The 288,358-nt window shown below is 25.8% G+C and overlaps 2 protein-coding genes and 1 long non-coding RNA gene across 7 annotated transcripts in view; all 3 read right to left on the bottom strand.

The window, feature by feature from the left end:
- The window catches only part of LOC111676147 (octopamine receptor beta-3R), a 95,322-nt gene extending 60,182 nt beyond the window's left edge, over positions 1-35,140 (bottom strand). For 2 of the 3 annotated variants that reach the window (XM_046949980.1, XM_046949982.1), the window contains exons 1-2: positions 35,088-35,140; positions 2,122-2,150 (exon numbers count right to left, since the gene is read on the bottom strand). The gene's annotated coding sequence lies outside the window, so the exon portion shown is untranslated. The remainder of the gene's footprint in view (positions 1-2,121; positions 2,151-35,087) is intronic. The other variant, XM_046949981.1, reaches the window with a different exon arrangement.
- Positions 35,141-68,106: 32,966 nt separating this feature from the next.
- Positions 68,107-95,160, bottom strand: LOC111676146 (octopamine receptor beta-2R). Its single transcript, XM_023437042.2, has 6 exons — positions 94,132-95,160; positions 83,384-83,482; positions 74,460-74,558; positions 70,920-71,284; positions 69,493-69,670; positions 68,107-68,425 (listed from the first exon to the last, which is right to left on the bottom strand). The coding sequence occupies exons 1-6, from the start codon at positions 95,034-95,036 to the stop codon at positions 68,107-68,109; spliced, it is 1,965 nt and encodes a 654-aa protein (XP_023292810.2). The 5' UTR covers positions 95,037-95,160.
- Positions 95,161-95,261: 101 nt separating this feature from the next.
- Positions 95,262-196,090, bottom strand: LOC111676080. 3 transcript variants are annotated; one of them, XR_006940754.1, is made up of 6 exons: positions 195,618-196,090; positions 189,935-190,233; positions 159,437-159,459; positions 119,843-119,882; positions 97,024-98,218; positions 95,262-96,031 (listed from the first exon to the last, which is right to left on the bottom strand). It is a non-coding gene; the product is annotated as an uncharacterized LOC111676080 (long non-coding RNA). The 3 variants fall into 3 exon arrangements; XR_006940753.1 differs by having other exon boundaries at positions 96,966-98,218; positions 119,847-119,882; XR_006940752.1 differs by having other exon boundaries at positions 119,847-119,882; positions 195,618-196,089.
- Between the last annotated feature and the right edge of the window lie 92,268 nt (positions 196,091-288,358).

The raw sequence follows: 288,358 nt of genomic DNA, 5'->3' as shown, positions 1-288,358 counted from the left end.
AGACGAGTCAATAGTGTAAAGAACTCAACTGTCTATAGTCTACACAAAAAATAAATAATTCTTAACAATCGGATAATAAGCCCGAAAATATGCATGTTTGTTACAAATATAGCAAAAAGAAAAAATGTGAAATGATTTTATTATAAGAATTTAAAGGGTTAATACAAATACTCAAAAAAAAATTATCACACAAACTCTAAATTTTGTATATGCACAAGACAACCAAACAAGCAACTTACACCCACTTAAAAGAAAAAATCGAAATGTTTGTTGGCTGCCAAAAAAAACTAGAGCAAAAGTTTACACGAAAAAAACTCAACTGAAACGTGTATAAAAAGTGAAAGTCAAGAGAAAGTAGAGAAAAAAAGAAAACTGTGTTTTAGTAAACTCGTGCTCACGAACAAGTCATTGTCAATGGTTCTTATTCACAATTTTTTCTGATTTGTTTTTGGGTTTTCTCTGCTTATGTACCAGCAACGTTTCTTTCCTTTTCAAGTGTAACTTTTTTGTAACGATTTTTGTTAGAAATATTTTTTTTTCATTCTTTTGAAAGACTTTAATTTGTTATTTTTGTTATGTTGCTGTAAATAACTTTTAAAGAATGAATAAAATAGTAAAAGAATGAAAAACAAATTGAAGAAAAAAAAAAATAGTTGGGAAAACACGCAGTCAGGCAGCCAGTATTTTTTTTGTAAATGCAGAGCAAGCATGTGTTTGTTGTTAAAATTTAAAAATAAAATTGTTAAAAAAAATTAAACGAACACACACAAGTGCAGTTTTATTTCCGTTTGGGTTAGGGTAGTTGTATCTCGTGACTGCATATATGTATGTGTAAATTGAAAGCATGAAGAAAGGAATGACATAAGCTAAATTGTAATAGAGATATATTTTCTTTTTTTATTAATTATAATGTTGAATTATTTTTATTTATACTAAGAATTTGTTTTTAATTTTTATTTTCTGTAAACTTTTAGATTGAAATATAAAATTGGTGAAGTGAAATTTATTTCTGTGTTTTCTCTATTGAAATTTTTGTTAACAGATTTCAATGGAAAAGAAGATAGAAATTTCTGACTTAAATCAACATTTCATTTTTAAACTCATACCCTTGTTTAACCGCTCTCAATCCTTTTTAAATAAATGTATTTTATGTCATGTAGGTTTAACTATAAATGTGTGTATGTGTGTTCATTGTTTTCATGCATATACTAGGCATCTAGGATATTGGCATTATGCCAAATCTGAAAAATAGAAAATACAAGGAAAATTCTGAAATGAACTATATACTGATGTAGCATAATGCAGCTGGTTGTTAGGCAGCAAATATGTACGTATGGCAGACATACATACATACATATGTATGTATTTGTAAATTGAATTGAATAAAACTGACTAAAAATTTAAATCCTCATCTACGAAGCAAGGAAAATATCTGCTGTGGTAGTTGTTTGTGCATTGGTTAAGTTCTTGTTTCTTTATTTTATCAACAAATGTGACTCAAACCTCAATTATCAATTCCCTAGATTCATATATTTATAACCAAAGCAACACACCGCCCCTCTCTCCTTCTTAGCAATCAAAACAAAACATTATTTTTTGCTTTTTTTCTCTCGATGTTTTTGCTATTCACAATAGACAATGACAACTTGTAGACATGTTTTTTGTCTCCTACTTCTTTTAACAGCATTCTAGTATTTGAAACTTACTGTTCAATGCATTTCTAACGATTATACTTTTTTTATTTGTAAAATATGGAGAGAAGGGAAAACATATATGTGTGGGAGTGCAGGGACAAGAAAACAAGCCCCAAATGAAAATTGTTACAATAGCTGATTTGTGAGATTACGCAAAAGTGATTGAAAAATAATTGAAATACTAAAAAGAAAAAAATATATATATGTATGTTTAGTTGTAGAAACAAAAATAGAAGAAAATTTTCAAATTGAAATCCTTGAAAAGACAAATACCTATCCAAAATACAAGTTTATGCAGTATATCTGTTTGGTAGATAGATAGAGAAAACAAAAAAAATTAAACAAACAAAATAGAATATCTATTAATGCACAAAAACCAATTTATTCATTCAGCTTTAAAGATTTTATTTAAAAAAAATGAATTTACCTTTTGTTGGAATTAAATACATAATGCATCTGAAACAGAAAAGAGAAAGTTTGTAAAATTAAATTTTAATTGTAAGTATACAAAGCTTATAATATTTGTAATTGTTGGCAGAAAAATCTTAATTGGGAAGGAATCTAAGGCTACTATTTTAAGATTTTTTCAGAATATCTTGTGGGAATTGAACCCACGATCTTGTAACTGATAGTCTACAACACTACCAAGTAACCAAAAGTAACACTATGAGTTCGAAAATTGATCTCCTCATTTAAAATATACTCATAATTTTAATGATATAAAAAAATATAAAATATTCTATTTATAAACAAATTGCACACAAATTTCATAAAATATATTTTTTTAATATTCTATAGTTTAAATACAAGCTTTTGTTTTGTATTTAAGAAAACTTTAGCCACTAAATAACTTTATACCCTACAAAAGTGGTAAATAAATATTAACAAATACTCCCAGAAATGAAAAAAATGTATATGTAGAAATTAATATTTTAACCAGACAAATACCCATACATACACACACAATCAAAATTTCACGAATATTTTTGAAATAAAAAAAATTTACAAACATCAACCGTACAACATATAAACACTTGGGAGTAATAAGTGAAAACACTGATACATAAACACACTTATTCAAACAAGTATACACATAGAAAATGAAACCAAGCGGAAATAACACTTGGCCAAAAAAGCCAACAACAGGCAACGAAACCAACACCATTGTAAAAAAATCTACATAAAACTATAACAAACAATCTGCAAAAAATGGGCGTAAATTTAAACATGCCCCTTACTAACCGCCCATAAGCAAAAGCCCAACTGACCCAATACCAGCAAAAACTACAACCGAGTGGCTATTAAGTCTGGTAGCCTACTGTTGGTGGTCAGTGAGATACGTATGGATAAAAGTTATAACCAAACGATAAATTTCATACGATTCCGTTTTATTTGAGAGTGTCTGTGTAGGTTTATTTTTTTGTGCAGCAGCAAATCCTTTAAGGATTAAATTAATCAGGTTGCTGTTGAATATGGAATTTTGAAATGTATTTTATTTTACTGCTTCTACGGTATATCCCACAAGTATTATGAAGTGAAAGTGTGCAAGCATTTTTTTTAGCTTTATCTTTTGAACTAAAAAGAACAGACGTAAATCGAATATATTTAATCAAGAATATACACACTTTTACTATAAGCAATTATTAGAGTATATAACCACAAAACTTGTTAATCAATATTATTATTATTATTATATCTTCGATTTTTTTGTTAATGCTCATCAATGTAACTTAATGATGATAATAAGACTGTTGGTTCTTTTTATGTCCTAAGCCTTAGTTCCGTGTCCTTTTTTTGGTGTCGTCCTTGCTTTATAAACATGACATTGTGCTGTGAAAATAATAACTATGTTAACAAACCAATTTTAAAAACCACCCACAACAAAAGAAATTTTGTTTTCAATAGTTCTTTGAAAACATTGTCCTTAATGGGTCTTTGGTTGCTTTTGTAACCCATCAACCAGCGAACAGCAGTGGTAAAAATGTTAAAGGCGTTAGTAAATTGTATAGAATGAATGCGAATAATATAAGTACACAAACGTTAAATTGTAAATGAATGATTTGAACAGTTGATTGGATACCAAAATGATTGTGAATGTGAATTCATCGTGTAGGTTTTATGGAGTGAGTATGTTAAAGTACACATACCCATACATGTTATGGTTGCACTTAATTGTGAAAGTGGTGGTAGATATTGCTTACGTTAAAACGTTTAAATGTAGTTGTGACAATGAATTATTTTTGCTGTAGGTACACTGAAGTGCTTACAGGACAGCTTTTATCATCTCAATATTAACATTTTTACAATCAACTAACTTACTAATTTACTTACCAAATAACTTACTAACACTCCACAACTTACTAACTTACTAACTTACTAACTTACTAACTTACTAACTTACTAACTTACTAACTTACTAACTTACTAACTTACTATCTTACTAACTTACTAACTTACTAACTTACTAACTTACTAACTTACTAACTTACTAACTTACTAACTTACTAACTTACTAACTTACTAACTTACTAACTTACTAACTTACTAACTTACTAACTTACTAACTTACTAACTTACTAACTTACTAACTTACTAACTTATTAACTTACTTACTAATTTACATTTCGGTTAAAATGTTAACTCCCTCAATTTAAATTTTTACACTTAAAATTTGTGTACTAACAATTTTAAAATTAAATTTCAATATTTATTACAATTTTCTGTTTCTACTGTTCATGGGGTGCACACTCAAAGAATGACACACAAATACTCGAACTTATACAAGTATGCATACACTAGTGGCATTGTAAGAGTGTTGGTTTATTACCTTGAGCTTTTTTTTCAACAAAAAAAGCCTTGAGCCTGAAATATTGTTTTTAGCTTTTTGTGCTATTGTAATTGTTGTCTTTGGTTTTATGTCCTGTTGTTTTGTGTTCTCTCTGTTCAAAATTGTCGTACATGTAGTCAGTAGTCAGACTGTGTGTACCCAGTAAACACATGCACACACTTTCCAACATACTTATATACAAGTTGTAATGTTGGTTTATATTGTTTGTTTTTTGATTTTTATGTTTTTTTTACTTTTTTGTTTCTTGTCCATGTCCTTTGGTAGTTGTTGTTTTTTAAGTGTGACTTTGACAATGATATTGTTTATGATTCCATTACATGTATTTAACACACATATGTATATACAAATGTGTACAAAGTCAAACAAACATTTCAAACATGTATAAGTAAAAAAGGATTTTTAAGTAGTTTTTAAACTGAAAAAAATCTAGCAGCACGAGTAGTTTGTGTTTATCATGTTGATTTGCTTAAAAATTACTTGATGTTTTGTGTAGAATAGACACTTATTTTTTGCTTACTTGCCTTTTTTAGTATTAAACATTTACCGTAAATTTAAATTTAACATAGAATTTTTTAATTTACCTCCTGCTGGTCAGTCTTTTGTTAAATAATTCTTGTGGTTTCTGTGGTTAAAAAATTTAGTTTGTTGATTGAATATTGTTTTTTTTTTGGAAATTACTTAGTTTGTAATGTATGTATGTATTACTATTTTACTTTTGAAACGAAAATTAATATTGCATGAACAGAAAGTAACAGCTGGTCTTTTTTTGGACAATAAATTTAAGAACCACAAAATTTTGAAAAGCTATAGATAGCTATACTTATTCTAAATGTTAAGACTGATATTATTTTATATGCAAATAACATTTAATTAAAATTATGTGGTATTTTTTTTTTCATATAATTGTTTATTTTAAAGAAACTCATAATGCAATAGTTGAAAAATTGTTTTCCATTATTTTTTCATTAATTTGTTTACATAGTTAAGTTTGTTCTTTATTAAAGTCTAAGTATTAAAATTAAGTTTCGAAATCTTTAAAAATCCAACAAAGACATTTGAACAAGCTTTTATTCGATATGCTAATAATTACGCCTGATATTAATTATATGTATATGGTAACAAATAATTCTCTCGTTACCATTGAATTTGTTTATGTCATAACAACAACTAAATACTAACGCTATCACTAAGTCAATTTAATACTGTCACAAAATCTCTGAGTCTCCTTAACTAAACTATAGGTCAACATCAACAAAAATTATCAAAAAAGGTACATACATATGTTCATTCTGTTAAGATACTCATGATTGAAAGCCTAATAAAATGACCAAATTAGTTAAGTGCGTGTGTGAGTATAAAAATGTTGACGACAAAATGTGTGTTAAATGATGGCAACAACACCAATCTCCTTAATTTAAACATCATTTCAGAAAACATTTTCTTGTCCAAAAGGTAATTATTGTTGATGGTATTTGAGTATGGGTGGATTCTTTAGAAAAAAACAAATTTACGTAAAAATGTCATCAAACAAAATTCTTTCAAGTCTGTATTTTGTCTTTCGACATCTTCTTTATTATTACAGACACACACACTAACACGTACTACACAAACATGATTATTAATTCATTTAGTGTGAAGACTGGCTAGTAATGAGATGTTTGATGTTGTCAGTTAATTTTCTGGTTAGTCTTTTAACTGTTATACAAACCATATGGCTAATTATGTAGTCTGTCTGTATGTTGTTTGTTTTTTTTTCTTTAATATAATTCTGTCACTTTCAATTCATTTAGTTGAGAAAATAACAACATGAGTAATTTCTAACCAAATTTTACCATAACTTTTAGTTGAGCAAATTCAGTTGTTTGTGTGTGTTTGAAATTTTATTAAGCAGCTTAACAGTTTTAAAAATGATGTACATAGTTAGAAAACTGCTAATGAAATGTTTTATGGATGCGGTTGTTTTAAACAAAACAGAAGTTTTGTACAAAAAGTTGACTATGAATAGGTTTTGATTTATAAAAGTTTATAGAATTGTTGGTTAGTATATAAAATGTTAAATGGAATTGTTGTTTTTGAAATATTGTTAAATATTATTTTTAAAAATAATTAATAAATAATTTCTAGTTAGTAAATAGTTGCAATTGTTATATGTTGGTGGATTTTTTATCATTATTTAACACTTTTTTATAAAATTTAGATTATTATTTTATTGAGCTCCACATCATTGATACTTTATTTAAAACTGGTATCTAATCAATGATTTAAATTTATAAAAATACATAATTTTTAATTTAACATTATTCCTTTGAGTAGATATTGGCAAAAGTATTTTCTTTAACAATACCTTACTCTTTAACATTTATCAATTATGTGGAGAAATTCGTATGTGTTGTGAACAATTTTAGTTTTTATCATTTCAATTTCCTTTATTATTGCCATTAATACTCAAACTTGTTACATATTTTGTTTGATTACGCGTCTAAGCGTATACTTAATATTCAATTAAGTAACACATCACTCATACGTCACAATGTAATAACTTATGTTTATTTTTTGCATTTTTACAGATTCTCCGTTTTTTTGTGGCTAATGCTGCTGGTAGCTATTCCTTCATTCCTTACTCATTCTCCAAGGTAAATAAAATGTTTCTAACTCTCAATTCCCTTAATGGCTTAATAACAATAAATGCCATCATAATATGTATAAGTACATACATACAATATATATTCCTTTACTACGTTGTAGTACAAGTTTACCCTACTTACGTATAATAAATATTGTATGGTGTTCTAAGTATATAACTTTATTTTGCAGTTTTGTTGTTGTTGTTTTTTGCTACTGCCTGTTGATGAATGCTATTAAAATGTATTTTATTTATGTGGCAGCAACACATAATACCAAATTACGTTCAACTATAGTTTTAATTAGTGTCAATCAAAAATTATACCTACACCTACATCTAAAGTCATTCACAAAGTTTTACCTACACTATAGTAAAATTTATTTATACAAGGCACGGAAGAGAATTTTAATATTTTTATGATGGTGATGTAAAAAAATCAGTTATTAATTATGTATTAAGGTTATAATTGCAGGTGGGTAATTTGAAGGTTGAATTTCTAGAATTTATTAAAGATTTTAGGGCAACAAAATGAGAAGTGAAAAATTATAAATAAATGAATATATTTATGTATAAACTTTGAGCAATGCTTTCATGTCTGCAAATAAATAGGAAACTGTATATAATATAAAACATTTTTGATTTCAAGAAATTATTCCGTTTGTGATTTCTACAATATAATATTTCGAGCCCATAAAGTATATATATTCTGGATCCTTAGGTAGCGGATGTCTGTATGCACGTTTGTCTGTCTGTCTTTCTGTACATATGTGTGTTTGTGGAAATCTGTTGTTAGAAGTCGCCAGACATATGTGATAACTGAATCTTCAATAATTCTTTTAGACATGCTTTCAAGAAGATTGATACATAAAATCAGCAAAATCTGGCCATAAATGACGGATGTATGAGCAAAAATCCTAGACAAACTCTGCAAATTACATAAAAAAGAAATTGATAAATAATCAAAAACAAGACTGTGTATTGGAAAAGATGTATGTGTGGATGTATTTGGTTTCATTACGCTGTTTATTCTGTTTCGAATGTTTTGATTTCCCAGGTTTTAATAAATTTGTGTATTTCGTTTTTTTTACTGTACGCCACTATAGTGGGGAGGGTATTATGCGTTTGTGCTGATGTTTGTAACACCCAAAAATATTGGTCCTACAAACAAAAACCATTTAAAGTTTTTTATAAAATAAGTTTACAGAGCTTTTTTTCAAAAAGTCTTACTTACTTTTTTCATAAAATTTTTATTACTATACATAAATCGTTTATCAATAACTATAATTTAAACAGTTGTTTTTAATTCTGATGTTTTTTAAAGCTTTTATTTCCAGAAAGCTAAACCATGTAAATCATTTCCCTAAATCTTTAAAGCTTGTGGATTTTTGGTAACTGAAATACTGTCTGTCTGACTTATAAATGGAATCAATTAATCTCCCGCAACTTTTGAAATCGATTTATTAATTATATATAGTAAAAAAACAAACCCAGCTGTTATTGTTTATTTAAGCGAGCATCATAAATTCAATTAGTAATTGTAAAAAAAAATATTTTCAATGAGAATGAAAAATAAGCAGTAAGAATGCGATTAAATAATTATTAAATTAAAAAGAACACAGCGATTTTAACATGGAAATCATTTCATATTTAACAATAAACCTCTTATAAATTAAAACAGAATTTAAATTGAAAGCTGTCTACAGAATCATGTACGTTTAATGAACAAATTTTAAAAATAGTAAAAATAAAGTTGTATATATTTAATTGTCATTCAATTAAAACGAAATAACACAGTTAAACATTATACAAATTTTTCCATACTGACATAAATACATACATACAATTATGTATTATGAAACAGACAATAAAAAAACATGCTAAAGTTAGCAGGGGGACTCACCCTACGTAAACAATTAAAACTTGTTAAAAAATATTTGTTGTAAAATTTATTTGTAACATTTTTCTTTTCACAAGAATCATAAAAAAACAAACCATTTAAAGTTTTAAGAGATTTATATTTTTAACAGGGAATATCAACAATAACAAAAAAACATTATTTATCTCTGACTCGGAAACAAAAAGAATTTTCTGTTTTGTTCACAGGTGTTTAAATGTTGCAGATTTATTTATTTATTCCTTTTCTTTTTGGTTTATACATATTTTTATGTGTTAAACCTTACAGGTTTTTGTGGATTGGTCAAAAAATAACAAATTTATTAAAATTTAAAAATTGATATTGTTGTAACTGATTAGCTGATCCATGCAAGTTGTTGTGTGTGTTGTGTATAAAGATGAAATATTGCTAATTTAATACATACATATGTACCCAGCAATAACTTCCCAGCAAAATCTTTGTAATGACTTGCAATTTTAATCACTTACCTATTAACATACATTTTAATGACTACCACAAGTAACATTTTGTACCAAATAAATTTATTTTTATCAATTTCGATGCGGTAACTCCCAATGATCTTTATTAGTGTTTGTATATTGGTATGTATGTATTTATGCATGCATATCAAAACGATTGCGGTGTATTGAAAGTGGACAACAGTGTATTAATGCTTTCAAGTGTGTATGTGTGTTTTGTTTTTCATACGTTTCTTTTTTCATGAGAAATCCCTTGTCGTTGTCATACACACACATTTCAACAAGTGTTTAAATATATGTATGTGACAAATCGCATTTACTATAAGCCTTGGTAAAGCATACGTTGATATGTTTGTATTATGAATTGTAAAAAATCATCTTCAATAACAAAATTCATCAAAAAGTACAACTATTTATGAAACATAAATTTGCATGCAATTGATGTTGAAAAAAAAGTTGATTGTTGTTTAAAAAATGAAATTTTACAATAAATCCTGCAATGGTCCTTTGAATTGTTTTTTTTTATATCAGTATTTTATTAATTATGCTATTTTTACTAGTTACACAATTAAATTGTTAAATACAGTGTATTTTCATAATCTTTTGTCATAACAGCTGTATACAAATTCCATTGTTTTAAATAGAAATTTTTTAAATATTTTAATTTGTAAAAAAATGGTTAAAAACTAACGCAAACAACTGAACAGTTTCCGCTTGACATAATTTTTGTTTGGTAAATATTTTTGCTTTAATTGGATAGTTTTTCAAAGAATTTTTTTTAGCTTGCTCTATTTTTATTTATTTTTTCATTTTTTTATACCCTTCAACTTCGTGAGAAAGGTATATGCATGTAGGTACATACATTTTTCATTCCATTTGTGATCTCTAGATCTTTTTATATAGTTTAAGCCGAAATCAATTTTCTAAAGATCTTATATACATTCGAGCTCCAAATCATTAATGCTATTTAGATTAAATTAATTATATGGAGATAGAGTTTATATCATTAAAGTTACCAAATGTAGTCTAATTTTTGTTATATGTACATTTCAATATATTTCGGTTGTATTAAGTAACTTGAGCTAAATTTTATAACTGTTTAAACTGTATTCTAGCATGATAAATAGAATAATATAGTCTATTATTAATAACAAATATTTCTGAATAAATATAAGGGAACACTATTCATTAAGAACAAATCTTTTTCCTGGACGCTATCGTGTCAAAAACATTCAGACAGAATGTTTAAAAGTTTTAATATTTCGAAGAAAAAATTTTTTTGTAGAAATGCAACAATAGCAGATAGATTTTCAACTTTAACTAATACACATATTACATTCCATAGACCACAAACCACATACGAAATACAACTAAATAAGTGAACATATCCAACAACAACTAATTAAATAATTTTTACTTAGTCCTAGGATGCTCTTATCCTTTTATTCATCTACCCTAAAGTGATAAAAATGCTGTTCATAACCATGTTTTACAAAAAAAAAAAAAAAAAATGAAATGTAAAAAAAATACTTTTACATAGCTAAAAAAATTAACATTCACTTTTACAAAATATATTCATGAGTTTTATGTTTTAAGGCGAAATTGAAATTGTTTGTTATATTTTACTAAAAATTTTTTTTATTATTTTTATGTTAAATAATATGCGAAAAAATAAAACACTAAAATATCTCTTTTTAACCATAAAAATAAAAAAGGAATTACATTTAAACTGCTTAAAAAGTATTTATTGTTATTACTTTAAGTTTTTCCTGTTAAAATTTACGTTAGAAATACAAAAATAGCTAAAAATAAGCCTATTTTTAGCAAGATTATTACTAAAAGAAATTACTGTTAAAAAAAATATTTTTTGTACCTCTTAATCACAAGTAACTTTTATTTAAATCCTCTTTAATTTAAAAGAAAATTGTTTGTTCTTGTAAAGAAAAAGTTAGAAACGTCGACTAGGTATTATTACTTAACTATTAAAGTCAGATGTAGACTATGAGTGCTTTATATATTTAAATATATGTACATATACATATATTAGGGTAATAACTTTTAACAATTTTTAAAAAATTCAAATCGGCTCTATCTTAAAAAAGTACGTTGAAAAAGTATGTTACTTTTTCACGATTGTTAGCATAGTTTACGCGAAAAAGGCTTTAAAGTTTTCGATATTTACTCTAAACTAAAATAGAAAAATAAGGATAAATTCGCGACTTATCCCTCTCCAAAATGTAATTTAAACTATACACATTTTTTGTAAATTTCTTTCCGAAAAGTTTTAGAAAATTAATTTGCCGCTTGCTGTGCACCAAATCGAGACAATATCAAGCCGAGTCTTTTATATCCACCATTGTGATTTTAACTATACAGGCTATATTTTGTAAAATTTCAACCCTCTACTGAAATTAGATCCAAACACCCGGAGGCAGCTATGCTATACTTAATAAATATAAAATACCTAAGGCGCATTGATTGAAAATGTTTAAGAAATTACGTACGGGAGAATTCAGTTTTATAATATGATTCCCAATTAATAATAAGAACAATTGCTGCACAAAATCGTCCATTAAATGAAGTTTCAAACAAACCCTTTAGTGACCTAAATATGTGTCGCATACAGCATTTCTCTTTAAAACTCACCTCTTCAGAATTGGAGCTTACCTTATTGAAGTTAAAAACTCTTTTTTTTCTCCACTTGAAGAACCAGTAACATCATCCACATCATAGCATAAAGTACTTATACTAAAAGCAACTTAAGTACTGCACAGTTTGTTTTAGCTAACCTATTTCTTGAACAAAGAGTTGTTGCATAAAAAATTTTTTCCGTTTTCTACGTTATAAAATGGTAAAAGAAATTTTTATATTCATTTATTCTTATGTGCATTTAACAAGTATTTTCTGTGTTTAAACGATTTTGGACAATTTCATGAGCTTTGATGAGGGTTGATCTATCGACCGAAATCGAAAGTTGCTATGTGTACCATTTTTATTGAATTATGCTTAAAATTTCGTTATAACATTTTGATTAAATGGTTTATGTGGACATACTTACTTAATATTTTTCAGGCATGGTCTTTGTTTCCAGTAAAATATTTTAAATTTTATAATGAGTATTGTAGGTAATGTAGTTACTATATCGAAATAAGTACTTATTCATAAAAAAGTAACTAAAACTTTTTTAAATTATTACTTGTCTGCTTACCGGGTAGGTAAAGATTTTGCTGGCTAGTATCCATATTTTAGTGTATTACTCAATAAGGTGGTGTAGGGTATAAAGATTTTTCCAAATATTGACACTTTTCGCAAAAAACTTTTCGGAAATGGACCATTTAGGTTATCTTATTTTGTAGTCATTAAATTTAATTGAATCACTTGTATTCGGTATAGAAAGCCAGGCCAGATTTAAGATGCTAATAATTGACAAGATTCATTTGGTTCCAACAAATATAAAGCATTGATTCAGCAAGTTATAATTAGTTGGAAAATTATTTTTACTGTAAATCATTTGGTTATTTTTTTTACTTAATTTTGTGAAAACCGCATTTTCTTTTATACTATTTTCAAATAATTCATAAAATACTTTTAAAAGCAATAGAAATTTGCAATCTTTGATGGAGTTTGTCTCCTTCATCACTCTGTTGGGGACAAACAACTCGACCTTGTGAGAACTTGCCTCCCTGGTCTCTTCAGATCTCGGCTGGCCATTCTAACCTTAAAATTAACTTAATTATTCTTTAAATTCGTTTTTACCAAAATCTTTAAAATGTAAAATTTCATAAATTCCCTACTTTTCTAAGGAAAACAAAAATCATCAGCATAGTCGTTATGTCTATTGTTATAATTTCTCTTCCTTCCTATCACTCTCATTCTCACTGGCTCCCTATATATTTTTTTATCTTTATCATGTGGCAAATAATAATGTCCCTTTTGGCATTAAATTGTTTTTATAGCTTTTTAATTTATTTCAGCGTTCACATACACACTAATGAAATAATTTTTCCAAAAAATGCGTAGCAAAGTTAAAAGTATAATGACAACAATAACAAAAGTTAAAGAATTTGGGCCAGAACGACTAAAATCTGCTCTACATAAGCATTCTTGCCTTTATATACATACATATGTATATAAGATGATTTTTGACTCTCCTAAAAATATTCTAAAAACGTATAAGTTATTTTGCCAATAAAGCAAAAAGTAATATCACGATAAAATTTGTTTAGTTTAGGCCGGTTATTCTCAAAAGTGTAGGGCAAAAAATATATGCTAGAAATATTTTAAGCGTTAGCAGCATCTGTTGTGTTAAATTTATATTTCTCTTTTACTTTTTTATATTTTTTTTGGGAAAATGACCTACTAACATTAAAAAGGCGACATCAAGAAACGATTTTTATGATGGAGCAAAGAAAAAAAAAAAGCGACCAACATGACTATTATTAAATATTTTTTATTTAAAATAATTTTGATATAAAAATTAAACTTTGTAAAGTTTAAAGATATGAAGTTTATCAGCGACAAAATTAAATTGCCAAAGTTTAATTTTTATTTGTAATTTTTAAGAAAGTGAGATAAATAAAGAAAAATGTATTCTACAATTAGTTTCTATGAAAATTAAAAACTCAAAAGATAACATTAAAATATACTTAAGGAGTGAGATCGAAAAATTCTTAACATACATATATGTTTATAAAAAAGAAACCACTAAACTTACAGCTTTATTTTTTTTTTTATTTGATTCAAATTATTATTACAGTTTACAAAAAAAAATATTTTTATAGTTTTAATCACTAGTGATGAAATTTTGAACCCTTTTCGGAAACCCTTCCATTAACGTTTTTATAGTGCTTTCTGTCACTTTGCTCGAACATGTAGTCCATCTCCGTTTAAAATCTACCACACTTTTGGACACCTTTTTTGTACTCTTCAATTCTCTTTTAACAAGAGCCCAATATCTCTCCACTGGCCTTAGCTCCGGGCAGTTTGGAGGATTTGCCTCTCTTGGTACAAATACCACATTATTGTTCTTGTACCACTCAAGGGCTTGTTTACCATAGTGACAGGATGCCAAGTCAGGCCAAAAATAAGTGGACACATTATGAAGTCTTATGAATGGAAGCAGCCTTTTTTGTAAACATTCCTTGATGTAAATTTCGGTATTTATAGAGCCCGTTGTAACAAATGATTGGCTTCTTTTGCCGCAACTGCATATTGCTTGCCATACCAAGAACTTTCTGGGAAATTTTGTCTGCTTTTGGGTCCTCGAGCATCAGCAACATAAAACTTTTGACCTGGAAGTTGCGAAAAATCTGCCAGAACATACGTTTCGTCATCCATTATGCAGCAAGAATATTTTTTTATAAAACTTGACTTCAATTTCCGTGCTCTGTTTTTGGCCTCTAAATTTTTAGCAGCGTTCCTGTCAGGAACTTTTTGAGCCTTGTATGCTTTTAAACCTGCATTAGCTTTAACTTTTCGTACCAAATAGTCCGAGCACTGAGCTAACCGAGCTGCTTTCCTACCGGATGTGTTGGGAGCTCTTTTGAAAATGCGTTCTATTTTTTTGGCTTTAGAAACATCATGTGGACCATTCCTTCTAGCTGAACCAGGTTTTCTATCAACTGACAAGTTCTCCCGGTACTGTTTAATAACATAGTAAACAGTTTGACGGCAGACCTTTGTATGCTTGGCCAACTTTTTGTAAGAACAAGTTGGGTTTAGTTGAAAATATTTAATAATTTCAGTACGCACTTTTTTCTGGTCACTCATTTTAAGCAGATTAACAAAAAAATTAATATAATTGACATTACACATAATAACTGACATGTTTTTCGAAAGTAACTTGATCAAAAAAAAAAAAAAAAAATCAAATAATACTTTGGTTGAAAAATGTAATGAAAAACGTGTGTTAAGAATTTTTCGATCTCACTCCTTATTACAGAAAAGCCTTAAACATGTATTTGTTAAAGTAAGGATAGATTGGAATTATTGTCAATTAAAGCTATGAAAGCTAAATTTAATAATTTTAAATAATTTTGTTTCAAATACCATGAATTATTATTACTTAATTTGTTAAAAAAAAATATTTTGTTTGTTTTCTAATAATAAATACTTTTGCGTGTTTCTAATTAATTTTGTTTTTATATTTTTTTATATTGTATTAATTTAAGAAATAGTGTTCTATGTTACTAGAAATACACAGTAACAAAATATTTAAACATAACAAACATTTGAACATTCTTTCAAAAATCCTTATTACATAACTTTAGAAAGAATTATTATTAATGTTTAAACTAACCTAATTACTTGTAATTGATGTTTTACAAATTACAAAAGATATCAATAGAAGTTTTACTATACCTGATTGTAATTGAAGTTTTACAAAATTTTGAAATTTTAAAAAATTTTACTATACATCAGGAAGGAATTATAGAAAAAGTTTTATTTTGAAATTTCAACTACACATAGCACATAACTGCAGAATAGTCTTTATAATTCATATTAACGGATGATTGTAAAATGTTGGATGTCGGACACCCGACTTAGTCAATATTTCGGGATAAGATACCCCACAGTTGAGTGACTGAGGGACTAAGCGTTGGAAATGAGTTGGTATTAATTGTATATGATATGGGATGAATGTGGGGTACGGCGGGCCTCACCCTCCCGCCGTTTTTCTCTTATGAATGTGTCATATGAATGAGATGTGTGCTGGATTGAATGATAATGGATGAAAGGTATCATATACATTTGATACCATTCAATTTTCCTTCCTTGTTCAGATACGTTCAGAGTTTACTTTGTTCAAATCAGAATTACCACAGTATGTCCCTGTGAGTAAGAACAACGTCTACGGCTTATTGATAAATCGTATTTCGGTCTACCGGTGCTTTTGGCGAATCAACAGAGGCCATCCAATGGTCAAGAGATTAGATAGCTCGAGTACTACAGCAAAGTACTTGTGCATGGACCGGTCGGTACAAAAATAGCCACCTGCGTTCTTCATTGAAGAACAAAGGGGCGATGATAGACCGTTCTTAAGTCTACCTAGTGGATGAAAAAGACTACCGTGAGATAAGGCCGTCAAGGCAGGTGCTCAAGTTAAAACTCTTGACATTCCTGTCAGCCACTCCGTCGCTGGGAGATTCTTGTCGTGTACGTTGACGATTTTACTGAAAACGACGTCTAGAGATTGATCGCACTACCGTGTCCGTTGTTAGAATATGCAATCGTTCACCCAGGGTGAGTTATTATGATTCCTGCTGACCGGGCAAATTGGTCGCGAGTTGGGAACTGCTTCCTGCTAACAGCGTAGTTAGCTCTTCCGGTTTCAAGTGCGTACCTCCTGTATGAATGAAGACCAAAAATATCATATAGCCTCGTCGAGTCTGGTTTTTAATGTAATAGAGATATTAAGAGTCAAATTTAACTAAAAAAATTGTCCTAAGTATTATTATAAAAAATACAACCAGTTATTGAAAACTTTTTTTCGTGTTAATCTGTCAATGTCCATTCATCCATAAGCTATCACAGCAAATTATAATTCGCAAAATTAAAAAAAAAATCTATAAATTTAAGTTGAAATACCAACATAAATATTATTTTAAAAGTGTGCATATTAACAAAAATAAAGCAAGCTTAAATTTAGAAAAGTACATAGATAATTTAATGTCAAGGATGTTTTGCAGCCTAACATAACATAGCATTATTAAATATATATTACTTAGAAAATACCCTTTTTATGCCACCAATTTATGTCAAGGACGTTTTGTAGACCACTAAAAAACAGCACTTACCAATACCGTTACACTTTTTTCAGTCGAATGTTTAAATAGGAACCTTATAAATTATAAGCATTATTAATTACAAAAAATACACCTTTCCTAAGTATCCTTTTTTAGCAGTTTTAATTTTTGCAATTTTCAAAAGATTTCGTTAAGTGTAAAAATGTAATTACATTTCAAAATAATCACTTTAGACTTTATTGTTTTCTGTGTGTTATTTTTGGCCTTCACAATCAAAATGATGTTGTTTTTCTATTTCTATCGTCATATTTTCGTGGCTGTTGTTATTTAATACCATTTTATTTTTTTTTTTCATTCATAAAATAACTCGTTAAGATTTTAAAAATAAAATGAGAAAAATACTAAAAAATAGAACAGCTCATAGTATAATTAAACTTGGCATTTGACATTCCGTGTATAATAGTCATCATTATAGAAACGTTAGTTCTGCCCAAACAACTACTAGAGTCAATTTTTTGTTTAATAATTTCGTTAGAAAAATGTATGTATGGGAATGTGTAGTCCTTTTTTAATTTGTATTTTTTATTACATTATTGGTGAGAAAATGAAATAGACTGCTGATTTTATCATTATAAATGAATAGAGAATAAATAATTTTATAAATGTAGAATGATTGCATTTTTTATACTTTAAAGGAGATTTATCATGTTATTCATTAATCATTTATTTATAAATCATTTAAAAATCGTCATGTTAAAAAAAAAAAAAAAACGAACTCACTCTGTTATAAGGTAATCCATTCTATATCAGATGGGGTAGTCTATTATAGTACTACTACTCTATTCTACTTACATAATAAGTTCATTGTAGTCCAGTAGTTCACACTTCACTATTCTTTAATAGCTTAATCTTTTATACAATACTTCACTTGTATATTACAGTCCACTATTCTCTAGTCTCTAGTCGACAAGTGTACTTTTTCTAATGGTCACAAATATCATTCCCGATATTTGTTTAAATTTAAACATTTAAATTACATTAACAATAACAAAGAAAACGTATTGCGCCCTACTTAAAGGATAATTAAAAAGTATTCTTTTATAAAGGACTGAGTCCCACTGAATCCGAATTTGAAAAAAATAACGCACTATAGTGGTACGGTTTTTGTTCTTTGTGGTGATGATATCTCAAGGAAGAAAGAGGATGTTAAGCCTTTATTTTTAAGCCTAGTTGAAAAATAAAGTTGACGCTGTTATAGTGTCTCAAAAATGACAAAAAAAAAAAGAAAAAATGAAAAATTTCAGTCCATGATATCTCAAATCCCAGATCTGATTCTCAGATTCGGATTCAGAGCTGCTCAATCTTAGTCTTACTTAGTCTCAGGGTTTATCAACCTCATAATTATTCATTACTTAAAAATGTTTTTACTTTTCTTTCAAAGTTCTTGCTGACGCTGTTTTTGGGTTTATTCATTAAAACAATAATTATAATTGAAAGCGTTAAGACAATTGTTCTCTGTGTCATAATACCAGCTTCTTATTAACTTGAAAAATTCTAGCACTTTTGTACACTTTTTTCTTTACACTCACTCTCATGCATTTTCCAACAAACGATGTTAACCTGTTTTTTTCTCGGAAAAAGAAAGCTGAATAGGAAAACTTTAACTCATCATGTTATGGGTCAATTTCTTTTTAAGCCTGTTGTTTTTGTCTTTTCTAGGTTTAATGTTTTCTCGGTGAACATGAGTTAGTGGGTATATGATGGTGGGTTTCTGTGTATGTGTTACCTGACGACGATTCATGAAACACATAAAAATAATCCTTTTTAGCACTTTCGTGTTCTTGTTTGTTCTCATCTGAAGAATTTCCTTAAGAGCTTTTTTCCTACTTTGCTTTTTTTTTGGTTTTTCTTTTTGTTTGGTTTGGTTCCTAAAATGTTTTCATACTCCAAATTCTTCTTAAATACTTACACACATACATATATACCTACATATTTTTCAATATGTTTTTTCTTCTTGTTTTAAAAATACTTAATATTTTTTCTTGGAAAATATGATGGTAGTTTGTGTAAGTCTATAATATTTTAGTTGACGGGTATTTACATATATTTGGTTTTATGGTTGGTTGTAAATGTGAGTGAACTCCGGATCATAGTATCTGATCTGGATTGGACTATTAACTAAACTAAAGTTGAACTTCAGGTTTAGATTATAATATAGATTCTAGATAGATTCTAGTCTGAATTAAAGACTTAACGAAAGTTTGAACTATAGATCAGAATACAGAAATTTCTCGTAATTGTAATCGAAATTTTATTAATTACAATTACTTGCAATTACTTTTAATTTAAAAATTTCCAATTACAATTACTTTTATTTAAAATAATTGTAATTGCAATACCTAAATTACAAGCCACTGAGATTGATATATTTGATTATAATTTCAAGCAATTTTAATTACCAAAACTTCAATTACAAATAATTTTTATTGATTATTGCTAAATTACCCAATACAAGCACATAATTATAATTGACCATGTAATGAATTACATTACAGAACACAATATTTTAATTATTGATTAGAATATGATTTGAATATAGTCTTTAGTATACTCTATGATCCGGACAATAAAGATTAGTCTGCAACCTAGATTAAAGTGTGAAATTGACAGACTAAAGTTTGGTCTATAAAATATTTACAATTTGGACTAAACTATAGCCTGGGCTATAATCAGGCTACAATCTGGATTATATTAGAAACAATACTGACTACAGGCACACCTGTGCCTGTGCCTGTAGTTTGGTCTATCCTATAGACCATACTACAGTTTTGGAATACTGGACTGATCTATAAAATTTGGACTGAGCTTAGTTCATTCTGAAATTAAAATATTTACAATATTTTAAACTATAGTCTGCAATAATTATTACACTGTAATTAAGACTATTGACTAGATTATAGTCTTCAATATAGACTAGTATTTAATCTGGATCATAGGACTAAAGTCTGGACTATAAATTAGGCAGATTAATGTCTCTAAATACGAACGAATATTTCTTTCTCATTTTATATTAAAAGCAATAACAATTTTTCGAATTTATTTGTTGTTTTCAATATAAAACTAGAAAATACTTCTTCGTTCGCATTTAAAGGAACAAGCCCATGGTCTAGATTCTCGACGTTATTGAGAATTCAAAATTTTACTATATTTTAGACTAACGTTTCAACTATAGTCTGTACAATCTAATACAAAAAAATCCAAAAATCATACATTAAATCACAATCTTCATTGTGCATGTGTTCTGAAATCTAGATTATTAATGATAATTTTTTTTATGACCAAACATACATTAGAAGGGTAAAAAACATTTGCCATGACTGCTACTTTTGTTTTCTTTTCAAATCATATTCAGTCATGAATTTTTAGGGTGCGTTGTTCTCTTTTCTTTTCAAAGAAAAAGTTTTCAACAAAATTTCTTGTTAAATAATTTACTTTTAAAGGGGGTAAAATAAGAAGATTTTCATATTGTTTCGGTCGTAAATGAGAAAAAAGTTAAAAATGTGTGAAGAAAGTAATGGAAGCCTGTAATGAGCTTTGGGTTAAGTAGAAAAAAATAAATATAAGTAATTAAATTAATTTCATAATGTTTCCAATAGAACCGACATAAAACAGAAAGTTAAAGTAAAAATGTACTTAATGTTTTTTTTGTTCTAATTGTTGCCTATTTATAAAAGAAATAATTTTTTTAGAAAGGATCTCCACCAGGGATAATAGCAAAGTAATAATAAATCATTTTTTTACACAAAATAACAGGTAATTTGGTTATCGGAGGATCAACCGCCTTGGAACAAAATAAATAAAACAAAAGATAATTTTTGATAGAAAAAAATAAAAAAGTAATAGAAATATTGTAGCAAAAAAAAGTTTTTCAATTTTAAATAATAATAATTTTTTAAAAAATATTATTTAAATTTACTAAAACAGGCTGTTACTTTACACGTTAGCTATTTTATCTCTTAATTGCATGTTTCATGTTTCATGTTTTCTGTGGCTTTGTTTTTATTATCCAGTTATATGCACGTTGTTATCAAAGTCATTAGACAATGATTTATAAACATATTTAACAAATTGCATTATTACCAAAAATTACACTGAAAACAGCACTTATCTTGTCATAAATAAAATTGGAACAAAAAAAAATGTTTTAAAATAAAAAGTTTATTTCACTCGAATGGTATAAATAAAATCAAAATTTTTATGAACAAACGAAGAAAAAAAAACAAATATAAAACGAAAACATTTAAACACATGCTACCATCTGTTTGTCTCATAATTTAGTGCCAGAAAGAAATGCAAAGAAATAAAATAATTTTTTTACCATAATAACAAATGACAGTTTGAGACCTAAGTAGGGCTATAAAAACAACACAACAGTTATAATTGTAATATTTATGTTTGTATGTATGTCCCACCTTTTAGCACTTAAATGAAATACGGCCGTAAACAAACAATTTCATATAGAATTTTATGGTTAAATTGTTGAAAAATTTTTAACTGTTACAGTTTTACACTAAGTATTATGAAAATCGACAAATAGCAAATCGTAAGTAGCAAGGAAATTATTTGCTAATTCAATTATTATTCATTTTATGGATTGCAAAATTTAGTCAATAAAAATAACATATTCAAATTAATTTTTTTAATGAGAAAATTATTTACAAAATTTAGTACTAAAGAAAAAATATTAAAAAAAAACTTCTACAAATTTTTTATAAGGTTAGCTAATGTCTATTCATTGAATATCTAATGTTTATGAATATAAATCAAACTAAAAGTTTATTACTCGTGCTGTTGAGTTTATGGCATTGTCTTTAAATACTGCATATTTCATTTATCATCCTGACAACACTGCCACATAAAACTACTAAATTCTATTGTTTACTTTTATTTCTTCATTTTAGTATTGACTAGTCTCTTTTTTTATTTTTCCTCTATCATAAAATAAAAAAAATATATGTGGCAATTCATTAACAATAAATCAATTATACTAAATAATGATAATAAAATTTAACTCATTGTTATTGTTGTAGAAAAATTAAAAAACAAAAATATTTATTTATGCAAAAAGATAAAAAATTTTACAATATTGTGTACAAGGTTCAAGACATTTTGTAAAGAAACAAATATTTGATTAATTTTAACAAACATTAAAAGAAAAGTTTCTTTTGATAAAGTTTATTTTATTTAAATTAACGGATTGTTTGTGCAAATAGGACAAATGATGATGTAGCATTAAAATTTTTGGCATAATAATTATTAGAAATTAAATTATGTATTTGACTTTGAAAACAAATTGTTGTTTAATACTTTTACGATATGTATTTAAAGAAATGTGCTATGGGTCAATTGTTTGTTGATTGTTGATTTTTGAAATTATTATGAAACTTCCCAGCAAAAATTTCCGCTACAATTAATCCCTTAAAATGCTAAAATTTACCTACAACATAGCATTTTAAGTCATTATTGTTATTGGAGTCAAGTACTTACCAAAAATCATTCGTTTTAAATCACATGAAAGAACGTATACATCATCTATACCATCACAAGCAAGAGGACTATTGAATTAATGGATAAATAAATAACACGTTATTAGTAAGAACTTATTAGACTACTTCTACGTATTCCATACGATATGTCGTGGTCATTATATGATAACTTTTATTAAAAATGTTCTATAAAAAGAAATTTTAATTGAACATCTTGTAAAAAGGAAATTTTATTTAACATTTTTTTATGATATGCTTTGAAAAAGAAAATTTTCTTTAAAAATTTTTATAGAAAAGATACTTTTCAAAGAAACATTTTTGGAAATCTTTCTTTAAAAATAATTTTTATGGAATATTTTCATTAAAATTAAAATGTTTTGAAAATTTTCTTTAAGAATAAAATTTATGGAAAGTTTTATTAAAAAAGTTAGGAAAATTTGTTTTAAAAAAATGTTTCTTAAAAAATTCTTATAAAAATTTTTTTAAAATGCAAAATTTATTGGATATCATCTATATAAGATTTTATTGGAAATCGTGAATAAAAATAAAATTTTATTGAAGATAACAATAGGAATAAACTTTTCTGGCAATTTTTTTAAATAAAATTTTAAATTTTATAAAAATAAAAATTTTATTAATTTTTTTTTTTAATTTTATTGAAAATTTTCTATACAATGAAAATATTTCTTTTAATCGTTTAAAATTGTAATAAATAAATTAGAAATACATAAACTATTATTTTCATCCACCTCCAACAAATTGTTCACTTTGTAACCTAATGAATTGTATAATTAAATTATAAAGATGATAACAAATAATCACTTACCATCACTACTGATTGTTTTGAATAATTTAGTGAATTAATGACTGAATGAAGTAATTTAAACTAAACCACAACTTAATCGCATTTAAAATCAAGCACAAAATTAGTCGTCATTTATTCAAATATTCACAAGTGTAGTCGAAATAATCAACATTATTTATGATTTATTTAAAACACAAACGAATAGATTGATAATGATGGCCAAGCTATTATGACAATTTTCGCATAACGATGATGTTGATGATAATGATTAACTACATTGAACACTAAACTAAAGTTGATGCTAATGATTTTGTCTAGAATTTTTAGGGGTCAAACACCTAAAATACTTAAAGACCACCAAATTTTGTTTGAGGATATTTTAGAAAAAAGAACAAACATAGAAAAAAATTAATGTTTATATATATATTTTTTTTCCTTTTAACTTGCATTGTTTTGCGGAAAAAATAAGAATGAATTAAATAAAAATAAATTGACCATAATTGTTTTTTAACCATTAAAGCCATAATGCCAAGTCATCAATTTCCTTTGAAAGGAGGCTAGACATATTTTATTATAATTTTTGTTTCTTTTTTAACTTTTTCTTTTTGTACATATTTTTATTTTCCTAGAGCATTAACTAATACAAAATTCATTTTTGAGTTTTATTTGATTAATAGTAGAAAGTTATTTTTGGCATTTTGGATAACAGAAATATTTAACATTAATTTCAGAAATGTTACACAAAAAAACAATAAAGTTTTTCAAATATCTCTACAAATGGTTTTTAAAATTTTCCTTAATTTTCTTCATTGAAATTATTTAATTTAACGCATTTTTTTAACTTTAAAAACCGTAATTTACATTTTAATTAATATTAAAAATATTCAATATTGTCTCTTTTTATAAATTTAAAATTATACAACGAAATTTATAAAAAACAGACATTTTTATTTAAATTGTATTTGCATATATTTCGACTGTAATTGCTGATATCAATGAAAATAAATGTAAAGCTGATGTTTTTAGTTGTATTTTTGCTGGCACTAGTTTTAATTTTTAATTGATTGGTTACCACAAATCAATATATTATTTTTTTAATGATTTTTGAAGCAATTAAAATGTTTAATTAAATACACTACTATATTTGTTTTTTTTATTTATTTTTAATCAAGTGTGATAGATAAAACCATTACACATACTTAAAGCAAATAAAAAAATATGAAAAATTAAAAATATATAAAAGGATTAAAATGTTGATTATTATCTGTAAAGGTTAAAAATAAATAATTTGTTTAATTGTTTATAATTGAGACAAAAAAACTATAAAAAACTCACAGGAAATTAATTATTATTTCGATTCAATATTATTTAAATTGAAGTAAAAAAATAGAAAAGTTTGGAAAATTTTCGTTAGATAGTGTGTTTATAAATTGATTAATTAGTTGGTTAGTTCGTTAATTCGTTAGTTAGTTAGTTAGTTAGTTAGTTAGTTAGGTAGATAGATAGGTAGATAGATAGATAGATAGAAAGATAGATAGATAGATAGATAGATAGATAGATAGATAGATAGTTAATGCAAAAATCGAACTAATTTATGCTTTTTGATGAATGTACAACAAAAAATAATCAAATTGGATTTTTTATTACGGTTTAGATTTGTAATAAGTTTTTAATAAATTAATATACTAATACTTTGAGCGTATTTTATTCATTTTACTAAGTAAGCAAAACCTTTGTAATTATGAAGAGTGCAAAAAACCTTGCAAAACTTTTCACAACTTTGAGTATTCAAACATTTACAAAATTGACGAAATTTTCACTTTGTTGCACATGAAGCAAATAAATATATACAATATGAAAACTCTTTAATATTTCATTTAACCCCAAAAAAAAAACTTTTTTGTTACTCTTATTTTTCTTTTCAACAAATACATTCCTGCAGTTTTACCAGGTGTAAAAGTATCCATTTTAGATACGTTTGAGTAATTCCTCTGTATTCTAAGGAGTTACATATTTATATACTTATGCAAAAGTCACTCTCCATTCCTTGACAATCAGTTAATTTTTTATACCTAAATAATCTTAAAAGAGATCAAGTCCGAAAATTTTGTCTTATTATCAAGTTTGGAACAGTTATTCCTACCAGCAGGGATACGAAATAAGAAAATGTATTCAAAACTTTTATTTCCACTCAATAAAGCTAAAAACCAAATACATCCATTAAACATATTAAAGTATTTGTCTGCACTTTGTATGTGTTAGTAATTTATTTACTTACATCCTTATTATATCAAGTTAAGCTTATATGTGATTTGTGGTTAGAAATAAGAAAAATTTATGCAGAATTGTGGCAAAATTACAGACAAAGAAATAATAAAAATAAAATAATATTAGTATGGGAAATTTATATGTGTTATTGTCGAAAATAACATATAATTAAAATAATGTAATACGAGTATAAAAAAAAAACACGCATAGATCCTTTAATACTTATATCAGAGTCTACAACCCATGTCAGTATCATTTGTGAATATAACAATTTATACTTACTTACATTGAAACATGTAATTATTTGTAACTGATAACAAACTTTTAATTGTGATAATTTATGTATGTTTGTGGGTTTTTTTGTGTAGGTGTTATTGTTATTATATTAAATATATACATATGTATATGCATTAGGATGGCCCCAACATTTTAAGTAAAAGTCTTTAACATTATTTTCCAGACATCAATATTTGGTGAGCAGGATCTAAGGACCAGAAGGTACTTTTTCACATTTCAAACTAAGTAATTAACTAACTATTTAGCTAAGGCTTAAGTTTGCAGTAGAAATATTAGTAACATATTTTTTCTGTATGTAAACGGGGTTATCCTTATGTACCCACAAATCAGTGATCAGCTCCCTTGGTAATTAGAGTACCAGGATTTACAGCCATTTACAATATTAATAGCCAGAAAGAAAATTATTTTAATATAAGTAGAGTCAAGTTCATCATTTATTGGTTCAAGTATCCATGCCTGTTGATTTTTATTTTTAAAAGTAAAAAACAATTAGACAAAAAAGAATATCAATGAAATTTTAAAGTTGTTTTCAGTTTAAATTTTCTGAAAATATTTTGCCATGTGCACTCTTTATGAACTTCTCTCATATCTTATTTACTTAATTTCCAGTATTTGTTATAATTGTATATTTTTGTGAGCTTGTTAACATTTGAAACATTTTATCTTTTTACATAAACTTCAGTACACAATTTATTATTTGATTATTTTGCCATACATGCGGTTTAAATAAATCTAAATGGATTTAACTTTCTGTTTGTTATTTTAATTTATATCTGTGTATATTATCTTTCAGTAAGTTCGGTTCTTTTTTGCTGTTGTTTCCAATTTACTTAGAATTTATTAGAAATAAAGAGAATTTATTATTTCATTTATTTGTTGATTTAAATGAAAAGTTTGGCATACATTTTTTTGTAATTACCTAACAGAAATGTTGTTTATTGACTTGTGAAAGAGTTATTGCTAGAATGTATTTATTTTAAAAGCGCAATTAAATAATTAATCAAAATAATGAATAAAACACTTTGATTGAAAATCAATTAAGTCATTGTTGTTAAATAGACAAACGGATGGACGGATATTGTTGTAGAATCTAAAAAAAAAAAACGGAATGTTGTAGAGTATTATATGGTCGTACATGACTTGATTACTACTTTTCTGTCACATTTGTGAATTTTGTTCAATATTATTTCAAATTTCTATCAATTCTCATTTTTAATGAAAATTAAAAAATGTGGTTTCGGTTAGGTTTTTATATAACTTTGTAATATTCGTTATTAAATTTTACTAGGTTTATCATGCTGTTTTCCAAAAAAGTTTTTGTTCCCTCTCCTTGCAAAAAAAAAAATCCATAACATAATTGATTTATAACATCAATTTCATAGAATTTTCGTACACCACAATGTATGTGTATTTTTTTTGCCAAAATAAAATATCGATATTGGTTTTAAAATATATATTGAATGACTATTCAATAATTCAATGTTTATCATCTTTCACATACTCATACTCTTTCCAGCTCATAAATATACTTTAAAATACATAATAATTTTCTAAAGGGAATATAAGAAAATATTTACGTAAAATAAAGAAAATGTGACAATATATTTTCAAAACAACTATACTTGTATGCACACACATACATATGTATATATGTATTTATACAAAAGAAGGATGGCAATGACAGCCATAGTTTTTAGAGTAGATTGTGTGAAAATGTAATTGGTACTGCAGAGAAAGGAGGTTGTAAAATTGTAGTATTTTTGTTAGAAGATGTGTGAAAATACCTTTAGAGTTGAAACATGTATTTAACTACATGTTTGAAAATTTAAACAAATGACACAACTTAACCCAGCTTGTCTTACAACACACACCAAATTGTTAAACTTTCACTTTTCTCCTTTTCTCAACCTAATATTTCTTATTGTTTCCAACATTTCTACTTTCTTTCTTTTACTGTTGTTATGTTTTTCTAGCGGAAAGAAATAAAAACAATCATATAAATTCTAAAAGAAGTAGTAGAAAAGAGAAAACACCTAGTAAAAGGAAGTGCAACTACAATATCTTTGTGTAAAATATTTTGAATATTTTATTAAGGAAAAAATGGGAAAAGTGTCATTCAGCTAGTAGTGTAAGATGGCAAGAGGGTAGATAAGATGTTAAATAAAATATTACAAGATGATGTTGTGTTTCAAGTTTTTGACACGAAATATGTAGAAAAATGGTAGAAGACTCTTTTAAATGTGAAATAAGAAATATTTATATACATTTATGTATGTATGTAGTTAAAAAAAGTATTTTCGTAGTAAGATATTAAGATATTTTCGTTGTAGGTTACATTATTTTTAAGCAGTTATTGGGGAAGAATTAATAGGAAACGGTTATAAATAACATATCATGTACGTTTGGGTGTCTCGAGGAATAGTCTTTTTATACTGAACACGAGAAAAATAAAAAGATTTATATTTTTAAATAAAATATTCCTAAATATTTGTTTAAATCTTTCCTATATGTGTTTCCAATTTGTGGCTGACTTTTTCTATATTTTAACAAAATATTGTTCTACATCACAGGGATTCCTTGTATTTGGCGCATGTGCACCAGGGACAGTTCGGGGGTTTAATTTTTTCCTACGTGATATCGAAAAAAACTATTATCTCTTCTTGTTTACTATTTTTTACCTTCTATAACCAACTATTATATTTTTTAATCACAAAACGAAAAAAATTAGCACAAAAAATCATATGGCGAAATATTTTCACTGCTTTTTTAAAAATCAATTAATCATCACGCCTGCTTACCGTAATATGTTAAACAATCATTTCAAGCTTTCAGGGATGATTGATAATTTATTAGCGAAAACAAAATTTGATAACGTAATAAAATCAATTACCCGGTTTTCTAGTTATTCGGGTTTGTCAGATGCGCCCTTATGGCGAATGATCCCCCTTCTAAAATGTTTTGTTCTTATCTTTTGAACACACAACCATACATAAACGAATATAAACTTTGAAATTGTCTTTTTCTGGAATTTCCTCTACCTTCATAAGAATAACACACAATACTTAACAAAACAGTCTGTCAGTCTGACTCTGTGACTATTAAGTTTATTTTTATGTTCTTGTTTTTCTTATTTTGTTCGTTTTTTAATCAATTTTTTACAATCTGTCACTTGGGTGAGATTGTCATAAATATATGTATGTAGTAAACGTTTAAGTTTGGCTTCCGTTTACACTATACAACTCAAAATTAGAGGAATTTTATTTACACTTACATACATATGTAAATATGTATAGATAATCACACAAACATTAGGTTGGTTCCAGTTGTATTGATTAAAGTAGTTTTTGAAGTGTAGTGCACGGTTTTCAAATTATTCATTCATGGCGTTAGTTTTTGGTTAAACTTTTGTAAGTGAAGTTAAAAAATTATTTTCTAAAAGTTTTTTTTATTATTGCTGTGGCCTCCCTAATCTAGTATGTTTTTCTTTCCTTAGTGTCATAAAAAGCAAAAGCGATGTCAAAAATAAAAAAATCTTGATATCACTTCACTCATACTATTTAGCTGTTGATGTTGTTGTTATTATTGGCACTATATGTTATGTTGTTCTTTTTATATTATTAATCACATGTCCTTTATATATTTTCTTTTTCCTGTCTTGTTTTTATATCTGGTAACCGCCTCTAACCAGACGTAAAACTCTTAATATTATTAATTTGTTATATATGTACTTACTGGGCTAGGGGAAGTAAAAAATCTCGTAAAAATGTACGTTAACATATATACCACATATTAAAAAAAATAAAATTAAATGCTGTTAAATTATAGTTTTATAATTAACCATATTACTTTTTGGAAATTTAATTAGAGTTAATGAGATGTTTTACTAAGTACTTTTGATGAGTTGTATTCCAGTCAAAACTCGGTAATGGGTTGTAGATACATAACCATTTATTTTTCAATAACTACTACTTGCCGTTTACAATAATATAGTTAAGCAGTGGTTCAATGAGTAGAATATTTGACTAACAAACCGAGGTCTCGCTGACTTAACAACATTTTTGTAGCAAATTTGAAAGTACTTAATTAACTCCCTATTTGTAACAAGCGTGTAAGTACTTGCCTTCAATATCAACACCAAATTCACTACATATGAAGTCATTTTCAGGAAACAATTTTTATATTAAATTGTAGTACAATAGAATACAACTAATTTCACTTAAATAATATTAATATAAATTAATAAATTACACGCAATTATTAATCAATTCAAAAATAAAATTGGTTTAATTCAAAAAAATTTCAGTGCAAACAAGTTAGAAATTATAGTCGGGCGAAGCCGACCATATAATACCCAATACCTTTTACAAAAATAAAATGCGATTTAGTTGTCATAATGAAGCATTTAAGTTGAATTGTACCTTGCCTAATATATACATACTTAGCCGTTTATTGTTGAATAAAATTGTGGACATTTAAGATAAATTCTGATGGGGGCTTTTCATAGGTCATATGAGGACCTAGATTTTGGGAGGCTCATCAAGTCTAGAACTTGGTTTTTCAGATTTTTGTCGAGTATAAGTATATTAAACATAATTATGAAGTTAAAAGCCCTATTCGGCGGGTTCAGTTGTATGGGGCTAGGTGAAAAAATCGACCGAACGGGTACCACGTTCAGGGTACCATAAAAGATAATGATCAAAATTTATTGAATAATCTCCAAAATTTTGACCTTTAATTTGATTAAAAGGTTTACACGTCCTATTCGGGGTTTCAGTTGTTCAGTTGGGCTAAGTGAAATAATGGACTGATCAATAGGCTTCGTCCTTGGAACAATAAAAGATCATGTACCAAATTTCATTAAATTATCTTCAAAATTGCGTCCTGTAGTCTGATTACAAAATTTACATGGACGGACAGACGGACGTACATAGCTGAAAATGATTCTGAGCCAATTGGTATACTTAAAGATGGTTATAGGACCACTATTATTGTGCGTTACAAACATCAGCACAAAACCCAATATACCCTCCCCACCAAAGTGGTATAAAAAGGGCACCTTAAATTTTAAACAAAATTTGATTCTTTTCGCTTTTTCAGAAGTCAATCAACTTCACTTCTACAGAAGATAAACAAGTGTGACTTTTTTGGAAGTACTTCGTTGTATTTTTATATGATATGATATGATTTTTTCCACAAAATTTGCCGCCCAAAAAAAGTCATAACCCTAATGAACATATCAAATAACTAATAACCATACACTTTGTGTTATTGACAGGTTTGATTAGAAATCAACATATGTTAATATATTTTTTTATCATAAAAGTTTATTAACTCCCATAAAATCTGCTCCTTTTCTTTAAAAGTGTATAAGTAGGTACTGTTTAAATAATGTGAGCTAAAGCATATGTTTGAGATGTAAATTTAACATCGATGTAATAAAAAGATTTAATTTTTTTCTAATTTTTATATTAAGCTATTATTATTTGACATCTACACCCTAGTGCTGTATATACATATAATAAAAAATATATCCATGTATGCATATAACTGCTTAAAAAAGAAATGGTTTAATATTATATTTTTGATTTTTAATATAAATTTTAACTAAGCATTAACAGTCATGTAGAGTCGTAGATCAAAGAAACCGCCTCATTTGTTAAATTTATAGAGACAACTAACTGTATAGTGAATATAGTCGAATGAGATTTTAATGCAAAAGCATGTAATGCCTTAATGTATCATTAATTTTTAGTACGATGAACTGCAGGGTATATTAATTACTTTAGGTAGGTGTTACTGTTTTAAATTCCATAAGATTGTCAGTGTATTAATCTTAAAATATTGTACTGAAAACTCAAAAAAAAAATTAGTATATTTTAACTTTTACGAAACAGTTAAAAATATAACTAGAATTGGTAATTTCAATTTCTAAATTGTAACGTCTGTCATTTATAATAGAATTTTTTATTTGTACTTAGCAATGAATATTATAGCAAAATTATTGATTTTAGCATTACTAAGCATTTATTTCTTTGCTTTAAATGTCAAAAGTTAATATTTGTTATATTAAAAGTAACTTTTAACATTTGTTACTTTGCTCATTCTCCCATCAACATTTTACTTAATAGCATTCTAAGAAATCTTCTTAACTGGCTACTTTAAACAGATCGAAACCCACATTCTCTTATCACTCAATTATTCAATTACAGAATTGGTACTGTAGGGTGGAGTGGTCGATGTAAATATTGCTACTACTTAATCATATTTTTTTTTTAAGAATTATAAATAATTTTTAACGTAATACTTTTATAGATTATAAGTATTTCATATTTAAGGGGAATTATTAAATTTAACATTTTTAATTTCTTTGGTTCAACTTGTTAACGAGTGTTATTGTGTGTGTGTGAGCGTTAATACTAATACATATAGATTTGCATGGGCGAAAACTTTTTGCGAACTTAGTATATTTTTTGTTAAACTTATTTACTCATTATATTTCTTATTCTCTTTGTATTAGTAGTCATTCAGTTTTCTTATGAAGACAATTTATACTTTTTAGTTTATTGAATTTAAAAGTTATTATCATAAAGTTATTTATTTATGTTAAAAAATTTTAAGGATGAGACTTGAAAAAGTTTCTTAACGAATGTTTAATATATTTATTAATTATACCCTTCACCTTTTTAATAAGGGTTTCTAACAAATTTTTTTAATTTGTAAAATATAAGTAAGCTATGTCCATCGATCAGTTGAAATAAATTTTCTGAAAACTCACGGACATTTACGGGATTCAAGTTCCCATAAATAACTCATTTCTGAAAATTACTTAAATAGATGGAAATATTTTAAAAGCGTATGAGAACTTAAACCAAATGAAAGTCGAAATATGGAAATACTAAAATTTACTTACACAATCGCATTTCAAGTCGTTATTTAAACATAGTGAAGTCATTGAAGAGTAGTTACCACAATTGCTTACATGTAACTAGAAAAATCATTCAATGTAAATCGTAAGTCGTATACAGCTTTCGTATAATCACGCAGTAGCTGACTAATGAATTATAATGTATTTAAATATAACATTATTAATAAGTCGTTATTAAAGTACTTCTGTGTAATCAGAACGATATGTAGTAGTCATTGAAAATTTAATAGATAAGTAGCTACAATTGCAAGTCATTATCAAGTTTTTGCTGGGTAATCGGAATAATTGCAATTATAAAATTTTCAAACAAACATTTTTGGAAAAAATATATAAAAATGTTTAAGAAATATGGAATATTAAAAAATAATGCATAAAATACCAATGCACTAAAAAATCTCAAATTGATATGAATATGCCATGAAAATAAAATAAAGCAAAAATATGTACTAATTGATAACATATGCAAAATTATCGATTCCAGAATATGAATCCAAAGAAACCAAAATACATTTTGGTTTCCCTACTTTAAATGTTAAAAATAATTTCCAAGAAACAGTCTGTGTTAAAATCTTATAAATCCTAATGGAATATTGTATGTTCGTAGAAATACAAAAGTAAAGCGAAATAGTTCTGAGATAAAATTGTAAATAAATATTTTACTAGTTAAATAAATATAGTATTATTTATGTTACAAGTTGTCTATGTATTTCTATCTGACTCTATATTTATCTGTATGATTATATGTGTAGTTTTTATGTAATTGAGTAAGTAACTACATCTTTTATTGTTATTTATTTTGCGTATGTAGAATACATATACATATGTATATATTTTTTACGTATATACTCTACAAATTATATTAGGTTAGTTTAAATATGTTCAGATGTTCGGCGTACTTTGAAAAATTTGTTCTGGTTATATAAAACTATCTTATAAAATATTTCATTGCGATTACTGCATATGCAGTATATGTATGTATGAAAGTATTTAGTAGTTGACATCGAGGACCAATATTTTAATTTTAAACATTTAATTTCAATAGACAGACGGACAATTTCCAAAACTAGAATGCTTAAAATACGGATCATTTGAGGGTTAAATTTTCATAAAATCTGTTAAACAATTATTTGCACGTTTTGTATGCATGTATCTAGCTTATTAAATTGAAATCCTTTTAAATATTTCTAAGACTAACAATGACCATTCATAATTTCTTTACTTGTCTCCTTGTTGTCTAAACATTTACAAACTTAATTTAAATACAAAGTTTATGATAAATTTAGTTAAACTTTTGCTACAATCTCACTAATGAAACAAATAGAAAAATTAGTATATTGTTACAATTAAATGTAAATTTTATTATAAGAAAAGAAGTCTGTAAAAGTAAAGAAATAAAGTACAAGATTTCTATAACTAAACTTCTACATAAACTCTGATTAAACTCCAGACGTTTTCTTTTAAATGGAGATATTATTTTTTTATCTATATTCATATATGTATATGTGCATATTAATATACTATATGTGTTTATTAATATCTATGTAAACTATAAATATTTTGGTTTCTTATCAAGTTGTATTATATATGCATAAGCTTTTCAATATTTTAGGGAATCTTATAAAAATATATGACTTAATAGAAATGAAAGTAGTATAACGTTTTTCACATAATGTTGAACCCAAAATGTTAGTTTTTTGATGTTTCCGCCAAAAGATAAACTTTAGTTTATTGTAGGATTGTGATTTTTTACAAATAGCAAGAACTTTAAAACAGGATAGTATCTTCTGGTTCAGCTGAGCAAATTTTCGAAACTAAAAATTTTGAGAAGTGATATCTTACATTAAATTTTAATATTCGGGAGCATTAGCCAATTTTATTTTGGGGCCATCCTAAAGTACATATGTATTTTTAAAGGTAAAATAACAATTGGCATGTTGTGTAAAAATTTATATAGATTACTTACAATTTTTTCGTGTTATATTTTTCACTTATGGGATTTTTGTATTTGTTTAAAACCTGTAAAGAAAAGATAAAAATATAAATTTAGTTATTTTATAATTATTGTTTTTCAGAAGTTTTATGCGAAAATATGAATGAGAGCAGATATTCTCAAATTGTTTTAAAATATATATTTAATGATAAAAGATTATTTTAAGACAGAAACTAGAGAATATTTTAGCAATGGATAAAAACTAATTTGATATTATACTAAAATAATGGCACAAATACCCACATTTAAATATACCAATCAACATAGAAACATTATTAGAACATTTAAAACTGTTTAAGGCTTTTGTTCAAATGGGTCAATTCCAAACAGACTCTCCGAATATTGATCTTATAATTTAATTAATGTAATAAACTTGAACTTGAATAAAGTTTGAAAGATTTAAATAATTTATATAAAAGGAATATTAATATTATGTAATAAAGAAATATAATAAAGATTTCTCTGATGTTTATGGAATAAAAAAATGGGTTAAAAACTATCCTAGCAAATTATCATTTCTTGAACAACTCTGGAAAAATATGTAAGAATAGAAAGAAAATTTTATTTTTTTTAAACAAAAAAAGCTTTTAAAAGTTTGTTAAGATTTTAAACAATAAGATTTGTTTATGATATATGCATATTTTGTAAGGAATTTTAACAATTTTGAAAAAATTTTCTAAAAATATAATTTTTAGAAAATGATATAATTTTTTGAATATTTTTTCTTGTGCCCTAAGGTAAGCGTTTGATTCCCGACATTGCTTTGAATTTTATGTATATAAACATATCTTTCAAACTAACTATATAACTTGTTTTAGAACACACATTTTTTCAACAATTTCTAGAAAATATTTAAAATTTGTTAGAAAATTTTACGTTTTTATACAAAAAATCTAGAAAGTTATTTTAAAAAATCTTTTTTAATGGAAACATTTAGCCTTCTCAAAAAAACTATTTGCAAAGACTTAATTAAACTTTTACAAAAATAAGATTTATTTAAAAATCTGTTTTTAATTTACTTTCATATATAACACTGACTACAAAGAAACAATCAAAAATATCTACTTTCACAAAATATCTACTTTTAAAGTGAATGGCCTGCTCTAGTAGACAATGTTTAAAATAACAAATTACAAATTATATAGTTGTATTTATCACACTACGAAAACAAAATTTAAAACGATAAAGTTGTGCTTTTTACTTATTGTAAAAGAAAATATCTTACTTTTTACGTTTTTTTAAAGACACCATTTTATAGGGTCATGATTTATATTCTCAAATTACTTCCATTAATATTAATTTAATACTCATAATTTTGGAAATTTTTCATAATAGCAAAAAAAAATGAATTTCTAAAACAATTACTTTGGCAACTTAAAAGAACAGAAATTATGCCACTAAATTTCAATTCAAGAATTTCAAGAAAAAAAAAAAAAAAACAAAAATACAAAATTTAAATAATTTAAAAGGGCAGTAAATATAAAAAAACATCGTAAATACTGAAAAATAGCTTTTTCTAAGAATATACACTTCACACAAAAATTAAAAAAAAAGATAAAACAAGCGTTAAAGAAAAACTTCTAACCCAAACCACAACTAAAGAAAATCTATTTAAAAATAAATTGTGGTCAAAGTCTAGCAAAGTTGGATACTTTTTATAAGTATAAGTGTTGGAGTTTACACTAAAAAAATATATATTTATTTTTTTAAAGAAGACACATTTTTTGTTTGTTGTTTTAAGCAAGAATTCATTTAATGTCCATTTTTTATTTAAAGTTAATTTAAAATGTTTTTTTCTTTTTGAAATTTTTTCTCTAATTTAATTTTTTTAAATCAAAAGTTTTTTCATTTAATAAATTCTGGCTAAAAATTTATTTATTTACTTATTTTGTTATAACACATATACTCAGAAATGAAAATAATAAAAATCTAATTAAATTTATATGAAATGTTAAAAAACTGATTTCTTGAACAAGAAAAAAAAATAAATATTTTAGCATTTCTTATTTAGTATTTCTTATTATTATTCTTACATATTGCTAAACTTAAATTAATGTAGGCAAAGGGCCACGCTCACACTACATATATTAGTATTAGTTAGTTAGTTAGTTTGAAAGGAGGATGTACATATGTACATCAAATCCGAAGACATACACCTAGGTCTATTGGGCCTGTTGTGCGCTCCTTAACCAGTGCTTCAGGTGGGAATCGAACCCACCACCTCCGGCCTACCAGATAAGAACACTAACCACTAACTATTGCATTTCCTAAAAATGTACAACTTTGACATCTATATAAATATTTGGGTGCAAAATGAGCGGTTAAGGTACAGTGGACATGGCACTTTTTATAAAAGAAAAGTTTTAATTAAGAATATCTAAGAAAATCAGAATTAAAACAAATGTACAAAATATCGTATATCTGGGAAACTATAAGAGATAGAATCTTCTAATTTTGCATGAATATCCTTGACACCTATGGCGGCCAATACTTTTAATTTAGCACTTAATTACAAAAATTCGCATATCTGGGAAACTATTAGTAGTAAAATCATCAAATACTGAACTTCGAAGTTCGATAGCCCTAAACTAATCAAGAAATTATTTACCTTAAATCAATTCCAACATTACATTTACTCATTAAAATTGATTTTTGTAAATACACTGATTTTAACCGTTTGGCTAAATAGTATTTTAAACCATACATTTGTATGTATATTGCGGTAATGATTTTGGGTTTCAGGAAAAAGCGTTTCTAATAGAAAACAATAAAACAACAATATAAGCCAAAAGAATGCAAAACAAACTGGAATTAAAATACGAAATAAAAATAAACAAAAACAAAAAATATTTGCTTAAACGGAAATCAAACAAATGTACACACACACAGATTTCCAGTTAATCACCACAGCACACACACGCACACATTTTATACCGAAAACAAACAAATTCTCAACAACAATTAAAGTATTTCCTCTTTAACCTAAAGATTAATTTGTTTGACTGAGTGTGTCAGTTGTAAGTTGGAATGTGCGGCCTCTACTGCTATTCCTGCTAAACAACAATTAACATTTGTTTGGTTAAAGTTCAAGCAAAATAAAAATGTGTTTGATTGCTAAAGAAATTTATATTTTTCAACCTCATTTGTTTGGTGTTACGTGTTTGCTATTGTTTTTTTTTTTGTTTTATAAATTTTATTTTTACATTTATTTTTTTTGCAAGATTTGTTTAAATATTTACCCTTCTATAAGTTTAGAATATTTTAAATGGCTAACCTCTTTTAGGTTCATTATTAAATACAGCTTTTTGTATAATTTTTAATATTTAAGGATTATTTCGATGTCATGTGGTTAACTTATGTTGTGAAAAAATACATATTTTTTTTAAAATAATGAATAAAAATAAGGGAGTACATATAAGAATAACTTTAAGCAGGGTCGTTAGAGGTTAATCTCTTTAGAATATTTTATGAAGAAAACTTTTCTTAATAAAATACAGATTATGGTTGCATTATTAGCCACTATTATTTTGTTAAATTTTTATTTTTTAAAATGCATAATAATTAATAAACAGCTTTGTAGCTTTCAGAAAACTTTTAATGCAAAAAATACATTAAAATTGAAATTAAAAAAAATATAGAAAAACATTTTAAAATTAGAATACTTTATCGAAAATTTTTTATTTTTTTTTATTCATAAAATATTTTTTTTTAACATGCTCTATAGATTAACAAAAATATTTATGTAAAACTTTTTTATAAATAGAAAATTTATTAAAAATTGTAAAAAAAATTACAAAAGTTAATTAAAGTTTCAATACCAACTTTCAAGAAAGATGTTGTTTTTGTAATTCTGTTTGTAACACATCGAGATATTGGTGTAAGACCCAGAGAAGTATATTTATTATGTGACTTTATTAGATTTTAAGACAATCATGGTATATCCGTCCGTCTGTTGTAAATAGTATATAGTCAAAATGTACCGAGCTACATACAAATTGTTAATGCAGGTTGTTTGTTATTGAAGATGGGCAATATCGGTCTGTGATTTCACATAGCTCCCATATTAGGTCCTCTTCAGGAAAATACTATAATTCGGATAATTGGCTTTAAAACTCAGCTATCAAATTCGATAGAAACAAGATTTATTAAAACCTAAATGTTTCTGTAAAATTTTATGATGATCGGACGAATTGACCTTACCCCCATTTAAAACCAAATTCTACATAAACAGATTTCATGGGAATATATATAATAATATAGCTTACCCTTCATATAACGACTTTCTCGGAAAAGTATTTTAGCGCTCATAATTTGCTTCAAACTTGAAACAAAGTTCGATATGAATAAGTTTTTAGGAAAAAACATCTTACTACCAAATTTTATAAGGCTTGGTCTATAACTGATACTACCTTCATATAAAGGTCCCCTTCAGAAAATGACTATAACGCCAATGACGAAGTTTTATGGGAACTAAATTTTTATTTTTTTATAAATAGAAAACTGAATAATTTATCAACATATATGCATAAATCATTATTTTTTTGTAGTGAAAATTATTAATATCCGTATAGCCACCATACAAGTGGCTTCAGATAATTACTTCAATTACTTAATTACTGGCTTAAAAAAGCGATAAAATTCTATATAAGTGTTCCTTATCCCCGTATTAGGTCCTCTTCAGAAAATTACTTTAACGCTCGGTCGAATTAATGATCTTATTTGTTCGTCTTAAAATTTTCGAATCAATTAATACTTAATAAAGTAATTTCGGATACATTTTAAACATTAAGTTAAAAATGGCAACTCTCAAAATCACTATCATCTATTTCTAATAATTTTATAAATGTTGAGTACAAACAATGCGACATTGTTTAAATCTAAAAATAACGACATATATACCATAAAGAATCACACAAAAAATTGTGTTTGTGTTGCCCTTCTCAAAATATGAATACCTTGTTATGTTATATAATGTTTCCGAGAATATTTTGAGTTTTGAGTCATAACAAAAACTCCATTTTACTTTTCCTTCACACTGTGTCGGTCTAATATAAATTATTTTTTTTTCATATTTCTTGGTTATTGTGGCTGTTTGGCCTGTTTGTTCTATATTTTGTATTGTTTTATTCAGTTCTCTACTGTTTGGTTATTTTCAACTTTATTTTTGTTTTATATAAATGTATATAAATGACTATTGTATTGATAACTTTGTTACAAAGACCAAAACGACAGCCAGCCAGTCATTCATTTATTCTTTCTTTCATTTATTTTTGCTAAAAGGGGCTCAACAAATAGAAAAATGAGAAAAAAACAAGTTAGAGTTCTATGTTTGGCTATGCCGAATTTTCAATACCCTCCATCCTACCTTTAATTGGTTGTATAAATTTAAATTGATTTTAATTTACTCACAATTTAAGTAATACTTTAAAGTAACCCAGCAGAAACTAACTTTGAAAAACCGCAAAAACTTGCCACGCTTGCTTTCAAATAACTACATAAATAAGTACTTACAAATAATGAGTTAAAAATTGTGTAGTTTTCCTTACAAAAGAATGAGAGCAGATAATAATTATACTTTGATGAATATTTCCGAACATTACATACGGATTGACAAGCCCTCTATCACCACCGATGATGACGTAGGGTATAAAATGGAAACAATATTTAAGTTTAAGGAAAAAAGTATAAGTGTGTGTATGTGCTTAAGTAGGGTAAGTGACAAAAGTTTTTCATTCATACACAATATTATTATTGTTGTCGTTGTGTTGCTGCTTTCACTTTTCTGTTGTTCGTTTCGTTTCTAACAAACATTTAAAAAATTTTCTTTTATATACATATATATATTTTTTCCTTTTTTGTTGTTGGCTTTGTTTTAGTTTAATGCCAAAATTTGTTGGGTTCTTTTTGTTACTTACTCAAGCTGCTGCTGATTAGTATGAGGGTTAGAGAGAATAGAGCCAGAGGACAAATAAGTTAAGTTTTTAAAGAATGGGACAGGTTTTGGCTCGTTTGTTTCAACCATGATTTGTATAGTTTGCAACCATATAGTTTTCTTTGTTGTTGTTTTTTTCTTTCTTCTTTTTGTCCAAAATTAGTGATGTTTTACACTAGAGTTGTTGTTACTTACAGTATGTTTAAGTTTGTTTGGTTGTTTATTTTCCAGTGTGGTTTTTCTTTTATTGTTTTTTAGTTTTATTTTAAGCTCTATTGAACTTTGTTAACAGTAAAGTTTTTCTTTTCTTATATGTTTTTTTATGTCTTCATTTTGTTGTATTTATTGTTTGTAGTATTTATCGTTGTGTTTGTTTTATATTTCAAAAAAGTGTATATAAATTGTACACCACGGGCGTTTTGAGTGAGATTTCAATAACTTCGTTTGCTATTTAAACAAAATAATTTTAAATCAGAGAAAATAAATATTCTAAAGACTCCAAATATAATGCTTTCGAGAAGTTTGTTTTTGAAAACTAGCAAAATCGAGTTATATTTATATATTAGTAGGAAAATTATTGAGATCTGTCTGGAAATTATAAAGGCGTTATCTTGAAGATTTTAGTGACCATAGTCTGCAATATACAGTGAACAGATATACAGAGATAAATATAGTTTATAACGATTTTTATCCGCTGACTACAGTCTGCAGATTATAAATATTATATTTTAATAAATGACTATGTCATCTAAAGTTTGTGGTCTATAGCGACTAAAGTTAACTATAGTCTAAAGACTATGGCAACTATAGCCTGTGGACTTTAAGAACTATAGTTTGTAAATTATAACATCTACAGTTTCTAGCCTACTATAGTCTGTAGACTATAGCAACTATATTCTATACTCAATGTGCAAATATGTTATATAGACTATAGCGACTATAGTTTGTAGACTTTAACATTATTTTCTGTACAATTTAGAAATTTAACGGCTACGAACTGTATATTGTGACGGCTGCCATCTGCAGGTAACATTGACTTTAGTCAACTTAATAATTATATAGCAGATAATTTAACAGTTTTTGTGTGTACTAGCCTATTTTTATATTTCCAAAGTAGTTATTTTGCCTGATAGCCCTCCTTAACATTTCATTTCTGTGGTTTAAATGAAAATACGCTTTTTTTAATCCGACACAATTTTCCGTGGAGTTATTCATTTTGGGGTTTGAAAATGAAAAAAGCTAAAACTAACACATAACTGTTAGTAAATTTGTGTGTTTTATTTTAGAAGTTTTTGTTTTTCTCTCACTCGCTCTCTCAGTCACAAATCCATGAATATAATTTTGGCCGAAAAAGTTTGTGTATGTGTTAGTAAGCAAAATGTTTAAATGTTTGTTTGTATGTCTAGATGTATATGTTTTTAGTGTGGTATTATTGATTTTGGTACGCTGCCAAAAAAGTTTTCTTGCTTCTTTTTTATTTTATATACTACTACACATTTATTTTCAGTTCTCCATTTATTTTTATTTTTCATTCAAAAATTTGCTGGCAAAAAACCTTGAATGTCCTTTTATTTTCTCTCCGTTGCCATTATCGCTGGGATATTTAACGAATTTAACAGCCTTTTCATATTTTCTGTTTTCAATGGTCAAATAGTTAGTGTGTTAAGAGATTTTCGTTATTACTTCATTATTCGTGGGCAGCGCCGTACTAAAAAAAAACCGGCGAACTTAAAAGCAATTACTCAATTATTTCCTGTTTCATTTTCGCTTTTTAGGTCTTCATATTTTTGTTTTTAAAAACTTTAGTTATTATGGATAGATGTTATATGTTCTGATGGTTTATGCGACATTGTTGTTGTTGAAGTTTTTGTCGTTTATCAGGGTCTTAATTAAGTATTGTGCTGCGTTTATTTTTGGACTTCGTTTCTTATTTATTTTTATTAAATTTATTTGTCCGTATTAATAAAATTTTCCCATTTGGTTTTCTTTTTCTTGTCGGTTTTTAAAAATTGGATCCTTTTTTACATTTATTTTAAATTACATTTTGTCCTTAATAAGTCCACTTGAATGATATCTTATCACTTATTATTGTTGTCCTTACTTTTTTTGGTTTGTTTTAAATACAATTTGATAAGTCGCAAATGTATTTTATTAAAATTAATGTCACTTGTAGGACTTTACATGAGATAATTTAATGGTTGTGTAAATTTTAAAGCATTTTTATTATAACTCTTTAAGTTTCTTGTTGCATGTACATATTAATTACTTTATATACATTTATAAAACATTTTTTACAAAAGTACAATTTATAAAAATAATTGTAGAAGAATATATTTAAAAAAAAATTCTATAAATTTTGTTAAAATGTTGTTCTAAAGAGAAACTTATTAAGAAATTTTTATAAGTGAAAAATTGTATATATAAAGCTAAATAAATTTTTGAGAGAAAAATTATAACCAATTTTTTATAGAAATTTTTTAGAGAAATTATCAAAAGAACAAGAAAATCTGACTCTACTCTGACTCTTTTATCTAATGGATAAAATAAATTTTTAAAATTATTGAAATGTAATTCAAATGTTTTGTATGCAAATAAACATTATTTTCTAAATTTTTTATGAAATAAAACATTTTAATAAAAATCAGTGTGTAAGTTTTAGAACTGGTATTTTTTCATATAAACTCTAACCCTGTTTGTTCTAGTATCAGCTATTCTAGTATTAGTACTAGTAACATTGAGACAATTACTGCTCCATTTCCTGCAGGAAAGTGTTAAATTTTTTGTCCTGTTTATTTACTTTAATACATATTCAAACATTTATGTTTATATTAAGCTATTTATTTGCATGTATTAAACCTAACAAGTCGATTTGTTCCCTCTTAATAATGAAAATAAAAACACAAATAACTTATAAAAAACGACACCAAACTATTACCCCTTTTTATGAATCTAAATAAAGAATTTCAAACCAGTACATTTGAACACCCTATATTAAGAGGCTTGTAAAGTAGTTTTTTATATACAAATTTTTAGCATTTTTTATTCATAGAAATTATACGAAATATTTAACAAAAATGTTTTTTAACATTGAAATTTAAAAAAAAAAAATATATATATGTTTTTATTAGAACAACTTTTTTTATTGCAATTGAAGGGCATATAACATTCGTTTATGTTTAAAAATGTTAACCGATTTAAAACCAACTTATGATGGCCAGCAACAAGAACATCAATATAATTTTATGACTCTATTACATACGTTAAAGTTTTATTTTACTTTTTGTGGTTATTTTTTTATCAAGCATTTACAATATTTGTCCCTATTGACCACTTTTTTATGCCAGCTCGTTCAGTTGTTTGTTAGCTACAGTAATTTGAATGGTAGTTCAAACAATTTTGGTATTTTTTCTCCACCGGTTTTTGGCCATAAATAACGTGAGTCGATATTAAGCTGGTTATCCCCCATTTGTTTCAGTTGTTATGTCTATATATGAGTGTTTTGCGAAATTGGGATTTCATGTTTTTTATGCTTTATACATTTTTATTTTATATTTTATGCGTGTGTGTATCATATTGTTTTTTTTTTACTTTTTAATTTTGCTGATGTTGTTTTTATACATTTTTGTAGCCAATGGCTTGTTTATGTGTTTATTGTATTATATTGAGTTCTTCATCATTTTGTTATGATTTTTTCACATTTTTTTTGTTATAGTGTTTTCTCCGGCAGACATTTTGGCTAAAAACAAAATTTTATTTTGACAAAGTAACTGACTGACCTCCCCAAAACAACAAGTGTAAATACATTCATACATATATAACCGTATTTATCAATAACCTAAAATAACATACATACATACATACATACATACATACATACATACATACATGCATGTTTTGGTATGTTATTCTTTGTGTCTGTGTATTCTTTCCATTTACAGGCATCCCTTTTTTAATATTTAAGTATAACACACGAATTCTAACGCTGATTACAGTCACTTAAGTGAGTGTGTTTGTATTGTTATTCTTTCTTTTTTTTCGTCGGCATTTTGTTGCCCAAAAAGTTGTGTATTAAATATTTTATGGTGATTTATTTGTGTTACTTAATGGCTGTCTTAAAGTTTTTCATTCTAAAAATGACAAGGAAGAATAAAAAGTGGCTGTGAAAATAATCAATTTGATGAATCACCTTTTTTTTTGAAAGGGGAAGGGGACAGCAAATCAAAAAGTTCTTAATGTAGCTTTATAAGATTTTTCAATTTAACTTATTGTTATATGACATGTAAAGATGAATTTAACTGTTAACATGTAAAGTATCATGGGTTAATTTAAATTGTTATATGATTGTAAAGGTTGAAAAAAAGTCATTTTAGAAGAAAAAAAAATTTTTCATAGATAACATTATGGCCTTCGGAATGTTAGTGGTTAGTATTCTAGCCTGATATACCGAAATTGGCGGGTTCGATTTCCACTTGAGGCACTTGTTAAGAAGCAGTCTAGGTATATTTCTTCTGATTTGATCTATAAACATCCTCCTTTTAAACTAACTTGAGTAAACAACTGTAATTTTTTCTATAAGAAATTTTCAATAATTTTTTTAGCAAATTAAATTTTGTTTTTTCATTTGCTAACGACAATCTTTTTCACTTTATAAGATTCTTGAAAATGTTTTTTGTACGGAAATTTTTTTAATTTTTTGATAAGAAAAAAATTGATTTTTTTCTGGAAAGTTTTTGATGCGTTTTTCTTTTATGAATTTAGATTATTGGTAAAATTTCTTCTTGTTGCTGTAGAAAACTTAGAATTTTTAAATCAATTTTTTTAATAACTTTTTTATAGAAAAATTACATTATTTTAAAAAAATTTAAATTACCTTTTAGTATACTTGATATACATATTTAGGTAATTAATTCAAATTGCTCATACGCTGTAGGTATTAATATAAACAAATGTAAATAAAACTACTTTACGTAAGTTTGTAAAAGTATAATAAAAATATCTAATCAAATATTTATTTTTAATATTTTATATAAAGAAAAATATCTTTAAATTTAAACATCTTATTTTATAAAAAAAATGATTAATTACTTAATACTTTTTCTAAGACAATAAGTTTTTCTTATAATTCTTTGCCATCTTGAACTAATAATATTTTGCAAAATTTTACGCTTAGGAGATTTTCAATTAGCTATTATAACTTAAATTTATAACACACTCGTTCAACTTTTTGTCTACAACAAATATCTCGAGGGATTTTTAAAAGTTAGAATTCAAGGTCATTTGTTGTTAATGTCTGGTATAAAACCAAAAACAAAAAGTCCAAAAAATATAAAAATGTCACATCTTAAAATTTATTAGATTTTTTCCCTTAATACTATAAACCACAATTTAATTTGTATACAAAATTTAGAGAATGTTGTTTGTACGAATATTTTTTGCTGACTTGTCAAATCAAAACTGGGTGTAATTAAGTCACGATTATATAAATTAAAAACACACGCATATGTAGGCTCATTTTGATTTATATGAGCATATTTATACATAAGTGTGTGTAAATACATTAAAATTAAGGATACATATAAATATGACACGTACGATTTTAGATTTAAGAAGGGTTTTGGGAAATGTCATTAATATATTTTGTGACAAGTCAAATTCTTGAAAAAAATATAAAATGTCACTTATCGAAATTTCTTCAATATCAAAAATTTCACAAGCCCCGTGAACGTATTAAAAAATCATGAGAAATTTGCAACTGCATGTGACTATATAAAAAGTTAATTTCCTTTGGAAATAATTCTGACCTCTTTAGGAATTTTTGAAAATTTTATAAACAAAAAAGCTCTACCTTTTTTTCAGTAATCTGCATGCAAATTTATAGACACTCACGTGTCAACATTTTTATTATAAATTTAAATAATGTTTACTAAAATGCGGGACAGCTGATTGTGTCTATGTGCGTGTCTGTGTTAAATGCTTATGTTAATATTGGAAATTTGTTCTTTTTTGGTTGTTGTTAACGTTGCTATTTCGAGTTTTGTTATATTCTATGGATTTATTTATTATTTATTTATATGTTTACATAAAAAATTAGCTAAGGGTAAACCAAAGAAATACAAACGCACACGAATGTTTTTAAAACATTAGAAGACAAACACATACCCGCATTTACGCACACGCATAACACAATACCATCGTACAAAAACAAAAATTTCATTATGACAGTATAATTTTAGGCGTTTTTTTTGTCAGTTTTTCTTTTGTTTTTTATTTATCTAACGGTTTTTATTTGTAAATATGCATGCGTGTGTAAGTTTTTATGTGTTTGTTGAAAATATAATGTAATTTTGTTGTGTTTTTAGCTGCTTTTAAAATATTAAACATTTGATTGTGTTATTTTTTTGTGTGTCAGAATTTTTGCTTCCTTATGGTTAGTTTACATTAAGATTTTTTCCCTGTTTATTAACATTTCCCAGCATGATATGAAGTGCTTGCTGGGAAGATGCCGCTAGAGTAAAAACAAAAAATGTTGAAAATTTGCCGTTAATAGCAGGCCCTAGTTTATTTAAATTTTAAAAATGTCAACCATGACATTTGCTCTTTAGTGCTTTTGACAGAGTTCTCGTAAACACATAGCATTACTATGAAAATTATTACTATAAAAATAAAAAAACTGGATTTAATTTTTGTTTTGGTTTAGCTTATGTGTGCGTGTCTGGAAGAGAAATCGTTATTATAATCAACGATTTAAATGTTTTAAACATAATTTTGTTTAAGGTCTTCGTATACAAACATACATATTCATGTATATACCCATGTGCAAATTTTAGTCCATGTAAATTTAAAATTAAGACAATTGAAAAAAACATTACATTTTAAAATACAACTGCATAATTTGAATTCCATTTGGCTGAGCTTAAGTAATCCAAAACTGAAATAAAATTTAACTAAATGAAGTTAGTGTCGGTTTTTATGTTATTACTTTAATTAACAAACATTTATTGAACAATAAAAAATCTAATCATTTCTAGTTTAGTTCTAGTTCAGTTCTAGTTCTAGTTCTAGTTCAGTTCTAGTTCTAGTTCAGTTCTAGTTCAGTTCTAGTTCTAGTTCAGTTCTAGTTCAGTTCTAGTTCAGTTCTAGTTCAGTTCTAGTTCAGTTCTAGTTCAGTTCTAGTTCAGTTCTAGTTCAGTTCTAGTTCAGTTCTAGTTCAGTTCTAGTTCAGTTCTAGTTCAGTTCTACTTCTATTTATTTTAATCAAACGTATTTTATTCCATTGATTAGCGTTGTAACATCTTGAAAATAGTATTAATTTATTTTAGATAAATAATTGATTTATTTTAAATAATACAAAAGATTTAAGCCAAAGGTAATTTAAATTTAAGTTTAAGACTAAAATCTAAATTTTCAATACTTAAATGTTTTCATGTTTAAATAACAATCTAAACGTAACGTACAATATGTCACAAAACATTTTAAATTATAAAAATGTTTTGTCTATTTAGTAGAAAGGAAATAAGGATTAGTATCTTTTATAGTTATTTTTAAAGTAGATATTGATTAAAATTTATATGTTTTCTGGTGAAATGAGGCCTATTTTCATAAAATGGTTTGAAATTGAGTAAGTTAATTTACTAAGCAATAGTTTTCTCTATAAAAATTGAATTAAGGGATTATAAGGGTAAGGTTATTGTACAGTTTTATTTTAATTTCTAAGTGTAGCAAATTATATGTTTATGATATAGTTACTTGTACAAAGGTGTGTACATTTATTATATAAAATTTTTTTGTTTTTTGTAGCACCTGTTTATATACATGAAATTTTTCTAAATGCGGAAAATTTCCCGTTTAATACATTGGTTGGTACGTGTCGTTTATCTAAACTCCTAGTAGAAAATTCACCTTTTTATATACTAGTTTCTAGTTTCAAAATACACACTTGTCTTTAAATGTCCTTGTCTCCTTTCTGTGGCTGTGCTTTGGTTGTCATAAATATTTTTGAATTTTAATTCTATTCTCACTAATCTAATACCATCTTTATCTTTTGAAGTCAGACAATTTTTATGCGCATATTTCTTCCTATTTAGGATTTTATATTTATTTTTATATTATTTCGTTTACGTTACATTTTTGCTATGTAAATTAGAATTCTAATAGAACGGAAACATTTGGTTTTATGATACATCTTCATTATATTACGGATTTCCCATGAAATAAATAATAGACTTAAATTCGTGATATTATTTATTTTTTGTCTATATGTGTAATTTATTTATGTGTGTGTATTTTTATGGGTGTGTGTGATTGTGCTGTTTATGCTTGTTTAAATTTTTTATGGTTAAAGTTGTAATTTACTTTGTTATGAGTTTTTTTTTCTCATCATTTATTTTAACAAATCAATTTCAAAATCACATAAAAAATGAGAAATACTTGCGTAAACAAAAATATTTGTATTATTTACGTCAATTTGTCCTATTTTATATAAAAATTTAATGATTTAAAAGTTTCCAAGAATTTTAATATTGTTTCAAAAAGTGTAAATAAATCGAATGTGTTTTTAATTAACAGCAACAACATATCATTTTCTATCTACCGTTTTGTTAGTAATATTGATAACCTTTAAATTCTCCTTGCTCATAGATTTTCATTAAATTTACTTTACTACCTAGTTAAATGGACCGCATTAACTTCTGAACTTTTGCTCCTTTTTCTTTTCAATTGATTGATATGTTTTCAATTCCTTATTTATGCTTAAATGAAATATTTCTCCAGTCCAATTCGTAAGGTAATAAATATTAACAAATTCCCCAAGTGCTGTATAGCGTATGATTTATGTTGAATTTCAAAGTAAAAGAGAATAACACTCATACGCTCTTAGTATGTTTTTATTATGATTTATATTGTAGTATTTTTTGTTTATTAATGACACTTATTTATGTACGCTGATTGATCAAATCCTTTTCTACTTGCTTTTCAACCAACAGGAAATTGGTAGTAACGATATATTAAAATATAATATGAAAATATATTAACGGAATATGACAATTTGAAAATTTTGGATTTTAAATTTTTATTAGAATAAAATACACATTAAATAAAAGCATAACAACTACACCATTTCAAGTTTAAATTGAGAAAATCCAAACTCAAACACCAAAATGAATTTCAGAAATCCAATTTAATATTGAGAGATACCAAATTAAATTTCGGAATCAAAATTGATATGATAAAAAAAGAAAGAAAATTTGAATTTTCAACTTAATATTGAAAAAAACAATTGATATTGAGAAGTCGAAATTAATATTGAGATAATACGAATTGAAATTGACAAAATACAAAATGATATTAAGAAAACCTAATTTAATAATAAAAATAATATTTTATTTTAGTTTTCTCAATATTAATTTAAATTTCTGAACTTTTATTTGAATTTTCTAAATTTTAAATTGAAATTCTCAATATGAGTTTGTATTTTCTCAATAAAAATTTAAAATGGTGTAGTTCTAAAACGCATTATTTAGCTTGTATTGGTTCGTTCTACTTTGTAGTTAAATGATGAAATGATTTTGTTCATTGTGTATTTTCAAATCACAACAATATTCCGAGGAGCGTATTTCAAAAGTAGACACACCATCATTAGTTTTAAGGTTGTTGATTTACGATTTGAAGTGGTTCTTTTTGTACATATTATAGAACTAGTTTTTTTAAAGTTCTCCTGGTTTGTTTTTCACTTTTAAATATTTTTTCCTTTAAAGACAATTTTATTTAGACTTTTGATATACCATTTTGTATTAAAATTTCTATAAATGTTTTCTTTTTTGAAAAATTTTGGGCAAATATTATTATTTTTGTCTTTATAGAAAATATATGTTTTTGATAAAAACGCAAACAGGAAAAAAGTTTGAGTTTATGTACTCAATGCTAATCAAACTTCTTGTTGTCATTTCAAATTACAACGGAATTATACTTATAATACTTATTTCTTAATTTCCTCTTTCCCATTACACAAACTTTGACACAAAATACACAAAAATATCATAAACTCATAATTTACTTTTAATAAAATTATCAGAATCAAATTATGAATCCATATTCTAATAAATGGCAAAATGACATTGTCTGCTGTTATTGCCTTCGGCTTGTTGTTATTGACAATATTTTTATTTTAAATTGCAGTTACAGTTTGAAACCATTAATGTTAAGTTATTTCTGTCACATTTTCTCTAAATTATACACTAAAAATCTAATTTATTTATAAATTTACATATATTTTTGCTTGTTACTTACTTGTTTGTGATTGTTGTTTGTTTGTAGCTTCTTTTATTTTACTTTTTTTCCGCAATAACTTTTTATATAATATATGTGTTGTAGATTTTTTTGTAAACTCATCAAAAAATTGTTTTCTTTTATTTTTTATTACACGTTTTTTTTTGTTTTTTAAAATAACAAAGTTTCTTGTGAGGGTTGCAGGAGGTTAAAAAGGATATAAGTTTATTTTTGTTGTTGATGTTATTCGAAATTCTTTGAAAAAGGTAAGTGTGCGTGTTTGACACGTTTATATTTATTTTTATATACTGCTTTGGTAATTTTTTTCTTTTCGATTTACTTGTTTAATATAATTTTATTATTTACTTTGTAGTTTGTTTGGTTTTTTCTTATAATTTCTTTGTTTAATATTTATGTATATGTCAATTTCTTTTTTTTAATATATTGTTGTTGTTTCTGTTTTCTTTATATACTACTTTATAATTCTACTTTTTTGTATTGGAAAAAATCGAAAGCAATTAAATTTGTTATTAACACTGAACTTCACAATACAAATACAAAAAATCACAAACAGAGACACACGCAGATACACATATGTACATATAAATAACATACATACATACATATGTACATTTAAAAATATACATATGTATAGTGAATAGTCATATGTTAAGGAGTATGCATGTTTATAGAACACGAGTTTTCAACCCAAAGGAAATACAATAACCAACCAAACTACTAATATAGAGGCAAGCACAAGTTGATGGTAATGGCCGCAACAATTTTGTTGTTGTTTTTTTATTTTCAAAATCTACAATAATAATAGCAACTATATGCATATGACACACATTCATTCCATTCATTTGTATTTGAAACTCACACAGACGTTTAAAATTTCTCACTCTCTCATACTCATGCCTACTCACTTACACACTAACAAGGAACAATAACAACTAAAAATACTAGGAAACGGAAAGCATCAGGTTTGGTAAGGCATGTTTATAAAAAAGTACTTTTTTTTGGTAACCGGCAAAAAATATTTAAATTCTAGTGGCAGTATAAGTACAATTCCTAAGTATAAACTTCTTTTATTATCAAAATTTTAATTAGACAAGCACACCATGCTCATACAAATGAAGTATTAAAAGTCACAGAGACTCCTTAAAGAGAGTGCGGTCTAGCAAAAGTGGAAGTATTACCTAAAGTAAAAGTATTTGTTTAGCTGTTAGAGTAAAAATTCTTCAAATCGTTCGCGTAAAATTGGAATCGTATAGAAAAAATCTAAACCCTTTTGAGATAAATTGACTTGGAAGGGGCTGGCTAAAATCCCCGACTGATATTATTCACTTTCGATATGTATAATATTTCTGTAAAAGTTCAGAGCTTTTGTTCCTCATATGTGATCTCTATCGTATTTTCAACAGATATATGGGCGGAATTGTTTAAGAACAATTTAAAGGAATTTGTAATATTTTTAAAGAACAATTTTTTTTTTTTTAACAAAGCCAGCAAAGAATTACATTGAAAAGTAAGAATTTAAAATTATAAAGTGTATTTAAACTATAGTAATGATATTGTAAGCAAGCAAATATTACGCTAGAGAATTATTTAAGTAAGTGGCGATGTCCTAGAATAATTATTTAAAAAAAAACTTCAATAAAATAAACTTTATTTTAGAAACAAATAGGTATTAGAGTATGTTCTATAAATGTTCTTTTGGAATTAACTTAAATCAAAAATAAATTATCTAGTAAATACTTTTATTTTTAGCTAATATATTATTAAAATCACAATGCCAAAGTAAATACGAAAAAAAAACAACGAAAAAAAGTACTTATTTCTCTTTCCTTTAGTAAGATTTGTAATTTATATGCCTCAACCCTGGCAAGAGGTGGTTTTTTAAATAGTAGAAATTGTTATAGAAATGTGGCGTAAATGTATGCGTGAGTTCATGTGTGTCAATGTTTGTCAGCCTTAAATTGAAACACATTTTTTTCAAAAACTTTACTCAATATTGATTTCGGTGTTTATTTAATTTTAAACAAATATAAATATTAAATTTTAAAAATTTCATTACATTTTTTAATACTTTATTTTTATATAATATTTTATTAGCTTAAATTTTAAACACTTATTTTTTTGTAATTAATATATTATTTAAATTTATTATTTATAATTCTTTAACACTCTTAATATTAAAATTTTTTAAATTAATTACATAGTTTTTTTTGTTTATTATTCTTCTCAATAATTTTTGTTTGCATGATTTTGTATTTTTTGTTCACTATATTTATTTTCTTAAATATTGTTTTGCTTTTTAAAGTTTTTCCGTTTAGAGCTTATCGTTTTGCTTTTAGAAACAACCGTTTTCGCCGCTATCCTTTAAGTAACTGATTTGTATAAATTGTAGACGCCTTTAACTAACGCTAGTTTGCCTTATTGCTTGGTCTGCTCATCTTTCAGGTTTTAGCTTCTTTACAAGTTTTATTGAACTTTGTAAATTACATGGGTCGTTGAGAAGAATCTCTCTAAAGTGAGAGTAAATACAAGAAAGCGGTCTCTTGTTTTTATTTTTCTATGATTTCTATAAGGATTTTGTTGTTTATATAAAAAAATAATAAGGCGAATTTGTTGAAACAGGAGAGTAGGTAATACGCATGCGCTGTGGGCGACATTTGAATGTGTATTTGTTATATACCGTTACATTGTTGTTGAAACAGTGCTGTATATATGGATTTCCGTTATTTTTGATTGCAGAGCTGCATATTTAGGGTAGTAGATTTAAGGGATATTTTTTTGAAGAGTTATTTAAATTGGAAATATTTTCCGTTAATTTTAAATTGAAAAAGAAAAAGGATATCATTTTTAATAATAAGAATCTTCAAAATTATTGTTAATAGTTTAAATTTTTCATATTTGAAGAATTATTTTCATTTAATTTTAGCCATCAATTACAAATAATTTTGTTGCGATTATTTGAAATTAACGAATTTTTGTAATAAAGGACATTTTTATTTAACCGTTTACTAGGAAAATTCCTATATTTGAATACAAAATTTCCTTATAAAAATACACCTCTGTTAAATTAATACTTTTCATTTCTAATGAAAAAAATACTTGTATTATCTTTTTCATTGCCTGTCATGTAGAACGTTGTTGGAAAACATTTAGTAGTTGTTCAGTTAGTTAGTTAGTTAGTTAGTTAGTTAGTTAGTTAATTAGTTAGTAAGTTAGTTAGTTATTAGATAGTTAGTCAGTTAGTTAGTTACTTAGTTAGCTAGTTAGTCAGTTAGTTAGTTACTTAGTTAGCTAGTTAGTTAATTAGTTAGGTAGTTAGTTAGTTAGGTATTTAGTTAGTTAGTTAGTTAGTTAGTTAGTTAGTTAGTTAGTTAGTTAGTTAGTTAGCTAGTTAGTTAGTAACTTGTAGGTCTATTAATATGTGTATTACAAAATCCCTTTAGACGCATAATAAATCTAAATACTGCAAGGTTTACATCTAAGTATTATGGTATATCAAGGTGTAACTGCAACGTGTGGCATGATAGAAAATAAATGATAAACTCTCAAGCTTTCGTTGACATCGGCAACTTGACATTAAATATAAAAATAATATAAACACACTTTTTTGCACCCTCACGCACTTAAATACAAATATACTCACGCAATTTAATATAAACAATATTTAAGACAAGACAGGTCGATTCAGTTACTCAGACCGTCAGACAATCAGCCAGAAAACTTATAAATTATGGAGAAACACAAAAGAATGTGGCATTTTCTGTTCTTGTTGTTGTAAGTAAAATATGATTTAATATGTTGATGACAGGTGCTGTTTATGGCTGACAAGACTGACAAAGCATTTCGTCTTTCATTATGTTAAATGTGTGTATATATAGACATACATATATTCAATATATATTTATAATTAAAAAAATTCAGAACAGTAGAAAAACCAACAGACAGCAAGAAAAAGGAAAAAAATATGTTAAAATTTATAATTAGTAAAAACCTGCAAATTTAGATATGTGTGTGGGCAATTTCGTGTTAAGTTTACCTATTTAAGGAGAAGAGGGCAAAATGGAATGTTCTTTTGTTTTTATTTTAAATATTCCGTTCAAAACCGGGCACTAAAATCTTTATCTTTATATATCAAAGTTGTTTTTTTTTTTCTTAAATATTGAAACTATCAATAAAATGTCAAAATTGTCTTAATATTAAAGTTAATAAATTATTTCTTTAGCATTGATTTTCTAGAAATAAAAAAAAAACATTTTTATATATGTTTTTTTTTTACTTATGTAGAAACTTATTAAAGATATGACAAATTTCTCTCTTGATAATTGTGCTGTTGCAAATAATTTTTTCTTTCATTTAGTATATGGTTTTCCTTTTTGAAACAAGTTGAACAGGAAGTGGAAAGAGTTGTATGTATGCACGTTTGAGCATTCAAGGGAATAACAATTACAATTGTAAATATATATACATAGGCTTTTTTGTAGTTTTTAAGGATTTTCCATTTTTTACCACATCCTTTGGGGCTCTTAAGAAGGCATCACTCAATTATTTGATTTATTTATAAATTTTATGGTTTTTGTTTCCTTTTTAGTTGTTAGATTTTCAATTTATTATTTTTGTTTTATTTTCACTGGGGATTTTTTGTTGTTGTTTCCATTTTTTTTAACACATTTAATTGAAGGGTGAAAAGGTTATGGCATTTTTAAAATGATATAAAGGAAATTATTAAATTTTATGTGTGAAAGAAAGGAAATACGGAGATCGAAACATTTTAACTAATAGATTAGAGAGTATAACAATTGAGCAGCGGTAAATATGAATTTGAATATGATTTTGAAATTTTTTGAAAATTTTAAAAATCTAAAAATGTTCAAAATTGCCCTAATATTGTAATAAGACTTCAGTTTTATAAATCGATTATTTTTTTTTGTACCCTAGACCACTATAGTGTGGAAGGTTAATATGCATTTTGTAACGTTCTTAGTCATCTCAAGTATACCAATTAACTTAGAATCATTTTCCGTCCGTCTGGGTGCCCATTGAAAATTATTGAACAATACTATTATATCAATAGCTGAACATCCCGAATATAAATTTTGTGCTTAATATATCTCCACATACTTTGGCAACTTTATCGAACTTCGTAATGATCGGGACTCCTAAAATGATGATGATATAATAAAATTAAGTTTAAATAAACATTATGTAAACATAAATACATCCACCAAATTGTAATAAAATTGGCACGTTTGTGTTGTACCTACTCGCCACAGAGTTTCTAAGTTCGTCCATCTGTCTGTGTAGGTATGTGCGATTGATAATGGTAGCAATTTTCTAAATAAGTTGATCAAATTTGGTACATATGCGTAAGGATAATATCAAATAGGCTATATTTGACTCCATATCCATATATTTTACTCCATATCCATACACACCACTATATTAGGGAGGTTATTAAGTGTTTATGCTGACGTTTATAACACCAAAAAATATTCGTCCTACACCCACCATAAAGAATGTATACTAATCGGCTCAGTATCATTTTCTAAGTAGATTTAGCTAAGTCTGCAGGTACGCCAGTTCGTCTGTCTGTCCATGTAAAGCTTGTGTGCACGCTACAGTTCACAATTTTCATGATAATTTGATGAAATTTAGCACATACTTTTCTTTTGAACTTATTGAAAATTGTTAGCTGATTATAAAAATCGTAGTATATAAGTGGGATCTATAGTGGAATCTAGTTTCACATGCTTATCAACTTTTCCATGTATGAAAGCTTTTTTCAAAATTGTTACATGATGTAATAAAACTCATTTCATATTTTTTGGTTAATTTTAACAATTTTTCCTTTATTTATTTACTTTTTTTCAAATTTAATTATTTTTTGTATGTTTTTTTCTTTTTTTGTATTTTTTTTTGCTGTTTTTTTAGTTTTCATGTATTTAAGTATTACATTTAATAATAAATTATTATAATTATTGTAGTTTTTGTTCTCTTTTAATTTTGTATTTTTATAAATTACATATAGAGATTTTTTAAATTAAATTAGTTTTAGTCATTTTTTTTTGTTCATTATCATAAAAATATAATTTTGCTATCAAATATTTAAATATTTTGATTATATTAATTGTTATAATTAATTTAATTGTATTTTTTCTGTAGTTACAGTTATAGCTGTAACTTATTATGTTTTAGATTTTATATTTTAATGCAGTTTTTTTTACTTACACTAGCGAAGACGCAACAATATATATTTTTAATTATTTATTTTTTTGGTTTAAGTAGAATATTTCAATTTAAAAAATTACATTAAATAAAGACAAAACAAATAAATTATATTATTTACAGAGGTTTGTAGGGGAAAGTAAAAAATAACATAATTCTTTTTTAAGTTAATTTCCTTTATTTTTTTCTATTAACAACTTAATATCAAATTGTAACTTATTTATGTTTTTAACATTATTTTTAGCTAATTTATTTTCTATTACTAATGAACCGAGAAGACTAGCTTTTACAAATAGTTTACATAGTAATATTTTGTTATACAAAATATTTGAATTTGGCTTTACTTAGTATGTTTATATAAATATTTATATAAAAATGATAGTTTTTTCAAATAACTTAGAAAATTATATTAGACTTATTTAAATAAATTCTTGAAGAATTAATTTTTTATAGTTTAGTTTTTTTTGTCATTTATTTTAACTTAACTATAAAAAAGTTAATTATACAACTTAGTATAGCTAGTAGTTGCATTCTTTTTATTTGATTTTTTTTTAAATTTTTTATAAAAAGTTTTAGTTCAGAGTAGAAAAGTATTAGTTTTTTTATTTTTTTGGTTTGTTTAAGGAAGTTATTTTTTTAAGAGTTTACTTCTTTGATTTTTGTTTCGTAACTAATATATAAATATTTTTTATAATTTTCCTTTTGCCTTTGTCACATACACTTATAGCTTAATATAATTTTTACATTTTCACTAAGATTTTTATATACAAATCAATGATTAAAACAGAAGTCAAACGGAAGCTAATAATTTCGATCAATGTCTATCATAAATGTTTTTGTTGTCTTCACATTAGAGGTGAAAAGTGTTTGTTTAATAAGTTATTTTGCACTTTAGGCATAAACTTAATAGTGAGTTTATACCTACGTAGTTAAATAGAGTTTTTTTTTACTCTTACATTGTTAATAATATTTTTTTAGTTTTCAATAATCAGGTTTAAAATTTGATCCTTAATCCTTGTTTAAATGTTTTAAAATTAATTTCCTTCCAAAAAAGAGTTTTTTATTATAAAACCCGCCGTTACTTTGATTTGAAACGTTTAAATTGAATAAGGTCCCTATAAAAGGGATTCAGAAATCGATTATATTTTTTTTTATATATAATAAAGTACGTCAATACCAGTTCGATTATTTCTTTTCTGAAAAAGTAAACAAGTATTTTATTCTGATATTAGTATTAGGGACATTTAATGGGGTCTCGGGTGAAATAAGACTCGGTCAGCATCAAAGTGATATCTTAAGGCTTACAAAAAGTTTTTTCTTTAGACTTTGGAATAGATAGTATTAAAAAAATCTTGGCTCCAAGACAACTATTATTTTTTTAATAGTTTTTGTCCTTAGGGCAAAAAAGGCACATGTGCCAAATGTCATTAGGTTGTATTCAAAATTGCAGCCTGGACAAACAGAAGGATGGACGGACGGTGAATATTATAATCCATAAAGTTATTCTGAATCACTTCGTATACTTTAAGGTGGGAAGAGTCTAATGTGGTGTTATGTATTAAGGCGTTAAATCTAAATGTATTTTTAGGGAAGATTTTATATTATTTTTATGCTTTTCAAATAAAACGAAGGTTTTCCAAAAGAATAACAATTAATACCACTGCAAAAGTAGCACTAAGTGAATTTATTTACTTTCTGTGTAATTGATATTTAATGACTTCCGAAGAAGCTAAAATAATTAAATTTTTTAATGCTGAAACTATTTTTTGTTTTTAAATTTCATTTCCTAACAACTAAAAAAATAAACATAAAAATTAGTAGTGAGTTTGGAATCACATAAAAATAAACGCGTGTCATAAAATAAAGTAAATTCCTTTTCGCTTTTTTGGAAGTTCTTTTTTTGCTGGTTTAATATATTGAGGGAGGGTATAAGCATACGTATCTTAGTAGGGTGTACTATTTACAATTTTCCCATTTATTTTATTACAATCTCATGTAGTATTTACAAATTCTTAAATTTTTTGTTCAGAAGTTATTATATTGTGAGCTAAATCAAAAGATCTTTATGATTTTTTTTCTATATAACAAATTTTTGTATCACTTGAAAGGTCTTTGAAAGGCTTTCATATTATCCCATTTCATGTGATCATTGTCAATGATAAAACCTTAAAAAATCAAATTATAACCTTTGACCCAGCTCACTAAATATTGACATATGAGAAACGATGTCTTAGAATGATACACATTTATAACATTTGATTATTATTTATTTTACATCAAATTGTAAGTATTATTTATAAATTTTATAATTTCTACTTCCTTATAAGTATGAATTATAGTTATTTAATATTTTATTGCTTTAGCTTACACACATGCATTTTTCTCTCTCTTTAAATAAATGTGTTATGAGGTGTAAATGTGTTATTAGTGTATCCCACGTTGCTTGTGTGTCAATCGCAATTGCTGGAATCAAGTTGCTGACTTAATATTGCTGAGCTGAAGCCATGCTTTAAAAAGGCTGCACAGTCAACTTAATTCCAGGTACTGCAATGCACATTTTAATTTCTATAGCGTTTCTATTTATTTTCTTTTCGTATTTACAATTTTTTTTTATTTACAGTAATTTTTATAGTTCTTTATTGTTTATTTCAATTTTAATTGTGTCATTGTTCACTCATTAAGTCGTTGATTGCTGTTTATATATTTTTATGGTTTTAAGTATTTTTTTTGTTGATTTAATTTTTATTTAAAAAGTTTTTTGGGGGGTTTGTCATCACTTTTTTCTTAGTAGTTTGATTTTTGTTTTTGAGCTTACTAATTCTTTTTATTTTTTCTTTTTTTTTTTATTTAAATAATTTAACTGTTGTTAATTGTTTATACGTATATTGCTTAATATTTTTTATTTTTGTATTTATTAAATGTTTTTATAGTTTATTAATTTTGTTTAACGTTTTTTGGAAGATTATTTTTTGGTGAATTGTTATTAGTAAGATAATAATAATTGTTATTGAAATGTAGTGATATTAATTTTTGGTGAAAATTTACATAAAAGAATAAAATTAAAAAACATAAATGTTTTTCAATTAATAAAACTTTATGCTAAAATTTAAAACGACTAATTGTTTTAGTTTACGAATTTGCTACAAATTTTTAAAAATAGACTTTTTTCTTAACCATACATCTTGTATAGTAAAGTGTCCCGAAAAAACTCATCGATGCATGAACATGAGAAAAATAAACTCTTTTTTTGAACTAAGCTGTTTTTCATCAAAAAATATTTTATTTTAAACTAATTGAAAAATTAATTTTGCATGCCAAAAATACTAACAAGAGTTGTAATTATTTTTTTTTTTACAATAAACTCAAAATTCCGGTATTTTTCAGATCCATTATGAAAAGATTGCACAATTTTTTTTAAAACATGTTGTATTGAGTATAGATATTTGCCAATGGCAAAATAAATAACAGATACAAACTGTTGTCATTATTTACTAATTTAGTATTAAATAGCGAAAATATTAAATGAAATAGATACTTTAATTTTTGGTTCGTTCAAATTAATATCCATTGGGGAAATTTAATTACAAATGCCAGTTGAACGTCTCAGCCGCTTAAGACTTAATCTAGCCAATAGCTAGTTTAGTTTCAGTTTTCAATGCTAATTGTTAATTTCTAAAATTAATGATCCAACAAAAAGAGAAAAAAAAACGTTAGATACGAGCTGATGATATACAACTGAAACTATAAAATTAGTTGTCCTGTGTCCTTTTTAAAAGACTTCAAAGCTTTAAAAAGTAAATTAAAAAAATATTTTTAAATGCTTCTACAAATTTGATGTCAAGTTAACATACATTGGGAAATATTTCGTATTATTTTTTTTATACTTTTTAAAATTTTATCCTTTAAATCTATTAAGGTTTTCATTATATTATTCAAAAAACGTTTAAAAATGTACTTTTTAAAAATTTTAAGTCCTCTAAAAAGGACACACGATCACAAAATTAAAAACTAAAAACTATTTTTTTCCAATCAATTTTTTAATTTTGAGTGACGGACGGTGTTGCATAATGAACAATTATATGAAAAAAGAAAAGCTGCAGAAAATCTCTTTTGGTAAGTTTAGAAAACGGAAGTAAATTTTAAAATTGTCTTAAGGAGTGAGATCGAAAAATTCTTAACACACGTTTTTCATTACATTTTTCAACCAAAGTATTATTTGATTTTTTTTTGATCAAGTTACCTTTGAAAAACATGTCAGTTATTATGTGTAATGTCAATTATATTAATTTTTTTGTTAATCTGATTAAAATGAGTGACCAGAAAAAAGTGCGTACTGAAATTATTAAATATTTTCAACTAAACCCAACTTGGTCTTACAAAAAGTTGGCCAAGCATACAAAGGTCTGACGTCAAACTGTTTCCAATGTTATTAAACAGTACCGGGAGAACTTGTCAGTTGATAGAAAACCTGGTTCAGGTAGAAGGAATGGTCCACATGATGTTTCTAAAGCCAAAAAATAGAACGCATTTTCAAAAGAGCTCCCAACACATCCGGTAGGAAAGCAGCTCGGTTAGCTCAGTGCTCGGACTATTTGGTACGAAAAGTTAAAGCTAATGCAGGTTTAAAAACATACAAGGCTCAAAAAGTTCCTGACAGGAACGCTGCTAAAAATTTAGAGGCCAAAAACAGAGCACGGAAATTGAAGTCAAGTTTTATAAAAAAATATTCTTGCTGCATAATGGATGACGAAACGTATGTTCTGGCAGATTTTTTGCAACTTCCAGGTCAAAAGTTTTATGTTGCTGATGCTCGAGGGAATGTTGAAGAAAAGTTTAGGACCCAAAAGCAGACGAAATTTCCCAGAAAGTTCTTGGTATGGCAAGCAATATGCAGTTGCGGCAAAAGAAGCCAATCATTTGTTACAACGGGCTCTATAAATACCGAAATTTACATCAAGGAATGTTTACAAAAAAGGCTGCTTCCATTCATAAGACTTCATAATGTGTCCACTTATTTTTGGCCTGACTTGGCATCCTGTCACTATGGTAAACAAGCCCTTGAGTGGTACAAGAACAATAATGTGGTATTTGTACCAAGAGAGGCAAATCCTCCAAACTGCCCGGAGCTAAGGCCAGTGCAGAGATATTGGGCTCTTGTTAAAAGAGAATTGAAGAGTACAAAAAAGGTGTCCAAAAGTGTTGTAGATTTTAAACGTAAATGGACTACATGTTCGAGCAAAGTGACAGAAAGCTCTATAAAAACGTTAATGGAAGGGTTTCCGAAAAGGGTTCAAAATTTCATCACTAGTGATTAAAACTATAATAATATTTTTTTTTTTTTTGTAAATTGTAATAATAATTTGAACCAAATAAAAAAAAATAAAGCTGTAAGTTTAGTGGTTTCTTTTTTATAAACATATATGTATGTTAAGAATTTTTCGATCTCACTCCTTATTATTGAAACTTTTTTTTGAAATTTTCTCCAAAATTTATAGCTCTGGAATTTTAGGTAGTTTAAATTTGCACATATGTATCTCTTTAGCATATATAATAAGTTATTAAAAGTCACCCTAAATATCGTGAGCGCTAAGCAAAATATTGGGGATCAAAGGTCACAAAATATTTAAATGTTTTTATAACTTCTATAGAGAACTTATTTCTTTACATTTTAATTTAAAGCCCGTATTCAGAAAGAAGAATGTTAAACAATATTTAAAATTTTTTATGAAAAACATTTACAAAAACTGAGTAGTTTTCATTAATTTTTTTTTCATTTCTTCTTTCTGAGTTTGGGCATAAATCTCTTTATGTACATATGTTATTATACCTATACCTTGAAAACAACTAATGATAGGTAAAAGTGAAATTAAATTTCACAAACATACCGCCTTATGCAAAAATAATTATTAAAATAAAATGTTTGATACAATTTTAGTTTGGATCTAATATAAAAAATTAATGTAATTAAATGAGAAATTTAATTTATTATATTTTTTTGAGTTGTTCTTAATATTATAAAATAATAAAGTTGACTCGTATAAATTTAAATTAATGTTTGAATAAAAATTATTTTTTAGCTGTAAAATGGAAATAGTCCTCCCGTTTTCCAAAAATGTTTGTTTCTGAAATTTTCAATAATTCACTCATATTCAAAGAAATAAATAAAAAGTTTTAGAATTTTGTTATTATCAATAAACGCAAGTTATTATTTTAACAATATCTGTAATATTACTAGAAAACTATCAATAACAGTGGAAGTATTTAATAATTCATATTTATCTTTCAAATTTCAATGTTATTACTCAATAATATTTTCTATTAAATATTTTAAATATTTAAATAAATAATGTTTTTTTTCTGTCATATTATAAATATTTGTTTATAACTCTCTATTTTTTCACAATAAAAACAATAGAGAAAAATTATCAACTTTTTGTTGTTTTATATAAAATTCTATTGTTATTTTATTTAATAAATGTTAATATATTATTATTGTTATTTGGTTTTTATATATGTATATTTATTTTTTTTTTAATATTTTTGGTTTTATATAAATTATTATGTACTACTTTGTTCATGTTTATTTCTTTGTTGCTGCGTTTGAAATAAATATAAATAAGTCTTAATGTCAATGAGTAAATTATAGCAATTTTATTACTTTTTTATTTAATTTTAATTATGTGTTATTTTTTATTGGTTTTTAATTAAATATACATGTTTTTTTAGTAGTATTAGTAAATGGGTTTTAATGGCAATTTTATTTTTTTGTCAACATTTTTTAATATGTCTAATATATAATTAATATATTTTTAATTTTATTTATTGTTTGTCTAATATTTTTATTTTTAATATTGTTTTGTTATTATTTTGCCAATATTTTTTTGTTTTTTTTAATTACTTGGTATTGCTTGAGATTGTCGTTATTTTTTTTGTTTTTAAATTATTCTCTTTTTTGTAATTATTTACAAGGTTAAATTTATTAAAAGAATTTTTTATATATATTTTTATTTAAACTTAACAAATCTATAGTTATTTTTTCATATAATTTATTATACAATTGGCACGTTTATAAGAAGCATTTTTTTCTTTCTTTTAATTTTTGTCAAAAAATTAAAAAAAAACAACAACAAATTTTAAAATCCAGAGTAATTTTTTAAATTCAATAATATCAAAGAATCAAATTAAATTTAAAAAAAGTATTTGGAAAAATGTAGCAATAATAAAATCTGTTAGGAACCCTGAAAATTACTGCAAAACCATTTCAGATAGGCTAAAGTTGTCTAAGTAATAGTTTGTTCTAAAATATAGTATAAAATTTGTTATGTAGTTTAGTATACAGGCTTTAGTCTCGACAGTATTCTAATGTCTATAATCTTGACTATGGTCTTGCCTTTAGTCTTGACTATAGTCTTAACTATAGTTTTGCCTTAAGTCTTGATTATAGTCTTGCCTAAAGAATAATAGAATGGATTACACTGTAATCTTTAGTGTGAACTATAGTCCAGTCTTAGGTCTAGATTTCAGTCTAGACTATAGTCTTCTTTGGTATAAATTACATTATCGACTTTAAATTTTCCTTTTCCCCGTGGATCCGCGCTTGATATTATATACTTTAGGCTATATGTAGTCTAGTTTGTAGTCTTGACTGTTTCTAATCCATTTTCAATCTATTATGACAATAGCATTGTCCAGACTGATGTGATGTGTTTTCTAGTGTCGACGGTCAGAACTGTAGTCTAGACTAAAGTATACTTTATATTATCTACTTTATTCTGGTTAGGCTGGAATAAAATCTAGAAGCTAGAAAACCACAATAGTTTTCTATATATATCCTGGAGCAGTCGTAATGATTACTTAAAGCGATTAATAACTTTTCCAATAACAATTACTTGTAATGTCTAATTGAGCAATAACCAGTAACAAAATAAAGGCGGTCAGAACTAAGGTCTAGACTGAAGTGAAGTTTATATTTTTTACTTTATTCATGTTAGTCAGGAGTGAGTCCTAGGAGTTAGTAAAAACCACATTCGGATCTGTAGTCAATACCATAATTTTCTCTATATATCCTGAATCAGTTGTGGTTTGTAATGATTACATTAAGTGATTAATAACATTGTCAATTACAATTACTTGTAAAGTCTAATTAAGCAATAACCAATTTCAATTTAAGTGTTGGCAATTATAATTAATTGTAATTATAAATGAAATTTACAAATTAAAAATTGCCTGCAATGTACTATTGGTATTACTAATTACTATTGCACGAAATCGTACAGTTAAAAAATTGAAATTACAAGTAATTGTAATTACAAAGACAAGTAAGTGTAGTTGAAAAAATTATTTTATAAAAAATTTCAAAATAATTGCAACTTGATATTGCTTAATACAATTACAAGCTTCAATTCCAATAACTTCAATATAATTGTAATTAAAAATGTACTCATTAAACCCCAACACCCCCCCAAGCTGCACTTTAATCTGGAATACCATCTAGTCTAAAAGCAGAATTTTATGTTGACTTTATCTAACATTACTACAGAGAACACCAAATATTTTTTTAACATCCAGCAATTTAACTAAACATATTGATTAGTTTAAACATTGTTTTAAAATTGTATAAGCATTTTAAAGAAATTTCGTTTATTTAAAAAGAAATCACTTTTAGAAATCTGTTATAAAAAATAACTATAACTAAATTAGTACTAAATACTATATAGAAAATAATAACACTTTTAAATAAATAAATATCATTACTTTAAAGAAATATAAACAAATTTTTAAATTAAATCTCTTTTTCACTAAAAACTGAATCAATAAAGAAACTTAATGTTTGTCATTTTTTTGTTTCAATGTGTAAGTATTTTTTAAAGTAGAAAAATATATAATTTTTTATCAAATATTTACAATAAACTTAAAACTCTCTTTTTGATTTATTGCAATTATGTTTTACTCTAGCAAATTTGTGTATTATAAAATACAATTACTGAATATTAGATTTGCAAAAATCAATACAAAATAATATGATTAGATTTATTTTATTAAAAAAGTTAAAAGAAATAAAATTATCTAAAATTGAATACGAGAAATCTTCAATTTTAAACATTATTCTTAAGATGATGACTGTGGTTAATAAGGAACTAATCAAAAACAAAAATTTAATACATCATGAGATAAAATTGAATTTCACTAGCGTATAAAAAAACATTTTGAAAAAAGAAAAACATTTTAAAACGAAGACATTTTTTTAAGAAAAAAAAGACTTCTTTGCCAAAAATTTAAACATTTTTCAGAAGAAGAATGTTTTGTAAAAAATAAAAATATATTTGGAAATGAACTCAATTGTGAGTAACTAAAAACCAGTAATTTCCATCTTATTTTAATGTTCTGTACATTTTATTACTTTCTTTAGATAATTTTAAATATTTCAAATTTATCTAAAAACTACTAGAATATAACTTTGTCCATTAGGCTTATATCTGTTTTTGTCTGTTTTGATTTTGGAAAATGTAATATTTTTTAAAGCTTATTTAATAATATTTACAAAATGTATTTATTTATATTTCTTAGATTTTTTTGTTTATTTTTTTTTTTATAAAAATTTTTTGTTTAACGTTACAAGTATGGATTAGAAAAATAAATCAAAATAGAAAAAAACTACAACCACACAATTTTCACTATGATTTTGTCTGTTTATTTTACATGTTAATATTTTTGTTGTTGTTCTCATTTTGATTGTACAGTATGTGAAAGGGGGACGTGTATAGGGAGTGGGAGAGCCTTAGTTAATATTCCTTGTATGTGTATGAAGACTTTGTTTTGTTGTTGCTGCTGCTGTTGTTGTTGTTCTTTATTCATGTTGCTGTGATGTTTATTTTGTGATGTTGAGCTTAAGTTGAGTTGACTGGATAAATTTGTTCTTGTTTTTATTGCTGCTGCTATTGTTGTTGATAGGTTTTTGGAAAGTATTTTGTTTTCGGTTGTGTTGCTGTATAGGAATCCAAAAGAGTGAACATAATATGCTGGAATCCATTCTTGCTTACACACATAAATTCAAACAAACGTATGAGAAATTGTTTTATTTGCAGCAGTATTGTTGGCACATTAAACCATTGTATGTGCAAATGTAGGTGTCTTTTGTTGATGCTGTTGTTGTTGCTGTGCTACGGCAGTTGTATTGGTTTTATTGTTATTCTTATTCCATTTGTTGACATATGCCAACGGTATTTCAATTTGTATTTCCTGAATATTATCATCATTGTCCTCATCATCGTCATCTACAATACCGCCATTGCCACCAGTAGCTTTAGCTTTATTGCCACTATTTGTTTTGCTACCACAACTACTACCACCTCTTTTATCCAGCAACATTTTGTTTTCTTTATTCTTTAAACTCTCACTACGCCACGTCTCCAGTCGTATGGTATGCGAGGGTGTTGTTAACAATGTCATAGTTTGTGGTGAACCACTAGAGCAACCACTCGTTCCCAATAAATGTAAATTTTGCATTGATGCTGATGTGGGTGTGGGAGTAGGCGCTAACAGCGCCTCATCCCTACATTATAAACTTTCTACTAACTGACTAGTACGACGCTGTGGATGATTGGCATTGAGGTAACTTTCAGAGTAAACACTCTTCGCACGATTGTCGTAACGCAAACTACTGCGTCGGATGTCAATGTCCAGTGGCATATGACGATCTTTCCACCAGTTACAGAACAGACACTGGAGTGTGTTGCGGAAAGCTTCTCTAAAGTCACGATTGAAATAAGCGTATATAAGGGGATTTAGGGTGGAGTTAAAGTAACCAATCCAAAACAAGATGGCTACAACTATGTCGGGTACTGTACAGGCATCACATAATGTGGTTATAGTGTACCTGGAAACGAAAAAAAAGATTTATTATCAATTTCTGAGAACCTGTTGGGTGCTTCAAAATTTATTTAATATTAAAAAATAATATTGTACATTTTAGTAAATTTTTATTATTTTTTTAAATATCCTTTTTGATGTGCTTTAAATTATTCAGTTTTGTGGTTTAAACACAAGTACATTTCTCAGTCATAAAATTGAAGAGAAAATATTTTATTTGAGTTTATAAAAATTTTTGAGTACTGCTTTAAAACACATTTATTGTTATATTTTTAATTTTTAATTTAATTTTTAACTAAAACATGCCTTTATTTGTTTACGTTCATATGTTCATTTATGTGCAAAAAGACTAAAATTATAAAAGGATTTTAAATTTACTAAATAAATTATGTTAAAAAAATGGTAAAAAATTATGATGACAAAAAAATTGTGGTGGCGGCTATTAAAATTGTGAAAATATTTATAATAAAGGCGTAAATTCATTTTATTATAATTATGAGAAATGCAACTGTTTAGTATAGCGTATATACCATGTATGTGTCTAACGATTAATATTTATACACTATTGTAACTACAGCGTCATAATCTGTTGACTATGTAACGACTATTGCCTATGGGCTATAACACCCAGACTATATTCAGTTTTTGTACTAAAATGACTACGACCTGCTGATTTCAGCTACTATAGTTTGTAGACTGTTTCGATGAAGATAATGTGACCAACTATATTGGCTTCGAAATTATAAAATATACCGATCATTTAGAATCCATCTGCCTGACCGGCTGACTGATTTTACATGTAAACCTTGTGCGCAATTTTCAAGGTATTTTAATAAAATAATTTACCAAACGTGTTTAATCACAGAGACAAGAGAATTGTGAAAATCGGTCTATTATTTTACTTTGATCCCATACAACAAAAAGTTTCTTTATGGAAAATAAATATTTTTTAAAATATACTAATAGTGTAGGGTATCATATGGTCGGCCATGCTTTACTATATATACTTTTCTATTTGTTTTAATATTCAAAATAAATTATTATTTATATATTACTTTATTTTAAAATACTTACCACAAAAAGAATGGCAGCCAACAGAGTATGAATGTACCCATAATTATACCTAAAGTTCTTGCAGCCTTGTGTTCTCGTTTCATTTTAATTAAATGTTTATCTTTCGTTGGTGTATGATCCTGTTCCACCTCATGCAGAGTTAAAGTCTTTGAAGAACCAGAACCGCTTAAAGCTTCACCTAATTTATGATAATAGATAATTTTATAATATTATAAATAGTTGTAAAAAATTACAACAAATGTTTTAATATAAAACATTAATACTTAAATTTTTTATCAGCATTTTCATGTTAAAAACTCATTTATTTAGATAAATTTAAAACATATACGAAAACATTGTAATTTTAATATTAATGTGTGCGAAAATATGTGTTATGTGTTTACTTAATATTTATTCTGTTTAATAATATAATTAATATAACTCATACGCTAGCAGAACTTTTTTCATGTTTATTTAATAATAAAAAAACTTTTACCATTAATATTAGAATTTTTGTTGTAATGTATTATACACATTGTTGCATGTTTCTATTTCGAGTTGCAAAAAAAAAACAACTTCTGACTAGTTCTTTATTAACGTTTTATCTTCTAAGTTGCAGGTTGTATAAAAACATATGTTTGTATTTAATATTCAGTAACTGTTCCATTAACACTATTTTACACCTTATCTTAATGTCCATAAACATGCTAAGTACACCTGTAGGCTAACAAAACTCTATGTCTGTTCACACACATAAATTACCTTAACATGTACGGAATCCATAGACAAACACTAGTATATGAAACTTTCTTATATGTGTATGTTTTCCATAGTTGTTATCTGGTGTTTTAAAACCCGCATTGAAGAAACTATTTTAGGAAATAAGTTTGTAGTAAAAAATGGAAAAATAATATTCTATAGAAGCCTATTAGAATGGAGGCTATATTTATTTTGTATTACATTGCGTGAAATTGGTTTATTGGCGATGAATAACGTTTGATATGGCGAATAAATAATAAAAAGGATATTAATAAATAATTTATGTACATAAAGTTGTATAAAAGTCTGCAAATTATTTAGCTTGCTTGTAGTCTAATTTCTATTAAGACTAAATTCTGAAGACTTTTCTTAATTCTTATAGTTTAATTTTAAGCAGAATTCAAGTATATTAAAACATAATTTAGTAATTTTCCGATAATTTGTTTTCATTTCGTGCTTTTTGATGGAAATTAATTATTCCAGTCATTTGACTTTACACCTGCATACAATACAATAAAAACTGTGCCTTTCTGCAGTTAACACCTTAGGCCAACATTTTGTCTCTTGCATTCTATTTTCCACCTCAATTTTAATTACACATTGTCGCAGACAAAAACAAAAATCAAATGAAATTGTGTTGAAAAAGTAGAAGAAAAATTCATGAATTTTTCAATAGTTTTTCTACTTACTTCCGGTTCCGGCAACAGTTGAATGTCGATGCATTAACATTGCATTACCATGACGCATCATCATTTGTTTCTCCTGACGATTTGCCTCACGAAATATTGCCAAATAGGTGAAAATCATAATGGTACACGGTATCCAAAATGATATTGAACTAGAGATGACACAATACGGTTTATTTACAATGAACTCACAGCGGTCCGGATGTAATTTCACGAAATTCTTATGATCATCGGTGGTATACCAACCAATAAAGATGGGCAGGAAGGATAGTAGAGCTGGCGAAATCCATGTATTGAGTATCATAATGCCAACAACGCGTTTTGTCATGCTAATCGGATACTTTAACGGCTTAACGATGGCATAGTATCTGAAAGATGCAAATGAGAGACAGAGTGAAAAAAATTAAAAAAAACAAGAATTAAACTGGTGCGATATATGGAAAATGTAGTATGGAGAAGATTTAAGTTAAAAATTAAAAAAAAAATATTATTGCCACATTTATGCGCACACACATACATACATTGGTAAATGTAAATTTATAGCTGATTTTAGTATAGTGGCCGTTTTGTGCATGTAGGTCTGTTGACTTAAGATGGTTTTGTATATGCTACATACGTACATGTATATGTGTATGTATCCTCTTTTACCTTTTGATAAATTTACTTCTTATTTGGTAATATGATGGCCCATTTGTTGGTTGAATGCTGTGTAACCATTTTCATTTCATTGCTCTATTCAATTTTTTCCTTCCCTATAAACCGTGAAGTGATATTGTAGCTACCCTTGACGTTTTTATATTCTGTGTGTTTTGTATGCATGTTTGCGAGGATTTGTGCATGAGTGTTTGTTTGGGTTTTATGCATTTATGCAATGACGATGCTGATGATGATGACTGTTTGATTGTATAACAATGTCATGAAATGGTTTTTATGTGTTACATGTATTTTCCTGCACTATAGTTAAAAATATAATAAAATAAAAAATAAAGCGTAAAAAATTTGCTTGCATTGAATAATATTATTTATTTAGAAGTTAGAGAATAATAATATGCATTCACAAAAATTCAATAAAACACCATTTTTTAGTGGATACGTTAATAAAAATTTTGTTACAGCTATAACTATTAAATTTGGAATAAAGATCGTAGTCTTTTAAGTTAAGACCTTAGTCCAAAGAGATCACGGTACATCCACTACATCGTATACATTACGGTAATCCAAGGGTTATGGTCACAATCAATGGTGTCCAAATTTCAATTGTTCCAATATGTTTATCAATTAAAGTTTTACCTCTCTCACTATTGACATTTAAAAGCAATTTTCATTGTTGTAGTATAGTGTGTGCAGTAGTTTAGCATTTCTAAATATATATTTTTTTCTCTCATGGACTTGAGATTTTCTATTTTTTCTTTCATAATAAACATTCGCAACTCCAACTAGCTTCTTCGTATTAGAGTGCATAATAAATGAAAGATTTCTTGAACAAATATCAAACATTTTACCAGCCAAAGAGATTTTCCAAATTCTACGTTATGCATTTGATGTTTATAAAAGATGCAGACCGGTACGGAAATGCCAAAGAAACGTTGGAATAGGAAATGGAAAATAAAAGTAAATGCAATGTAAACTGTTAATGGCTGCCATTTAAAGAAGAAATGAACGAAAAATGAAATGTTTGCAATTTTCATTTTCATTCATACGAAATGAAAATTGAGAAAAAAAATGTATATAAAACAAGAAAGAATATGTTTTCAATGAGGTTAAGTGGTAACACTTAAAATAAATACAAACACTCAACTTCAAACACTTACATACATATGTGTATCTGTATATACGATGTTTGCTGTTATATATATAAATATTTTCTTAGGGGTTTATTAATTAAATTCAGTTGAATTAAAGAGTGATTGAGTGAAGTCATACGTTGCATAAAGAAAACATACGCTCATGTTTCCATCCTGTTGCAAACATATATGCTTATTTTTTTTGGTAGCACGTATATTTTATATTTAAAAACTATAGATTTAAGTTTAACTTTATTATTTTATATATTTTTGCTTTTAATCAACATAACATTAACTTTATGTTATTGAGGGAAATTGTGTTTTATTGGCAGTGATTGAGTTCTAGTTATTCTTTCAAATCTTGCCATAATTTTTATAATTTCTGACAAACATCTTTAACAGCAATAACTTTTCAAAATTCAACATATAAGGTCCCCTTCAGAAAACGACTTAAAAGCTTTTAACTGTCTTTTAATAGGATTATAGCGATGAAATTCGACATAAAAATGTTTTGTGTTAAGCAAAATTACTGGCTTAAAAATACGATTAGGAGAGTAAATCTTCTCTCCCAATTTTATGGAAAATGTATCGGCAACTTCCCATACCCCTCATAAAATGATTTCAGAGCTAAATAATAGAACAAAAATGCGAATACTGCGACAAAATTGACATAACGAAGTTTATATAAAACAAACACTATCTACTGTCTAATTGACCCTACGCCTCAGAGAATTACATAACGTTAAAGTACAGCATAGGTATTCATTTTGAATCATGAATAACTTTTATATGAAAAAAAAAAATTGTCTTAAAATTTTTATGAGGATCTATCTATACGTAATGCCACATATATAATGCGATCTAAAAAAGGCGTCTTCAAAAAATTTTACAGAAACATAATTTTTCATTCCAAATTTGGTAAGGATTGCCCCTTTATTTCAAATGAAAATTTCGCAAAAATAAAAAAAAATGTTCTCATTAAGCTAAATACTCTGACATGCAAACTGATTAGCTCATTTGTGGAGTTAATGCATATCAGATGAATTCGTATGAATTTTGATTTAACTTATTGTTTCAACTTTTCAATTTATGCACATTTACCATGCAATTTATTTTATGTTTTTTGTCTATTAAGTATCGTAGCATGCGTTTCCGAATAAAAGTTTATGATGTACGTAAGTAGATATTTGCGATGGAAAATATTAAAACAAATAATACAAACTTTTTTTTAACGTCATTTACTTTTTGGTTAGTAGTTTAAGTGAATACTTTTTATTTTTGGGGTGAATAATAACATGATATCCTTAAAAAGGGGCTTCCTCGGTACACTCTACATATTTTAGACCCTATAGTTCACAAAGTATACATATTTGTTTCTATTGTTTAAAGGAATGTAATCGGATTAAAGGGATTATAATTTTGCAACAATCGAGAACATTAATCCTCTCCCCTATTTAATAGACACGCATTGCAATCATTACTTACCACCCCTGCTATTAATTTACATTATTTCTATCACTCAGAATATATTCCCATAATATTTAAAAATTATTTTCAATTTTCTAGAACACTTTCAAGAGTGCTTGATTAAAATTTGAACAAATTTTGCAAATAAAATTGTGAAATTGAATGTACTATATGAGAATATTAAAATGTACATGTGTATATATGTAAATTGTTAAATGAAAATGTGTGCATTTATGCATACAGATATTCATTTATAAATCTATTTTCTATATTTTCATTTGATAATAATTACCTATCGACTGATATACAGCATAAATGCAATATACTCGCTGTTGAAAAGTAGACATCCAAACTATTCCACAAATCGCATAGGAATGGACTGAAAAGCCAACTGTAAAGAGAAAAAAATAGATATAAAATTTTATTATTTGTAAAAACTGCAAATATTTATCAATTTTCTAAATTGCACGATGTTGATGGTGAAAACTATATGTGAGGTTTTGTTTTTATTTGGTTATTATATTGAAGTTTGTGGCAATTAAATTTAAAAACGCACACCTAAACGTATGATGCATGAAAAAATTTTTGGTTTGTCATAAAATTTTTGCAAACATACATTTTTATGATGTCTTAGTACTACTGCAATATTTATAGGTTTTTTAATGCTTAAAAATGCTAATTTTTGTTTATTGATTTAAATTTAAAATAAAACTTTTACTTAAGGCAATATAATTTAAATTAAAAATATAACAGTTTTAAAATGTGTCCTTAAGTAAGAGATAAAATTTAGTTTGAATTTTTTCATTTCTTTAAAGTAAAATAAAGCATTTATTCCTTCTTTTATTTATGTTTATTAAGTAATTAATTATTTAATAAGATTTTAATTTTCTATTTAATAAATTCATATCTGAAACTTTTGTGATAAATTTTCATTAACATATTTATCATGAACTTATTAAACTTTGTTCTCTATGCCTTTGTTGTTATTTTTCTATTTAACATTAACAATTTTAAACTAAAATTTTTACTTTTTATATAAAATATACATATGTATAATAAGTTTTATCTGTATTTGCAAATTAATTTAATTAGTCCATTAATAATGTGCACTGAAAATATAAATATTTTTTTCTTTTTTTACAGGTAAGGCTTATTTTGAATAATACTGAAAACCTACTGTAAAATCCTAGTTAATATTGTGAAAATCATATAAAGGTATTAGTTTATTACATATTAATTAAATATATTCAAAAAATGAAATTTCTATTTACAAAATTAAAACCTGGAACAAAGTAATGTTCAACATACGTCAGCGTGAATTTTAAAATTAAATTACATTGAAAATGGATAGGGTATAGTATATAAAAACATAGTAACGCACTTAACAGCCTTAGTTCGGTTTTAGTTTTAATTTTCTTAATTTCCCACCAAATTTGAAAATTTTTATAAATGTCATTTCTTTTTTCAAAATTTAATTGAAAACATTTTTCTAAAATGATTGATATTTGAATAAAATATAACATTAACTTCGTATTTGGACAAATAAAAAAATAAATATGTAATATATTTTTAAATTTTGACAAGAAATTATATTTAAAGTTTTATTCAAAAATTTGTTTAAAACAATGTAAGTGTTATTTTAAGGGAAATTATCTGCTTTTTATAAAATATTAAATACTTTTTTTGAAAAAGTGCTATATAAGTTGATACAATTAATTGGCTTAATTTTTTCCCCTAAAATAAACAATATTTATTCTCTATGGACAACAATTGCACCTCACTTGTGAATTTTTCATTTGTTTGTTAGGCTTTTACTTACATTAAAAAATAAAACAAGTAGGAAAGTATAGTCGGGCATGGCCGACCATATAATATCCTACACCATGAAAAACTTTAAACTTTTATGTTGAATTTTACCTTAATTCCAAAGTATTTAAGCAATTTATTGATAAAAAACAAAATTTTCTAAATGAGGCTTTATATAGGACAAATATGGGCCGATCGTCGGTATATTTGGGAAAAGGATATATTTTTAAATAACAGTTAGTATTGTTGAGTTTCATTGCGATACAAATGGTTACAAGTCAATTTTAGACGTTTAAGACATTTTCTGAAGGTGGGTTTGGGTCAAATAAGGACCGATCATTACGAAAATCTGCAGTATCATTTATACTTATATAGAACTTATTTGTGCCAATTTTTAGAGAGATAATAGAATGTTTGACGTAATTATGGCATAAAAAGTCCAAATCGGGAGGTACGGTTGTATGGGGGCTAGGGGAAATAATGGAACGATTTCAACCAATAGGCTTCGTCCCTGTTCCAAAAAAACATGCTTGGTCCAAATTTCATCAAATTATGTTGAAAATTGCGGCCTGTACCTTGCGCACAAGATTTACATGGATAACCAGACAGCCGGACGGACATGTCTTAATCGACTCAAAAAATTATTCTAAATCGATCAGTATGTTGTATGTTACAAACATCAGTACAAACGTATAATACCCTTCCCACTATAGTGGTGTAGGGTATAAAAATATTTATTTTTGGAATGATACTCAGTTGTCTACCTGCGATTGAAAATCCTGACCTCATTTTTGAAAAGAGAAAATATTTAATTTTATTCGAAATGGGTCCTAAAATTTCCGTATTTTTGAGCAGATTACGGGAAAAAATGCTTAATTTTTTTTAAGAATATTTTTGGTCCACAATTTGATTTTTAGTGGGTTGGAGAGGAATATTATTTTGCTTTTTATCGAAATAGATGTCAAAATTGTTGTAATTTATAGCTCATACAGAAAAATACAATATATATTTTATATTGTACGAATGTTTTAGAATAAGAGCTAAAGGTTTTATTAAAAAAAGAATATTACAAAAGGAAAAACCCTTTGGAATTTATACTCTTCACTTTTTCCATGAATATGTTGTTTATTTTAATTTGTGCAACAAAAAACTTTTTTTAATTCCACAATAAAAAATTCCTGTAAAGTTTAAAACTTATTTTGTTGGTTTTTGTTTTGGTTTTAATTTTATGTATATAAAAAAGACCTAAACAATTGAGGGAAATATGATTTTGTTGTTCATTTTAACAAGCGATATAAGCAGAATAAAGGAATTTTGTTAATTGTAAAATGCATATTAGACTGGTAGCAAAAACCTTCAGGAAAAATGAAAACGAAATGAAATTAACGTTATATGAAGATGTTTTTTTTTTCATTTTACACAAAAATAATTGCATTTTTGTGAATTTTTTTGTACTATCCATAATTATAGATAATTTAAAATAAAGTTTGATTAATTTTTAACTTAATATTATGCTGAAGATTAGCTTCAAATACGTTTTTCCACTTAGAAGAAATTTTTAAAATTTTAAATATTTTAAATGTTTTTGTTTACATCTTACTATCCAGCAAAAACTAGGTGATGACGTTGAATTGTAATTACTTACCTAACAACATACTTTTCAATGAATTCTCTACAAATCGTCTAGATTACATAGAAGTAGTATAATGAAGCCTTACTAATAATGTATTATATAAATACTTTCTATTTCATTGCATATTTTTTATGCTATTTATAACGACTACTTTTTTCAAATTACTTGTAAGCGATTGTTGTAAGTACGTGCCTCAAATAACATCAAGGTAATAAATGTTTTTGTTGGATATGTATATTCTTTACAATACGAAATCTATTCTATGCAAACTTTGATTTTTGAAAATGTGAAATTCTGATTAGATATTTTCTTAAAATATTCATAAGATATGTTTTGCACTTTTTTTATAATTTAAACTTTTTTAAATTTCCACAAAATTGTGAATGTGGTTTTCATTTAAAGCTCATGTAACTATAGCAGTTTCAAATAAGTTCAAGAAGGATTCTAAATAAAGTTCGAAAATATTACTATTTTCTTAAGAAAAAAAAACTATATATTATTAATATTCATACAATCGTGTGAATTCTCTTTTTTGGTTTTCATTAATTTTAAACATATTTAAAATTAAGAAAAACTAAATCATATATTTTGGCAACCATCTACTGTAGTGCAATATTATGCCAAAAATACATATTCAGCTGTTAACCAAACTTGTTTATATAAAAAGGAGTGAAGGATTTTAACTAATTTATGTGCATGCAAAATTCATAAACATTTCTAAAGTATACAACAAGAAAAACAATAACAACGTTTAACATTTTTGCACTAGATGGTAAAAGAGAAAAACAAAAACAACAGAACTAAACTTTAAGTAGACCAACCGAGCGTGTTAAACTTTTACAACTTTCTGCCAGTATTTATAAGTTGCAAACAAGTTAACCTTAAACGTTCTTTACAATTTTTACTCGCACAAGTAGCAGTAGTTTTGCCGAAAAAATCTTAATAATTCTTATACTCGTATTAGCATTTTATAAAAATCAGACAACAACATACAACTTTCTTTAGGTAGTTTTACTATTTTTAACTTATATCAATTTAGTTTTAGCATTAGTTTAAAGTCTTATTTGTGTATACTTATTTAAATATAATTATTTATTTAGTTATAATTTAAAGTCATTTTGCTGCTATATTGTAAAAATAAAAACATTTTTTCTATCATAAAATGATATAAATCCAATTAGTTTTTAGTTCTTTTATAAACCTTGTCACTCTTTACACTTTGAAAATATTAAAAGCCTAATTTATTTTAATTTTTTTTCTGATTGAAGCTTTTTGTCGTTCTTCTTTAAGAAACGTTTTTAATGCACTTTTATTTAATTAATTTAAAAGCGTATTTCTCCTACCTCTACTTTGTAGTTTTTTTGCCATTAAGTTATATTTGTTAACAACTCAAAAGGAACTACAAAAAAAAAACATAGAAAAAATATGCCATGACCAAGATATTTTTTCAATGTGAATCTCATTTTTTTTGCAACTTTACACTTTTTTTACAAACAACACTTACTTTGTAAAGTTTTTTTTTTTTAAGTATACGAAAGGACATTTCTTTTTTTTTTGCACTCAACATATGCATATTTACACTGTAACTATACTTGACTGTTACTAACATCATCTCAACGCATCAACCACATCATTGCTATCATCATGATCATAATAATCCTCATCATTGCCAACAGCATCTTCTACATCATACTCAATAACAGTGAAAAGTATACTTTTTCTTTTGCAGAAACAAAGGGAATGAAATGGAAACTACAAAAGGACCTTTAAATGCAATTCCAAATAAGCACAAAACCAAAAAAAAAGTTTTTTTTTAGATGACGACTGCTTTTGTTTGATTGAGTGTTTTAGAATGTGCTTAAGACTGTAAATGATTATTGTTGCTTTAGTGTAGATGTTTTTTTTTTATTGTGTAGGAGGTTTGCTTTGTTTGTTTAAGTTTTTTAGTATTTCAGTTACTAGAACACTTTAAAAAATTTAGTTCAGTATAAGTAAGTATATGTATGTATATTATGGTAGACAAATTTTTTATTTGTCTTAATTATCTCGTTGTTTGAAACCTAAGTGTACAATTCTGATTAAATTTTCAATTGATTCAATTATTTTTTTAATTGATTGAACAAGTGTTTCTCGTCTTCTTTTCTATTTTAGCTTTTTTATTTAAAATTTTTTGCTTGGAATATTTATAATTCATAAATAGTCAATAAAATTTTAGGCATAAAATTTTCAAGTTTTTTTGACAATATATGAAACACTTTATATGTTCAATAGTGTCCGACCGAACGTTCGGGTACGGGTTCGGAGTTCGGTAAAAAGTGAGGCCAATGTTTGGTGTTCGGCGAAATTTTGACCGAACACCGTACGCCGAGCTTTTTATAAAAAGTCTATTTATCATATTTTACATCATCAAAATGTTTTAAAAACGCTAAAAAATTTTTTACAGAAGTTATCATATATCCTGGCTGTACAATAAATTTCCGATATACGCCTTTTTAACTGTTCGTTTTTTCGACTGGTTTGAAAAACTGTTAACCAGTGACTAAAAAGCTAAGAAAAGAGAAACATTTAATTTGAATTATCTAGTTTCGATTATAAATCTTTGATTTCATTTGTAACATCGTAATTTTCTAGATCCTTAATCTCAAACGATCTTGACATCACCCTGGATTATAATATGATCATGTACAACAATATTATGATAAATACAATATCATGATGCGTGCTCTTACAGAGAATTATATCATTTTCAATAAATCGTTTAAAAACCAAATAAAAGTATTAAGATTAGTTATTAGTTATTAGAAAATTATCACTCTGGAATTCGGAATGAGTTGATTGTGTCAATCACAGTTGCTAATAAAGGCCCTCTTCAAAAAATCTTCCGGATGTTCATATTTTGGTTTTAAATGTTATAAATGCGTTTTTCGTTGAAGAAAAAAGTTCGTGTTCACCGAACTTTGAAAACCGAACAAAGTTCGTGTCCGGCCGAACTTTCAAATTTATCGAAGTTCAGGATCGGTATTTTGTATATTATGACAATAAAGTGATAATTTTTGTAAATGCTAAACACATTGTAAAAGGTCGAGTATTCCTTTAACGTTGTATATAATCAAGTATAATCGAGTATTTTGATTGTTTCAATTACAATTATTGAACTTAATTGTTCTGCTTAATTCGTTATTTGGAAAAAATTTTTATTTTTTTTACAAATTTGGTAATTGATATCATCATGAGGAGGATATTACATTTTGTTCTCATAAATGGTGTAGAGTATTATATGGTCAGCCACGCTCGACTATAAATCCGATTTGCTTTACTCGCAGCGTGAGCGTAATAAATGTTATTGTCCTGCTATTAAAACAAATGTATGAATAAATTTCTTGTTTTCCTTTCTTGTGCCCTACATAACTATAGTGGGGTAGTATGGATTACTGTTAAGGTATGTAACGCACAGATATATTGGTTCAAGGAATCATTCATTAAATCAATAGAGATATGATAGTCTGTCCGTCCATGTAAGTTTGTAATCAAACTTATTTACAATAAAATTTGGCACATAGGTTCTCCTGTGAATCAAGGACGATTAGGTGAACCCCTATTTGGGATTTGTGGTAAAGACCAACACAAATATTACCTGGAGCTTACTTAATTCCCTTATAAAGACTAGTATTGTAACGAAATAGTAGAGTGTCATATAATTGGACATGGCCGAACACTTCATATTTGTTGTTTTTGTATTTCAGTAAAAAATATTGTGTAAAAAATTGCATTGTAACTAAGACATTGAGTGCAGTGTATGACAAAGAATTAATGGTTTACCTTGACAATACAGTGAGGTGCAAAATGGTGTTAGCATTTACTTGAATAGAAATTTTGTCACATAAAAAAGTCGTAAAAATTATATTATATACTATGTATGTATATTTTGTTAACATTTTAACACCTCGAAAGTTTTATTTAGCTATTTTTTTTGTTTGACTTATTTTACTATCATAAAAATCTGCATAAAAATAACTGTCAATAGTCCATGCATAGGAAATTTGTTTTCTACCATGGATGGATTTTATAGTTTGTAGGTACATAAATTCTATACAGTTGCTTGTGTTTCATGCATGATAGTACCGTAGGAAAAAATTTATGTACATTCATTCACTTATTTCGCAATTGTTTACGACTGCATTTTTTGTTGTATATACTTAAGTGTGTACATTAGGGTGGAATTAAACTATGTGTTTAAATTTTAATTTTTTTAGATTTTAAATGTTATTTGTATGAATATATTATTGTTTACGAAATATATGTATACATATATACATACCTACAACATATTTTCTCCAAAAGAAAACCTTTTCATACAAGTTTAAAATATACACTTACATAATTCACATGTCTACTACATGTATGTATTATTTAAGGAATGAATAAATTCATTCATATATTCGTTTGCAACATTTTTAACTTTTACAGTTTTGCTTATGTGTTTTTTCATTTTTTGATTAACAACATCATTCTTGTTTTTCTTTTCCTTTTACGTATTTGAAATTCTTAAACTTTTTTATATCCATAGTGTATGTTCTTACATATTTCTTTTTTGTTTAACTGTCAACATTTGAATCAGATTCTTAATCATTTTAATTTTCAGATTTTTGTCCAGCATGTCTGAATGTGCTAATAAAATGCAATGGAAATACACTTAGTATTCATAGCCAACCGGAACCGAGTGGAAATTTATTAAAACAATGAAATGCTTTACAAAAAAATTGTAAAAATTGTATTTTTATCATGTTCTTAAAATTCCAAAAACTATATTCCAGAAGTACTATTACTTTTGTATAAATGTTCTGATTTTTTCCCACAATTTTTATATTCCTTTGACACTTATGGTTTTACTGCTTAATTACTTTGAGTATTTTTAATTTATCTCTCTATGCTTAAATGAAAAATTATACAATGTAATGGTATTCCCAAATTAGTCATTATTATGTACAATTCACAACACTTCCATTTGTTGTTTTTATACCAAATACCAGTATAGAGAAAAAAAGTAGGTATTATGCTTTTTTGTGTTAGTAACATCTAATAATTTAGAACTCACACCCTTCTTAAAGTCATAATTACTATGGGAATCGATTAAGTCATATCTGCCTGTTCATGCATGTATCTATAAACCCTTTAAATGGACTCTTCCAAACCCGTTAATGGTATTAATACATTAATACAGATTTTGTAATAAACTTCAATAAAAAAAGTATATTTTTTATTTTATATTTTTACATTCATTTTGTCACATTTTTAATCAGGATCATTTTTCCACAAAATTTATACTTCCCAGCAATAACTTACATTGAAAAATTCACTTGCACAATAGAAGAGTTTCATTTTAAATTTAAGATATTTTGTCATTGCCAACAATTCTATAAAATTTTGTCAAAACGTAAAGGCTCGCCTGCTAATAAGCATTTGTTTTTGTGAAAGAAAGTAGTGTACGAGGATATACGCACTGCGTTTAAATATGTTATTATTTGTAAGTCATTACAAAATTTCTTATGAGTAATGCAAAAATTCGTTTGTGCAAAAAAATCTATATAATGTCTACATAAAATCATTAGTACATAGATATATGAACATATACACATATGTACTCACTTATACGACTAAATGTTTATATGGAATGTAAATATTTATGTGCAATTCTTAAATTATATAGACATATAATGTATGTATGTAAGTTTAATAGTGCATTATAATGTGTAGGTATGTATATTTACATTACTTACCGTCCTGTTACTTGTACACTAAAGTTAAATGTCATGGCCATTATGGCGACCATAATATCAGCCATGGCTAACGAGACTACAAAATAATTCGTTATGATTCTGTAAAGAGACAAAAAGATAGAAAAAATTCATTCAAAACTGAGAACAAGAGTTGGAAACAAAAAGGTTAAAAAATGTAAAGAATGGAGGACATATACTACTTTGTATATCTAACGTTTTATATACGTTTTAGTAAAAGGTTTTTATTAAATAGAATTTTTCTATTTTGTATTTTTCCTTTTGTGGGTCAAATGCCATTTCACATCAAATATTCATATAGTCATTTATGCTAGAAATGTGCTATTTGTTGTCATGAGTTCTAGTATGTATTATTATATATATTTTTTTTCATAAATATAGATAAAAGGCAAACGTTTAAGTTTACTTAATGACTATAAATTTTAACATAAATGCAAATTTATTGCTTTATTAATCCTTTGATGTTTATGATCAAAGGTATACTTTCATTTTTATTAAATTTATTAGAATAACTAAAGGGTCTTATATAAAATTTGTAATTGTAATTAGAAACTATATGGTATAAAATTTATAAGTTTTTGTTCAAATTTGTATTTATTTTATAAAATTTAAAAACATTTGGCAAGAATAATTCCATAAATAATACATTTTTGTAATCTTAAATTAATGTAAAATTAAAATTTATAAACTGAAATTTTATCAATAACTCTTTATAAAAAACGTTTTTATGAATTATATAGCTTACCCTTACTCATAAATTAACCATTTTTTTATAAATCGGAAGACATCGATTTCAAAAGTTGGTTCACTTAACGTGAAATGCCTCAAATATAAAATATATCGAAAATTTTTAATAATAAAAATTTTTACCAACAAAAAAATAAAAATAAAAATAAAAATATTGAAAGAAAACGTTTGGAATATATTCTTCTAGAAAAAATTATAAAATTTAATTTAATAATTTGTCACAGATTTTTTTAATGAAAAAGTATTGAAGTTTTTATACAATTTAATTACTATTAGATTTTCTATAAAAAATATTTTATACAATTTTCTGTAAAAATGCTAATAGAACATTTTCCAATAAAAAAAATATTCAAAAAATTCAAAAAATGTGAATAAAATTACAAGTTGTACATTTCATTGAGAGAATGATACAAATAATTTCAAATACTTCTACTAAATAATTATTTCTTTAAGTAAACAATTAATCATGATCATTAGAAATAAGTTTAATCTTGTTGGAAATAAAGAGAGAAAGAGAGCAATTTATGGTAGAAAAAATTATTTAAATACTTTTCATCATTCTGCTACAAATTATTTACTGACCGAAAGTTCTACTAAATTGCAATGGTTGATGATGGTGTGATTTAGATGTTATTTTCAACGGTATAATGAAATAGGAAAAAAAAGCTTTTTGCGAAAAAAGCACTTAAACTCAGAACAGCAACAGCCAAATGTCTATTGTTTGCAATGGTGTCGTTTAAAAGGAACACTTTTCATTTTTTATTTCTTTCATTTTTCTTATAATTTTCTCCTCCTCTATAAACAAGATAATGACAGATAATGTTTTTCACTATTGCCTTGAAAATCTTCAAATAAAAAGCATTTTTCTTTTGTTCTAGCAAAATAGTAAGTGTGGAAAATGTCTTATTTTCCACTGTTTTGTTAGTTGAACAACTAAAGTAACAATGGAAATCCTGTAATATTTAAACGTTTTTCATTTCTTTTTTCACACTACTTATTTTTTATTTATATTTCTTTGAGTAATTTTATTTCTTTTTCGGTTAATAAGCCCACTTACCAGGTAAAACATTTAAAAATGTTTTGATGTTTTAAAGTAACGAAGAAAAAATATTTTTATTACACCTTTAAAGTAAAAGAAGGATTTTCTTTATTTTATTTTTCAGCGTGTTTTTATCTGTTGTTGTTGGATTTTATGCTTAATAATTTATTTTAATGTTAGCAAACATGTTAAGCAACCATAATCAACATTAATTATCAAAGTTTGTTGCTGTATTGTTGCCATTTTATAAACAAATTTGTTGAAAGAGCCTTTCGAAAAACAGAAGCCCATAATTTCATTCAGATTTATTAACTGAAGTTTTATTGGCCGTAGTTGCGTATGCGTAATATTATAAATTTATAACTCATACAACTTTTGCAAACAATGTTATTATAAAAATGAACATTTATTGCAATATTTGTGTACTGCCTTTGTTAAAATATGCTTAAATATTTGCTAAATTGCTTTTTAAATGTTTCCCGTAGTATAGAGAAAAGTAATTTGTTAAAAATTCCTTTAAAAAAAGGACATAAAACAAAGTATATTTATGGGTTGTTGAAGCAGAAAATTTATTGTGGCCGATTTTATTGTCTTTGTTAAAGAATGCAACCTTCAGTAGGTGCTTGTTAAAGTACTCGTATAGGTTTATAGACAAAATTAGCAAAAATAAAATCAAAAATTATATTTTAGAAATTTAAAGTTTATTTTATTTCAATTTACTTATTTATTTAAATTTTCGCTAAGCTCCAACAAAATTTTGAGAACTCTAGCTGTTATATTATACCAATTATAATTTTAAGCGAACTATCCAGTTACTTTTACTTCCCTTTTTTTAAAAAAAATGTTCATATGACTGCCAAAATTGTTCGTGAAAAATTTTCATTCACTTGAAAGAAGAAATGTTAGTATATAGTTATTTTTGCCTATTTGATAGAAGTCAAACTATCAAAATCCTTGTGAAGCGATCACAATTAGCATAATAGAAGGAGAAGTGTAGGTCGAGACAAAGGAGGGGGTTTCCACCAAAATCCCCAAAAACACACCTGACTAATCTTTAATATCGGGGATAATACCGAGATTAGCATTCCCATTCTTTCCTAAGGCAGATTTCTCATCCATCAGTCGCAGAACCACAATAATTGATAAATGGCCATCAACTACTTGTAGCATTTGCTACATCTTGCTAGTGTTCCTTCAATCAAGGAGAACATTCCAATTACATCAATTCCATAGTTCTAAGCCATCAAATATGAACTACGTGAATCGTAAACGACGGGTTCTGTTTTCCAGACATTGGATAAACCAACATTTCTCTTCTCCCGATTTTACCTTAAAATAAATGTAGCTAAGTGGATCCCGAACAAACCTCAACGCGCTGACAAAGTCTTAAGGTCAACTGGATTTTCGTAGTACCAGATCTGGTTTTATCGTATGTAAAATCATACCAAGGAAAGACCTTGGAAATATTTGGTCTATTGAATGAGGTATTGGTAACAGATGAAGACTTCATAAGCCTGCTTATGGTATTTATATGAAACAGAGCCAGAACAACTGGTTACGTATGTTTGAGGCTGTGTATTGTTATTGCCAAAATCAGAAATAGAGTATTGTGCGTAAAAAATTAAAATTAAATTTAAATTAAAGAAATTATTTGTAAATTAAGCATGTAGAGCCTGGAGCAATAGGTATTTCTTTAGGATTTTCTGTGATATTTCATTTTAACGAAGAGTTTTTAATATAACTGTATTTATAGAAAAATTTTTTAAAGTTTTTTTGCTTTAAATTTGTTAAAAAATATAAAGAAAATTTTACAAAAAAAAAATTTAATTTATCTTTGTTAAATGTTGTTCTCATTGAAGAAACATTTATACAAAATGTTTATTTTATAGAAAACTTTTAATAGAATTTTAGTTTTATTGAAAATTATCGTGAAAAATTTATATTTTTAAAGTATACTAAATAAAATTTGTTTCTTAATATATATTTTTTTAAATTTTTGTTCATAGATCCTTTTCGATTTAATTTTTATTTTTATAAAATTGTTTCATAATTCATTTGTTTAGAAAACCAATCATCCCTTTAAGGTTATTTTTTTACTTAAATCCACTTTAAATTTTATATTTTATTTACAATCTACTTCTCTTGTTTCTTAATTTCCATTTTCTTTAATGTTCGAGAAATTATCTCTGAAAAAAGCTGCCTAATCCAATAAACATACAAATATAATCAACGCGTGTATAATAAAATATAAAAAAAACCACAACAGCAAAAAAAATGTTATATTTTTCCAAAATAAAATTATACAAAATAAAAGAAAAAAACCTTCAAAAGTTAGCAAGGTGTCATACTGTCTGTTGTTGATTCCATCTATTGAAATCCATAAAATGTTATTTTTTTTCTCCTTCATAATTTTATGGTATTTTCTTCAAACTTATCAGTCTGGTAAGAAAACAAGATGGTTCTTCTTATTCCTTTTTACTCTCTTTTCTTCTTACTTTATGTTTTTGTTGTGTTAAATGGTATTTAAGTGCAAATGTACCTTAAATGTTATCATCATTGTCGAAGCTCTAAATATTTTAAAAATTTATTCATTTTTGCCTTAAAGGAATTTAATAAAAAAAATATTTTTCTTTTTTTCCATATAGAGGTATTTTAGTATTTTGTTTTAACGTTTATGTGTTTATAAGGTTTTTCAATAATATTTTGTTTAAATATGTAAAAGTTGAAGAGGAAACATCAATATCAGATGTGAAAAACTGATAGAAGGTGTAATATATCGATTATAATTCATTTGCCTTTTTAATATGCACAAATATAAGCTTATGAAGGAAATTCATAGACAAAATTTTATTTTTTTAAATATATTCTTTGCTTATGAAGTGTTAAGTATAATTTGAAGTCTTAATTGTGATTAAAAATTTGTTTTAAATTTTGTTTTTGTTTTTAATAAAGAGTTTTTTATGGATTTAAAGTAAAATCAACCAATATTTTTTTACTTTGAATACAATAGGAAAATAGACTAGAAGATAATAATTAAAAATTGTATAGAATCTAAGTAGTTAAAAAGATTCCTTTATGTTAAGTTATGTTTTTAAAATGTTCTATAAACTACGTATTTTTAATTTAAAATACAAAAAAATTATACTGTCGAAATTTAATTAAAAGAAATAAACAAAAAGCAAATAACAATTCCTACAATTATGAGTCCCATTAGTCCCAACAAAAAACAATACAAAATTGATTAAACTTTTTTTGCTTCGGCTAAATAAAAAAACTTTCACTATGCAATTGTTAAAAAAGAGAAAATTTGAATAAATTTTCTATAATCTACTTTAATTAAATAGCAGAGAAAATTAAACCACTGAACTAAAAAACCCAAAAAAAAACTTTTTTGTATAAATTCACTTAACATTTCAGCGCTATCATACACACCTCTTGTTTAAAAAATTTTACGAAAACAGTTTAAAATGTTAATTTGTATGTACATACAAAATGTTATGAAAACTTTTTTCGTGTTAAAATTTCATTCATTTTTGTCACGCTGTTGTCCGTTAGAACTTTTTTACATAATTGTTGTAAATTGATGTACACGACGAATTTTACGTTGCTGATTTATTTTTTTAGTTTACTTTTATACAAACATGCAAAATCAGCCACAGTGGGATGAATTAACACAATATTTTACTTAAAATAATTGATAAGTTTTTTAACCTTCACCACTATAGTAGGAAAATTATAATATATTTGTGCTGAAGTCTCTAATTCATAGATGACTCTACATTTATCTTTTGGTGTATTAATTGGTTTTGATTTGAATTCAGAATCATAGAAGAAAAACCCATAGAAAATTCAATTATTTTGTCTCTTCTTCCTTAATTTTCTTATAAATCCTACACGACAATAAACGAAGTACTTCCAAATGAAAAACATTTAGCAGTTATAAAGTGTAAAGTGAATCTTTTTACCTTCTGTGGAAGAAATCTTAAATGACTTTCGAAATAGCAAAAAGTACTTAAATTTTTATGAATTAAAAAATTTATTTTTTTGATTTCTCTATTAAATGTATCTAATTATCATATTAATGTTAATAAATTCTATTTCATCTTCGCTTTTTTTTGCTGGTCTATCTTTAACATGGAATTTGTCAAAAATATCTTTTATATAAACTTAAATTTTCTTTTTAAAGAAAATGTTGAAGAAAATTTATAATTATTGGAAATTATCGATATCACATTTTATAGAGTATATTTTCATTCTTAGAAAATTTTATTGTAGAGAATTTTTATATTACATTCATTCTATAAAAAATTTCCAATCAATTTTATTTTTTTTTTGTATATCTTTTTCTTTATCTTTTTATACGTAGTAAATTTTTCATAAATTGTCTGTTTTTAGAAAATTTTCATTATATTTAGTGGATGGATTGGATAATAATTACACGTAATAAATATGAAAACGTTAATTGTTTTCAATAATATGTTATAGCGATTCAGAATAATAAAATTTAAAAAATCATTAAAATCTGGGTTAAGGTATTTTCAAATAAATTAAATACCAATTAGTAAATATTTTTAAGGATTATCAGCGCATTTTTAGAAAATACTCTAATAATTAAACAAATATTTTATTGCAATTTCTTTCCAAACTTAAAATTTTGCAAATAGAACTATATTAATATCTCAGTCGGTTTGGAAAATATAATCAGTTAAAATAGCTTTCTCGTATATTTTAATATCGAATATACAATACAGTATTTAATTTAATTTTAATTATATGTCATTATTATGCATGAATTCATAGTGAATGTGTCTAAATTGCTAAAAATTATGCTGTATATGTTAATTTATTTTTGAGGTTATGAAATCTGTATTTAGATCGTAAAATTGTATATCCTTAAAATATTTTAATGAGCACCGGATTTTGCATAATACAAAAAGAAACCATTTATTTGACACTAATATTTCCACAAATCATATGGCGCTGTAGTTGTCGGAAAACAATTTTTTTTAGATAAATGCTGCTAGAACCTCTTAAAAAGAATACTTTTTATTTTTCTTTCGCAATATCTATTCAATCCATCAATATAACTTAAAAATACAAAAAAAAAAAGAAAATTAAATTTTGGAAAAATTTAAAATTATTATAAAAAGTTTGAATTTACAAATTTTTTAATGCGCATTTGAGCCGAAAGTCAAATTACATCTGTATTCGTAAATAGCTTTGAATGTCAAATTAAAAAATGTCACCTATTCATCGCAAGTTTGTAAAGGTCCTATTCTGTCCTTAGATCTATGACATCAACAAGATATATCTTAAATTGCGTGAAATTTCTACACTTATTAAGTACCGTTTAAATTTCATTTGTTACATTTGTTTACAACCGTATATATTTCCAACTAAAAGTATTTATGAATTTATTACAAGGCTTTTTAAATGTTTAAAGTATTCTGACTCTTTTTTATAAAGGATGGCTCTATAAGTTATGTACTAAGAGTACAGTACAAGTATTTTTGGAATTTTTAAATGTTTTTAAAGTTGATTGATAATAAGATGCCAATGGTCTAAAACTATGGACATACATACATGTGTTTTGGTATATTATACCGAAATGTATCAAAATATTTACCTATTTTAAAAGATTAACGCAAATACGTGGCATTTTAATTCAGTTTCATCGATTCTTAAAAATACTTGATTTTGCTCATATACGTCATAATAGTAATTACGACGACCAATAACGGACATACAATTTTATTGCCAGAAAAGGATTAGGATTAATGATGAGCCGATTTACATAAAATTTTAAATAACACTTTTTTGATCCTTTTTGTGTCTAATTTCATTCAAAATTTTTTTTACAATATGTTAAATCAGGATTTGTTCTTAATTTCATTGCAACAGTGATACTTTAAGCCAGATATGAGATTTAAGGTTATTTTTTGAAAGGGACTAATTATGAACGTTTAAGTCCTGTTGTAATGTGTTGTTAAAAAGGGTTCCTTACCAATATATTAAATAGGGGGATTTATATTCTTATAAATCTAGCCAAGACTAGACTAATTTAACCAAATAACTTCCGTAAAACAAAACTATAATATATTTCCCATTTGTGAAGAGAATCCTTATTGTTTGTTGAAAATTTCAGTATTCTTGTTCCTACTGTGTGGCATATACAGACGTACAGACATCGTCTTATAATTTAATAATAACTCAGAATATGATTAAAATTTTTTGGGTCTAGGACCAATATTTTGATGTAATTTCTATAAATCATAATAATTTTTTTTAAAAAAAATTTTATTTTTTTTTACTAATTAAAAAGCTTCTGATAAAATATTTTCCCTCATTATCATTTATTATACATTGTTTGACGTACTATTTCTATAAAGACTAAATTTCTACTGTTCATAATTTTGTTGGTTTATTTGTATTACCTTAAACCATTAATGACAAACATTAAACGTATTTAATTTGTTTTTGTTTTTTTTTTCATTGTGCAAAAATTGTCTTTCCAAAAAAAAAAAAAAAGGACAACAAAAATTACACAATAAATTATGGTTCTTAATGAAAGTGGTTTTATACTTCCTATAAAAACATAAAATTTACCTCATGACACATGCATAAATTCATTTATTTTAAATGACTTTAACCTTGTCAATGGATGGCTACCGTTTGGAGGCGACAACTGGAAATTGCCTCAATAGAAATAAAGAAAATAAAAAAATAATAATAAAAACCGAAACAAATAATTGCCAAATTTGTATGCAAAAATAACAAAAAGTCTGGCAAAATTGTAGTTAATTATTTTTTGTTGTTTTTTATTTAATTTAAATTTTAAATGTAATCTTAAAAAACACATTTTTTTGCTATTCGTTATCATTATTTTTTATTTCTATTGCCCTTTCAGCATATTATTTTTTTATAATTTAATTACAATTTGTTTAGTTTAACTGTTTGTTGAACTGTTGTTGTATTTTTGCTGACATTCGTAATTATCATTTTAATTGTCATGTCAGTATTTATTTTTATACTTTTTGTTTTTGGCTTTTATTTGTCATTCATAATTTCAAATATTTTTTTAATTTATTATTTAAATGTATTTTTAATTGGACAATAATGAATGAGTTGGGTATTAAATATTAGATTAGTAATAATAAAAAATGCATACATATTCAATATATTAATTGTTTTTTTTTTTTTTTTGTAATTTTTGCTGTTGTCTCTGTCTGGTCATTTTGCCATTAAATTGCACGTTGCAGTAATAATTAATTATGAATTTAATATTTTTTTGAGGTGAGATAATTGAAGTAATATACATTGTTAGAATTTCAAATGAATGTTTTAGTTGTTGTAATAAAAAGAAAAATAATATATACATATAGACATTGTTTTGCAATTGAAATTATTTAAAAAATGTAAATTTTTTTGATTTGTTCATTTCTGGAACATGTCCTCTACCTCTTCGCATTGAAATTACAATTGGATATGTACTTTCAACAGTAATATTTAAGGAAACTTCATTATCAAATTTATAAAAAATATATTTTCTTTCTAAAATTTTTTGATAAATTTTATTTTAACAAATAATTTTCCATCATTTTTTTTTAGAAAAATTTCCATCAATTGTCTTTTTATATAAATTTTTTGATTCATTTTTTAAAGACAATTTTCGATACCATTTGTTTTTATTGGAAATTTTCGTTATCTTTTCTTTCTATAGAATATTTTCGATCAATTTCCTTTCAATATTTAATTTTCGACCAATTTCTTTTTATAGAAATTTCCGATAAATTTTCTTTTTATAAAAATTTCCGATAAATTTTCTTTTTGTAAAAATTTCCAATAAATTTTCTTTTTGTAAAAATTTCCGATAAATTTTCTTCTTGTAAAAATTTCCGATAAATTTTCTTTTTATAGAAAATTTCCGATAAATTCTATTTTTATAGGAAATTTTTGATTTGAATTTTTCCACCAAATATCTTTTTAAAAACATTTTGAATCATTTTTTATTTTTTAATAAAATTTTCAATAATTTTTTATTATAGAAAATTTCAGATTATTTTTATAGAAAATTTGTATAAATTTTCTTCTATAGAAAATTTTTAATCAATTTTTTATGGAAAATTTTCAATCAATTTTTTATGACAAATTTTCTTCAATTTTCAATAATTTTTTTTCAATAAATTTTCTTGAATAGAAAATTTTAAATAATTTTAATCAATTTTTTTTATTAAAAATTTTCATTCAATTTTTTTATGGAAAATTTTCAATCAATGTCTTTATAAAAAACTTTCAAAAAATTTTCTTGAATAGAAAATGTTTAATACATTTTTTCTTAATAAACAATTCGATCAAATTCTGTTAATAGAAACATTTTTGCATTATAGCAAATTTTCTGTTAACTAACTTTAGTATCAACATCAATATTTAGGAAGAAAAATGAGCGGACTAGCAATAGGGGGCGTGATTCCTCTCACATGAGTTTAAAAAAAGAAAAATATTGAAGATTGAATTTTAGACCTTTAACATTCATATGAATATTTATGAAAAAATGGTCGGAATTTTATAAGGGTACCTCTCATAAGAATTTAATATACAAATTTTAATATCTGAGACACCAAAATGTTGCACTAAATACTGATTAGATCTTAGAGTCTTAGTACCTCCCATATAAATTAAAAAATTCGTTTATCTGGGTAACTAATGGAGCTAGAATCTTAAAATTTTGTTCGAAAAATTTCAATATCGATTTGAACATTGAAATATAATACAAAAATTCGTATATCTAGGACACCGTTGGAACTAGAATCTTCAATCTTCTGACTTGACTTTTTTGGTTAAGTATTTTTTTGGGTTAAAATATTTAACTAGCATTTTAGTTCTTTTTCATTTACATACTTTTTCTACTTATAAGAAATTTATTTAAAATAAAAAATCAACTTACCTTAATTTTCTAACACGCATCACAGAAATAATAACAAGTAAATTTCCAAAAATGGCGGCAATTATTATAAATAACATGACAAAAGCTTTCAAAGCTAAAATAGCATCATCAAACCAATCACCATCGGAATCCGTGCCGCCGCCACCATCATCATCTAGTAATAGTGTTGTGTTAGCTGTTGAAGCTGCTGCAGCAGCGGAAGCTAAAGCAGATGTGGCAGTGGAAATGACTGAATTATGCAGTAAATGTGCTGTGGTTGCATTCGGTTCCATTTGGGCTAAAGTGCCATCCAACACCGCCATGGGATACTGTAGTGAACTATCGATCGATAATGACGGTGGTATGTGTGTAACGGCAGGTGATGACGATGATGCTGATGAGTATGATGATGCACCAGCAACTTCATATGAAGAGGAAGCTGTAGCGGTGGTAGCATTTGTCGTTTGCAATAGGGCTGCGGCAATGGCAGCTGTAAATGATGTAGTCGTTGTTGCAAATGTAGTTGTAATTAGTGGTCGTGGTTGTCTTTGTTGTTGTTTTTGTGGTGACGTTGGTGGTTGTTGTGTCGTTGTCTTTGTTGTTGCAACTGCAGTTGTTTGTGTTTCTGTTATAACGTATGGTCTTTGCCGCCTCGTTTTTCTTAAAACATTATTATGTTTTAATGACTTTTTTGCAATTGTTGAATTAGCATTTAAAGTTGTTGCTGTTGGATTTGCTGGTGTTGCTAGCTGTTCTTGTGGCGCTGGAACTGCATTTAGAATTGTTGTTGCTGCAGTACTGGCTGCTGCTGTTTCGTTTGTATCCTCTATTGTTGCTGCTGGTATTGCTGTTACATTTGTACGTGATGTTGTTAATTGGTTTGACGTTGTGTTAGTTGTTGGTTTTATTGTGGTTTTTGTAGACATTACAAATATATTTTTATTAAAAAAATGAATTTACTTTGTATGATACTTGATTTTTTACTTTTCTTTTTAAATAAATTTACTTTAAATCTTTTATTTCTCTCTCACTTAAGCAATTTTCTTAAGATTTTTATTTATTAATTGCCACATTTTTATTTAAATACATATTTAATTTTAAACTTTCACTTATTTTAAATTCACAACTCTGGATTTTCGTAATTTCTTTTCTTTTATCAATGGAAAACTTTTATTTTTAAATAATGAAAAATTTTACTTTTGAAAATAAATTTTCTAACGTATTTTTTATCACTTGTTCACATTCACAGTGGAAGCGCTCGCGCGTTGTTCTATTTTATGCCGTTCAAACGACTGAGGACTCAATTTCAAAATTTTTTTATTCGAAGTGTTGATTTTCCATAAAAAATAAAAACAAAATTTAACCAAAAGAAACAAATCACAAGATTTTTTATATTTTTCCTATTTTTTTTTTAGAAAATTTGTATGGACTCTTTTCTGACTTGTTGTCGCTCTTTTTATCTGTTAATAATTTTTATATTTATTTCTTTATATTTTTTCTACATAAAAACAATATTATTTCTTTTTTTTTGTATCTTATTTTTTATATTTTATTTAGCAAAACTTGTTGGAGAAATTTTTTCCTCATTTTTATGATGGTCGAGGTCGTGGTCATACACGACATCTCGTTTGTTTTGAGTGTGTTTAATCGAAAAACAACAAACCCACTAGTTTTTTGTCTGCTTCTAGATCTTCGCTCTTATTTTATTTTCTTTTTTTTTCAAAATAGTGTTAGTTTTATTTTTATTTTAAATATTTTATTTTCGTTTCACTTAAAAATTAATTTTAGTTCTTTTTCTTAGTAATTGCTGTTGTTGTGCTTGCTGCTGCTGTTGTTGTTGTTGTTGTTTATGATGATATTGTTGTTGCTTGTGATGTTTTTGTCGCTTATTTGTATATTCCGTTGACGTTGCCATTATTTTCTGAATAAAATAGACAAAATCGAAAAAAACAGAGATAAAATAAATGTGTTTGATTTCAGCACAATAAAACATTTTCATTCGATTGGTGGGGTTTTATTTTTGTGATATACAGGGTGTTATGAATAATATTCAAAATTAAAAATTTTAGAAAAAAATTTGTATATAAAAAAATCTACTTCTTCTGGAAAATTACTATTTAAAAGAGAATAGAATAGAAATTATATCGTTTTAGTTTAAAAGGTTCTAAAAAATATGAATTTTGAACCTCAATAAAATCTAAATCTCAACAAATTTTAGAAAACTTTTTCGAAATCGGAGAGGGTTATGTTCAAAATAATATTTGTTTGTTGGCAGTTTTTGTTTAATTTTGCTTAAATATTCGTTCTTTCGTAAAATTTGAAAAAGTCGGTTTAAATTTTAATTCATTTTTTACACGAAATTTTCGTAATTATTACTAAAAATTTTGTTTTTTTTTATTGTTTAAAAATCACTAATTTATGAAGCAAGAAAGAATCGTCTCTTTATTGTGCAACATTTTAAAAAAAAGTTTTCTTTTTTGTAGCAATTTTGCAAAAAAATATCTTTTTGGCGTATATTTATTTAGGAAATATAGATATTTTATAGAGCAAATTTTTCTAAGAAAAAATGCTTTTTTATGGAAAATATTTTTCTAGAAAACTTACTGTTTTATGGAACAAGTTTTTTTGGAAAAAAATTCTCTTTATAAGGAAATTTTTTATGAAAAAAATTCTTTAAATTTTGTATAGCTATTTTTTTATAAAAAAATATTTTTATGAATAATGTTAAAAATAATGTAAAACAGATATAGAAGCTCTATATCTGTTTTTAATAACACCCTGTATTCAAAACAAATTTCACTTTAAAATTTGATTTATTTGCAACAGATGCTGTGTTTTGTATGATTTTTTTCTACTTTTATTTAATTGTATTAAATTTATTTGCATTTTTTTTCTTTAGTTGTTGCTGTTTACTTGTCATTTGCTATTTCTTTGCAATTCTACAAGTGTCACTTGCACTTTAGAAAAAATAAATAAATAACAGGAGGTGTGCGTTGTAATTTTTATATTTATTTCGTCGGGTGTTTTGCTTTTAGCCGTGAGTGTTTGACGGAAGTAAGAGGAGGAAGAAATAATTATTAAGCACTTGAAAATTAGTTAAAAAGTTATTAAGAAAATAATTTTCAGAAAATAAATTTCAATAGTCTTTGTACTAGAAGCGTTAAAAAAAATGTTTTTATATATTTTCAGTTTATTGAGATTTTTATTTTTAGTTTAGTTCTGTGATTTATATCTTTAAATATTTGTTGGTTTCATTTTAGTGTTGTTTGGTTTCCATTTATTTCTGTGTTTTCTTTGTTTGACATTTTCACATAATTTGCTAATTAAAAATATATCTGTCACCATGGTGGTGGGGGAAGCAGTGTGTTTAAGATTTTTTTTATTATATACATATATATTTTTTTAACTTTTAAAATACTTTTTTCAAAAAGCATGAAATAAAGCATTTTTTGAGGTTTTTCGTTTGTTTCTGACACAGCTTTTAAGAGATTGTTGGCTCCTTTTCCATTTTGATGTCTTTGTGGGTTTTTCTTTTTTTTTATTAATATTATCACTTTACATAAATATGCGTGTGTGTATGTAAACAATTATTTTACATACAAACTTTTATTATTATTGTTACGGCATATTATTGTCAATAATGTTACTGTTTATATGTAGATGCTGTTGCTGCTCTGTTGTTGACGTTTGTTGCTGTTTGGCATTGAAGTGCGAGCATTATTCGCTATTTTCATCTTCATCATAATCGACAGTTTCGTTGTCAACAATCTTATTTTAAACATTATAATGATCCTCATCATTATGATTATCGCATGTTCAGCGTCATTATGATGTTCTTCATTTTTGAAATTATGATAAAGTTGGCTGGTTTCCAAGGTTGTTGTTTATACATTTTGTTTTTGCTTATTCTCTTCTTATCTTGTGGTCGATTTATTGTTTTTTTAACTCACAACTTGCGTTCATTTCATATATTCCTTTTTCTCTATATACCATAACATATTTTTACTCTTCAGTTTTTATTTTAATAAAATAAATACAATTTAATTCTGTATATATTTTTTTTGTTTTTGTTGTGGTTGATGACTTTTTAATATGTTCCCCGCATTATCTGTAAATGAAAATACAAAAAAAGAGAAATTAAAATTAAAAAATACATATATTTTAAGCAAACTTATTATTTTAAAAACAAATTAAAACGCCTTTTTAAAACGTACATATCTAACTTTGTTTTACATTATAAAATATATATATATTAGTTATAGAGTTTTAGATATTTATTTAAAAATTTTGTGAATATTTCAATATCGTTCGCTTTTATAATTAAGCCGAAATAATAAATTTATATTTAATATTTAATTTTTTTTTTCTCATACAAATTAATATGTTTTTGTTTGTTCTTTTATGATTATTATTCATCTAAAATTTTTTTAAACAAAAATCTAGTGTATCATTTTTGGAACGCGTGTTTTATTTAATTTGTGTTCTTTTGCGAACATTTTCTATATCAAATGAAATTAATTTTTTGATTTACTAGATGCTGTTTCTTGTTTTTATTTCTAAAAATATTATTAAAATGGCTCATAAATTTGTTTTTAGTTTCATTTTAGCAAATTTTTGCTTACCACAGTTATGGAATTTCAATATCAAAAGGGTTAAATTTAAATTGTTTTTGACATAGAAAAAGTGTTTTTTTAAGAATTTCTTTATAGCATCACATGTTTAAGAAATTCTATGGCATAGATATTTACTAAAGAAACTATTTCTGTTTTCATAAAAATAAAATTTAAAAAAAGGTTTATTCTTCAAGCACAAGTTTTTGTGTGTTACTAAATGTTGCTGCCTTTAGGGCAATCGACATTGTTGACAGGTTATAATTTTATAATTTACTGTGTAAAGTGTTTAGTCATAAGTTGTCATAATTTCAAGAATACCTACATATACTTAACATTTTGAATTTATTTTTAAAGCTAAAATTTATAATTAGCAACAAAGAGGAGGGTATATTAAAGTAGTTTAGAGGGAAGTATTAAAAAAAGGGTTAATGTGAAACTATTGGATATTCCCATAATGTTTAGATATTTGTTAAAATTTTTCGTGGTTAATTTGAAGATTTGAAGATGGCCGGACATGTGGATGTGTTTTTTTTAAATAATAAAGAATTTAATTTATTGTTTACCTTAATTCCGGAATATTTTTCCTTATTCTTGACCAAAAAAGTTTTTCATCAAGAAGACTCATAAGGATAGCCCTATTTGGGGGGTAAAGTTGTATGGAGGCTTACCGAAATAATGGACCGATTTCTACCATTTTCAACAGCGTTGGTCCTTGAGTCAAAAGAAGAGTACCTATCAAATTTCATCAAATTATTTTCCGACCATAGAGTGCGCACAAGCTTTACATGGACACATAGACGAGCAGAGACGAACATAGTTAAATCGATTCATAAAGTGATTGGTACACTTTAAGGTGGTGAAGTATCAATATTTTTGGAAGTTAAAAACATCTGCACAAACACATAATGCCCTTCTCACTATAGTGGTGTAGGGTATAAATATATACCTTTACCTTCAAGTGACACACATAGAGTTAATTTTGAAGTGGTGATAAATGTTATTAATTAAGAAGTATTTTGTTTTATTATTTCTGGACACTATAGTACTTCCGTAAAAATTTGAGGTTTATATATTTGCTCAGCTATACTAATTTAAGATTCCCATATGTCCCTATATTTTCATATGAATGTCAAAGTTGTCCAAAATACAAAATGTGAGAGACTAAAAATCAAGGATCCTTGGCCGCTATAAAAGATCGTTGTTACAAAATCATTATAATGCTCATTATAACATCTACGTAAGTAAGAATCGGCATTTAAAAAAAAAAAATTATAAAATTGTTTAATTTTTCTGACTTTGGCCACAATTCACAAAAATCCATTATTTAACATTCATCCTCTAATATATTGTACTGTTTTCTGTCTATTGTGTTTTTTATAGACAATTTTTTTTTTAACAAAATGGTGTTTGTAGATTTTAGTTCTGCTCAATATTAAAGAATAATTTATTATCATTTGGTTATATGTAGCATTTATTCGCACAGTATCATTGTATGTGTTTACAACACACATTTTTGAATTTTAACTCAAAAAGCGGAAAGCAACAAAGGCGTTGTATAATGAAATTGTAAACGCAAAATGTTTGCTGCTAAAAACAAAGACTGTCGTTTACTTTTAATTAAAATCTATTTAAAAATAAATGAAATGTTAAGTTTATATTGTCAATAAATAAATTTGCATACATTTTCGTCCTAATTGGGTACTTTATAATTTTGGTAAATACTTTCGAAATTACTTTTTTTTTTGGTGTTTTGCATTAAGCTTTAACACTGGGTTAAATATTTTATACGCTTGAATTTTTTGCTTTTTTATTCGTTGACCTTTTAATTATAGAATATTCATTCATGCCCCAAAAATAATCTTGTTGTCATATTTGTTGTTCTCATTAAATACTAAGGAACAAATTTAAATTTTACATATTATTAATTTTTCATTATTATTTTTAACATGAAAATGCGTGTATTTTCATTTATAATTTAATTTGTTTAAGTGACATTAACATTGGCCTACACCAATGTTAATGTTATGCATGGGGAAATCACACACAAAGTTTCCACCTTCAAATGTACATGCATACAAACATTAAACAAAAACAACATCCGCTCAAATACAATATAGACCAAAAAAAAAAAGAAAATTTTAAATATTCCCACCAATATCACACCTACACAATTGTGTACTGAGCACATGTACTTTTCATGACAAAATAACAAAAAACCCTCATAGAAAAAGCTACCTACACTCGCCAATGCAAAACTGCTCACTTAATTCTCAGAGAAAGTGTGTATGTATGAATATTTTTTGAATAAAAACGATATCATTAAATATGGAAAACATTAAAAATGCGATGCGTGTGTTAGTTAGTAAGTTGGTTAGTTAGTTAGTTAGTTAGCCAGTTAGTTAGTCAGTTAGTTAATCAGTTAGTTAGTTAATTAATTTTTTCATATTCTGCACCACCCTAATTTTCGGCTTTAGATTTTAAATTTTAGTTGTTGTTTAATTTTTCTCCCGAATACGCTACTTTATTCTCGTTGGTTGACCACAATTGTATGAATTTTTTCGAAAAATAAAATATTTTCAAAAGAAAATTCTGTTAGGAAATTTATGAATATTTAATTAACGAAAGTTAAAACCAAAAGTATAAAATTGCAGTTGCAAAATTCGCTGTGTGTAATAATGAACAGACGACCACATCTGTTCGGTATGTTGTAGCAAATGTCATGCTTGCTAATTGGTTTATGCAAATTTTTAATAAACAATTTTGTTAGAAATAAAGCTTACATGGTTAAAATGAGAACTGTAAAGAAAACAATTTTATTGAGTTGAGTTATGTATATCAAAGTAAATTAATTTTTCTAATTTACAAATCCATTTTTTATATTTTTAAATTAATTTATCACCTATTAGTGACATTAACATCTCTGTTGTACACTTCCACATTTGTTCTTGACCACTTAGTTAATGTTTTTTTATTTTCTTAATTTTTTATTTTTATTGTTGTATAAACATATTAAAAATTTTATAACTTATTTGTACGCCATATATTTGTGTCTGTTCATATTCAAGGATTTTAATTTTACTTTTTGCTGTTGTTGTTTATAATCTTGAAATGATTTTAAATGCTATTGTCAGTGTCGCAATTAGCAAACGCTTTTAAAATTCTACGTGTGTTTTTTCATCATTTATGATAAATAAAAGAAAATATTTATGAATAAACAATAAAATTTTTTTTTTATAATCTATTAATTGGGGTAAAGGAAAAAATTTAAGCTTTTATTTTATGTATTTCTATTATTAATATAACCAGTTTTGCCAATGTTGTATAATTAAAGAAATATATATATTTTTTGGGTCATTTGGAATCAGAAACATTACGCACCAAAACAAAATTAGTGGATCTAAACAAAGCCAAAGCAACTTAGTACTAAAAATGCATGATTCTTACTTTAGCGGTTTGGTCTTAGCGATGATGAATCAGTCATTATACAAATAATTGCAATTTGTTTTGTAATTGTGAGGAATACTTCCCTTATTAAAATTGTATTATTAAAACAAATCAACACAGGAATAAGGAATAATTGTAAATATGCAATACAAAACTGTTTGCAAATAGTGCGTGCACTTTTTTAACAACTGGAAAAAAATAATTCCGTGGTTTTTCTTATTTTTTAATGCTCTCTACAACTATGAAATGCCAATGCTCATATTCATATAAAACAGTTCAGTTCTAGTTCAGTTTTCACTTCTAGTTCAATTTACCCACTTCAGTTAGAAGTAGGAAAGGAATATAAATATTATTAAAACAATTTGGTATAAAAACATCTGTTCAAAAACATCTACAAACAATATTTAATTTAACATTTTAAATAAATTTTAAGTATAAATAAAATAATGTTAGCGAAGAATATAAAAATAAAAACAAGAAAATGAAAAACCACGCAAATTTAAACAAATCATCTAACAAAAAAACCCAAAAAAATAACAAATTTAAAAATGTCAAATACTTAAGAGCACGCGGTAAAACAAACTGACTAAATACAAAACAAATAAGAGTTCTATATTCGGCTGTGCAGAATCTTATATACCCTTCACCATGATGTGTTTAAAGCCTTTTGTACCTTTTGAAGAACGAAAAAGTACCAAAAAGTCCCCATCTATGGGTCCTCACTAAATCTTGGCCATACATACTTAATTACATGTTTCTAGGTTCAATATTGTAGAAATTGCAAAAAGTACCTTTTGAAAAACGAAAAAGTACCAAAAACTCCCCTTGTTTGGGTCCTCACTTAATCCGGGCCATGCATACTTAATTTCATGTTTCTAGGTTCAATATTATAGAAATTTCAAGAAATACCTTTTGAAGAACGAAAAAGTACCAGAAGGTCCCCTTTTATAGGTTCTCACTTAATCCAGGCTCTACATACTTAATTTCATATTTCTAGCCAATAACAAAACATTAGTGCTGCTCTCGCTCTGCTACTCTTGCTCTGCTGCTCTTGCTCTGCTTTGCTTTTATAAACAAATTACAATAACAATATTTACCGTATTGTTATGTATTTTGTTTTTGTTTTTTGCAGTTTCTGTCTGAGCATGAATAAAAAATCTAAATTTTATATGAAATTTTCAGAGGTTGTCTCGGTTTTTTGCTCATATCTCCGTTATTTATGGACCGATTTTGCTGATTTTAAATAGCGTTCTTGCCGGTCGTATGTCTGATAGAATTATGGAAGATTCGGATCTCGCAGATATCTGGGATCCTCTAAAAACTGATTTCAACATCTCCGCTACCTATAAGGATCCAGAATATATATACTTTATAGGGTCGGAAAATTATATTATAGAAATTACAAACGGAATGACAAACTTATATATACCCTTCTCACGAAGGTGAAGGGTATAAAAAATATGGAATAATGATTTAACAGCACAGCCACCCCAAAGCTAAAAAATCTAAAGGCGACACATACAAAACAAATGGATATATACTACATCTCCAAAATACACATTTTATTTAATTTATATGATTATTTCTATAAAAACACATAAAAACCAATAACAAAAGACAAATCATAGTCTATTGAAAAATTTTATAAAATATCCATTTCTTTTAAATTCTATTCTATTATTATGTATACCTAGTTAGGTGTGTATTATTGTACAGTTAAATTGGCCACCAGTTTATTGCTTCCTTTTTATGTTAAATTTTGAATCGTTATTACTATTGTGTTGGTTGCTAACATTGCTACTGCAGTTTGGGTTACTTTTTTAATTTAAATTTATTTGTATTCAATTGTATAAAATGGAAATTAAATAAATTGAGGTATAATTAGTGCTTAGTTTAGTGTAAATAGTTGATTATTTATTTTACCGCTAGGTTTGAAAACTTGAAAATAATGATAAAACCTTTATTAATTACATATGTAGGTATGTATGTATACGGTTTAAAAAAATTTTACTTTTCTGAAACTTTTGCTATGATGATTATCTTATTTTTTTGTTTTTTACTGACGAATTTATTTATGTAAAAAGCTTTAAAAATTTTGCCACAGTAAAGTACTATCTAAAAATAAAAAAAAAAATGAATTCTTTACAGTAAATGACGATCATAATTTAAGAATTTACTTTCACACAAATCTTAGAAAAAATTTAAATATGTATATATGTATTCCATTTTACTTTTCCGATACCATTCTGTCAATTACTAAAATTTTAATAACATTATTTGTTGCATTACAAAAGCAACAACCAAACAAATCCTTTAAATTTAAAATCTCAGTTAAATACCTACATGAAAATATAAAGAAACAAGTAGGAAAGTATAGTCAGGCATGGCCGACCATATAATACCCTACACCATGAGTATATTTTTAAAATTTTTACTTTTTATAAAATTTTTATTTTTTGTAAAGAACCTTTTATGTTGAATATTACCATAATTCCAAAATATTTAAGCCATTTATTGATAAAAAACCAAAATTTCTAAATAAGGCTCTATATAGGTCAAATATAGGCCGATCCTCGGTAAATTTGGGAAAAGGATATATTTCTAAATAACAATTAGTTTTGTTGAGTTTCGTTGCGATACAAATGGTTACAAGTCAATTTTAGACGTTTAAGTCATTTTTTGAAGGGGGGTTTGTATGGGGGCTAGGGTCAAATATAGGCCGATCCTTACGAAAATCTGCAGTATCATTTATACTTATATAAAACTTATTTGTGCCAATTTTTAAAGAGATAGCAGAATATTTGACGTAATTATGGCATAAAAAGTTCAAATCGGGAGGTACGGTTGTATGGGGGGTAGGTGAAATAATGAACCGATTTCAACCATTTTCAATAGGCTTCGTCCTTGTGCCAAAAAACATGCTTGGTCCAAATTTCATCAAATTATCTTGAAAATTGCGGCCTGTACCTTGCGCACAAGGTTTACATGGACAGCCAGCCAGCCAGCCGGACAGACGGACGGACGGACATGTCTTAATCGACTCAAAAAATGATTCTGAATCGATCGGTATACTTTAAGGTGGGTATTGGACCAATATTTTTGTATGTTACAAACATCAGCACAAACGTATAATCCCCACTATAGTGGTGTAGGGTATAAAAATATATTGTAAAAAATATTAAAAGCAAAATAAAATAATCATGATAATCCGTTTAAAATTCCCCAAACACCACAAATACCCCTATAATGCTGTGTTTTACAATACAACATTAATTCCGTTAAGAGTTGCAAAAATAATTGTATATGTCTATTCCCCAGCAGTTTAACATGGAATCAATGTGTCCCTTTAAAATATATTTTTTCGTTCTAGTTCAGTTTTAGTACAGTTCTTGTCGGGAAAAGCCTTTTAGTATTATAATGGAATTCCTTAGAAGTATTATTTCAGGACAGTCACGTTGAATTGCAAGGTTTGTATTTATAAGACCTTCGCTAAAACATACATATAAATTGTTTTGCTTTCTACAAAAAGGGGAAAATTGCTTTCCAAAGGTGTTAAAAAATGAAATTGTAAAAATTGAAAAAATAACAACAACAACGCAATAAATTTTATAAAGTCATTCATATGCTTCACAAGAACAAAATTTTAAATCAAATGGGAATGTCCAATATGACTGGACAAGAATTAAGTTTTTTTTTTCACAAAGTTAGCAGGTGTTTCGAAATGTTTTATTAGAGCGTGATTTTTTGACAAGCTGTTAATCTTTTTGTTTGCATTTGTTTTGAGAGGTCAACTGTAAATAAAAATTTTATTTTGAAAATTTTAGATGCTGAAATTATAGATTTTTCTTTAGTGTTAACAGCAATTGTTGAACTGTTTTGACAAAACATTGCAAATATTTGTAGACGATTAAAAAAAATATTTCTTGACCATAAAATTGGGAGAACATACAGTAAAATTGCGTATTAGTTTACGTTCACACATATAAAATATTTGAAAAAAGACGTGACTCCTAAAAAATTGATTTTGATTTCCTTTAAATATATATTTATTTGCACAAACATAATACATCTTTGACGATATCAGTTTCAAAGATCTATATTATTTGTTTCGACATTATTTTCAATTAAAAAAATCATGCAGAATAAAAAATTAATTTACAAAAATAGTGGTTACGTCTTTTTCGTCAAATATTTAATAGGTCTGAACGTACCTTAACCATATACATGTGTTACATAGTCTTTAAAAATCCTGACATTGGAGGCAACTCGTGCATTTTTTTAACCAGTTTTATAGTCTAGTTAGTAAAAATCAAATACAAGTAATACTTTTGCTTTATTTGCTGGTTTGCTAGTTCAGTTTTTTTATACAAAATCCTGTGAGTATTAGTGATTTGAAAATTATTGGTTATCAGTGTTTAGACATGCTTTACAGGCCAACAGTTAGAAAGCCATGATGGTTGTTGGTAAATATATTATGGATAATATGTATGTAAATATTTACAGTGAAGATTAATTAAGGTAGTCTATTAGTAATTATTATTTATTATTTTATTGAAAAACATATAGATATTTATGCTAGGAGATTTAATCTTCTATTCATGTTTTATTGCAGGTATTTTTAAAAGGAGGACAAAGAGTAGATTTTATAGCATTTTTTAGTGTTCTTAATTAAACTAGCAACTCTCTTAAGTATTAGCACAAACAATATAGAGTAGTTTATTCGATTGATTCGATTGCATGTTAAATACGGATCCGTTATAGGTTAACACAAGTAATATTTGGACTGAAGAATGTTAGCCTTGAGCAGACAGCTTCAGTAACCTAACATATTCCTTATTTCTTTTCCCACTGTAATGTTGGTAAAGAAAAAACATAAACATTATTTTTTTTAAGTAACATCGAACAACTCATGGGAGAATATAAAGTAAATACTTAGAAAAATATTATATTTACGGCAGATTAACTACATACATAGCTTTTTAAATATTTATGTATGTGTTAGAAAATATTTTGCTTGTGGGTTATACATTTGTTAATGTAATTGGCTATTGACAGAAAAAAATAAAGAAATACTTAGAATTAGCACTTTATCATAACATTTATGAAAGTCAGACAGATGTCTAAATACATATGAAACAGGAAACACAATATTTGGCATTTTTAAGTAAAGTAAAGGGAAAAAGGCATACATATGGTACGCTATGTATTTGGCTTTCATTTAATAAAATATTAACAATTTTATGTTTGACTTTTATGGTTAAATGGTTACTTTTTAAAAACACAAATTCGGTAAATTTTTTGTTTAAACTGTCTTTTTTAAAATTTCTCGTAGGAACACCTCTCAATCGATTCGGTAACATGTTGATATTTTTTTTATGGAATAAACATGCAAGATATTTTTTGAATATCGTGATTATCTTGGCCTCGGTATTAATAAAATCAATTATCTTAAAATTTTTTGAAAATGTGTCTCAAAACTTCATATTTTGGACTAATTACGGGATAAAAAATTTTAAATATTTGAATAGTATTTTACGTCTGTTGATGAGGCATATTATTAAAATTTTTTCGAAAAAGGTGACCAAATTGTCATAAATTTTAGTTTATAAAGAAAATTTTTAAAAGATAAATTTACGGACCAGAAATAAAATGTTTAATAAGATCAAAATTACAACATTTTTGTTACAATATTTTTAATAAATTTTTAGGGTATTTACACGGTGTGCTCAAGTCGTATTGTCATAAAATACTAAAGTTTTATGATAGTTTAAAATATTGTTGTTGTGCTTCAAAGAAAAAAAGTTTTAAAATAAAAACACCTTCTATGATATGTTTGTAGTTTTGTCATAACTAAACAGTGTAAATCAAAGTCGAAAGGTGGAATCTATTCATCGAGCCGGTGATAGTATTTAAAGCATATGTAATATTTACATTATAACTTCAAAATTAGTTCAATTTTATTAATATATTTATAAAAGTTATTAATTTTTATAAAATTAAATTAAAAATTAAAAGAAAAAAAATTTTGAGATATTTTTATGCAAAAAATTAATCCACGGGAAACTCTCCTAATGAAAAAAATTTTTGGCTTTTAAATAAAATCATAAATATAAATTTTAATGATTTTTCATAAATTTTATAGAAAATAAAAGTCTTTATACAAGATTGATGGTCAAATTCAACTGAATTAAAAAAATTATTTAAACCTTTTAACTTAAATAGATAGATAAACAATCTCTAATCGTTTACATTTCCCAAGTCTATCATTAACTTACGTTTTTGCTTTTTCCTTCATAGCAATTTTTTTCTAAAGTGAGAGATGGACAAATCGTTTAAATCTCTTTCTATTTCTATTAAGTCCATCGTCTGTTTCTTGTTCACAGTTTGTCAATTGTCAGTGTGTAATTTATTAACTTCTTAACAATATAAATAAACAAAGTCTGTCTAAAATATAATCCTAAATAAATATTATTCCAAAATATCTTACATGCAGTCAATCCAAAATATACACATACTTATTTTCACATACATACATATGTAAGACTTCAATCTAATATCAAATCAAAATCCCTTTTAAAACCCCAAAGAAAACATTTTGATTATTTTTTGCTTCTTATTTTGTGTTTTTCTTTTTTTGTTTAATTCATCACTGTATCAACATTTTTGGTCATCATTATCACTAAATACATCCATTAATCATTTGCAAATGTCAATAACAAGAACTTGTAGTTAAATATTTTTCGTACGCTTTGATTTTGCTGGTATTTCCTGTTATGAGATTAAAAAAGATTTTTCTTTTTTTCGACGTTCTTTTTTTTTAGATATAGTTGTATGTAGGTTAGAAGTTGAAGTTTATATTGATTAGTTAAGGGTGTAAAATAACTAGTTTGTAATATAATGGTTTAGAGTAATATATGGAATGTTTTAAACGAACCCTTTATAGCTGGATAGCATTTTATTAAAAAATTCCTTTAAAGAAAATTTAAACTGTTTTATTTTTTTAATATTCTAAACTGCTTTAAGAACTTAAATGTATATTTTAAATTTATAAATATAATTTTATATAAACTTCTTTAAATTATCTACGATTATATTTGTTCACAAAGAAAATCTTTCATTACAAACTATGTCTTCCCTTTATTAACATAGTACACTCTCAAGAATCTTCTACGCAATAGCCTAAGGAAACTGTCCTTTCCATTAGAATGACTTAATATATTAATTTTCTTGGTCATTTTGAAGACCAATTAGCTTTAACTCATTTTCATTATCATATTACGAGTGGAATAGTAGAACATTAATAACATTAATAATAACAAGCAACATCATAGTCATCGTCAGTTAAAGTAATAATAATAACAACAACAGCATTAGCAGTAGCTATAATAATCACTGAAAAGCACAGCTATAAACATCAATACCAAAGTTTAAGCATCATGTCTATTATAGCAATAGCTGCTGCTTGTTGTATTTAAGTAAAAAAGAAAAAGACTAGAAAATACAATAGAGACCTACAGAATAGTTTTTATAGTTTGAGTTTTTTTTTGTATAGTTGAAACATTTTTAGATCTCATGTTGTTGCTTGTATCTGTAGAAATAATAGCTGCTGCCACCGTTCTGCATCATTTATCATTTGATGAGCTTTGACAGCACAAAGAACATTATTCAAACATTATACAAATAAAATAGATTGCCTACTCATACTCGATACACATACAAAATTTTTGAAGACAATCCTTTATACTACTTGTACTATATATAGTCTATTAAGTACCCGACAGATCTGGGGTAGCCTTAAGGAATAAGTAATTTTACTAATTATATTAACATAGCATTTGCTACAGAATTATCTATGGTTTTAGTTATTCTAATGGTTCACACGATGAACTGCGCTAAACATTTTTACATACTGCGCATTGTTTCGGGGTGATGCCCTTGTATCTTTCCGTATAAGCTATTCTTGTTAAAATTGTATTCCATTTTTTTATGAAATATAAAAAAGTACAAATTACAAATAATAATCATACTAAACATCGATTCAACAACAGATTTTGAAAAAAAGTATTGAACATAAAAATCCATTAAATCCTTGCAGTACTGTTGGGTATTATTTATATTTGTTTGTGTGGCTGTGTGTTTGTCTATTTATTGCTTTTGTTCAAATTTCCCTGCAACAAAGTTTGCTTCATAAAATTAATTTAACATTTTAGCTTTTGAATTTTTAATGGCAAAATGCTTATTAAGCAAAAATATCATAGGATATTTTTATTCAGTTGTTGGTGCTTTAATTTTTTCATTTCGTTTTATGACTGTTTACAAATATTTATATGCGAGTTAAGTATATCGATGAAAGGAATAAGTACACATCGAGAAAGAAAACTTTAAATGAAAAATTTATATAATTATTTCTTATATTAAAGAATATTTTCGAAAAAATTTCTTTTTCGATAAATATTCTTTTTATAGAGAATTTTTAATAAACTTTTTTCTCTTTATAGAAAATTATTATTTTTCTCTTTATATAATTATTATTTTTTTATAGAAAATTTTCCATAAAATATACCCTTTTCAAAAAAGTTGTGATAAAATGTTCTCTTTAGATTTTCGAAAAAATAAAAATTTTGTAAAATTTCCGCTTTTTATTATACAGAAAATTTTAGTTTTTTAATATAAAATTTTCTACTAATAATAATTTTTATGGAAAATTCTGTAATATCTAATTTTTATCATAAACCTTAATTTTATAGAATTTTTTTTTAAATTTTATTTAAATAGAAAAATATTATTCCTTAAGTGTACTTAATTCTCTTCTGAATATTTATAATAAAAAGATTTCACTTAAACACTTCTATAATTAACGATTTCAACATTTCTTAGTACATATTGTTAAATGTACTTGTTACTGCATCAAATCAATATTTAATTTTGTATTTAGTTGGTAAAACTAATTTACTTAAGACTCTTTCAACAAAGAGACATTCAGAAAAAATTTAACAATAGAAATTCGTTGATGATTTTCATGATATTTTTTAAGAGCAGCCAATGTTTGGCTTGGTTTTAATATTGTCTATTTTCTGCCAAATGCTATGTCAGGGTCGCTATTTGTATATCTAACTGTTCTGTATTGTAACTTAATGCTAAAATACACATATTTATATGAATTTTATTTATTCATATACTCAGTGTCAGTAACAATAAAATAAAATTTGATGCTTGACATTCAAATACTTACATCCCCACATTAATTTCAAACTGTATCGAATCTAAGGTCTAAACAAATATTTCAATAATCGAAGCTGAGCGAAAAAAGAATGAAAATAAAATAAAATAAAAAACTGTAACGAACAATAACAGCATCAACAACAATAAAATCTAAATGTAGGTTGTGTCTGGTCATTTATTAAAATGATTCCCAATTCAGTCATTTCTAATTTATATTGTAAGCGTGATTTCGTTTTTATTTTTACTTTCTATTCTTTCCTGCAGTCAGCCTTCTTATTTACATTTTATTTTGTGTAATAAAAAAACAAGAACATAAAGTGAAAAAAAGGAAAAATAAACATTTCAATGAATTTTATTTTTTTCCATTATTGTTTGTCTGAAATAAGATTAAAGTTTTTATTGTACAAGACACTTAGGGCGTATGAGTATTATTTTCTTTATTATTTGAATTGAATATTTCTAATACGTAATGATGTCTGTCATTTGTTGAATAATGCTGAGTGCAGATATTAAAACTTATTTAAAATAATTTCGAAATTTTATTATTGTTATAATTGAGGGATTAAAAATTGAATAAATTTCCATAAATTTTAATTGTACTAAATAAATATTTAATTTTCTGTTTTAAGGCAATATTTTGAAAAAATTTTTGATTTGTTTGGAAAAACTCTTTCTTTAAATTTTATCTTTATAAAATATTTTCCTTTCATTTTTTAACATATTCTTTTTATGATAAATTTTACTCAAACACTTTATTGATAAACTTTCTTTTCCAAGACAATTTATATTTTTTTTGTAGAAAATGTTTGATTATTTTTATAGATAGTTTAGGTTAAGTTTTCTTTTGAGAAAAAAAAAATATTCCACACATCTCGTATAAAACTTGTTTTTATAAAATACACTTGAATTTTCATGCAAATAAATTTTCCTTTTAAAAATTGTTTTCTTTTTCAATTATCTGAAAAAGTTTAATTATTGTTAATTTTAAATAAAATTCTTCATTTGAACATTTCAAACAAACAGCCTCAATTGCTTCATCTTTTAACATACATTCAGTTTATTTCTAATGCATTTCTTATATTTTATATGAAAACTTCTTTAATATCTCTATGTAAGAATATAGATAGTGTTTTGCATCTTTGTTCAAGTTTTGTCTGACTTGCTGTGTTGTTTGAATTGTTACAAATTGTATCTGTCAGATATAGTAATTGGTATGTAAGTTTATATGAATTGGAAAATAAAAAATGTTTTTTCTGTTTTATTGTGAGCAAACATACATTTGTAGCTTTTGGCAAAATTTCATGCGTTAAGTGTTATAGCAACACCTGCACAAACATTTTCATGCTAACATATAAATATGTTGTATATTCACATGTAAAGTTGTTAAGTCGTTTCTATACAGTGACAGTACTAGTTGTAATTATCCTTAATTTTTTTATTTTTTCTATGCCCTAAACAATATGTCAACAAGTTCTAGTTAACAATTATAACAAATAAATTGTAATAGTAATTCTTTTCTAAAAATAACATTTAACGATATATAGGTCATCATCTTCTTTGGTACCTCCCTAACAATTACCTATGCATAAGAAATAAACTATCAGAAAATATACACAATACCTACAGACATTTATTCATTTGTAACTTGTTTGTGTGTCAAAGATATTCATTCGAAGAAAATAAAGTTTCAATTAAAAACAAAATACAAAATGCTGTCAATGACAGGCTGCAATCGTAACAAACATGCAACTTTATTGTTTTACATACTGCAAATACATGACACAAATACAAAACATTTTACAAGAAATACATAAATTTTAAAATCAGCAATACAATGATCAATTAAAAATCCCCATTGACTTTTCTGGCAAAATTAGTTAAATTTTCTATGTAAATGGTTTCATTTTGGTATTGATAGTATTCAATGTTATAGGATTTTTGATTAAAAGGAATTCAGAAAGGAGAGAAGAAAATAATTTTTTTGTAATAATGGCATCAGATGGTAGAATAAAATCATTTAAGCTACAATAGGATTTGTCGGTAATTTTTATATCACTTTCAAACTTAAATGTGTATATGAGGGTTATGACTTCTAAAATGCTTTAATTTTTATTTATTTTTATTGGAGTTTTTTTGAATACTTGTAGTAATTACTTTACAATAATTCATTGTATGTAAGGATTGTACATTGTACGTATTTTTGTCTCCATTGACAATTCTTAATAGATTATTTGTCTGAATTATACATTTATTTTTTCTCTATTGGCATTTCTTAATAGATTCTTTGTAATTTTTTTAATATTTCTGTATACATATAAAATATTCAAAAGTTTTTCTCTCTATATGGTATTTCCTATAAAAATTTGCCCTACAAAGTTCTCTTAAAAAATTTAATAAAATTTCTATTTTATAAAAAATTTTCAAAAAAAATTTCAACAAAAAATTTTATATAAAATATTATTTTTATAGAAAAAATTTAAATTTTTTTTTGTAGAAAATGTGTGAAAAAATGTTTATAGAAAATGATCGATAAAATTTATGGAACATTGTTAATGAAAATTTCATATTTACAAAAATTTTCAAGAAAAATGTTCCCTTTATAGACTTTTTTTTTAAACTTGTATCTATCGATAATCATTTGCCTTTATAGAAATTTTTCTAAAATATTTCCCTATCGGCATTGGTCAATACTTGCTCCTATCCCTTCTTTCAGAAAATGAACTTATCATTTATTACTGGTGTAGGGTATCATATGATCGGCCAAACTTAATTGTTCGACAAAATACTTTCTTTATGAAAAAATTTCAATAAAATTTTCTTTTAAGAGAATACTTTAATATTAATAAAATGTTTCCCATTTAAGAATATTTTCAAAAAACTTTTAATACAATTTTCACTTAATATAATAGTTTTACACAAATTTTATTTAATTATATTCATTATAGTAACTTTTCAGAAGATGTTTCTCTTTATAGAAGATGTTCAATGAAATATTCTTTGTATTAAATACTTTTTAAATATTTTATTATATTAGAATTTTTTTTAAGTAAAATTTTGGATTAACTAAAATACATAAATTTTTTTGAAATTTTTCTTACATAAAATTTTCAGAAATTTTTTTCTGATTTTTTTTTCCTGAAATCGGGAAAATTTCCCGAGATCCAGAAACAATTTTCCCTATACAAACAATGTTTCTTTTCTTTATAAACAAAAACAATAATTTACATAAAAAATCATAATAGGTTTACAAAAATCTATCAAATTAAGAATACTCATCCCTTTTTGCTATCATGCCTTTTATCGCATGGCCCAAAATTAAAGGGTATAAGTTAAAAATAAATAATAATACTATTAAAACTAAAGAAAAAACAAAAATAATAATGCTATTAAACAAGTTAATAGTGTGTACAATATTGAATTGATAAGCGATAATATAGATTTCTTTCGTTGTTTGTGCATAATAGATAGATTACATACATTTGATATATTAGTTATGGTATTTTTATTTTTTTTAAAGAATTAGAGCACAACAAAGAAACTATTCAAGTGTAAGAAGAGTAGACAAAATACATACAAACAAACATGTATAGACATGACAAGATAAAATAATAGAACAACAACGAACATTAGAATGAAAAAAGACAACACATAACACAATCAAACTAACAAAAATAGAAAAAAAATATCTTTCCTACATACATATGTATGTATCATGTATGTTTAGAAAAAAATATACATATGTATATATAGAGTGGGAGGCCAGAAAATTGCCACAATATTGATTAATTGCTTATAACTTGACAAAAAAAAACTATTAAAAGGATTTATGTATTTCATTGTAAAGAAATTAAAATTATCTTTGTAAATTTCTTTTCAGCGTGATTAAAAGATTTAAATTAAATGTAGTTTATTTTTAAAATATAAATGCAACATTTTACCTTTCTTTTTGACACAATATTTTCTTCCGGCTTTAAGTCATAAAACTATGTTAAAACATTTTTCCACAATTTTATATCTTTTGATGGGGTTTTTTCTCCTTATATTTAGTATAACTTTTGTTTGCAGCATTTCCTTTTTGTAACATTTAAAATAAAAATATTTCATACTTGACAACTTGTTCACATGTGTAAAAATTGTTGTTGTACTTTTAGTTACACCCTACCACCATACTGTAGCACATAAGGTAATATTAGTATATTCTGATGTTTGAAGTCAGAACCAGATCATACTTTCAAATGGATAACTCTATAGTAATTTTGTTTAAATAATTTTGAAACTCGTGGATGATTTAATGTCCCTCAAAACTGCACAAAATATATATATCTAGTCGAACTTGACCGACAATAGTTTTTTTTATTTTTCTTCCTGGCAAAAAAAATACAGAGAAATGAAAGGCTGAACAAAATAGTCAATTTAGAGGAAGAAAACTATGTACATATGTATGTATGTCGAAAAAGTAGTTTAAAGCTGACTTAAAAAAAAACAAAAAAACTTATACACACGAGTGAAATGTATTTGAAAAGCGCGTGCTTATGCACGTAACATACGAATGTGTAAACAACTGACAGATGCAAAATGCTTTAACAATTCTATGAGTTTTTAAATTGTTCTTTACTCATGCATATTTACAAAAAAAAAAAAAAAAAAAAAACAGAAAGAAAAAAGAAAGATCCTTGATAAATTCCTATTATGTGTGTTTTGTGCCTAGAAATATGATTTTCAAATAGCTGTCAGTTTATTTTTTTATTTTGAAAATTTGACAGATGAATTTTTAGGCTTAAGCTATTAGATTTTTTCTTTTTTTAAAATGACATTTAAAAAGTTTACGCAATGTTAAGCTTTTAATTTTTTTGGGTAAACATGTCATAATGACAGCTGTCAACATTCTGGAAATATTCAGTTTAATCAAGATTAAAGACTATTTTAATATTAAAGTATTGCATATTAGTTTTGTCCCAATATTTGGTTAGATTGATTAGCAAATATTGGGCCTATGTGAATTTGTATGTTCTTGGTCCAAAACAAGCGATTGTGTCAAATTTCTTTTAATAAATTATAAAATTAGTCGCTTAGCCTAAACAATAACGTGCTCAGCAATATTGACCCCAGGACAACAATGTTGAGAAATTGTATTTTAGAATGAACAAAACATTAATTTTCGGTTACAATAACAAAACCTAATAATCTCTATACAATTTAATTTACAGTGGGCTCAATTTACTTTACAGCGTCCCAAGGAACAGCCTTTTTGAAAATCTCATGTAGGAATACCGCTCATTCGATACGTATTAATGTACTGAACACAAGAAAAAATAAATAAATTATTGTTTGGCATTTTCTTCAGTTTTATAGAAGCGATTAAAATTTCTGACCTAAGTGTAATTTATGGAAAAATACTTACAACGTTTTAACATATAATTTCATATGCTTCTTATATTGCACTTAAATTTGGTTTACAAAACAGAAATTCTCTTTTCCCGCGATAAGCTCAAAGTTAGAGACTTTTTGAGACTTATTTCGGAAATATTGCAGACAATTTTTGGTTACATATTGTACAAATATCGAGATTTTCAACAGCTGAAAGGGAACTTACGCTCTTTTCAAAAAAAAAAAAAAAAATATATATATATATTTTTAAATTTTTCTCACATTTAGTACATAAATAAAAAAGTAATGTCCATGGGATACCACAAAATAATGCAAGACCATTCACACAATATTTGAAATGCAGTCATTGTAAAAAAAGGAACTAAATAAAAAACAAGAGGAATAATTACAAGAGTTTAGTTATCATTGACAGCTTTTTATTCTATTGTAATTGCAATTACTCATATTATCTAGTTCCTATTTCTTAATTTTCTTTTTCTCTAATAAGATGTAAGATGTATCTGTGTTGTTTACAGCAGTATCATTTCCTCTGAACAACTCTCGGTTGATAATTGATATTAAAGCGCATCAGTGCTAGTGAATGAGTATAAAAAACAAAGCATTATTAAGTAATTATTATTTAGTTGAGAAAAAAAGTAATATAATATTGTTTTATAACTGATGAAGAAGCTTTTGTGGTATTAATTTAGAAACTAACAACTGAGTTAAATATGTAATAAAACATTTTATATTCAATAAATATTGTTGATGCAATTTAAATAATAAAAAATTTTGTTGTAAAAAGAAATTATTTATTTTGATTTTGAATTTTTATGATGGATCCATAATTGTATTGGTTATATTTTGCCCACTTCTATAAATAAGATCATGTTGTTTTAGGACTTGATTCCTTCATACTATTAGAATGCTGCAAAATGCTAAAAGCTATTTAAGAGCGAAAAGATTTACTTTTATAAAAGTTTATTCCATCAGGATTCTATATTTATGACCAGACGAAAAAGTACGAGAAATTCTCATTTTATAAATTTTAATTTAATTGGTATACATCGTGTTAAATTTTGAGTTTTTATAGTTTTAATAGCAAAAACTAACATAAAATTCACTCATATAGTTTATCATTCCATCATGTGTCTGATTATATGGTTAAAAAAGTACCAAAAATCCTTTCCTTTTCATTCACTCACAAAGTAAAAATGTACCTTTTATAGATTGAAAAGCTATCAAAAATTTTCGCTATTATATATTCTTATGTAATCCGTTCTCTATAAATTAAATTTTATGTTTCAATATTCAATATTATAGAAATTTAAAATAATCACTTTTTGAAAAACGAAAAGTACCAAAAAGTCTCAAAAGTTTTAAGTAGATTTCGGATAAAGTGGGAAAATTAAAGCTTAATTAAGTATACAATATTTTTTCTGTGTTATTATACTTTAAAATAAGAAATTACAAAATAAGTTTAACAAATGCCATAATCTTAATTTGTATATTTTGCCCTTATCTGCCTGTGAAGTGGTCTTAAGTAGTTGAGCTTTTTTTTCAAAAATATTTTACTGCTAGAAGTGGAGCCAAATGGCAATAAACAGTAATTAAATGCCATTTTATTTTATTATTATTTGCATTTCGGTACATAAATAAAATACACATTCATACACTTACCTAAAAGATAACAAATGTGTTAGAAATGCGTGTATAATAGACCTGTCCAAGTATTTCTTTTTTTTTAGTTTGAACATATACAGGATTAAATCGGAACACAAAAAATGATAAAGAGAATCAAATTTCCATTGCATATAGTTATTGTTCTATTAGTTTTTCTTAGATTAAAAGTATTGTTTTTGTTTAAAATATTTCTACGAATTCGCTATATAACTGAGTAAAACTATAATTTTTAGAAAATTAAAGCAAATTTTACCTTTTTAAGAAAATTTAATTCTTTACGGGCAGGTCTACTGAACATACTATATATATTATTTATCTATGTCTGTAGCATAATGTAGATTATAGTCGTATATATATTATTATATTTATTATTATTCTACTCTCTTGTTATTTTTCGTTAGCAAATGAAATAATGTTATTTTTCTACGCAATATCACCCTGTTAATGAGTTATCGCTACATTTAATTTGGATTTCTTAACGTGTTCTGTGTTTTGTTTTTATTTATTTAAGGATTTCTTAAAATAACAAAAGCATAATAAGGCTTAAAAGGATTTCTGTCTAATGGGTTTGATAGTGAAAAGGGTACAAGGAGTTGACTTTTAATTAATGTCATACTCAAGACATAATAAAAAAAAAATAAATAAAATCTGCTGTTGTTTAAAATGAGAAAGGTGTTAGCATATAATTTTATTATTAAGATTTATTGGATATTCTTATGAATAAAAAATTAAATACCATAAAATTATTGTGGTTTTGCATAATTGATTAAATTGAGTTTTTAATATAGAGCTTAATGTCCAATTAATTGATTGATATACAATTATTATTGTATTAATTGCAATTTATCATAATTTCAATATGCGTTTAATAATTATTCGTTGAAAAATTTTTTTTAGGATGATACTTTATTCGTCAAATGTAGACATCTATAGATATACATATAAAGTTCAATCACTAAAAAAATTGTCAGTATCTTTAACATATACAACTTTTTGTAAATTATCAGCTCCATAAGAATATATTCCTACTGTTCAATTCTATAAATTTGAGATGTATTTGAGCACTTTCCAAATTTTCACAAGATTTACGTGGTTTCAATGCCAACTGTTTATGAAAACTATTCCCACATAATACCAATATTTCCCTATTTTAAACATCCAACAAACGCATAATACCCAGCCCACCATATAGTTATGTAGTGTACATCAAAACATAAATTTACTTAACTTATTTCTTCCCCCCAAAATTGTTTAAAACTTCAACAATTTTAATTGCAATAAGGTTAAACCACAGTAATTATCATTCCCACATATGTACATTACTTTTCACTATACAATCTTTGCAAATATAAAAACTTTTTCTACATAATTTTATTTAAACTAACTTAAATAGTTTTACTTACTTACATTTAATACCAAGCAAAAGCTGCCATTACCACAAGCCTGCAAAGAATTGTAAGAAGAAAAATTAATTATGAATTAAACATAAATAATATTTATATATTATCATTAAAGATTATAAAACTTAATAAAGAAAATTAAAATGAATTTTCATTATTTTTGCACACCACACTCCGTTTTCGACGAGCAAGGATCACAACCTTAAAGTATTTCATAACATTTGCTCTAGATTTTTCAACGTTTTCATTTAACATTCGTACACGTCTTTTAACAACAATTTACAAGAATTATTTATGTAAAGTTATGTATATATTAACGTTGCCATACATATGTGTGTATGTGTAAATGTTTGTAAAATATATGTATTTTCTTGGCAAAAAGTTTTATACAATAACAAAAAAACTGTTTAAGTAGAAAATAGTACATTCAGACATACATATGACTATCTGTAAGAAATATATACAATACACCAGACCTTAAAAATTATATTGCTTTGAGAAGTTTCTGATAAGTTGAGGAAAACCTTAAACGAAATATTATGATATTTGGAACACAATGGGCCTTTTCTGATTTTTTTTTTCAATTTTAATATAGCAATTTTAAGATTTTCAATTAGTTTCAATGCTTATTATATTCACAATGAAAAATAGTTCGTAATAATGAAGAAACAAATTAAACTTTTCTAACAAAATCTCCTTTTAAGTGCTGATCTAATATTATTACAATTATAAGGATGAATGTAATTGAATCAGCACACATTCTAGCACATACCAAAATAAGGAAATTCATTGTTTTTGTGTATATTAAAAAAAAAAATAAACCGAACAAATGTATGTTAATTTATATTCAGTTCTTGCTTTAACCCATGGTGAAACTAAAGCCTATTTAAATATTATATTAAAATAAAAAAAATAAATCATTTATACATGTACTTAGCACCGAGTTGCGGATAAAAAAAGGCTTTTGTGTTGTACGAATTCTTCAGAAATATTTTTTTGTTAATGTTGATTTTAATGATGTTTTTGTTTTGCATGCAACTTTTAACAATTTTACATATTTTTTTGCAATATTTTCAAAATTACAGCGGGTCTTGTGCAATTCAAAGATGATATCTTTGAATTGCCGAAAAACTTTACTAAATTATACGCGGGTAACCTTAATGTATGTTCAACATGAGGTAACTTTTAAAATGTTATTTAAAAAACCAAAATATTTTTTATTTACATTCTAATTGTCTAGATCTAATATTTGTCAAATTCACAATCGATGTAGTATCGTTGTAATATTATATGTCATAAAAAATTTTAAATCAATAATAAAACACATTACGATACAACCTTACAACACCGATTGTGAATTAGACAACTATAGTTTTGTGTTATCTGCTGGTTTTAAAAATTTTTGACAAGGAAATATATGAAATGCATATAATTTTTCTTCTGAAAATTTAGTTCTTTCTTAATACTTTAACTATTATATTGATGTAAATTTATCGTTAAAACTAACTAATTAATTTTGAAACTTCAGTAATTCACTGTACAAAATAATGTTTAAATTAAAAAATGCAATCATCAATGTAAAATGCGTAAAAAATAAGTTGCTTTTTTGTTGCATTTAAATTTCTTTAACAAGAGTTTTACTTCTTAAGAAAAATTGTTTTTTGTTTTATTTTTAATTGAAGCATAATAAGAAATTGTAGGATAGAACACAGTGCGAAAATTCAGTACTACTTTATATTTCTCACTATATTTTGACAACGAAAAAAAGTGGAGTATCCCCATGATATTTTATTGTAAACATCAAGTAAAAGTCTATATTATATTCAGTAGATTAATATATAGATCTGTCGTTCTATTATCTTTATAGACTGGTCGATTATGTAGACAAAAAATTAATCAATAAGATTCAGAATAGTCATAAATAAAACTGGTGGAAAATATAGTCTGGCATGATATAACACACAATAAATAAAATGCTCAAACATAATTTTACATAATACTTAATTTACTTATTTAATTATAATAAAATATATTTAAATATGTTTACTAATCTATTTTTTCTTCATTTCATTTCAGAAAATTTGGTAAGAAATTTTTTATTATATATTTTTATATTTATTTTTTTTTTAATTCTGTTCATAATTATCTAAACAAACAAGGGATTTTTAAAAAGAACATTTTACTTTTCCATCATTATCCTCTAGTACCTTAATGGTTTAAAAGAAACCCTCTTCAAAACAACCGACAACTGATAATCGAATGTAATCATAAATATTGCTTTATTAAGAATTTGTTTAAAATTTTAGCATATTTGCATATTTTTTTATTTTCATTGTAAGTTAAGATAGGAAATTTGCATTTATTGATTGGTTTTAGAGAAAAACAAAGTAGATACTTGTATTTTCAGGTCTATACACTTTTTCTGTTTAAAATTGTTAGTTAAAAAAAGAAGAAACATGTAATTTAGTAACATAAGAAGCTTAGTGTGTTAATTAAAATTCATTTGCCATGATATTTGCTTTTCAATGTCTATGCATGTATACTATTACTGTTTCTATGCCGGAAAATGTTATCGCAGTTAGACATACAGACACAACACCGCTACTTACAAAAGTGAATTGAGTAGAAAAATACATAATAACTGCAAACGATGAATATTTATTATTTTCTTAATGGTAATATGGATTATTACATTAAAAAAATTATTAATTTACAAACTGCGTTTTTAGACTAACCCCCATACTCATAAACAAATTTTTATTTTATAAACGATTAATAAATCAAATTTCGTATGGAAATTTTGTTTTATTAACCTTTTATAAAATAAAACGCTGTTTATCAATAAAGAGGTAAATGTGTACTTTATAGTCATATGAAAATTTTGCCATGTTCATTTTGATATTTTTATAAAAAATTTAAATTTTAAAAATTTAAAAGCATCAATTACACAAAAGCCACTTTTTGTACAATAAAATAATAAATGTTCTGAATATGGGAAAAATAAAAAGATCAAATTGAAAAGGTCCTCTATGTCCTACCAATGATAAAAATCTTGATTAAAATTGTTGTAGAGTATTTTTGGTATATTATAAAAAGTCGATTTTATTAGAGTACTACTGGCTATTTTGGTTATAACCCTAATGTACATATGTAGAATATGTGCTTGAAATTAATGAGATAACCACAAAAAATTACATTGTTCTATGTACGTATGAGTTATTTGCTAGTATTTTAAAATACTCATACGTCGTGGTGAATGTAGCAGCCAATGAAAACATCATTATACTCGAAGTGCTTTACGTGAAAACCTTACTTCACGGTAGGTTTCGTCAACCACAATGTGGGCAAAAGACTTTTTATATTACTAAGGAACCGGTTCCTATGGTACCAGATAAGTTTGATTCTCTAGTCAACACAGTTTAGTCCTTGTAGTTTAGAGGTATTGATAGCACCAATTCTTCCTCGGATTACAATAACACCAAGTTAAGTAAAGTTCACCAAGTTTAAAAGTTAGTAATAATCACAATCAATAGTATATTCTGAATATTTCCGCGTGTTTGCCTTTTTATGAGTAATTTGAAAGCTATTTTCTGAAGTTTTCAGATATTTTCATGATTTAAATTTTGAAAAATAATAAAAATTAATATTTTTGTTATTTGCAAAGCTTGTATTTACAAGTAACAATGTTTATGTTGTAAAAAATATATTTTCACTAGAAAAGGGATATCTGCTGCAAAATAAATAAAATCTTTTTAATAATAGTAACAGGGCCTATCAAATACGCGCTTGTTCATGAGTATACTCTCTTTATTAGTGCTGTAATAATAATTGAGTTCTGTAATAAAACGTCAAGTGTTTTGAGTTTAAAAGTTCGTTTTATGTGTAAAACTCTGTAACAAATATCTTGTGTTTGCTACTACTTCTTTGTTTTTTTCTCTCTTTTATTTTGACAGGTATCAAATTTCTCCCCAAAAAAACCAAATGAATAAAACTGTTACATGCAGTTTTATGATTTTAAAACTCTCATATACTTTTGACAAGATATCAAAAACTTTTATAGGCTAAAATCTTAAATTTCACATTTCTTTAACATAAACAAACTGAAGTTGAAACCTGAAATATGTATTAAATTGAAACAGCAATTTTATGAAAAAAAAAAACAAAAAATAAATACAATTTTATTGCTGCAAATAGTTAAATAAATTTTAGTACAAAATATCAAAGATGGTGTTTAGTGAGTGGCATGGGAAGTCATCAAATAAACTGTTTTTTTACCATAAAATCTTAACTGACAAAGAAAATAGACTTGAAGGCGTTGTTGAACCGAGAGATTTCCTGTTGCGTTAAGTTAAAATAATACTTTAGCTGAAATTGACATTTAGTTGTTGGCTTGATAGAGCTTGTGTAAGTTTTTTTTTTACTTGATCGCATATTTTCTTTATGACGGGTAATTTATTTAAAGACATCCTAGAAAATAAAAGAACGGAAATAGCTTGAAATAACTAGAAATGTCCTTAAAACATTTGAAATGTTAAATGTAAAAATAAAGTTAAATTTAAAGTAGTTGTTCTTTTTTTTTTAAAGGAGATATTAAAAGAATATATCTACTCAATAATACATACAATATAATATAATTTTAACGGAAATTATTTTGTATTAAGTATGTTTGTTTAGGGAAAATACTTAAATTATTTTTAGAGAAATATTGTTTACTGTTATTACTCAACAGTTCGTTTAACTCAAAAGGCATTTATCGTTAAAAAATTTTTTATTGGTTTTTTAACAATTGTTTAAAAAAATATTCCATAATAACCTGAAGTCGCCTAAGGTAGGGTAGTAAATTTTTTGTTCATGGTAATCTAGTTAAAATTCATCATTAATGCTTTATTAAGAAAAATATATATCGTATTAAATATGTAAGGAAGAGCAAATAACTTCCCAGAAAAATATTTTGAAATTTTTGTTATGCGTCTTTTATGTAATGCAACTGTTTCATACATTACTTGGTAATGAGTGGTCGTATTCAATAACATTAATTACTTTTATTGAAAATGATTTGTTATTAATTGTCTATGGCGTATGTACAATAAAGAATTACATAGTGGTTTTAACCCTAGTTTATATTAGAAGTTCATTAAAGAAATACTTATTGTTACATTAATATAAAAACATTCCAAATAGAATGAGAGACTAAGAACATAGAAAATAACTGCAAAGCTGGTTTTATATCCGTTAAAGTTGGTTTACAATATTTGTAACCATTTATTTTATGGTCATCGTCATACAAAAATATATAGATATTCCCCCAAAAAACCGCTACGTAATTTTTGCTCCCATATTACTTGCCTACTTACCCGGTAAGTAAATATTTTGCTGGGTTATTACAACTTTCAAAAATTTTTGTCTTATTTAGAACAAATACTTGAAATGTTATATTGCAACACAAAATAATAAAAAACAAGTCTGTGCTCTTAAACATTTTTATATATGTACATTATGGTTGCTCCAAAATGGAAGTTACTGATTTTTTTCCACCGAAAATAAAAATTTATTTCATTCTTAGTTAGCATTTCTAAAATTTTTTTCTGACGTAAAGATTTGGTCCAGTTTACCAACCATTAACGCCAGAACAAATATTTTGAAAAACGGCATCTTAAAATCAATTGAATTTTCATTTTAGTTAGGAATTTTAACCTCTTATTTTCCTCTAAACAAACTGTGCCACCTTAATGTACATGAATGTATGCATCACAATTTTGAAATAAATATCAAAAAGACAAATATGAACCAAATTTTTATATAAGTATTTGTACGTTTCTCTATATAAAGTAAAAGAACAAAAACATTTTATAAATTATTCTCAATATACATTTTATTTAAGAGGGTCTGTTCCAAAAAGAAGAGTGTATGTACTTATAAATTTAGTTCTTTGTGGAACAACCATTGACAATCTACTGCCACAATCTTCATACTTCAGCTATGGAAACATACTTAGTTTAATACACATCTAATGTTCTACATACTTCTACAAACAACATCTAATTCTTATGAGACAACAAAATGTCATTTCTTGTTATTACAGGATTAGTTGTTTATATTGTTGTTGTGTGTATGTTTATAGCTGTGTATGTTGCAACATTCACTTAAATTCTTTATATTTTACAAACAAGATATTGTATCTAGTGTTTCTTTCATCTTTGCCCTATTTAACACCCACAGCTCGCCTCAGTTGATAGCCTGCTTTACTAGTTTATACTGTTTGTGTGTGTGTGTGTCAGTTTTCTTTTATTTATCTCTAATGCTCTTTTTCTCATCACAATGACAATTATATGCGTTATTATGATGTAATTCTAATTGAATTTAGTTGTATTCTTAACTTGAGAATGTAATAAAGTTAAATGTAAGGGAAAAGAAAAAAATAATCAGATATACAAGTAAATATACAAAAAATATGTATAAAAACATGAAAACTTATACAAATACTTATTTAAGGACTGAGATCAATAAAAATTGCACAAACTGTTGTATAAAGTAGAATATTTCAAATTATTCTTTTTAACTGAAATATCTGCCGAAAAATTATTGCTATGGAAAAAAAATTATTTTACAAAACATTCATGTAGTCACTTATTTGAAGACACTTTAAAATGTTTTTGTTAAACTTTATGAGGATATATATACTATAGAAATTTAAGTCTGCATATCATTTCTTTTGAGGATCGTATAAACTCCCATATAAGTTCCCCTTCAATTAATTATTATAAAACTCATAACAGGTGAAATAATGAACAGATTTCAGCCAGATTTTCATTAAAGTATTTTAAAAATTGAGACCTGTAACGTGCGCACCAAGTTTATATTGACACACAGACGCACAATCGGTCTATAGTAGTGCAAGAAATAAAATTCCTTAATGTGTCTTGGAGGGTATTACGATATTTTTCTTATTTATGTCAAAACTTACTGGAGAAGTTAACTAAATTTTTTATGCCCCATAAGTACAAAAGTATTTGTCCACAAAATATATCTACATAATAGTGCGCACTAGATTACTTTAAGTACGACCAGTCCTCACAATTACATACATAGTTTACTATTGTTGCCTGTGAAAGCTTGTAAATAGTTGAAAAGGAAAAAAATGAAAAATAATATTCAATCGAAGGATATTGTTTTTTCAATTATACCTTGTTAAATATAACATATTATATAATAGCCCACTTAGTAACAAGTCCATTGATATTTAACCACAGGAGCAATTAGTGCTTAATGAGAATTCGCTTTTATTAAAAAAATGTATAATAAACAAGATGGGTAGAAAAAAATTTTGAAAACATACGAAATGGGAAGTTCTTCTTGTATATATATTTTTTTATTATTTTTTATTAAATATGAAGTTTATTGGATTTCATACAAAAAAGAAAGTATTTATACTTTAAACAAGATTTGTTGTATGGCAGATACATATTTATACTTCGACAGATTAAAAAGTTTGTTATTAAAATTTTCAACCATTTTTTTTAAGGAAAATCCAACCCTTATTTTAACAAAAATTTTATTCTCGAATTATCACTGACCTTTGCTTAAAATAGTTTGCCAAGAAAATTTTAGATTTATATCCAAATTAAAATATAATATATGAATATATATACTCAAATAATTCTATATACATGTTTGAGCATGTGTTGAAATAACTTTGACATTTAGAAAAAGAAACGAAATCCATTGCCCTTCAAAATAATGGGTTTCTATGCTATTCTTTGGTTGAATTTTAAATATAACACAGTAACATAACAGTGAAACTAAAACAATGTCCTTAAACAAGTCCAATCTCATGAGCAAAGAGAAAAATTATTTTATAAAATAAACATTTATTGTTAATAGACAAAGTTGTTGATTTAATGTTACTCGGAAATTTGGTGATCATCTTTTGATGAGTTTTCATAAATTATAAAACTTTTCTTTTTAATTTCTTTAAAGAGATTGAGGTTTTCTTATTTTCTTAAAATATTTAACTTTACGTTTAGTTTGCAAGAGAAGGAAAAAAATTTTGCGGTTTTAAACTTTTACAATATAATTTTATTTGTTTAATAACCATATTTTTCTTTATAAAAAAGTATAGTTTATTATAAAATTTAAAAATTGAAATTTTAGGAATTTAAACTGAATTTGAAAGTTAATTTAATGAAAACAAAATTCATATTTCAAAACACAATTTATTTTAGAGGTCACACAAAATTAACAACTCTCTAACCTACTAAACTTTTTATTAAATTTTCCTCCCTTTCAAAATGGCAAAAACTTTTTTCTGCATCTCCAGAAAAAGGAAAAAATACAAATATTTTTTTTATTTTTATTCTCCTAAATCATTGGGTCTCTAAGGTGTTTAGCAAAGCAGCTGCCACATACAACTACAGCCTCAAATAACAAAAGTTTAAGTGAAAATTGAGGCAATAACAGAAAAGAAAGACAACAAAAAGAATAAATGCCAACAATGAAAAAAATAGCAGCCAATATACTCGCATAAACAGCCACATAAGCTATTAATCATTGCAAGATTTTTTAAGGGTTCTTATCCATTTTTGGTACTTTTTTCAATATTTTGTCTGTGTACAAACCGAAAGTGATGAGGGTTTTTGAACACATAATGTTTACTTTGTTTATTTTTAAAAAGCACAATGGTTTTTTGCTGTAAAAGTTATTTCAGGTGAAATCTAAATTTTACTATTATATACTATTTTTCTGAGATTTTTATGTATAATATATGATTGACATATCAGTTTTTTTATTTTAAAATAGTTCGGATCATTCTGTTACCAATAACTTGTGTTTTTTTTAAGTTTGCTTTTTTCTTTATATATTTATGAAATTAAAATATTTTACAGCAAAATATAACTTTATTTATAATTTTTGTAATAGTTTTTTTTTTTTTTACTAAAAACATTGCAATTTTAAAAATTATAAATAATATCACATTTTTTATAAAATATCTCTTTTACTCTAAATGGATTAAATCGACAGATCAATTATTTTTTAAAAGTAAAAAAAAACACTTATTTTTCAATAGATAATAGTTTTTTAAGATATCTTTTTTTTAAATATGATCACATTTTTTTCTGAAAATGTCACTTCTTTAGAAAACGAACACAGTTTTTTAAGTTCACATATTTCTATATGATTGTTTCGTTTTATGATGATATTGAAATAATGGTCACAGACCCACGAAATACTATATTCTGGGTCCATATTAAATTCTAAGACTATCTAGCCATGTCCTTCCGGATGCCCGTCTGTCTGTTGAAATCACGGAGGAGCTAGACAGTTGAAATTTTGTATGAATATTTTCTACGTTTCATCTACGTTTCGGATAGCCTCAATACAATTGGACCTCCAAAAAAAGTTTCATGTGAGCCGAAACCTTTATATAACATTTTTTGAGGATCGGCCCATAAATGACACTATTCCACATATAAGTTCCCCTTCAGAAAATGACTTCAACACTCATTACTTTAAGTATAGCGATGAAATTTGGTATAAGTAAGTTTCTTACAAGCTTAAACCTCTTTACCATTTTTTCAGGATCAGACCTTAAATAACCCTACCACACATATAAGGTCCCCTTCTGAAAATGACTATAACGGTCATTACTGTCTTAAAAATATGAAGAAAGTAACTAAATTCGACACAAATATGTTTCATGCCAGTAAAAATTTAGAGAGGATCGGTCCATAGTTGACCCTGCCGCCCAAACAAGGTCCCATTCAGAAAATGGTTTAAACACTCATTACTGGCTTAAAAATACAAGTAAAGCGATGAAATGCGACTGGCGTAAGTTTCTCACGAGTCAAAACCTCTCTACCCTTTTTTTAGGATCGGGCCATAAATGACCCACCGTCTATACAAGGTCCCCATCAGAATGTACTTTAAAGCTTACTACTGGCTAAAAATACGAATATAGCAATAATATATGACACAAGTAAAATCCTTGCGAGCTAAAATCTTTCAATCGATGAAAATCGACATTGCAAAGCTTATAATTAGAAACATAATTCTTCATTCCGAATGAGGACTGATCTATAACTGACCCGAGCCCCTATTAAAGGTTCCCCTCGGGAAAGAAAGTTTCCTTTTTGCAAATACGAGTATAGCGATGGAATTTGCCATAAACAACTGCTTTATAAAACAAAATCTATGTACAAAATTCTATGAGTATCGACGCATATACCTATAACTTTGGACTCAGTCATGATTTTTACATAATTCTTTTACTGCTTGATATATAAACTTGTTGTTAAGCGAATAAAAAAAATTTCGAAAATCGGGAATATTTGGACCCGCTATTATCAAAAAACTAAAGTAAGGACGGTAAAAATTATAAAATTTTAATTTTCAAATGCGAATATCTCCTTAAGAGATAATAAGAGATAATTTACTGCTACGACAACATTTTTTATAGTGCTCGATGAGGAGATTCTATATACGCAATTTTTTTTTTAAATCAGAACTCAAATGAAGAAATAGGATCGTTTTAAAAATTTAACATAGCCGAGGTGTCCTAGTTTTAGGACCATCCGCCGGGCCTATAAGGTCCAAATTCAAAACATAAACTCGACAACACCTCCTCTTTGTGCATACTAAATTTCATTAAAATCGGATTAACCGTTTAGAAGTTACCGAATTATTTCCCTCTTTTTTTTCCTATACCACTGTGCGTGGGTGGGTATATGAGATTCGGCACTGCCGAATATAACATTCTGACTTGTTTGTTATAAAAATTTTAGTAAAACAAATATATATTTTTTTTTAAATATTTAAACAGAATTTCATGCCCATTGTGCATTTTTTGGTAGTAACCATCATTGTGCGCCTACTTCAAATTACAAAGTATAGGTAAATAACAATACAAATTTATATGTATTTCATGTTCGGAAAGGTTTTTATCAGTGTCCTTTTTTATCTCAACTACTTGTAGAAAACAATCAAAATTCCCAAATGCATTCAATATAATGGAGAAATGAAATGTCCCTGGTTGAAGTTATTGCAAAACAAATAAAAGAAAAGGTGTAAATTTATCAACAGTTGGTAATATTAAATAAATCTTATTTGGAATTTTATTCGAATCACGTTTTTGTATCTAAAAATTAAACTTCTTTACACTTATGTAATTTATTAAAAAAAAATATATTATAATATAAAGTATATTTTTTTACATTTTGCAACATCTAAATTTCGCTAAATCTATACTCAGTTAAGGAGAAATCTTTAATTATAGTAAAAAGTCTTCAGATAGAAAAAACTTAATTAAATATGATTCCACTTATTGGATGCAGTACATGAATCTTTCATCTGAAAACTTATTTCTTTTAAAGAAACGAAGTCAAAAACTTATTCAATCATTAATATTACCAATCTAACATTATTTCCAGAATAAAAAGAAAAACTTAAATGTTAAAAGTAAAACTAATATTCACTCCATAACTTCAGCATTTCACAACCAAATGTTGCTGTCTACATTTCTAATACAATTTTGGTCATAATGGTGTAAACAATAAAACTAATGAACTCTAACATTTTATACGTTTGCAACATAAACTTGGTAAAATAGTTAATATTTTATTACAACTTGTGTTGGTAACTGTGGCACTTTGTATTAAGTAATACTGTTCTTGCTACTGGTTTTCATTACATTACCAGTTGATGGTCTGTTTTTGTCGCTAATAATTTTGTTTCATTTATTTATTTTTTTTTTTTCATCTTTCTCAATTTATTTGATGTTGTAGTAGTAGAATGTTTAATGAAATCCAGTTGTAACGATGATTTTGACATCTACTCACATAAAATAAGATTTATATTTAATTTGATGAAGTCGTTTCAAAACTTATTTATTTTCAAAGTCAATGCATAATGTTAATAATGAATATAAATGAGTTTAGTAATTGTTTAAAATAAATAATTAATGTTTTCATTTAAATTGCACATTCTGTTGAGATTGACATAGATTTGTATAAGTTGTAAATATAGTAGAATAATCTAAAGAAAAAATTCTTCTTAAGTGATCATTTTTTACCCACTAAAATGGTGTTGGGTCTATTGAGTTTGTGTTGATGTTTGTAACATACAAAGTTTAATTTGATTCGATTTTTTATTGGCTCTTTTAGGTTTTATATTTAATTCCTTTAAGTGATTATTATTAATACTATGTACTTTAAAATACTTTCAAAAAATATGCCGAGTCTTATATACCCACCATCAAATCTCGTTTGACTCGAATGAAACTTACTTATGTCGAATTTCGTATTCGTATTTTTAGGCCAGTTATAAGCCTTAAAGTAATTTTCTGAAGGGAACCTTATATAGGAAGGTAGGGTCAATTATGAGTCAATACTCCTAAAATTTGGTAGACGGAATTCGTATTAAATTTATTTGTTTCGAATTTCATAGCTACACTCGTATTTTAAAGTTAGTAATGAGCGTTAAAGTCATTTTCTGAAGGGGACCTTATGATAATGTCCATTTTCAGTACCAAACATACCTTACATATAAGAAATATTTATGTGAAATTTCAACCCTCTAGCTCTTTCCATTCAGACTCTATCGTGCTTTCAACAGACAGACGGACAGACATGGCTAGATCGTCTTAGAATTTAATGAGGACCCGGAATATATATAATTTTGTAAGTCTATGGCCAATATTTCGATGTGTTACAAACGGAATGATAAAATCAATATACCCCCATCTTTTTTGGTATAAAAATTACGTAAATATAATTAATATTCATTACTAACAGAAAACTTTCAAAATTAATTAAATTAATTCACAAACTTTAAAATTAACTGAAATTGGAAAGTAATGAGTTAAAAATATGAAAAAGCTGATTTTCACTATATATTCCTTAGCAAGTACTTACCACGCTTGCTTACAAATCACTACTTGTATAAGTAAAACAAACGGAATTTAAACTTGGGCTTATTATTCGTAAGTATCTTTCTATGTGCATGAAAAACAGTTGCTAGCACTCAATTCCATAAAATGTGTACATAAAATTGTAAAACCAATATAAAGTACTTACTAATCTGATTAGTAGTCATTGTAAAGTATGTGGTTATATAAGTGCAAGTCATTACTGAGATTTTGCTGTGAATATTTATAAATAGTCACTTAAACTTAATTTCCACATAGCACGCAGTATTTTGTTAACTTTCATTGACTAACTGTTTATTTATATATATTTTTTTAATATTGTTAAATGTTTGTAAAAGTAAAAAACTACATCATTTAATTTAATTTACAACTCTGGCAATTTGCAACAAGTAAGATGTCAGATTTCTTTTTTTTCTCGCTGTATTTTACAATTTAATTTTTGTTGAAATTGTTTGAAAAGCTATCATCACGAGAAAGAGAGGTATATAGAGGAAAGGAGTGTATATTGCTAGCAGTAATAACATTTGAACTGATGAATGTTGACAACAAACTTAGAAAAAAAAACATAGAGTCGTCAACACAAATAACTATCAGCAAGTATCAAGCAGCATCATCATCACCGCCCTTTTCTTCTTCTACAGATATCGAATATTGACATTTAAAGGTCTTTGAAAGAGTGAAATAATATATATAAACATATATTTTAAATATTTAGTAAGTTTGATATTTCAATGGAGATTGACTTGTAATGAATTCTTATTAAGAATGCATTATTTTTAACTTCTGTCTATCATATTCATTATAGTTTTTTTTAATAAATACACACATTAGGGTGCACAAGTACTAACACTCTCACTTTAAATGAAGGTGTTGAGCAAGTTGTGCTTATAAGTAATTCAGACAGTATTTAGTTGCCATGGAAAATAAGTTGTTGAGAAAGTACAGGTCATTACCAGGTTTTAGTTGGGTATATACATATGTCCATAGGAAAGGAACCCTTCTAGTAAACCTGCATACTTACATGAATGTGTGTAAATATCAGCTTTTGTGTGTGAATTTAAGTGTGTTTTAAAATTGTTAGCGATAAGTGAATGACACTAAATCAAATACACGAGTAATTGCAAATTTAATAGTTGTCAACTTTTTTCTTTTATTTTTTTTCTATTCCCACTTTATATAGAAAATAAAAATAGTTAAACGTAGAAATACTAAACGACAAGTTTTAACAAACACACACATACACACAAATATATACACTCATTATTATATACATAAATAAAACTATAAATTTGTGTGTTTGTAAGTCAAATGTTGGTGTAGTAATGTATATAACATTTTGTAATTTTACTTACAATGTGATGTCATACAAAATACGATAAAGAAACAATTTATTCTATACTTTTGAATATGTATGCACAGTAGTAGAGTAGTTGTAGGGAACTAGCAAATATCAGATCATATCATTTGTATCATGCAAAAGAGGATACACTAGGATGTATACAAACATAGATATACACACATACATACATATGTATTATATTTTCATTTAACAGACACTTGTACTCCAATTTACTGCAACACTAACAACAATCGCATACACACACACATACATACATATTTAATGACATACATTATTTACAGCTGTTAAAGGCAAAAAGGGAGCAAAACGGAACAGCAACAACAGTACATCGCAAAAAAGGAAATAAAAATAAACCAAACAAAATAGTAACGTTTTGTTCCTCTCGTAAAAGAAAATCTAGTTCAAGTGTTTCATTTGTTATAGTTAAAGTAGACGTTCTCATTTATACGCTCTCATACACATCTTTATGTTGTTTAAATTGGTTAGCGCCGAAAATGAAATGACCTCTACTTACTAAAGTATTTATGTAAATGGCTTTGTTATAAAAAGAAGCTTATTATGAATAATTTTTCATGTTGTTTAAGGATATTTTTTCCTAGCTTTTATACAACATTAAAATATTACTGGAAGTGAAAAAAAATATAATTTTACAAGTAAGATTTAAATTTTAAAGTAATATAATTTATTTTTTTCTTAGTTTTATGTCCAATAAATTTAAATACCTAACAAATTTAACACTTAATTGAAGCGTAACAACAAAACCAAACCAAACTAGAATGCTTTAAGAGGTTAATGGAGTTGTTGCCAATGTTAGCAGTGTACATTTAGAAAAATGTAGCAAATTTATTCACAAATCTCTAGCTCAACGTTTATTGCACCCTAAATGCAATTTCAACACTACGAGTCTAATTTTTCTCGCCTTTCCTTCGCAGTTTTTTATGCTGCGTTCATTGTGAAACGATTTTATGTGTATGTCTTTCCTTAAAAGCAGAACTTTAAAGTAATGAATTGTTGGTAGCAACTTACTTTTGGCTCATCCATATCATAACCTAATAAGCTGTTAAGAGCTCATATATTTTAAACTTTTATACAAGTTTAAGTACAACATTTTTGCAGTTAATAATTTTTTTTAATTTTTCATTAATAATATATTTACTAAGCTTTTCTCCATAAAAATGTTTTGTGAAAAAGTTTTCTATCTTAGAAGCTTTAAAGAGGTCTATGCATTTTTTAAAAGAAGCCCTTTAATGTTTTTGTATTAAATTTAGCACTTCTATATCTAAATCCTTTAATTTAAAAATTTTAAAATTAAATTTTTTTCACCAAATCATAAAAAAATTAAACAATATGTTTTCTACAAAAATTTTAAAAAATCCACATGTTTTTTCATTAAAACTTCAATAGGTATTTTTCAAAAAGCTTTTTCTATAAAGCTTCAATAAAACATTTTCTAATTTAAAACGCATTAGTTCCAGAAAATGAATTCACCTTTTTTAACACAAACAGTATAGTCATTTTATTCCACTATGTGATTTTGTAAAACTGTAGGTTTTTGCATGAAGTATGAATATTTGTTCGCACATTGCAAGTTTAACTGTTTATTATGCGCTTAAGGTCGCTAACGACAAACAATTCATTTTGGTTTCATTTAACGCTTTTTCCCTTTAACTCCTTCTACTACCATTCTTAATCATACAATTGCAATTTAACACTATGAATGAATACAATACCTTTGTTACACTGCAGCACTTGCAACACGATTGGCATGATTAGTGTTAATTTAGTTTTAAATATTCTGCTCTGTTGTATGTTAAATTAACAAATAAATTTTTTACTGCTCAATTCTGAAGTATTTAAATGAAAATGTTCACACTAAGCATTTTAGCAAGTGATTAAAAATACTTGGCAGATCATCTAACAATTTGATTTTAAGTACATTTTTAGATTCACTTTTCAGTGCAATTTTTCTTTCTCACTTAAAACACTCACAACTAAATGGTTGAATTAAATGAAATAAATACTTGTAATAATATGGTATTTTATATTGAAAAAGGTCACTAAATTTATATATTATTTCCTACACTTTATGTGTTAATATGTGTGACTGTTTGTAAGTGTTAAATTGGAGTAGTATTGAAATCCTTTATCCTTTTTTTTCTATACTGCATTTGAAATTACATTTATTATAGTTGTTGTTGTTGTTGCTAGTATGGTTGCCTTTTTAAGGTTATGACCCTTGTTATTTTGTGGTAAAATTGGCTTTAACCGACTGCGTGTTAGTAAAAAATACTTCAATGATTTTTATTCATGGAAGCATTAAAATTTTATATGGGATGATGTATGTATTTTTTATTATTATTGTTAGTGTATTTGGTTGAATTTATTTTTATTATTTTAAAGATATTTAACAAATTTAATATAAAGTATTTTATTAAAATAATTTTTAAACAAAAATAAATTAAAAGAGCTTTTGTTTTTGAATTTTTAAAAACAATTACTTTTGTAATTTAATTAATTACTTTGCAGTTAATATTCGCAGTTTAATCAATTAATCTAAAAAGAGCTTAATAAAAAGAAATTCACTAAATTGTTTGCCAATAAGGAAAAGCCTGGTCTTTCAAAATTATGAACTTAAAATAAATACACATTTTAATTTAAACCACATTAAGCTGTAGGGTATTTGAAAAACTGGAGGTTAAACAAACAAATTTTTAAATATACAGTTAAACCAAAAAATAAAAATCTGCATTTTGTTGTTGCTACAAAATTGAATGAGTAGGTAATTTGCTAATTACATACAAACACACACACACATACATAAATGTGTTAAACAGCTTTTTTCAAAAGAAAAAATAAACATTATAAAAACCCTTGAAATATGAAGGGTATACAAGTTAAAGGGCTTTTGAAATATGTTGTTTATTTTTATTTTCTGTGAACAATAATCAAGGCTTTAATAAAGGACAATCATACTTTGACTAAAATTATACAGTTGAATGTTGAAACATTTTTGAAGGCCATCCATCCTACATTTATCCAAACAATAGAGACATTTAAAATATATTCAGGGAAATTTATAAAAAATTATTATATATTATTTTAACAAATAAGAGGCTAATCAAATGTTTTAATTGGCTATTCAAATGTTAAAAATGTTAAAATTTTGAAGTAGTTGATCGGCTGCAAATAGGTAGTGAGAAAAAAATGCATGCGAGCACATGTCCATTTAATGGCAAAAACGAGCTGATTAAAAGCGCTTATAGGACATGTCATACTGGATACATTACAAACTATACACAAAATATGAAAAATATGTCGGAAACTTTGAAAGACTGTTTACAGTGGAGTGTCATGTAGGTAGGAATCCATTGCTACATGGATAGCTCTAAATTGAGACACAAAGCGCACATGGGGTTCTATATCAAATACCCAATAGAAACATTCTACAACTTGCAACTCTAGTTTTTCAAAAAAAATGTGTAGATTGGAATAAATTTGGCGCCAATGGTCTTTACCCACAAATAAAAGGCAATTGGCGCGATATCAGATGATAGAGCTAAATATAAGAGCTGTAGGTTTCCATTATATTGATACCAGGCCACTGGGTAGTAGCTTATAAGGAAAAAGCGAATGTATTTTTTAAAGGAAAAGAGCTAGAGGTATTTAAGTGAAAGAACTCAGAACCATTCCACACAACGAATACAGTTTAAAATATACATGAGAGAATCCCAGAAGGCCTCTTGGAGTAATGCAAAGTGGATAGAACCACACAAATCCTTTCAAAATGAGTAAGTCTAAGGTTACCTATTCTGAGTGGAAATACATGATTTGGGGTAGAGCTATACTAAATTGGACTCACGGATTCAAAGCATATAGAGAGGACAGTGAAAGTCTGAAACACGTTTTTGCCAATGTCAAGCTTTCTTCCAAAATTAGGTACAAATATCTCGGGAATGATGTTATTACGGATATTTCATGCCTCACAAGAAACTGAATTCTAAACATAGGACAATGATACATTTTCCATAGAAAAGGCCGATATTGTATATTTCTTTATATTTGATATAGCATACATCCTCGTATCAACTAAACCAAACTTAGATTTAAGTTTCTGCCTATTCTGACAGAGCTGAAATCGACTTGCTTATTAAAAAGTGATTTTTTTTTGTCAAATTCTTTGTTTACTGCAAAAAACTCAACAGCACAACAAACAACATTAGTTATATAAATAACTATCATTTATTTTTTTTATATTCTGCTTAACAAATGCACTTTTGACTTTATTCAACTTTGCAACAAATTAAAGCTTGCTATAATCCAAGTTTATCCTGTCATGTTGTAAATAAATTTGCGTTTATCCAACCGCTAAAACAACAATTCAGTTTAATTTAAAGAAAAACGAATGTCAGCAAACAGTATAAAAAACAAAACTATAACAGATTCCAAAAGCCATATAAATCTTTGCAAAACTTACGGTTGGCCCAACAACGGTAAACAGAAACATGATAAGTACAGGACACTATAGAAGAAAAAGAATGTTGGGGGGAATGATGTTAAGAATAACAATGGTCACTTCAACAAACTTCTAAGGATAAACTTTCAAAGTATAGAAAAAAAATATATGAAAAAGTGTATGGAATATATAAATTTTACTTATAAAAAATTCTTGATGAATCATGGAAAAATTTAAACAAATTGGTTGGTATGCAGGTTTTTCTAGCAATTGCCCTTAAAAGAAAAAACTTTGTTAAGAAATTTATTTCGAAGTATTTGAAAACTATGACAGGCCAAAGGAATTTTTTGCCAAGGCAAAACTACAAAGCAGTATTGTTTGAGTCTCTGTAAAATTGACATACATATAAAAAGAAGACCTTTTTTACATACCACGTACCAATCAATGTCGATTTTTTCATGTTTTTTTGAGGTTAAATTGGAATTAAAAACAAGTTGTATTTTAGTTTTTTGTTTTTAATTTATGTACTACACAACAACAATCATAAGCATACTTTGTATCTCTATTTCTTTTCCTTTTGTTGTGTTTGTGTTAGTTTATTTTTACTTCATTTCCGGTTTATCGAACATTTGTATTCTTTTGGGGCAATATCCGTTTCAAAAATGTTTTTCCTTTAAAAAATATTTTTCGTTATTTTTTTTTTACACAATCTTTAATGCCGTTGTTCTTTTGTTTTTATGGTTTTAAGTTAAACATTCTAGTTCATATTACATTTGATTGGCTTTGATATGGCGGTGAACTTAAATTTAAAAAACAATAACAAACTTATTTTAAAAGGATACTATTTGTTTTATAAAGAATTTATATTTCTACTCTCTTATATATGTATGTATACGAATATATAGAAAATTTATTATAGTTGAATGTTTAGATGTTTTATTGTACATTTGTTTTGTCACTGGGCTTTATATTTTTTCAGTATTATTGTTGTTTTTATTTTTATTTATTAACATGTTCTAAATATGCCAAAAAGTAATGAATGGCCTTTGTTGTTTTAATTTATGAAAGAAAACAAAAACAAAAATAACATTATTCAAAGCAGACTTCTAAATATAAAAAGAACAAATATTTTTTTATTTTGTTTTAAAGGCATGAAATTTAACAGTTTAGAGTGTGTTTTTTACGGTTTGCAATTTTTAAGGTTTTAAGAAAAGATATATGTATATATTTTTTTTCATTATTATAAACTTTGGTAAATATTTTTTTATAGAGATTTTCTTAAGAAATGTTAAAAAAATTTACTGTTTATATGCAATAATTGAGACTTAGTTAAAAACTTGGTATGACTTACAATTGTAACTACTTATCTATTAACATATTTCTTAATGACTACTATTTATCGCCTTCATTACACAGAAAAGATCTAGTAAGGCCTTATTAATAATGTGTTTTATACATATTTGTAAAGATATAGGTTTTAAACTATTTTTATTAACTGATTTCCAAAATTACTATTCTCTTAGATACTTGCTTTCAATAACTTCGCCGTGTTAAAATCATAACTTAAAATGTTATTGTGTAAGTAAATTTCAACGCCTTGTTGTCATCATTTAGTTTAATTGAAAATATTCTATAAAATATTTTCCGAAAATTTTCGCAAATTTGTTTTTATAAAAAATTTTCACAATTTAATTTTTTATTGAAAATTTTCACAAATAATTTTTTTGTATTAATTTAATTCTTATAATTTTTATAATTTCCATAAATTTGTCTTTTAATTAAACTTGTGAAAACAGTTTGTTCTTTTTTGCAAAATGTTTTCATATTTTATTTTTAACAAACGTTTTACATAATTTTCAAAAAAATTTATATAAATAATCTTTTGTAGAAAATATTCACAAAATTTTCAAATTATTAAATTCTTTCAAAATTTTTTTTATAGCAAATTCTTTCAACTTTTAAACAAAATATTTTATAAAACATTCTTGTATAAAATATAGTTTTATAGTTTTAAAGCACATTTTTTTCAAACTTTTCTTTTATAGAACATTTTTACAATTCTTTGAATATGATTTTAAAAATTTTACTTTTATAAAACATTTTTTCACAAATTTATCTTAATTAAAACTTTTTCACAAATTTTTGTTTGATAAAGCCTGTATAAAAATTTTTAGTTTATAGAATATGCTTCAAAAATTAATCCTTTACAGAAAATTAAAAAACATTATTTTACCACATTCGCCTAAAAGTAGGGAATTAATTACAACTATCTTCTGAAAAATATGTGTTAAATAAAAAGAGAGTTTAGTTTTTGAGAAAAAAAAAACTCACTTTGAAAATACGTAAGTAAACTGCCTTCTTCTATTAGTTTTGAAAAAACAAAATTTGAAAAAAATATCAAAGCAACAAAAAGTAATTACTTACGTATTTAGTGATCTGTAAGTCATTAATACACTCCCTCTAAGGAAGTCTGGCAGTCATCAAAAAATAAGCTCAATAAGTACAAGTCATTACCATGTTTTGCTGGGTTGTATTCAATTCTTATAGGTATATATCGATTTTTTCAAATCTTCTTATAATGAGGAAATTTACAACACATGCTTTTCTTAATACTTTCATAAATATTATACATTAAATTAACTTTTGTTTTAAATAAAGAATTGTTTTTATTTTATACGAAGAACACATCATATATACGTATAAAATCTGTAGCATTGGCATTATTTAATGGGTTTTCAACCGTATGGGTTTTATAGCCATTTATTGTTCTTTAAGTGCAATAATGGGTCATTGAAATCATCATTGAATTCTTATGAATGAACGCACATAGTCATTCATACATACATACATACATACATACATACATACATACATACATACATACATACATACATACATACATACATACATACATACATACATAAATACACACATACATACATACATACATACATACATACATACATACATACATACATACATACATACATACATACATACATACACACATACATACATACATACATACATACATACATACATACATACATACATACATACATACATACATACATACATACATATGTGTAGCACATAGTGACACTGCCACAAGCAATAACATAATGATGATACCAACAATTAACAACATCATTATTGTGTTATGCTCTCTGTTTTTCTCTCCTCAGTTAACCCCTTATTTTTTGTAAAACAAGCATTTGGAAATTATTAATGTCATGAATTCAGTATATGTATGTATTAAATTTTATTAATGGGACATAAAAACTACCAACACGTTGTTAAAATCGAGTGTATATGTATTTACATATATGCAATCTATGTAGTAGATGTTTAGAATTAAAATTTATTCAGATATTAAAATGCTGATAAAGCAGTTGGTGTTATATTACATATTTCAGTGTTTTTAATTTTATAGCCTACTAACTGGCTTATGAACTATATTTGTATGTAGAATATATATAAAGTACTTTAGAAAAATTTTGCTAAAAATGCAAAATTGTTCTGAGAAAGATATACATAAATTGTATTTTTTACATGTATTAGGCTCTATAAATTTAATAAATTGCTGTTAAATTCTCGCAACTTACAACGCAACATGCTGAAAAATTATTTCATAATGTTAAGGTTTTTCATACATAAATCAAAACTAACACAATTATGTTGAAAATTATGTTCGAATGATTTATTAGAGGTATGACGACGAAATTTGTGTTAAAATTATGAACAAATTTATTTCAACAAATTAGGGACAAGTAAAGAGAATTATGAATTGACTTTTTTGACATAGAAGTAATTGGTGTGATTCTGTTTAAAAATTTTGTATGTTTTTAAAGATTTTAACGAATCTTATGGTAAAAAATCAATTCTATAAATCATTTATGTTGCTATTTAAAAAAAATTTAAAATCTCTTTTTTAAATTTAATTTGTTGTTAGTAAAAATTTAAAGAATTTATTTGAAAATTATTTAATAAATTCTTTTCACTCTTAGAAACCTCAATAAAATTTAAATTTTGTTATTCTAATCTTGCTCGCTTTCTGACAACCTTTAAGAACAACATCAACAAGTAAAATTTGCAAATTAACTTGTTGAAACATTTCTTTAATTTTACAAATTCAAAAATGTTTTATTCATCATTTATTCAGTTGTGTTAACAATTTCTTAGTATTGAATGCAGATACATAAATACATAATGAATATAATAGAATGGAAAATTAGAAAACTAAACTATGTACTTAGAGTATTTTAAAACAATTTACACAACAAGTAATTAATATGTATAAACATTTAGGAACAATAAATAATAAAAATAATTTTTTTGTTTAAAAGCAAAACATAAATAAAATCATTATGACGATACCTTTTCTATTAATATTAATTATGGTAGATTTGTTTCTTAATGTTAAGATTGTAAAATTTTCGTTATTAGATCTAACGTGGGATATGTAATAGCAAAATTTACAATTTGCACTGTTTTCCTTTTTAAAAACAAAAAAATGTTCACATAGTATGAAAAATTATTAGAAAATTTTAGTTTTATTTATACAATGTAAATTTCTATGTAATACATTCTTTTGTGTAAATAAAAACTTAAATATTTTTCTTTTCAAATAAATGACGTTTGCAGAAGCCGTTGCATTATGTCCAATAATTTTCTAAAAACTGACAGACAAGTAAAAATAAAATAGAATATGCCAAAAAATATTCGAATACACAAATGAAATATTTGTTTGGGTTCATAATTAAAAAAAACACTTTGAGAAATTGCTGACAAAATTTTTTGGTTTTTTGGAATGTAAAAAAATAAATTTTTCCTAAAAAAGTTAAATTTTCTTTTACAAAAGTGCGTATTTAAGTTTGTTTCTAATATATATTAAAAAGAAAAACTTTATAGCTTAATTTAGAACAAAATGTAAGTTTTTTTAAATTGTCTTCAGTTTCACTTTTAAAAAAATAATGAGAGTTATAATCAGTAAAGTTTTTCTAAACTTTTTACTTTTTACTTTTATCAAAGTTATTGATCATTCAAAGTTTTTTAATCTTAATACTAAAAAGTTTATCCAAGCTTTTTTACTAAAAAAGTTTATTTAAGCTTTTTTACTAAAAAAGTTTATTTAAGCTTTTTACTAAAGTCATTTTCTGTGGTTTTTACTAAAAAGTTATTATTTTTTTAAATGTTTTTTTTTTAATTTTTTCACAAAAAAGTTTCTCTAAGCTTCATAATAAATAATTATTTCTAAGTTTTTTTATACTAAAATGCTTTTTAAAGAGTTTAACTCAAAAAAGCTAATTTAAAAAATATCAAAGGTTTTTACTCTAATATTATTTTCAAATTTATTCCTAAAAAAAATACTAAGATTCTATCTGAAAGTTTTTAAAGCTTTTCAAGATATTACATTATTTTTCTAGGTTTTTTCAAAATTTTTTACTAAAAAAATAATTTAACATTTTATTATTTTCTGTGTTTACTAAAACGCTTTTTAAAGCTTTTTACTAAACAACATTTATTAAGCTTTTGTAAGCTTCTTATTTTTCTAAGTTTTCAGTAAAATGCTTTCCAAAGTTAAGGTTTTTGCTAAACAAATTGTCTAGTCTTTTTAATAATAAAAACTTTTTTTAGCTTTTTCACTAAAAAGCTTTTATAAGTTCTTAAATCAAAAAAGTTCTTTACACATCTGAAATATCGAGTGTATTAATATTTCTAAGTTTCCTCATAATTTTCTGAAAACTAATTATAAATTAAAATAAAAAATTTTTTTTCGAGTGTATTAATTTTTTTAAGTTTCCTCATAATTTTTCTGAAAACTATTTTTAAATTAAAATAAAAATTCAATACATTTTAATTGTATACATTTAAGAGGAACCAAAACGTAATTACAATTTTTCGGTAATTTTCTAATGTATTTTGTTTTTTTTTTTAGTTTTTTTCCTTAATTAATTTGCAATGCTTTTAAATTATTTATTATTTTTGTAATATTTATGTATGCATTCATTTTAAAATAAATAAATGTTTTTAACGCCAGACGATGAAATGCAATAATAAATTTAAAATATGAATGACATTTTCTCTTATTTACATGTGTTTAAAAAAAAAAAATTATTTATAATATTTTTTTATTTTTTTTTTTTTTTTGTTATTACACCAACTCTTATGACCGTTAATTGTTGCAGACATTGATTTACAATTTACATTAAAATAATGAGTTTTTTGCTTAATTTTATTTGGTTTCTTAACTATATTTAACATTTTGTGAAAACTATTCTTAGATTATAGTTTTGATTTCCATACAATACTTGTTTTACTTATATTAACTGTCATTTAGTGAGTTTGTTATTTTTTTTTTACTGTATAACTATTTTTTTTCTTCTAAACTTGCTCACTAGTACGAATACTGGCGATGAGTCTGCAGCAACTAAATCATAGACATAAACTATATTTTTTTTGCAAAAAAATATGTATGAGTATTTTTTTTTTATTTTCTAGTCGTATGGTTTTCATCATGCTTGTCTGTCAGACAGACACTCCGATAGACAACTTTTGTGGTTTGCTTAAATGTCAAGTGAAATTTTATACTTCCTTTTAGCTAAATTATATTTGTAGAAAAATATATCTATATATAAATGTGCATAAAAAATAAATGAATTTGTTTGAAGTCTAAATGACTGCACCGATTTTCATGAAATTTTTACAGTCTATAAGGTAATGTAGGTTACTTTTTATTTCGCAATTTTATTTACACATACAGAATAAGTATAACAAGTAGGCGTGGCTCCTCCCAAAGAAAAAAAAAACATTAAATAAATATATGTACAGTAGTTTTCCGATTTAACGAACCCATATGTTGTCAGGCCTGTTCGTAAAATTGAAAAGTTCGTTATATGCAGTACTAAGTAAAACGTGGGCTTTTGGTAGGAAAATAATTAAAAATAGGTACATACATAAAATATTTTTTTAATGTATTTTATAAAAATAAATTCTTTTTTTATAAAAATAGCACAAAACACAAAATTCTGAATCTTATATACCCACCTTAAAACCATATTTGTGTCGAATTTAATCGCTGTATTTTTAATTCTGTCATGAGCTTTAAAGTTATTTCTCTAAGTTCATCGCTATACTCGTATTTTTAAGCGAGTAATGAACGTTGAAGTAATTTTCTTAAGGGGGCCTGATATGGAGGGTAAGGTCAATTATGGACCGATTCCCATAAAATTTATTAGAGATATCGGTTAGTACTCGGCGTACTCGTATTGTTAAGCGAGTATTGAGCGTTAAAGTCATTATCTGAAGGACGGACGGACATAGCTACATCGAACTAAAATTTAATAAGAACCCAGAATGAGTTACAGTTTTGAAGAATTCGTTTATCTGGAAAACTATCAAAGATACAATCCTCAACTTTTTTATTAAAGAATTTTTAATTTATATTATTTTAAGAGAAGCGAAGCAGGCTGGGTTAGCTAATTTTTACAATTAAAAACGAAATTGTATTTAAATAAAATTGTAGTTATTGTTAGTTGAGGATTCAGTATTTTTTAACTCAAATGCAAAATAGTAATGAATTTAAGTAGAATATTTTCTTGTTTTAATATTGTTTAATTTAATTAAAAGATTTTCTACATAGACACGTTTAAAAAAATTCGATTTTTTTTCGTACGTTAACCGTCCATGAGATCTTATTGGGTTTTTATACACAATTAGTTTATGTAAGAGAAAATTTATGTTTAGTTCAAAATGCATCAGATCTTTTTGAATGTAAGTCAAAACAATTACATACACCGAATAAAATAAACCAACAGCCGGTAAAGGGTGAATTTTTCAGTAACGGGTTTTCACAAAATCCATAAAAATGTAGGAAACTATTTTTCCCTAAATTGATTGTTACTTTTCTTCATTTGAATAATTCAAAATATGATTTCATATATATTTTTATACCCTTTTCTACCTAATAATAGAGAAATCTTTAGAGTCCCTTACACTTTTGTCTAGACTTTCAATTAGTGTCACTTTTAGTTCATTATGTAATTTATCAAAAATATTAAGTTTTTTTAACACAACAAATTTTCAGTTTTTTTCCTCTTAATATTATATAGCTAAAAAACAAAATTAACTTTAATTTGGCACAATAACGTCGTCGTAATCATCTTAAACATCAACGAAAATAATAAAACCCTATGACAACTCTAACGATGACAACAAGCAATACATTATCATTTACTGTTCCCGGAATTTCAAACATCAACAAAAGTAAATAGGGATTCACAAATAAAAATATTGGAAAAATAGAAAAAAAAAACAAACTTTTTGAAAATCAACGCACGTTCATAACATTTAAATGGAAAATACAACTTTTAATATGTAAAAAGAAATATTAAAATGACACTCGAACTATTTGGAACACACAAGGGTGGGTGGGACTGAACAGCAGGCAGAAGAATGAAAAAGGTGTCAGTGATATTATCAACCAGTACTATTTTGTTGGTATAACATTTGTATACAAAGGAAAGAATAAAAAAACGAATTGAGAGCATGACACTGGCACTTTATTCGCTAATAGGGTGTTTAAGTGGGGGAGTAGTATCATCACTTAAAGTGGAATTAGTAAAAAGATTAGTATGATTATGTGGTATAGCAACATCATCTAAGTTGGTGTTGATGACGATGATGATGATGTTGTTATTAACGACGATGTTCTGGCTGATAATAATTGTTGTTTATGCTGGTTACGTTCCTACTGGCTGCTTTATATCATGTTGTGGTGTGGTAAGGGAAGCATTTATTGTGGCATGCGACATATTTATTAACAACAAATATTTAAATTATATTAAAAGAAAATTTTATCTACTACATGTTTATATGAATAACAAACATACAATAATAAATAGAACGAACAACAAAGAAATATTTTTTTGAATGAGATAAGTAAATAATTCAAATAAATCTATCAATTAAAATGTGTATTTTAATTTTATTTTCTAAAAAAACACTCTAAATATGAGTATAATACCAATATCTGAAGTATGATGAATATTATTGGGTAGGAAAAAATATAATATATATGTTTATAAACATTAACACATATGTGTTTGTTTGTTGGGCCGTTTGAAATCTATCGACCGCTAAATGGCTGGATCGATTTTTCTTCGTGTGTGTCAGGGAGGAACTAAGTAGCATTTCCCATCTCTAGACTCCTCAAATTTTATATGGACAACTATGAAATGTTTATGAACAAATGGGAATAAAACTATGCCGCCCATTTGTGGGCATGACACCTTCCATATAAAATGAATATGACACATTACACATAAAGAAAATTTTAAATTATATCTGAGAAAATTTAAATTTAGTACACAAAGGGGATATACTATCAATAGGGGAGTGTTGCCATGGGAAGCTATTAGAGCTATAAACATAAAACGTATATAGGAAAACTTTTAATATTACTTAAGAGAAGACTTAAGTAACTATAAGATAATCAAAATTTGTCACTGGTTACATGAAATTTTAATTTATTTATCACATGAAGTAAATAAATTCTAATTTATTGGTCATCATGCTGTATAAGTTCTTTCAAACGATTAGCATTGACTAATTTTGCTAATTACTTGTAAGCGATTGCGGTAGGTACATGTCTACAATGACCTTACCATACTTTTATAATGAAAATTATTTTTGTTGAATTCAGATTCGGTGTTGCTTGTATTATAAAATATCGTGTTTTATTTATTATTATTTTTTATGCTTGAAAAATTTGTATAGTATGAAACAATACTTCTATTGTGAATTAGATATTTTAAACATATACTTTTGTAATAAAAGTTTTTTCTGGTTACAAAAAGTAAATTTTAAACTTCTCAGCTCCACCCACAAATCCACCGAATTTAGTAATACCCATACCCAATTGTTCACAATGATTTATTTTACTTAACATATCAATTTAGAAAAAAAAAAATCCATTTGAAATGTCTATTATTTGTTTAAAAATACAGATGTACATATTTATAAACAAATACTATATATAAAAAGTGTGTATTAAATTAAAAAGAAAACTTTTTTTGAAAAAAAAAACTAAAAAAGATAAAATAAAACATTTTTATTATTGCTTGACTTAATTGAGCTTTTAATTAAAGCAATTTAACAAAATAAATCTCAGTTTTTCAATGGTTGTGTACATATGAATGAGAAGAAATAAATTACAAAATGATATGAAAAAAAAAATAAAAATTACAACCATAACAAAATAAAGTAATGTGAAAATTCAACAATATAATAACAATAAAATTTTGTTTTATACTTTTGTAAAAAAAATAGACAATTAATTTGAAAGATAAAAACAAACAATTTTTGACAAAAGTAGGAAATATAAAAATTATTCAAGTGTTATAAAAATATTATTTCATTAAGTTAGTATTTGTGTAAATAAAAATAGATTGTATTTAAAAAAGTCTTAATCAATTTGATTTCTTTAAGGCTGTACAGAAAAATATTAATTTCTACATTATGAAAAAATAATTAATAAAATCACGAACATTTTCCATATTCATGCAATTATTTTCTGAGAGCAATAAATCAATTGATGTTTTTTACAACAAACTACACAGGTGACAAACTGCATGCCTGCCACGAATACGTTATTACCAATTAATTTTCTCAGTTGTTGCTTCTGTGTTCTTCTCTCTCAAAAGACACATGCATAATGCAAACGTGCCTTAGATCGTCTAAATGCGATAACTGGGATTTCCTGCTTATTAATACAATTGATTTCAAAATTGGTGTCAGTCAGAATACTTAATGACAAAAAAGGGTGACATACTTATAAAGAATTTAAGTGACAGAAACAGAAAGATTTATGAAGTTTTAGTTGTAATTATAAAAATGGAAAAATAATTTTTACAATTAAACGCTTAATGAATTTTAAAAATAACTTTTATACTATAGTTTATAAGTAAAAAATAAAATTTGCATATAAATTACTAAGAATTTTGCATTAATATTTTAATTGGATTAATTAATAAAAAAAAGCGTTATCGTTTCATTCTCTGTATTTTGTTAATTATTATTTAAATATAAAATTTGCTATACATTTTTTAATTCTAATTTTCGATAACTTAAATGTAATATTTTTATTGAAAAAATCTTAAAAAAATATTTTATTAAAATTTCTATTCACTTTTGATTTTTGATCAACCTCTTTCTGTTAAAAAATCTGTAAAATTACATTTAAAGAAAATTGAATCAAAATCACTTTTTATAAAAAGAATACTTAGAATTATATAGACAATTATGTGTTAAACTATAGAAAATTCTTACTTTGTATATTATTTTCGACAAAATGTTCTCTTTTTAAAAAATTTCTCATAAAAATGTTACTTCGTAAAAAATTTTACCTAATTATCTTTTTATAAAAATATTTTCATAAATACTTTTTTAAAAATTCTGGATAAAAAAAATCGAAAAAATATTTCAGTAAAATTATAAAACTTAAATTTTTTAACAATAAAAAATAGCTATCTGATCTCCAATAGACAATTTATGCTAGGACCAATAGGTGAAAATTTTTACTAATTTGAATAAAACCCTGTATGACCAAATTATTGAACATTGACCCCCACTAAGTCTGACAACTATTGACCGATACAAATCAATAGTACAGTAGTTTTCCGATTTAACGAACCCATATATTGTCAGGCCTGTTCGTAAAATTGAAAAGTTCGTTATATGCAGTACTAAAAATAGGTACATAAAATATTTTTTAAATGTATTTTATAAAAATTAATTCTTTTTTTATAAAAATAGCACAAAACACAAAATTCCGAATTTTATATACCCACCTTCAAACGGTCATGAGCTTTAAAGTTATTTCTCGAAGTTCATCGCTATACTCGTATTTTTAAGCGAGTAATGGGGCCTGATATGGAGGGTTAGGTCAATTATGGACCGATTCCCATAAAATTTGTTAGAGATATCGGTTAGTACTCGGCGTACTCGTATTGTTAAGCGAGTATTGAGCGTTAAAGTCATTATCTGAAGGACGGATGGACATAGCTACATCGAACTAAAATTTAATAAGAACCCAGAATGTGTTACAGTTTTGGGTACAAAAGCACCGCTTGTTATTTTTGATAAATGTCATTTTATCTTCATTTAAATAATAATATTTTTATTAGTTCGTTAAACAGAGTATAAAAACAAGTTTTGTTCGTTATTTAAGATAGTCAATAGGTAAAATTAGCTTGTTCGTTAAATGCGATGTTCGTTGAATTGAATGGTCGTTAAATCGGAAAACTACTGTACTAACTGTGGTGCAAAAGTTTAATTTACTTAACCAAATATTTACCATGATAAACGATTTCCTATCGATCTTTTTTCTTCTAAAATTCGGTAAACTTCTTCCTCCAAATTCAGTCGACTTCGGTAAATTGACCAATAAACCCATAAAATATCTTTAAGACATGTATGTATTTATATTAGAGGTGTCCAAACAAAAATAATTTTCTGCTTAGATGATTCTCATTGTGTTCATTAGTGGTTAAAACTAACTGGTGTAAAATTTTCTGGGAAAAGGTATAAAATTGATGAAATAATAGGACATTGTTTTCTTTCTTCCAAAATGTTATCTTTAAAATTATATATTCTTTACATATCAAGATAATATTCTATTATTTACCCCTATTTTCACATTCCAATCAATTTCCGACACCGGTTCACCTTATCCGTTTGAACTAAAATTAAACTTAAACAAAAACGAAATTTTTTGAACACCTTTAATGTATGACCATCTTTTGAATACATGATATTCAAACTTTTTTTCAATAGGTTGTTTGTTTTTTTTAATTTTCCTTTATGTACTTAATTGAAACTTTTTGTTGCGACAATTCAGTTTTTTTCAATAAAACTGAATGATTTTTCTGAAAAGCGACTTCCGTTTAATTCTAACTGAATAAATGTTTATCTCTCCCTTTTACACCGCCACTATATACACCCACCAATAAAAGTAATTACTTTAAGTAATTTATTGACAAATACTTAAAATACAAACTCGATACATGTATGAATTACAATACATAATAAAACAATGATGATACATTTCTTTTCATTTCGTTACAGTTTTTTTGTCTCAAATTCTTTCCTGTTTTCATTTGAATAACTACCACCCAGTGTCAAAAATATAATACAAGAACATACGATTTCAAAATGTAAATCATCATTAATGGTATGGAAAATATGTTTCAATGTATATTTGTTAAAATAATCACCATTGTCTTCAGTCATTTCGATAGAAATTTATTGAAAAAAGCAGGAAGTTTTACTGAGATTTTGTATTTTTTAGTACCTTTTGTTTGGATTGTTGTTGCAAGTATATTATAATTTTTTTGTAGATTTTAATTTTTAAAATTGACTCATTAAAAATGTAAATTTCACAAATGTATATTAAAATTATTTACATTTAAATACAATTATTTCTACATTGTAAGCACACATTGCTTCATTCAATTTCGTTGTAACAATTGTCATTTTGTTATACAAGTATTTTTTCCAACAACATTTAATTTTTACAGAATAAAAAAATCATGTATTAAATTTTTTTGTTTTTTTTTTTTTCATTTCCTTCCGCTGTTATTTTCACGTTTGTTGCCATTTAACTGTATAATTGAATTCACTTTGTTCTTTTTTTCGCTTTATCTTCGTCTCATTTTTTTAAATGTAAATATGAATATGTAGGAAGTCTTTGGAAATGTCTCTTTAAATTTATTTTGTTTGGTTTGACTTGGGTTTTTTTCAAAGTGTCATTAAATGTTACTCCTACAGGGAAACGAATGCGGTATTTATGTCGTTAATCATGAGAGTTGCTTGGAATTTTCTTATTTTTTTTCTTATTGTAGGAGTGTTAAATTCACATTAAAAATTTTAGATTTATTTTTTATAATACCAGCATTTTTTGTGATTGTGCTTTTATAATTAAATAATACCAGATTTAGTGGATTTTGTTTATAATTGAATAGAAAGAAAAAGTTATTGACAATGTTACAAAAACTTTTTTTTCGAAACTGTCAATCATTTTGCTTCTTTTTACTTTAGGGATATAAAGAGCGTTTTTTTACAAATTTAAAGCGAATGCCAGTAGTTGATTGTGAAAAAGTTAAATAATTTTTGGAATAAAACAAAAATAATCCGTAATTTAAATGTTAAATTACTGTCAGTATCAACGAACGTAATGGACGTCTTTATGTCTCTGTGGGTAATTAATTTGGCATTGAAATGTTTACAAAAAAAAAAAAAAAATACTCAAATTTAACGTACTTTAGTACTAGTTGTTTGTAAACATTTTGATTATATTCTTTTTTTGTGTGTGCTGCTGTTTGAGATTTTGTAAATAAAATTTCTGTTTGAGTTTAAACGTTTTATGTTTTTGCTTAAAACTCTTAGAAATCATCAAAAGATTTTTGATTAAAAAGGAAATTAACACAAATAAAAGTGGTGAAATTAGCCAAAACAAATAAAAAAGAAAACAAAAACAACAGTATTTTGTATATAAGTATTATTCTATATTATTAATATTATTTATATTATACATATACATATATGTATATTATTATAACGGCCCTTATTAACCAAAAATTGAAAATCGGTTTTATTATGGATTCCAATATATTGCATAAAAACAAATGGACTCATCCGACCAAAATCTGCGATTTTAATGACAAAAACAAAAGGCCCCATCTACAAAAACATTTAATTTGTATATCCGCCTTAGTCAACTATCATATCAATTGATAGGTTCACTATTAAACAATACTAGTGTACATAAAAGGAGCTCCTGCTCTCTAATCAAAATTAAATTTAAAATTCAGATTATAAAAATATATGTGCATATGTAAAATGAGTACAGACAAAAATTTTAATATTTTTTTTAAATTATACGTAGCATCACTGGATTACTGTGTTGAATACTTTTTATGTTTTGTTTCTTGCTTTGTTTGTTTTTTTAGTTCAAGCATACGTACTTTTGACTTTTGCTTCTATGTGTTAGTTACAACTTTAAATGCTTATAGCTCCCAAGATTCTGAACCGATCTTATTAACATATATATTGTGCACAACTGCGAAGAATTGCCTTTCAAATTATATACATTTGGCTAAAATCGGATGTATACTGTAAGACTAAAAGGGGTCACAAAAAAAAGCTTTGCATATTAATTATATAGAGATAGAGATGTCATTTACTTCAAATAAATCGCGTTGATAGAAACAAAAGTTTCAATTTAAATATTTTTTTGCTTGTCCTGTAAATTTTAAAAAACGTTTGATAGGGCCGTTTGCCAATTATATAGATATTAATATTATTATATAGAATTACAGTTTCAATTTTACAAACATGATTTTCTTTTATAGAAAAGTATTTTTTAATTTCCTTTAGGAACTTTAAATTTGAGACGTCCACCAGCATTGATACAATATTCTTTTTTTTGCAAATGTATAATGCTTTTATTGCTTCCAAAGCATTAGCCACATCACTACTTCTGCATTAGTTTCTATACTTCTTAGATGATTTTTTGCTGGGTTACTTTGTACTTTAAAAACTGATATTAAATATCTAATATCTATTGCACCTAAGCAATCAATTTTGTAATTGCTCACATTGGGTTTAATTTAAAAAATATATATTGTTTGTTTGTTTATTTATTTGTAATATTACTAATGATTTAATACAAACGGAAACTATAATGAAAATAAACCTGATAATAACTATAAATTGTTTTCCATTTTATTTTAGAAATCAAAGGGTTATGCAGTTGAAATAATTTTTATGTTAATGGTTTTAAACAATCAATTAATAACAAGTAAAGTATTCTAAATAAATATAGTTCGAAATTTTGCTATAGTGGCGACACAAGGCATGTACATGAATCATAATTCTATATGTATTCTTGCTCTCTTATTCATAAACAAATTTTTATTTTATAAACGATTTATAAATCACATTTGATATGAAAATTTTGTTTTATAAACCTTTTATAAAATAAAATGTTGTTTATGAATAAGGGGGTGGTGTTTTCATACTCTATAACCTGAACAATTAAAAAAGAAATATCGTCACAGTCTTATATTTCTCTCTTATTAAAGATCTTTGAACGCACTAAAGTTTAAAATGTTTGGCCTTATCAGTTGAGACGTACTTGACTTAAATTAAAAATACCGACGTCATCTGTTTGGCAAACATCTAACTAACTAGCAAACATCTAATTAACTAGTACATTAATGTAATTATGAGCCCAAAACTACTATTCGATAGGGATCAATTTTAAGGATCTAAGGTGAAGTAATCAACCATAACTATTTAACTATTTTCAATAGTCTCTGGTACAAAAAAAGATCGTGTACAAAATTTCATTGATTAATCTTTGCAAATGCGAACTGTGCTTTGATTACAAGAATTACGTAGACTAACGGACATAAATAAATTTAATGGTTTTAAAAACATTCTGGTTTTAAAAAATATTCTGGCCACTAATGTGGTGTAGGGTATAAAAATGTGTGTACACCAAAATTTAACTCAAAAACTTCTTTATTTTGGCTTTTTTTCACATTTGTATAAATGTCTGCCATATATTTTCTTTCTTTCTTACAATTGCTATTTTCTGCCATTATTCAGCGTTAAATACCATTAATAATGACTCGTTTTATTTATGCCAAAAATACTAAATATGTTCTTTTCTATTTTTAAAGACATAAATTTATTCGTATATTTATACATGTATATTTTACTTAATTTTAGCACTAAATCTTCTTTTAATTTATCCCAACATCTAGCTCACTATTTTTTCTTTTCGTTTCTTTACACAGGTAAGTTTCGTTAAGCAGCGAACCAACTCACTGTTGAATGGAATACAAAATAAAATATATGTATATATATCTTAATTAAAGGTATAAGACATGAATGAAGGAATGAATGAATATCTTAACACCAATAAATGTGAATGAATGTATGAGTAAAGAAAGTTATATACATATGGATGTGAAAATCTTTAAGGATTGTATAGAAATTCTTTGTATATTTCATATTATTTATTCACACCGAAAAAATAGTTTTTGATTTATTTTTCAACAAAAACTCTTTTGTATATTAAAGACATCACTAATCATGCATTCACGTGTGTAATATTATGAAATGAAAAAGAAAATGTCTACAACAAGTACATTGTACAAGTAACTCAAAAGGTAGCTTTCCAACTATTCATGCATACTTATAGATATTCATACCTACATACACAACTCTCTAGAGTAACATCTGTTTTATGACTGTAAAATTGAAATTCTTATTCACACATTCATATTTAATCTAGTATTAAAATTCTTGAAGAAAATTTTCAGTAAATTAATTTAAATTGATTGAATTGCCAACACAGAATACTTGACATACCATGACCATTTAAAATTCTTCTTCTTTATTTCAACCTTTTGCTGTTATTGTCATTTTTGCAGTCATCACTTCGTTAAGGAAAAATATGTATTTAAAATTTGATTAATTTTATTTTGATGAAATAAACTATAATTAATCAAGATTCTCTTTTGTTTGTCTGTAGAAAAAAAGATATGATTCATTAACACTTGGAAATTTTTGAGGTTTTTACGATACAACAAAAATATTTATTAAAATTGAGAATTTTCAAAATAAATAATTATATTTTGATAAATGATCAATAAATGATAGATAATAAAAGAAATGTAGATTTGTTTTAAAAATTTTAATTATTTTTATGGGATTATTTTTGTAGATTGTAATGAGATTTCAAATTTTTATTCATATTTTTGAATACGTTTGCTTCACAACATCTTCCGAAAAACTATACACTTGTACCCAGCAAAAAATTTCGTTACCAGGTATGTGGTTAAAATGATAAAATTTAAAATTGCCATTGTATAAGCATTTTAAGTCATTATTTTAACATGCTGATGCTATTGAAGGCAATTAGTTCATTAGGCCAATGAAAGTTATGTGAAACAAATTATACAGCTTCTATTCTTCTTCACACAGCAGTAGAAAGTATTTATATAATTCATAACATATAAGACATTATTTAATTACTTATATGTAATCAGAGCGATATGGAGTAGTTAATAGGTAGGTGGTAACAATTCTCGGTCATTCCAAGTTTTTTTCTGGGTATGTTCTTTATAAAAGTTTTCATTGTCAAGTATACAATGATCATTATTTGTTTGATAATTTGTCTCTTGATTTTAATTTTTTTATTTTTTTTATTATAACAAAACATAAACTTAACAATAAAGCTATTTTTTTTTTGTTCGATATCTTGCAAAAACTAAATAAATATTAACAAATAAATTTAGCATAAAGATAAACAACGTGAGTGCGATTAATAAAATATATATTTATGTAATTATTTTTTATTGTTGACAACGTAAGTGTAATGTAAAACACTTTTAATTATTTGCTACTTATGCTTGCTGAGATATGTATGTATGCCATGATTGTTAATGTTGTCATGTGTTGATGTTTTATTTTTTATATTTAATTTATTTTTCTGTATTTTTATTATAATTTGCGCTTTTTATCTGTCTGCTACTGTTGGTTTGTGGTTTTGAAATTTGTCAGGAAAAAATGCAACCACAAATGGTGAAAAAATAATTTCAATGGTAAGGTATGTTGTAATTATTCCCTATTTGCTAATTTAATTTTGAAATAGTGATGTTGTACTGCTATAGTATGAATGAATAATTTGCTAAACTACTTCAGAAAAAAATTGCAGATTTTTTTTGTCTGAAAAACGTATGTCCCTTTTGATTTGGCATTGGATTTTTTTAAATAAAAAAATACTGTTTCTAAATTAGATTTTAGAATATTCTTAAAGTTAAAACAGAAATTAAAAATGTAAACAATTTTTTCTGCATTAATGACAAATATTAAAAAATTTCTTAAAAACACAGTAGTTTAAATATACATATGATTCAACTAAATTTAGCATCATCGTTGTATGTTGTAATATTTTATTATATATTTTTTCGAAATAGAGGAGTTATGTTATGTTGGTAAGGGATGTAACTACATCAAATCAAATAAAATACACCTTGGTCACTATCGGTTCTTTTGTGCGCTCCCTTTCATGGAAAATGTTTGTAGGTAAAAACAAACACCTTAAATATTATTCACTGAATATATTTCCAGTTTTCTTACCGGAATTCTTAATAATTTTCCAATCAGTGTTCGTGTGCTATGCTATATATTTCGATCTTTCGGTACTGAGTACACCCCAGTGGCGTAGTTTGACAAAGGCATTCTATCTAGAAACAGTGTTTCAACGTTTACGACATATTTTGTGTCTGGAATGCTATTGGAGACGTCCGATGATTGTCTGTAGTCGTCGATGAGTGTTCTATAACCGCTTTTGGCTCTAAGCTCCAACTAATATTATATATACAGATGTTTCAATGTGTGAAATATCTAGCACCGTTATCAAAACTTACGTACTCATGGCACCGACCAAGTAAGTCAACTACATTCCATAAAACTATAAAGGATTGTGCGTATACTTTAGACGCAACTGAAAAAATACGCATTAAGCATACGCGTAGATGACAGACCAAATTATTGATCAGAGCGTATGTGTAACATATTGAATTTCATAATTACGTATAGGTTCCGTGTTGCTTTGAGAAAAACTAACTGAAACTGTTAGTTCGGAATATGATGATGAATAGAGAAACATTTCAAATAAAAGTAAGCAGTATAGTATTTTTTAAAGTCACATTTTCACTAAAAAGCTACTTTTTTCACCGTTTTTTAATTAAACATTATCCACAAAAAATTTTTATTAAATTTTTTCTGAAAAGGAAAATTTTACTTAAAAGTACCTGCCCCCTTTTTCACAAACAAAATTATATAAACTGATAAAAAAAATAGTTTTTATTAAAAATTTGCATTTTCACTAAAAAGTTAACTTTTTTACTGAAAATAACTCACTAATATATAAGGTTATTTCTAATAGATTACTGTTTTATCGAAAGTAACTGTTTCACTAAAAAGGAAATTTTTCAATTAAAAGTGACTTTTTCACTAAAAAGTATTTTTCTTTCACTAAAAATAGACTTTTTTACAAATAAACTCCATAACAAATTTTTCTTCAAATGTAGCTCATTTTAAAATTTAACAACATTTTTAATTTCTTCTTCCACTTTATATTAAGTCATTTTTCTTTCAGTCATATTCATTCATACTTAAATATAACTGCTACAGTTGCATTTTTGCTACATTTCTTATTAATTAATTTTCATTGTTGTCTTCACATTATATTATAAATATTTTTTCTCTCTCTGCTGACTTTTTAAGTTCATTTTCATTCACTTAGTTCCGTCACTCGATTACTTTAAGTCTATGCTTGTTTAGAGTACAATTTCGTTCAATGTTGTTGCTATTGTTATATTAGTTGTAGATATATACACATGCTTTTATTCATATATTTGTAGTTTTTATTACAAAACAGGGTTAATGATGCAATGTGGAAAAATATGTTTTTTTTTACTATGAAAACCACAAACACTACTTGTGCATTGGCATATCAGTTTGGTGAGTATTTAATTTTATTGTTGTGACTTAAAACATTTAATGAGAATTGTTAAATAGAAATTACAAGTAAATATTAAGGAAAAGTTCTTTAATAACTTAATTACTTTTATAGTTCAATTAAATTAATGTAAAAAGAGTCTAGTTAAAGACGATTATTAAATAATATATATTTTTAAATCTATTACGTTTTTTTTTTTTTTTGACTCTTCTCAAAGTCTTATGAATAGTTGATATATTTGTAATTTTATTATTTATTATACTTACATATCTTGAATCTGGGATCAATTCTATAAAGAAAATAAAAAGGAATAAAATTATTATACAATTTGCAGCAACTCAAAAGTATTAATTAATAAATTAGATTCCTTAAGAATCCTTTATTCTATTTTATAAGCTAAATCTAATTATTTTTTTTTTAAATCCATAATTAGTTTTTTTTTAATTTAGCGATTAAACTGACACTTTTATTTACTGTTTGCAATAAACAACCAATAAAAGTAGTAAAATTTTTATATAGCAAATAGATAATCTATTCAAAAATCGCTTACAAGAATTTCTCCCCAGTGTCTGATGTATACACTCTTGGCCTATATACTTAGTTTTGTGTTTATTTGTTGACTAATATAAAAAGGTAATAAACTTATTAATAAACATTTATAGAGCACTTAAAAACCAGCATTTAATAAAAATTTTATTACACTTTTGGGGGTTTGAAAAAAAAACAGAAATGTAAACATGTGTACAAACACTCATTACCAGAGAAACCACAGAAATAAAATTTAAAACATGAGGCAATAGGAAAAAAATCATGTAAAATTAAAAATTTTACTGAATATAAAAATTCAAAATTAAAAATTTTGCAACTGTTTAAATACTATAAATTCACATACAATTACAAATAAATATTTTGGTTATATTCTTGTGTAGCAACTGTTTGTATTTCCATTAAAATGGAATGTTTTTAAATTTTAGTGGTTCAATTATTGACACACATTTAGTTTTAGAAAAACGAATGAATGTAAATTATTTAAATTAATTTTCATTCAAATTTCAAAATAATTTATTTCGTCTGCTTTTGATAATATGAAACCACAAAATTATTAAAATTGTGCTTCGTTATTTCACATAAACAAATGGCTGTTGTTGATGTTGCTGCTGTTGGTATTCATGTTGACGGGTTTCTTGCTTTTTGTTCTTAATTCTTTTGTTTTTGTTGTTTATTTGCCGACACTTGAGACACATTTTTCTACAAATTTGTTTAGCAATTAAATAAATTGTCTTTTAATAAATTCAAAGTGACAGACATAACTTGTTAGAAAAAATTGTTTGTATCGCAAAGTAGCTTCTATAAAGTTCTTAAAAAGATTTTTGACATCAATACTAGTCTTTCTAGCAAGATCTTTCTTAGAAACAAGTCTTTGTTTTAGTTTTAGTACAAAAACAGAAGCTTAAAAGAAAAATTATATTTTTTATTTATAATAATCTTTTCACAAGAAAGTCAAGCTTTTCCAAGAAGAAGTTTTTTAGATATAAAACCTTGCTTTTAACTTGAAACTAAACATTTCTAAACAACTTTTTGCTAAATAAAGTTAATTTCAAAAATCTTTCTAATTTTGTCCTTCACTTTTAACAGGAGACTTTGTCTATGTCTCATTTCTATGGCTTTGTTCATTCAACCTTTATAGTGTTATCATGAATCCAGCCATGTCTTTAAATGGTACCTTAAAATTGGTTTTCTTATTTCATTTTCGTCATTAAGTGTACTGGTTCGATTTAAGTATTAAAACTGTTATGGTTTCTTTACACTCGTTTATCATTCATGTCTGAATTGTGGATTATCAATGAATTTTATTCATTTGTTTATTATTTAAGCAGATAGATAGAGAAGATAGACAATAGTAGTTTTCTTAACCACAATATGATTGTATATTTGTTGTTCAAATTAAACTGGTGGTTTTTTCTAGCATTGAACAAAAAACTTATGAATATTATTACAATATAAATCTCAAACCATTTGTAATATTTTGAGCAATTATAGAGAAAATATGATTAAAAGTTGTTATGAAAATTGATTTAATTATGGTTTTAAGGATTTAATTGTATTTGTATTTGTTTGGTTAGTTGGTTGTTTGTTTGTAACTCATTTTAATTGAGGATTATGATTTTGTATATTAAGTCTACAGTCAGTTGCATGTTTAATTAAATATAAATTAAATTGTTGGTTTTTTCACTAATTTGGCTTTAAGTTTGATTTAAAACCTTGGTTATAAAATAATTTCGTGTGATTTGGAATACTGATTTTATGAAAAAGTTTATTTGGATATATGTATTTAAGAAGAAAAATTCTTAAGCATGCATACCTTGTTTCTCTTGTTAGATTTCTTCGCAATTTTGTTTCCTTAACATTATTTTCCTTTTAATTTTCTAAACATATGAAACATAATTTCTTTATTTCGCCTTGAAATAAGGCAATTTTTTCCAACTGATTTATGATCATTTTTCATTTGAAAATCTCATTGATGTATGCGTGATTTATGTTAATAAAAAGCAATCACCATATAGCCTTGATTTAATTATTTATTTTTGTTTATAGACTTTTGGCAAAATATAAAATAGATGATATTATACACGAATGTATAAATACTAGGGTTATTTATAAATATTTCTTTTACATAATATTCTTTATTTATATTTTTCAATAAAATTATTGGATATTTTTGAACCATCTTAATACACACCTTTTTATAATAAACATTTAAGTTGCCTGCCTGCTGTCATTACAAGTGACTAAATTCAATATTTATTAATAGACACAGAATGTCTTCACACGATATTTTTATTAGCATTTGTAATTAACAAAATTTCTTTATTTTGATTAATGACTTTATTTTCTACAATTTGTTGCATTTATTTACAGTATTTATTAAGATTTAAGCCATTTCCAGTTTTATTTTCTATATATTTGCAAAATATTTTTTTATAAATAGAAAAGAATATACATATATTTTTAACAATAGTATTATAAAGCTATGATTAAAGAAAATCCTTAAACCATGATTTTCATTGAAAAAAAATTACGTGCTTTAATATATAAAAGAAATTGAGTTCATTCACAAAAAAGATGAAAATCTTTACAGTTAGTATATTAAGGATAAATACTACAGTGGAGACTAAGTAAAAATAATTAGTGAAAATATTTGAAATGGAAGCACCAAACATATTAACAGAAACTCTGAAACTACATTCAAACTTTGTAACGTTTATTTTTTTCCACAGTGTAATGTTCTATAATTTATATTTTTTAGATTATTTATTATATATTTCGTATATATAAACACCTATACATGTATTTATTCATATGTAGATGGATATCCAGGAAAAGCATGCTAATAAACCTATTTTCATTACTTCTTCATTGGCATTTTAACTTCTTATTTTAAAAAGGTTGGCATTAAATAAAGCTAAAAAGAGTTAAAGAAGCTTACAAAGAAGTTGTTGAGTAAGTAAAGCACGGTTCTTAATTCTCAATCAAATCAAAAATATTTAATCAAAATGACAAAGCCGAAAATAAAGTATTCTATATACTTCTATATTTGAAGACAATTTCACGTTCGTTAAAAATATAAAGGATTTATTTTAATTTTTCTTTTGAAAAGTTAGTTCCAATTTGTTCAAGAAAGCCACACTCTACTGTTCAATTTTGTCACATAAAAGCATTAAATTTGTATGTGAGCGTTATTGTAATACTATAATGTTTGCATGTATGTATATAAAGACATGCGAGGGTCAAGTGAAAAGCTTTAAATCTTAAAAGAAACAAAATATTGTTTGAATACAAAAGTTTAATACTTTTTTGAAAAAATAAAAGAAATATAACTAAATAAAATTTTTAAAATAATACAAAAAAAAAATAAAACTTATCTCACCACCCTCTTTCGTTTTCCTTCTAGTTTATTTGCAGGCTCTTCAGCAATTTAGTTTAGTTTCAAATTTTAACAAATTGTCGTACATACAATTTATTTTACTGCTACCTTCACTGCTTTCCACTTCACCATCAATACCACCCCCAGCAACATCTATCTATTCATCATCATCATCAACATCATTTTAAGCGAATTTTATGCCAATTTATTTTCTATTCGCTGGCATGCTTCTCAATTTAAACATACATACAGATTACAAACAAACAAGTTTAATTTTTTTTTTTTTTGTATTTTTTATAAGAAAAAATATTTTCTTTAAACAATCTTTTGTGGAAGTTCAACTGCTCGTCTACAGCAAAACAAATTGTTCAAAGTAGAGCCGGGACTGAACAGAGCAAGTCATACGCGACCTTTTGATTATATTAAAAGCACATCATTTGATTGGAATTTGTGTGAATATTTTTTTTCGCGTATCTCTTTTTTTAGAATTCCTTTCACGCAAACGAAAATTTGATAATAGTCAGCGAATGTTAGCAAAAATGAAATGAAAATGCCACCATAGAATAAATGATTCGGGTTTGACGGTGGTTTTAAGATGTTTCTTCAAGTTAGATGTTGAAAAGAAAAATTGTACACAAAATAATTTAATCAGTTTTACTTGGTTGAAAATACAAATATCTTTAAAAGGTTAAATTCCCTAGATGCACTACACCATTTCCAATTGCATTTTAAACTTTCGAATTATATTTAAGAAATTTGCAACTATACTTCATAATTACTTCTTTGTATTTTTGAAATTTCCATTTGTTTTTCAGAAAATTTAAAATTCCTGGAGTACGATAAGGAAATTTCTATATCAAAAATGGTAATAGTGTAGTCAGTGGGAATTTTTTCAAATATGATGAAAGTGTTATTTCAGGAAGTTAAAAAGTTTATTTTTGGTTTGTATTAAATTAGAATTGAATTTAACTTAATACTTCTCAAGAAACACATAAATATGTTATATAAAAACTCTTTTAGCTTTTGTCAATTTTATCAAAAGATTTAATAGTAATGAAATATTTCAATGGAAGCGTTGTATTAAAAGTCCAAATTTTTAATTGTTCATAAAAATGGTTTTGATATTTCATATCCGCCTTACACATTATTTTTCACTATTTATCATTAATTTTACAAATTACTTTCTCTTACATGTGTTCACACTAATGTTTTGTAATTTTTTCTTTTATTTTTACAAATTGCCAATATATCTCGTGACACATAAAAATAGTTTCCGCTTATTTACAAAAAAAAAAAAACAAAATCATCAATTTAAAAAATAGAGAACAGTTTTCTAAAAATAAAAAATCGACAAATTAGACAAAATTACCGACAAAAGTAAAAAAGAAATCGTGCACATGACCATGAATGTGATAAATATGTATGTATGTACTAAGCACTGACAACTAAGTGCATGATTTTGAATATATATAAAACAGATAGTCCAGTCTATACTCAGGTCTATACTCTAGTCTATAGTGTAGTCTATATTCCAGTCTATAGTCTATAGTCTAGTCTATAGTCTAGTCTATAGTCTAGTCTATAGTCTAGTCTATAGTCTAGTCTATAGTCTAGTCTATAGTCTAGTCTATAGTCTAGTCTATAGTCTAGTCTATAGTCTAGTCTATAGTCTAGTCTATAGTCTAGTCTATAGTCTAGTCTATAGTCTAGTCTATAGTCTAGTCTATAGTCTAGTCTATAGTCTAGTCTATAGTCTAGTCTATAGTCTAGTCTATAGTCTAGACTATAGTCTAGTCTATAGTCTAGTCTATAGTCTAGTCTATAGTCTAGTCTATAGTCTAGTCTATAGTCTAGTCTATAGTCTAGTCTATAGTCTAGTCTATAGTCTATAGTCTAGTCTATAGTCTAGTCATAATAGTCTATAGTGTAATATATAGTCTAGAATAAAATGTAGTCTATAAAAATTAAATAAAACTAGTTTGGTTCTATATGATTATATTTAATCTATTGTTTATCGATGCTTTTCGGTTGCATTGTAATATGTGGTAGTTTTATATACCCATCATCAAAAAAGATAACGGGTATATTGATTTTGTCATTCCATAGACCCACATAGGTATATGGGTCCTATTTAAATTCTACGACGATCTAGCCATGTCCGTCCGTCTGTGTATTGAAAGCACGATAGAGTCCGAACAAGTGTTGAAATTTTTCACAATAAAACGATATTAATTGCGAATTGGACATTTATGTTTTTAAAAAAATTGGTACTTTTACAGCAAATATTAATAAAGTTTAGCAATTTATGGTTATTCTAAGTTAAAATTCATATTATTGTATTTTCATGGTTAAGGATTTTATTTTTAGAGATCATCCTATCGCACTATCTATAAACGAAAAATATCACTAATTACAATCAATCAATTTATTAAAACAATACACATGTTTTTATAGATTTTCTGTTTTTGCAAATATTTTTTATTTTTTTATATTTTTATGATATACATATTTCATTCACAAAGTAATTCTCTTCTCAAATGTATATAAACAAAAACTAATAAACTAATACGAACTAGCACTAGGCAGTAAAACAAAAAAGTAATTTAATTTATTTCTGTTGCTATTTTTATTACAGTTTTGTTGTTGCTAATACTATAATAATATACACAGACATCACGAGAAGTGTTTTGTTAAAACTAGAACAAAATGTTATAAAAACGTGATGGAATTTCATTTAAGCACAAAAAATTGTTCTCGACTTTTATTTTTATTTATTTAGTTTTTAATTATTTTTTTTTTTGTATGTAGTAATTTTTATATCATTTTATTTAAAGTACACTGAACATAAAAATGGTTTTATTTTACACCCACACCTTAAAGTATTTTCAATTCAATATGAATTATGTTAAAGACGAAAAGCGTATATAATTATTCTATTAGATATGTAGAAGAGACAAGTTTGAATTTAGGAAAAACGTGGAAACTATTTGAAAATGAAATTGTAATATTTTAGAATACATCTACATTGACATAACATATTAACATTTTTAAGGGACACATTACACATATATAATGCAAAATAATTATGTTAAAGACGAAAAGCGTATATAATTATTCTATTAGATATGTAGAAGAGACAAGTTTGAATTTAGGAAAAACGTGGAAACTATTTGGAAATGAAATTGTAGTATTTTAGAATACATCTACATTGACATAACATATTAACATTTTTAAGGGACACATTACACATATATAATACAAAATAATTTTTCATTAGATGTAGTAATCGGTATATGTTATGAATCTTTATTAAATTTATAAAGTTCCGTATCCTTATAAACAGAAAAACTGGAAGGAGTTTTAAAAAAGTTAAAAATTCGGAGAAAGTTTAAAAAATAATTTGATAAAAAATTTAATGGAATAAAATTATTATTCTCGAAGTAAAATAAGAAACTTCTATTAAGTTACAAACGTTTTAAGCAAACACATCTTGAAACTTGTGTTGTAGGGTATAAATAAAAAAAAACACAAATTTAATCGTTTCAAAGTTGCACGTTTGTTTTTAATTCAAGATTGTTACTATTATATTGTTTTACATATTTATTATTAAAAAAAATACAAACAACTAAGTTGTTTATTTTATTTTTAATTTGAAGAGAAAAAAAGAAAATAAAAAAGAGAGAATAAAATTAAATATACTCGTACTTTGTACTAAAGAATTTAATTAATTTTATAACAATTTACTTTTGTTTAAGTAGTTACCAGTCAGTTGACTGAGTGTTGGGTATTGTATGTTTGTATGTATTAAGTAAACGTAAGTAATTACCCTTTCAAATGAACTCTTGATAAAAGTTTATTCAACACTTAAACATATTTAATGAATAACAGTGAAATCATATTAAGATTTATAAATATTGTTAACATTTTATTAAAGCATCGAGCAGAAAATATTTTTAAAAGGGCCAAATATATGTTGGCCCTTTTAAAACCCACATATTTATTATGTCAAATTTTGACTTTAAAACCTTGACATCATCCTATTGTTGTTGTAGGGCATCATGTTTTTATAATTTTATGTTTTCTGTTGCTTTTTCGAAGAACATAAAAAGACGCCTACAGCCAGTTGCTTTGTTATTAAATGTATACATAGTTCATGCTCCTCGTATTGTTAATAAATAATAATTTTTTAACACTTTTGTCTTGTCATATTTCACATTTTATATCTTATGACTACTTAAAACACTCTCACAGATACTACTTATAGTCTCTCTTGTTTGTATGTGTATATAAGATATCAGAATTTTTATTTTTAAAGGCTTTTAAGGACATCCTGTACTCTCTGTGTGGCTTACATAACAGAAAATTTTGTTTTTGCAGAAAAAATACATACAATCACATATAGATTTTATGTAGTATGTGGGTTATTATAATATATTTGTGTGTATTCACACATTTGAATGCAGCTATACAGTTACCTATAAAATAGGAAACAATTCAGAAGTTTAAAAATATTTTTATAAATAAAAGAATATTACAGATGTTTAACTCTAATACTAAATTATTTTTATTTACTCATGAAATACTTAGCAATAACATGCAACTGTAACCACTTACCTATTAATATACTTTTCAATGACTACTACATATCGTTTTGATAACATATAAGTACATTAATAACGCCTTTTTTAATAATATTTCATACAAATACTCTCTTAATTCATTACTCCACTTCTGCGTGAAAATATTGAAACTGTTTACTTTTTCTCACACGATTTACATTGACTAATTTTTCTAATTACTTTTAAGTGGTTGTGGTATGCATTTGCTTCTAATGACATTACCATGTTAAAACAATAACTTAATATGTTATTGAACGTTTTTGTTGGGTTTGTATTGATATGAAATTTTAAATTTTATCGAAAAATAATTCTAGCCCATTTTGTTACTGAAAGAATTGATTAATTATCAACTAATTTCTAAGTAAAATTTACTTTAAAGTTTTCATGCATACGTATTAATACCACTTAGTTTAATAAAATATTTATATATCTCTAGCAAGCCTTGTTTTGCGCACCTTAACCAGTGCCTCAGATCGGAATCAATCCCACCATTTCCGGACTCCTAGATTAGAATACCAACCAAAAACCTACCGAAGGCCACACATTCAAGATTACTTTTTTTATTATTCTTTTGATAATTTAAATTATTTGTCCTATCTTTTTCATCCTTCACTGTTAACATGTTCTAATGACATTACCATGTTAAAACAATAACTTAATATGTTATTGAACGTTTTTGTTGGGTTTGTATTGATATGAAATTTTAAATTTTATCGAAAAATAATTCTAGCCCATTTTGTTACTGAAAGAATTAATTAATTATCAAGTAATTTCTAAGTAAAATTTACTTTAAAGTTTTCATGCATACTTATTAATACCACTTAGTTTAATAAAATATTTATATATCTCTAGCAAGCCTTGTTTTGCGCACCTTAACCAGTGCCTCAGATCGGAATCAATCCCACCATTTCCGGTCTACCAGATTAAAATACTAACCACAAACCTACCGAAGGCCACACTTAAGATTACTTTTATTATAATTCTTTTGATAATTTAAATTATTTGTCCTTTCTTTTTCATCCTTCACTGTTAACATGTTCTAATGACATTACCATGTTAAAACAATAACTTAATATGTTATTGAACGTTTTTGTTGGGTTTGTATTGATATGAAATTTTAAATTTTATCGAAAAATAATTCTAGCCCATTTTGTTACTGAAAGAATTAATTAATTATCAAGTAATTTCTAAGTAAAATTTACTTTAAAGTTTTCATGCATACTTATTAATACCACTTAGTTTAATAAAATATTTATATATCTCTAGCAAGCCTTGTTTTGCGCACCTTAACCAGTGCCTCAGATCGGAATCAATCCCACCATTTCCGGTCTACCAGATTAAAATACTAACCACAAACCTACCGAAGGCCACACTTAAGATTACTTTTATTATAATTCTTTTGATAATTTAAATTATTTGTCCTTTCTTTTTCATCCTTCACTGTTAATATGTCTTGTCATTTAAAATATTTTTATGTATGTACTATTTAACACACATACTCATACACATGTAAATATACATACATAAATATTATGGTTAGTAGTTCATCCATAACAAAAATAAAGAATATGGAAACATCTGTATTAAATTTGGTCTCTTTTTCATTATGATTCCGTTGGCCATTTTATGTGTAGACAGTATGTCATCAGTTGATGGTCATATGTTGGCCAATAAACCTATAGCGACACCAAAAGTTACGACTGCACATTTTCGTTTATTATATGGCAATGATACTCTGAAATATAACCAGATATCTTAACATACAGATATAATTTAATTTATTTGTTCTAAGTTAACATTTTTCAATATTTAACATGAAATGTTTATTGCAAAATTATTTGCTGGGTTGTGTGCAATAGTATCTCTGTATGATGTTTTATAAATTTAATGGAAAAAACTAGTAGTAAAATTATGGTTTTTAGTTTTAGTTTGTTAGTTCTCTTTTATGGTTAATAAGTTTTTCATGTACCTATATTTATAAGTATGTATCGTTTTAAAATTCTTTTGCTATATATTTAGTTTATTGGTCTAGAGTAATAATAGTATTTTATGCTTATAACCAACTTGTTGGTTAAAAACCAAATTTTATATATTTTTTATAACCACACTAATTTTTTAATTTAAACTTTATGTTTACATTAAAATGCTATTTAAGGACTAAGAGGGGTCAAAATTGAACAATAAAAAATATTTTAACTCAAAAAATAAAGTTATCGACAAAGCTGAAAATTTATTTCTAGCCTAGTAGATAATATTCTTGGTGCAAAATTCATCAAAATTTATTTTTTTGCGTAAGGTCACTTAATAAGAAAATTGTTAATATATGCTTTATTTATTTAAACAAAATATAGAATTCTCTTTAGGCATTTTATGAATTAAATATTTGAAATAATATTCATCGACACATTCGGTGCACCTGTCTTAATTTATTTTCTTTATTTTACATACATACATAATATGTAGGTATATTTTTAGTATTTTTAATATTATTTTGTATTTAATATACACAGGATATAACAATAATTGCAAAATGCAATTAACCACTTTAAATATGTATGTATATATGTTTGAATTTGTATATGTATCTCATATTACGCGATATATATCGTGTTCGTTTCAGAAAGCAATATGAATATTTGTTTCGTTGTATTTATTTATTTCTCTACTGAACACAAGCATATAAGAGGATGATGATAATGATCAAAAACAAAAGCAAATAGGGTATTTTTCTACTCTTTTCTATATGTTTGTATCAATAAATGTTAACAAAATATTAAATTATTTATAAATAAATGCTTGCAACAAAAATACATACAATAGCCAACCTGCTAACGAGTATATTGACTGATAGACATTTAAATGGACAGGCGAACGGATGAATGAGCGGTGGGACAGACATGTTCACAACCAAATAAAGTCCACAAAATGTACATGTTAAAGTAATTTAATAAATAAAACGGAAATAATGGCAATAAAAATCATTCAATGTTTGTTATTAAAATATTTTTGTGCAACAACAGTGAGCAGCAAAAGATATTTGTTAATATTAAGAAACTAGTAGAAATATATATATATATATTTTTTTAAAATATCCTTATAATGTTAATCATTAAGTTTTAATTATAAATTATTTTTGTTTCTTTTCCCTAAATATTTAGTTGTGCCTTTTTCTCCTGTACTGTAATTTTATATTTCTATGCAAATGATACTTTTCAAATAGGGCTTACACTATTAAAAGCAAATATTTAATAGTTTTAAATTAAATTTAATACTTGTTATATTATTATTGTTGTTGCTGCCTTTGGTATTTGGCATTCATGTTGGTAAATGCTATAATAAATTTAAATAGATTTTAAAATAATGAAAATTCCAATTTAATTAAACTTAAATACAAAAATCATATGCAACACATGTGCAGTTTGTACTGCGTGCATTAGATATAATCAGCTTAAGGAAAAAAAAGACTTTCTCGTTTTTCTATTTGTTTTAAATACATATTTAGAAATAAGTCGTCTTTATCTACGTAAAATTATTTTACATAAAAAAAAAAATATTTTTAGTTGATGTGATAGAATTTTGCTAATTAGAAAATGGATTAAATTTCTCAAAATTTCAAGATCTTAATATTTTGAATCCCTATTTATATTTTATTAAAACTTTACGAGGAACAAGCAGAACCAATATTATAAAAAAATTCTCCTTCTCAGAAAATTTTAATTGAATTAAATTTTTACAGAAAATTTTCATGAAATTTTATTTTTATAGATGATTTTCATTTTTTGTAGAATTTATTTTATTTTATAAAATTAAATAAATAACTTTTCTTTCAAAAATAATTTTCCTCTAATAGATAATAATTTTGAGAAATTTTTAATTTTATAGAAATTATTTTCATATAAAATTTTGATTAATTTTCTCTTCATAGAAAATTGTTCTTCCATAGAAAATTTTTAAAACAATTTTTATTTTATAGAGCTTTTAAAAACATTTTTCATTTTATAGAAAATTTTCAAAGATTTTCTTAAATTTTTTTCATAGTAAAAGCTAGGAATCTTTTCTTATTAAAGAAAATTCGTTATCTCTAATTTTTATTAAAATTTTCTATATATATAAGTTTAAATATGTATGTTTAAAAACTTTATAAAACAAAACTTAAATATTTAAAGGATCACCATTTTTAACCATTACCTTATGCATTCATGAATAAATCTAAAATAACTATAGAATATATATGTAAATATTTAAAAAAATTGGTTTTACTTTAGCTTTACATTTTAAGTAAAATTATAAAAAAGAAGGAAATAAAACAAATATGTAGTTAAAAAGACTATTGTAAACCTTACATTAAATAAAAAGTTTTTTAAATACTATTTAACTAAAATTTTCAATTTTACTAAGCTTAAAATAGCTTATGGTTTCATATATCAACTATATGTGGTCTTTTTAAATTTCAAACAAATTTTTGTTAATTCTTAATATAAAAACTTCAATGAATTTCCATGTAGGGTGATCAATTCAAACAGAGTAAAGAGTCAAAAATTAACAAGACTTAAAAAAAGTTTACTTTTTGTTTATGTACATATAAATTTATAAAATGTTGAAAGTAGAATATCTAAAGTGAAGCATAAAATCTAAAATATACGAAAAACTAAAGAAGAGTACAAATAATAAGAACAAAAAAAGTTTTCTTAAATCCAGATTAGCATAATCCGGAAGCAAGTTTTGAGTGTGTTTTTTAAGAAAACATGTATAGAAAATGTTCTTTTATTATAATGGATAGAAAGAAAAGGGCAGGTACTGACTGAAGAAAAACTACTTTTATTTTAAAATAAAATTTATTTTATAAATTAGTATATGGTTAAGCATCTACCAGATCTTGGTTACGCGCAGGAGTTTTGTATTACAATGATAAAAGCCCCAAAGATGAAGAACTAGAAATGTGTATTGTTTAGGAAATGATTTTGTTACTTTTAGAATAAGTCGTCACAGTCGTCGAAATATGCTACTTGGCGTTTTGAATTTCAAACATTATGAGTTTTAATCAATATAGTCTCTATTTTCACGTATGTGTTGATTTTTTTTATGTATATTTTTAGATATTGTATGAGATATGTATGAGTTAATCTATTGTGGCCTCCGGTAGGATAGTGGTTAGTGTTCTAGTCTGGTAGACCGGAGGTGGTGGGTTGGATTCCCACCTGGTTAAAGAGCGCACAATAGGCCCATCAGAGGCCTAGGTGTATTTCTTCGGATTTGATGTGTATATATCCTCCTTTCAAACTAACCAAATAACTAATATATTGTAACTTCATTTAGTATAAGTAAAAATGGGTGATGTTAAAAATAGTACAATATTTAACATCTTTGATCTCACCTCAAAAAATTGACATAAATAACATCAACTGTTTTATGATAAGGCAAATTAAAACAACATCCTCCTCACTTTTTTAACTCTGTTTTTGACATTTTGGGAATAGTGGATGTATCCGACTCTAGACTTATACTTGAAGTTATGGAAATGCATTCTGAAAAAAATAGCGCCATAAGACGGGAAAAATTATTTTTGCAAAAATGTTTGCACTAAATTTATATTATTGGATTTTAACAGCAAATAATTGGAATATAAATTCATAATTCAACGATATTAGGGAAAATTTTTTTCAACAAAACGTGTTTGATTTATCTTTCTTTAGCAAACTGAACCATCATTTCATAAAATAGCATACTCACATGATATGCTTATACATATATATTATAATAATTGAGAAAAATAAGAACAAAAACAAAAAAAGTGGCTGCCATTTTTCATTCCAACAATATAAATCACTTTAGCATCTGCCTCGACATTTACCCAACTAGCTGAGTGTGGAAGTACAGTTCAATTATAGTTCAAGTAGAGTTTATAATAGTCAGGGAAATGAAAAAAATATATATTGGATATAGAAAATGTAGAGATTTTTTCTTAAAACATAAAAACTAAAACCGTTACAAAATATAACACACATATTTCCACTTAATTTTCTAGTTTGCTTTTTTCCTTTTTTCTTTCTAATAACTGTAAGGCTTAAAGTAAGAATATCCCTATACATTGAAAGCACCTTTAATATGAAAAATATTATGTTTTCCATTCATGTTTTTCATTGCCTACAATGGAAACATGGTGCCTACTACTTGTGATATTGATTCTCTTTGTACTGTGAGTGTGATTAGAAAGTTGTTAGGCTAAAAAAAAGAAATAAAACAAGCTTTAGTGTTATATTCAGCTATGCCGAATATTATTTACTCACCATTAATGAATGTACCAGTTATGTCTGCTACAGTACTTTTTTTAATGAGTTTAAGGAATAGGTCAAAATATGACCCGATAATGCAAGGAACTACGAAAGTTTTCATTACCAAACAAAATTGTATTATATTTTTATGTTCTCTATCGATATTTCAACAGAAAATTAAAGGAATATGTAGAACATTTTAGAATCTAACAAGAACACATAATATATTATATGTATGTGTACTATAGTAGTTCTACTACCAATATTTCGATGTGTTACAAAAGCCATGATAAAATCGATATATTTCTATTTCCCTTGATGGTGGATATAAAAAGTGTTAGAATGCCTGGCAGCAGTTAAAACTTTTCTTAGCGTTTTTCTGCTTAAAGTTAAACAAGTTAAAGTTAATAAGACTTTTCAGTAGAGTGATGATTTGCTATAATATTTGTAATGGCTTTAACATGTTAACCATAAAAGTAAAAGCAAATATTATTTTTATTTGAAATATTTATAAATATTTTTATGTAAATTCTTGTACATATTTTTAATAATTTTCCCTGAGAGAGAAATTTGCGATTAAATGTCACAAAGATTTGTTACATTAAGAATATCAAGCTTATTATGAGACTTACATGTTCTAATGCTATTATATTTTAAGAGATATCCTATCTCTTAGTTGCAGTTTATTGAATATCATTAGTTACTTTTTAAGCTATTGTTCTTTATTTATAGAATACATTAATATTTTAAAATCCTTATAATTTTTACTCCGATGTCACACTTTTTTTAGATACTATCACACACTATGCCTTCAACTTGCTCTAACTAAGACCCCAAGGTTAATCCCTGATTTTATTCCGATTCTAATTTTTTTTTATTTATCAACAGACTAAAACTCCTAACATAAAGTGTTTTCTTTGTAGTCTTAAATATAATTGACCCCATTTAAAATTTTTTCAAAAAAATTTATAATTAAAAATATGCGGAAAATTTGAAAAATTAAATTTTGAGAATTCTTTTGTCAACACATTTTCACTATTTCACCGATTCCCAACATATTTCATATTAACAACATGTAGATATGAAATATGAAAGGTTCCCTCTAAAAAGTTACTTCAACATTTAGTAGTTTAAAATCAATCCATTAAACAACTTTAAATACTTGCTAAATATTAATCATCAAACAACCAATATCCTTAAAATTTTATTTAGAAATAAATTTATCTTACAAAATGTTTGCGATAACTGTGTGTATTTCCTGGCTTCATTAAAAACCATAAAACTAATTACATTACTTCATACAATTCAACATTTTTAACTGCGAGTATAAAGGTATGAGTATAACATTTTCACAGTTCTATATAATCTAGCATTTGTTAGGTTTTCCCCTTTATTTTATTTTTTCCGCAATTGTTCTTCCTGTTGTTGCCAGCTTTGTTTCAAGTCTTTTTATGCTTCTCTGAATACAATTTTCTAAGTACAAATGAAGACAAGCAGCCTTTTAATTAACTTTTATCATTCATTCAATCATTTGTTCATTCATTTATTATTTGCTCATTTTCACTCTTGAGTAAAGTGTGCGTGTGTTTCTGTATATTTATTTCTATATAACTGCCCTACAAGTTTTGGATATAGCTGCGTTCTATTCACAAAGTATTCCACTCTGATGTGACTTAATTAATATAACCATTATAACTATTAAAAAAATATAAAAGATGATAAAAAAAAAAATATAAAAGATGATATACAATTTTCTACAGTACTCCAACAATGTAATGAAGCTTTAAATATGTTTGCAAGACTTTTGTTTTTTGACAGTTTTATTAGTATAGGATTTATTATTAATAAAATTACTTTCTCCAACGAAATTTTCAAAAACTGCAAGGTTTCATCTAATTATTCTTTTACTCTATTTATTTTGATAAATTATCATAGATTTGAAATAATATCATTAAATAAAATTGTGAAGCTTAAAAAGCTGTTAAAATTTTTCTTAATTTTGAAAATAAAAAATTTCCAACAATATATTTTAATGATACATACTAATATATCCACAAGTATAACAATAATAAGAAGAAAATGTAAAATGTAACCAAAACGAGGATTTGTCTGTTTTAATACAAATTTATACTTAATAAGATACAAAAAAATAAAAAAGTTCCTTTTAAACTTTTTAGGTTGTAATTACATGGACATAAAAACAAATGTTCCTTTAAACAGACACAGTATCCTGCATTGAGTTTTGAGAAATATTATCAAATATTAGATTATTACATAGAGCTCATCATAGCACTGTATATGAAATATTATACAAAGATTTTTGTAAAAGCTAATTAAAACTTTTACAAACGGGAAATATTTTTCATTTCACTAAGATTTTCAGTGTTATATTTTTTTGTCTTTTTTCAGTTTTTCCAACTTTTGTAAAATTTGTAATTAATCCCAAGGGACACGTGATAATAATTATACATAAAAAAAGAAAATTGAAACGGAAATCCCTTAAACAAGTAAAACTTGTAGAGAGAAAAATTCGTTAAAGTTTATCCAGAAACTTAATAATGAATGGTTGGTAATGAAATGAGAAAAAATGTGGTCAATCAAAATTTATTCGTTTTTTAAATACAGGCAATATATGTTAACGAATAAAGAAATAATGTATAGAATATATAACCACCATTCAAAAAACAATTAAACTATTATAGATAGATAGATAGATAGATAGATAGATAGATAGATAGATAGATAGATAGATAGATAGATAGATAGATAGATAGATAGATAGATAGATAGATAGATAGATAGATAGGTTAAACAATTTCCCTGTTTACAATAATTTATATGTGATAGAGACATATGTATATATAAATGCACATATACTTACATACATACAATTTTATGGTAAAGAAAGAGTATATATGTTTTCGAGTTTGATTGCAATAATTTTTAAATAAAACACATAAAGATTTTAAAGTAAATATTTATATTTAATAGTTGATTTATAAAATAAGATAAAAATACAATATGCAAAACTGCAGAATATCAATAATAGGATAGTCTTTCAAAACATTTACTTTAACTAAAGATAATATTTTCAGTTTTTTTAAGTGATCCATTTTGGGATGCCCTCTTAAGGAAACTGTGCTGAAAGCAAATGCTAGTAGACTTAAACAAATGTGAATAAGAAAATATGCATGTGAACTAAGTATGCTTATTTATTTGTATATATGTTTATAAATACCTATATACATACATATATCGTCATATGAAATACAAAAAGCCCTAAGTTACATTTAACAAATTTTTCAGGAGAAGCAAAACACATTCTAAAATGATAAAAAAACCAGAAATGTTAAACATTTTCTCCAGTTAAGCTAACTTTTCATTAAGAACTTTATATTTGAAGAAAAAAATGCGGTTTTCCTTTTACTTATGTAGATATGAAACTTACGCCCTTGAGAATTAGCTTTTCTGAAAACCAAAACAGATTAACTTACGTTAACAAATAGTAAGGTTTAACATTTTAAACTAAATTCCAATCGGTTGGTCAAATAGGCCGAAACATGGAAGGCAAATGTTTTCGGCTTTTAGATTTTCGTAAAGATTTTCGAAAATAGGAATTCTTCTTTGAAAAAATTTTAAAGCTGTTAAAGTAATCTCTAAATCGCAAGGATTCGCTAAAAATATCATTGTTATTTTATTTAATGCTAACTTACAACATTTTACTATTTCGAAGTTAAAAATTCAAAAGAATTTTAAAACTGTTTTTGACTTTTTCGTAACTTAGGGCTTTTTGGATTTCATATGACGATATGTAAATTTTTCTTCCCAGAAAACTCAGTAAGCAGCATAATGTGTACATAGTATTTTATATAGAACGAATAGGATGTGTTTACATTTCGTTGTACCCATTATAAATAAGTATATATGTACATAAATATGTATGTACATATGTACATAATAGTAAGTAGTTAGAGTATATAGTACAATATAGTTGAAAACCTTTCAAATGTAACTTTCATTTAAATATTTGTATTTACCTTTACCATATAATTAGTTAATTATATTTATTTGAAGTGTAAACATTTACATACAATTTTAGTTGTAATGCTAGAGTATTAGTAAATGAGTTTTTCTTGCGCAACATTTTAAGGGAATAAATATAATTGAAAATAACTTTAAAGTTTTTTTTATTGAACTTTAATTAAAACTAAAAACAATAAGCTTTTAATTATATAAGCAAGTGTTTATGTTAAAGGCTTTTAAATTGTAGATAAAAAATAAATACATATATATTATAATCTTTTTTAATTGCATCAAATAATGTTTAGTTTAGAAATTATTAATATATGTCTATTTTAAAATTTTAAATAAAGTTATTTTTACAATCAATAACATTATAGTAAGGACAGCATTCGGCATTATCTGATTGTATATAGAAAAAATTACAATATTGCAATGTCAATTTAAAAACTTATTCGCACTATGTCATCTTTTGAATGATTAAAGAACATTGTTTAAATACAATTAATGTATAAGTAGGTCATCATATGACCAGTAGTATTTGACTAAGTTTTATAACTTATATAGATAATAAATATTTCCAGATTTTCCCCCAACCATATACATTAGGGTGCCCCGTGGACCACTTCTAAGGATGACTAATTTTAAAACGATGCGTTTTAATGTACTAAACACGAGAACATTAAAAAACCTTTTTTTTTAAAGATTCTCAGTTCCTTACCAGCGATTCAAAAAAATTTCTGCAATCTTTTCTAATTGGTTGTCAAAAATTCCGTAATTTTGAGGTTATTGCGGGAAAAATAATTAAAATTTTTGTTAGTGTATTTTTGGTTGCAAAGCGATTTTTATTGTTTTATAAATTTCAAAAAAATTGAAATGAACTAAACCAAATTTTTTCAATAATTTTCTGTATGAGCTAAAAATTCAACAATTTTGTCATTCATTTCGAAAAAAAAGCAGAAATAATATCTCTCACAATTACTTAAAAACAGATTGTGGACCAAAAATATTATACAAAAATAGTTTTTGCCGTAATCAGCTGAAAATTACGGAATTTTTAAGACTCATTTCGAAAAAATCAAAAATATTTTATTTTTAAAAAATTACAACGAGGTCAGGATTTTCAATCGCTGGTAGGGAACTGAAGATCATTCCAAAAATAATATTTTTTATATTTCTCGAGTTTAGTACGGATCGACTGAGTGATATTACTACATGAAATTCTTAAAAAGGCTATTACTCGAGACGCTCTAATATACATAAAACTCATTATCAGGGAAACTAAAATATGCGAACACATGTTAATATATATGGTTAATATATATTCATGGTCAAGACGTGCACGGTGGAAGTACCCAACACGCGTTGAAGCAGCAATGGTTACAATGCGTTGCCGCGTATAACCGGTATTGTGAAACATGTAAAGGTTGAACCTTTACATGTTTCAGAACAATTTAAAAAATTTTCCATTGATTTGTTAGCGTATATCTAATCCTATATTAGCAATTACAGCATATTTTTATATTATTTTATTTTTTCAAAAAACTTTTTAGGTTTTATGCATAATTTTCTTGTTTTCTCAATTTTTTTTCTAAAATCTTACATTTTAATCTTTCCAACTTACTTTTTTATCCTTTTTGAGCTTTGCAATTAAAAAGCATTGAATTTTTGTAGCAGTTTTCAATTTTTTATAGCATAATTTTGGTTTTTCTGCATATAAAGAATAACAAACAATTCAACTACTTAAATACAACCTTTTATATTAAATACTATTTCTGTTGAATTTAAAGCATTTGTAAGCTATTACAATATTTTGCAAATAAGTCAAAAAAAAAAAAAAAACGGTACACAATCGCCGACAGTTGACGACCGACAATCATTGTTATTATTATTATGATAGTTATAACAAAAAATATAATTATAATAGAGTACATAAATAAGTACAATTGTATAAATTTTTATCATTAAACGAAAAGTTTATTTAAATTACAATATACCATAACAACAAACCCAAAAGCAATAACAATAAAATAATAATACACATAGTTAGTTGTTGTAAAACAAATATATACGAAAATAGATAATTTTATGTACGCTTGGCTCTTAGGTTTAAACAAAAAATACTCTCCGACAGTCTGTCTATCAAATACTACACAATCCAACACTTGCACATGTTTCAATTAATATAAATTATCTATAAATTAAAAATACGTACACACACACACACTCAAAGTTACTTAAAATAATTCGCAATTATTATGCACTCAGTCATTCATTAAAAACAAATTGTATGATTTTTTAATCGCTTTTTATTATTGTTGCAATATATATGTGTTTGTTTTTTGTTGTCTTCATTGTTGTTTTTGTATATTAATTAAAATATATTAATATTTAATTATTTGCAAATTACTTTAAAATTAATAAATACACAATAACACTTTGAATAAAGCTTTGAAAATGCAGTTTGGAAAGGAATCTAATCTCTATACATACATATGTAAAAAAAGAACATATAGTCTGATTGGCCGACCATTGACTAGTATGTAAAAAATGTGAATTATTGCAAATAATTATTATTTACTGATTTAATTTCGAAATATTTAAACATGATTTTCCTAAAGAGGGGTTATACGGTGGCAAGAGTAAATATGAACCTAACCTTATAAATTTTGATACATTACACTTTTTTCGTAAATCCCTTTGAAGTCTATAGACTAAATAGTTGTACCAATTTTCTTGAAAATTTTAAAAACAATTTTCCTGATTGTCTGTTATATACATATGTATAATTCTAGTTAAACATTTTTTATCATTTTTGAATTGGAATATTTCTGATAGGGAGAGAATAAATGGAAACAATTTAATTATATCCTACACCACTATAGTGGGGAGGGTATTATACGTTTGTGCTGATGTTTGTAACATACAAAAATATTGGTCCAATACCCACCTTAAAGTATACCGATCGATTCAGAATCATTTTTTGAGTCGATTAAGACATGTCCGTCCGTCCGTCCGTCTGTCCGGCTGGCTGGTTGGCTGTCCATGTAAACCTTGTGCGCAAGGTACAGGCCGCAATTTTCAAGATAATTTGATGAAATTTGGACCAAGCATGTTTTTTGGCACAAGGATCCCTATTGAAAATGGTTGAAATCGGTCCATTATTTCACCTAGCCCCCATACAACCGTACCTCCCGATTTGAACTTTTTATGCTATAATTACGTCAAATATTCTGCTATCTCTCTAAAAATTGGCACAAATAAGTTTTATATAAGTATAAATGATACTGCAGATTTTCGTAAGGATCGGCCTATATTTGACCCTAGCCCCCATACAAACCCCCCTTCAAAAAATGACTTAAACGTCTAAAATTGACTTGTAACCATTTGTATCGCAATGAAACTCAACAAAACGAACTGTTATTTAGAAATATATCCTTTTCCCAAATTTACCGAGGATCGGCCCATATTTGACCTATATAAAGCCTCATTTAGAAATTTTAGTTTTTTATCAATAAATGGCTTAAATATTTTGGAATTATGGTAATATTCAACATAAAAGTTTCTTTACAAAAAATAGAAATTTTATAAAAGTAAAAATTGTAAAAATATACTCATGGTGTAGGGTATCATATGGTCGGCCATGCCCGACTATACTTTCCTACTTGTTTTGATTTGCATTTCAGTGCTTTATAGATAATTTACATTTTATGTCAATCGAATTAGTAACGACAGAAACATTTAATTATTTTATAAATCTGCCTGTGGAGTAATACCATATTAATTAAATTTTTATTTCATATATAGTAGGGAGGGTATTATGCGTTTGTGTTGATGTTTGTAATACCCAAAAATATTGCTCCTGCACTCACCTTAAAATATGCCAATCTGCTCAGAATCACTTTCTGAGTCGATTTAGCTATGTAAGTCTATCTGTGTGTGCATTTGATTAAATTTAGCACATACTCTTTTTTTGGTCCAAGGACGAATGCTATTGAAAATGTCTGAAATCGGTCCATTAATTCGCCTAGCCCCATACAACCGTACCCCCCATATTGGGACTTTGGACTCATAATTACGTTAAATGTTCTATTATGTCAGCAAAAATCGGCAAAACTTAGTGAAAATCAAAATTCACGTATAAACATTAATTATAAGGTTAAATTCTACATAAATAACTTTTATGTAGACGTAAATTTATCTACCAACATTTATAAGGGAATTTTCCTCTATTCCTCTATGAGTCCTCTTGTAGAAAAACTTTTTTTGTCAACATTAAGTAAAAATATTTTAACATATGCTTTATTTTTTATAAAATAATCCACAATTTTTAACATAGTGACAGGTGTAGGGTATCGCATAGCCGGCCATGCGATATTTTAACATATGCTTTATTTTTTATAAAATAATCCACAATTTTTAACATAGTGACAGGTGTAGGGTATCGCATAGCCGGCCATGCCCAACTGTACATTAATACTTGTTTTTTCAGCTTTTGTCATTTGGAGCAATCATGTCTTAGTCTTAAATAGCACACATCATCAACAGTATTATTTTCAATATAATCATAAGTCAGTGATGATGATATGTTCGTATTATCAAACAATTGAAACAAAAGCAAACATGCAACATTTTTACTGTTTAATTAAAAACAAAAACAACAATGCATTTGATAAGTTTTATTATTGTTTTAATTGTTAAGTTTGTTTTTGTTGTTCACATTTGGTTGAATTTACTATATTTAAAAGATAATTTTTGTTATCATGAGATCATACAAATGTTAAAGCTTTGGGCGTTAAGTTGATGCGCTGAATCTTGGCCTAAAGTTCAGCTTAAATAAAAATATTTAAAGCATTTATAAGTATAAATGTACATTCAGTCAACCACATCTCTATGAGCATTATTTAGCTACACCCGTCTAAAGTTTAATTTATATTGACATTATATTTGTTTTTTTTTTTCAAACATTTGTTTACAATAGTTGCTGGCATTTACTGCGTTTAAATGCTACTTGCTGAAATTATTTTGTTTTTGAATTGTGAATTTACTTTATTCTTATTTTACACGTTTTTTTATGGTTCATTGCAGTTAATATAATAAAGCTTTTATTTCTTGTTGAATTGTTTTTGTTTCTGTTTCTTTTGTATTTTATTTTTTATATACACAATTTTACCGTTAATAAATTTATTTTATTGATTTTCTGTAATTGCAACCATTTGCTTTGCCAGAGGCAGGGGCCGTTAAATTTTTTTATTTGATATTTTTTTTTGCGAATGATGATTATTGTTGCTTTTAGCACAAGTTTAAGTTCAAGTTTATATTGTTTGATTTTTTTATATTTGATTTGATTTATTTATTGCACACAAAGAACGAATAAACAAAATTTAATTATAATTTATGTTATAGCAATTTACTCATATGAAAAGTGTTATTAAATTGATTGATTTGCATTTGTTTATTTGTTTGTTTTAATAATGTATGCATGTATGTGTATGTTTGAGTTAAATGTCGTTAAATTTAAAACGACATAAAAATAAACATGTACATTAATTTAACATGTTTGCGTTTTGTTAATCACAGTGGGTATTTTTTCAAAGAGTGGTGGTTGTAGTTAGTATTTATTAAATCCATTTGTCAACTAGAAAGTTTTTAAAAAATTTCTAAATTCCATACAAATATGCAAAATTATACAGGTGGCACTTTTCATGCTGAATTTTCTGACATTTATTATTCATTAATTAACAGACATTCCAGCAAAAACTTACATAAAAAATGAATAGGTTAAAATTCTTATGTATATGAAGACTATGAAGACAAGTACTTACACGCTCACTTACAAGTGAGGAGTTGAGTAAGTTTTTTTTTTTTTTGAAAAATACCCTACTATGACACGTCTAAAATGAAACGAAGTACTTTCAAAAGAATAAAATTTAAATTTATCAAAACATCAAACGAAACACTTAGTGAGTTTTCTTATGCATTTGTGAAGTAGTGTTTATCGACTTCTAAAGAAGCGAACATAGTTTTGGGAATTTATGTGTTTAATTTCTTTATTTACGTTGATACTAGTTAAGTCAACTTCCAAAAAATGAACATAAAAGTTATTTGTTGAGAATGACTTCAGAAGTAGTAAATTAGGAATCAAATAAAAAGGATATTACTCTTATAACAAGCATATGTTAAAATCATTACTTTTTCAGCTCTTTCATAAAATAAATTCTACTTATTTTTCGTTTCATTCTTCCTTTACTGACTGCATCTCCAAATTGTTTGAAAAAAAAACACACTTCAATGCAGTACATTTTGCCATACGATGCATTAGTCCTTTTTCAACTCTTACGCTTATTAATTTTTTCAAAGAACTCATAAAACTTCTTTTTAAAAACTTAAACATTTATCAACATTTTCATACCCACAAAGTGATTATAAAGTCAAAGAAAAACTAAAGCATAAAACCGAATAATGAAAATATTTAATATTTGTTATATTTTTTGCTTAAAAAATTAATAATATTCTAGTTAAAAAGAGGCAACTACAAACTGATTTTTAATCTAGAATCTAAAGTATTCTTTTAAAGGATTTAGCAGTTTTAAGTTTATCCATCACATCAGTTGTTCGAAATATATTAAAAAAACACAGTTTTTATGCCTTAAATTCGGATGTTATAACGGCGTGACGAAACCTTTATTTATAAATTTTAAATCTTTAAGTCCGAAAATCCAACTTGACGAATTTACTTTTTCGATATATCTTAATATAGAGATAAAACGTAGCACTTCCAATATACATAATTTCATTTAACAACAAAGGACATTTATTGAATTAAAAAATGTTATTTAAGGGTCTATGTAAAAAATCAAAGTACTTGTTTTCTATTCTTTAATACTCTCATAATACATCCTACTTTAATACTTTCTAATAACTTCCAAAAGAAAAACTTTAAAAATCACTTCTTTAGAATGACTTCAGAACTCGTGAATTTGGATTTTTTTCATACTTTACTGGCATGTGTAGTTAAGCAATGCTTGCATAATACATTTTGGCTTTGAAACACAAAAGTTTAATATTTATTTTTGGTATTTGTTTAAAAGGAAGTACATACACATGGTTAAGAAATGAATACATGTACTCTTAAGATACTTATGTATAAAAGTACGTGTAATTTTATAAAAACCTAATGTTAAAAGGCAACAAAAAACGATTTTCATTGAAACAAACGATTTAAAAAAAAATTTTAATATAAAATGTAGGGTTCATTAGTATTAACAAGCACATTAGTTTGTATCTTAATTTTATTGTTTTCCCTTTGGTCTGATTCATGCTGGAAGTGCTATTTTTCCCTTTATATTTTCACCGACATTTTTTTTCTTAATTTCTTATTTGTATATTTAAGCCGCTTATTTTGCTGTTTATTTGTTACAACAAAATGTTGGTTATACAAGGATTTTGATTCCTTTTTTGTTTATTTTTTCTTTAGAAAAGAAGAAAAAGGCTTTAAAATATGTATATGTGTATGTATAGTGGTGGTAGTAGTAACAAATTGCGCTTTAAATGACTTCCGTTAATTTAGTTTTATTTTGTACATTCATTTGGAAGAAAAAGGTTTTCTGTCCAAAAAAACAAAAAGAAACCGCACTTAAGAAATCTCTGACCTTAAATTCAAGTAGTGAAAAATATTTACATAAATTCCTTTTGAACAGCGTGTATGTAACAGGGGTCGGTACATACATAATTTAAAAGTCGTTGGTTTTCAAGTATTGCTTTATAAAAAATATTTGTTTTAAATAAATGGCAAATACGTAAAAATTTTAAAGTACAAAAAAATTAAACATTTAAAACCAAGGAAATTTTCACTTTGAAAAATATTCGTTACATTGCATATAACATACCTCAAACGATCAGAACTTTATGAAGGGCTAAATTAAACCTTTTAAAAATACATTTTTAATATAGGATAAATTCCTTCCAAAATTATAATAAATTCAAACCACTGTGCGCGGTTTGTTATTTTGTGATTTGCCACTGATATCATAGTTAGCGAAATTTCAATTATATATTAATACAGATTTCACTCAGTATCGATCAGACCTCCCTTTTTCGCTGTTTTATCGCTTTTTTATACTCATATCAATTTATTTACGACATTTTATTTTGCCAGCTTTTTTTAATAAAACATTTTATTTTTATGATTTCGGCTTAGTATTTTCTACTAACTGTTGTTGATGTTGTTTTTATTCTTGTTGACAACACCACCAACGAATTTTTAAATCCCATTTACAATAAATCATAAAGAATCAAATTCAAACCAAAAAATATTTTCCCTTTTGTTTCCTTTACATCATCAGCAATAATGATAAAAAGGCAAGAAGAAAAAAATTAATTTACTATTGATTTTTCTTTACGTTTTGTTTTATTTATTTATTTTTTGTTTTTCACATAAACCACACAAATAGAAAAAAGAACAAGGAGGTGGAAGGACGAAATTGTAAAAAGTCATAAAACTCATAAATCTTTTTCAGTTCTTGTTTTAATTTTTTGTTGTTTCTGGTTGGCGTAGTCGCTGAAACGACAACTTGTGCATTTAATTTTAAGAAAATAATACAGAAATATAAAAAATAAGAAAAAAAACTAAGAAAGAGGGTATAGTCAGACATTTCTATCCATATGATACCCTGCATCATTATGACTATATTTTCAAAGTTATTTATTTTTATATTTAATACTTTTTGCACAGATTCTATTATATTTAATTTAATTATGAATTTTAAAGCTGTATTCAAGGGATTCGGTAGTATGATGGCTAGGTGACCGACTGAAATTCTCAACTCCTTTCGTTTTCATCCCTTACACTATAATAGTCTCGAATAAAGTTTACAACCGGTTCAAAATTATCTTATAAATCAATTTAATTTAATTTAATAATTTGCATTTTTTAAAAAAAATAATTGCACAGTTTCCCTTGATCCTATTTAACGATTAAAATAATCATGAATTTAAGTCCATAATTATGTTAAACGTTCTAATATCTCTACTAAAATTAGCAAAACCTTTTTCTATCAATATTATGTTCTTGAATATCATTATTATTTTCTAGAAAATAATTAAGTTCTAGAAAATCACTTTTTTGTCTACAAAATGTTAAAAGATTTTGAAAATAAGGTAGATATGTTGATGTATGCTATCACTTGTTTATCACTGCTTTAAACATTGCAACCGAGTCATATGTAGTAAATCAAGAGTGATATTGAAAAATTTATTAATTTATAGACTTAAAACTAAAATTTTAAGATATACAAATACAAAAATTATCTTAAGAAGAATAAAAAGTTTGTAGATTCAAAAGATGGATGCACCATACTCTATTAATTTTTTTAAATAAAATCTAAGTAGTTTAAATGCATTTACATAAGCCATTTTTAATATTTTATAATGAATGAAAACACATAACTATGTATTCTTCTTTACAGACGAAGAGTAGGGTATAAATTCATACGTACAGTAGAGTGTTCCTAGGAACAGAGTTTTTGAGGATTTGATATAGGCACAAGTCTCTAACAATTTGAAAAGGATTTTTAGTTGACTACCAGCAAGTTGTGAAAAAATATTTTCGAAATGGTTCCTGTAATGAACTCATTACAAAAAAAAAATAATCATATTTTTTTCAGCAACTTTTTTCCGTCATCTTTTTCGATAAAATTAGAGCAATATTTTTGTACAAACTGAACTGAGATCGGGAACAGAAGACGCAATGAAAAATATCTTTATTCATTTTTTATTGGATTAATCGATAGTAAGTAGGGAACTGAAGGCAGATTTAAACATTTTATGTTTTCTCACAATTACTTATAAGCTTCATTTGAGAGAAGTACCCACAAAATCTAACAAAGGGACACTCTAACGTACACACAAACTTATAACAAGAAATACAGCATCAAATACAAATACATATAAAAAGCCAAAGGATTCGGATTTTTATATTTATTGCTGATGTTGTTGTTATAATAACTGCTGTTGCTGGAAATGATTTTATGGGAAATTGAACTTTGATGAAACCACAAAAGAATTTTTATTGAATTCTAACACTCATTATACGAGTCTACTACGTTATAGAATTGTTTGAGATTATTTCAAATATTTTGCACTAACCCACTTACGAAACCATTCCTTCTTAACATCAAAAAAATATATATATTCAATATTAAACACAGATGTGCCAAGAAAATTAGTAAGAAGAGAAATAAAGTAAAAAAAACTCAAAAATCAATAATAAAAGGCATCTTTAAAATCAAAATTAAGTCTTGTCTGTATGTGGGACAGCATAACAAATTTACGCTTTATTAATTTTCATCTTATTACGTTTGCCGAGAAAAAAAAATGAATCTTAAATATAACTGCGTTTTAATGGTTTCTATTTAAGGACAGTAAAAATATACTTTTGCTGACTTTTGAGGGCTTAATTAGTGATTGTTGTTAATGGAGCAATTACGCGACTTGATTCATATTGTTTGAAAATACTGTTTTGATTTTAATGACAAAAAAAGTATGATTGCTATATTCGGTAGTGTAAAATTTTTTCTAAGTAATATCATTAGTTATTTATAATATTTCGTTAGTTTGGCCATGTCATCTTCCGCCTGTGTTAAATTTTTGAATAAAAAATGATTTTAAGACACATGTAAAATTTACCCAAAAACACATACATTGAAAAGTAAAGAGTTAAAATGCAAAAAAAAACTTCTTCATTAATATTTAAAGTCATTATCTTAACACATTGAAGACATTGGAGTACTTCAAGGCATGTATACAAATAAGGCGTTAAAGAAGTACTTACAGCAGTTTTCATAAACTGTTTTATTATACATACACACAGGAATGTCGAGAGTTTAACATGAGCACCTGCCTTGATGGCCTTATCCCACGGTGGTCTTTTTCAACCACTGGGTAGACTTGAGAACGGTCTACCATCGCCCCTTTGTTCTTCAATGAAGAACGCCGGTGGCAATTTTTGTACATTGGTTCTGACCGGTCCATGCACAAGTACTTTGCTGGAGTACTCGAGCTATATAATCTCTTGACATTGGATGGCCTCTGTTGATTCGGCAACAGTACCTAGAGACGTAACCGGTAGACCGAAGTACGATCATTAATAAGCCGTAGACTTGTTCCTACTCACACAAGGAAGGAAAATTCAATGGTATCAAATGTATATAATACCTTTCATCCATCATCATTCAACCCAGCACACATCTCTTTATACGACCATTCATAAGAGAAAAATATACGACACATTAATGAGGTAGACGGGTGGGCCCGAAATATTGACCATTATCATGCATCAGTCTTTTAACCGCCACTTACTCTCCCCGCTAATTTGGGTTTAAACCACAGCCACTACGTGGATCCCGAAAGAACCTCAACCAACTGACCAGCCAGGACATAGTCCTGCGGGCAACTGGCCACCCGTAGTACCAGATTATGCGGTGCTCTGGTCTGACCTCTGGCAATCTATGCAAGGACTAAGCCAAGCAGTAGACTGTAACCAATTATATTCCCCGGGATTGCAATAACACCAAGACGAAAGTCTCGCCAATGTAACATGCCGCCATGGGGAATACATACACACAATGGTTAAGGACACTACATGTACTATTCTCATGAATATTGTCTTAAAATTGACAATAAACCTACAACAATTTTTTATGGATACAGCCGTTTAACCTGCTCTTACTTTCAACACCTGTGTATGTAAAACACCCCATTGTACCTAAACTCTGCTCTAAAGGTCTTAATAAATGGTTTGAGGTTGTTGGCTTAAGAAATAATAAAAAAATAAAAAAAAATTATCGAAGACTTAATATCAAATTCCTAAAAATTTTAATCACTATAAAAGTAAAATTAATTTTAAAATAAAAAAATAACTTGACTTACCCCAGTATTTGTTTAAGTAGATGCTGTTATTCTAGGTGTTGTTATTGTTGTGCACAACAATGGTTGTGGGGTTTAAAAAAATGTTTTGTTTGTTTTAATTTCTTGTAGATGATGAAGTTGTTGTTAATGAATTCCTGTGGTTTCATTTGCAGCATTAGATTTCTTCCATTCAATATCATCTTTTCCTCCTTTCTTCCTTTTCTTGGGTTGAGGTGTTTTATTTTTTATTTTTTTTTGTGCTGACCATTGGAATATTTGAAAATTAAATTTCAAAAGAGTTTCAAAATCACACTCTAAATCTTTTGAAATGTTTATCAGCAACAACACAAACAGTAGACCAAATAAACAATTGCATTTGATTACAGCAGTAGCAAAAAAACCAAATTAAACCAACAATGAAAGAGCAGCAAACCCAGCATGAATAATTTGTTTTTATCAAAAATATTTACAATTTGTTTCTATTTTTTATTGTTTTATAATTTGTTTTATAATTTAACACCAAGATTAAAAGATTATTTTAAAGTTTAAAAAAAGTAATTATAAAAGTTCTTATTTTTTCATTTCCTTTATAATTTTACATTAAGAACAGAAAATTGTTTTTTAAGTAAAAAAAATTGTAAAATTTGTCTCTATTTTTCATTGTTTGAAAATTTAGTTTATAATTTCACTTCATGATTTTAACATTTAGATTGTATGTTTAGTTATACCACTAGTTTTTGTAAATTTTAGCCATTTTGTTGTAAAACCTATAATAATACTGCCCCTTAATTACATGAGTAAACAGTGCTTTTAACTCTTTCGCTAGTCAAGTAACTAGTCAGTAGACTTATAATTACTAGCTCCCACCAGCTCTATTGGACTATTACTCCTATTGTTATTCTAGCACTTATCTTTATTATTTTCTCATCTACCGGAAGATACTAGTTTGATTGTTGTTGTTGTTGTTTTTAAAACTTTTGATACTGTCCCCTGGTTGATTTTTGCAGCACTAGCAAAACCCAACAATGTATGACATCGAAAGAATAAACAAAACTTTTATTTTGTTTTTATTTTTCTCTTTTTTTCTCATCTATTTTCTTTTTATCTAAACAAAAACACTCCAGGGGCCAAATCTGTATAATGAAGTTTTTAACAAGTTTACCACCAACTCACAAAAGAATAAATTGCAAATATTTCTTGAACATACTTACACCAACTTAGAATACTCTCTTATTCTAACATACAGAAACTCTCAGATATTTATTTAAATTTTTGCAATATTGTTTGAAATTATTTGTAATAGATTTAAAGGAGTATTTTTTTCTTGGTGTCAAGCAATAAAATTGTTAGTTTATAGAAAATACACTATATAATAGCCTTAGTTTCTCAAAAAATACTTTAGAAAAAACAATGTTTTATTTTAATTTTCAATTAAAACTTTTTTAATAATTTCCCAAAACAAAGCCTTTGAGAAAAAAAAACTTTTTTAGCGCAATTTATTATTTTCCTTTAGCTTAATTTTACCTTCTATAAATTTTTCTGGTTTAAATAACAAAAATTGTCCTAATTTTTTTCTCTTAAAATAATGAAACGTAAATTTGTCAAAAAAATTGCCTGCTGGCTTTAAAAATTCTTTATTAAATTTTGTGTTTTCTTAATGGCATAAAACTTTTCTTATTTGTTTATTTTTGCTCTTTTTTACTAAACAATTTTTTTCTTCATAATTTATTTATTTAGTTTGGTCATAGAAAATTAAGACAAAAAAAAATATTTCAAATTGTCCATGTTTTTACGGCCGAACAATTTTTTGTTGTTATTTTTTATGGTTAAATGCCTCAATTTGCTGCATCAACATAATTCTGAATTCAGTAAACTAATTAAATTATTTTTAAAAATGTATTTTTTGGTTTTTAATTATAAACTGTTGTTGTTTGTTTTTTTTTTTTTTTTTTGTAATTTGCAAGCAAATAAATTTCAAATTTATGTACAATGACATAATTTTTAGAAATTGAATGAAAATTGGGTAAGTAAAAAATAAGTTATTTTTAGGTCGTGTTGTTAATAAAACTAGAAATAGCTGTATAGAATTCATCTATAGTGGGGAGGGTATGTACTGAGTTTGTTACATTTACCTTAGAGTATACCGATCGACTCAGATTTCTGAGTCGATTAAGATATGACCCTCCTTGTGCTCAAATTACAGGCCGGAATCTTCAAAATATTTTGATAAAATTGGACTAAACTTGATTTTGGGCACAGGGACAACTGAGATCACTGAGTTAATTAAAACATGTCCGTTCGTCTATTCGGCTAGCGTTTCAAGTAAACCTTGTGCCATAAATCATAACCTCGCGATTTGAGCATTTAATACCATAATTACTTTAAATATACCTATATCTGTCTTAACTTACACATTTCGGTATTTATATAGAATTTCATCGCTATACAAGTATTTTTAAAGCAATTTTTAATGTTCAAGAGATTTACTAAAGGAGGATATGGTAAAAAGTCTTCAGATCCTTGTGGCAGAGATTGTAAAGTTTTGTAGCCAGTTATAACGATAACTTTCTGAACTAGATTCATACTTATGAGTATTAGGCAGTATTCCCGAGATTACTTTCTAAACCAAAGAAACTACATCAACAAACTTTGGGCTCAGGAAATAAAAATTTTAGTATATTATTTGCGATTGTTGGCTGTTAAAAAAGTTGTGAAATAAAACATTTTCAGTTGCTATAATTAATTTTTATCAATAATTGCAAAATTTATGACTAATAGCAATTACGTATTAACTAACCTAAATAACAATGAGTTTTCTAAACAACGAAACAAAGTTGCGGTATTATATAAAATAATATAAGTAATATGAATAGAAATATAAATTTTACTAAATTATTAGGTTTCAATTGTGTTAAAAAAATATATTCTGGCATTCAAGAACGTTTCCTCATTTTTATGACTTTTCTAAAAGTGGTAGCTTAATTTTTGTCAATTTTTGATGGCAGTTTTCTTTCTATGTGATTCTTTAAGTCTAATTTAAATTTTAAATAAAAAAGTACTTTTTGCGCTTTTGTAAAAACTACAGATAATAAAATGATATTATAGAAATGTTCGGGAAATATCTAACAACAGTGTGAACTTAAAATGTATATTGAAAAAACATTAGGTTGTCATTACTAGGTCATTTTAAAATAATTATTTGTCAGTTTTTATTGTAAGATGTGCGAATTTTATGCATCTGACAATAGCACCATTATCAGATAAATAAAAAAAATTTTATGTTTTCTTACAATCGTCATATTTGTCAATTTAACTGTTGTTTAAATTTGTTAAGTGTGATCACATTGTAAAATCTGACAACATTAAGAGATCGGACAACAATCTATACATAGAGTACGTACTTACGTATAACTTATTTTAAAAAATTGCTACACTCCATCTTTGTAATTAACCCCCATGTTAAGAAAGGAATTTTTTATGGAAAATGTGCGTAATAAACCTAAAATAAGCTGTTAATATCTTTATTAATACGGTGGTAAGACTTTATTGAATATTTAAATTTATCAGTTGCTCAATTATTAAAATGTATTATAGAAGGAACATTTATCTTTATATGTGATATTAAACGAATTAAACTGTTTTTTATTCTCTTGAAAACTGCATTTCATTGAGATCAGACTTTTGGAATATAGGCTAACAATAATTTTTTACACAGCAGTAAATCAAATTTTAAATTTTTTATAGTTTTTGAAGTTTTTATCCGATTTCTATAAAATTAGAACAACATAAAGTTAAGTGCAAAAGCATTATTTTTGTATAACTTGTTGCCAAAGATTTGTGTCAAATTATTTCAAACCCTATCATATATAGTCATATATAGTTTATTTTAAACATTAAAAATTTTTTAAGAATTTAGTAAAAAATATATATTTACCCCCTTATTCATAAAGATATTATTCGCTTATTTTAGGTTTATTAAGCACATTTTCAATACAAAATTTCTACAATAAACCATTAAACCCAGAATAATTTGATTAACAAATTCCAGCAACGTTTGTCTAAAATAAAAATTTTAATAACTTATTTTTTTTATTCATAGAAACAACTACATTTATATCAAAATCAACACTGTGAAAATTTATGTATAAAATATTATTTTTTCCTGTTACAAAATAAAGCAGGAAATTTTTGGCTTTTAAATTAATGTTATTTGAGGTCACTCTAAATTGTAAATTAAAGCAATTATGATTCTTAATTAAAATAAATTAAAAAATATAAAATAAATTAAGTATTTGAAAAAAGTTCGTTTCTCTCAGTGTTTTCAAATTAAAAAAAAAAATATTTAGAAAATTTAATTTTCCCTAAACATTTTCTATTATAAACAATTGTATTTGCAAGAATATAATTTTATAAAAAATCTCTATTTTAAACTAAAGACAACAATAAGTAGTATTATCTACTACTTATTGATAACCTGCTGTTTTCTTTATTAATAATTCTCCTCTAATTTATTATTAAGTAATTCAAAATTTTACATACCAATTACAATTAATATACTTATTTATTTCATTGTTTACTAAACATTCTAAAGAAATCGCTATCTTTAACCACTGTGCTAAATTTGTCATCACTCTTATATTTTTTATGATTTTATTTTTATTGAAAAATTAGTTTGAACTTTATTGTTTAAGAGACTATTTCATTTTATTTATTTATTTATTTTTGTGTGTATTTGTTTAACTTTTTATTACTTTCGGTTGTTTATTTTTTATTTTAGTTTGTTTATTTCTTTTCTTTCTACACAATTTAGTTTTAATGAACTTTTTTTTTACAAATGTTTACAAAATAAAAACATTTTAACAAAAAAAAAAACACGCGTAATAATTGAAATATTTTAATATTCTCACGTCAAAGCTGTTTTGAAAAAAATATAATACAACAAAATGTAATAAAAATATTATTACACTTAATATTTTAAATAATTTGCAACAAAGATGTTAAGTTTATTTATTTTAATTCTATAAGTTTTGTTATAGTTTAGATACATTTTATAATTTTTTTTGTTATATTTTAAACAAAAAAAAAAAAAATACTTCACTATAAAAATTTCTAAATTCACACTTCAGTTAAAGTTTTTATTCTTTTCTATAAAACTAATCAATAAAGTCACTATTCCTCATTAAAATAACACGCGCTAGTGTAATTTCTCTTTTTAATTACTTTATAATTTGTTGTAGAATTAAAGACACTGATATAAATCATAGCCCTGGGCAACCACCAGTACTACCCACCATTATTTAATGAGTTTAAATAAATTGTTTAGCATAACTCAAGTCAACTTAACTGGCACACACCTGGCGTAGCTAACACAACACCTTCATTATCCTTTTGCTGCTTTGGTTGCCTTTTCGTAAGCTTTTGGTAATTTTATTTTAAACACTTGGTTGTTAAATATAGTAAGCAGGAATTTAAATCCTGCTCTGGCTTTTGCAATTAGCAGCTAAATAGCGGAAATTTAACACACTCACACCATAAACACCCGCGTGCTTTACAACGCACATACAACCGGTTATGCACGCATTTGCTTAGATTTATTTAAATATGTAAATAAATCGTTGAAATTTGCCAGAAATTCTTATTTTTTTCTCAAATAAATTATTTTAAAACTGTTGTAATGGTTAACAATTAACACTAACCCACTTACACAAAACACACTATGCAATAGACTCCAGCGCGTCTAGCACATATACGCACACACAACACGTCCAAACAACGCGTCCATACGTTTATTTAAGCAGGAAGGAAACGGAAGCATTTGAATACATGCGTATGTTTATGTTACAACTGAACAGGAAGTAGTTAAACGCAACTGTTGTTTGTTTTTAAAGCGATTTGCTCTTACTGTAAATTTAAAAAAAAACTTGTTTTAGGTTTAAAATTTCTTTATTTCAAAAATTATTTTTTATTTTCATATTTAAATTTTTAGATTTTATTGCATTTTAAATTTTCTTTTTTTTTTGCAAAATTTTAATTTTGTTGCATTTATATTGGTTAATTTTTTTATTATTTAGAATTTCTCTTTGTAAACACGTCCGCTGTATACTCATGAACGTGGCCGCACATCAGCCAGTTTACTAACGAATGATTTCCCTCTCGTTGGTTATGGTTCTATTAGGCGCTATATTCTATTCTGTTTTAAAAAATGTTTGACGTTAAAGCTCAACAACAACAGCACCAACAACAAATGTTGTACTACTGTTATTGTTACTCATCAATCTACTACATTGTCGTAGAGAGGAAGAGATGCCAGATGTTAATGGTATTTTTTGTGAGATTTTCATATTAAGGGTTGTTTTTTAGAATTTTCTTTTTCCGATTCAAAGGAGAGTACATTGGAATTTCCTAAATTTAAATCTAATACATTGACCTATACAACTGTTTAACAAGTGTCAAAGGGTGACAGCTGCGACCAGCCCTAGTGGGTTCTTTATTCAGCTTTACTCAGAAAATCAGTTAAACGTTAGTAGACAGCGTTAACGATTTGTTTTTAAAAATTATAAAATTCTTTTCAATTTTCAAAAGTCTGGAGATACATCTTAATATTATGGGCATATATTTTAACAGGAATCTGTCCATTATTATACTAAGTATAAACGCATATTCAAAATAATTTCCAGCGATGTCCATCCGTCTGTATGTTGAAAGCTCTTTAAGGCATAAAGATAAGGAGCTATGAAGAATGTAATAGAATGTTTGTTTATATTCAAAATGGGTCACATAGATTTAAGGTCCTTCGGATTTTAATAACCAAGTAAATGTTATAGTACTTCATCTATGGACTATTGTTCCCAAACATAGTTTTTAAATATATAAATCCGCTTAGCACCTCTTATTTATTAGCATTTTAATGCATTATTTTAACACGGTGATGACACTGGAGGTCAGTACATACCAAGCTCTCTTACAAATAACTACATACTTTCAAAAACGGTGTTGAAATGTTGATTTATTTTACGCACAAAAAAATAGTCAAAATAAAGTATAGAGTAGAGAAGAGTAGAGTAGACTATATGATAGTAACGCAGACGTTGTGTAGTAGTCATTGAAAAGAAAGTTATTGTGTATGTGTGTACATATGTACATATGGATGATAATATAAATAATTTGATATATTGGGCATTTTTTACTAAGATAATAGTAATTTACTTTACAGCAGCAATCTGGCCATACTCGCCCTCACCACTTGCATGTAGACGACGAACAAAACAAACGAACATCTTCATTTGTTCATTCAGTCAGTGTGTAATGTAAACTAAACCTTTTTTTGTGTTGTAGTGCACTTGGTGCCTTACATTTCATACACAGCAACAACAATAACAGAAAACCAACAACATCATTATTATCAATACCCAACTAATGACCACTGATATCAATGAGCAAAAATTCTACTTGATGCTGGGAGGGTGTTGTTTTACTCAGTTCAGTTCATATTAGAGTTCAAGTTTTAGGTACGACATGCGCAAAATTTATGCCAAACGGTTAACAGCAGAATGTAAATTAAAACCTTAAGAGAAACAGAAAAATAAAGTGAATATTTAAAAATTATAAATGTGATTACGAGTACTTAAAATAAATGAATATTAAAACTAAATAATTGTATGTAATGTAAATAAGAGAAATTCTATACAATTATATTTCTCTTAAGAAACTAAATTTCATCTCTATTAACTACTCATCAAGCTTTTTGCAAATATATTGTATGTTATTCTCATCTTATTTCTATTAAATGTATCACTGCTAACGCTGATTGAGTTTATTTGAGTTTATGCTCTTTTGTAGAGCGAAATAAGTGCGTTTTATTTCAAGGTCACTTCTTGACATACTTACACCCTCATCGTGTCGGTGTGAATGAATGGTAAGGAAAGCCAGCTGCTGGTAGCGGGTAAATACGAACCCAAATAAGTAATAATAATGCATGATGATATTTTTATGTAGGAGTTTTATAGTGTTAGGACATCAATTACATATAATGGTTGTTGATTTTTTCCACTAAAGACTCAAATGACAACATTCGAATTCAAGTACAAATAAATTACAAAAAATTATCATTATCAGTTGGGAGTTTATCAAGACATTTACAGGAGGTACCTTCGTTGTCATTTGAATGAACTTATGATTATTGAAGTTAAGTTAACTTTGAGTGATATCGTACTAACATATATGTGACGTTTTTTATAAACCCTTTCATTATTTCCTTTGTGAAACCAAAATTTATGTTATTATTCCAACAAAAACTCTGTAAAGGGTTGTACTTACATAACCACATACTTTTCACTGACTACTACTTAGAAGTATTCTAGTGATGACATTCTTTTAATCTGTTATATAAGTTCTTTATTTATTTAATTGCGTGTTAATAATATTTTTCGACAAAATTAAATACAAAATTAATTTTTTATGTAAATATCATTATTTGAGTTGCGATAAGATAGCTAAGCAGTAGTGAAGTGAGTAGAATATTTGACTGACAAACAAAAGTCTCTGGTTCATATTGTCGCTGGCTTTTTTATTATTAAAAACAAAATAATTTACTCAACAATTTTTGTATGCAAAATAGCAGTACTTCTTTAACTCCCTATTTGTAAGCGAGCATATAAGTACTTACCTACAATATCATTACCGTGTTAAAATAATGAGTTTAAAGGCTAATGAAGAAGTAATGAAAAATATTTAATTAGCATTTTAACTCATTACTTTTTAATGTAAGTTTTTCCTGGGATACCCTTAGCTATTTTGACAGAAGTAACTGCTAATTGTATAAATTAAGTTTTGCAACTATTAACAAAATGATAATATCAATTTTTACCGGAGATGTAAAAAAAAAATAATCAAAACTATTAATATCAATAAATTATTAATTCAATTATTGTAGAAATAAGTAAAGTATAATAAAATAGAAAGATAGACTGGAAATTTAAAAAAGTAAAATTTATATTAAACTATAATGTAACATTACCTTCTGATTGAGTTTTTCTTTAAGCAATATATATTTGTATATATGTATAATTATTTCATTTAATTGCTTCAACTAATAAAATCAAGTTTTACCCAGTAAAAACTTTCATTGCTACGTAGGGGGTTAAAATGCTAAAATTTACACGGTGATGTCATTGCACAAACGTTTACAAGTAATTAGAAAAAGTTGTCATTGTAAATCGCATGAAAAAACGTATACAGCTTCTATATATTTACTGGCAAGATGACTAATGAATTAGAAAGTATTTATATAACACATTATTAGTAAGACCTTATTAGATTACTTCTATGTAAACCAGGCGATATCTTGTAGTCATTGAAAGGTATTTTGTATGGTAAGTAATTATAATTGAAAGCTATTACCCAGTTTTTGCTGGGTAGTTATACAAAAAAATACAAAGCAAATTTTGTAAATTATTGTTAACGACAGCGGTTGTGGTTCCAATTGTAATCAAATTTTTACCTTTTATGCATATATGTAAGCGAATAAGTAAAGCATTTTTACTAAAGATACATGCCGAAGCTTAAACAAAATTACTTTAGTTGGGCTGAGTAAAAATGCTCTTGCATACACATATGTACAATGTATACTGTACATATCAATAAAGCGTACCTACTTTTCCATATCCTAAAATATACATATGTACAATAGGATGGTCCTGTGTCATCCCATCGAAACAGAAATTTTAGTTCATTTAACAAAATATATTTTTTTTCAAGAACTATTTGTAATTTTCAATAATGAACAATTTTAATAAATATTTGATATAAAGTTGAAATAATTAATTCATATGATACCAAAATTATTATTTCAGCCTTTGATCCTCCTCATCAAATAGAATAATATAGATTTTAATTTTCGACGGGAAGATTTGAAACTTATATTTTGAGGCCAACTTAACGTTCTTGTATGGTCTATAATAAATATGCAATAAAAGTATGTGCCTGTGGAATAGTAAGTGATTGTAAAATGTAAAAAATCATTGCATGTTACTGCATTAGACTTCCTCCCTTTAGTAAATTAAATATATACATAAGTTTTATTATTATTCGTTTTACTAAGATAAATAGACTTACTAAATAGCTTGCTAAAATTATTAGCATTGTGTACAATCAATTCTCAACTCAATTAACATGTAAGTTGACCTATTAGTTGCTGATCACCCATTTTTATGATCCATGTGGTAATTTAGTTCTTGTAACTAATGTAGTAATATTAATGTAATGACACACATATGTACATAAATACGTATTTAAGTTTAATGAGTATAGTATTCACATTAAGAGCATTTATTTTTTGATTTTAGAAGCAGAACTTCTATAAAAATTTCACTTACTAAAAAGTATATATATGTGGATTCTCTCATTCTTTCATTATGTTTTAAATTTTAACAAAATGGTACATTTTTTCGGACTTACTGATGACATTTTTGGGAGGAACCTACTAGTGTATAGGTAAGTATCTTTGTACTTACAGGCATTTCTTAATATGTAAGCTGGTTCATACCAATATATGTCATACTGTTTTTAATATTTTTTCCAGTATACAGTTGCTGCTTCCCAATATTGTTTTAGAGTGTGTTTATCTCAACATGCACATATTACTATGCGGTAGTCCTTAAAGTATGCATGCACATGTATATAATAGAAATGTACGGTTCTAATATCAGCAGCCACCAATAGCATCCATATACATACAATCATTCATATTCAGTTCTAAGTGCAGACTTCAAAGCGGTATTTTTTAATTTTTTTTTCGTATTTTCTATTTTCTATTGTAATAATAAAAAACATATACCCAGACATTACAAACAAGTCATGGCTAGGGTATGAAGTTTGTTACCGAACACATACTACATATGTATATTCAATGTGAAGATAACCAAGAACCTACCAAGTTGTCTTTGTTTACAAGGATGACATTGTATGAACTCAACTAAATAATAGACTCATGTAAACAATAATAATAATGTTAGAGAGTGATAGTTAGTATTTAACACAATTTTGTGAAGATGTTGGAATTTTGTGGTTTTATTGTAAAGTTTGTTTTTTTACATTACTTTTAATATATATCTACGATAAATCATGCAGTTTGCATATACCTATTTATTTTAAAATTTTATTACATGAGGTTATTATATACCACATATATAATAAATGAGTGTGTAGTACATATTTAGTCAGCAAACACTTTATAATTATTCAGTTTACAAGTTAATATAACATTACTTTAGGAAGTTTAACCTTTTTAATTAGTTTACTATAACAATGTTATTAGAAGAATGTACTTACCACGCTCGCATACAAATAATGACATAAATAAGTCATCACAAATAGATGATTAAGTAAGTCAACAAGGATACGGACTTGGTTCTCAACTTAGTTTTTCCGCTGCGTAGCCCACAAATATTATACCCTACAACACATTAGTGATTGGGTATAATAATATTGGTTTGTGCTGATGTTTGTAACATAGAAAAATATTCGTCCAATACCCACCTTAAAGTATACCAATCGGCTTAGAATCATTTTCTGAGTCGATTAAGCAATGTCCGTCCGTCCGTCCGTCTGGCCGGCTGGCTGGCTGACTGTCCATGTAAACCTTGTGCGCAAGGTACAGTCCGCAATTTTTGAAGCCTATTGAAAATGTTTAAAATCGGTCCATTATTTCGACTAGCCCCCATACAACCGTACCCCCCAAATAGGGCCTTTTGGCTTATAATTAATTTAAATGATCTATTATGTTAACAAAAGTCGACAAAACTTAGTTTTATAGAACTTTAAATGACACCACCGATTTTTGTAATGATCGGGCTACATTTGATCCTAAAGTCAAAATTCACTTACAAACACTATTAACACTTTTAAATTCTACATAAATATTATTGAAAAAGTCTTAACTCCATATTCTGCCCTACTCCCCTTTGAACCCTCTTGTAAAAAAATATTTTTTTGCCAAAATAAAAGTAAAAATACTCCGAAATAAAGTTAAAAAAACAAACCATATGCTCTATTTTTTTAAATAATCCCCATTTTTAACATACATACTGACAGGTGTAGGGTATTATATAGTCGGCTACGCCCGACTATACATTCATACTTGTATTCTGTATTTTGTTTGAGCATAAACTAGTTTGTATTAATTAACAAAAGCATAAAAAATAAAAATACTTACAAACATTTGTGCCCAGCACACACTTTCACTAATATGTAAAGTGTAAAAAGGTTAAAATTTACTCAAACTACTTAAAATGCTTAGTAATTATTTTAAAACAATTGATTTCATTGGAGGCAATTACTTGCGACAAGAATAATACTGAATAAAAATGTAATTATATAACACATTATTAGTAAGTCCATGTAAAACAACTTCTATTAGTCTGTAAAACAACTTCTATTAGTCACTGAAAATTTTAAGGTATACATATATTAATAATGTTGTTAAATTTAGGTAAGTAATTACAAAAGTTACAACATAGTTTTTGCTGAGTGTATATAAGTCATTACTAGAGTGTGTAAAAGTTATACAGATAGTATGAAGTAGTTCTTGAGTAAGTTCAAAATTTTACCAATTTTTCCGGGGTATGTATGTACTTATTTCAACTTATTAAATTTTCACTAAAAAATATAAATTTCAGTGAAAATCAAATTTGCACTTGAAAATCCAATGCAATAGAAAATCCAATTTTCATTAAAAAATCTATTTTTTTTTAAATAATAAATTACTTTAATCAAATTTACTTTAGAAAAAACTCATTAAAAAGTAAGTTTTTGTTAAAAAAATTTAATTTTTTTTAGAAATCAATCATATTTTTATTACACACCAAAAAAATATTACTTTTTTTGCACTCAAGATTATGCAATAATTATAAAAAAGTATAAAATTTAACTTTTTTCACTCAAGATCAGACAATAATTATTAGATTATGGTCTATACTATAGTTTAGGTTATAGTCTAAACTATAGTTTTTTATTATTTAATTAGATTATAATCTAAACTATAATTTGGAATATATTTGAACAATTTATCTATGTTTAACATACTCTCCAAACTAGTTTATTTTTACCAGTTATTTTCTTCTTAGCTTTTCTTCTTTTGTCTTTTATAGTTCCGTTAGTATCGAACTTCATCTAAATAATATTTATTTCTTGTGAAAACCCGCTTAAAATACACTTTTTTGATTTCATTTTCCAATTTAGTTGAATATATTTCCCCTTGATTGCAATCCATTTTCTATGCCTTTGTAGTCGTATGTTAGCTTGTTGGTATTTGTATAATATTATTAAAATGTTAGTGTTTTAATGTATTTACGTTTGACATTAAATTACACACATACATGTATACATATATGTATATGTATGCATGTACATATGAGGATTTATTTTTACGAGGGACGTTGCGAAGTTTCTGTTATATTTTATAAGAATAGGAAACTGGGATTTCTATGAAGGTCATCTGGTAAACCTGGTTATCTGGTAAAAATCTAATCTATGTTCGAAAATTTTTCAAAAATGCTAAAATCACTTTCCATTGATGACATTTTTTTCTACATAAACTGATAATCGATTTTATTTGACAATACAAATTGAGACCAATTAAAGTATGTTTGAATTTTGTTGCACCCTTGATAAGTTTGTATTATTCTTAAATGACCTATCGACAATATTGCATTGATGCACTTTATACATAAAAAACCTTAAGCATCTTAAGTTTTGCTAAAAGCTAAATTTAATTTGAAATAATTCTAACAAATATGTTATTGTTGTGTTGCTGTTATTAATACTGTTCTAATATTGCTACCACAAATGTTAATGCTAATATTGTTCTTTACAATATTCATACAATTTGAGAAAACATACAAGCAATTCTAAACCGAAAGCCGATCTATTATCAAATCTACAAAATCACTTTACAAATACAAACGCAAATTATTAGTTCTTGTTACTGGCAGAAACTGAACAGTCATATGTGCATTATCATGTATAGAGAAGTGTTACATTTAGGGAAAATAGTGTTCAAAAGGCACTTGTGCAACTGTTGCCTGTATTGTGTTTTTAAAGGAGGTATTACTGAAAGATTTTGAAAGTTACGTACTTGGGAATATTAGATGTCTTCTTAGGGAAGTTATTTCAAATCATATGAATATATGTATGTATGTACGTAGTTATAAACTGCTTACGGTAACTCTTGTTCTTAGCTGTCATTTCAAGTAAACTTGTAAAAAAAAACTTTAAGAAGTCTTTGTAATTTAAATTAAAAATTAAAGTAAATATTTTACTTTTATCAGTGAATAAAATAGATTATTTTGGGAATAACGATGGAATTCTACACACATAAGGCTTGTGTAAACCTAAAATGTATTTAACGCTCATTAAATATTTCTTTTATATTTAAGAAGATCGATGCATAATTGTCTCAACTTCCCATATAAGGTACCAGTTATGAAATAAATTTAACGCACATAACTGGATTCCAATAATAAAACATTCTCCCATTAAGTATAAAAGTCTTAATTATAACGTTTTCTCCATTTTATTCCCTTTTCATCTGTCACAATTTTTATTATATCTAAATTATAAAATTTTATTAAGCACAGAAAAAACAATGCTTACAAATTTGTATAACTTTTATTATTTTCTTTTTTCATTTCTTATTTTTCATTCATTTTATATTGAACAAATTGTCAGCTATTTATAATATTAAAGAATATAAAAATGGAAATTTGTTTAAATCAAAAAATCTTTGTGTTTGTTATACTTTCAAAAAGGTATACAAGGAGTATTAAATTGTAGGTGTAAAATTTTATGTTGACAATTTTTCTCAACAAAAAAAAAAAAAAATAATAATAATAATAAATAACTCAAGAAAAAAAGAGCAAGGAGAATAACTGTAAACAAATAAAAACAGACTTTTTCTCATCATCTCAATTTTGTAAGTTTTGTTTTTGCAAAAAATTTGTCAAATTTTTTTCATGTCCATATTATTGTTATTGTTTTGCAAACATAAGAATTTTGTTTATTTGAACGGCTAAGACATTTTTAAAGCGGAATATTTGAGCTAGGGTTAAATAAAAGCCTATTATTAAAAAAATCGGAGTTGAAATTTATGCTTACATTAATTTTTAGGGAGATAGTATAATATTTGAAGTACTTATAACACAAAAAGCGCATAGCGGGAGATCCGGATCCCTTAGTCATTTGTCCCTTAAGTTTCGTAATGTGTAAAAAACACGTTTGGTCCAAATGTTATCAACATCTCTTGAAAATTCCGGCGTACATAATGTGTACAAACATCAGCACAAACGCATAAAATACCCTCCCCACTTTAGTGCTGTAGGGTATAAAAATGTTAAAAGAACTTATCTTAAGACTGGTTACAACTCTTAGTGATGTGCCCATAGTCGCGCCAATACCTTTTCTTCTCAAAAACAAAATAAAAGTATTTTATGTCCCTGTTTTTCTTCCAGTTCTACAGAACCTAGAGTGAAGAGGAGAAGTTTTAAAATGGACTTAATTTGGACTTAAACATAATTGTATTGATATCATGAATTACGTACTGACTGATCTTTTTAGTCTTATATTGGTATAGTTATTCTAAGTATTACATTGAAAATTAATAATAAAGTATTTATCAATCTTAAGAAAATTGTTCGAATACCTAATGTAAGTCATTTCCTATATACATACATGTGTATATACTTTTTTTAAATATGCTTATTATGTATATAATAAAAGAAATTATTCATTTTCCTTTTTTAAATCATCAACTGCTTTTTTTTTGGACACTGATCTCTCGTGCTTTTTGACTCTTATTGATTGATTTTTGTATGTAATTTAGTTCTTCTTTAACATTCGCCTTGATCGGTTGGTTTGGTCGGTCGGTACGTCATTTTTTAATTGTGATAAAAGAAATTAAAAGTATTTTAGCAAAAAGTGTTTTATAATAATAAAAATATATGTAAATGAAATAAAATTAAAATATAATAATAGTTTATAATAGTTAATTTTTAATAATATAAATGTATATGAATGTAAATCGCTCTAAAATGTAATAAAATAATTAACTGTAAAATAAATTGCTTCAATTGAGTACATGAAAACAAATCATCAAATGAAAATGCGTAATAAAAGAAGTGTTTTTGTTGTTTTTCATTTTTAATTCTCTTCTATAAGAGTTTTGTTTAGTTACATATTAAGAGCAAGTGGTTTTAAAGTTTAATGAGATTTACATGAGTATGTAATGAAAGTGTTTGTTGTTGTTTAATTTTTTTTTCAAGCTCGAGTTTATTAAGAGTCAAAGTAATAATGATAAAGTTAATTAAGTTGTTCTTTCGGCTTTGTGTTTCGAATTCATTAGTGTGTAAGAAGTTTTGCAAATTTCCAAGTGTGTTAAAAGAAAAGTAGAAGCGAGTGAGTATACATAAAAACTTAAGTCCTTATTCGTAATAATTTTGTAGATATGTATATTATTTAAGTTTATTTATTAAAATTTTCAAAAAATGTGTTTATGTTTCTCACAAAGGAATGATATTTAAAGTTGATATCGTTTGAAATGTCTTTGAAAGGTGCTTTCAATATTGCATCAGCAATTTTCGTAATATATAGTTTAAAAATAATAAAAGTTTTTTAATTATTTAAAAAATTGTTTTCTTTGCAACAAATTTGAAAAAAAACTTTAAAACCTTAAATGGAGAACTTTTAATTCAATTGAAATCAGGTCGTACATTTTTAGAAATGGCGAATGAAATTGATCTTCATTTTTAGTGGGAACATCTCTTAATTACATTTTGGGCGACCTTAATTTACACAAGTTCATAACTGTATACCCAACAAAAACTTATATTAAAGGCTAGTTCTAATGAAGAACGCTTTATAACGCACATCAAATTCGCTTCGTGTCGCTTCGCAGTCGTGCTCACAACAACTGCTAGCTCACTTTAAAATTTGCAAAACTAAAAATATGTACATACTTACATATCGTCACCTAAAACGCAAAAGGCCTTATCTAACTTTTTTTAAATTTTACAGGAGAAGCAAGAAATTATATAAATAAAAAATTTGTTTTATCAACGCGATTTATTTGTAGTAAATAAACATATTGTATAATAGTGAAACCTATCAGTTGTTATGGCAGTTAACAATTACGTATATACGAATGGGTAAATTGGATTTTTTACTTTTAGTAATTAAATGTTTCTGTAGATAGGGCATTTTGTTTTTTGTCAGTAAATTATTGTCGGAGGAGACCAGTTTTTTTGTGCAGACATTTGTTTTGATATAATACATCAACAATAAAATTGATTTTGAATTTTTGGTTAGTTATGGCCGTTTGCGTTTCAGGTGACGATATTTATGTATCTAAAATTATTGTAGACGGTATGTAGTAGTAATTAAAAAGTAAATTATTGTGTAAGTACAAGTTATAATCAAGTTTTTGTTGGGTACATTTATATTTACATTTTATTTTTAGAAAAATTATTAAATTATACTTTGCATATTTTTTTTTAATATTTTTGCTAATGTATACACTTTTTTCTATTTTCAGCAATTTGGTGAGTCATTTTCTTTATTGCCTGCGATTAAGTTTAATACCTTTTTTCTGGCCTTTAAGATATTGTTGTTCATTTGTGCAAAATATTTCCGAAACTATTTTTTTTCTAATTTAAATTTTTTGCATGTCTTTAATGTCTCGTTATGTATGTAATCGATTTTTATCTAAATTTTTTTTCATATCTCTCCTCATTCATTTTTATTATTATACTTCTTATTTAAATTTGTCATTTAAGACAGATTATAATGCTGGGCAACATGTTTTGAATATTTAATTTTTTTTAACTTTCATACTTTGTTTATGAATATTTAGTACATGGAGGCAAGTTGTTATCTTAAAAACGTTATTATTATTTTTTGCTCCTTTTCTGTAGTTTTAGGAAACACATTTAGGAAACGTTTTATTATTTTTGTTATTTTTAATTTAAGCTTTAGGAGGAGGATTAAATTTGTTCATTTAGTTTTTACCTTTAAAACATCTTTTGTTTGGTAAAAACATATTATTTATAATGTATGGGGATAAAATTTTGGTCATGTAATTAAAAAACATGTCTAAAGAAAAAGTAACATTTTATACCAGTCAGTGGACCATTCTACGAGATGTCCATTACTCTTAGATTAGAAAAGGCCCGTTTTTTTTTTTTTGTTACTTTGATAACAACGTTTACATGGACACACGGACGGTCGGACGGACATAAATAGAGAAAGTGATTCTGACTCGATCGGTATACTTTAAGATGGGTATAGTACTAATATTTCAATGCGTTATAAACATCAGCACAAACGCATAATACCCTTCCCACTATAGTGGTGTAGGGTATAAAAAGTAATAATAAAAAAAATATATAAAATTTAAAATTAAGCAAAGCGTTTCTCGCTCCTAAGGGTTACAAATGAGAAGAGAAGTAAATAGACGTTCGTATATTTACCACACAATTTCTTACATTTATCTTATAAAAATGAATATTATTGTTTAAATAATTATGTTTCCTCAAATACTCATTCTAATCCTATTTCAATTCAACTGTTAAGTGGTATTTTGAAAATTTGCTATTGTAAATGTTTAATGATTAATTTACAACATTTTAAGTGCCCACAATCTATTTTACATAACTAATGCAAATATGTATATTTTTTTCATTGCCAGTAATTAACAACAGCTTTAGATAATTATTACATAGTTGCTGAAAGTAATTCAGCTCATATAAATGTTTCCTACACTTTGCGTTGTATATTCATACATACCAATTCTTATTACTGTGTGACCCTTAATGTCACATCTTGTAATTAAATTGTAGTTAAATGGGTATTAGAGTCGCTAAAATATAGCGCTACTTAATACTAAAGTTTATATAAAATGTTTCATAAACACGAGGAAAAAAATAAAAACCATATAATTAGCACATACCCACAGCAAATACATGTTAAAATTCCTGTAATTAAACTTTTATACCCTACAATTACAATCGCTATCTTTTCTTTTAATTTTCTTACAGCTAATTAATGCCTTGAAAGATTAAACAAGTAAAAGATAAAGAAAAAGTATGCAAAATTTTTAAAAGAAAAATTATTATACTTTTTTTCTAAGTAAAAGTTTTTCAATGACACATTTGTAATTTATAACCATTACGGAAAGATAAAAATGTAGCAATTTTACATGATTAGATATTTTTGTTTTAAAAACGTTATACTCCTTCTTTGAAAATATTGCTTAAGATAAATGTAAAACTTTAAAAGCGTGAAACATACTTTTCTTAAAAAAACTTAACATGCTTTTAACTAAAACAACATGAACGAGTTTCTTTTACTTGCATGCTTTTAAGTAAATTCATCTTCTTCATTTAGTTATTTCATTTAAATTAATATGAACAGACATTTTTGCTCCTACAAATTCATAGCAGAAATTTTATAATGCCACAGCTGTCAATGCACCCGAAAGAGACAGTGATTTCCACTAACGTCTGACTACCTAGTTGGCTCTAATTAATCTTTCGTCATTGATGTACTCTTTGTAAACGAAGGTAAAGATAATATTCACGTGAGTGTCCTATCTGTAAGCGATAGAGTGGATAGTTAAAAACAAACTTAAGCTTGACTTCCTCATAGGACGTGCACATATTAAAATAGCCTGGGTAGTCGGTGTCTGAGGGTTACATATGTGGTGTGTTAAATAGTTACTTCAGGACAGTCCTACCGACCTGCAAAGGGCATACATACACATATATGTATGAATGTTAGTGCTAATATTTGAAACATTCAAAACCAACATAAATAATAAATTCATATAAATTTATAAATTCACAAAAATAAAAAACGTACAGAAAAAGTGTAGGGTTGTATATAGTCAGAACTTATTGGTTTACATTTTTGTAAAAAAAATTTCTGGGCAAAAAAATAGTTTTGTTTTTCCAAGTTATTTATCCTTTTGTGCCTTTCTCAGTATTTTAAGAGCAAATGGAAAAAAATTAAAAAATGTATTCTATATAATTTTTTTCATTGCACTCATATAGTAAGTGCTTAAGGTACTTAAATTTGTTTTGTTTTCATTTGTTTTCTTTAAAAATAATATATTTTTTAAGGAAAATAACTAAAAGTTATATATCTTATATACCCTTCACCATAATGTGTAAAAAACAACAAAAAATCCAAAAAAATATCAGTTGGAAAATGAAAAAGTAATTTAATTCAATCTAGATGCTGCGTGTTTAATTCTATGTTTCCAGATTTCAGATTAAAAATACTTAAAATTAGCAATTAAAGAGAAAAAAATTACCAAAAATTGTATTCTTATAAATTTTCATTCCATTATGATGCAATATGTAGGATTATTTTATTTTTTCATTCAATATGCAATATTATAGTAATTCATGTTTCTTCTTGTTCAATAGAATTAAAAACTAAAAAAAATAAATATTTTGAAGAACGATATGTACCAAACTTTTCCCTTGTATAGGTTATCATTTATTGGTTCAGTATTATAGAAAATGCAAAATTTACTTGTTAATGAACGAAGAATTGCTAAAAAAAAACTCAAAATCAGGGATGGAAAATTAAATGTGTATTATTTACCAGGAATGGAAAAAAGTAATTTAAACAAGTAATAGTGTAATATTCTGCAATAGCCACCACCAAACCTTATGCTGTAAAAGGAATGCTTCCTTCAATTATGAATCGAACTTTTCTATGCCGCATTTCATCGCTATAATCAAATTTCTAAGCAAATAATGAGTGTTAAAGTTATTTCCTCATAAATTATGTAGATAGATTGTGGCTCATATAAAACTTCTCTACATCTCTAAGATATTAATGAGCACTAAAGTAATTTTCTGAAGGGAACCTTGGACTGGACTGATCCTTAAAAATAGGGTAGAGAAATTTTTGATCGTAAGAAACTTATTTATGTCGAATTTTTATTAACCATAGCATTAAGACAGTAATGTTAGTTATTTTCTGAAGGAAACATTATACGGGGAGTAGTAATTTTCCAAAGGGGACCTTTAGAAAATTACCGATCATCATAAAATTTAGTGGGCAGATTATTAATATTTTTTAATTGAGCTGATAATTTGCGTCTGGCTTACTATCCATTAGTACTAACCTTGGTGCAAACTTCACCCAAATCGATTTTTTGAGTTAAGTAACTTGACACGAAATTACTAATATACATACATATGCAATTTTTTTAAGCATTAACTTTTCTTTAAAACTATATTAAACGGTATATAAGATTCGGTACAGACGAATTTTGAACTCATCATAGCTGTGTTTAATTTGCTAATATATATAAAATTAAAAGGGTAAATAAAGTTGTACACAAACGTAGGTAACATTGCTGATTTCGAGATAGGTTTAGGTTTAAAAAAAAAGGTATTTAGATATTTACCACTCTGTGAACTAGTTTACTAACTGTACCATGACAAGCAAAAACATTTACAATATTTTTAAATTGAATTGAATTCTCAAAAGTCTCCCAAAAATATTGGTATACTGAACTTAATCTTGTTTAGTAACACTAGATTTCATAAACATAGGACTTTAATTAATCTTCAAATATGTTTTAGGAGCAGATGTTTTAATTTGTTTTTAAAGTTCTAAATAAAATAATTTATTCTGCCTTGCTAAAATAATTTTAGATACATTATAAATGATGTTAAATTCTATTTAATTTCAAACATCTTTTAAATATACATATTAAATATTTACCAAAATAACAATGAACATAATTGCTCAGCTGAAAATCGTTTAATATTTCTTTTTTTGTTTATTTTCTTTAATAAAACAATATTTTGACGTGTGAAAAGACTTCCGCTTGATATCCCAGCTTGATTGTTATTAACAGTGAATAGAAGATTTCTTGACTTGTACATTTGACATTTTGCTATTTCTTTATATTCGCAAATTGTTGCTAGTATTATGTATCCGTTCTATTATTACAAATTTTGATTCATTTATTTTCTATTGTTTGCCAAGTGTTGAATGGTTTGTTTAATTTAATGTTCTTTTCAAAATAGGAATATAATTAATCAAAATATTTAATAATAAAAAAAGTCATCTAACATTTAATATTTGCTAAACAAAAACAAATCATAATACTGACGATTTCCTTTTAATACTTCAAGGCCTTTAAAAGAAATAATATTGAATAAAGCAAAATAAATTCATTAATTACTAAAGAAGTTGTTACTTTCGTAAAATAATTTTAGCCTGCTATTCTTTTTTGTAATACTATAAGTATTAAATAGATTTGTTTGTCAATCATCAATATTTAAACAGGAACTACTAACACAATATGAACAAATTGCGCCAGACAGAAGGGCGGCAGTATAATTTAACAAATCAAAAGCCTGTATAAGGCTTTTGTGTTATTGTAAACTGTAACAAAGTAGGTTTATGCTTTAGAGTGAATAAATATTTTCCTTAAATTTAACAATTTATTACACAAGTCGCATAACATTAAAGTTTAAAATTTAAGCATAAATTAAGATTTTATTTAACTTAGTCCCAAAAAATTCAATTTCCTTGTCTTTTAATTTTTTATGTTTACATTAATTAAACGTTTAATTTATTGCCTGGCAGCTATTGTATCATATATTTGATGTTCCCTTTTAGTGTAATTTTCTTCTATAATCCTTTATTTATAAAAGTTACAAACAACAATATTTGTGTTTTTAATATAAAAATGGGATGTAGAAAACACAAAAAAATTTGTATCTTATAAAATTTTTTTTTGGTGTCATTTATTGATGGACGTAAACACATATGCAGAATTGCATGTCAAGTAACCCAAATTAAAAAAATGATTTAAATGAAATTTGCGTATTATTCTTAGCAAAAATTGTCCAAAGGACTTTATACAGCTAGTTTTTAATGTTTAAAAATTTGTTTTTTATATTTTTTTTTTTTAATTTTTAACAAATAACATTTTTTTAAATGCCATTTTTTTGCTCTAAAGAAAGCTTATACAATTTCCTTCGAGGGCTGTCTAGTCCTAGTGGCATAAAAAGTGTACATCCATTATTAATGATTTTATTAAAAAAAAACAATATGCCTCCAGTATGTTACATTTCCTATTACAATTTCTATTTTTTAAAAAGTTTTTTTTTAAATTCCAAATACTCATACTAATTTTTATATTCGCCAGTATGGCGTATGATTAATATTAATTGTGTGTAATTTGAAGTTTTTAAACTGAAAATTTCGATAAAAACCTAAATTTTTTATTAAAATTACGGTCTAGATATATGAAACCATATAATTAATAATATTTGTTTTTTTAACATATATTTTAATTTATAAAAAAATAAAAAATATATATATTTGAGACCCAAGTTTCAGGGACAAAAACGGGTCAAACGTGAGTCCAATGAATATTAAATTTACATTAAGTAAAAGCTGATTCCAATATTTATAAATGTTTTAATATGATTGAGTTGCGTATATTTTGTTATGAACCAATATACTAAAAACTTTTAAACGAAAAATCCAAATAACTACCTTTTTACTAATTCAAATTTAAAAGAAATGAAGTTTTTAATTTTGCCAACCTAGATTTTAACCACAATGTAGCCCTTATCAACAGATCAAAGAAGACCTCTACAGCATACCTTAACTTCTAAAACAATAATTATGTTTTTAATTAGTAACAGTAGATGCATGCATACCTACACATGTTTATACATGTATATTTATTTCCTGTGAGTTTTTGTTATTTAATTTTCAGCAGGATTTGCACTAGATTAAAACTAAAAACATTTGTTACATATTTCGAATATAAACTAACTACTAACTATAAAAAAAGGCAAACTAAAAAAGCAAAATGAACATTATTAACGGTAAATTTGCTTACATAATTGAATTAAAAGGAGACTGGTTAACATTATGCAGTTTATATCTACATACATATATGTATATGTATTTAGTTACAATAAAATTTTATGCTAAATTAAATTTTTAAATTAAAAAAATATATGTTTGGCAAATAAAAGGTCCATCATTTTTATGTTTATAATAAATAAATCTTTTGTAAAACAAAAAAAATATTAAAATATGAGCATATTAAGTGTTGACTTTTTGATATATTTTTATTATTAAACGTATTCAAAAGAATACAATAATAACATATTGACATCTATGACTTTATTTACAGAATTGAATTTAATTAATTAAGCTAAATATGTATGATTATTTTAAATATATATTTTTTCATTTTTCATTCTAAGTTCACATGGAAATAAATTTTTCGAACTTTTTTCTAAGAATTTTTTCCAATTTTCTACATATGCATTTGAAACGAAACTTTTGTTACTTCAAAAGAAAAAAAATATTTAAACATATAAAACTTCAACAAAATTATTTTTCTCTAATGCAGTAGTTAAGTAATTATAAAAGTAAGAAGATTGCATCCTTTTCGATGTAATAATAAGTTGAAAAATTTTTGACACTGCTTTTCACTACTTACGTATTGACATTTTATCATTATTAATTATGTCATTGGAGGTGTGAACTTATAACCCCCGCTTAAAAATAAGTATTTAAGTAATCATTGCAAAGAGAAGGTGTTTGGCTTTATGCGGAAATCCCAAAACTGTATACGAACTGGAGTGCTTACAAGTAATGCCTACTGTTTTTAGAAGTCATTTAAATAGCAACTTTAACAAATTGGTTTATTCGGATATTTAAATGGTGACAATTTTTGCTACTTTAACATAGAACCTTTTTTTCTAGTTATTGGCTTAAACATATGAACACATAATGATGGTCTTCCAAAAATAGTTTTTCACTCTCCAACTGGTAGTTTTTTAGGTCTTTGTAATAACTTGATCCATTCTGACTTAACGATAACGATCTATAAAAAGGGACTTTATGATACTTTTTCGTTTTACAACTAATATTTTTATAATTTTCTTCAAATTATAAAAATAAATACAAATCTATTAAATGAGACTTTCAAATATTGCTGATAAATACATAGATAATAAACGACAGAAAATTTACAATAAAATATTCCATTACGATGAGGGTAGTGACTGGTTAAAGCTAATTTATTATAAACAAGGAATAGCTAAATAAACGTAAAATTTTAAATATGTGCTTTAAAAAAACGTTAATTTAAACCAAATGTTATTAGGATTAATCCAAATTTAACTCTACCTCCCATATAAGTATATCCCTTTAACTATTTCCTGATTATAATGTCTTGCTTGTTTTTAATAATTTAAAAATTCTTTACAGAATATCTGTCCGTCTTCAAGCATTATAATCGTCAACGTAGCCATCAGTGTATATACATAAATATCATTTATATGTACGTATTATGAAAAAACTTAGCTGGTATTGTTTTTGTTTGTTTCTAGACTTTTATAATACAAATGTTTACAAAGTGATTTATTTGTATATGTATGAATATAAATGTAATTTTTTTTCTACATAACTATATAAACGATTTTTTTATATTTGCTGATTCATGCCTCTGTATGAATATTATATATGTACATAAAACTCCCTTTAGTTCAAGGAGCTAAATGCTAGAGTATGTGTGTGATTTGTTATAGTCACTAATTATTTAACTAGCGAAGTGCTCTATTACATTCGTATAATATTAACATAATAGTGCAAAGGTAAAAGTAACACTTTATAAGGCCCATAAGGTAATAACTCTTGTTAGACTGGAGTAAATAAACACAGACAGAAATAACGGGTACATAACTATACTTTTATGCTCATATTGATATGTAGATATATTTGTTTTTTGTAAATAAGTTTATTTATAAAATAAAAACAAGAATACTTATACATACATATTCTCCCAAAAGCTTCTACAAATTTTCATCATATCGCATTTTTTTTAACACTTTGACATGTAAGTTAGTATGCCTGTACGTGTTTGCCCGGGTTTTTATACTTATGTAGTCAGTCAAAAAGGATTTGACTGAAAACCCATAAACAAATATGAAAAAATTATTAAAAATTTCATTGTACGTTCAGTCATGTTCATGCCAAAATGAATGTTACCACTCACAAACCAATCCAAGCAACCCGTCGTACATTTACAGAAAAATAAAAACTGAAATATAAACAAATGTTACACTTTGATGCACAAGACTGACGAACGAGAAATACATTCAGGGATTATAGAAAATCAATATAAAATTCGCTTTCGTTAAAGCTTATACATATACTTGTGTGTGATAAGTTTTTTCTATATTTTTTTGCTTATTTTTTTTTAATAAATTGTTTTCTATAGAAGACATTGTTTCTAGTTTAAAAATTTAATATTATAATGTGATTGTTTGAAAAAAATATATTTTTTTCTTGTAAGACTTAAAGACATTATCATACTTCAATTGATTTTGAAATCAATAAAATTTAGCTATGATTTTTCTATATATAGAATGTTATAAATTATGTAAATAATTCAATAAAATATTATCCGATGATCATTTCTTATAGTAATTTTATAAACCATAAATTGGGCTTAAATGAAAATTTACTTTATTATTTATGATTTCTTCACTTTTAAGATTTCTATTGTCCTTTCTTTTAACGCACACTTTCTAAGAACAACGTAAATTACTCGTATGCGATTTTTCACAGCTTTTGATGTTTCTTTACATTACTGCCATATAGATTCATGGTAAATCATAACTTTTCAACGTTTCAACTCTTTATCAGTTCCGTTCACATGTTTGATAAAGATAATGCACGGAAAACGTTTTAGAATTGAATATTTGTTTATTTACATACATATAGAATTTCTGAAAAATTAAAAATTTTTGGTGAAAATTTATTTTGTTAATGAACATTTACGTTTGAGTAGATTTACAATTCTCTCGATTTTACTAGCAAAGCAGATTTAGGTACTAGTGAAAATAATTTTTTTTAAATTTCACTAGAAAAATATACAGATTTTTACTTCAAAAATCAATTTTAGTGAAAAGCTAATTACATTTATTTTTTGTAAAAGATAACTGAAAATTTTTTAATATTTAATTTTCAATTTCAAATTTTCTAGATATAATTATATTTTCAAGTAAAATTCTTTTTATAACATCTACTACAATACATACTATATGTACATTGTATGTATTGTCCCGACGACCAATTTTTGTGAAAAAATATACAGATTTTCACTTCAAAAATCGATTTTAGTTAAAAGCTAATTACTTTTATTTTTTGTAAAAGATAATTGAAAATTTTTTTAATATATTTTCTAGTGAATATTTCGTATTAAGTTAATATTAAATTTTCCAAGTTCCATTGTAGATATTTTTTACTCAAATTATTGTGTTGCATTCGGTAGATTAATGGTTAGTGTTGTTATCTGGTAGACAGAGGTAGTGAGCTCGATTCCCACCCGAGGAGCGCAGGCAGATAGAGTACTAGACGTATTTCTTTGGGTTTGATGTATATACAGGATGTAATTACATCAAATTCTAAACTAACTACACCGAGGTCATGATTTCAATTGCTGTTAGGGATTTTTTCCTGTTCAGTAAATTAATACGCATCTATTGATATGTATTCCTATATTACTTTCGAAATACATACATTTATACAAGAAATTTTAGGAAACATTTCATGAGAACGCATTTCGGTTTTGTAAATGACACGATATGTCCCATCACTTCAATTTAATAATAATATCTTAGAAAACATGCTACATTAACTAAATTTGTGAAAATAATTAAATCTATTTCTTGATCATTCTTTAGTAAAACCACTACATATATTTTTCACATTGCCCGGATTGAATGTGAGTGTGTGAATATATAAGAGTGAATATGCATATGTGTGTTTATGACACATTTACTGCTTTAAATTGCTATTATGTGTTATGTGATTTGAAAAGTTCATCGTCGTTGTTGTAACACTCCTTAAATTTAACTTTTACTGTGGTTGTTTTTGTTGTTCAGTAAATTGATTGATTACCCCTATGACATGTTAATGTATCATGAAAACATCCACCTAACATAACAAAATCTAACACACATTCAGACGCTGACAGTAAATACTTACGTCCTTGCAAACATGCTAACTTTGTAACATGTGTATATGTATGTATGTCTAGGATACTTAAATTAGTGGTATTTGTATTTGAGTGAAATTTCTTGATACTTGACTGATAGAAACTTTCATCACAAATACAAAATTACCAATGTATATTTACATTTACATATTATCTGTTTATGCAAAATATGGTTGTTTATACTCCTCTGTTGCTTTGTAAAACGATCATCTTATGAATGTCAAAGTATATTTTCAATGTGACGTTTAACCTTATACATAATGTATATAAAATTACAATGTTAGTTGCATTTGACCAAGGTATCTAATAATGTTAATTTGTTGAAACCTAACAATTTTATTAAACAACTATATTTTTGGCTTAATTAAACTTATTGTTGTTATGTTAATTTTTTAACTACATTTCTAACTTTAATTTAGCAGTTGCTTTTTTATATAAATATACTACGTATATTTTTATGTCGTTATTTATTTTGGCAGTAGTTACTTAAGAAAAAAATAATAAAGTAACTTAAATTTTTGGCTCTTAACTTATATTAACCTTTTATTCTGCATTAAAGTTTTACAATCAATATTTTATCTGTATTGTTGTTCTTTTCTCTCTATGTGTTTAAATATATGTATATATGATTGTATGTGTAATGATTATATTGTTTGGGGTTGTGTTTGTCAACTTATTTGTAGGCAGACACGTATTTAATGCTCGAATGTAATTATTACTTTCCTGTACAAATCTAATAATTAGTTTGTGTTCAAATCAACTTTGTTTAATGTTATTGTCAACTTTAAGCCGTACGAAGAACGTGATTATGTCTGGATTTTAGGACAAACACATATGCATACATATACATTAGGGTGGTGTCTTTGATGATATTAAAGTTTCAATTGTACATCAGAACTTAATCTTAATTATAGAATAATAATGGTCACAACACAGACAACAACTAGTCTAGGTTCTCCTATAAAATGTAGGGTGTCGCTCTTTTTTCTAGGATTACCTATAAAATGATGAGTATTAATGTACAAAATACAAGAAAAATCTTAAATATATATTTTTTTTGAAAAGGGCCTTAGTTCCTCACCAGCGATTGCAAATATCTATCTCAGTACAATATGTTAAAAACTAAATTTCTGCAACCTTTTCGAAATGGGTCTCAAAAATGTCAAGAAGATTTTTTAAAACTTACTACTTGCAAAACTTTAATATTTCATAAAATCAGGCGTATAGTATGGAGTGTGGTCAAGACTTTAGTGTTGATTATATTCAAGACTAAAAAATTCCAAAATAGACAAGAATACTAAAGTTCAATTTATACATGAAAAAATAATGTATATAAAATGGACTAAATACTCGAATTTGGATAATAATACAGTGTGAACTAAAAACTGTCCATAGTTTCTACTACAAACAAGGCTACAGTGTATAGTCGAGACTTTAAACAAGATTATAGTTTAGAATGTACACAAAATCGATACTATTTATATTAACAACTAAAAGTCGAGATTAGAAAATAAAACATGCATATATCAATATGACATTTTTTTAAATATACGAATGAAATTAGGAAGGTTTTTAATTACGAACCATATGCTTCCCATTACTACCTCTTGAATAAACAAGTTATATTAAAAAGGGAGTATCCTCGAACCTTTATAAATATATTAAAGATTTTGGCAAATAGATGACAAAGAACTAGAAAAAAACATTAACAAAGAACAAAGATATAATAAAACTTACACCAGCATCGAAACTCTATTTACGATAAATAAACTAAATACTAATATTAATTAGTTTTTGTTTTCGTTAAGCATTTAATTGGAAATTTGATAAGGCCGTCGGAAATAGCAGCAGCAAACTAAAGAAAAAATAGAAAAACAAATAAAATAAGAAAATCAAAAAATAAGAAAATCCGATACAAATAACAGACAAAATGACAACACAGAAAAAAATACATAAAAAAAGATTAATCAACTTTTCGATACGGATACATCTTTTACATGGGTATTACTATACACCTTCGATTTTAGTTTTAGTCAAAAGAAAACAAAAAAAAGAGAAAAATAATCCGACAGCATAATATTCATTATGTCTAGCTGAAATAAAAACTCTGAATTATCCAAGTAAAGAAATTTTAAAGACCAATAACAAAAAAAAAACACTATAAACGAACGGAAAAAACATGTAACAAATACTAGATTTTATGGTGCAAAATAAAGCACTAAAGAAAAAGAAAAATTACATCAATATTTGCTTATTAGGCAATTTTCTTTTTCTAAACATTACAAATGTTCAATAAACTTTTCACACAGTTAAATTCGAAATCTGTAAAAATGAAAAACACAAATCTATATGTATGTACATATGAGTATTATGATAGCTCTTTTTCTAAATCGTCCACATCGTAAACATGTGTAAATGCTTAAATTTTTTCCTCAAAAAATATAAAGAATTATATAAAACACATACAAACACGCATTGAAATCGACAATGAGTCCTTAAGCAGTGAAGGCGTCCTGATTATGCCAAGATTGCTGCCACAACTATTGTTATGTTTTTTCTTGTCTACATTTCTACTGCTTAAGGACATCACACTTATTTAGCAAGGGTAGTTGAATCTGTCTAGCTATTTCTATTGCGTTTGGAAGAAGGGGGTAATTTCTTAAGGTTACTTTAAGATTTCAATAACTATGTTGTTGATTTAAAAGTATGGGAAAATTAAATAAGAAATTATTATTTATTAAAGTAACTTTTTAAATTTGAAATATGTACATTAGGATGACCCATGGAGCACTTTTTTTGAGGAATATCTCTCAAACGAAACGTATTTATGTACTAAATAGGCCCTCACTTCATTACCAGCGATTGAAAATATTGATCTCAGTACAATAATCAGAAAAATTTCTGCAATATTTTCGAAAATTCAGAGAAAAATAATTAAACGTTTTTTAGACTATTCCTAAACCGCAAAACAACTTTTAGTGTATTATAACATTTTCTGTATATATTAAAAATTTTGACAATTTGATCCTTATTTCCATAAAAAGTAAAAACAATGCCTCTCCAACCCAAGCAAAATTATTTTGTAAAACAACAAATACTCCAGAAAAATTTTAAAATAATTTCTCTCTTAATCAGCTTTTGACCTATTTGAATATAATCGATGATATGTTATTTTTCTCAAAATATACTGAGGTCAGAATTTTCAATCGATGGTAGGGAACTGAGGACCATTCGCAAAAAAAAAATATTTCTTATTTTTCTCGTGTTCAGTTAGTTCTTAATACGCATCGATTAAGAGGTAGTCCTACATGAAACTTTTAAAAAGTATGTTCCTCACGATACTCTAATGTAGATATAAGAAAGTTTTCTAAAATTTTTTGTATATATGTATTACGAAAAAAATACTCATATCTGTAGTAAAGACCCATAGACTTACCTATATTCTCGTCCAAAATTTAGTTAATAGTAAAATTTACTATACTTGCATGTAAACAAAAAATATTTAATATGAAATAATAATAACATAAAATAATGTAATTTTTAAAATAATTTTAGAAAAACTAAAAATTGTGACATTTACAATATTTTCTTACTAAAACTGTTTTTTGCTTTAGTTAAATATCACATGCCTTAACTAAATTATTTTTGTATAAAAAATAACCTTTTTTAAAAATATATACGAACAAATTACTGAAAAATGTTTTCGTAATTTCGTAATATTAGAAAATATTTGTATTAAATAACATTTCATATTATGCACGACATTTTAGTAAATATTATGAAAAATGCTCTTTAGTCCTATGTAATGCATAACATACGACAACTAAACTAAGTAATCATATACTTCAATAATATTTACAGAAATGTAGTTTTGGGATAAAATAAACAGTAACTATATTTTCCAATATAGTCATAACTACATAAATTTGTCAAACATTGTTGTTTGAAACTTTTGTTTTTTTTGTGAAAATAAGGTGCGCGTTGCAATTTATTTATGGATTATCTGAAAGTAAAAATGAGTCTTATTAAACTAAAAGATGGATCTATTAGCAAAATAAAATCTTAAAGTGAATATTGATAATTTAATTAAATTTTTTTAAGGCTTTGTAATGTTTAAAAAATAATAACAGCTTTTATTTTATAAGCAAAATTCTCTTGCTTTTATTAATTAATATTTAAAAGCACAAATTTATTTAATTTAAAGAAACACGTCAGATTTGTTCTTCTAAATGAAAATTAAATTAGTTTTTTTTTTCAAATTTATGTTTTTAAATATGTTAAATGTACTATATTGCTTTTAGATTGGTTCATGTATTTAAAGTGGTGCATTATAAATAACAACGATTAAATATGACATCAAACAGTAGCAAACAATAGTTGACAAATTTAGAATTAATAATATAATATTTAATAATAATATAACATTTAGTTAAATTATTATTAATTTGAAAAGTGGGAAAAATAACTTTTACACGAGACGTTTTCAAATTACAGAAATTATGATTTTAAATAGAAGATTTTCATAATTGGAGCTTCACTGTAAAAATGTATCTCTTCTACTATATTTCTATATAAACTATAAGTCCTATATTTGTGCTTGTATGTATATTTATGTGTCTACATAAACTACTAATAAAACAACACTTTATTTACTGTGATTTATTTTTCTCTTTCTTTCTCTCTCTTGAACTAATCTAAACTTAACTTAACTTGTCTTGTAAGATTTGCTTCGTTGATGTTGTTTTTTGTTTCATTCCTCAGCTGTCAAATAACTATAAAACATGTTTGTAATAGAACATACACACTAATTTATATTATAGATAGACAACTATTAGTAAATACATGCACATATTGTAAGATCTCACTCATACTAATGTGTGTTGAAGGATGTGTAAGTGTTTAAGTTTCCTGTATAATTTTTACAGTGTTAAAAGTGTGTTTTGTTTTAACAAATTTCTTTATTTTCCTCTTTACACTTTAAACAAGTGTTGATGAGCTTGTGTACAGTAAGGGTGGTTGGGTGTTTTTCCAAGTATTTATGTCTGTATTATGTCTTTATCTTTCATTTCTGTATTTCTTTTTTTTTTTTCTTTCTCAAAGCCCTTAAGATAGATATTACACTTGACTGACTATAATCAAGCATTGGGCAGAGATGATAGAAAACTAAAATCACAGAAGATAAAAAGCAAAAACAAAAATAAAAAAAAACTTAAAATAAATTTTATTTATGTCTAACGCTTAAGAGAGCGCTTTGATAATGCGAATAAAAGCAACATTTTAGACACATTCGCATACATAGGCAAACAGACGACAATTTAGATTAAACAACAATTTTATTTTTAAATCTATTGAATTATATTTATAAAGAAACAATAATATTTAAGACAAAGTCCTTTTTGTCTTGCTTATAGAAACTAATACTATTGTTTGTTGTGTTCTTTTAGTTTGCTTTGTTAAGGATTCAAAGTGAAGGTCATTGCTAGAAATTAAGTGGAAGAAAGAAGGGAATATAAAAACAATATATAGAAATTAAGTGGAAGAAAGAAGGGAATATAAAAACAATATATAGAAATTTATTGCAATATAACAACAAAGCTGTTTCTTATTTAGAACGAAATAAGAAAACGATTGTTTTAATATATTAAAGATATTTTATTGTCATCTTTTATATTGTTTCTATTAGTTTCTTTTGTAACATTTCCAAAAACAATATCTCAAACGAGTGAAATTGTGTAAAGAATTTACGAAATTTATTTTCACTTTTTTTATCGATTTACTTCCAAATAAATGGAGTTGTGTTTTTTCTTCATATTAAAATATTATTGATCTGTGTTTGCATTTACATACATATGTATGTAAGTTTATCTAAGCAAGGAATTTGTTTCCATAATTTTGCGTTATCAAGATTCATTATTTTAGCACTTCGATGTCATTGAAGCAGGAGATGAATAATGCAAAATCACTTATAAAAATATTTATATTTAAGATTCCAAAATTACTTTATAAGTTAACTTTTTAATAGAGTGACTTTGATCAAAGAATTATAATATCCAATACTTAAATTTTTTAAGCTCAAACTCATGGTAATATATACATCAAGGTGTTTTGTAAAAGTATTTTTATGGGGATTATTGTCAACTATGAACCAAAATCTACTAAACAGTTCCTTTTTATTCAAACATAAACATATTTAAAGATATAATTTTTTGTTACTTTTCAATTATATATTTTTTCTTAATCCAGAAAAAATTATCTCCCTTAGAACAATTGTAATGTATTGTCACCATTTAAGTTTTATCAAAGATGTTAACAACATGTTCACACTCTTATCATTAATAAATTCATTAAAATTGGAAAACTATAAAAACCTACAACCACCAATATAAAATTAACACTTTACAAACAAACCAAAACTAAATTGTTACATTTATAAACGCACACACATACCATCTCAACACTTAGATATTTTCAACGAAAAAGTTAAGTCTTACTGATTAATAAATAGATGATAAGAATTTAACCTTCATAGGCATTCACATTTACTTACCATTTACACTTACATCCATAAAAATATATAATTTTTCCACATTCACATGGAAAGCACACGATAGCAATAACAAACACGTTCAAAGATTTCACATTACAATGGTCATTATTGTTTTTTGCTAACAATAACATCCATACAAAAATACATTGTATGTATCTTTTTAATACTTGTTATTGTTTTGTTAACAGTTAAACATAAATACATTACTCTTTAAAAGCATACAACAGCCAACGAATACGTATGTATGTGTGTAGGTATATAAGTTTGTAAACCGAATACATTGTTTTCCGTAAGCATTTTGTCTATTGCGTTACATACTTTATTTTCTCTGTTTTTATTATCTTTAATAGAGTCATTGAAATATACATGCATATGAACATATTTTCATATATTGATAAAATCATAACAATTGAATTGAATGTTTATAGTTCGTGGAAAAACGGCTCCATGAAAAAAGACAGAGATGTTTGAATCTGATAGCGTATACTCTATTAATATTTTTTGTAGAGAAAAAAATACTTATACGTACTGGCGTGCGAAAGTGCTATTACGAAATAAATATGTATAACGAAGGCATTTTAAATGAATTTAAAAATAGAAATTGGAGATGTAAGAAGCAAAATAAGTACTAACATTAGTTAGATTGTTAGTTAGTTAGTTAGTTCGTTTGTTCGTTAGTTCGTTAGTACGTTAGTTCGTTAGTTAGTTAGTTAGTTAGTTAGTTAGTTAGTTAGTTAGTTAATACCATCTTCTCCGTGCAGCTAGAGGAGCTTTACACGTCTTTTTATCATTTCATTGAGTAAGTACTTCCCTCTAATGACATCGTTGGGTTAAAATACAATAATATTTATTATTGTATGTACATTTAGGAAAATTATATGAACGTATAGTATACATTTTTATTACATTTATCATTTAATTATGTTTATAATTTTACCATAACTTGTGAATTGACCCCTACTGGAGACCTATGAGTATTAGGACTATCGTTTTTTTACATGAAACGTTTAATTAAAAAAAATATTTAAGAGAATCTTATTATCATACCTTATATGGCAGACGAAAACTAAAATGGGATAATACGCATTTGTACTTTATCAGAAATTCGAACAAATCTCACGTATTAATTTTAAATGTATAAACAAATACATTTTATATAAAAATGTATTTTAAATATACATATGAATGTATATAATGTAAAACAAATATATCCATTAGATATTTTGTTCAATGTACGTGTGCTGTAAATATATTCCAAACTATATGTTTCCAAAAATCGTGTCTTAAAACTGTAGTTTTTTTTTTTTGCATAAAAGTTGTTTGTGTATCTGTTTTAAAACTTTAACGAATGTGTATGTTGCTAGTATTTATGTTTGTTCTACAATGAAGTACTTTTCAAATAAGACTTTAATGTTGCACTTTTAGTCTTAAGCTATAAATACAGACATGTTGTAAATATTTCTATGTATGAATGCAAGTGTACGTGTCAGAATGCCACTGTCTTTAGTATAAATGTATGGCAGGTGTGGGTGTGGTGTTGGTTTGTACTTTTATATATTGAACAAACATTTACTACGATTTAAAAAAAAAATCCATTAGATTTGCAAATTTAATATACTTTAACAATATAAATACTTACATATACAGTAATATACATATGTATGTATGATTTTTTCCATTAGGTCTCGTTTATACTTAGTAGACAGTGTGAAGAGAGTTATAATAATCATGTTTTTTTAAGTTTTCTTAAGTAACCATTAGTAATAATTTAAATAAAACAGCTTATTTTATTTATTACATTCATATTTGTATACATGTATGTAATTTGTATTACTTTTCTTTATGTTTAATATATTATTTGTCACTGTAAATAAATATATTGTTTCACATATAGCACAAATATTGAATTCGTATTTTTGTTTGTTTCGAGAGTATTTGAAATGCGTTACTGCATTTGTACCACAAAAAACTGTAAAGGAAGTCAGTGACACCAGTGCGTTACTTTTCAACATAAGTATTTGCTGGGTTCTTATAGATTTAATGTATTTATTTGGCTTTTACGTAAAATACTTATGCATATCACACATTACAAATTTAAAGTTTGAAATATTAACAAATATTTAGCAAATAGTACTTTTTATGTTTTAAAGTGCTAACCTTATTTTTCGCTAAACTTACAGACCAATCTGTATTAAAAGCTATAGTCTAGACTATAGGAAACTAGACTAAAGACTATACTCTGGACTATAGGCTAGACTTTAGACTGAACTTCCAAAAACTTTATGTGTTATTTTGCTCTTGTTCAGAATATTAATATACATTTATTTGACTAATGCTTTAAAGTTTTCGATATTTACTCTACACCTAATTTCAAATTTAGTAATCTACAATTCGAATTCTTGGTGTTAACACTTGTTCGATAGGGGCTACATATAAAATAATATAATCTGCAAATTTTTACTCAAATATGCAAATTATTATATCACTTTTACGATATAATTTTTGCAGTTTTTATTAATAATGAAATATTTTCTTGTTCAATTTAATTGCATTTTCTTCTGATTTTACAGGCAATAATGACTTATTTCTACATTTAATTTATGTTTAATATTTCATATAAAACTGCCTGCAAAAACTGTATGTCACTCATACACACTTTTTTATATATAATGCAAAATTGTGTGTAATATGCAAGTAGTATATTTACGTGCATTTCTTAAAAATTTTTACATCTTCTCTGTAATTTCCTTTATATAAAAGGAAAAAGCAAAATTTTCATTTTAAAAGAGTCTTATTGTTCTCAAGCTATATGTGCTGGTGGGAGTGTGTATGTGACCGAGAAAGTCAAGGGTATAGGTGTCTGTGTTAGTGTCTGGTGTTTTCTCTCTTGAACATGCTAAAGAACATCTTGTGTGCATTTGAGAATAAATTTTATATTCGAACAATCTGTTTGTTAGATTGCAAATACATTGGGGAAATAATTGTATTATATATTTTCTTAAATATATATTTTTTCGTATTTTATCTGATTTTTTTTTTCTACATCTTAGTTATTCAGATGTTGTAGCTATAGGTTGTAGAAAAGAAATTGAAAAAAAAACAAAATAGAAAAAAGTTTAATAATCTATGAATAAATTTTTTTTAATAGAAATAATATTGAGATTTAAATGTATATAAAATATTAAAATTTCCTATTGGAATTAAAGCGTGTTCAAAAAGAAATAATAGATTTTTTTTTTTTTGTAATGAGATTTTATTTTTAAGAAATAGGTCATTTTCATTTTTGAGCCCTTAAAAAAAATTTAACTCTCTAGTATTTGTACTACTTTGATTTAAAATAATTGCTTTTAGTAAGGCACTTTATAATGTTGTACTAGATTTAGTACTGAGTACTTTATAATACGGTTGTATAATTTGTACAAAGTATTGGGTATGAGTGTAATAAACAAAACAAGACAAACTTAATTTTCTATCTAGTCACAATGTTAATCATTTAAACAGTTTTAATAACAGTAAATTGTTAGGCTTAAAAAAATAACAAAATTGGAAGGAAAAAATTAACAACAAACTTTACAACAATGTTGTGTGTCTAAACTGTCTAAAACATACAAAATTCTTAACAAAAACAAACACGTTTAATATTAATTAAAATTTATAACATTTAATTTATAACGAGAATAACTACAATAGAGGAAGACAAGAAGAACAACGACAATGCGTATAATCAGCAGCAAGGACATAGATTTTAAACTTGCAATACAAACACACAGACTCATAAAAAACAGCCGACAAATGACAATTTTTAAAGTTGTTTTGTTTTTACAGAGACAGACAGACTGAAGCAAATTAGAACAGATAATAGTACGAGGATATACATACGTACAAATATACGAACATTAGTGGGGTTCTCGAAAGAAAAATTGTTTATTTTGCAACTAAAAAAAAAGCTTACTTAATTAAACTTAATATTATGTTTCTCAAAACATTCATTTATGTTTTTCGTTTTTTTTTTTCCCAGGCACCGTAACTATTATGATGCTTATCATAATTTTTTTCTTTATTATTATTATTTTTTTTGAGCAGATCATAAATAAAAGTTAATTTTTATTTTTATTATTTTAAGCAAACATAAAAGTTTTATTTTATTTTTTGAGCTGAAGTAAAAGTTTTTTTTTTTGCTGTTATATAAATAAAAGTTATTATATGATATAAAAGTTATTTTTTGATTATTGGAAAATAAACGATTCTAAAGCGAAAACTTTTTTCTCAGCTAATTCAGTTATTTTTTATTTAAGTTGCAAATATTAGATATTTTTTAGTTCAGAGCCACCTTAATAAACATATTTAAGTATTTATATGGATAAGTTTTTGTGAAGCTAAAGGTGCATAAATTTTCAAACGCAACATACTAAAATATAAATATTTATATAAGAAAGTATTTTAATTGCAAAAATATTTCCCATTAATAAACGACGAAAAAGTTTATTTTGTTTCTGTAGGAATTTTTCAGCTTTCTTAATTAGAAGCCATTTTTAAACAAAATAATTTATATTTAAGTAATTATAGGGGTTTTTAAATATTTAAAATTCGAGGAAATTTAAATATACATATATGAAGGTATTTCAACAACTAATATGAATATATTTGTTAATATCTGCGATTATAAGTAGCTACCGGAGGAATACTTTTAAACACAACTTTAAAGTATCTTTATTAAAAATAGGTACATTAACCACTATATTTTTCCAAAAAAATATATATTTTTTTGATAATCTTCGTCTTAAAATAACTTTCTAAGTCTCTCTGTCTGTCTATCTGTCTGTCTGTCTGTCTGTCTGTCTGTCTGTCTGTATGTATGTCTTTCTATCTATGTGTGTTACCATGCAAACCTTGTGAGAAATTTGGCACAAGGACAAAGGCGAAAGCCTAATGATAATTTTTGAAAGCTGTCTAATAATACACTTACGCCATATCCACGAATAGGGTTCTTGAGCTCATTTGACCCTTAAAAATAAAAAAAAATTATGAAAATTAATAACAACATATTTTATGGATTTTAACTTATTGATCTAGTTACAATTTGTAGAAATATTATTTAAGCCTTTTACTTTAAAGTTTAATTTAAGCAATATTTTTATTATTATTTTAATTTAAGCAATATTTTATTTAATTTAAACAATATTTTTATTTTAATTTTATTTTTTTATTTAGCGTTCTTAATTTTACTTTTTTCAGTTGAATACAACTTACTATTAAATATTTAATTAATTAAGACACAACTAACAGCTAACTTCACTCTGTTTTACTATAACTACTTGATTCTTCGCAAAAATATGCTTTTCTTCTTAATTTTAGTTATATAATTTAAATAAGAAATAAACATAAAAACGAAATTGAAATTTCATAGTTTATATTTTGTTAAATTTACGCTTAACAAAAGTTTAACTTTTTCTTTCACTTATTATTTAAATTTTTTACAAGCTTGTAAACATTTTACTTAAGAAGAATTATGAAAACGAAAAAACTACAACAACTTTATGTATTGAGGTAATCAACAAAAATTTTGCAAGCAACAAAGAGAAAAAAGTATAAGTTTCGCATTTAGCTGTATGGAATCTTTTTTATTCTTCACCTAGTATCTACAAAATGAAAAAGAAAAAAAAAATATTTTCAAATATTTGGCATGCCCTCCTTATCACTGGCAAAGTTTAAGCTTAAAAATTAAATTTCACAGTTTAGTGACTTGTGATTTACCTACAAAAACATAATAATACGAATGAATATGAAGAACAATCAAAATTCAACCTTTTATTTTTTGCTTTTAAGCTAAATGTCAACAATCCAGGCAATCATGTTGAAGGGCATATCAAATTTACTCAGAACCGTATAAAACACACTTGTACTTGAACTGACTGCTTCTTGTCAGTTTGGTATATGATTTTGATATTTATACAGTTTTATTTTCACGCGTTTTAATTTTGTTTTATATTTTTTTATTTTATTTGTATGTGTATTAATTTTTTGCTCATATAATTTTATTTTAAACGAAGTGAAATTATAGATACAATTTTTTTATATAAAATGAAAAATAATATTAAACTGATACAAAAAATAGAAATTGTATCGTTATTGTTTCCTAGTAATGAATAAAAAAAAATTCAGTTTTATCAAATTGGTTCGAAATAATACCTTAAGTATTCGGAGAGAAAAAAGCATTGTCTTTTATAGAGGATCCTGGATCCATCATCTTAGCTAGAAATTGCTAATATTACCATGCAAATATTATCCGTATTGCATATTTAAGCAAACAAGAAATATATTGGCTTCCAAAATAATTTTTAATGCTCATCGGTTGTAAAAGATTATTTTTTTCGTTTTGAAATGTATATGTGTTTGTGTATTTTTTTTTTTAGTCTAAACTGATGGAATTATTTTCCTGAAATTTTTACAGTATCAGTATAAATCTAAGAAATTATAACAGCCAGACTCCTAAAATTTTTTACAGTGAACTTTAACATCCATATAAACTTTTTTCGAAAAAAGTAGGCAGACCAGTATTAGTAGGCGTGACGTCAATCAAATATTAAAATCCATATATCAGGGAAACTAAAAAAACTATAGCGTAACTTAAAGTTGTTTTTATAATTTAAGTACCATTATGAATTTTTAGGGTACAGCTGGTTTATTATCAGTTGGCATAGAACAGTCAACTTCGGTATGAGCAGCTAGGGGAAGAATGGGCAAACTATCCATAGTGAGCGTGGTATCAGCTCCTTATTATATTACATAAACCCAAATTTGATCGTAATAAAATAAAAAGTCGACTTTAACTTTTTTCAATAAAAAAATTAATTTTTACTAGAAAATCGATTTTCGAATTAATATTTATTAAATGAAATTAAAATTTCACTAAAAAATTAACTAAATATCGCCCAAAAATTTAATTTTTAACAGAAAACTATTTTAAACAAAAGACATATATTTTTATTAAAAAAACAACAATATTACTATGGAATTGAATTTCATTTAGAAAAATTTCTGTAGAAAAACAATTTTAAATTTAAAGTTAATTTTCTTAAAAGAAATAAATTTCCTCTGTGTAACATTGCAATAGTCTAATGCTTTTTTAGGCTTACAAAATCGTATAAAATCCTCATACATATGAAAGTATGTACGTAGATATATTAAAACGCGTAAGGGTATATAATTTACATTCTACTCTGTATTATATTTAAACTCCCTGTGGCAAAATGACAACCTAAATGTTGTTTTTTATTATTTGAAAATAACAAAAAATGTTTTCTTAAAAAAAATTTTCACATTTTATATTGTGTAGAGTTTCGTTTACAGTAGTTCATATTACTCGCATGTATTACAACGGATTATGATGAAAAAATAACAAAATTTAACGCTTGAGGCATTTTAACGCTTAAATTATAACTACTATTTTGCTGATATACATACATTCACAGATATATATGTACATACATATACACTTATAGTTTTATTTCCAGAGAGTGAGTAAAAACAGGATGTTTTAGTACTTGTTTGTTTGGATTTGTGCGTGCAAGCATGCATAGAGAGTAACAGTTTTTATATAGACTGAAAACAGAACCTTAAAAAAAAACAAGTAAAAATGCGATTTTCAAATGTATAGAATCGTATATACCTTACACAAGTGTACTTATTAAATTTTTTATTTTTTAAATTTAAAAGAAAATTTTAATTTTCTTTTTCAACTTTCCAAAAGGAAATCCAATTTCAATCCTTATTTTATCTTTTAACTATGGCAATAAAACCAAACATCAAAAATAAAAGTTATTTCGTTCTGCTACTACTTATATACTGACAAAATCTAGTATTGTTACACAATATTTTAATGGATCTTTAATCGATTTTAAATAACAAAATTCTCGAAATTATATTTCGTGAAATTATTATAGATTTTCATACTGAAGATATCGGAGATCTTTAGAAACTTTATTTATATAAAGATAGACAGACGGATAAACCTTAATATAGAGAAATTACAAACGGAATAAAAACTTAAACTCAATAACCTTCTTTCAAGGGTAAAAATATATAAAAATAAACACACTTTTTAATATTACTAAGAATACAAAAATCAGGAAAACAGATAAATCTATACTTAAGTAAATCTAAGATATGTTTTTTATAAGAAATGATATATAAATATATACATAATTATATTTCAAAAAGATCTTTATTGGTATTTTGACCAATTTTCATATCAATATTTTCGCAGAAATTTCATTTAATATTTTGTTAGTGAAATCAATTTATTTTATTTAATTTTTTTCATATAAAATTAAAACAATATAAAATATTAAAACAGTTTTGGTTTACCCTTTTTGTGTAGTACTTGAATTGGTACAAGTACAATGTCATAAAAAATAAAAACATACATAACTAATGTTATGTAGGCCTAGGTCACATAAAAAAAACAAAAAATACAATTTATAAAACCTTCTTCCCACATACAGATAAAAATGTACACAAACGCAATAGCACGTACTTGCACATGCCAGTTATATAAAGTATTTTTATATTCACAATCAAAAAGGATAAGAGGTATATTGGTTTTATTAATTAATTTGTAACACATACATTATTTGACGTTATCTAAGGTTTTTTCAGTATTAAAAATGGATGATTAACAGTTACATCATGTTGATTAGAAAGCAATTGTAATGGAATAGTGCAAAAGTTAGTTTTGCATTGTAAACTACAGCAGATATGGTGTCATACGGATATCACTTTAGAAAATTAATAAGAAAATCATGTCTATTTAAATAATTTTAGGGTTTGGGCGAACCTCAAATACTTGAGCTTCCCTAGCACAAACTTCCTGAATTTATATTAAATTTACATGTTTTAATGGAGGTTTATGACATTTGCTTTAACCAAATATGATTTGTTAAAAACATACTTCGAATACATGTAAAATAAACTTTAGTTATAAGTTAACATACACCTTTCAAATGAATTTTAAAGGAATTTTATGTAATTTTCTCAGAAACAGCTTTAAGCTATAAAATCATATTATATGTGTGTAAACACACTTTGTGAAGTAGTATTGATGTTTACATGTTGCCTGATTCTATATACGTGATGTATATAGTATTAGTATTGAAGACTAAAATACACTCATAATTGAAAAAATTATGTACCAATCATAGAAAATAAACATTTAAACTTCAATCGTAATATACAAAATAACTGGTATTTGGAGTGGGTGATAAGCTAAGTAGTTAGTCCAAGAATTTAAAGTTTTTCTATGTGAATCCATTCTAAAACACTGTTAATTGATAGAAATTATTACGTTTCTTCATTTTTTGGAAATTTAGCATTTTTCATTTATTTTATCTTTTCAATTAATAATAATTTATCTATTACCAATTTAATTCTTAAAAGTTTTAACTTGGTTATTCTGAGATATACTATATACATACGTCTACGTTGCGTATCATGGAAACCTAACTAGTTTATGAATTATTTTAAATATATTTCTTCGCTGCTGCAACAACATTCAACACTCACTTGTCATATTAAAACATCTCTATACAAATAACAAACATATTTATTTTCTATAAATTTAATAAACAAATACAAAACTGGAATTTATGAATACATTACATATTTTTCTATTAAAACAAATAAGATACATAAACAAAAACCACATACACGCCCGCCACAACATTTTCGCAATCATGATTTAACTTACTGACTTAATGTCTGACATTAAAATTCTATACAAAATCTCTATAATAATGCAGTAAAAATGATTCGGGAATAAACTTGTAAATAAAACGTGATTTTATATTACAAATTGAGTACGAATATAAATATAAAAAAAGATGAAGATATAAAAAACCTTAAAAAATAAGTTCTTGTTAATAGATAAATATTTTCAATATTAAGTTATAAATTTATTTTCTAAATTTCTAAATAGCTAGACAAATTTTTTCACAAATTTTAAAAGAAAATATAACAAATATCTTAAATTCCTTTTGATACTCTCTCTCTCTCTAAGTTAAGTATGTGAAAAATTTACTTTTTTATGTATGTGCGTAACCTATCAAATAATGAGTGTGTGTTCGTGTGTACTATTATTATGTTCAATGACACGTATTTTTTGACAAGGACACTTACTACTATAAAAACAAAACGAGTACATTTTTAGCTGTCTATGACAGTAAAACGAACTACAGGTTTAAATGACAAAAGGGAGGAAATATGAGGTGGCATATAAAAATTCAAAAGGAAATCAATGAAGATTGTGTCTAACAGCCTTTTTTGCTTCTTTTATAACCAAATACATTCATTTTATACTGATAAGGATATAAAACGATATTTTACTAAATTACATTAGAGGTGTCCAAAAAATATTGATTTTCTTTTAATGTTTCTTGTTTGAGAGTTTCTAAGACTAACTGGTGTTAAACTAAAATCCAATGCAGTACGCATCCAAGCGAAATTTATATTTTTTGGACTCCACTAATGTTCATACATGCTGTCACATTCTTGGGCCCATAAACGTCTCCTTTCACTTTAAGAAATATAAACGATTTGTAAACTGAATATCAGAAATCGAACTAAAAATTTAACTAAGAATTTTACGCATGAGAAAAACATTTTTATACATGTCTGGATATACAAGAGAAAAGTAGTTAAACAAATAGTTTTGGTTTAGTTGTTTATACTGAGCAATTACCCTACAGTATTAAAAATATAAAATATAAAAATGTGTATAAAAATAAAATTAACCAACAAATTTTGTTAAACAACAAATTTTAAAACCTTTTTTTAATAAAAGTTTTAAAAAAATATATATTATCAAAATTTTTCTATTAAAAAACTTTTTTCTGAATGAGTAATAAAAAGAAGGAAAATTTGTTACGAAATTTAAAAAAAAAAAATTTATACCAAACCATAACACTAATTTAAAATACACAACATCTTGTTGCAATAGATCAGTTTATAAATAGTGAACAGAAGCACTATAGAAAGGGGGAAAAAGAAAAAAAATTAAAGTACTAAAGATAACAAGTGAACATTAAATGTCACAAAGAATCAATACAATTTGTCGTTTTGTTTCCCTTCTTCTCGGTATCTTTTGTTAACATCTTTTTATATACATTTTTTCTCCTACTGTAAAGTCAGTCAGTCATTTAGTCCTTTTTTCAATTGTTATTTTGATGTCAATGCTGTTTGAAGAATTTATGTTAATTTATGAATGTTTTCATTGTTCCACACAAACTAACAATCAAACAGAACGAACTGAGTAACTAATAGCAGTAAAAATATCGACATTACATTTTCTTACTCTACTTCATTTTCTACTTCTTACGGCAGAAAGACAGACATCCAAATTGACATTAGCATCGACGTTATAATCTTTCTCATCGTCTCCATCATTATCATCATCGGTATTGTTATTATGATTTCTTGTTGACTTTTTGTTATGGGTTCATATACTATATAAAGTTAACTAAAGGTTTTGTTTCTTTGAGTTTTTTTTTTTCTGCGACTTTGGCTACAAACATTCATTAGCTGCGCTTTTTAATCAAATTTTTGTGTTTCTGTGTGGCAATTTAGTTTGCTCATCTTTAAAGATAAACCTTAATACATAATAACTGTAATTAAAAAATCTTATAAGAATTTTTTGTAACCATTTTTTACCTTGTAGACCCTACTTATGTTTTAGTTTTAAATATAGTAGATTGTGTTTTTTTTTTTTTTTGTCTTTTATGTTGTTATTCTTATTGACGAAAGGTAAGTGTCTTTTTGACATCTTTTTGTTATATTAGTAAAGGCTGATACAATAAACAGGTTTGTAAACTTTATGACTTTTGCATGCAAAAATAATCGACCCATTGAGCGTATGGACAGAGCCACCTACAACATAAAAGAATCTATTAAAAGATTTTTATTGAAAATTTTTAAAAACTTTTTCGAGGCAAAAAAAAAGATAAAAGGGAAAGTTTGTAATGTTGAATTTCTTTAATCTGGCGAAGAAATTGTTAAAATTATTTTAAGGAAATGAATAGGTGTAAGGAGATATGACTGGTGGTCTTGAAATTTTTAAAAATAAAATACTAAATTTTATTAAGCAGTTGATTTTTTAAATATTAATCATAGACTTAGAAAAATTTTAATTTATTAAATACTGACCTGACTATCCGTATGTTTGTCTTTTGAAAACACGATAGGCTTAAGAGCGGAAGAACGGTATGACTGAAGATATTCCGCATTATTACAGATTGTTTGATATTAAAATGGGCAGAATCCATACTGGGTTATAGACCCAGGATTTCACCACAGCCCATTTGAACAACAAAATATTCCTAATATATAAAAAAATGTTGTACATTGTAAATGCAATCAATAATTTGACTGAATAATACTTCATATTGCACACGAAAGTTTCGTAAATATTACAAAAATAAATGTGAATTTTTTCGTTATTTTTATTATTATTTTATTATTTTTAGTGTATATTCGAAGGAAAATGTTATAAAAGGTTTTCTGAAATTTAAAAAAGGACTTCATTAAATAATATTTTATATTATACATAAAATTTTTGTAAATTTTACACAAAAAAATTTTTTTTTTCGTAAAGTAAAGCATACAGTGAATGCAATATATATAACGATAATCGATATTAGATTCTAAGATTATCTTCAATATTTACGTTAAACTTTTGTAGCAGTAAAATACATTTTCCTATATATAATGTAAATTTCAGTGCTTAACGAGTATTATACACACATTTTCATTTAAATTCCAATTTAATTCTAACAAACACTCAAGCCATGGTCGGAAACCACAATAACATTCCCTCAAAATATTCTCATATAAGTATTTGATTTTCCATGAAGTATGTAAATATATGAAGAACATTTGTTACTCAAAATTAATTAAACAATAAACCCAAATTGAAATAATCAACCACGAATTTAAGTACTTAAGGGACAAAAGGTACCAAAAGCATTTGAGTTAGAATGATTATATTAGTAAATGTGTAAATCAATTTTCGTACATTTGTTGCTATAGTCGAATATAAAGTTCTTTAAATATCGCGAAGATCAATATAATGATCAAATGATTATGGCCACAAATTGCACAGCAAATAATTTTAAAAGATGTAGCAAAATCACTCTTATAGCTTTTCTCGAAAACTATAAGATTTAAAGCAAGCGATAAATTTTAAATTTCATACTAAAAACCACTATTTTGAATGATAACATAAAAGTCAGTTTCTTTCAAAAACTATAGGAGTTACAGCAATACAAAAAGTCAGCTTTTCTCGAAATATATAAGAGTTGCAGCAAAAAGCGAAATCTGTGATCACTTTTATTTCATACCAAATACCCATATTTAGGCTGAGAACGTTAAAGCCTGATTTTATAAAAAATAAACACTATTTCAAGCGAAATATGTGATCACTTTTATTTCATATCAAAAACGGATACTTTGAGTGAAAACATAAAATTCAGTTTTTCTCGAAAACTATAACAGTTACAGCAAAAACAAGCGAAATCTGTATACACTTTTATTGCATACCAAAAAACCGATAACATAAAAGTCAGTTCTCTCGAAAACTATAAGAGTTACATCAAAAAAAGCGAAATCTGCGATCACTTTTATTTTATACCAAAAACCTATATTTATATATTATATATATATATTTAGAGTAAAACCATAAAAGTCTATTTTCCTCGAAAACTATAAGAGTTACAGCAAAAACAAGCGAATTTCATATCCAAAACAGATATATTGAGTGAAAACATAAAAGTCCGTTTTTCTCGAAAACTATAAGAGATACAGCAAAAACAAGCGTAATCTCTGATCACCTTAATTTCATACCAAAAACAGATATTTTGTGTGAAAACCTATAAGGTAATTTCATGCCAAAATAGTATTTTTTGAGTGAAAACATAAAAGTCCGTTTTTCACGAAAACTAAGAGATACAGCAAAAACAAGCAAAATCTGTGATCACTTTCAGTTCATACAAAAAACAGATATTTTTGGTATTTTTTGAGTAAAAACATTAAGGTCCGTTTTTCTAGAAAACTATGAAAGATACAGCAAAAACAAGCGTAATCTATGATCACTTTTATTTCACACCAAAAACAGATATTTTGAGATATAAAAGTCCTTTTTTCTCGAAAACTAAGAAAGATCAGCAAAAACAAGCGAAATCTGTGATCACTTTTATTTCATGCCAAAAACAGATATTTTGAGCGAAAACATAAATGTCGGTTTTTCTCGAAAACTATAAGAGATACAGCAAAAACAAGCGAAATCTGTGATCACTTTTATTTCATGCCAAAAACCGATATTTTAAGTGAAAACATAAAAGTCCGTTTTTCTCGAAAACTATAAGAGATACAGCAAAAACAAAAGAAATCTGTGATCACTTTGATTTCATACCAAAAACAGGTATTCTTCGTATATTTTGAGTGAAAACATTAAAGTCCGTTTTTCACGAAAACTATAAGAGATACAGCAAAAACAAAAGAAATCTGTGATCAAAAACAGATATTTTGAGTGAAAACATAAAAGTCCATTTTTCTCGAAAACTATAAGAGATACAACAAAAACAAGCGAAATCTGTGATCACTTTTATTTCATACCAAAAACCGATATTTTGAGTGAAAACATAAAAGTCCGTTTTTCTCGAAAACTATAAGAGATACAGCAAAAACAAGCGAAATCTGTGATCACTTTTATTTCACACCAAAAACAGATATTTTGAGTGAAAACATAAAAGTCCATTTTTCTCGAAAACTATAAGAGATACAGCAAAAACAAGAGAAATCTGTGATCACTTTGATTTCATACCAAAAACAGATATTTTTAGTATATTTTGAGTGAAAACATTAAAGTCCATTTTTCTCGAAAACTATAAGAGATACAGCAAAAACAAGCGAAATCTGTGATCAAAAACAGATATTTTGAGTGAAAACATAAAAGTCCATTTTTCTCGTAAACTGTAAGAGATACAGCAAAAACAAGCGAAATCTGTGATCACTTTTATTTCATACCAAAAACCGATATTTTATGTGAAAACATAAAAGTCCGTTTTTCTCGAAAACTATAAGAGATACAGCAAAAACAAAAGAAATCTGTGATCACTTTGATTTCATACCTAAAACAGATATTCTTCGTATATTTTGAGTGAAAACATTAAAGTCCGTTTTTCTCGAAAACTATAAGAGATACAGCAAAAATAAGCGAAATCTGTGATCACTTTTATTTCATACCAAAAACCGATATTTTGAGTGGAAACATTAAAGTCCGTTTTTCTCGAAAACTATAAGAGATTTAGCAAAAACAAGTGAAATCTGTGATCTCTTTCATTTCACACTACAAACCAATATTATGTGTGAAAACATAAAAGTCCTTTTTGCTAGAAAACTATATGAGATTCAGCAAAAACAAGCGAAATCTGTAATCACTTTTACTTTATACCAAAAACCGATATTTTGAGTGAAAACATTAAAGTCCATTTTTTTCGAAAACTATAAGAGATACAGCAAAAACAAAAGAAATCTGTGATCACTTTTATTTCATACCAAAAACCGATATTTTGAGTGAAAACGTAAAAGTCCGTTTTTCTCGAAAACTATAAGAGATACAGCAAAAACAAGAGAAATCTGTGATCACTTTGATTTCATACCAAAAACAGATATTCTTCGTATATTTTGAGTGAAAACATAAAAGTCCATTTTTCTCGAAAACTATAAGAGATACAGCAAAAACAAAAGAAATCTGTGATCAAAAACAGATATTTTGAGTGAAAACATAAAAGTCCATTTTTCTCGAAAACTATAAGAGATACAGCAAAAACAAACGAAATCTGTGATCACTTTGATTTCATACCAAAACAGATATTTTTAGTATATTTTGAGTGAAAACATTAAACTCCGTTTTTCTCGAAAACTATAAGAGATACAGCAAAAACAAAAGAAATCTGTGATCAAAAACAGATATTTTGAGTGAAAACATGAAAGTCCATTTTTCTCGAAAACTATAAGAGATACAGCAAAAACAAGCGAAATCTGTGATCACTTTTATTTCATACCAAAACAGATATTTTGAGTGAAAACATAAAAGTCCTTTTTTCTCGAAAACTATAAGAGATACAGCAAAAACAAAAGAAATCTGTGATCACTTTGATTTCATACCAAAAACAGATATTCTTCGTATATTTTGAGTGAAAACATTAAAGTCCATTTTTCTCGAAAACTATAAGAGATACAGCAAAAACAAGCGAAATCTGTGATCACTTTTATTTCATACCAAAAACCAATATTTTGAGTGAAAACATTAAAGTCCATTTTTCTCGAAAACTATAAGAGATACAGCAAAAACAAGCGAAATCTGTGATCACTTTTATTTCATACCAAAAACCGATATTTTGAGTGAAAACATAAAAGTCCGTTTTTCTCGATAACTATAAGAGATACAGCAAAAACAAGCGAAATCTGTGATCACTTTTATTTCATACCAAAAACCGATATTTTGAGTGAATACATAAAAGTCCGTTTTTCTCGAAAACTATAAGAGATACAGCAAAAACAAATGAAATCTGTGATCACTTTGATTTCATACCAAAAACAGATATTTTTAGTATATTTAGCGTGAAAACATTAAAGTCCGTTTTCCTCGAAAACTATAAGAGATACAGCAAAAACAAAAGAAATCTGTGATCAAAAACAGATATTTTGAATGAAAACATAAAAGTCCATTTTTCTCGAAAACTATAAGAGATACAGCAAAAACAAGCGAAATCTGTGATCAGTTTTATTTCATACCAAAAACCGATATATTAGTGAAAGCATAAAAGTCCGTTTTTCTCGAAAATTATAAGAGATGCAGCAAAAACAAGCGAAATCTGTGATCACTTTTATTTCATACCAAAAACCGATATTTTGAGTGAAAACATAAAAGTCCGTTTTTCTCGAAAACTATAAGAGATACGGCAAAAACAAGCGAAATCTGTGATCACTTTTACTTTATACCAAAAACCGATATTTTGAGTGAAAACATTAAAGTCCATTTTTTCGAAAACTATAAGAGATACAGCAAAAACAAGCGAAATCTGTGATCACTTTTATTTCATACCAAAAACCTATATTTTGAGTGAAAACATAAAAGTCCGTTTTTCTCGAAAACTATAAGAGATACAGCAAAAAAAGCGAAATCTGTGATCACATTTTGCGTGAAAACATAAAAGTCCATTTTTCTAGAAAACTATAAGAGATACAGCAAAAGCAAGCGAAATCTGTGATCACTTTTATTTCATGCCAAAAACCGATATTTTAAGTGAAAACATAAAAGTCCGTTTTTCTCGAAAACTATAAGAGATACAGCAAAAACAAAAGAAATCTGTGATCAAAAACAGATATTTTGAGTGAAAACATAAAATTTTGTTTTTCTCGAAAACTATAAGAGATACAGCAAAAACAAGCGAAATCTGTGATCACTTTTATTTCATACCAAAAACAGATATTTTGGGTGAAAACATAAAAGTCCATTTTTCTCGAAAACTATAAGAGATACAGGAAAAACAAAAGAAATCTGTGATCACTTTGATTTCATACCAAAAACAGATATTCTTCGTATATTTTGAGTGTAAACATTAAAGTCCATTTTTCCCGAAAACTATAAGAGATACAGCAAAAGCAAGCGAAATCTGTGATCACTTTTATTTCATGCCAAAAACCGATATTTTAAGTGAAAACATAAAAGTCCGTTTTTCTAAAAAACTATAAGAGATACAGCAAAAACAAGCGAAATCTGTGATCACTTTTATTTCATACCAAAAACAGACATTTTGGGTGAAAACATAAAAGTCCATTTTTCTCGAAAACTATAAGAGATACAGCAAAAACAAGCGAAATCTGTGATCACTTTTATTTCATACCAAAAACCGATATTTTATGTGAAAACATAAAAGTCCGTTTTTCTCGAAAACTATAAGAGATACAGCAAAAACAAAAGAAATCTATGATCAAAAACAGACATTTTGAGTGAAAACATTAAAGTCCATTTTTCTTGAAAACTATAAGAGATACAGCAAAAACAATTGAAATCTGTGATCACTTTTATTTCACACCAAAACAGATATTTTGAGTGAAAATATAAAAGTCCATTTTTCTAGAAAACTATAAGAGATACAGCAAAAGCAAGCGAAATCTGTGATCACTTTTATTTCATGCCAAAAACCGATATTTTAAGTGAAAACATAAAAGTCCGTTTTTCTCGAAAACTATAAGAGATACAGCAAAAACAAGCGAAATCTGTGATCACTTTTATTTCATACCAAAAACAGATATTTTGGGTGAAAACATAAAAGTCCATTTTTCTCGAAAACTATAAGAGATACAGCAAAAATAAGCGAAATCTGTGATCACTTTTATTTCATAACAAAAACCGATATTTTATGTGAAAACATAAAAGTCCGTTTTTCTCGAAACTATAAGAGATGCAGCAAAAACAAAAGAAATCTGTGATCAAAAAGAGATATTTTGAGTGAAAACATGAAAGTCCATTTTTCTCGAAAACTATAAGATATACAGCAAAAACAAGCGAAATCTGTGATCACTTTTATTTTATTCCAAAAACCGATATTTTGAGTGAAAACATAAAAGTCCGTTTTTCTCGAAAACTATAAGAGATACAGCAAAAATAAGCGAAATCTGTGATCACATTTTGCGTGAAAACATAAAAGTCCATTTTTCTAGAAAACTATAAGAGATACAGCAAAAGCAAGCGAAATCTGTGATCACTTTTATTTCATGCCAAAAACCGATATTTTAAGTGAAAACATAAAAGTCCGTTTTTCTCGAAAACTATAAGAGATACAGCAAAAACAAAAGAAATCTGTGATCAAAAACAGATATTTTGAGTGAAAACATAAAAGTTTGTTTTTCTCGAAAACTATAAGAGATACAGCAAAAACAAGCGAAATCTGTGATCACTTTTATTTCATACCAAAAACAGATATTTTGGGTGAAAACATAAAAGTCCATTTTTCTCGAAAACTATAAGAGATACAGGAAAAACAAAAGAAATCTGTGATCACTTTGATTTCATACCAAAAACAGATATTTTGAGTGAAAACATTGAAGTCCATTTTTCTCGAAAACTATAAGAGATACAGCAAAAACAAGCGAAATCTGTGATCACTTTTATTTCATACCAAAAACCGATATTTTGAGTAAAAACATAAAAGTCCGTTTTTCTCGAAAACTATAAGATATACAGCAAAAACAAAAGAAATCTGTGATCACTTTTATTTCATACCAAAAACCGATATTTTGAGTGAAAACATAAAAGTCCGTTTTTCTCGAAAACTATAAGAGATACAGCAAAAACAAAAGAAATCTGTGATCAAAAACAGAAATTTTGAGTGAAAACATAAAAGTCCATTTTTCTAGAAAACTATAAGAGATACAGCAAAAGTAAGCGAAATCTGTGATCACTTTTATTTCATGCCAAAAACCGATATTTTAAGTGAAAACATAAAAGTCCGTTTTTCTCGAAAACTATAAGAGATACAGCAAAAACAAGCGAAATCTGTGATCACTTTTATTTCATACCAAAAACAGATATTTTGGGTGAAAACATAAAAGCCCATTTTTCTCGAAAACTATAAGAGATACAGCAAAAACAAGCGAAATCTGTGATCACTTTTATTTCATACCAAAAACCGATATTTTAAGTGAAAACATAAAAGTCCGTTTTTCTCGAAAACTATAAGAGATACAGCAAAAACAAAAGAAATCTGTGATCAAAAACAGATATTTTGAGTAAAAACATAAAAGTCCGTTTTTCTCGAAAACTATAAGAGATACAGCAAAAACAAAAGAAATCTGTGATCAAAAACAGATATTTTGAGTGAAAACATAAAAGTCCGTTTTTCTCGAAAACTATAAGAGATACAGGAAAAACAAGCGAAATCTGTGATCACTTTTATTTCATACCAAAAACAGATATTTTGTGTGAAAACATAAAAGTCAATTTTTCTCGAAAACTATAAGAGATACAGCAAAAACAAAAGAAATCTGTGATCACTTTGATTTCATACCAAAAACAGATATTCTGAGTGAAAACATTAAAGTCCATTTTTCTCGAAAACTATAAGAGATACAGCAAAAACAACCGAAATCTGTGATCACTTTTATTTCATACCAAAAACCGATATTTTGAGTAAAAACATAAAAGTCCGTTTTTCTCGAAAACTATAAGAGATACAGCAAAAACAAACGAAATCACTTTTATTTCATACCAAAAACCGATATTTTGAGTGAAAACATAAAAGTCCGTTTTTCTCGAAAACTATAAGAGATACAGCAAAAACAAAAGAAATCTGTGATCAAAAACAGATATTTTGAGTGAAAACATAAAAGTCCATTTTTATCGAAAAACAAGCGAAATCTGTGATCACTTTTATTTCATACCAAAAACCGATATTTTGAGTGAAAAAGTCCATTTTTCTCGAAAACTATAAGAGATACAGCAAAAACAAGCGAAATCTGTGATCACTTTTATTTCATACCAAAAACAGATATTTTGGGTGAAAACATAAAAGTCCATTTTTCTCGAAAACTATAAGATATACAGCAAAAACAAGCGAAATCTGTGATCACTTTTATTTCATACCAAAAACCGATATTTTATGTGAAAACATAAAAGTCCGTTTTTCTCGAAAACTATAAGAGATAGAGCAAAAACAAGCGAAATGTGATCACTTTTATTTCATACCAAAAACCGATATTTTGAGTGAAAACATAAAAGTCATACCAAAAACAGATTTTCTTCGTATATTTTGAGTGAAAACATTAAAGTACATTTTTCTCGAAGACTATGAGAGATACAGCAAAAACAAGCGAAATCTGAGATCACTTTTATTTCATACCAAAAACCGATATTTTGAGTAAAAACATAAAAGTCCGTTTTTCTCGAAAACTATAACATATACAGCAAAAACAAGAGAAATCTGTGATCACTTTGATTTCATACCAAAAACAGATGTTTTTAGTATATTTTGAGTGAAAACATTAAAGTCCATTTTTCTCGAAAACTATAAGAGATACAGCAAAAACAAAAGAAATCTGTGATCACTTTTATTTCATACCAAAAACCGATATTTTGAGTGAAAACATAAAAGTCCGTTTTCTCGAAAACTATAAGAGATACAGCAAAAACAAGAGAAATCTGTGATCACTTTTATTTCACACCAAAAACAGATATTTTGAGTGAAAACATAAAAGTCCATTTTTTTCAAAAACTATAAGAGATACAGCAAAAACAAGCGAAATCTGTGATCACTTTTATTTCATGCCAAAAACTGATATTTTAAGTGAAAACATAAAAGTCCGTTTTTCTCGAAAACTATAAGAGATACAGCAAAAACAAGCGAAATCTGTGATCACTTTTATTTCATACCAAAAACAGATATTTTGGGTGAAAACATAAAAGTCCATTTTTCTCGAAAACTATAAGAGATACAGCAAAAACAAGCGAAATCTGTGATCACTTTTATTTCATACAAAAAACCGATATTTTATGTGAAAACATAAAAGTCCGTTTTTCTCGAAAACTATAAGAGATACAGCAAAAACAAAAGAAATCTGTGATCAAAAACCGAATGAAACAAAAGAAATCTGTGATCAAAAACTATTGAGTGAAAACATAAAAGTCCATTTTTCTCGAAAACTATAAGAGATACAGCAAAAACAAGCGGAATCTGTGATCACTTTTATTTTATACCAAAAACCGATATTTTGAGCGAAAACATAAAAGTCCGTTTTTCTCGAAAACTATAAGAGATACAGCAAAAACAAGCGAAATCTGTGATCACTTTTATTTCACACCAAAAACAGATATTTTGAGTGAAAACATAAAAGTCCATTTTTCTAGAAAACTATAAGAGATACAGCAAAAACAAGCGAAATCTGTGATCACTTTTATTTCACACCGAAAACAGATATTTTGAAAGAAAACATAAAAGTCCATTTTTCTAGAAAACTATAAGAGATACAGCAAAAGCAAGCGAAATCTGTGATCACATTTATTTCATGCCAGAAACCGATATTTTAAGTGAAAACATAAAAGTCCGTTTTTCTCGAAAACTATAAGAGATACAGCAGAAACAAAAGAAATCTGGGATCAAAAACAGATATTTTGAGTGAAAACATAAAAGTACGTTTTTCTCGAAAACTATAAGAGATACAGCAAAAACAAGCGAAATCTGTGATCACTTTTATTTCATACCAAAAACAGATATTTTGGGTGAAAACATAAAAGTCCATTTTTCTCGAAAACTATAAGAGATACAGCAAAAACAAGCTAAATCTGAGATCACTTTTATTTCATACCAAAAACCGATATTTTATGTGAAAACATAAAAGTTCGTTTTTCTCGAAAACTATAAGAGATACAGCAAAAACAAGCGAAATGTGATCACTTTTATTTCATACCAAAAACCGATATTTTGGGTGAAAACATAAAAGTGTATTTTTCTCGAAAACTATAAGAGATACAGCAAAAACAAGCGAAATCTGTGATCACTTTTATTTCATGCCAAAAACCGATATTTTAAGTGAAAACATAAAAGTCCGTTTTTCTCGAAAACTATAATAGATACAGCAAAAACAAGCGAAATCTGTGATCACTTTTATTTCATACCAAAAACCGATATTTTGAGTGAAAACATAAAAGTCCGTTTTTCTCGAAAACTATAAGAGATACAGCAAAAACAAAAGAAATCTGTGATCAAAAACAGATATTTTGAGTGAAAACATAAAAGTCCATTTTTCTCGAAAACTATAAGAGATACAGCAAAAACAAGTGAAATCTGTGATCACTTTTATTTCATGCCAAAAACCGATATATTAAGTGAAAACATAAAAGTCCGTTTTTCTCGAAAACTATAAGAGATACAGCAAAAACATGCGAAATCTGTGATCACTTTTATTTCATACCAAAAACATATATTTTGGGTGAAAACATAAAAGTCCATTTTTCTCGAAAACTATAAGAGATACATCAAAAACAAGCGAAATGTGATCACTTTTATTTCATACCAAAAACCGATATTCCGAGTGAAAACATAAAAGTCCGTTTTTCTCGAAAACTATAAGAGATACAGCAAAAACAAAAGAAATCTGTGATCACTTTGATTTCATACCAAAAACAGATATTCTTCATATATTTTGAGTGAAAACATTAAAATCCCTTTTTCTCGAAAATTATAATAGATACAGCAAAAACAAGCGAAATCTGTGATCACTTTGATTTCATACCAAAAACAGATATTTTGAGTGAAAACATAAAAGTCCATTTTTCTAGAAAACTATAAAAAATACAGCAAAAGCAAGCGAAATCTGTGATCACTTTTATTTCATGCCAAAAACCGATATTTTAAGTCAAAACATAAAAGTCCGTTTTTCTCGAAAAGTATAAGAGATACAGCAAAAACAAAAGAAATCTGTGATCAAAAACAGATATTTTGAGTGAAAACATAAAAGTCCGTTTTTCTCGAAAACTATAAGAGATACAGCAAAAACAAGCGAAATCTGTGATCACTTTTATTTCATACCAAAAACAGATATTTTGGGTGAAAACATAAAAGTCCATTTTTCTCGAAAACTATAAGAGATACAGCAAAAACAAGCGAAATCTGTGATCACTTTTATTTCATCCCAAAAACCGATATTTTATATGAAAACATAAAAGTCCGTTTTTCTAGAAAATTATAAGAGATACAGCAAAAACAAAAGAAATCTGTGATCAAAAACCGATATTTTATGTGAAAACATAAAAGACCATTTTTCTCGAAAACTATAAGAGATACAGCAAAAACAAGCGAAATCTGTGATCACTTTTATTTTATACCAAAAACCGATATTTTGAGCGAAAACATAAAAGTCCGTTTTCCTCGAAGCAAAAACAAGCGAAATCTGTGATCACTTTTATTTCACACCAAAAACAGATATTTTGAGTGAAAACATAAAAGTCCATTTTTCTAGAAAACTATAAAAAATACAGCAAAAGCAAGCGAAATCTGTGATCACTTTTATTTCATGCCAAAAACCGATATTTTAAGTGAAAACATAAAAGTCCGTTTTTCTCGAAAAGTATAAGAGATACAGCAAAAACAAAAGAAATCTGTGATCAAAAACAGATATTTTGAGTGAAAACATAAAAGTCCGTTTTTCTCGAAAACTATAAGAGATACAGCAAAAACAAGCGAAATCTGTGATCACTTTTATTTCATACCAAAAACAGATATTTTGTGTGAAAACATAAAAGTCAATTTTTCTCGAAAACTATAAGAGATACAGCAAAAACAAAAGAAATCTGTGATCACTTTGATTTCATACCAAAAACAGATATTCTGAGTGAAAACATTAAAGTCCATTTTTCTCGAAAACTATAAGAGATACAGCAAAAACAAGCGAAATCTGTGATCACTTTTATTTCATACCAAAACCGATATTTTGAGTAAAAACATAAAAGTCCGTTTTTCTCGAAAACTATAAGAGATACATCAAAAACAAACGAAATCTGTGATCACTTTTATTTCATACCAAAAACCGATATTTTGAGTGAAAACATAAAAGTCCGTTTTTCTCGAAAACTATAAGAGATACAGCAAAAACAAAAGAAATCTGTGATCAAAAACAGATATTTTGAGTGAAAACATAAAAGTCCATTTTTCTCGAAAACTATAAGAGATACAGCAAAAACAAGTGAAAACTGTGATCACTTTTATTTCATGCCAAAAACCGATATATTAAGTGAAAACATAAAAGTCCGTTTTTCTCGAAAACTATAAGAGATACAGCAAAAACATGCGAAATCTGTGATCACTTTTATTTCATACCAAAAACATATATTTTGGGTGAAAACATAAAAGTCCATTTTTCTCGAAAACTATAAGAGATACATCAAAAACAAGCGAAATGTGATCACTTTTATTTCATACCAAAAACCGATATTCCGAGTGAAAACATAAAAGTCCGTTTTTCTCGAAAACTATAAGAGATACAGCAAAAACAAAAGAAATCATACCAAAAACCGATATTTTATGTGAAAACATAAAAGTCCATTTTTCTCGAAAACTATAAGAGATACAGCAAAAACAAGCGAAATCTGTGATCACTTTTATTATATATTTTGAGTGATACTTTGAATGATATTTTGAGTGAAAACATAAAAGTCCATTTTTCTCGAAAACTGTAAGTGAAAAACAACTGAAATCTGTGATCTCTTTCATTTCACACTACAAACCGATATTATGTGTGAAAACATAAAAGTCCTTTTTTCTAGAAAACTATAAGAGATACAGCAAAAACAAGCGAAATCTGTGATCACTTTTACTTTATACCAAAAACCGATATTTTGAGTGAAAACATAAAAGTCCATTTTTCTCGAAAACTATAAGAGATACAGCAAAAGCAAGCGAAATCTGTGATCACTTTGATTTCATACCAAAAACAGATATTTTGAGTGAAAACATAAAGATACATCAAAAACAGAAGAAATCTGTGATCAAAAACAGATATTTTGAGTGAAAACTTAAAAGTCCATTTTCTCGAAAAATATAATAGATACAGCAAAAACAAGTGAAATTTGTGATCACTTTTATTTCATAGCAAAAACCGATATTTTAAGTGAAATCATAAAAGTCCGTTTTTCTCGAAAACAATAAGAGATACAGCAAAAACAAACGAAATCTGTGATCACTTTTATTTCATACCAAAAACCGATATTTTAAGTGAAAACATAAAAGTCCATTTTTCTTGAAAACTATAAGAGATACAGCAATAACAAGCGAAATCTGTGATCACTTTTATTTCATACCAAAAACCGATATTTTGAGTGAAAACATAAAAGTCTATTTTTCTCGAAAACTATAAGAGATTCAGCAAAAAACAAGTGAAATCTGTGGTCACTTTTATTTCATACAAAAAACTATATTTTGAGTCAAAACATAAAAGTCATACCACAAACCGATATTTTGAGTGAAATCATAAAAGTCCGTTTTTTCTCGAAAACTATAAGAGATACAGCAAAAACAAGCGAAACCTGTAATCACCTGCATTTCATACCAAAAACCGACATTATGTGTGAAAACACAAAAGTCCATTTTTCTCGAAAACTATAAGAGATACAGCAAAAACAAGCGAAATATGTGATCACTTTTATTTCATACCAACAACCGATATTTTAAGTGAAAATATAAAAGTCCATTTTTCTCGAAAACTATAAGAGATACAGCAAAACGAGCGAAATATGTGATCAGTTTTACTTTATACCAAAAACCGATGTTTTAAGTGAAAACATAAAAGTCCGTTTTTCTCGAAAACTATAAGAGATACAGCAAAAACATGCGAAATCTGTGATCACTTTTACTCTATACCAAAAACCAATATTTTGAGTGAAAACATAAAAGTCCATTTTTCTTGAAAACTATAAGAGATACAGCAAAAACAAGCGAAATCTGTGATCACTTTTACTTTATATCAAAAGCACATAAACATAGAAGCGAAATTTGTGATCACTTTTATTTCATACCAAGAACCGATATTTTGAGTGAAAACATAAAAGTACATTTTTCTCGAAAACTATAAGAGATAGAGCAAAAACAAGAAAAATCTGTGATCACTTTAATTTTTTAACAAAAGTAGATATGTTTAGTATTTTTCGAGTGAAAACATAAAAATCCGTTTCTCTAGAAAACTAAGAAAGCTACAGCAAAAACAAGCGAAATCTGTGATCACTTTTACTTTATACCAAAAGCACATAAACATAAAAGCGAAATTTGTGATCACTTTTATTTCATACCAAAAACCGATATTTTGAGTGAATAAAAGAAAACTATAAGAGATACAGCAAAAAGTCCATTTTTCTCGAAAAACCGATATTATGTGTGAAAACATAAAAGTCCGTTTTTCTAGAAAACTATAAGAGATATCTCAAAAAACGATATTTTAAGTGAAAACAAAAAGTCAATTTTTCTCGAAAACTATTTGTATTTTGGGTAAAAGCATAACTGTATGTTTTTCTCGAAAATTATAAGAGATACAGCAAAAACAACTGAAATTTTTTTCTAATTCGATATTTTGTAAAAATTGTTTATGGTATAAATACGCCAAAATAAAGTGCAACTGTAATGCCTTTAAATGATGCATAAACGTCAAAATTATTTTCAAACATATCGGAACCTCAAATTACGGCGTTTTTTACATAGAACAAATTTTTAAATTGACCATTTATAAACAAACACATTATGCCATAAATAATATGCCAAATTACAGTGCATTCATAATGCTTTATAATGATGGATAAACGACTGCCCTAGACGAAAACTTTCAATGCTTTTTGCAACCATATCGGAACTTCAAATTGCCACGATTCTAAAAATTGAACAATAATTCTACCCATTCATCAAATTGACCATTTTCTAAAAAATACATTATGCAATAAATGATGTACCAAAATAATTGCTTTAAAATGGTGCATAAAACACGAAAACTGCCAACGTCAAATTACTAAGTTTATTAAGGGTGCCAAAGCACACTGGGTATAGCACATCGTTAATAGTTAAGGGTTTATATTCTTTAATCCTCATCATCAATAACATGTGTTCATTCAACTTAAAGGTTTTTAAAAACACTTTAAACAAGTGTTGCATTTGTTGACATATTTCAAAATTTTTTCTAATTCTTCTTTTAAATTATTTCTGCATCTAAACTTGTTATCATTCTTTTACGAAATTAACACTAATTTCTTTTCGGTTTTCATGACAAATCATTCTTAAACTTTAATGTCAATTTTTGATATTTCATTAACCTGTGATGAGTCTAATGCATGGGATGATTGCTCCTAACAATCATGAATGATAAATGAACTCGAATGTGCAATTATGAGTGTTTTTGTTGCATTATCATATTGCCGACACAACAATACCAGCATGTTTGTATGTGTGATGAAATTCTTCTAGTTAACATCCGTTAGAAACAACACTTTAGGCTTGGGAATAGTAACAAACAGACCAGAGGTAAAATGCAATTTGCAAAATCTATCGAAACTATTGACATTCCATCATTCTATAATGAAGTTTAAATACATTAAATTTGTGGTTTTAACATGAAATTTCCCATTAATTGATTCAGTACTTGAGTGTATGAGTGTAGGCGGGATGCAATTTTGAAAATGTTTAAGTTTTTCATAGCATTTATTTTAAGATATACATACACATAACGTCTTTAGTTAGGTTTTTCAGGAGATGCAAATTATTCTGTAGTTTCGTGAATTACATTACTTTTGTCTGCTACAATAGTCCAGAATGATTCAAAATTTCCGAATTATTATTACATTTTGAATAAAAGCTAATTTAGACTTAGACTCTGACATTGACTGCCGAAAATTCAGAAATACTTAAAATTTAACAAACATTTTTCTAGTTTATTTTTAAATCTTCTTAACTCTTTAAAATTCTATTATTTTCTACGTGTAACACTTATTTCCATTTACCAACTATCCATATTTTATCATTTAACAAAATTTTATGAAAACTTAGTTTTCAACTAGTATATAACTACGTGACTATAAATAAAGATAGCCATGAGCAATTTTAATTTATCACTACATTAACATGAGTAGCTAAATATTTTTTGTACATATAAAAGGTGTAAAATATTCCATTAAATAATTTATGACATCTTCTTTCTAATTAATTTTCAAACCACAATTTTGTCATTATAACCCAACCGTACAAATATCCTTTTTATTTATATAATTCTGTTTAAAGCAAAACTCCCCTCTGCAATTAAACTCTTTATACATCTAAAAAATACATAAATTTTAATTAATTTAAAAAAACATCTGTCATATCTGTAAAAAACGAAACACAGTAGTAATGAATGTACAAGTTGCTTGGAAACAAGTTTTAGTTTTGATTATATAACGATAAGGCCCACTCCTTAAGAATCGAAAAAATAAAACGTATTCACAAACATTACTTGAGTGGGATGACAATGAACATGTATAGCTTTAAATTTTGATAATTAAGAAAAACACAGCATTAATCTGATTTATCAGAAATCTAACAGAATAATTCAGTTATTTTATAGAAAATATTTTAAACATTTCATGCTAAAATAAAACGTCTTATTTTAAAAATTAAGCTTTCAGAGTTTTAAGCAAATAACATGATTAAAAAAAAATAAAACTGGAAGATTTTAGCAAAAGAGTCAAGTTAAAAGTTCATTCATTTTACAAAGCAAACAAGTATTTATTAGTATGTGGGAGTCAGTGTTTGGTTTATATCTTTATTTGTGGGTGTTTTTTTTATACACATGTATGTGTTAATAAATGTAACTGTTTGTTAAGGAAAAAACAAATAAATCTAAATCTTTAAGTAAAAAGAAACCCTTAAGTAACCCTAAATTAATACTTTTGTTACTTGCGTATTCTCTTCTTTGTTGAGCAATTTAGAAAAGTTACACTGAAAGAAAATATTAATAAAAATGTCATATTTTTCATACGATTTAAGAATACAAAAAATGTTATGTATAATATTGTACATGATAAAAAACTAAATTTTTAATCCTATTGTTTATTCCAATCATTTTATCTTCTTCAAATGGAATATAAACTATTTAATAGTTTAGGTGCTAAAATACTTAAAACTTATAAACTATTTTGTTATTTTGTACCCAAAGTCTAATTTCTTATGTTGTCTACTTCTAAAACGAACTGTATATTGATACCTAACATAAAGTCACACATGATAAATATTCAAGCGTAGAAAAATCTTTATTCTTTAAATGATGTTGTATTCTTACTTTACAGATCTTCGGTTTATGAAGACTGATATTACTATCCAAATTTTCTCTCTTTATACACAACCCTCTCATAAAAGTTAAAAACCACACAATTTGTTAAAGTTTTTGTATTCAATAACGAATTTTTATAGTTTAAGGATATTTGTATAGAAAATAATGTACAAACCCTCATACATACAATATATAAAAACTCGTATACAAACTAATACAAATAAAAGCAAGGAAAAAGTTTTACATAAAGAAAGTGAAAAATAAATATTAAGCAGTTTTAATGGCCTTGAGAATCCACATAATATATTCTTTATTACAGGCGGTAACAAATAACAAAAAAAAACAACAACAAACAAACACAACAACTATAAAATTCTAATTTAAATTAAGAAAAAACTTAAGAATTTTATAACCCCAAACCGACAACAAGTTTACTTGATACAAAATTTCAAAAAGAAATTTTTCAAAGCTGAAAACTTTAATTTTATTTATTAGATAGTACACTTAACAAAAAAAAATAATTTTACACATACTTTAAAATCAATGACAATGACGATTTGTCTTTATAAATTAATTTGATTTAAGTAAAATGAAATCGTCATAAAATGAAATAAAATTTAATGGTGCATTTCATTAAGTTTTAACAAATAAGAGTAGAATAAACATTGTAAAAAACAAACAAAAATTACATTTATATGTATAAATAATTATTAAATCACACTACGAATACGTAACGAATGAATGTTTATGTGATTACGTATACGTACATGTGTCTATTATTTTTATATATTTTAACTGATAAAAGAAAACCTTGAAAAAAATTCCATAAATACATGTAAAGGATAAAATACTTAATACATAAAACAAAATATACACCAAATGAACTTGCCTTTACCTAGAGGAATAATCAAATAAGGACACTACTTGGCCACTATTGGGCCTTTTACCAAATTCTCTGATGGGAATCGAAGGAGCATTTTTTATTAGATAATTTAAAAATATAAATTCATGCATTATTTTCTTTACCCTTCAGCTTTGTCTGTTTGTTGAATTTTGTAAATGTTTTTCGAATTTTCTAAAGACCCCGACAAACATCATCGGTATCTAAATCTTACATAAAACATATTTAAAGTCTATAAAAAGTCGGAAAAAGGAAACTACTTTTTAAAATATTTGTCTACCAAAATTGTTCAAAAATAGTTGCAGATGAAGAGATATTATTTTCAAGATTTCTTTTCAAGAATCAGAAATGTTTCCGTTTAAACCCATTCTAGAAGTGGGTAAATCAGAATAAATTCTTAAAATGTTTCTGAAATATAGTTATAAAAATCATCAAATAAATATTCTTTATTATAGAAAAATATTTAAGGAATTATAAAAGAAGGAAATTTGTTACACAAATATTCGATTTTGTTAAAACTATACAGTAATTTTAATGTTAAATAGTAAGTTTTTCTTAATCGGTTAGTAGGAGAAATTTTGTTTTATTCTTTATTTAAAATTTGACAAATTTCATTTATTCGAGCGAATAATCGTAAAAAATTGATCGGTTTGCCAATAGACGATAAATCGTTTGAATACCCTATTACTAAAACCTTCAACCTTATACAAAATTCATGGGATGTTCTACATCTGAATACTTATATTAAAGTATATGATATAATAAAACCTGTAACATATACTTAACAAGTCATATTCGGCTATACCGAATCTGAAAAAATTTCGAACTGCAATGGATTTGGATCTACTTTTTCGGAATTTTTACCACATTTATTTGATTTAAATCAAATTAAATTTTAACGCAATATATGTTCAAATATACATTATATATAAAACTATAAGCAATATATGAATGTGTTACAAACGAAATGACAAAATAAATATGGGGCTTAATTTATAACATCAAAATGAACAAACATTTGCAATTTACATGCACAAATGCACTAACGTACTTGTACTCATAAAAAAACATTTTTCTAATCATACAACCATACTACAGATCCAAATAACACTGACATTGGTAATAGTAACAAATACACATACATATAAGGAGAAAAAACTTGGATTTGCATGTACTTATGTATCTAGAAAATTCATAAATAAAAAAGAAAACAAGAAATGACATTGATTTTATGATGATAAAATAAAATTAAAGCAACAAAACAGAATTTACTGCCAAGTAATTTATATAACATAAAACATACGTGTATGTAAGATGTTATGAATCGGAAGAGAAAAAAAGATATTTATGAATGTGTTGATACATTTAATAGAATCAAATGAAAAGAAATGTATATAAATGCTAACAAACATATAAAATACTTAAGTAAAATATTATTACTAGTTGTATTTCAGTACGGTTGAATAAATGTTTGTATGTATATTTTGATACAAGTACATATCTATACATCGTAAATAATACATTCCTTTTATAACTTTAAGAATGACAACAAAATATAATGTTAATCGAGAGATACAGTTACAAATACAAATAAATCTGTTTATATGGAAAGGCATATAGTACTGACTGAAAGAATGGATAAATAAATCGTATTTAATTTGATATTTGTATAAACATAGTATTTCATAGTACTTGATAATATTGTAAATTAAGAGTTTATTTGCAAATAATGATTATTATTGTTGTCCGTATTAATATCACTGAATGTCTTGTGCCAAGACTTAGTTTCTGTTTAAAGGTGATAAAAGATTAAAATTAAACCAATTTAATCTACTTTTAATAGTCTTCGAAAATCCATACTTATATTTAATGATGGCTTTCATGTTATTATTTTTTCATTCATTTACTTATTTCAATAAACAGCAATACATATAAATGTTTATGAAGATTTTTTGCAAATATTTTAATTTAATTTGAAGTACATTAAGTTAATTAAAATGAAACCTTAAATTTGTTCTAAGACATTTTCATTTATATTTAAATATGTATATTTTTTAAAAATAAAATCAAATCCTGTTAATTGGTTTTTATATAAAAATCTTTTTACAATTATTTTCTTTAAATCCTAAAATATTGAAAAAAATTTAAACTATTTTAATTATAAACCTAATATACTCAAACACAAATTTATGTAAAACTATTATTGCAACAAAAATTATTTAAGGGATTTATTTAGTTAGAATTAGAATACCCAGCAATAACTTGTATTGCTGGGTTTTAACATTTTATTTAAGCGCTTTCTAGCCATCATTTAATATTTATTAAAATAATGAACACAATACGCTTTGTTAAAGTAATGAGATAAAATGTCAATTTACGAATAGTGATAAGAGATATTGTTATCTTTTTAAAGCATTACTTTTCAATGTAAGTGTTTGCTGGGTGTTTATGTATTCTTTTGATACAGTAGGCATGATATTCGTAACAATCAAAAATATCTATCGACCTTAAAGCATACTAATCAGCTCAGGAGCACTTTGCGGGTCGATTTATCTATGCTCGTAGCTATGTGGATCAATGGAACTTTGTAAACCTTGCGACCTGTGCGAACGCTAAAGGGTCGCAATTTTCACTGCATTTTCTCATTTAACATAAATAATGCTCCCTGATGTAGCGTATCATATGGTCAGCCATGCCTGACTATGCATTTATACTTGTTTTGTAATATCTTTATCTAAAATACTGTTGCTGATATTGTTTAAACCAATCCACATGTGTTAGTTGTGGCTAAAAAAAATAAAAGAATTTAAACAAAATAGAATATAATATATAGGATTTAATTTTCATAAAGTTTATTTTTTTAAGTAATAAAAACTAAACAAAGAAAAGTGAAAATAAGCAGCTTAACTTTAACACTGGAAATTGAATTGAATACACACCAATACAGACGTACTTATGTAAAGGTTTAAAAAGTTATTAAAAAATATTAAAAATATATATTTATTCTTTTATATTTTCAGAAATTTAATAAAAATACCAGTATTTTACTCTATTAAGGCATAAAAGATTGTAATTGTGTCCGTTCATCTGTTGTAGTAAAACGCAATCACATTAAATTTAATTATTCGGGTTGTTGTCTTATTCAGTTTATTTGAAAGATAATTATTATAAGTTTTATGTTAGCCGGATGATAATCAGATAATAAAACATTATTCGGTTAATCGAATAAAAAGAAACTGGATGCTTTTTATTGCTTTAATATTTTTTTATACTTCATAGTGAGTTTAGGACCAATATTTTTTCAAGCGATTAATCGCCAATAATTGGTCGATTAACCGATCGACGATTAATCGTTACATACTAGAAGATACTATACTTTAGAGAAATAAGAAATATCGATTTTGTTTCGATGGTCTTGTTGTGTTCAAAATAACTTGTGTTAAGTTTTAGTCCTATAGAACAACCAACCTAATATGTATAGTTTAATTACTACAAAATTATCCGTTCAAGTTTTATATCTGTTTCTACTTATTTTCCACTTATTATTTCTTCCCAGCAAAAACTGGATAATAACTTTCAATTGTAATTACCTAACAACATACCTTTCAATGACTACTAGATATCGCCTGGATAACATAGCAGTTGTCTAATAAGGTCTTACTAATAATGTGTTATACAAATATTTTCTAATTCATTAGTCAGTAAAGATATAGAAGCTGTATACGTTTTTTCATGCGATTTACAATGTCAAGGTTTTTTATTACTTTTAATCGCTTGTGGTAAGTACTTGCCTCAAATGACATCACCGTTTTAAAAAAATGGCTTAAAATGCTATTGTATAAGTAAATTTTAGCATTTTAATCCCTTACATACCAATGAAAGTTTTTACTGGGTTATTATAATCTTGATTTACGTGATAAGGGTATGTAGTTTGTTATTCTGTTTGTAATTTCCACAATGTAATTTTTCGATCCTGTAAAGTATATTCAAGCTTTCGAGCAGTTTCCAAAATAATTCATATATTTTTAACAAAATAACTATTAACTATTTTTTAAAACTTACTATGGTAAAGAAAATATACGATAATAAAGCGTAAATAAAATTCAGCAAAGCCTAACGTTCAACATTTACTTGTATTCTAAAGGAATTTTTCAATGATTTACATTTTAAGAAAAATTCAATTTATTTGCTAATTAAATACACATTTTTTATTAAATCTTTTATCAATAAATTTTATTTTTCTTATTCATATTTCATTTTAATACTTTGTATGTATTTGTGTATGTACACATATTTTTAAATAGTATTATGTATGTGTGTGAGTGTAAATTCAATACCAATGTAATTAAGGTTTTTGATTTAGTATTATTTTTAAAGTTCAAATATATGTACATACGTATTTAACACTGTAATGAACTTTTATGTTTACAAAGAGTATAGAGAAGAATTCAATTTTAATAAATAGGTACTTAATAATATAAACACAAAATATAATAAACATAATTATGAAGGAACCAAAAGAAGAAAATAAATAAAATAATAAATTATAAATATATGGAAAAAATCTTTAGTAAAATGTCTAGAAAAGCAGCATGTTTGAGTTTGTATTCAAATCTTAATATGGAAAATAAACCCCTGGGGTTGTAATCAACAAATGTTTGATGTCTACACACGTAAGTGTGTCAGAGCGTAAGTATTTGTTATATATTTAAATAAGTATTATGCCTTTATGTGTTAAAAAAATCCCAAAAAGTATACATCAGTAATATTTATTTATTTATTAATATTTAAGGGCTATTTAATTAGATTTTAAATTAAGCCTTAAAAGACAATAATCAATTAAGATAAAATTTTAAAAATTTATGCAAGTATTTAAAATACGTATGAGCTTAATACAAATCTAATCAAAATATGTTAATTAATGATTTTATAATTGATTTACAAATAGTAAATTTCTGAAATTCACAAACATTTATAAACACACATTAAATGTCTTTATTTAATGTCTTTATTATTCACTTTGACTTTAATTAAACCCTATGTTTGTGTGTCAAACATGAGAGTTCATTTAATATTATCATCATTATTTTATTCGCGTTAAAATTTAAGTGTTTACAAAAATCAAATCTTTTTATATGTCCTATCAATATGCGTATTTTAGTCTGCTTTAGGCTGCTGAACTTTATAATTTGTATGTTATTTATAATGGTTTGATTTCATTAATCAAATAACTATTATAAACCTGATTATAGAAAATTATATTAGATATGCAAATGATTTTGATTTAATTATATTATAAAGCAATAAAACACTTTATTTTTGTAATAATATTACATTACGTTTGGTATGTCCCAATTGTTTTTAGAATAATTTTTAATAAAATTCTTCCGCAGAATGTGGACAAAGTATGCAGTATTTATTTATTATTATTATTATTTTTTTTTTTTTTTCATTTTCAGATTAAGCTTATAGCGGAACTCTTAAGGTGAGTACTTCCAAATAATTTTCAGTTCAATTAAATTTGTGACGCAGCACAGTGCAATCTGCTATAATATATAATTAAAGTATAATTTTAGAACAGAGGGGCTCAATATTGCCATTTCATAGCACGTGTGATAGGGTTAGAAAATTCTGCTGACGCTAAGTTGATACACATACACTATAGGTTTAATTCTTCTTCTTTGTATAATGAGCTTTATCATTTGATTTGCTCTCTACTTGAAAAACAAAATCAAATCAGTTGCTGATCAGCACTTGTCGAAGCAAGGTCTGTGCAGGACGTTTTTAAAATACACACAGAAATACAACAATTTTGAGAAAGCCGAAAGAATGTAGGAGATCATGAGAGAACAATTGATAGTTTTTTATATATAGACTTTGATATACGCTGGCTGTCAAAATCCATAAAAAATATTCGACAGTTAGCATAAACTTTATAGTTTGTACTCATTTTATTAGTATACTTTTATACTTAATTGAATTCTGATCTCTGCTGCTTTACCAACACAAATAAAACTATGGTAGTCTATGGTAGTATGTGTTTGAGCACAACTGTTTAAGAAATATCGACTTCATATTAAATATATAAGTTCACAATAAGAGATAGAACAAGCTCACCAAAAATATGGGTCGATTATATTATGCCCACGTCAACTGCGTATATTAGTGCCAATTTTGGTTTTCTAGAGTGCAATAACTTAAGAGTAGACAAACTTAATCAAGCCTTAACAAGTGCTCCTACTTTTATACAATAATCTAATATAACTTTTATGATATTCATTTTTATGATATGATAAAAATGAAGGTGCTCCTATACGATTGATATCAAAAAGCCTTAAATTATCATATTTCATGATAGGAAAAGTAAATTAAAGAGAAAGGCAAAATCTCCAATAAAGGCTTTGTTACATTAAATTTAAATTAATGGAAAAGAATGCTTTGAAAAACTTTGCTTTGATTTAACACTACAAGCCAGACCTATCCGTTTGTCATTATTCCAGAGATTAGATGTCCTTTGAAATGAAATGAGTTAAAATGAAAAAAATATTTTTTGCTAAAGAAAAATAATTCTTCAAATTACATCCGATAAACAATTATTGGTAATTTATCAAAGAAAATAAAAATCAGTGAAAATCTAAACGAAATTTGGCACAAAACTTCATGAAATAAGAAACATATTGGAGTAAAATTAGGAGAATAAAATGAAAAAATTAGGAATCTAAGCTATTCAAATCCAAAATATTATTATTGTTGGTCAATTAGTTTTGTAGATATTAGCGATTAAAAGTTTATCGGTTTTGGTGGGTCCAACCTTTAGTTCATAATTTTATACATTTTAGTATTTATTTATTTGTCCACTGCAATGCAATTACAAATTATATTCTAACTAAATTTACCGAGCCGAGAGACGATGACAATACGCTGGCTGTAGTGTAGTAGAACAGAATCTCTGATTGGAATCGCACCCACAACCCTTATACTGACAGGCTAATCGTTTATTACATTACCATCTAGTCTACCGAAGGACCCAAAACATTTATTTCTCAAAATTTTACAAGTGGGCGTGCACCATACAAATATTTAAGGTAGTCGGTTTAGATTGCGAAAATGTTGCATTGAGAGCATTTACAGATACAATTTATATTTTGTAATAAATTATTATTTGATTTTCTAAAAGAATTTGACGAATTTTTTTCTTTTAAAGCAATAATCCTAAAATAACTAAATTTTGTGTTCATTATGATTTTTACAACAAAATGCAAAAAAATGTCTTTCTTATGTATCATAAAAGTATATACCCTTTTGTTATCCGTTGACGTTATTCTGCGTTTTTTATACATTTAGTCTGACAAACCTAAGAACAGTTCTAGAGCTTCATATTTTTGGAGGACTCTAATGTATATAAACAAATCTATATTACACATTTATTTTTAATATCCATTTCATGCATGATATAAAAACCAAATGTAATACAATTAACAAGAATTCATAAATTTAATTACTCACTTTTATAGTTTAATACTTAATCTAATTTTAATTTACTTTTAAGGGATTTAATCTTAAAGTACATACGCAGAACATATCACAGGAATAAAAAATAAAACAATACATGTAATATATATATTACGCTCAAGGGTCAATAAAAATAATTACAACATACTCAGGTGTACATTATTATGGTTTTTTTTCCATTCCTTTGCTATTGTACAACACCATACTTACAAAAGTGCTGTATTTAATTTCATTTTAACTTTTTTTGTTTTTATTATATTCTATATGGGAATGACAATGAAAAAAGTCTTTTATGGCTGAAATACTTCTATTTTAATTTTTAAGAGCCTTAGACAACGAATTTTTTAATGATCTGAGCTCTTGTAATCCTAGCGTCCATGCTAAGCCCATTTACCGAAAATTAACAATATGTTCATAATTTACTTTTAAACACTAGTATTCCCAATTACTAAAGGGTTTGTAAAGAAGCAACAAAGACAACAATTAAAAAAATGTTCGAACGTTTTTTTAATGTTTTTCTGAGTTGACTATTAGACTCCAAAAAAAAAAAAAAAAACACGAGTAAATCTTAACTATCCTGAAAGTAGGCAAGTAATATTGAAACAAAGTGAAAGTACTTATTTGAGACGATGACCAACATATGACAAATGTGCTTACCCGACTTTTTCGGAATTAAAACCGGCTTATAAAGCTTACTCAATAGATTATTCTGTGATAAAAAGGCAAAAGTATATAAGTTGTTTGTACTTTTCAGAACGTATTAGAATACATTTAAAGATTTACATAATCGAAATTGACACAATATAAAGTTGAGTGCGGAGATTTCAGAAAATGAAAATATGATTTTTTAATAACTTGTGATATGTATTTTTTCATTTAGCAACAAATCCTTTTCAACCACTCATTACCAAGTAATGTATGAAATAACTATATTACCTTCAATACTAATTAGAAAATTTTAAAAATATTGTACTGAAAATGTGCAAGCTCCTACTGAAGGATCATGAAATTTTATTAAAACATCTTTGGAAATGCCCATATAATATATATATATTTTTTTAAGAAAAAATATAAATTAATCCGTCTTTTATTTATTATAGTACGAATGTGAACTTGTCTATGTGTGGAGATGTATTGTATGTAATTTTTATAATAAATACATGAGATTTTTTTTTCTTGTATTCCACAGGACATTAATAATGTGCAATAAATCATAGCGGTGATTATTTTTATTATAAATACCCCAGACATACAAATAAATTCTGAAAAATTCTTACACACGCTGATATTCCAACAATCATTATATGTATTTATATCTATTTTTGTACGTATTTGTATACATAGGTGTATGTATGTTTGTTTACTTTACACCTTTTAATAGACATATTTATTATAAATCCTCTTTTATGCGTATTTAATTTATGTTTATTTTCACCTTTTGTAATTTCTTTACTTACGCCTCATTTTATTTTATTTATTTGTTTGTTTCCAATGAAGAAAAGATAAAATCGTTGACTACATAATTAAATAACGCACACATCTGTCTTTCACTGACTTACAAACTGGTCAACGTCAGAAAAGTCGACATCTGAAATAAGAGAAGAAAAAAATATTAAAACGTCCACAAATTTTAAGACATGTAGACAGGTATTTATATGTACACTTCATTTACATACGAGGGTCGGATGTAAAATTTATAATATTTATAGTACTAGTGAGAAACAAATTTAAGTGTTTTCTATTATAAAGTTTCTTCTTATAACAGCATTAAGATTCTGCACAGTCAAATACAATACTATTACTTGCTTTCATACTACAACAAACAAACTGACTTTTGCCTTTCTTTTTTACCCAATTTACCAGAATTATTTTGGATATAAAAACCTTAAGCATATACATATATAAACTTAATAACTGGACGTACGTTTGTGAAAAAATATCATATATTTTTTTCCATTGAAGTAACCTGTACTCGTACTTAATATGTATGTATGTATGTATGTATATATGTATGTATGTATGTATGTATGTATGTATGTATGTATGTATGTATGTATGTATGTATGTATGTATGTATGTATGTATGTATGTATGTATGCATATCAAAAATGTTCGTCCTTTTTGTTTTATTTTCTTGTGTTACTCAGACCAATGTTTATTGGTTTTTACTTTTTCGTATCTTTCTATAAGAATTTTGTTTAATTGTATGGCATTGGTCCACACAATTTTAATATGCATATTAGGATAGTCCTATTAATGAAGAAGTGAATAAATTCATGTATATTTAATAACACGCTTTGACAAAGAGAGAATCACTTTTCACGAGACCTAGCGCAGTTTGTAGGTATAGTAGAGTAATTCACAATACGATATTTATAATTTTTAATATACACCGAAAATCGGGAATTTTCCAAAAAAAAACCTGATTTTTAATAGTCGTCGGTAATAGAAAGACAAGCTCCTGCCCTTTTTTAAAAGTATGTATATACACTACTATTATATATCTTAATATATGTAATACAACAAGATATCAAGTGTTTTAGTCAAATAAAAATTGGCAATGAAATATAGAAAATATAGAAATCAACAAATTAAAGTTTTTCACTAGAGGAGTTTGTACTGCTATTGTCGTTAAAAAATAAATCAGATAAATGAAATTTGAGATACAAATTTTTATGTCCGACAATAATTTAAAATCGTTTTTTTTTTTTTGAGATTTCGAGGTATATTAAAAATTTTAAATATAGTACCTGATCTACTCAACCAAATTTACAAACTAATCTTGGTCGCATATTTTTTAATTTTTTCTCACATTTTTATCGATTTAGCTTACTTTAAATAGAAAGCTTCTTGAACTAATGTCAGGTAGAACTATTGAAAACTTTAATTAAAAAAATTTATTTCAATAGATAAACGGACGGGCAGTTAGGCAACTATGACATAATCGATAAGGATTTAAAATATCTATTCTTAATAGGGTGAAATGACAAACGGAATGAACATGAATTCTCGTGAAGGTAAAGGATATAAAATGCTGAAATTATTTGAGTAAATTTAACTTATTTCCCAAAGATTGGCAGACAATCGTGTTATTTTATACAACTTGGTAGAAATTTAGACAATAGTTGCAGCATTTTCTGTTTATTTTAAAAATTTTATAAAATATTTTATTTATCATTCGTGTTATTATCAAATATTATACATTTTCTTGGGCTTTGCTAATTTTCTTTAACTTTTGTCGAATAAGTACTAAATATTATTAAAGTACAAAACTAATTGAGCATAACATAGAATAAGAAATATCACGTATGTATATATTTACACTTATCTATTGTCGTTTGAAAACATGTATATACATATGTATTTGTCTGTATAAGTGAATATGTATGCATAAATATGTATACAATAATAATACACAATTTGATGACACATACAAGTGAACATTCTCTTTCTTATTCACACTCAAATGTGTGTGGTCAATACGATTAAATTTTCTTGGTTTTCATTTATAATTAAAATAAAGACAATTTGGATAAAAAATTTAAGGTCATCTTGTGATAAATAAATCTTAAATTACTTAAAAGGAAGTGACCTAAATATGTCATTTAATAGTGATGAATAAATACAAATAATTGACATTTTATTATTTTAAGATGTTAAATTATACAATACACGAACGATTAGACTTATAAGGAAAAACATGGTATGTAAATTTGGAAAAAATGTTACCTTTGGTCCTGTCTCCAAGTACCTCTATGTATTTTTGAAAATCACATATTTGTTATGAAACGTAACTATAGAACTAAACTATATTCTGTTCATTTTTCATTAATCGAATCGATGTGCCTGTGGAATGTCTGATTTAATAATATTCCAGGTTTAATGAACTCTAACATATTTTTGTATTTTTTTCTTTGTTTTTTGTATATAAATAAAAACGTACATACATATGTATGTAATTGAGTAATTTTATTGTCATTTAAAGACGAGAAGTTTCTTTTATGAAAACAAGAGTCTGAAGTATTGCTGGCGGCAGTCTTGGTTACGTACGTGGAATCGGTTTCGTAAGACTCATATAACAAAAGAACAAACATATATGTAGATACATACATATATCGACAAATAATGTTATAAGTAAAGGGTAGTCTCAAAGCGCCATTAAGCAGGCCCAATAAATCTTACTTATATGACAAACATAAAAATATATTTAATTAAACAATATTAAATTCTTTAGATTATGGCTTGGCTAAAAACAGTTTTAATTTTTCCCAAATTAAATGGCCTTCTTGACTATGGTGCAAGAGGGCCATTTAATTTCAACTGGTGTATAGCAAAGTTAATTTCATGCAACATAAAACTCACAAATTTAATTTTGTATTTACAATAATTTTAATTTAAAGAAATATGTATGTATCGATACGAAAACATATAAAATAATAACAAATGATAAGTTATTGTTAATAAAATGGCATTAAAAATAATTACTTTTTTAATAAAGTAACCATAACTAACACTTTCATTAAAAAGAAATAATTTTATACATTTACATATCGATGCATATGTATATGTAACTAAGAGTGATTCCAAAACATATTACATAAAGTAGTATGTGAAAATTTTAAATAAAAATCGATTTTAATAAGATCTAATAAGAGTCTTTTAGTACATTTAAAAAAAGTGTACATATATTTCCTTTATTATTAATTTGAATATTATAAAAGAACATTTTTAAACATAAACATATTATTTGATATGATTAGATAAATTGGAATCTTTAAATTAAATTTTAACGGTTTTTGCAGGTTGTACTTTTGCCAAAAAATCGCAAATATTGGTCGGATGAGTTTTGAGTCAATACATTAGAATTAAGAATAAAATGGATTATTGTGATTTTTGGTTAGTTAGGATCGTTTCCATTTCAGGTGACGATATTTATAAGTGTTATTATGTTTATGTTAATTATTAAAATATATAATATAATTATTAAAGTATATAATGTACATTTTAATCACTTATCAAAATAATTTAATTATAAACAATAGGGTAATAAACTGTTTATAGAACCAAACAAATTTACATTATTTTGAACCGAACGTACTTCCTTTCTAAATTAATTATACTTTTTTAAATGATAAATGATAGCATATAGTGCATATTTTATAATTCTTATAAATAAATATATTCTAGAAATAAATTTAAAAACAATCTAAAATAGACCACCTTAATATAAATACAAAAATTAGTTCATTTTGTACTCGTTTGTTTATAATACTAATTGTCATTATTATGTATTACATTATTAAATTACCACTTAAGCGTATGATTAATATAAAATTTATATTATGTTTAATTAATAATACTCATACGTCAAAATAGTAAGGAAGTATGTAGGTAAATTTGGTTAAATTTTTAAAAATAAAAAAACATTATACATGATTAAGTCAGACCTTGCTTTTGCTTATTTATTTTATTTCAGAATATGATTTTAAACTTAAATTTTGATAAATGTTTAAAGATATTTTTTTTTTAACGGAAGATTTGAGTTCATAAAATTTTAGAGCTGGATTTATGTTTCTTTAAAACTTGTTTTTCAGTAAAGACCACATATATTTTCATATTGGGAATAAAAATTATTTATTATTTTTTAATCCCGCTTAAAAAACATTTTGTTGTTATATAACAATATTCACTAATTAACTCAACACATAACTCCAGGCGTTAACTAAATATATAAGTATGCTCATATACACATATGAATGTGTGTATATCGTTAAAAAGAACTACAGAAGCGTATGATTAATATTAAAAGTAAATAAATTTAATATGTATTTATAAAATGTTCTTCATAAATACTCAAGAAATAATATAAAATTAATTTTAATTTTAAGCTTTTAAAGGATAACATTAAATCCTAAAATATTTCATATAAAATTTTAGCAATAATATGTTTAATTAAAAATAATATTAACAAGGACAAATGTGTCAAAACTTTTCAGTTTTTTTCTCTCGCTTATAAAAACTTGTGAAAATTTTCTATAAATTAAAATATATTATCAGCATGCACTCGACACACATATATACATAGACATGTATGATTTGTTTTCCATTTTGTTAATTAAATTTTCAAAAGTAAAAATTACTAACAAAAATATCCCCACGAATTAACAACAACAGCAGCATCCAGGTTTTCACAAGTTCAATCAATAATGAAACATTTTTCAATATTATTAAAAATGTATGAAAAACTTTGAAAAAAGTGCATCATAAATTCTCTTGAGATTCCGAAAAAAAACATTATTTAAATACTTTTTGTTTTAGATAACGTAAAGTATTGGTTAAAAAAGTGAGAAAATACATTTTATATTTTGTTAAAGTTTTGGTATAGTTATGCAATGAAGCCATTCTATATGGACAGAAAAGAAAACAAGACAGGTTGCTATGTTGGTGGCTGGCAGCAGCTTACAGGAAATTTACAACAATTTCAATTAATTATGCTAATTTTCTTTTAACAAAAAACTTCAAAACTTTCACATACACGAAATGAAACTGCAAAAACATTATAAAGAGAAGATAAAAACAAAAGATAAAGTTTTCACTCTTTTTTACATTTTTGATGATGGAAAACTTTAACACATGCAGTAATATAGCATATACACTACACCAGCAGTTTTGCAAGCATTTAAGGTTTCCCTTTTTAACAATGTATGACTACTTAATTACTTGATTTAAATTACTATTTTTTTAAGGGTAATGCCATTTAAGTATTATAATAAAAAATTTTTGAACTTAGGACAAACTCTTGGCAAAATAACAAAGAATTATTATTAGTTTAGTAAAACTACCCCGAACTATCGGGAACTGTTGTTATGTTTTTACACTTATATAAAAATATACATATTTTACTTTAAAGGTGATAAAGATTTATGAATACTTAATATAGGGCTGTTCACAGTATTCAGTCTTAAGTTTGTTAAAGGAAAAAGTTGCAACAAAAAGTTATCTTGCTAGTAAATTTAAAAAAAACTGCATACTTTAAATGAAAAACAAAAATTTTCAATTTATAAATGGTTGTATATAATAATTTTTTTCTTTTAGAGGGTGAAAGGTAAAAAAGTAAAATTGTTTAGAAATTTTTGACAATATTTTGTGCCAGAAAGTTAATTTAAATTAAAGAGATGGTCTTTGTCCAAAGTTATATATTTAAATTGGAAAATATTAATAACTTTAATATATTTTCATTTGAACAAGAAAGAAAATTGTGTTGTATTTTAAAGAAAAAAAATTATATAATTTATTATTTTAGTTTTATAAAAGCAACATCTAATATTTAATTAATTATGTTGTTATTTTATATATTTAACATTTGATTTGATTAAAATACTTTTAAAATATTATAACATGTACTTTTAAAATTTTTTTCGTATTTTATTTAAAATAGTTTTTTTGTCTTTGTCTTTAACAAATTCTTTATCTTCTGTTGCAAAATAAAAACATTTTAGTAAAAGAAACCAAAAAATAAGAATCTACTTAAAGATGCCAAAACAAAGTTGAACATAAAATCATGTAAATCTCCTTCAATATAAAGTTGACCTTTTTTAAGCTTGAGCGATTTCACGCTTTTTGGTGTGTACAACTAATACTTTAAACATGTAAGAATGTATGTATGTATATTAGAGTGTCCCGTTTACGAGGAAGATAGAAAAAATTCTTAAAGGATCTCAGTTCCCTGAATTATACTGAGTTAGTTCTACATGATAGAGTCTAACGTATGATTAGAGTCTAACGTATATGTATGGATGTCCCGTGGATCACTTTTTTTGTACCTCTCAATCGATGCGTATTAATGTACTGATCACTGAAAATATTTAGAGCTTATCGCATGAAAAAATATATATTTTACTATATTTCTGCATTATGTATAAATGGAATATAATCTCCAAAATAATTTAAAAAAAAGTCTGAAATGGACAAAATGCCAAAAAATGTAAAATATTTTCTGTATAAGCTAAAAATCAAGACAGTTTTGAATCCTATATATTTCGAAAAAAAGTAAAAATTCCATGCTGTAAAGAGCTCAAAATTGTGGAATTTTTAAGACCAATTTCAAAAAAATTGAGTTCTCTTGTAGGGAATAAATTTTTTTTTATTTTTCTTATGAGAGGTATTCAAAAGGCTGTTCCTCGGGATACTCTAATTTACAACCACACTTAAAACCCAATAAGTCCAGTTAAATTACTGAAAAAAGTTGGGTCAATCAATTTGAGATCAACACTGTCTTAGAGGGATTCATTGGTTCTTTTTAAACTACTGGAAAAGTATTGGTTTATTTGTTTGAACTTCAAAAACACGCTTCTATATAATTTCCTGCTAATAAATGAAGAACAAAACCCCTAAAATGAAGACGATAAAATACTTTAGAGAAGATGTTAGGAGGGAACAGAAAACATTTGGTGATTTGTATATATTTATAAACTTCACATTCGTGAGAAAGGTATAAGTTTGTCATTCCGTTTGTAAATTAAGGTATATATATTCTGAATTTTTTAAATATATGAGACAGACGTCTGTCTGTCGTCCATCTGTGTGTCTGTTGAAATAAATATTATGAAAACCTGTAGATATCTTCGGGATCTAAATCTTCAATAGTTCTTTTACTGTGATATAAGAAAAAATCCGTAAGTTGCTTTTGATTTTTGTTTTCTTATTGCCAAAGTAATGGTAGAGTGGAAAAATATAAAATAGATTTACATTTTTTAAAATTAACCTTTAAAAAACTACTGTGAAGGGTATATACGATTCGGCAAAGGTGAATATTTAACTTTTTTTTATTCTTTTGGAAAGTAACGCATTATTCTTGTACGTTTTAGTTTGAGGAACTGAAAGAAAAAACGAATAAATGGAAAATGGAATGGTTTTATTTGGTTTGTTTGGTTAACATTTTATGCTAATCGCATTTGTCTGTATTATCATACAAGACGAAAATACAGTGGTCTCAATAAGCATTATAATATTTTTATCTCCTTCCAAAAAGAGAACTTAATTACTTAAAAATATTTTTTGAAACCAAAGAATTTGAAGTAGATTTTTTTTAAATAAAAACTGTCAAAAATAAACACATTTTGTTTGGTATAAATGAGCTACATTTTTTTAATATTACTCCCTTTTAGCCACTGTTTTTCATACACTTTCTTACACTTATTTTTAAAATGATTTTATAAAAAAATACATTTCATAGCAACATTTTGTTTCTTGGTTTAAATTAATGTTGTGTAATAGAAAAAAATAAAATAAATTATATAAATTTAAATAAAAACGAACTAAAAAAAATAAACTAAAAGTACAATTCAATACATTTCGTCAGTATCCCTCTTCATTTTAAATCAAATAAATATTGTTTACCAATAAATAAGTTCAAGGATTTTCAATACAATGAAACAAACAACCAAAAATAAAATATCTTTTATGCAGAAATTTGACTTTAAGAAGATCAAAATAAATTTATTTATGTAAATCTTATGAGTTATACATTTTCTCTTTTTCAATACTTCGACAATTTTCAAACAAACCAAATAAGTACCTTATTATCAAAATTATATATTTTATAGAATTTTACTTTACATTTTTATTTTCATGTAAAATAATTTGTAATTATCTTTTAAAAATGAAAACTTTACATAAAATAACAAAAATCAGTTGTGAGTAAGTCATCGGCTTTAGTTGAATTTTTTATATGATTGATAGATTGGCGTATTTTTCTTTTCATACTTCTATAGAAAATAAGATTATAAACTTCTTATTGCAGTTGTTGAGTTTTAGCTGGCAAATGTGTGGCATTCAAGTGTGTTTAACCCTTGGTGAAAGAACTATTCTTTCTGGAAGTAAAAATTCATAATGTTTATTATACATATAATAATTTCTCTTTTATAGAATACCTAAAATATATCGAAAATTTTCCATTAAGAAAACGGTTTATAGAAAATTTTTGGAATTTTCTTTTAAAAAATTTCAAAAGTTAATAAGAGTTTTTGAAAATGATCTATTAAGAGAATTTTTGAATTAAAAATATAAATATAATTATATGAATATTTTTATTAAAGGGTGAATTTTTTAAAATTTCCCATAGAGGAATATTTCTATAAAATTTCTTAAAAATTATATGTGTAAAAAAATTTCCTGTTATTTATTAAGTCAAGAGACAATTGCTCAAAAATGGAACAGTTCTTGAAAAAAGAGTAAATTTTTCAACTATATTCAATATATTTTCCAAAAAATCTATGGGTTAATTTTTCATTGCATAGTTCCTTTGCATTTTTCCTTTTATATATATTATGCATAATGTTTCCTGTTGTTAAGATGCAAACGCATATTTTAAATAAACTTTGAAAAGCATCTATATTTATGCACACTATATTTATGCACACTACATGATAATATAACGTTAGGAATATTGATTCTTTAGTTTTCCAAAAAAACAAATTTAACCAATAACTTAATTTTTTTCTTTGAGTTTTTGAAAATAATCAAAAGGTGTCAAAAGCTAAAATTAAAAACAGAAAAATTACTTTTTGGTTAAGGTAAACTTACTTAGTAACTAATGCACATAACACACATTTCTTCTATTGTCGAAAAAAGTCATATTTTCATGTTCTTATTCGTAAAATTACTCGAACAAAGACAAGCAATCAACCCAACCATCATCATCCATCCACACAAATACCCGTAAATACTGATAGACAAACATTCAAAAAATAATACAGAATTGTAAATTGTTTGTCGGTATGTCAATCTGTCTGCCTGTTTGTAATCATTAAAATTCTACAGAAAATTGAAAAGAAAATAATTTGCATTGTATGAATTGATGAGTTTAAGTATAAGTTTCTTTTCTTTTTTTTTTTTTTTTTTTGTTTTCTTTAACAATTGTGGTTTAGTTTCAACAGAAAAAAACAACAGCAAACACAAAAATCATCCTCCTAAGAAAAATATTAAAATTTTTAATACTACTGGCAAATGGTAATAAGTTGAATATGTATGAAGTTCATTTATTATTAAATTAACTGATAGATGGCAAATACAAGTAAACTAAGTAATAAACTTTTGATATTTAGAAAACAAAAAATTTCCGAATTTGCAGGAATTAGTCTAGTAAATGTTTGATTTTGAGTGGAAAATCTTTTAAACTTTGGTTTTTAGTGAACATTTAATTTTTTAATAAAATCTTAATTTTCTTGTAAGATTTAAAATTCGCAATTCAAGTTCTCATTGAAAATTTTATTAGCAGTAAATTTTTTTTTTTTAAATTCGAAATATATATTTTCCTAAAAAAAACATTTTTACCGAAAAATTAGGATTTGTATTTTAATATTTTTATAAATTTCTTATTCCTATAACTTTAAAATAAGCATTTAAATTACTTTGAAATAAGCATTTCCGTAATTTAAGCAATAAAATAACTTAATACTGTAACCTTTTTGACGCTATTGACCCTGAAACCCTAAAAGCCTTATGCAAAAAATGAAAAAAAAACGAAAATCTATAAAACCTCGCAAATTAATACTCTTTTAAACCACATATTGAATTCAATACATAAGGATTTTCCTTCAATTTTTATTTTAAATAATACCTACAAAAAACATGAATTCAAATACATACAAATTTGTCCTTTTACTTCTAAGGATTATCTCATACAAACATGCTTATGTGTGTAGATATAAAATAGTTTATATCCTTATTTATATGGAAAAGAGAAAAGTTGAATAAATAACAAAAATTTAAATAAATAAAAAAAATCAAACTTAAATAACCAATTCAATTCAACACTTAAACTGTTGATATGTACATGTGAAGAAAATAGTGAAGCCACATACATTCAGTTTAAGCCTGTAATGTTTGTTTGATTTTTTAAAATCTTTTCTAGCGTGCGGAAACGGAAATACCATATGACTATACAAATGAATTTGTATGAATAAATATGCAAATACAAATTTTGGTTCGATATGCGTGTATGCTTTTACATATTTTTAAACATATTACGCAATTATTTTTTATACCCTTCAGCTATGAGAGAAATGTAAGAGTGTCCATTTACAATTGCTATATTTTACAGAATTATGTTATAGATATCCGAATCGATAACATGACTAAGAGTGTTTGTTAGTATGCTTCTTAAAATAAATTTGCTAAAGACTGAATTATGTTCTTTAATAATTATTAAATAATAACTTAAAATCAGCAAAATCGGTCCGTATATAAGGAATATACATTAGAGTATGCCGAGGAAACTTCTTTTTAAAAATCTCTGCTTTGTCTTTCACATTTCGTGATAACTACGGAAAACATTTGAAAAATTCTTTTATTTTTTTTTTAAGATGCAAGGACCGAATTTTTGACACCTTTTTCGAAAAGGTTGCAGAATTCTTTTAAAGGTCCATGGGACACTCTTTTGCATACATGTAAGCAAATAATTAATTTAGTAATCTAGTTGGCAAGTTAGTTAGTTAGTTAGTTAGTTAGTTAGTTAGTTAGTTAGTTGGTTAGTTAGTTAGTTAGTTAGTTAGTTAGTTAGTTAGTTAGTTAGTTAGTTAGTTAGTTAGTTAGTTAGTTAGTTAGTTAGTTAGTTAGTTAGTTAGTTAGTTAGTTTGTTAGTTAGTTAACTCTTAACACTGATGTAAATATACAAATTGCATGAGACAATTGCTCAATAGAACAGTTCTTGAAAAAAGAGTAAATTTCTCAACTATATTCCACATGATATAATGAAAACAAGGTAACTCCGTTCTCTCTCAATGAAAAGTTTTTTGACGTAAATTAGAATTATTGAAATGTATTTTCTGTAAACAGTTAAATAAAAACGTTGCCACACATGTAGTTGGGGAAATCATATTTAAAAAATTAGAAATAAAAAATGTGTATAACTTTTAAATTAATCTTTTAAAATTGTGTGTACTAACGATATTTTTATAAAAACGGTCCAACTCATAAACGGACCACACTAAACCCAACAAGTTCTTGTTGATTTTTATCTTAATACCATATTGTCATTAAACCCCAAAATAACACCTCTTGCAGTTGTTTACGTTGAATTTTTGCAAACAAAAGACACCTTCTTTAGAACGTTACTGCCGTTCGAAGATTCATATAATTTTCTTACTTGGACATGTTTGACAGCGCAAGATATGTTCATCCGAGAAATGTGAACTGTGAAGAATCTTACCGGACACATCTTGGCACTAAAACAAAATATCAGCAGAACACATCACTCATAAGAAACTTCTGCAATTGGACACAAGATGAAGTAATGAAATTATGTTTTTAGGGAAAATGGCCCGCACTACTTACAAGCAAACTTGAAACCAGCGAGGTCGTCCGCAAGGACCTTTTAACTTTTTTATTATTTTCTTTGCTATTAGAATTTTATGTTGATTAATATTTTAATTTAGTTTGAAAAAATATTTTCCATTTTATATTTTTAAATTGAAAAAATAAAAAGTAAACAAAAAACTCGAATTTATAAAGTAAATACGGTAGCATATAAAATAAAAATCGCTTAAACGTCAAAAGTTTAACATGGCTACGAAAAGAGAGAACGGTTATACCTTTATTTTTTCTACTATGATATTCCATATATTTAAAAGTTTAGATTTTCCAAAATTTTATTTCATAGTTCCTTTACATTTTCCTTCTATATATGTATATTATGCATAGGTAGTTAGTTAAAACTGTTAGTTAACTCTTAACACTGATGTAAATATACAAATTTTACTATGTCGTCAAAAACGATTATTAATCTAAGAATGGATAATAAAACCTGTTTCAATAAATAATTTATTCGAATTTTTATATTAAACTATTCCACAAGCCTTTATCTTAAATGCAAATTAGGCCCAAGAATTAAAAACTCATAAAATCTATTAATGTCAATTTGCCAACATAAAAATATTAAATCATTATAAGTGACTCTGAGTAAATGGCAAAGCACTGGAACCTATTAAAGGCACTAAGAGTGTAACAAAATGTCAGTTTTATGACTTTTAAATGATTTTATGCGTAACATGAATAAAAAATATTCTCAACAAAATGCCTTGTTTAAGTCTTTCGCAGAAAAGTTTAAGTTCATTATTAATTTTTCGCACCAGTTTGAAGATATTTTGATAAATGATATTATTATTTTGTAAATATACTAGCCTTGACATTTTAAAACAAGAACAGCAACAAACCGTAAACAAAAAGGACATTAGCAAAAAAAAGATAGTCCTTTATTTCTTAAAACCCAATTTCCTTATATTTTAGGTTGCAAAAAATCTAAATAACAGAATGTTACAAATAAAGTGTGGGCGAGTAACAAACTTATATGTATATGTATTTTTGTCTTTACTGAATTCCTTCTTTTATTTCCTAAAATGTTCTTCATCAATCTTAATTTAATCTTGTTTAGTTAAATAGCATCGTGGTAAGTAGATACATGAGAAACGGAAGAATCCACAAAGAAAGGTTGGAGTAGGTTGTTGTTTTTTTTTTTTTAATAGAGAAGTGTATGTATAAATGTAGGTTGCTTGGTTGGTGGTTTAGTATTTAACTGGTTTGCTGGATGGTTTGGTCGTTTGAACTGCTTGGCTGGTTGGTTACTGTTAATGATTGTGTGTTGTTAAAGAGCTGGTTTCTGCAAAACACTTTTATACATATTTATACACATCCATTGCTACTTTTAAACACTCTAAGAACAACAATAATACTTAATCATGAATAACAGCATCAGAAAACCACAGACCCAGCATCAAAAGCAACCAAAACGACAACAACAATCATTATCATGCACCACAGGTAAAGGATAATATAGTTAGCATAAGAATCGTGACTTCCATTGAACCAAAAAAAGTTTAATATCTAAATAGATACAGCGGCATGAGGTCAAACTGGTATACATTTTTCTGAAAAGAATATAAATAAGTGTAAGATCATGACTGTTATATATAAAATGTATTGCTTAAAATCAATATTTGAGTTGTAACAACGTAACACATTGAATGCATATATATTATCAGAGTTGAATTTAAGCTTTAGTACTAGCAAACTAAAGGAGGCAATACTAATTAAATTAATGAAAAGTCGACTGTCAGTTTAAGTGATCTGTTATAATTTTTTTTTTTCGAATTAACATTTTATATTTTTCAACATTTAGTTTTGATTTGAAATTTGTAGTTAAATTTACTTAAGTTAAATAAATTTATTTCTTTAATGTCTTCAAGATTTTTTAGTAAAAAATATACATAATAAATTTTTTCTTAATAACACTTCAATAAACTTTATATAAGAAATATTTTTTATTCTTTTTAGTAAGAAACTTTTAATTTTTTTAAACACCACATTTTCGTTTATTTGACTACCAATTTTTTCTTGACAAAAGTTTTTGATTATAGGATAGGAGAGAAAGATCATTATGTATTCATGAAGATTTAAGTGAAATTAAATACAATTTTATATAAAAACCGATCTTAACAAACATATATTTTTGTTAATTTAATATCGTTCACCACAGTTTTTTAAGAAAAAAAAGACTGTTTCACATAAGAATAATAAACAAGGGAAGTTAAATATTTCATCAATTGTCTGCCAAAATACACCGAATTAACTTAAAATTGTGTACCTAATACTATCTGGCAAATACGATTAACATGGACAACTAATAAGACGGACCGATTAGTCGATTGGTAGATTAGTAATATCCATATTATCCTCCTCATAATAGTGTTGCAGGGTATACATTTTCTTAGTTTATTTTCTTAAAATCACCATTTAAATATAAGATTCGAAATAATTTATGCACCTACCCACTGGAATTATTTTTTAATAACTTATTCTTTTTGGAAATATCTTTCAACTACTTCAATTCAAGTGTTTCTATTTGTACATTTTACTCGTACTTTTAAAAAACTTTTTCCCATTTTAAGAAGCCTTTTTTTGCATCATAAATATAAGCTTTTCAAACATGCATTTCCGTAACGGAAATTTTTTAATTTTTTTTTTTTTTTTTGTTTCAATATATTGGATGGCAGTTTATTTATATAGAATACTAACTATAGTGAATACTAATAAGGAAGTTTTATTTTAATATGAGTAAAATAAATTAAAAATCTATATTTAAATTCAATTTTGATGATTTAGAAAGGAAATAAAAATTCCGTTTGCTATGATAACATTTAAAATAATACTTATTTTTTAAATTAAAAATTAAGTTTTTCATAGAAATGATTTATATTTTTAAATACATGTTTAGTATTTCGTATTAACTTTTAATACTTTTTTTTGTTTAATAGTAATATGGTTATTATTTTTCTTAACTTTTAAAAAATTTTAAACCGCCAACTTTATCTTTATATAACTATCATAAACACAATCTATAGAATTTCATAAAATATTTATACATACTTACTTTATGTATAAATTTATTCTCTTTGGGAAATAAAAATAAAATCAAAAATAATAAAAATTGTTTGCTACAAACATTTAACCAGCTACTTGTGACAGTGACATTGGTGAATGTAAATCGGGAAGAAGTTTGATTTTTATTTTAATATAAAACATAGACAATTATAAATTTAATATGTTAACGTTAAAAAATGTCGATTCAATCAAATGTTATAGATTTTTTATATACACGCAGAGAAAAAACATGGTTCGGCATGGTTAGGAAAACTATTCTATGTTTTTTGTAACAATAATTTGTTGTCATAACCAAACAATTGTTATTTTTATTGAACTTCATAAATATTTTAGTTACTGAAAACATTTATATGTTTATGTCAATTATAAATTTGAGAATGATTCTCTGAAAAATAATTATTTTTACAACAAACAAATAATGATAATTATGTAAACATATTATATTCTTTAGAATCATTTAAACTCAAAAATAATCAATAAATGGTAGGATTTTACACGCTTATGCATATAATATTTAAGATATAAGTAAAATACGTTTACTATTAAAAATATTTTGGTATCGCCATTTTTATATCAGTTGTATGGTTTATCCGTACTAGATCGGATTAAATAAATTGTTAATCAAATGCAGTGTTAAAATAATTGTGAAAAATAAATACTATCTAAAAGTATAATAGGGTACATAAAAAATTAATAATTAAAAAAAATTATATTGTGTTTATATTGGCTTCAACGTGTGGATATATATTTTTTATAGAAAAATCAGTGCTTGGAAGTTTTGTGTTTGTTTAAAAGAAAATTAACAAATAATTACATTTTACGCCGAGCACATAATATTAACCATATTATGTTTAATATGTAAACATAATATGGTTACATGAAGACATGTGGCTACTTGTAACCATAATATGGTTACTTGAAACAATAATATGATTACTTGAAGCCATTATATGATTACATAAAACCATAATGTGGTTGCTTGAAATTACAATATGATACTACAACATCACATTATCACTATATTATGATGAAATATTCGGACTATATTTAATCATAATATGATAGGTTATTATACTAATAATGATCATAATATGTTTTAAATTTAACCATAATTCTAACCATAATATGTTGCTCTTAGATTATAGTTACCACAACTATATTTTTTCTCTGCGAGTATTAGGACATGTTTATTGGAAGGATAGACGGACATCGAATTTTGAACTCAGAAAGTAATTCTGTAGCTATTCTTAAACCCCTAATATGAACAAGGCACCATTAATTTTTTGTGTTTTAAAAAAATGGCTAATTTTTGCAAATAGAATACGTTTTTTAATTATTACATCAGTACGTATACGTAATATTTCTATAAACACTAATATATAGTAATAATACGCCACCGTTGAATTGTTTTAAAAAATTTAATTTTAGAAATTTGAAACGTGAATTAATATATAATTATAAATATAGATTTTTATAAAATTTCACGTTCAACAAATCTCGTTAACCACCAGGGATTAATAATGTCATAACCATCTTATTTAGGATCTCGTGATCTTATCTTATCTAGCAGCTTGATAAATTTTTACTCTAATTTTACCATAAACTGTCTTTCTGTTTCTGTCGACAATTGATAAAAATCAAAATTCTATAAACCTTTGTGTTGTAATAAACAAACCCGTAAACTTTACTTACATCAAATTAAAGCAAAATAAATAAATTTTGAAAATTCTCAGTACATTAAGCTAAATGTATGCAAATTGTTTTGCAGGGTTTATTAACATATTTTTCATGCTGCCAAAAAAAATACTGGCATTTTATGGACGAATTTACGATTCGACCTATTGTAAGGGTAAATACTCATATAAATACCATCAAAAACCAAGATAATACAGTTTAGAATAAACAAAAAAGACATGTTTACACAAAAATACATAAGAAATATTGAGTCTTTGCTCTAACTTTGCTTTTACCAGGCACTGTAGTTACATACTTATTTAAAAAATTCCCTAAAGTCTGTATGTGATTGTGTTTGTTTTTGTGAGTTATTGCGAACATATAAAAATATGTATGAATTTTTATAAATTCATATTTTTTTCTGTTAATCTTAAGAATATGTATAAACAAATAAAAATTTTCTTATTTACTCATTTACATGTTTTATACATAACTAGATACCAGTACGTATGATAAATATGTATATTAAAATAAATTTTATAATACTCATACGTCACCATATTAAGCTGCTTTAGAAAAGACTAAAATTGAGAAAAAATTATTTTCGAAATGATGTTGTAATTACGAAAGAAATTCTAGTTTTGAAGGAAAATCCATGCACCAAAATAGAACTCAATTTATTAAAGATTTAAAATTTTTATAAAAAGATCAGAATAAAAAAATAAATTTCAAAATAAAAAACAAATAACAAAACAAAAATAAGAAACATAAAATTGTCTCTAGAAAAAATCATTTTTAACAGAAAATCTTATTTTTATCTAGAATTTCAAAGTTTTAAAAGAAATTCAAATTTTATCTAAGAAAGCAACTTTTAACTAGGAAATTGTATGTTAAACAACTAAAATAAAATTTTCACTAGAAAATCGAACTTCACAAAAAAAAAAAACAAGACTTCACTGGAAATCTAAATTTTTAATTTTCTTTATGGTAGAAAATAAATACTTTTTGCTACAAATCGAATTTCTAAATTTTTCAAGAATATTCAGCTTTTTCTTGAGAAATAAATTTTAAAAAAACATTTCAATACAAAATCCGACTTTAAAAACTAAATTTTTTACTAAAAATATTAGATATTTTACAAGACATTTTTCAGACCTTGACTAATAATTCGATTTAAATGGAATCGAAATTTCCAGGATCAGTCTAATCCAACTCACACATGTTTGTTAACAAACCACAAACCTCTAACTTATGTAAGATATGTCTATTTAAGTGAGAATATAATAAGAGGAGTGAGTATTTTACAAGGTTAATAGGTTTTAAGAGTATGCTCTAAATTATAATTTAACTGACAACAACGACTACTACTCTTGTTGTCGACTGTCTAGATAACTGACTGACTAGCAGGCAGACGGGTGATGAAAAAGAATTTTAACATTTTTTTCAGTTTTTTTCTTTCCACAAAAACCATAAACATGTGTCTATAAAATATGTAAATATACCAACCATCATCATCACCACAGCAGACAAGCTGTATGAGTGGAAGAAAAATATTTTAGTACTTTTTCATATTTTTCTAGATTTCTAAACACGCAGTAGTAAAGGAAACAAACTATAATTTATAAAAAAATTAACACAAAAATGAAAGTGCTTTGTCTCTGCTCTCAGTACAAAATAGTCAACATTTACCACAAAAACAGAAAAGGATTTATACGTTTTATTTTTTCTTATAAAGCGAATATTATGTAAATGAAGAACATAAAGGTGTCAAAATATGCTTAAATTTAATGTCTTTATTATACACATGATTTTAATTTACAAAAATTTACTTCATTTTTAAAATTAACAAGACGGATATGTAAATACAAAAATTTTATTAAAAAATTCTAAAGAATATTCAAGTTTTTGGGATTATAAATGGTAGTAGACCTATAATTAATAAAGTTTTTCAAAAATACTTATCTTCAATATTAATATACATTTATTTGTCTGTTTTATATTCCATATCAACATTAATTTCGAATTTTAATTAATTATAGTGCAAAATTTATAATATATCAAATTTGGATAACTTTAAGTTAAATTTCATTCAAATTTAAATCACTTTAACAAATATTTTCAAATGGTTGAACAAAAATGTTTTTATCAGTTTTAGCAAATGTCATCATATATAAAATCTAATGTTAAGTAACCACTAAATTCCAACGCCCACACTCTAATACTTTCATATACTAATACTACTACTCTCACTCTTTGGGCAAAAGTTAAATAAACAAAAAAAACTAATTTACGCTTTTAAGCTTTTTACAAAAAAAATTGCTGATAAATTGTATTTCGTTGAAAAATTACACATTTAAACACTCTTCTTGCTCTCTAAATAGAAATAGGGAGAAAAACAATAACAAACATTATACAAAGTACACACATACATGAAGCATAAATAAAATGTGAGATACATTTTAAAATAAACATACATTTGTAACATATATATTTAGGGGTGAAGTAAAAGTATGCACTTTTTTTAGCGAATTTTGTTATCGGAGAGGCAATAACACCATCCATATCAAAAGGGTTAAATTATAAAGAAGAATATTTTAAAAACATAATTTTTAGAAATCGTAGGAATACTTTTGTATTAACCTGTAGTTTTAAATATTCTTATTTGTATGGGTAAAAATAGAAATGCAAGATAAACATACACAGACATTGTGGCAAGCACATGACATGCATGCTGTTGTAATTATATGCATACATACATATATATGTGTACATATTTACATATACAGAGATTTATATACTCATGACAATAAATTAAAAGCTTTAACAATTATTTAAATGGACATTGCCACAAAATTAGTTTACAGCTTAACAGCAAAAAAAATACTCGACATCAAAATATAAAATTTACATACATATGTGGAGTGCATAAAGAAAAAAACCTATTTCTTAATAAACTTACCAAATAATATTATTTATATAATTATATTTGTTGAAATTTTCATATAAAAATTCAAAATTGCTGCCTTCGCAAAACATATAAACACTGTATAGTGTTTATATGGATAAAAGGGCGCTTATTTTAACATATTTTTAATGAATTTTGGTACAAAATATACCTGGTGCAAAGAGCATCTGCCTCTATGTATGTATATATGTATGTATGTATGTATGTATGTATGTATGTATGTATGTATGTATGTATGTATGTATGTAAATCACTCAAATAATTTGACAGTTGTATATATGATTATAAAAATTTAAATATCTTTCTAATCTACACCACTGTATAGTAAATTGAACTGATTTAAAAATAACACCGTATAACAAAACGTAAAAATTTTTGACACATGCCATAGCCCACTTTTATTCCCTACACCACTACAGTGGAGGGTATTATGCATTTGTGCTGATCTTTGTAACACCCAAAAATACCAGTCCTACACTCACCTTAAAGTATAACAATCGACTTAGTATCACTTTGTGAGTCAATTTACCTATGTCCGCTGGTCCATCTGTCTGTCTGTCCGCCTGTCTATATATTTGTCCACGTAAAGCTCGTGCGCACAAATTTAAAGATTATTTGATGAAATTTGACAATTACTTTTTTCTACTCAAGGAAAAACTATTGATCTATTATTTCGTTTAGCCCCTGAGCTCATAGTTAGGTTAAATTTTGTATTATACCAACAAAAGTCGACAAAACTTCGTTTTATAGATATTTAAATGACACTATTGTTTTTTTTACTGTGGCTCATTGCAAACCCCCTTCAGGAAAAGATCAAAATTCACTTCACAAAATTTTCAGGGTCGGCCATGCACATCTATATATTCATACTCGCTCATTACAAATCACCCTTTAGAAAAAGATCAAAATTCACTTTACTTCAGAGAAAGGTCAAAATTCACTTCACAAAATTTTCAGGGTCGGCCTGCACATCTATATATTCATACTCGTTTATTTTATAAAACAAAATGTTCGTACAAAATTGGTTTTTGCTATAAAAAAATATTAAGAAAAAATCTTTTCCTGAATGCTGCTTCTGTTAAAAAAGAATTTTTAAAGGAAAACTTTTAATTAATTCTTTAGTATGTGTTGCCTAATCAAATAGAAAAATACCAGATTTATTTCCATAAAAATAGTTTTAATATGACAGAACAGAAATATTCCTTAAATTTTGTATCCTTAAATTTTTTTAAATTAAATTTAAAAAATTTTACATTGCGATCATTGATTTTCAAAAGTGGTATTTTAATCCTTACTACTTTACAATTTATTTACATATAAATGTCAAAAATTATGATAAAAACTAAATAAAAATAATTATGATGCCTCGTATGAAAACAGGGACATTATACGCTTTAGAACAATTTAAGAACTTTAGCATCTATTTAATAGCGTACATTTTATCCATAGGATTCAATATTAATAGCATATTTAGGCACATTTCTACGTTTTTAGCGCATATTTTAATTTTATATACTTTATTATATCCTTCTCCTCCGTGAAAACTTCGTCGAAAAATTAGTATTTTTTACATACAGACGCATTGAAACAACAAAAAATTTACGCTTAAAAAGCGTCGAATGTAACTTGAAGCGCAGTATGCGATGTTGGTATGAAAAGCACGTAATACTTTGACGTTTTGTGGACCTACCGCTTTCGTATCTGTGTTTGTTGTTAAGAAAGAGTAAACCGGTGGAAACAATAACAACGTTTAGTATTTGTTTTCAAATTTATTTTTTTGTCACAAAGACGAGAAATTCTTTATAAACATAATGGGAATTTTAGGGAAAATTGAAGAAAATATCTTAAATTTAACACTATAGTGAAGAGTATAAAGATTCTACACGGCTAAATTTAGCACTTTGGCATGTTTAACATAAAATATTATTAATTTCAGAACATAATAATTTTCAGCTGTTCAATGTTTAAAAATCATTACAACATTTATTTCTAGAACATCAGCTAATACCCATATTGAAATAATAGGGCAACTATAAGTTTTTAATTACATTTAATTTTTAAAGAATTAACAAACAAAAAATTAAAATTCAGTATGAAGTTTTACAACATAATTTAGGTATTTGAAAATCTATGTTTTATTTATGTGTGAAAAATTATGTTGTACGGTGTAATTTTTGTATAATGCATTGATATTAATTAAAGTGATTGCCTGTTTTATTAACACAGGTTCATGCACAGGCACATATGCATATACATATTTACAATCACTCTCTTGCAAAATTAGCATATTAAAAATTATAAATAAGTATGTACATGTGTAAGTATATACTTAGGTTAACCCAGCAGTTTGTGGTGATTATTTTACACTAATAAAGGGTTGTATTTGGTTAAAAATTGTCTATATATGTATGCAGCTATTTTAATTAGTGCATATCCTCGTCATTTATCCATAGATAACAATAGCAAATAACATTAATAACAATTAATAACAATTTTTTTAAATGTATTACAATCCTTAATTAGTGTACTTAATCCTTAATTAGTGTACGTTTAAAAAGAACATTACTAATACAACAATTTATAATACAACCTGAAAAACTGTCGAAACATTTGAAAGGAAATGTATATATTTCTGTTTGCTATAACAAAAATTTTATTCGAGAACTTTAAAATTGTGTTGCTCTAAACGTTTCTTTAGCTATTTAGTCACAAGTTTAAATAAAAATGTCTTATATGTATAGATTTATATGACTTTCATTTAGATTTATGTTATTCTACTTATAAGTCCCAGATTAGGGTAGATAATTTTATGTGCAAATATAAAAACTACAGTTTTTAGATCCTACAGCAGTAAGGATATAAACATTTCACTACAATTATTACCCACTTAATGCTTCATTAACAAACATTTCAAGTAAATCAAAAACCAAATATTTAGATTTATTAAATGAAATAATTTAAGAATGTTTTGTATGCAACAATGATTGCAAAATAAGTATGTATGTATTTCAAATTTTTTTATAAATTGACAGAAGAAGAAATTTCAAAAAATCTATTAGTTGCAAATTGTTTGTCTTGTTAAGTCAAACAGAAAGAAAATGGAAATAGAAAAATTTTAAAAATCCTAAAATGTGCTTTTGGTAAACGGCATGCCACAGCAGCATTACTCTCTTGTATACACTGGTTTTAACTTTTAATTAAACATATTTGAAACCATTCTCCAACCGTAATATTTGTTATATTTTAAATTTACTAATCATTATTTCTATTCATTTCTCGATGTAGATTTCCTTGCAAAAGGATGACCACATAGTAAAGAAAGTTAAAAAAAAAAATTAGAATAGTACCATGCACATCCAGGCACAATCAAAATTTAAACAAGAAAAAACAAAACCAGCACTAATATTCAAACTTTCATAAGTTTGTAAAAATACTTTAATACACTTATAGTTATATAAACATAAACTTTCAAACTATTATTTGAATACTTTTCTATAGTTACTTCCTCCACAAAAATACTTTCGACATATACAAGTATTTACGTAGAAATATTTGTTTAAATATGAAAATCCAGCAATTTTATATAAAACCAACTTAACTGAATTAAAAAAGAACACACAGAAAATGAATATACAATCATAAAACGAAAACCTAAACACTAGTGCAAATATTCATACCAAAACAAATACAAATAGTAAAATAAAATGCATATCCTTAAAAAACCGGAAACTAAGTTTTTGACAAAAACAAAAATTAAAAAGTGTAAGTAGTACAGTTGTTTGTATTTTTGTTTATGAAAGAAACCAAGAAACCCACCTTAGTGGTGTTTATAGCCAATAGTGTAGTTTTAAATAATAGTAAACTTTAACAGAATTGATTTTTAGAAGTGTGAAATTTTAGGTGTCCAAGTCTGTTTAAAAAAAAAATCGTATATATTTCTAATTTAGCTTTTATCATATCAAAAGATAGTATTATCTACAGTGCAGAATTCATCACTTTAGTCCAAAGGCAATGTTATCCTATAATTATATACTTCATATTCTTGAGACTGTTGTCCAGAGTCCAGAGTCCAGAGACTAAATCTATACTGCTGATAATCAAGAGACTTTAGTTTGTATAGTCTTAAGCTCAGGATTTATTCAATCGATAAGTTATAGTTCTCATAGTTGAACAGTTATAGTTCCTATAGTAAACAAAATATATACTCTATAGTATAGTCGAGAAATAACACTCCTTATTATAAAAAAGTGAGGCTAGTTACATATGCGGTTAACCGACTTTTCGGGACTTAAAACCGGCCTCTATGACTCAGTGCTACATTAACAAGTAATTTTATTATTCTATCAAGAATGGTTTGTTTTCACACAAATTTACGCTATAGACATTCAAAAAAATTGATTAATGTTAATAAC

The sequence above is a fragment of the Lucilia cuprina genome, chromosome 4 (genome assembly GCF_022045245.1).
Source record: "Lucilia cuprina isolate Lc7/37 chromosome 4, ASM2204524v1, whole genome shotgun sequence".
NCBI classification, from domain to species: domain Eukaryota; kingdom Metazoa; phylum Arthropoda; class Insecta; order Diptera; family Calliphoridae; genus Lucilia; species Lucilia cuprina.
This window is presented reverse-complemented; position numbering and strand designations above follow the sequence as displayed.

Bases quoted from the DNA above. Each gene is read 5' to 3' on its own strand.
- LOC111676146 (XM_023437042.2), bottom strand. From the start codon at position 95,036: ATGTCTACAAAAACCACAATAAAACCAACAACTAACACAACGTCAAAC. The intron at 71,285-74,459 runs GTAATTATTATC...TGCATCTTTCAG, and splicing joins TGCTGTATATCAGTCGATAG to ATACTATGCCATCGTTAAGC. The intron at 68,426-69,492 runs GTAAGTATTTTA...TTTCGTTTCCAG, and splicing joins TGGCTGCCATTCTTTTTGTG to GTACACTATAACCACATTAT.